Here is a 288358-nt window from a genome sequence, read left to right on the forward strand (position 1 = left end):
TATTTGGCCATAGGTTAAATTCACCCGTGGTGTAACTCCACTGAGTTAAGTTGTATACTGTTGGAATTACACCCAGATGGCCCCCATGTGTCTTAGGAACCTGCTAACAGGAAAACAACCGCAGGGCTATCATTGATGAAACTGGACATATTGATTGGGTAGAATTTATAATCCAAATAACCCTTTGATTAAGTTGTGGGCACTATGGTAGACTTCTCCCATTGGAAATACCATAATAATACTTAGCTGCTTCTATAGTGATTTGCAGGCACTTAACTCATTAACCCTCACACACTCAGGATGCGTCTTCGCTGCAGAGCTAACAAGTTATTTACACCTCAGTTACTCCTCTCGAGTTAGCCTAGGTTGAGTGAAAGTGCCCACACTATGAAATAACACTATCTGCTTTCGCCAGGCTGGTGCTGTGCTCACTTGTGTGTGGCAATAAGATTTGTAAGTTCTTTCCTGCGCAATAAGATAAGCTGCTCTCAACATTCTTTCCCAGTGAATTGTGGGAGAACGTGTCTGTTCTTTGGAGCTAATGAGGGGACTTTTGTGGGAAGGCATTGGAGGGCTGTCAGCACCCAAGTGGAGCTAGCCGGCATCTACACTACAGAGCAGACGTATTATAGCAGCAGCTGAGTTGAACAAACGTGAAGCTTAACTTTTATCCCCTGACTGGCCAGCCAACCCAGGTTAAAAGCTCCACCACGCTTGAGTGAAGGATTTTTGCACTTGGATGAAACTCACATTAGGGGTAACACTTGAGTTAACTGGGCAGTGAAGACAAGCACACAGATACATCCATGAGGTAGGTTAGGGTCCATTTGTTTTCAAGTGTCCCCTAATTTTGGATGCCCAACTTGGGATGTCAGTGCCCTGATTTTCAGAGGTACTAAGTACCTACAGCTCCCAGTGGGGGAAAATTATGGGTGCTCAGAAAAGCAGACTCCATGAGTCTCAAGTGGGCACCCACATTATGGGTGACTTCTGGAAATGTGTTTCTAAGTGACTACCCAAATGCACACAGCAAATCTGTGGCAGAGCCAGGACCAGACGCAGTCCTGTGCTTAATCCACTAGCCCAACCTTCCTTATAAATGACTGCAACTAGGACTGTATTCGCAAAAAGAAAAGGAGTACTGTGGCACCTTAGAGACTAACAAATTTATTAGAGCATAAGCTTTCGTGAGCTACAGCTCATTGCTAGTGTGAAAGGATTATCTTACTTCTTCCAGTGTTTGAGTTCCCAGGATTTGCAGTAATGCTGAAGAAACATATTGATGTGATCCCCAAGTGTAGTCAAGTTTTTCTTCGTGTACTTCAGTTTTTTGTCCTTGGGAAGATCTTTGGGCAAATCCAGTTTCCGAAGAGATTTTTTAAAGGGTCTCAGAAACTCCTTGCACTGTAAAGACAAAGAGCTCAGTCAGAATGTTATTGACAGAATACTGGGTTATTGCTCTGAAAGTACGTAATAGGCAACAGCCAGTTACATTCTTCTTCTTAATATAAACATGTTATGCTGAAAAGATGTCTAACGTGCATTGTATTTAACAAGAGTAATTTATATGAACATAGCTATAAATCCATTTGTTTAGTTAATCTCGCGTCTTCTTCAGAGACCATTGTAGGTGCGCTGTTTGGTTGAGCCCTGAAGACTCAATTGGTGTATTCTCAGCATGGCAGCCCAAAGGACAGTTGTCAAAAGTGTGCCTTCTAAGAGTTGTGAGGGGAGGGATTTGAGGACCTGCTAAGGATGGGGGATAATTCTCTTTTGACATAAGGTACAAATGTCAATTTCAATCTACAGAATTTACAAGATACCTCATTCTGCGACAAGGGGAGAAGGAAAAGCATTTGATATCATTCCCCATATCCTTGGGCCCTCTGCTATGTTGTAAATTCTCTATAGTTTATGCATTAGTTTGCAGAAGGTCTCATGAAGTGTGTGTGTGTGTGTGTGTGTATGAGAGTGAGCACACAGGCATCATTCTCTGAAATATACTCTTTTCTCTTAGCTCTTATCTGTAGACACCATTTCTTTCCACACCCCTATCTTTCCTCCTAAGGAGGGGGGAAAGCTGCATTGCTGTTACACTAGTCCTCAGCTATAAAACTGTACTGTGTTTCCCTCCTCCTCCCCAACAGGTAGAAAAAACGCAGCAATACAGAAAAATACAGCAAAGAACCATAATGGGAAAGAACCATTATTTGTTGTGTACGTACAGCATGTACCATAATGGGATCCTAGTCCATAACTTGGACTGTTAGGTGCGACTACAGTGACAAATACTAACACAGATGGAAGCACAGGTTACCCACTGACAAATAAAATAGTCAGGTGAAACTCAGCAGTTCAGTCACACAAAGGCCTGCTGAAGTTAGCCAAGTAATATCGCTGGCACATGCGTTTACATTTCATACATCCGGGTTTTCTGTATCTATGTTTCCAACAGGTAAATCAGATTAATTCAAAGTGTATTTTTTGAAGTTCTCTGAGCTAGAACTTCTTGCTAGAGAAAAATGCATCCTGTGTTGTGCAAATAGAAGCTGTTTAGTTCTTCCTGTACAATGGTTGGTAATAATCCTCTGAGTTCTCATAAATGTCTGTCAAAATGGATTAGGAGTCAGTTTTGAAACTAACACTCACATAAGTGGGCTAATTGAGGCAGAAAATCATCAGAAGTATCCAATAACTTTGAGTGCTTCCCCCCCCCCCTTTTTTTTTTTTTTTAGAATGTCCAACTTGAGACCCATTGGCCTGGCTTTCGTTGGTATGGTGCATGCATGGCTCCAGTTGAAATGAAATGGGAGTTTGAGGGGCTCAGCCCCTTGACGGGGGGGAAATCAGACCTAGATTTCTGAAGTTGAGTATTAAAAAAAGTGAGTCAAGCAAAACTAATGGACGCTTTTGAAAATGAGTCTAAGGACCTGGCCCAAAACCACACAGTGAGTCATTATCAGAAGCGAAAGAAAAGGAAAGGTCTGTTATTTACTAAAAGATCATAAGTTATGGAAGACTTGGAAAAAGTTAATGAGACGAGATAATCCTCAGCGCAAAGAATTTGTAGAGAATGAGGTGTTTCATCATGCTTTTTCATTTCCTCTCCCTCAATGTTTTTGCAGCTTTTTTTTTTTCCAAACTGTCTGAGAAAAGAGGGATAGCTCAGTGGTTTGAGCATTGGCCTGCTAAGCCCAGGGTTGTGAGTTCCATCCTTGAGGGGGCCATTTAGGGATCTGGGGCAAAAATTGAGGATTGGTCCTGCTTTGAGCAGGGGGTTGGACTAGATGGCCTCCTGAGGTCCCTTCCATCACTGATAATCCAAAAGAGATGGGTCATTCACACTTCTACTGCTAGCATCAATGTAATAGCTTACAATTTTGAAGGTGTCTTGATCAAGGCCATCAGTGTAGCGGATAAGCAAATGTCCAGATGGTATGATACTCGAACTGTTCTTCAAAGGGGTTGCCTCCTTCACCTTGCTGAGCAAATACTCATTCTCTGTTGTCTACAAATTGTGAAGTTAGTATATGTTAATTTTTTGATCTACACAAACTTGTGTCCCATTGGTCAATGTTGCACAGGACAAACATTATCGCAAGGCTGAGTTTGAACAAGGGACACTATTAGCACTGTCAAAGCATTTAAGATGTGATTTTCAAAGGTACCTAAAAGCGTTGTACCCAACTCCTACTGAAACTCAATGAGAGTTGGGTGCCTAACTTCCTGAAGTGTCTTGGAAAATCCCAGCCTTAGTACATTACAAAGGAAATGTTGTAAATATCGCTTGCTTCTAATGACACTAATCCACTAGGGGCTGGAATTTATTATTGACAACTGGAACAATAAATGTATTGTGCTAAGTTCTGCTCCAAGGTCAGACAAAATTTCCATTGACATCAATGAGATCAGCATTTGACTTGTTGTGTTTAACAGAAGGCAGTTTTACAAAAGCTCAGCCAATGAAATCAGATCTCCCTGGACTGGGTGTAAACTCCCTTTTCCATCACTGGGAAAATAGCTCTCTCTGCATTATCTGTGGAGGTGAATCATTTACGTGTGTCTTTGCTTGTGAAGGGCACAACTAAACAATGGAAAACATGTTTACATTATTTGAAAAAAATCAAATGGTTTGAAAAAAAAAGTGTGTAGTGAGAGAAGTTCTCTTGTCGACAGCACACTCTGTTCTTGTGTAGCACTTCAAAAAAACTGTATCCCAGATTACACTACAGAGCAAAAAGGTATGCATTGGCCGTGCTGTTCATTTTACGTCTCCTTTCCACAACTGGCCTGTGCTTTATCCTCCCCTTCCCTCCTCCACATGGCCATATTGTCTGTACCCCTCCCCTCTGCATACCTGGCTGGCTGTGCCATACCCAGCTGGGCACTTCCACTCTCCCATGCTTATTTTCTCTCTAGTCTGACCTTCTTCTGGGCCCACTTTCTCCACTTGGCACAGTCCACTTCCTCCCCTCTCTGAGACCTCCATTCTGGCAAGGGAGGGAAGGGAAAGTCGGTCGCCCTGGGGCTAGCAGTCCAGCTTGCTGGCATTTGAATCCAAACCTGCTTGTGTGACATCACCTCTGAGGCATGCTGGTTCTGAATTCTACATCTAAATGAAGCAGGGCTGAGGACCTGAGAAAGAGGAAAGCTGCAGCAGCTAATCTCCCCACACAGAGTCCTAATGGACAAAGGCTTCATCCATCAGACTCTAGACCAGCAGCTTACCCCATGACATGAAGTCATGACCTACCTTTAAAAAGGGAATTCAGCTCCAGACAACCAGGCAGCAAATGTTGGATTTACAGCTAGTGCTGCTTGTTCAATCCAAGCTTTTGTAGAATGGGGGAACTGCTATGACTATACCACCCTTCCTCTATATGCTGCACTGGCTGGCTGTGGCTCTGGACCCAGTTCATGCCATTAGCTATAATGTTTAATGCCCTTAGTGCCAGCAAGTTCAGGGACTGCCTCTCCCATTGCAACTGCTGCGGTTTTTTTTTTTTAAATTTATTTGTATTCTAGCATTATCTTGATGCGCCAACCAAGACTGGATGTCCCAGTGCTAAGCGTGGTACAACTTGGTAGGAAGGGCTGGCTCCTGGCTGAAGAACTTGCAGTCTAGACAGGCCAAGAGTGGGAGAAAGGAAAGTTTATCATCTCCATTTTGCAGATGGGCATCAGAGGCTCAGAGAGAGAAAGACATTTGACCAAAATTGCACAAGAAATCTGTGAAAGAGTAAGGGTGAGGAATTGAACGGGCATATCCTGAATTCCAGTCAAAGTACCATCATCACAAACCAACCTTTTTCTCACACAGCTTCCAGGACCTGTCCCCAAATATTCTCACTTAGGGTTCCTTTTTCCACTACAGATGCTCTCCGACTTACACAATTGGTCCATTCCGGAAAGCCTTGTGTAACTCTAATTTTGCGTAAGTTGGAAACAAATACCCCTATGTTACGCAAAAATTTCCGCAACTTGAAAATCCTATTTCTGGCTTATGGAACTCTTTCTGTAAGTGTGAATTTGCGTGAGTTTGGTCTGGCATAACCCAGGGAGTGTCTGTATTTGGTTCAGCAAGGCCCTAATGCGGCAAACTTCAAGGCACGTGGCACTGCCAAGGTTGTTTGTTAGTTTAATTAAAGATTTGATTGATGTATTTCTTTGTCACCATCCAAGGGCAGGAGACCTTTTAGAAAATTATAGGGTCTTAATGAAGCCTTGTGGGATGACTGAACATCTTGACTGATTGAGGTGGGAAGAATTAGCAGAATACAAGGCACGGCATTGCTATGATGGTTCTAGGTGTGATATAAGTCTAAGACTAGGATCTTCAAAGGAGACCAAGGGAGTTAGGAACCATACTCCCATTGAAATTCAACAGCATTGGGTACCTCTTACACTTCTTTGAAAATCCCAGCCTAAATAAAATCAAATTTTGTGTTGCTTTCTGTTTCAAAGAGTAGAGACTTTCTCCTTTCAAAAGGATAACACATTGCACTTGCCGGGTGGTAACTGGAAAGGCTGGGGGAGAAAGGGGTTTTTTAGAAGTGACTCTGGGAATAAACTACTTTAAGTAACATTTACTAGGGAAAAATGATCAAACCCCCACCACACACTGCGTAGGCAGATAAATAAAATTGTTCTGTCCCTTTGTACAGTTAGGGTAATTATGCCAGCTGTGATTCAATTATGCCTGTGTGCCGGGGAGTCTTTATGTGTAACCTCAATGCTCTCATCTCATTTCAAATCTCTCCTGAAAAATCACTCTGATAAGTGAATCAATAATATTCTGTGGCCAAAATGATGAAATACGGATGCCTACAATCAGCCAGCTAAAACCATATTTTAAGTAGATGTAAAATTGGGTAGGGCAAATAGATTATATATCTAATTTTTCCCACAGCAGAGCGTAACACTCCCTGTCCCCTTAGTCAAACACACTGTATTGTGACAGTATACCCAAGGGAAATATCCTCCATTTTCTCTGGCAGCACTTCGTTTATAATAATTCTTAGTAATGATAGAGTGCTCTACACTTTCAAAATGCTGTGCAAACATTAACTAATTAATCTTTCCACCAGGGCAGCTCTTTTAGTGCAAGATTATGCAGATTTCCAATAAGCAAAGATTTGTGAAGCAGTTTCTTTTTAAAAATATAAAAAGTAAATACAAAATATCAGGTTGTAGGGTTGCTATTACTTTATTTAGGTGTAAACATAGGTGCTGTCATAAACATACAGCTAAGGGTAGCCTAAAATCCCTCCTTTACCTGTAAGGGGTTAAAAAGAAAAGGAGTACTTGTGGCACCTTAGAGACGAACCAATTTATTTGAGCATGAGCTTTCGTGAGCTACAGCTCACTTCATCGGATGCATACCGTGGAAACTGCAGCAGACTTTATATATACACAGAGAATATGAAACAATACCTCCTCCCACCCCACTGTCCTGCTGGTAATAGCTTATCTAAAGTGATCATCAGGTTGGGCCATTTCCAGCACAAATCCAGGTTTTCTCACCCTCCACCCCCCCACACACAAATTCACTCTCCTGCTGGTGATAGCCCATCCAAAGTGACAACTCTTTACACAATGTGCATGATAATCAAGTTGGGCCATTTCCTGCACAAATCCAGGTTCTCTCACCCCCTTACCCCCCTCCCAAAAACCACACACACAAACTCACTATCCTGCTGGTAATAGCTCATCCAAAGTGACCATTCTCCCTACAATGTGCATGATAATCAAGGTGGGCCATTGGACAGTGGGGTGGGAGGAGGTATTGTTTCATATTCTCTGTGTATATATAAAGTCTGCTGCAGTTTCCACGGTATGCATCCGATGAAGTGAGCTGTAGCTCACGAAAGCTCATGCGCAAATAAATTGGTTAGTCTCTAAGGTGCCACAAGTACTCCTTTTCTTTTTGCGAATACAGACTAACACGGCTGTTACTCTGAAACCTGTAAGGGGTTAAGAAGCTCAAATAACCTGGTTGGCATCTGACCAAAAGAACTAATAAGGGAAGAAGATCCTTTCAAATCTGTGGGGCTAGGTTTTGTTTGTTCTGTCTCGGGACACAGAGGGACCAGGCAGGAAAAAACCCTCTCCTAAAACCCTACCTGAAATAAGCATCTACGTTTACAAAAATTGTAAGTAAAGCCAGGAAATGCGTTCGATTATCTTTTGTTTTAGCTTGTGAATTTTCCCTATGCTAAGAGGGAAGTTTATTCCTGTTTTTTGTAACTTTGAAGTTTTGCCCAGAGGGGAATCCTCTGTGTTTCGAATCAATAATATTCTGTGGCCAAAATGTTGAAATATGGATGCCTACAATCAGCCATCTAACACCATATTTCTGCTCTCAACTACTGGAAATACGGGTTTTAATCTATTTATCACTAAACAAAAATTAGCTAGTGTGCATGTATTTGTAATAATTTTTATATCTGCTCTTTCTCCAGCTTTCTTTTGTCAATAGTCATTTAGTATTCAGGTTGCAAAACATTTATAATCCAAATTAGTACTTAATTCTGATTAACAACTTTATAACCCTGAATAAAAAAAATATTTATTTATTTCAGGATTTAATGAAAAGATATTTGTCTCACATTTGGGAAATCAATGCTCCATTATTATGGTTGGAGTTTAAATCTGTTTAATTGAAAAGTAAACTTCTGGGGGATTTTTTATCCCTTTAGTAGTTATCGCTAATACAAATTCTGCATGTCATGAAGGTCAGTTACACCACTGCCAATCTGGACTAATTCCACCAAAGTTAATGGAGTTAATCCAGATCTACGGTAGCGTATATCTTCCTTGACTTCAATGGAGTTACTCTGGATTTTCACTCATGTCACTGACCTGTATAATAAGATGTAATCTATTCAGGCAAAACTCACATCTGTTCCAATTGAAGATGCCTAAGGAGTTCAGGATCAGGTCCATAGATAGGGCATGCCTACAGATATTGGCAAAGGTCCTCATTTCATATCACTAATGCCTGTCCAAAAAGGAAACCAAGAAGTGTAGGAAAGCAATGCAGCTCTGAACCTTCATCATATAATGCTCGGGATCAATTATTTTTCCGTAATTTTTCTCCTTCATTCCTCCTGTTTTTCCTGGCATTTCTAATATTTCCACTGCCTGTCACCTGCCAGTTACACTTAAGCATTGGCTATTAAAATGTGACAATAGCAGGCAGTGAATATGTTTCTCTAGATCGAGTGTAATAAATAAGTGTGAAGAGGCTGGGCAGCGTTAGCCAGAGGCACACTGAATCTGCGGAGCCATTTACATGTAGGTCATGTAGCACTTAAGAAGATTCACATGTATCAGAAAGGAATTTGGCTTTAATGAAAAAAGGCTAGAGCTTGTTCTGACCTACAACACGGTAACTAATGACAGGAGTACCTTGACTAATTGCAGGTATTACTTATAATGGGCTATTAATCATCATAAATATTTCTGCTTTCTGAAGGAGGACCTCTCAGGTTAAGCAAGGTTGTGTAGGTCTCTGGCTTTCCTTCTTCCCAACCATCCATTTCATCCTTCTAGTGTCTAGCGACATAAGATGTGAAACATTCATTCTTCAGCTTCCCAAACCACCAAACCTGCGTGTATAATTTAGTAATTAGAAGGCTGGGAGTTACAATTCATTGAAGACCTTTAGTTTGCTAATTGAACTATGAAATATCTTTTTCTGCTGGTTTTCCTGTACCTTTTTAAAAATCTTCCTGTAAGCAGTAAACAATGTGAACTTCCCAGGCTGATTTCAGGGATTTTGGAAATCGGCTTGTCTTTGACAATAAAAATGGAGAGGCTGAGTGAGGGAATCATTCTGTAGGTATTAGCAAGCTTATGTTTGTACAGAGAAGTTGGCTGGAGGAGGACATGCTGTTTGTTCAAAGCCATGTTCTGACTAGCCACTTGGACCTTTTTGAGGTCACATTTGTATCAACTTCCAGTGATGCACAGCTGGTACCTTATCACTAAAAGCCATCATCATCAACCGTGATATGTGGGTAAAAAAATTAATGAGAAGATAAAGCAAATAGAAACTATCTGGGAGCAGAGGAGATATATATATATATATATAGTGACAAAGCTCTGTCCTTGCCTCCGTGGGTCCCACATTTCCTGGCAGATTTTGCTAATCTCAGAGGCTCACTGTGATCTTCCACATAACCCTTCTCTCTCTAGAGACAAGGGTCACAGTCTACTGAGCCATTTTCATCATAAGCCAGCGAGGGAGGGGAGGAGAAGTTATCCTTCCTTGCACAGTCTCTGTTCTCTCCCAGTTTCAGTGATTACTCAGGGGGCAAAGGTGGGGGGAGCCCAGGCCCACCCTCTATTCCAGGCTCCAGCCCAGGGACCCTAATAGTATCAGCTATGGTAGCTGACCTTTTAGAAACATGACAAGTACAATTCCCTGGGCTACTTCCCCCACAGCAGCCCTCACTTCCTCAAGCTCCACTTCACCCTTACCTCAGGGCCTCCTTCCTTGTGCCTAATATGGTATGTATTACTCAGTCTCTCCAACAGCACAACTTCCTCCCACAGCTCCTTACATGCACACCCACCTGACTAACTGGGAGGCTTTTAACTAGTTTCAGCCAGCCCCTCATTGGCTTCAGGTGCCCCAATCAACCGAGCATTCTCCCTACCTTCTGGAAAGTTCTTAATTGGCCCCAGGTGTCTTAATTGACCTGGAGCAGTTGCCATTTCACTGATCCTGGTACCAGAGATTTGTTTAGCCTGGAGCTAATATATCTATCTCCCATTAGTTTTCTATAGCCATCTGGCCTTGCCAGATATGCTTGCCAGTATATATACAATACACTACACACGTGTGAGTATATAACCAATAGTTCCAGACTCCTTTTCTGCAATCTGTGATGTGAGATAATGTGGGATTGTAAGGTCTGCCTGCTGGTAAGGTCATAATGATTGATACATTCCTGTATTTTGGGTGTGGTATGTTTTGCAGGTTCAATGTTTGTTCAGTGTTTATCAACTAAAACCTGATTTAGTAAATAAAAAATGTTGGCCTTTTATGTCAAGAACTGTAACTGAACAAGTGGAGGTGGGAAAGTGACTACAAGTTCATGTCAACATTTCATGAAGGTGTTGGCTAAATTATATATATAGTTAAATAACAGACCCCCAGTTCTACTATTTTGAAAATAACTAAGGGAAATCTTTAAAAGAATGTTTCTGCTTTGACATAAATAAAAGATATTACCTGGGATTTTCAAAAGAGCCTAGTTAGATGCTCAAGTTCCACTGAATTGGAGTTGGAGATCTACCTCCCTCAAGCACCTTTGAAAATCCCAGCTAGTGCTATTTATTGTTAGCCTACAGGTGCAGAAGTTCTGATAGTAGACAGACTTTATGAGACAACATCAGAAACTCACGATAAATGTGTGCAGCCTTATGCTCCATTTAATGTGAAAGGGTATAGGGCTATGGAACTTCTCTCGTCTAGTTCACGTGTTTAACTCTGGCCCAGGTTGACAGCATCTGAATATGATTGTGACCAGATTAATGTTTAGTGGTTTAGGTGAGGAGATCCGGTTGTCTTGGTCTAGATTGTGGACAAAGCGGCCACCACATTCCATCCTGTTTTTGACCATCTCAACCAATCATGGATTGCACGGGCTATGAAGAAGTGAACTATGCTAGTGGAGAACAATACTTAAGCTTGTTAGTGAGGTAGTGTGAGTCAGACTGACCTGTGACTGCTGATGCTGTACTAAATGGAGGCCTTCAGAGTTCACAGGGCTGTCACTTAGGTACCCTTCACAAGTGCTAAATTCACCTGAAATTAAGGGGGGAAAGCCATTCCTTTGATGGCTCTGATGTTACAGCAGTTCTGTGTAGGCTGCAGTTTGTACTCACAGTCATGAGCCACATTTATCATTTTGAAGGCAAATTTAAAAATTCTGTTTAAGGGGCATTTGAGTTTTACGCTCCCAGAGTTCAGCTGCAGAGGCAGATCACAGAAATGATCAGCTATCGTAGCAAGTATGGACAAGGGGTGGCCTAGCTCAGCCAGCAAATGCACCTTCCACCCTGTTAGCTTAATGAGCATGAATAGGCCTTTTCAGAGATGTAAACTAGTTTGATTTAGCTAAGACAATTGACAAACAAAAATCTCAGTTTAATTAATTTTAGGGAGGAAAACTACCCCCACTCTCCCCAGCAAGACAGGGCCCAATAGAGAAAGGTAGGTGGAAGGAATACAGTATCACGTTGCCCACAAAGGCCCAACAGGCTGCCAACGAAGCGGAAAGCCTGCGTTCAGTGAAATGTGCTCCTCCTACTGCTCCATCAGCTGTTAGCAAAACCTTCAGATTCAAAAGTGGTTCCACTTCATTGTTTTGTTTAATCTTTATGCTTTAAAAAACAAACAGAAGATTTTCCAGATCTCCAGCAGGGGTGAATGTGAGGGGGATGCCATTTCTTTTGTGATGGAGAAAGTTGCCTTGTTGTGCCCAGGGGTGAGCTGGTGTCTGCTGGGCGTTAGCATGATGTCAAGCATGATGTCATTGCCACAGGAACAATGTCGAGTTGTGGCTTGACTCTTTTGAGATGGGGGTCAACCTTTCAGTCACTTTTAGATTAAATCTTTCCATTTGATCTTGTATTATTAATTACCAGCACTTCCTCTCTTCACACCACTTCCTCTTTTGTTGCTGTGGATCTTACTATAGAGAAATCCTTCAGTGCTGTTCCTAGTGACTCAGTATTGTTGTATGCATGACAGGATACAGAATAGCTTTTATTAAACATGTTTCTTTTTACATCACAGAATTTCTTGACAAGAGATAATGCTATTCTCTTACACAGAGACAACACTGTGAGATGGAAGATCTATATTCCCGTCAATTTCAATTATGTTGATAAATTGCAGTGTTTCACTTTATGAATGACACATTTTTGGATTCAGGTCTGCATTTTTCCCTTTGTCACAGAGAAGAGAATTTTTTTAACAACAGCAACAGCTTTGCGATGTTCATCTGTTCCCACAGAGTTCACTCCAGCAGCCTGATTAATATTATCACAGTGCTGAGCACTTCTGCATATACAGCATAATCACACAAGTTGCTACAAAATAAGTATGTGAAATCTACATAATTTGCTAACACATAAGTACTCTTGCCTTGTGGCATCCACTAATTGCTGCACCTTTCTTCTTTTGGAACAGCGACAAATTTGCAAAGTCTGTAAGAAAAGAATAATTATTGCTATCTTCCATGTTAGCAAATCCCCTAGGCCCGACCGTGTAACCCTTACTCTCCTGACTGAAGACTAAATGTGTGAATAAGAGATTCAAGTTTGGGATGCATCTTCTGCTATTTTCTTTAGGTGTGGCAGAGGGAGTGTTACGTACAGTGTCAGACCAACCACTAAAGTTAAAACAGCTACGAGTGCAGGTAGCCTAATTTTCTTAATTCACATAGCTTTTCTCTTATCATTAATGGAAGCTGTGTCGATGCACCAAGTGGGGAAATATACAACATTTTGACTATGTCTAAGCCTGCCATGAACCCACAAAATGAAGGCTACAGACTAATCCAGGAGGAAGCTGAAGAGCATGAATGCAAATATGACTTCCCTTGTTAAAGCGAAGTACAGTCAAATCTGAACCCTGAGCTAAGTCACAAATTAAAAATGTGGGATGACTTTAAAAAAAGGAGGATTTGTACTAATGAGAATAATAAAGCAGCTGGAAGGATGCAATAGCACAATTTATACTTGATTGGAGACCATGCTCTTCATTTTTTTGTTATGAACACTGGATTTATTAACACAATTTGTTTTTTAACATGGCGGAATGGTTAATAAGTACATAAAAGATCTGAATATTTTAATTGAAAAACTTATTTCAAAACGCAAGAGATTACCGTGAAATAACCTAATTTTTAAACCACATTTCCTTATCTATTTACTAATAACAATTAGTTTATTAAAACTAAATTCTAATAGAAATCTATTTTCCCACCCTTCATTCAGTTTTCTTTACTTGCATTTCCTCCAATATAGATAATGAAAACCTGTAAGTCTGTGGCCCATTTCTGCTTTTTTCCTGTACCGAATAATGCTGCAATATTAAGATTGCAAACAGTACTGAGGCAATGTTTATGTAGTAAAGGTGTGACGCACAGTAATGCTGGTAAGAGGTTGTTCATTTATTTCCTGGCCTAGTCACATGTAGCACTGTGGTGAATTTCACCCTTTGATTTCTCTGCAATACCGCTTATTTCCTGGAGAATACGGAATGTGCTGCAAGAGGCTACTATTTGTGTGTGGAGTTTTGTTTGTATTTTCTTGGGGGAAACCTTCTTATTCCCTCCTCCCCCACCCCATTGATTAGTCTAAAATTAGACTGGCAGGTAGTGACTTGACATGTTTAGCTCATTCATAGTTATATCTGATAATTAAAAACATGAAACCATCTCATTATGCACATAGCTAGCCTATGTTAACACACGTCCTTGCTGATCCCCCCCCCCCATCCTCCCTCTGCTTCTTGCTAGTGTTATATTCACTGTTGCATCCTGTCTTACATTAGATTGTGAGCTACTGGGGGCAAGGATGGTTCTGTGTCTGTCCAGTGCCTAGTACAACGGGATCCTAATCCTTATTGGGGCCTCTATGTGCAACAGTAATACAAATGATGGTCATCATCATCCCGGCATTCAGTTCTTCGTCAAGTTTCTTTCCAGACTGGGGGATACAGATAGTTTTGTTTGCTGTGTTTTGGCCAAATATTCTAGAGCTATGTCTACACTGCAAAGACAAACCCATGGCCCCAAGTCTCAGAGCCCAAGTCAATTGACTCAGGCTCATGGGGCTAAAATAGCAGTGGGCCATTGTGTGTTGGGCTGGAGCCCAGGCTCTGAAACATGGTGAGTAGGGAGGGTCTAAGAGCCCAGGCTCCAGCCTGAGCTGGACTGTCTACTTTACACTGTTATGTTCAGCCCCACAGCCCGAGCCCTATAAGCAAAAGTCAATTGATCTAGGCTCTGAGATTCAGCGAGCAGGTCTTTTATTACAATGTAGATATACCCTATGTGACTTAAGAGCACAAGGTCTGCTGAAAGTGAATGGGACTTGTGCTCCTGAACGGCTTAAATTATTTTGAAAATTCCATTCTCGGTTATCTCCAGACACCATCTGAGACTAGTATGTCACTCCTTCAGTATGGACCCCAATCGGAACAAAAGTGCTTGTTCATTTCAAAAGATTTTTTAAAAGTCATAAAAACATTTTTAAGTCTTTCTTCAAAACCTAACTCTGGATCTAAACTACATCCTATTGTTTTTTTTAAATAACAGCCTCTTCCCTTCAGTGACCACCTTTACACTTACACAAAAGAATGATCTCACACATTATTTAGTTTTAAGTTTGTGTGTATTTTGCAAAGTGTTTCTTTCAGTATTTAGTACCTTATGAATTAACATGACTAGTTGATTTCATAGTACTGGGAGGGGAAGTCAACAGTTGATGGCTCCACAAAATCAAGAACCTTTGAGAGAAATCTACACTAAGCTCTCTTGTATGTTAAATCCATGCAGCATGGAATTATGATGCACCTGTTTCGTTCAGGTCGTGTCACATTTTCAACGTGAGCGAGTTTAAGAGCTCTTGGCAGCATTAATGACAAATGCTATCACTAACTCGTTCTCTTTAAAAAGTGGATGCAGTGCGATGGTCTAAAGTCCAAAGTACCTTGATGTGTCTGTTTAATGGCTTTTAACTGGGGAGAAGGCAAAGGCTGCAAGGGAGGGTTTTAAATTCTTGGGGCTGTTTGTTGATTTTATTTACCTCTCTGAAATTGATTAAGGCAGAGACAGTGAAGAAGGGCTTATTTAGTGGAAAAGAAGGGAGGATAATCTAGAAGCTTTTTATCCCTTGGACATTTGAAACGTCAAACCTTACAGCACGGTTGCTGCAGAATTCTCAAGCTCAAATGTGTGGATGCTAGTCACAAAATACATTTGATAGTTGGCCGCACTCATGCTGGAGTGCTTGAGACAAAATTCCCTTCACAAAATCATCAGCCACAAAAAATTTAAAAAAGAATGACAATCTACCCACAAGCCAATTTCTACAGCAGCATTATTATTTTATGTACGGTAATTGGCAGTAGTAATAATAGCCTTTTATCTGTACCAATAAAAAGACTCACAGAGAAGTGGTATTAAAAGGGGAATACCTAGGAATGCTTGGAAACAAGGGAGTCTTGAGTGCCATGCACCATTATCCTGTTGAAGTTTAGAGACGAAATGCTCCTCTATCTACCGTTGCCTTAGTATCAGTGTTGTTGGTTTTGGTATTGCTATTCTCTAATCCCATGTTCCCTGAGTCCTGGCAATATCTTGAAAATTCCTCCTCTATTCATTCTGTGAAAACACTGCTTTGTCTCTTTTGTAGGAATTTATCTGTTTAACCACCTTTTCCAATGCAACATCCATAACAATGCTTACTTTAGCTTTTGTTCACTTTACTGCTCTTCTGCATCTATCTATGTCGAAGGCTCCAGGGGCGGGACTGATGTATTCTCTTTGGAAGCACCATATTTACTTATCTGGTGTTATATACAAGTCCTAAATGACACCCATGTTTTCTTCAAGCCTCATCCATACCTGCAGGGCTGCACTAAATCCTAAGATAATGAAACTTTGCAAATGTACAGTGCTATGTAAATGCTAAGTACTTTACAAGCAACAATTAATGCTAAAAACATCCCATGAGGAAAACAGGGGCTAGTATCTCCAATTTAAAGATGGGAAACTGAGGCACAGAGTTACAGTGACTTGTGACAGAGTTGGGCTTAGAACTCATATTTCTGAGTCCTGCGTTTATTCTATTAGACCACACTCCTTCCTTGACTTCTTGTACACCTACGTCACTTAAACAGACACAGATTTACTTGATTCCACCCTTACTGAACAGTTCTTTTTGGGTCTTGCAACAGATGTTCTCATGCTGCCACACGTCTCACTCTGGTGCACTCCCTTACTCCCTTATTTCATCTGGGCCTCCACCTCATCAGCTTGTTTTTAATTCAAATAAATTTTGAAGATCAAATGTCTTCACCAGATGCCCAAATCTAAATTCCTTTCATTGTCTTCTTACTGCAACCCTATCACCATGGCGCTGTTGATCAGACTATTGTGATGTTCATCAGCCTGGGGGGGCCTAACAAGCAGCCTGCTCAAAGGGTGGCAGAAATGCTACTGGGTGACCGAGGTGATTGAAGATAGCTATGTAGGAAACATGTATCCCACACCCTGTATCACATATGCAGCAGTTATCACACACTACTCTTCACACAGGTATTTTATAATTATGCCAAGTCCTTTTAAGAGAAAATAGGTGCTAAATAGTCAGTGAATAATGAAATGAGACCAAGCATTGTGTGTAACGAAGCATAAATACAATAAATCAAATCAGTCAAAAGAATAGGGGTCTTTTACAGTTGTCGTCATTATGGATGGGTGGCATGTTCCTAGATGAACAGATACATTGAATTAATCTAATATAGATCTAAACTTACTGTGTCTCAATTTAATTTTAGTTAGATATAAAATGTTAGTGGAAGGGAACTATATAAGTTTGCTCTCCAAGACCAGGCTTCATTAGAAATGAAATGGTGGATCAAATCCTACATTAGTGTTTAAAATCTTATCTGCATTAACCTGCTTTGGTGCCTATGAGAACAGTTAATTTAATGTGGACATAGACCTACCAATCACAAAGCCTCAGTTTGTTTTTCCAATCTGGAACTTTTTCTTTTATTGTTAAATCTGGGATTGCCCATTGTGCAAACACTTTGACTTGAATTTTAAAAATGAATGTCTTAATGTAGACTAGTTTCAGAGTAGCAGCCGTGTTAGTCTGTATTCGCAAAAAGAAAAGGAGGACTTGTGGCACCTTAGAGACTAACCGATTTATTAGAGCATAAGCTTTCGTGAGCTACAGCTCACTTCCTCAGAAGTGAGCTGTAGCTCACGAAAGCTTATGCTCTAATAAATCGGTTAGTCTCTAAGGTGCCACAAGTCCTCCTTTTCTTTTTAATGTAGACTAGAAGCAGTTCAAGGGAGGGACTGTGGCCCCTCTTTAGAGGGCACATGTAAAATGGTGTGAGCATAAATGAATGTAAGAGTTGAGTCTAAAATGCTGCATTTTTCACACTGAGGGTATGAAAGACCGGTATGTTGCATGAAAAGCAACTAGCAGGCACATGCAAGAAGGTGTGAGTTAAAGTAGACTTTCCACAATTTAACACATACTTTTTTATGATCAATCACTATTGTTGTTTGTCTTGTGGTAGTACCTTAGGCCCCTTGTGCATACATGTAACAGTGATGGTCCCTGCCCCAAATCTAATTGCAAGACTAGAGACAGAAGATGGATACCACAAACAAGAAATTCGATTCCTTGGGCCAAATTCAGGCCTGGTGTAATTTCATTAGCTTCAGTAGTTACATAAGGGATGCGTTTGGCCTTTTTAAACTAACTTTATTGCAAGTAACTTGCAGATCACCTCTGAATTTCACTGGAGTGAAATTTGTTTTAAAAAGCATCCGCCACACAGTATTAATAATAATAAAATAGCTTCTATCTAATTGGCTTTTCATCTTCCCTTAGATCTATTTGATATGGTAAGGAGAGTACTCAAAAGGAAACTCCAAGTATTGGGCTAAGTAGTCAGATGACACTGTGATGATGCTGCAACTCCCACCTTCTCCCACAGGCTATGTGTCCTATATGAACATACTTGGACTGTATTGCTCACAGAAACCAGTTTTCTACATTTTCTAGTTGGAAGTGACCCAGAGTATGTATGTTTCTAGGCCTAATACTTTCAAACGTAGTCTTATCTGAGTTGGCTAGATTAAAAAAAGGAAAAAAAAAAAAAGACTTTTTCTTACCTTAGAAATGTCCATTCAAAATCTTTAGAAAAAAGGAGAGTTCTAAAACAAATATCTCCCCCCCGCACCCCCCTCCAAAAAATGCAACTGGCAGTAAAGGGTGTTTTTAATCATGAGCCCTATAAGGAAGCCATTTATTCTGCCTCATGCACTTTAAATGCACCCCTTTCTAAGGGACCAGAAATTTGCTCCTGCCATGTGATAGCAGCAGCATTGGTTGAACTGGATACACTTCTTAGATTGAAAAAGCACATAAAAGTGACATTCATTGTAAATGGCAACAAGCCACAAAGTTTAGATCCATATCCAATTTTCCCTCTGAGTTTGGGGGTGTTTGAAGATGCTTGTCTACTCCAGTTTATAGTGTTTCCTTCCCACCCCTGGCTTCCCCTGGTATTGAACTACGAGCGCACTCCCTAGCAAAAAGAACAGGAGGACTTGGGGCACCTTAGGGGCTCACCAATTTATCTGAGCATGAGCTTTCGTGAGCTACAGCTCACTTCACCGGATGAAGTGAGCTGCAGCTCAGGAACGCTTATGGTCAAATAAATTGGTGAGCCCCTAAGGTGCCCCAAGTCCTCCTGTTCTTTTTGCGAATACAGACTAACACGGCTGCTGCTCTGAAACCTCCCTAGCAAAGAAGCTCTGATACTTGTCAGGGGATCAGGGAGCCGAGAATTTCAGGGGGGAAATTCACGTCCCTTCGTTAATGGTGGCACACCCGCTACCACCAGGTATGTCTGGAACAACTCTCCCACCCCATCCCCCCCGTGGTCCCCTTCCCTTCAGAGTATCCCCTCCCCATCCAGGGTCCCCTCCCCTCAGCGCGGCCCCGCCTCATCCAGGGTCCCCTCCCCTCAGCGCGGCCCCGCCTCATCCAGGGTCCCCTCCCCTCACTAAGGCCCCTCCCCAGATCCCTTGCCCCCCCCCCCCCGCCCCCAGGCAGTGTAGCTCCTCTCTCCACTGCGGCCCCATCCCCATCCCGTGTGGCCCCTCCCTCCCCCAACGTGTCCCCTTCCCGCACGGCCCAGCGAGGCCCCAACCGGCCCCTCCCCGCCCGACGCCCCGCGCGCAACCGGGGCGCTCTATGCCCCACGTGACAGAGGTCGTCCCAGCCCCGCCCCCGGGGAGTCCCCTGCGTGGCTTCAGCGCGCCGTGTCCGTTAGGGGCGGCGCCCGCGGCGGAACCACAACACTCCCCCGGCACGTGACCCGGGAGGGGGGCAGGCGGGGGAGCCCACGTGACTCGGCATGGAGGCGGTGGCGGAGACGACGGGCGGCCCCCTCCTCCTCCTCCTGCTGCTCGGGAGTCGCTAGCGGCGCATCCCGGGCTCCCAGCCGGCCGGGCTGCGGGGGCCATGGACTGAGCGCACCATGGGCGCCAAGGAGTCCCGCATCGGCTTCCTCAGCTACGACGAGGCCCTGCGCAGGGGTGAGTGGCGGGGGGCGCTGGGAGGGGTCTTGGAGGGATGGGGGGCAGGGCAGGCGGTGGGTGGAGAGGCGGAGCGGTTGGGTGGGGGGGACGGAGGAGAGGACGGATGTAGAAGATACCCCGGGGGGGGGCTGGCGCGGGGGGCCGGGGGGCGTAACCCCCTGCCCCGGGGGGGGGGGCTGGCGCGGGGGGCCGGGGGGCGTAACCCCCTGCCCCGGGGGAGGGGGGCTGGCGCGGGGGGCCGGGGGGCGTAACCCCCTGCCCCGGGGGAGGGGGGCTGGCGCGGGGGGCCGGGGGGCGTAACCCCCTGCCCCGGGGGAGGGGGGCTGGCGCGGGGGGCCGGGGGGCGTAACCCCCTGCCCCGGGGGAGGGGGGCTGGCGCGGGGGGCCGGGGGGCGTAACCCCCTGCCCCGGGGGAGGGGGGCTGGTCCCTGGTTGAAGGGAGGGACCCATGTAAATCTCTCTTTCTGGAGCTGTCCGTGTGTGTCGGGGTAAGTGGCCCAAAGTGCCTTGGCATTCCTGACACCAGCGTTATAGACCTCAGATACAGCAGCTCTTGTACCATGGCTTCTGCTTATTCTTCCTTTTTACAAAGAGCTGAGTGGCAGCTGTTGTAAGACCCTCCTGGTGTAGTATGTTTCCTGCATCTTCCTGCACTTACATGTCAGTTTTAGCAGAAACATTCAGTACCCTTTACTCTTCTGTGCAGGTGTTGCTGGTTTGGATCACGCACAGAGTAGCTGTGTGTTGAGGTGCAAAGGGTCTAGACAGCTGCTGATGCTGCAAGGCCACTGTTCTCTTACAGCAGTCAGCATCTCCTTTGCTTGTCGCTTCTCAGCTCCCCCATCTACACTATAAAATGTCATTAGGAAATTCTGCATCTTGATGTGATAGGGGCTGCCTTGCTTTTCCTTTCACGGCACTACCTGTTACTTCATAGTTTTCACATATATATTAGCCCCATTACTTGCTGCTGTCCAGGATGGGGAGTGCAGTTTTCACATATCTCTCTCTTCCATCCCACATTTGCTTGCTGTTGTCCAAGGTGGGAGGGCACACACACTTATTTAGATAGGTGGGTAGAAGTGGCTTATATGCTTATGATATACATTGTTTTCATAATCTTTTTTGGATCCCTTCTGGAGGGTATTAAGACAGAATAGAGAAGTGAAAGCATACTTATTGTATGATGAATACTGACCGCTAGCAGGGTTCTAAAACAATGAACTAACTACTCCCTGTCATCTGCCTTTCTCAAGATTTGATTTCCAAGCCTAAGGACAAAAGGGAGAATAATATTCTGTGCTAAATGCATTGCATTTATGGTCATTTTTATGGTACTTGTTATTGAGGAGCTGTAGGCATCTCTTGGTGATGTAATAGAAATAGGACATAGACGGTTCTAGGCAGTGCACCTGTTTGATATACACAAGACTGATGAAATTCAGAGGCTTAGAAACATATGGCTGCTTAGTTCTTTCCTTGCCATAACTCAGAGTAATATATAGTGATTGATCCTGCAGTGTCTGAAAAATTGTGGGTTGATTGAAGGGGTACCTTAGATGTATGTGAAATATACATATTTTTATTGTGAAAAGCATTTTTAAAGATTTGAGCATTGCATTTACTTAGGGAAGCTATCCCAGATGGGTAAAGAGGCATAAAACTGAGCAATATACCCTAAATGTTATGAAAAAGGAGTGAATGTATCAGAACTGGCTTTCAGTTTAGATTTAAATTTTCAGGATTTTGAAATCTGTTTAACTTCTGGTAAGAATATATTAAGTCCTTTTATAACTTCTGGTATTTAAATGGGGGAAAGGAGGAAGAATCACAAATGTAACCTGCTTACATTCTGGAACAGACTGAATATGCAATGCAACAGGAAGTGTTTGATTTTAGCTGTTTGGAAATCAGTCACTTGGTTAAGTTGTGTGTGGAAACTTTACATATTTATAAAACATGTAATAATCATAATTTGAGTTCTTAACCTTTAAAATTAAATTGTGCAGTACCTTCAAAGACAGTCAGTTTTAAAAGTAAGTTTGTGAACGCAAGATTTCCTATTGGAAATTAAACTTTCTATATTAACTTTTTAATATTGAACTTACTGATGTGCACTCAGTTTATGGTGAACTGAATCTAATCTTCCTCTACAGTGAGTTTTGAATGCAGTAATTCTTTTAGAGACTAGAAACATTGTTCTAGTATCTTTTGTTATAAATTGAAGTTTTGCCAAACAATTATTTTGTTTATTTAACCAGTGAGTTATTGTACGTGCAAAACAGTCTATTTATCAAAACATTATTTTTTTAAGGCTATCCTCCTCTAGATATTGTGTACCAATACAGTGCTATTTCTGGAGATATTGAACAGCAAGCTGCGATAATAAATTATAAACACACAGATTTAAAAAAAAATAGTCTACTGAAGTTTATTTCTGTGTGTGGTTGTATGCAACCTTACAAAATTTTTATTCAGCTATTAAACAGTGATAAAATGTTTTCTTTTACGTCACCTTTAGATTACATTTAGCTTACACATCTCTTTCAACAGTATGTTGCTCCACATAAAATTTACTTTGATTAAATAGTTTTCAAAAATAGTTATTGCTCAGAATGCTGTTAAAGTACTTTTATAGAAACAGTACTTGCAGTTGTTAAAATGTGCCCAATGCTATTTTCTTCAGAGGAAAACACAGTGCATGCGTTTGGTTCTGTCAGACTGGCAAAATAAGGGTTATTTCGAAATAACAAAATTATGAATGGCAGGAGTTTCATTCCTTCTAGTACCTTGTTAAATATTGAGCAGAAAAAGGGAAAAGTCTGTTCCTGAGCCTGGATATTTGGTAATTAAAACTTACATTTTTTTTCTCCCCCCAAGAATACAATTAAAGGCAGGCTGCCTAATGGCTTCTCAGCCGTGTGGTGGTCAGAATGTGAGGCTGAGGGGTGTGTTTGCTCCTCGATTTAGAGTGCTACCTGTGAATTAATCTGTGACTGAATGTGTATAAATCAGTGGTGGGCAACCTGCGGCCCATGGGGCCGCACGTAGTCCATCAGGGTAATCTGGTGGTGCGGCGTGAGACAGTTTGTTTACGCTGATCATCCGCAGGCCCGGCAGCCTGCAACTCCCAGTGGTCACGGTTCGCCGTTCCCGGCCAGTGGGAGTGGCGGGAAGCAGCGCGGGCTGGCTGCTGCTTCCCACAGCTCCGATTGGCTGGGAACGGCGAACTGCGACCACTGGGAGTTGCAGGCGGCCATGCCCGCGGACGATCAGTGTAAACAAACTGTCTCGTGGCCTGCCAGTGGATTACCCTGATGGGTCGCAGGTTGCCCACCACTGGTATAAATCACTATCTTCAGTATTTTCTTTAAGACTGTCTCCTGTTTTTACTAATACTGTTAAACTGTAATAATTCTTATTTATAATCTGGTAGCGTCCAGAGGACCAACTGTGCAAGGTGCAAACCCATAAGCCTTGATCCTGCTCTTGTCTCTGTATTGGTGGACTCTTTTGCCCACATAGTGTTCCTTTGAAGTCAGTAGGGTTCTTTAGAAGTACTGTTTGTGTGCAGTTCAGTGCAGGATCTAGGTCAAGTGAGAGACAGTCCTGCTAATATAAGGAACGCTGTATCTCAAACTGTGTATAAGGCTCTTTGATATTCCATCAAGAAAGTGGTTTTGACAGCAGCATAAACCATGAGCAGAAAGTTTGAATTATCATTTATCATATCAAGGACTAGTGTTTTCCCCCAGAGCTCTCATAGGTGGTGGATCCATCATGCATTCATGCTTGTCTTTTACATATTGCCTCCCTTGAGTCTCCCAAACTTTAAATTGGTTGTGATAAAATCCAGATGAGAAATGGAAGTTTTGTCCTTTCCTCGTCCAAAGGCTTTCCACTTCTGAACAAAGACGCTGTGAGATTATTTTAAGATTTCTCTTATGCTGCTAAAATCTTGGGAGTCCACGGGGGACCCCTGAGAATTGGACAAAATACGAAACTGTAAAAACCCATATGTGTGCTTGTCCCATATACTAAACACATACAAATAAAATAATTTCATTGTTACTACTGTATGCTGTATGTAGTACTAAAGCAGTCTGTGTGGTACGGACTCAGCAGGAGAGAAATGGGTAGATGGCATCCATTGTTATCCAATCTATTTTAATTCCTTCATAAATCTGTTTCTTTATAACTGTTAGTGCATACTGATTAACTTGTGGAAAATAATAGGATGCGCTTAAATTTATTAATATGTTGGGAAGTCGTGACAATAGAAGGCAAATCTGTTACTGTAAATACTTATTTTAAAAAAAAGAGAGCCAAAGCATGCTAAGTCCATGACTATTGACAGCTTCCATACACTTTGAATATTCAGTCAGGTAACTTAACTCTCTCAGTAGAAATTTCAGTGACTAGTCATGGATCTGTGTAATGTTATTTAGGGAGGAAGGCCCAGTTTGTTTTCAGTGTACTTGGGGAGGCATAGACATAGATAACTTTAAAACAAAGATAAATGTCTTGCATGTTTTTCTTAAGATGGGGTCTGAGGAATTGCAATGGCATCACAGTGTGGTCAATGAGTGCACTGTTTGGAGAGATGAGCAGTTGTTGATAGATTGTCTGTTTCATTGTTTGTGGACAAAGAATCCGTAGTCACAAAAAATGGCACAGCCTTCCAAAAACTTGTGCAATTAAAAATAGCTACTGATATAGTTAGAGACAAATCCTGAGAAATTTGGGCTATTGAAAAGCTCTGAAAAATGATCCTAATTAAAGTATTTTTAGAAATAAGTAAGTAAAAGTTAGCTATCCAGCTTGGGTATTTTCCAAGATGTCCAAGGGTATGGTGTAGGATTTTTATTCTCGTCGTCTGAGATGGGATCTACCGGAATGTTCTGTTTTTCTCTCTCTTTTTTTACTATTGGAGAGCAAAGGAAAGTGTCCCTTCCCTACCCATCTGTAGGGTGAAATGCTGCTGTCTTCATAGAGTATCAGGGTTGGAAGGGGCCTCAGGAGGTCATCCAGTCCAACCCCCTGCTCAAAGCAGGACTAATCCCCCATAGTTGCCCCAGATGCCTAAATGGCCCCCTCAAAGATTGAACTCACAATCCTTGGTTTAGCAGGCCAATGCTCAAACCACTGAGCTGTCCCTCCCCCCCAACCCTCCCCCCGGAATAAAAGGGACTCAAGGGTAACAAGGTTCATGAGATGATTGTGGTATTAAAATGTAAAATTAACCTACAGTTTATCTACATTTCTAGAGCTGGAATATGAATACATTGTTTTTAGGTTACCACATGTCCCAGTGAGACATCTAGGCTGCATATAAACTGATATCTATCTTCAAATTTCCCACCATTGCAGCTTCATTGGTAGCAGCACTAATGGAATGGCTAGTGAAGATAGGGAATGGGTGTTTAATGCCCAGCTTCTTCAGTTGGTAGGAGCAGAGGGGAATTCCCTCTGTGGTTGTAATCTGTGATGCATCTTATCTGCTCTGGGGGGTTCACTGTCGGAATCTTATGGTGCGCTGTGATACATACATGGGAAGCCAAGCTCCTTGTAACTGTTCTGAAACTAAGAACCATCTAAAATACTTGGCCATTGAGCAAGCCTTGCATGGTCGAAGTACTGGTGGACAACACAACAGCATTGATTTATAACAGGCAAAGAGGTACTCTAACCACTCTGTTGGAAAATAATTGCCTGTGGGACTGGAGCCTGGCTTATTGGGTGCATCACATGGCCTTCCATTTGGCTGGCAAAGGAAATGTGCTCACAATCTAAGTTGCAGATTGTAGGACCCGCAGAAATATTCTCTACAACAGACTGCGGTGGACCTATTGAAGAAATGACATTATACATCAGGAGATTGCATTGTGGCTTGGTGCACAGACCAGTGCCTTTGATTTTGCTTCAGATCAAGACAAGTTATAACCGGTTCCAGTTAGACTAGCGAAAAGGGCTTCTTGCCCTTCCCCCCCCCCCACTAATTTCACTAGCTGTCAGTCAGACAAAACAGGGTTCTGGTCATACTGGTTACCTTTCCTAGAATCTAGACAATAGTACACACTTTCTCCTGGGGGTCTAACAGAAGGCTTTCTATTTTCAAGTGGTCACCCAGACCTCTTTATTTTGTCCTCTATCCTAATCTGTAATTATTACTTGTTGCTGCTTGCATCATAGGACTTTGATTGACATAATCTCACCTGATGTTCTTCAGAAGCTTAAAAAAATCCTTAGTCCACGAAGATGTTAGTTAAAATGCCTTTTTTAAAAACGGCAATGAGCTTTTGGAATGGATAACAATCTTACTGATGTGATCTATTTCTTGATCAACTAACTTTGAGAACTTTGTACATTTAATGTTCCATTTTGTTCTTGCCTTCAGTCAAGATGCATCTGAGCATACTACCTTCCATTTGACAGTGGAATGACTGAAGTAAATAAAATGAATATATTCCCATCAGTCAAAGTTGATCAACTCAGTCTTTGAGACTTCTTTTTATCTCACCTGTCAATAAAGCCAGCCTTTTTAATCACTATCACATCTGCAAGAAGAGGGAGCAACTGGTTCACTGCCCTTTCAGTGCATTTCACAGGGACAAAGGTGACACCTGTATCCTTGTCTCATGCTTATTCCCAAACTGGAATCTGAGTTTCACTTGACTTTAAACTACCATCTCCTGCTATTCTGCAGGAGACCTTTTTCTCATTCAGGGAAATGAAACTCCTTGCCCAGAAGGTTAAGGGGAATTTTAGTTTTCATGTGCAAAGGATGAAAACACTTAAGAAGGGGTCTAGACTTTCTGTAGCCTTTGGACATCAGGGTGGGGAGAATATATAACCTAACCTGCTTTGATAACATGTCTCGGTACAACATTTAAACATCGTATAGGGTGACAGTCACTGAGGGTCCTGGGACTTTCTCTCATATGGTTTAAGGCTGTGTGTTAACCATGTTAATTAACCATGTTAATTCATGGTTTCATAATGTTTCCTGTCTGTAAATCGGTAGAGCTATTACCTGGTGTTCATAAACTCACATGGTACTACTCAACATTTTTGACAACTTAGCTTCTAGACCTGCTGCTTCTTTTGGGAGGGCAGCCTTTTTTTAAAAAGCAGCAGTACCACACCCAAATAAGTGGCTTGAGGACTCCTAACTAAACTGCCACAAGTGGAAATGCACAAAGGCTGTTCTCAGAGAAGAGAGGTATCTAGCCTGCAACTGGAGTTTGTGTATTGCCTTTGTATATACACAATCACTACCTTCCTCTCCCTCCTCCTTGGAGTTCTACTTCTCTACAACTCTAGGTTTTAGAGGAATGAATTAGATGATAGGAACCACATGTGTGTTTGTGTAGCCTTTGCGCCAAATGCTTGGTGCTCTGAGGTGAATGGATGCTCAAACTACGATAAGCTTTGAGTAACTTCTTTTGCATTAAGGGTACATTTACCTTAGGACTCTTGATGCAGTTGCCTAGCACCTACACAGTTCCTCCAGTGTTGCATACTACCAGCTAGACAAATTGTTTGGAAGGCTTTAGCATTGACAAGATCTAAGAAAGCAGGTGCTTCATAAATGAGAAATTACTCTGTTTAAAAAACAAAACAAAACCAAAGAACAGAAAAAAAAAAAAGAAAAAAAAGAAAAGGAGTACTTGTGGCACCTTAGAGACTAACAGATTTGAGTATAAGCGTTCGTGAGCTACAGCTCACTTCATCGTAGCTCACAAAAGCTTATGCTCAAATAAATTTGTTAGTCTCTAAGGTGCCACAAGTACTCCTTTTCTTTTTGCGAATACAGACTAACACAGCTGCTACTCTGAAACCAGGAAAAAAAAGAGTAAATGCAAAAGCATTTGCTTGTAATTGATTTGGTGAATGCGAGAAGAGTCCTCGCTATTCAGCAGCATACAATCAGTCTGTAAGTGATAGCAACTTCATAATGTTAGATTTTATGTTGTCAGCATGTTGTTACTAGAGATTAAAATGGAAGAGAGAAAGATATCTGCTAGAGAAACACATGGATAAAGAAAAGAGTCATCAGTGATGGTCTGAAAGTTAAAAATATAAATTGAGGAAATTCTATGCTGAGTGGCTGATCATATTAAATATTAGTGTAATCTAGAAGTACACTGTCAGATAACTCAGGAAAAGATTTTGATTTTTTAACACCATAGATTATGACAACTGAACACTAAAAACATTATAATTTTTCACAGTGTAGGCCATTTACTTATTATAGATTACAGTTTTTATGCCTTTTTAACTCATTCATAGCTTTCACCATGAAAATGGGCTAATCACTTCTATTTCAAGTCAGTTTCACTTTCTGGTTCTTGTGCAGGAGCACAATAATTGAAATCTTTAAAAATATTTGTATTCATCTTGGGTTCTTTAAAACCTTGTCTTAACCAAGTTGATCTTTTGGGGCCTGAATCTGCCTGACAGTGTCTTAGAGGAATAATTTAGAAATCAGAATTTAGAAGCTCTTCAGAATAGTATGCATCATCAGTAATAAAAGGCTATTAGTTTAAAATAGAATTGCTAGAGAAGGGCAACTTGAGTCCTGCTGTTTTTGACCCATTGGTTTTGTAAATCCTGTGGTAGGTAACTATTCTTGTTACCGAACTACCTTTTTCTTGAAACAAAATATCTTTTTTTAAATAATTGGTGTAAGGAATCCAAGATATGAAGATAAGGAAATGGTCTAAGCATCAGATTTTGGAACTCCTGGACTCTTTGTGATCACAGGTTAGACTCTCTGAAGGGTTGGCTGAGTGTTAACCTACTGAGGTTGTGTATGCATTTTGTGTGCAGATTTTTCTGATGAGACCTGATCTCTGTAAAAGTAGGAGTTTTCCCTAATGTCTTTGAGTAACATTTCCCTTCTCCACTGTTGTTCAATGTGCTGTTTCGTTTCCCACTTGGCTACTACCTCAGAGGTGGCTTCATTTGAGTATTTGGTGGTATTATTTCTGGATATACTTGGCAAAAACACTAAGATCTTATGGGGGGCCGGGGGGGAAAAGGCACTTGCTATCTTAAACAGGTAACTACTTTAATACGTCCCTACCTGATAGTTTAATTGTAGTGTGCATACTTCCTTCTGGAACTATTTTTGCCTTTTTAGCTGAAAAACACTGAATGGTTTAGTGCCCCGTGGAGCGCATTCTGCAGCACAAAACAATCTGATAATTAAGATACATTGTAAGCTGCCTCAGAGACTGAATTATCTTTGAGTTGCACAAAGAGTCGGCCTTCTAGATGTAGACTGAGAAATTGGGAGGAAAGCCACAGAGCACTCTTACCTGGCTTTGTAATAAAAGCTGTATAAATTTCCAGAGCTGCCTGGCAGAACCTTATCTTTTGTTTTCTCTGCAATAAAAAGGTTTCCTAGCTTAGGTTCAAGAGTTGAAAATAAACCTTTGGAGTTTGAGTTCCAAATAACATTCTTAAATGGAAGTATCTCTCTCTCTCTTTTTTTTTTTTAAATAAGTTAATTGTTAATTCACTATACTGTTACTGTAGTTGTGAAGTACTTACTTTTTCTTTAGAGTAAATGTCATCTAAATGACTTCGAATGTCCATGAAAGAAAAGGTGGACGAGGTAATATCTTTCATTGGACCATCTTCTGCTGGTGAGAAAGAGAAGCTTTCGAGCTTACGCGGAGCTCTTCAGGTTTGGGTCTGAATATCCATGTGATAGTTTCAGTGCTGAAGAACTACGAAAAGCACCCGTTACATTTAATTTTCATATGAAAAGGTAACTTTCACAATGAAAGAATGAAGCTGTCTAGTAAAATGAGAAAAACCCATTAATGCAGGCTTCTGCCTAAGATTTTGAAAGGGTCTGATTCGCAAAACTTTTAATACTGTGTTATTTCTAGCGATTAGTGGTAGTCTAAAAATATCCTACTCAAATAGTGGCAAAATGCGTGTTACCTTTTTGTGTTTCTTTCAGCAACATCTTGCTTTGTTAGTTGGTCTATTTTTTCTTAAGCTTTAGTCTTTTTCAGTTTAGTTGCATAACACACAGTATTTAAATAACCCTGTTCTTTTTATGAATCTTAACATCTCCATGAGATGGAGAGGTTAGTTACAAGTCCCTCTTTACCCTTTCTATGCCCATTTCACCCATCTGTAAAGACCTGTCTACCTGAAAATGTATCATCATCTTGCACTTATGCTTACTAATGGGCTTCCTAGTGAAGAAGGCTGAATTGTGAACCAGTAATGGCAGTGGTCTGAGTTGCTGTGGCAAGGATGATGTGGTTTGCTGGGTTGAAAAGGAGACCAATGGGATAGTCACTTGCTCAACTGAAAGGCCAAACTGAGGTTTCCCCGACCTCAGATCTTGCCAGCTATCTTAATCCTGATCTGGGTGCAGGATCTTCTAGGATTATTAGCAACAATTTCGCTTTACCTCAAAACATAATTCATTTTTCCCATCTGATCAATAATCTCTTGTCAGTTTTACTTTATGTATTATGGTGAAAAGTAGTTTGTAATTTACCTTGATGATTAAGATACGAAGTCACGCATCTGAGGAGAATTTGCTTCTAGCTAGAAAAGAAATAACAAAATAATACTTTGCAAGTTACACCATGACATTTAGTTTGAAAATAATTGTTCACAACTGGAAAACCATAGCTTCCCTTTTATGCCTAAATCCTTTTAAACTGTTTCATCCATCCTTTAGGTAATGTCAGGCTTCTTATTTAAAAATGATGGAACATTTGGATAAGAGAAAAACCTTAGTTAATATCCCAAGTGAATCCTTATGCTGTGCAAAATCCAAGCTTTTTTTATTATTGACTTAAGAAGTATAGCCGACCTTGAGGTCATTATTGCTATTAAGCTGTGGAAAACAGAAAAAAGTGGGGGAAAAACCAGTAGAAAGGAACTTTATTCTTGAAGTTCAAGTAGAGATAATGCTGTAATTTTGTATGGTGCTTTACAGGGATTGAAAAGACAGCCCACAACCTGAAGATTTACAATCTAAATCAGACCATCATTTTCTATGTTAGTAACAGATGCAGGGAAGGGTAAGGAAAGGAGAGAGGAGGATTTTAAACAAATAAAAATCTGGTCAGTACCAGAGAGCATTGCACTCTGGATGAAAATGTATTCTTGAGCCATGAAAAACTGAACACAGACTCAGAAGAGCTTGAGTTGTTCCTCACACCAAGAGTTTCGCTTTACCCTTATTGTATGGGGTGTTCTAGTAGTTAGTTGGTGGCCTTTAAAGTACTTTTGATGCATTGTAGATGAACATCCAGTGTTTCCTGTTTGTTCTTTTTCTGGATTATTTATCTACTAAGGTACACTGGTGTCTGAATTGTAAATGAGTTTCACTAGCAGTTATGACTGGATAGCTGAACTAGTAAATAGGTCTCTTTTCGCTCCAGTGGTGTTTAGACTTGGTTCAGATTAAGGCTACTTTGACAATGCACCGTGAACCTTTGGGCAATACCAAATTCGGTATTGCAAAAGACCCATCTCTTTGGTGCTATAGAAATTATTTCAACAGCCATTAGAAGGCTTGATAGCTGAATCTATGGAAATTGCCAGGAATGAGCATAGTTATCATGCTAATTTTGGAAATACCAAGGATTGTGAAGCACTGGAACACTGGCTAAGCTAACTTGGAAAAATAAGCAAAAAAAAGTTATATTGGACTGATGAGCGAATTTGAGCGTGTGGTGATGGAATGAAAATGCAGGGATAGATAATCCATGTAGAACTTCGATTTCACAAGTCAAGTTGATTCCATAAATAAGATTTTTGTTAAGGCAGCATCAGCGTGCATCTGTGTTTTAAATTGTATCAGCACTTTCTCTGATACAAACTACAAGAAGTAGGAATTATGTCAGGGATGTATTTGAATAAAACCTTATTCCAGATTGAAAATTGACCAGGTGTTATCAGGAGAGAGAGAACTTTTATCAAATGTTAAAAAAATGTGGTATGACTACTTAATTTCCGAGTGTGACTTTTTTTTAAAACTAAAATTTGTGGATTTGGGTGTATTTTTTTTCAGTTTGTTTCAATGTAATAGGATTGTTTTAGGGGGAAAAATAATTGTTAAGCTGTTGGTGCATTATATGAGTCACTGTACCCTACGTGGTGAAGTTTGTTTCTATTATTTTTTATGGTAATTTGTATGAAGAATGGTAGATGGTGGGAGAGGAATTGTATTATGGGAGCTAATTACTTTTGGTATTTCATGGTAACTTCCTGGAGATGGTCACAAAGGATCTTGATTTTTTTCTTTCTTCTAGAGAGAAAGGTAGTTAATGGCCTGGCTACTAAATAACACCTATCCTATATGTTGTTCTGGGTGAAGTGTTATTTCCCTGATTTTCTTGTGTTTCAGGGTTGACCATGTTAAGGCACTTAAACTGTTAATATAATTCTTTATTATCGTACTGTTAAAAAGATAGTGATGGTAAAAATGGAAACCATGCCATTCAGAGGTAGGGGACACCTCTAAAGCTCCCCAAATCACTGTTTTTCTGTTAGCTTTACTATATAATCTTCCTAGCCTTGGAAAAATTTACCCACTAAGTCCCATTTGAGATTGTCTTCAGGTTATATAGAGGGGCCTTTGTGAAGTAAGGCTGAGGGCAGAAGGGAACCCTCCATTCTCCATCAGTGGTAGCAGTGGTAGGTGTGTTGTAAAGTGGTTGTGCACTGTCTACACTAGCACGTCCATTTTACAAGTAAATTACATTGCACTTTCTCCTCACTTACAAAATGGACACTCTGCCTTCATTCTTCTCATTCATTTTTTTTAATCCCTTTAATGCTTCTAATCACCATAGTATCTAGGCACGTATTAAGTGGGTAGGTGTATATTTTAAGTTGTATTTCTCTGACAGTTGTCCCTCTGGTCTCACATTTGCATGTGTTATTGGTCAAAGGTGCACCAGCAGTCACTGCTTTTTCTTTCCTTGCAGCTTTCTTTGCTGTTGCTTTAATATGCATTTATTTCAGTAACAGATGAATAGAGAACATTAGGACATAGCAAGTATTTCTGGTCTCGGTGGACAAGGGCCCCTGCTAGATGTCTGGAACGTTGTTCGGCAGTAAAGCAGTTAACGGTTCCATGATAGTAATTGGGCTTTAAAGTAACACGTAAGTAAAAGGAGTAAAAGAAGAGTCACGCTTTTCTGGGTGCTGCTGTTGTGATTTGGCTGCAGGCTCACCAAACCAACAGTGCATCTACTTACTCTCAGAATGTGCATTACAGCCGTAGGGTGAGAGAGTGTTATTTTAAAACAAAATTGTGAATTTCAAGAATTACAGCAAAATACATGGGAAGATCTGTCTCGTGAAGAACTGTTCAAAATATGGTTTGAATATTTTAGCCAAACAAGAATTGTACATAGTCTATTTGGCCCTCATCTACATTGGCCAGCCTATGTTAGAACTTTTCCCAGGTAGGAACCTAGGCTGAAGTATATTTTCCTTCTGATGGCCATTCTTCTAGCATGATTTGGCCCTGTCCATAGTAGCCAGACAGTTCTGGTTAGAACCCTATTTGGCTGTAGCAGAATAAGCTCAGTTCTTAACCTTTGCCGTATGGCTATTGTAGACCGTTCCTGAAATCAATATCTTCAGAAGATGTAGATTAATTTTAACTCTGATGTTTATTCTACATGAGATATGAGGGTAGTGGGCAGAGTTGAAATTTTTAAGACATGATACCATTTTTTAGTGTAGCTGTGTTAAGAATCCCTTCTGAATACAGGTTGGTTTTCCCAGACTCTAAAATGGAACTATACTTAACGTTGTGGGCAGCTTGTGTTGTAACTGTGTTCCTCCAACATGAATACATTTGGAGTATAGGCAGGACATTAAACTTATAATGGGATCATGTCCAGAGTATTTCTAGTCTCCGAGTTTCCTAGTAGTGAATTCTTTATTTGTGACCAGTATTTAATTCTGAGCTTAGCTTTAACTGGTTTGGATGTAGTTCTTATTTTACGTGTATATTCTCTTCCTTTGGGTTATTTCTCATACTTCTGGGTAAGCACGGTTTAATGTAAAATGATATGTTGTTAAATGCTAGCCATCTGACTATTTTTCCTGGAGGTAATAAAATAGAAGCCATTTTCAGCCGCTCTTCTGAATCATGGCTGAGCCTACTGTGTTTTGTTCATTTCTGGTAATACCTAATCGCAACAGATACACACTGCAAGCCCAATTGACAAAATGGCAGTTCAGAAGAACAGGGATTTGTATTTAATCTAAGTTGGATGAAACATCCTCACAATAGAAAGAGTAGAAAGAAGTATTCAAATTTTCCTTCTAGAGGATGTTAAAAGAATTACGTGGAGTATGAAACATATGCCACAGAGGCAAAAGGCAGTGTGGATGGAAGGAAAAAGTATAGGGGAGCACGGTGTAAAAACTGATGATAGGAAAAAATGAAAAGATGTGGTGGTTCATTTTGGATAAGCATCCTAAAATGTGGTGGTTGTCTTCACTCTTGTCTCTTAAACTCTTGATGTGCACTATGGTTGGGGCTAATGGATCCCAAACTCTTTCACTGACAACTGGAATGAGTCACTATTGTCAAGAAAAAGATTTATTAAAGAAAATACAGATGTTTACCAGAACAGTATCAAATCTATACTATTCTCATTCCTAAATTCCTTTTAACTACTATTTGTAGTAACTGTGTGGGAAGAGAATCTGAGTTAGTTCAAATTGAGATGCACCATGCAATTTGAATGATGTCATTGTTGATAGACTGGTCATGAGAATTCTTAAATGTGGATGTAGCTCAGTTTTTTCACAATATATTACAGAGTTTATAATCCATCGATCCAGTTGTCTCAATTGCCTTTTGCAGATTAGGATTATTTCCCAAAATATTTTACATTAAGTTGTATATTTTGCCTCTTTGAAACCTCTCAAAATTGATTTGGTTCCTGACAACTTCATAACAGCCGTGGAATCACAATACAGAGTAATGAAAAAGTAATAACGTTTTCATGTATAAGTAGGACAAAGATTCCTGGGGGAAATACTGAGCAAGTGATTACAGGGAAAATTATTGCTTAGTTAGAGATTAATTGTATGTTCTATAAGTTTTTGATATTGAACCTGTAAAATGAAGTCACTTAAAAAAAAAAATCAGAACGTTAAGAGAATTAGTAAAACCAGAGCTCAAACTGAGGGACATCTTGGGGCAGGAGAATTTTACTTTCTTTGTTGAAGGTGAGCGTTTAGCTCAACATAATAGGGACAGGGAAGCCTCTGGCATTAAAATCCAGTATTTGCATGTTTTTATCAAACCACAAATGGCATGCAATGTACAGTCACATACTGTTGGTACTTGGTAGTCTTTCTTTTTGGTACTTAGGTAAATTTTTCCAAGGCAATGCACAGGCAATTAGTGCTCTTTACCCAGTAATGTCGATGGGAACTGAACAGATATGTCCCTGTATGGTGTCTTGTGAATTTGTGTATGACCATAATTTAGCAAAAAGTACAAGCCATGTTAAAAGTACTGTAAGGTGCTTTAATCCTATATTCTAGGAGTGTTCCTCTCCCTAACATATATTAAATTCTCACCTCCTCTGTTTTTTCCTGTTTGTTTCAGTACTGTACATCCGTTAGACTCTACTTTCTAAGTTTTTAGTTTTTTTTAAAATGATCTAATGTAAAACCAAGGACTGACTTCCTTCCAGATAAAGTTGTGTTTGGAGTATCATTAGAGATCTTGGGTATGTAAAGATCCATCAGGCCTTTTGTGCTATTACGTCTCCCAATATTAATGAAGTATGGTTCTATATTAATGAATGCTGGCTGTAACCCAACCTCTTATCTGTAAATGGTTATATGATGTGATTACAGCATTTAAAAAAAAATTCTGAGGATTTTTGAGAGGGGATGTGGGAGAAACAACATGCTTTTTGGTTGGCTTGTTTGCATTGTTTTTGTTTACTAATAGGATTAGAATTAATATTTTTAGTCACTTCTGTGGTGCTCATCAGCATAGAATCTGTGCATAGGCACAGTATGCACTGGTGTTTCGATGTGCTACAGTAAAAGAACCCATTAATCTTGACTGTCCACTGGTCTAACCTCTACACAGAATTTCTCTGAACCTGACCTTTCTCCGCTGTGATGCTTGTTGTCCAAGCATGACTTTTTTGCATTTTTAATAGCAGCACTTGGTCGTACTGTCTGATGCTCTCTGTCCATTATATCTGCAGAATCTAACCTTCTTTGCAAGTGTGTTGGAGAGCAGCCCAAGGGTGTTGGCGAGCAGCCAAATGCTGAAAAATGGGAAGTTCAAGCTGTTGTATTGATATTTCTCATGTAGGTGTAAAATGATTATTGGCATCAACTAGAGAACTGTGTTGTATGAAAATTTTTGTTTGACCTCAGCATTCTTAGAAGACATCACTTCTCCTGACATTGCTTCGTAGATTGTTTTTTGTTTTTCTCGTTTGTTAGTATACGGATAATATTTTTATAGCAAATTCAGGGCTCTGTACGTCTGCTGCTACAGTTCAGTTTTTGGCAAAAACTGCTGAAATTGTACAGGCTCGGGTATCTGCCAGGCTTTGATTGACTAGAGTTCGAGTGTTCGTGTGGGTTTGAAATTGTATGTATAATTTAGTGTATCTCACAGTGGATCATCAACATGTTCCTCTCTGCTTCCAGCTTCTATAAGCAGGATGATAATAGGTGTAAGTTAAATTTCTAAGAGAAGAGCTGGAATCATCCAACTTATCTAGGAAACCAGTTGTCTTCTACTAACACCCTTTTCCTTTTCCAAATGGTGTATGGAAGCCAATAAATTTTTTTTTTCAAACTGTAGAAGGATCTCTGGGATAAAATTACGAAGCATGTTGTTTCCCATTGAAAATGAAAATGGAGCCTCTATTCATTGATATTTTCCAATGATCAATACACAAATAGCATAGTTTGCCACAGATGCTCATATTAAGTGATTTGGTGCCATCACATATAGTCTGGAACATCTTAAATTCAGGATACCAAATTACTCGGATCAGTTTTGGGGAGAAAATTGGAGAGTTTAATTTTTCACTGATGTTACTGCATTTAGGTTTCTTCAGTTGTTTGACATTCATGGTTAGCAGCAAGAAAGGTGGACCTCGGTCCTTTAAAAAGGACACGGCTCTGCATCTGAGGTGCAAAATGGTGGGATTAGTTTCAATTGTCATGACCTTTAAACTGATGTATATTGACTTAGGGCTGTCTGTGCTACAAAATTAGGTCTGCTTACTTCATTGCTCAGGGCTGTGCAGAATGTCAGGCCCTGTGCGATGTAGTTAAACTGAACTAAGGGCTGGTGTAGACATCACTAGGTCACTGGAAGAATTCTTCCATTGACCTGTTGATCACCTCTGAGAGGTGGATTTACTGCACTATTGGAAGAACCCCTTCCATCGTTGTAATAAGTGTCACGCTACAGGGATGCCGCTGTAGCACTTCTAGTATAGATGTGCCTTTCGATTTAAGTGCAGTCCTACAGCGTTTCACTCAAATGGCAGTATTGTGCTAGTGGGTGAGAACCTAGTAGTCAGCCTTACTGAGTCTCTTTCCGCTGAGGCACAGTGAAATGTAAAAAGCAAACAGCAGAAGTGTTAATTTAAGATTTTAAAAATATTTGTGTTAATTGATTTACAATTAATTGTTTTAAAAAAATAATCCCTACTAGGCTTTTTGTTTTTTAAAAAAATACGGAGTAAATTTGCTGTCATAGGCACGTGCAACCCCCTTAGGGTTGCATGGATGTGACTGAGCCAAAGTGGGTCTGTGCTTTTTGATCTGACATTCATTAGAACTTCCTCTAGTTAAAAAGGAAAGGTGCATCCCGAACAGCAGTCGGTTCATCTTAGTGTTTCAAAGTAAGGCAAGAAACAGGGAGGGGTAAAAATACAGGGTGCTGGAAGAAAAAGGGAAGAGTTTCTAAAATGTTAGGACAACTTTGTATAATTTTTCAAACACTGCTTAGCTTTGTTTGTTAGTAAAAATGGCTGTCTTCTGATTTAGTTAGACTTTTTTATTTTGATTTCTAAATAAAATACTGTTCACATCTAGAGATAATGTAAATAGTTTTGATACTGCAGAGTGTGCAATTGAAGATTGCGGTATCTGTTGCTTGAAGATGAAATCCTATAAGTTAATAATTGTTTTCCATACAGTATTTATGCTCCAATCATGCAAACATTTGCACATAGTTAACTTGAAGCATCTGACTAGTCTGATTGACTTTAAGGACATGAGTAGTTCCGTTAAAATTATATGCAGGTTCACAGGAATGGGGCCTTAGGCTGTAAACTCCTCAGGGCAGGGAACTTGTCTTTATACATGTCTGTTCAGAATAAGCTTAAGTAGGATGAGAAGAAAAGCAGTAAAATTTAAATTTCATTCTGCAACTTAAATTTTTTCCCTATGACATTAAACATTATGTCTAGCATCTTGGTACCTGACATTAGGCTCTTGATTAGAAGTAGCTTGATATTTTTTTTTTTTTTTTTAAATTTTGGTGTTTAGTACCTGTAACTCCCACTGCTAGAAGCAGGATTTGTTGGTGACTATGCCCTCTAAAAATCACGCTACGTCTAGCAACCTCAAACTGAATTCTTGACCTACACATGTTGGTGATGGATGGCCTTTCTCTTTTAAAAAAACAAACAAAACCTAGACTCCAAAGTAAAAAAAACTGGGGGATCACTTGAGATTTTCTCATTTATTTTACAATATAATTACTCTTGGAAATATTTAAAAATTATAAAGCTAGGTATTTACAAATTTAAAAACTTTTAGAATCATAAGTCTGTACAAGTTGCTTTAGATTTAAGTTATGCTGTTGAACTAAAAATACTCCCAATGTTTGGATTGACTGAAGCTATGTTATAACTACTGTATTTTACAATAGAATTTTTAGCGGAGGTTGTGCAGTTTCACTTAAATTTAATTTAACTCCAGAGGACTGGAGTTAAGGCATTCCCTACAGAGAGCTGGAAAAGGGATGCAGTGCTAATCTGTCATTAAACTGTTTTCTAGATTATAGCAAGCCTGCCAGCAAAAAAACAGTTTTAGGATGGCTTTCCTTAGGAGAGTGTGACTTAGCCTTTTATAGCAAGAACATTTTATTTCAGTGTAATTTAGGAATAATCTTCCTTTTTTATAAGATATTACTTTGGATTCAGCTATGTGTGTGAGAGCTATAATTTTACATCAGGTACAATATCTAAATATAAATAATCCTGTAATTATTTGAATTAAAACTTTAAAGATACAGGGGATAACTTTATAATGTGACATGTAAAGAACTGGACTTGTAGCTCCAAATTAACAATAATAGGAGTTCCATTGCAAAACACTGAAATTTCATCCCACTTCATTGGACAAGTGATAATCTATTGCTATGTTGGCTAACATGAGTTTTGTCTTAGAAGGTGAATTACACTAGATTTTTTTGTGCTGTATGGTTCTTTTACTGCCAGTTTATGAACATATTAACAATATACTTGAAAAAATATTGTCTGTACACAGCAGACTGTGTATGTGTGTGTAAAATAACTCATAGATGTATTATCTACCGAGAGAAAATATTTTTGATTATTTTTGAAAGCTGATTTGCTTTTGTTAAGAATGTACATTTCAGAAAGCAAACAGTTCAACTCACGTTCATTGTAGATACATTCATGAACCTCAGTCAGTATTAATCTGAAGCAGGTCACTCACTACCTTTGTGTTTCTACCCTGAGGAGATGAGTGAGCTAGTTATTATGGTCTAGTAATATCGCATTACTTGACAGATGCCTATAGTATTGTATACATTTTTTTTTTATGGCTGTAGGTTTCATGAACTCCCCAGTAAAATGGATCTCTTTGAACAAGTGACTCTCTGTAGCAGACAGTAAAGATAGTGTCCCATTTATCGTACGCTCATCACATTAATTTCTCTACAAATATGGATACAATCTTGCTTAGTTAAAACCAAACTCATTTCTGCTTTTCCTTCCACTTCCCTTTCTCATAACAAATAATTGGCACATTTCAGTACTATGGGGAATCTCTACATGGAGGTCTGAGACTGAATAACAAGGGATTTTGTGTGTCAGAATTCATTAAAGGTGAAGACAAGTTTGTAATAACCTAAAATTAGAATAAATTTAAACTAGTTTTGAATAATATTGAGGTCTACCCCTCCAGAGGTCTGACTTTAAGTCTGGGTTGCCATCATGTGCAAGTTGTACATGCTATTGAGATGGATTGTTCTGCTCTCAGTTTCTGGCTTCCATCTAGCAGACAATGCAGTGCTGTCGAATAAGACAGCATTACATAATTAATGCTTCCCTGCACAAATACAGTTATAGTTACCACTGATGCCATCCTTGGAAAGGGCCATAACTTCTTCAAATTGAGCTTTCTCAGAGTAAAAAGCCTGAGGTGGTGAAGCTAAGGAAGGAGAGAAGCCTGAGGTGTAGAAGGTCTTCACTTTGTGTAAGGTTAACGTGAACCCCTAGCTGACCAGTGTACCAACACCTCACATAAGGGCTTGCAATCAGTTATTCCTTAGGAACAGGGTGGTTGTTTTTTTGTTTTTGTTTTTTAAGTACCTGAGTGGGGTTTTTTTTGTTTGTTTTTTTCTTTTAATTTAAATGACAAGGTCATTGGAATCTCAGACTGAGATCTGTCCTGAAAACTTTCATATTGTATTAGTCATTTACATTTTCAGTGCCCGGGATTGTGATACAATGTCATCTACTTGTTAAAGCAGCAACGTTGTGAAGCTGCAGTTCAAATTCACACAATAAGGAGTAATTGGAAGTTTCACATTTTAAATAAATCTGCTATGAGTTACTCCAGTTTTGAGAAGTGCAAAAATATTAGTCTGAATATGCACAACAAAAGTATCCAAGGGTCAAAATCTCTCTAATTTGTGAGTGAAATTTGTATGAAATTGTTGTTTTGTTGAAGTCACGCTGCAGTTATTTATCACCACCTCATTTATGTTTAATTCTGCCACGTAGGAAAACCAGACACATGTTAAAGTGAGTACAAGGCATTGGATGGGCAAGATGTAACTAATTTGTGTACTATCAGGGATGATCGTTTTATCACATGCTAAAATAGATAATAGTTTAGTGAGATGGAAAAATGCTAATTGAGTAGGTAGAGGCAGTGGAATTCTCATAGTAAACAAGATCAGAATCTAGGGCAGGTGTTAGGGTTGCATTTGTTTGAAGTGGGTATTAAGCATATAGCTTTTTAAAGAATGGTTTGTTAGTGAGACTGGTTTCACTTTATTGCCTTTGTACATAGCTTTTGTGCCTCATAGGACATCAAGTTTTGGAACTGGGTGGCTCAGGCTTAATGATATCTGGAACCTTTCGTCTCTAGGTCACTGATTGAAATCTGGCCCAAATGAATAGGGAATAAAGGTTTATCAACATTTGTTGTTTGATTAATGACTTCATGAAATGTATGTTTAAAGGAATAAAAAGTGTAAAAGTATTTGAAATTAAGTACACTAAAATTAATAGACTGTAGACACTTACCATACAGGACATAAAAAACAGAAGTTAGGTGAAACTCTGGGGGCAGCAACCTCAAGTACCTCTTTCAGTGATTAAAATATTGACACATGCATCCAGAGCTTAGGCATAACTGGATGAGAAAAGGAGATGGTAGTATCATCCATCACTTTGTGTTTACTTGTTCGTGCTGGTTTAATTCAAACGGCTAACCGTGGTTTGGCGTAAGCTATTTTTTCCATGTTTTATTATAGAAACACTGTGTATTGCTGGAGTGAAAAAGGCACTTAAAACGCAGCAATACGCAATGTTCCTGGAAGACCAAAATAAAATAGGTTTCAAAATGTATTGGGTACAGCAGAAATTATGATGATTTCAGGAGCTTAAATAAACAGTTGTGAAGAAATTAATTTTAACTGCTTGGGCTGAACTAGTACAGGCTTTCTAATGTTGTCCGAGCTCTTTCCTCCTAAAGTACTAGGGCACTGACTTTCAGCAGCCAGAGACGGTGGATGGGCTTAGAGTTTTTCCATTCCAGCGGCGGAAGTAGATAAGGGGTGGGGGGAGAGGTAGTGTAAGTAATACCCTTTTGCTCTTTAAAAAGAGAGACCATGATCTGGCCTATCACTTTATGTGGGACTCCAGGAAGCCACTAGTGGTGGCTTTACCTGTAAAATACATAAGCATTATTTTGCCTTCCCTGGTATAAAAAAGTTTTAAGGGAACTTTGGAAGTCTCCTTCCTGGAAACATGTTTTTTAAAACTAAACAGGTATGTACGTATTTTAGAGTGTCTGTAAGCAGGTGGAAAGCTCTTGGTCCTTTCCTCTTAAAGATTCAGTAAAGGCAGAAACAGTTAAAAATACTTCATATATAGATAGCTTTCTGTTGAGACACCAAAATAAATGTTCTGGGGAGAAGGAAGTTGTCCAGTTATTTTCTTGAGCTTCCTGTGAAAATATTAAATTAGAAGCTATATCGATGCGTTCATAATTGTTGTGGTATGTTGCAGAGCAGTAGTACAAAATACAATATCTCACAAGTTAGAATTCATAAGACTTTTGAAGATGACTATGTCAAGGTTCCTCCCCCACTCTGAACTCTAGGGTACAGATGTGGGGACCTGCATGAAAAACCTCCTAAGCTTATCTTTACCAGCTTAGGTCAAAACTTCCCCAAGGTACAAAACATTCCACCCATTGTCCTTGGATTGGCCGCTACCACCACCAAACTAATAATACTGGTTACTGGGGAAGAGCTGTTTGGACGTGTCTTCCCCCCCAAAATACTTCCCAAAACCTTGCACCCCACTTCCTGGACAAGGTTTGGTAAAAAGCCTCACCAATTTGCCTAGGTGACTACAGACCCAGACCCTTGGATCTTAAGAACAATGAACAATCCTCCCAACACTTGCACCCCCCCTGTCCTGGGAAATGTTGGATAAAAAGCCTCACCAATTTGCATAGGTGACCACAGACCCAAACCCTTGGATCTGAGAACAATGAAAAAGCATTCAGTTTTCTTACAAGAAGACTTTTTATAAAAATAGAAGTAAATAGAAATAAAGAAATTCCCCCTGTAAAATCAGGATGGTAGATATCTTACAGGGTAATTAGATTCAAAAACATAGAGAACCCCTCTAGGCAAAACCTTAAGTTACAAAAAAGATACACAGACAGAAATAGTTATTCTATTCAGCACAATTCTTTTCTCAGCCATTTAAAGAAATCATAATCTAACACATACCTAGCTAGATTACTTACTAAAAGTTCTAAGACTCCATTCCTGGTCTATCCCCAGCAGAAACCAGCGTATAGACAGACACACAGACCCTTTTGTTTCTCTCCCTCCTCCCAGCTTTTGAAAGTATCTTGTCTCCTCATTGGTCATTTTGGTCAGGTGCCAGCGAGGTTGCCTTTAGCTTCTTAACCCTTTACAGGTGAGAGGAGCTTTCCCCTGGCCAGGAGGGATTTCAAAGGGGTTTACCCTTCCCTTTATTTATGACAAGAAGCTATATCGATGCGTTCATAATTGTTGTGGTATGTTGCAGAGCAGCGGTACAAAATACAATATCTCACAAGTTAGAATTCATAAGACTTTTGAAGATGACTAGATCATGACTCTGGGTAACTTAAACCTTCCTGGTATTAAGCCCTTTCGACATGCACTGAGATGTAGACCGATGATGCATGTAGTAAATGATTGCTTTCTGAACCGCATCAACAGTCTCCTGAGGAATATTACACATCTAGCAATGGCTGTAGCCAGTAAATTGGGCAGAATAACCAAATTAAACACTTGATATATATTTTTATGTAGTAATGAAAGCAAAACCAGTTATTAGGAAAGAAAAATTCATTACTTCAGTTTGGCCAACTTGACAGAATAAGTAGATCAGATATAAATATAGGAGGGCACCGATACTTAAATGTGATTGAGTAGATTAGAACAAGAATAGTGTATGCCCAAGACAATATTTGTAAAGTAATAAAAATGAACATATAGCCCCAACATGATGATTCCTGGGTGCGTGAAGCTGAATTTTTCCTATGTCGAATGAACATCTTTGGAACTAACAGAGCAAAAGGGATTGGGAAGTGCATCTTTAAGCAAGAGCCTAAGAAAGAGAAGAACGTGGATAGTAAGCTCTTCAGGGCAGTGGCTGTTTCTTTTGTGCTAGGCGCTGCACAGTGGGACCGTCATCTCTAAGAACTATTTGTAATACAAATAATACAATTAAAATCGCCCTCCTCCTTACCAGGGGTTAAACACTGGTAGAAGTAAGCAAGGGGAAGCCATAGAGAAAATGTGAAGGGAGCAGATTAAGTGCTTTGGTCTCAGACTTCTGAAGATTACTCAGGCCTGCCTCCAAAATATTAAGACTTTCAGGAGGTATGCAACCATGTATGATGTTGAGTTGAATAGAGGAGGAATAGGCATGTTACAAGGAGAACAGTTCTTGAACTTAACTGTTGTCCAGATGCCCTTAAAGTAGAGGAGAGCTTTTCCAGATCTGTTAAATTTGTCTTTTTTTAAAATTTTTCAATAGTAGAGAAATACAGTGGTGCATGGGGTCGGTAAGTCAAAGGGAAAATCTGCTTTTTTCAGTTTCCAGTTGCAGTTGGGTGTGGGCAGTGGCGGTATATCTGTCAAGCAGCAATGATGGTGAGGGGAAAAAAAAAATCCAAACTTCCCATTAAAAATAAAAATAAAAAAAAAATCCTGGTAGTGTTTTATGGACCTTTGTGACAAGGAGTTTATACTTTCAGATGACTCAGCTACTTGATAGAGTGACTAGAGATTTAAGTATAAAGCTTCCACAAGCGCTCTCCCATCGGCATAGAATGGCTACATGAGATCTTACAGCTGGGCACCTGGATCAGTACAGCTGTGCTGCTGTGAGGTCTGTAGCGTAGACATAACTTCTGTGTCGTTCATGGCATTAGGTGTCAGTATGCTGCAGGCAGGACAGCCTTTTGGATGAGATCTAAAACAGAGATCTTGAGCACTTAAGGTATGCCTGCACTGTAGTTGGGAGCAAGCTTCCCAGCCTGGGTAGACAGACCTGCTGCTCGCTCCTCTCAAGCTAGCGGGCAAAAAATAGCTGTGTGGATGTTGTGTCGTGGGCAGAGACTACTGCTGACCACCCAAGTTTGAACCCAGGGGATCCCTTGGGTGGCTAGCCTAAGCCCCTGCGTGTGCCATAGCGTCCACACTGCTGTTTCTACTGCGGTAGCTTAGAGACAGCCAGCTGTGAGTCTGTCTTCCTGGCTAGGGAGGCATGATCCCAGCTGCAGTACCCACTGCTTACAAGTAGAGGTTTATTCTTGGTTTCCTAGTCCAATTCAAACTTGCACAATTATATTCAGCTTCCTGAATTGCTCCACAGTTTGTTTAGTTCAGTGTTCTTCACTACACAAGTTTAGCACAGGAAATATTATGTGCTGTTCGACATTAGAGGAGATATTAAACACAGAGAAGGCTGCAGTTCAGTGGTGTGTGTAGTAATTCCTATATATACATTATATGTAGAGCACTCTTGCGATGAAAGCTGGAGGTGTGATGGGGCTGGCTGGGACAAACTCGAGTGGCACTGTAACCCCAGGCACCCGGCCATAATGCCACTAATTCAGATTTGGAGAGGTCTAGTGTAGGGGACATGGGTGTCAGGCTGGTGGAGGGAGAGGATACCTGAAATGGGAACAGGAGGATCAGGTGGTGATGGAAGGAGGGAGAAGGCCAAATCTTCCTCTGCAGCCCCTTAAAGGTGCTATATAAATTATAGCAGAAGTGTTAATGATGGCTGTAGTTAAGGTTGCCAGATTATGAATTGTTTTAATTATTAAAACGGGTAAATCTTATAAAGGAGCACCCAATAAATTTATGACTAGGAAAGCACTTGGATGAGTAAAAGTCGCTTTATATTCTAGCATATTATATGCAGCCAATTCACATTTATCAGGTAAATGAAATTTTCTGTTACAACAGTAATTGAAGATTTAAACTGGGCATGGTATGCTGCATTTTTTCACTTAACCAAGCAGGAAAATCTTAAATATAATTAATTAGGAGTGTGCTTGTGCTTCTGTTGTGTAGTGCTTTTACAGTAACTAGAAGCACCAGTATTAGCATTTGGAAACTGACTGGAATTGCCCTATCCTATTCTCTTCCTAAGTGGCTGGGGTTGCCATTACAGCTGGGGACATGCGCTTTGTAGGCATGCAACTGCAGTCCCATGTAGGAGTGTGTGTTGCTTCTGATGGCATACTGTAGAGAAAAGGACATGCATTGGGAAGTTAGAACATGAGGGGATTCAGAAGCAAAAGGCTGAGATCCAGTTTAAAAAAAAAAACAGAAGGGAAGTGAGAAGTTGCAAGATAAAGTTGTTACCCTAAAGTTGTCATTTTGCACCTTTTGTACTAATATTGGGAGTATGGGAAGGAGAAGGAAGAAAGGAAATTAAACCTTTTGGAAATGTGCTTTTTATTGACTCAGAAGAAGGCTATGTAATACTGCTCTGGATCAGTGCATGCTTCTGTCAATGTAAACCTCAAGCCATATTCCAATCTGTTAATAGTCTTTCAGGTTAGACTATAGACCACCACTGATAAGGTTCTCATGTTTGTATCTACCAGGCTGGTGCACTCGGGGTTCTTTCCTTTGCTGTGCTTCTGCTCAGTAGAGGGGGGCGGGGGGAAAGGTATATGCTCCTGTTGGTGTGGTTGAGAAGGGCTCAATGTAAGTAATTCATATTACCCCTCAGGACGTTTTTATGAAGCCGATGTTTATTTAAATACAGATCATTGGCAGTGTCTCTTCATACAATGCTCAGGTTTGTATTCTAATTCAGCAATGCAGTAATTAATAAAAAATGTGAAAAGCTTTTAGTAGACCAAAGGACTTACGTATGTTTTGACTGTCAGTTCATTTCCTTGACTTTCTGCATTTTACCTCTTTTAGGAAATTGAACCTGAAGTGGTGTTTAACTTAGTTTAGTGCATTAAATTAAAGCATTGGGAGTGACGGGATTGTATTAAGTAACCATGCATCAAGCTGGTGTGTTTAATACATTAATTGGGTCCTTGAAAGTCAGTGGGGTGTACATATTGCATCATCTTACCTATGTAAACCCTGAAGCATCTGGTAACGCAAGATTTAGGTTATGTTGTTTAAACATCTTTCTTGGCCTTTCTTCACTGTATAATCACAACAAAGATTGGATTGATTTTATACTGAGACTAAAAGAAATGGATTTGGAATCAACAGTGTGGAAAAATACAATGCTAGGAGAAAGTTTCTCTTTTTGTGTTGGAAGACACTTACCCCTTTTCAAAGGTCTCATAATAATACTTTTATTTTACTGTAAAATAGAACATAAGAACATAGTGGGTCATGCCATGGTCCATCTTGCCCAGTATCCTGTCTCCTACAGTGGCCCATACCAGAGCTTTGGGGGAGTGTACAGAACAGGGCAGTTATGGTGATCCACCCCTTTCTTCCCCTCTTGGTTTCTGGTAGTTGGAGGCTTTTGGTCTCCGCGAGCATGGGGTTGTGTCCCTGACTATCTTGGCAATAGTCATTGTTGGACCTATCCTTCATGAATTTATTCAGTCCTTTTTTGAACCCAGTTATACGTTTGGCTATTACAATGTCCATGGCAATGAGTTCCATAGGTTAGCTGTGGATTGTGTGAAAAAAGTACATTCTCTTGTTTGTATTAAACCTGGTGACCCCTGGATCTTGTGTTATGTGAAGGGATAAATAACACTTCTCTATTCACTTTTTCAATTTTCACTGTATTCAGATCAGCATTTATAATTTTGTAGACCTCTATTATATCCCCTCATGGTCGCCTCTTTTCTAAGCTGAGTAGCCCTAATCTCTTCAGGCTCTCCTCATGTGGAAACCGTTCCATAACCTTGATGATTTTTGTTGCCCTTCTGTATACACTTTCACATTCCACTATATCCTTTCTGATATGGGATAACTAGAACTGGACACTATTCAAGGTATGGGTGCACCATGGATTTATATAGTGATTATGATATTTTCTGTCTTCTTTTCTATCCTTTTTCCTAACATACTGTTAGCTTTTTTTTTTTTTAAACCACTTCTGTACATTTAGTGGATGTTTTCAGAGAAGTATCCAGTGACTCCAAGATCTTCTTTTTCTTGGGTGGTAAACAGTTAATTTAGAACCCTTCATTGTGTATGTATTGTTGGAATTATTTTTTCCAATATGCATTACTTTTGCATTATCAATGTTAAAGTTCATCTGCAATTTTGTTGCCCAGCACCCACTTTGAGAACTAGATTAATTCATGGAGACTAGGTCCACCAATTGCTATTAGCCAGCATGGGCAGGGATAGTGTCCCTAGCCTCTGTTTGCCAGGAGCTGGGAATGGGTGATGGGATGGATCACTTGATGATTACCTGCTCTGTTCATTGCCTTTGGGGCACCTGGGATTGATCATTGTCGGAAGACAGGATACTGGACTAAGTGGGCCTTTGGCCTTGTGTTCCTGGAGTGCTCCTTTAATACCTTTCTCATGTAGCAGCCCCACTGCTTGTTTGGCAGGCTTCCTGCCTTTGATACACTTTAAAATTAAAAAATTGTATTGTTAGTTTTTGCATCTTTAGCAACTTGCTTCTCCAATTTTTTCTTGTCTTGTTCTATTAAACATTTACATTTTACTTGCCAGAGTTTGTGCTCCTTCCTATTCTTCTATCCTATCCTATTCCTTCCTATTCCTTGTTAGAATTTGACTTATGTAGACTTCTAGCATTTATATATAAGCCCTTGTACATATTGTCAGTATTTAGTTGCTTTCATGAATTATGTTTAAATTGGACTTCTGTGTTTGGCTGTTCCTCGCTAGCTTCTACCCGTACTTTAACAACTTCTTTCCTATTCCGTATATTAGAATATAGAGCTCACCTTTTAATAAATTCATCCCTAAGGGATGTGCTCCTCCATACTTGTCAGGTTTCCCCGAGTCCTTAGTTTAAAAAAATCCTCTACCGCCTTCTTAATTTTACATGCCAACAGTCTGGTTCCATTTTGGTTAAGGTGGAGCTTATGTTTCCTCTGTAGGCTTCTCCTTCCCCAGAAGGTTCCCCATTCTTAATGAGCATAAATTTGTCCTCCCCTCACCAATGTCTCTTCTATGCAATTAGACCTGGTAGTTCTGCCTGTCTTTCTAGCCCTACATGTGGAACTGGAAGCATTTCAGAGAATAATACCGTGAAGGTCCTGAACTTAAATCTTGTAGGACATCCAATGTTCTCATCACACTTAGCTTTTGGACAAGAGTTAGGTATCTTGGTTTATCTTGGTTTACTCCTACAAAAATACTTAGTCTGTATGTATGTATGGAGCCTTGCTACGTGAATTCCTTACATATTTGAAGGCTATGGTGAGATACAGGATCAGGTGGGCAGAATCTCTAGCCTTGTGTCCTGTCCCCCACTCTTCAGGAGAGGTTGGGGGCAACCTACAGCTATGGAGGTTATTCTTTGGGCTGTTTCCTGTGCCCAGATAAATGCTGAGGAGAGAATTTTCTAACGAGACTGTGGTGTTTTAGCAAAACTTTACACAGAATCCTACTTTCTCTCAAGAAATAAAAATTGGGAATGACTATATAGACAGAAACTAATATGGGAGTATGAAATTTAAATGTTACTTTATGCTCCAGATAACAATGCCGTTGCCAGTAGATGACCTAATTATATGTCAGTTCTTGTTTTATCAGTATGATATGCAGTGGCAATAGCTCAAGTAAAATCCTTACATCAAAACTATCTCTTCATGACAGCATTAATGCTGTCAAAATAGCTTCTTTTCTTTCTTTATCACCCCATTTCTCATAACCTTTAAAACCTTGTTTTTAGTTTAAAAAAAGCATATGAAAATTTCAGTATCATTGTCTTGAACCAATAATATATATGAAAATAAATATGGGGGTTTCTTGTGAACATAGTTATTAATGAAAGGTAGATTTTTAATTTAAATGTGAACCAATTTCAAAATAGGTGAGAAATATTTTGACAAAACAGTGACAATGAATCTTCAGTGAGTTAAGGGACAAGTTGTAATCTTCAAGGATGCTGGTTGGAAATGAAATCTGTGGTGTGCTGTATGCTTCTAACACTCAAAGCCCTAAACCCCAATAACCATTCAGGCATGTTTGTTATTGTTTAGCTGCTGATTTATAGACCTTCAAGAGGGGAGATGGTTTGAGTAATCTTATGAAGACGATGAAAAATGCCCTAGTGGTAATGTTAGTTTTGCATCCAATGTTGCTTGCTTTGTGTTCTGGCTTCAGTGTGAAAAATGGTTCTATTCTGCAGCACAATGTCACTGATGCGTGATCTGGGTCATATAGTCTTCTAATGGCAGAATAGGGTCACAAACCTGTCTCAGTCTGACACAGCCTAGGGATGGGAATTCCAGTTAATGTTTTATTCCTTTTCTCTTAGGATATAAATGGAGAGTGATTAGAACACATACTTGGGTGAGGAGAGATTCAAAGGGTTTTGATAATAGCTTATAATAAATGTGCTTTCGAAAATCTGCTAGACACTGTTCCTGCATTGGCAAGGGAATGGTTTTAGATACTCCTAATTATCAAGTTTAGGTATGGGACAGTTTTACTTGTTCATTGACAGAAACAGAGGACTTTATTTTCTAAACACGCCCTCGCCCTCTTTTTTTTTTTTTTTTTTTTTTTTACATTAAGTCAGCAGGAGAAGTCTGTTAACACACTACTTAAATGCAGGATTGAAGTGGGGGTAATGCTGCTCAGATTGTCTTAAGGGCGAGAGTGGTGTTGTAGTAGGCAACAGGAATCAAAACTCCATGGCTCTGTTCCTAGTTCTGTCATTGACCCATTTTAGAGAGTCAAGGTGGGTGAGATCTTTTATTAGATCACCTGCTGTTGGTGAGAGAGAGAGAGAGAGGCTTTCAACAGAGGTTGGTCCAATAAAAGTTATTATTTCACCTGCCTTGTGTCTCAAATATTCTGGGACTAACAGGGCTACAGCTACACTGCATTTTGACCAAGGAACAGAAATGTGCCGAACGTTATCTTTATAAAATGGATATCGAATGGAATCTCACAGGGTTCTGAGACTTCATTTTATCAGAGCATTTTGGCTTCCATTCAAACGAGGCACTGAAGCACATGAGTTAAGCACAAGCTTAAGTGCCTTGCTGAATTAGGACCTTGAAGAACTTCATTAGAAAGATGCTGGAAGTGTAAAGTATTAAAATCAAAGACCAGTTCTTCAGGCAAGAGGAAGCCTGTGTGCATGTAAAAGGGGAACCCATCAATCCTTTTGTCATATGTTGTAGGTTGGTGCAAATACGCTTCAGTAGAGAAATCAGCTTGCAGCTGTGACTGTGGAAGAAAAACTTAAAAAATGATTTTTCCACTCCTGCCAAAACTTAACCATAATATAGTTAGATCTGTTTTCTATTAATGCTTTTTGTATTATGATTCTGTAGGTGGTGATTTGCGGAAACTCTTTTTTATATAGCACACAAGCAGACTTTTTTATTTGGTAAATGAAAACTGCTTACATGAAGGAGCTTGGCTAGTTCAACTCTTAACTACATGTTGGCAACTATCAGTTACAGATCATGCGTTTGGCTTATACTCAGTCCAGATTTATATATATTATACAGAGAATATTCAATTGATGTTTAATTTTTTGTTCTATGTGACTTTTCACTCCTTTTCTGGAATATTTTTCCAGATGTCTAATGAGAGCTAATAAATTAAATACACAATTTCTTTAATTTATCTAGGTATTTTTATTGCAAGACAAGAGGATATGTTTTAGAAATTTTTATTTCTCTGTGAAAGGACTTCTTGATAGTGCAGTTAAAGCTGCTAAATCTTCCTGCACATCTCCCTTGATTATAATTTCTTTTTTCTTAATACAGTTACAGATGTAGAACTAAAGCGTCTGAGAGATGCTTTCAAGAGAACTTGTGGACTCTCATGTTACATGAGCCAGCAGTGCTTCATTAGGGAAGTGCTTGGTGATGGAGTGCCTCCAAAAGTTGCAGAGGTAATTATATCTATCTATATTTATATATTTACTGTTTTCCTTAGAGGATGTATGTATGTGTGAGTATACATCCATCCTAATTGTGATGAGCATGCCATTTTTAATACAGCTTTACAGCTCACTTTTTCTGGCTGGGGACAGTTGGCCACGATTCTGGTCAGATACTATCAATGTTGCTTAATCAAGAGAGAGCAATAGCTGTCAAGTGACAATGAGGTCCATCTACACTCAGTTGGCAGCCTGAGATTGGCTTGGGGAAACGGAATGGAGAGGCATACCGTCTTATTTTCGAAAGAGTCAAAATCCTAGACTCATGTTGATTTGAGGTGGGAGCTTGACCCTGTAGAGTTCTCATGACAAGGTGGGGCTTTCTTTGTTTTTAAAGGTACCCATACTTCTGGTTACTCCAGAATTCTACTGACAATTTAAGTGTCTTAAAAGATTGTAAATCAAATAAGATTACTTAACTGTATTTGTAAAGACTCATACATAATACAGAAAAATATCCAGAAACAAAATGTGCTCCATAAATAAAAATATTGTGTAACCCCCCACCAAAAAAAACCACCACGCTACCATCTTGTGTGTTTAATATGGATGTTCAGAAAAATGTTTTATTTTTCAGTGTTGAAGTGATTTGAGAGAGAAATTAATAAAATACTGAATGCTGGAGGGAAAAGAATAAGATTAGCCAGAACTTTAAGCTGAGATCTTGCTGCTTGTCATTCCTAATTATATATTTATAATATCTTCAATTTTGCTGATCTTATACACAGTACATACATCTAATTTTTTTAAAAGATAATCCTTGAAATGTAGGGGTGGAAGGGATCTCAATTCATCAAATTTGGCCCCTTGTGCCGAGGCAGGACCAGGTAAACCTAGACCATCCCTAAGGGTATTTATCCAACTTGTTCTTAAAAAATTCCAATTATGAAGGCTTAGCTTAACTACCCTTATATTTAGAAAGTTTTTCCTAATAGCTAACGTAAATCTCCGTTGCTGCAGATTAAGCCCATTACTTCTTGTCCGATCTTCAGAGGACACGGGGAACAATTGATCAAAGTCCACTTTATAACAGCCCTTAACATAATGGAAGACGGTTATCACAGCCTCCTTTTCTCAAGACTAGGCATGCCCAGTTTTTCTAACTTTTTCTCATCGGTCAGGATTTCTAAACCTTTATCACTTTTGTTGTTCTCCTCTGGACTCTCCAGTTTGTCCACTTCTTAATGTGTGGTGCCCAGAACTGAACACAGTATTCCAGCTGAGGCCTCACAAGTGCCCACTAGAGGGACAATTACCACCCATGACTTACATATGAGAGTCCTATTAATACACCCCAGAATGTTAGCCTTTTTCTTGCAACGGCATCATATTGTTGATTGGAATTGTGTTCAATCTGTGATCCACTGTAGCCCCCAGATCCTTTTCAGCAGTATTATCTCCTAGCCAGTTACTTGCTATTTTATAGTTGTGTTTTTGGTTTTTCCTTCCTAAGAGAAGTACAGTAAAAAGCTGTGTTATCTGGCCCTGTACCAACCAGAAAGCTCTATAAATCAGCATTTCTAATCTTCATAGAAAGTCCGGTTTATAGTCCGGTTGGCATGGGGCTAGCAGGTTCCCTACCTGGCTCTGTGTCGCTCCCCGCAAGCGGTGACCTATCCTTGCTGATCCTGGGTGGAAGCGCAGCTAGGCAGCTCTGCGTGCCACCTCTGTCCACAAGTGCCACCCCTGTAGCTCCCATTGGCCATGTTTTTTGGGCAATGGGAGCTGTGGAGCCAGTGCTCGGGGCGGGGTGGGAGCAGTGTGCAGAGCCGTCTGCCATGCCTCTGCCTAGGAGCAGCCGGGACAGGTCGCCACTTGTGAGAAGCTGCCCGAGGTGAGTGCCCCCCCCCCCCCCGCCCGGATCTGGCATCCCGAACCCCCTCCCATACCCCAACCCCCTGCTCTTAGCCCCCTTCTGCACCCAAACTCCCTTCCAGAGCCTGTGCCCCAACCTCAAATCCCCCTGCACCCAAATTCCCTCCTTCTTTGTTAACTGGCATTTTTCACTTATCAGCACCCCCAATGTGCTGGATAAAATAGCTTTTACTGTACTTTGCACTTGTTTTTATTGAATTTTTGTTGATTTCAGACCAATTTTCTAATCTGTCAATGTCATTTTGAGTTCTTATCCTGTCCACCAAAGTGCTTGCAACCCCCCTCCCAGTTTGTTGTCCTCTGCAGATTTTGTAAGCATACTCTTCACTCCATTACCAAGTCATTAATGGAAACACTGAGTAGTCCTGGACTCAGGATGACTGCTGTATGACGCGCATTCCCAGTTTGACAGCAAGCCATTGATAACTATTCTGAGTACAGTCTTTCAATCAGTTGTACACTCACTATAGTAATTTCATCTAGATCGCATTTCCCTAATTGGCTTATCAGAATGTCTTGTTGAACTGTCAAAAGTATAAATCAAGTTATATCACATCTATTGATTCCTCCCTATCCACTAAGTCAGTAACTATGTCAAAGAAGGAAATTCGGGTGATTTGGCCTTATTTGGTTTTGACTGATTCATGATGGCTATTCCTTATAACTCTGTTATCCCCTAGGTTGGTTGATCAGTAACTTGTTCCAGTATCTCAACAGGTATCAAAATTACGTTGACTGGTCTAAAACTTCCCAGGTCCTCTTTTCCCCTTTTTAACAATGGATACTATTCTCTTGTCCTCCTCTAACTTTTCTTATAATGTACTTCAAGATCATTGCAAATGGTTCTGAGATTGCTTCAGCCAGTTCCTAAAGTACCTTAAGAGGAGTTATATCAGGTCCTGCCAATGTTAATTCATCTAACTTACCTAAATATTCTTTAACCTTTTCTTTCTCTATTTTGGCTTGCATTCCTTCCCCCTTGTTGTTAATATTGTGTTGATTATCTGTAAGCATTAACATTTTCTGTGAAGACTGAAGCAAAATGGTCACTAAACAACCCAGCCTTCTCAATGTCCTCAATTATTAGCTCTCCTTCCCCACCAACTAGAGGACCTATGCTTTTGTCTGTCTGCGTGGTAATACATATATGGGAAATATTTAATGCAAAAGGTTTATTAACCTTGTAAAATATGACAGATGTTTCTTTTGCATCGATCTCAAGATTTACTCCAAGATATAGCTGTTTATTCCATGAATATGGGTATTTTTTGGCCTGTTATAAATCAGTTTTTTGTCTTTTTTTTTTCTTTCCCAGCACTGAAACAGATGATGAAAGCATGGACTATTTTATTCACTGTTATGATATAGTTGGACATTTCTTATGCAAATTGTTCAGTGTTTAAGGGCATGGCTACACTTGCAGATGTAGAGCACTTTGAGTTAAACCAGCCTTCGTAGAGCGCAGTAGGGAAAGAGCTGCAGTCTGTCTACCCTGACAGCTTCAAGTGAACTGGCGTGGCCACATTTGCAGCACTTGCAGCGGCATTGGGAGCATTGCATTATGGGCAGCTATCCCAGCATGCAAGTGACTGCAGCGTGTTTTTCAAGTGGGTGGAGTGTGACAGGAAGTGTGTTGTGTGTATGTGGGGAGGGGGAAGAGAGAGAGTTTTTGGGGGGGCTGAGAGCATGTCAGCATGCTGTCTTGTAAGTTCAGCAGCAGACCCCCCCCCCCCCCCCCCGCCTCTCTCTCTCATGCAGCTTTCCAACTAATGGTTGCTTTGTCTCGGAGCAGATAAGCAGCCGGATGTCAGAAATGGGGCTTCCAAAGGGCATATCCGCATTCCTACAGTAATTCAAAAACAATGACAAGAGTGGCCATTTGACTAAAGGGGATTATGGGCCGTTTCCGGAGGCTGATCAGAGAGCAGTAATGCAACACCTCGTCCACACTGGCAGCGGTCCAGCGGGGGCGCAGCAAATGTTATTCCACTTGCCGAGGTGGAGTACCAGCAGCGCTGTAGCCGTGGAGTCAGAGCCCTCTACATGCCTTGCCAGTGTGGACGGGTAGTGAGCTAGTGCGCCTGGGGCTCTTTTATTGCACTGTAACTCGCAAGTGTAGCCAAGTCCCAAGAGGAAATAGCTATGTACATGCTAGCTCACATTAAATTAAAAAAAAAAAGTTTTTGTATAACTTACTCTTCATTTGAAATATCTCTCTAATCTTAACTTCCAAATATATGGTCAGGATGCTTTCACTATTAATAGCCTATAAAGTGATTGGATAGGAACAAAACTGTATCTTGTCTTATGAGTTATTGGGTTGGAATAATACTCCTAAAATTCCACTGTGAGACTGGACCTCTCATCTCCCTTTGTAGTGTAGAGTTAGGGATTAAACTGTGTTCTAGTGATGAGCCATGTGATCTTGTGGTGTTCTAGTGATGAGACATGTGATCACAGATAGCAGTGGATTTTGTTTTCAAATAATGTCTGCTGGTTGTCTTCTGTTTTTTAAATCATTGCTCACTGGTAGAGACTACGTCATGGTTATCTTACTTTAACTTGCCCTCCACCTGACAGCAAGTCTCAGATTTCAGTCAGTGAACCAAGATGAATGCAAGAACCAGGATTATGTTGGCTAAATGCTGAGACCGTGACACCTCAAAACTATGTAGCATTAAAATGTCCAAATATGCCTAATAATTGTCAGTCAGGCAATATACTTTAAGTAATACACTTGTGACTCATCTCTCTGAACTGAGTACCTTGATTAGATTCTTCAAACAAAATCAGGGCCTGGTTAAACCCATATTTTAAAAAGAAAAGGAGTACTTGTGGCACCTTAGAGACTAACCAATTTATTTGAGCATGAGCTTTCGTGAGCTACAGCTCACTTCATCGGATGCATGCCGTGGAAACTGTAGCAGACTTTATTTATACACAGAGAATATGAAAAAATACCTCCTCCCACCCCACTGTCCTGCTGGTAATAGCTTATCTAAAGTGATCATCAGGTGGGCCATTTCCAGCACAAATCCAGGTTTTCTCACCCTCCACCCCCCCACACAAATTCACTCTCCTGCTGGTGATAGCCCATCCAAAGTGACAACTCCTTGTCTTGGGTGGCTTGGGAAGTGGGGAAAGCAAGCAAAAAGATTAGTTACTCAAAGCTCTATTCTGAGACCTCTAATCTTTAACCATTGATCTAAATGATGTTAAGGTGGGGATGAGTACTTTGGCTATCAATTACTCCACTAGCATAACTGCTCTCTAAAGGTTCTAACCCATCTGATGAACCATCTGGGTCTCCACAAATTCCAGCATGTGGGATTATCTGGTTTCAGTTTGATAGTTTAAAAACCTAGGAAACTACACCTGAAAACCTTCATTAAAAACAGGATAAAGATTGCAAAGTCAAGCACTCAGAAGTTAGAAAATACCAGAATTAAGGTGTCCTGTGCTACTAAATAATGCTAAGATTATAAACAAAGCAAAGACAATCAAATTATTTAGCAATTTACAACAGGAAAAATAAATGATTCAAATGATTCCAAGTGTGTGACTTTAAAAAAGATTTGTTAGTGTTAGAAATGCAGTTTTTTCATATTTGAGACTAGAGCAGTTAAATGGCAATTTTTACACAGTATATTTTAAAATATTTGAGTAGAACAGAGAAGATACAGTGTATTAATTGAGTAGTCCTATGAAATTATATCTGGCTGGATTTCTTCTGGCCTAAAAGCTATGCTTTTTGATATTGCATTAGCCACTAAATAAATACTGAAGTAAATACTAATAAACTAAAATTCGCAGTCAGTCAGATTGAGTAGAACACTATTCTCAGTTAAACAGTTGACGTAATGTGTTTAACAATGTTTGTCCATGATTAGTATTTAGTTTTTTCCTTCTTCCTTGAAAGTGCTATATGTAGCATGTCCATGATAAGATAAGGTGTCAACTTCGCTGGATGTCATTCCAGTATACACAGACCATAGAATTAACAGGCCTGTTCATATGGCATCAGCCCACAGTGTGTCTCACAGACCGTCTTCTACCAATGTACACACCTGAAACTTGAGCCTAATTTTTATTGCTTCCTAGGAAACCTCATCACCTGTTCAGAGATGTCTTGTTAGCAACTACCATGTGACGTTTTAGGTGCCAAATGACACCCTCATTCATTAAAGGCTTGTGTAAGAAGCTCAAAATAAACTTCCCATCCCCTAGTGGTTTGTTTGATAAACTTAAGTTTGCACCCAATATAGGATCCTCTTCTTCGCTCTTATTGACCTCACACTGTGCGATCAGTGTTTTAGTCTAGTTCTTAATGTTTTAAACCTTTTGATTAAAAGTTGTCCAAGAGTTAAATTTTTCTGATGCACTACTTTGCCAGCAATTGATACAACCAAACTACCAAAAATATTAAGTAATGTGATAGGAAAGGTGCCATTTCCATTAGGAGTGGATATTAGACTTCATATTCAGACTAGACTCATTCTGAACTTGAACCTTGAAAGTGAGAATGTTACTTCTGCTCATAGACGAAATCTTCTATTTTTCATTTTATTTTGTTTAAGCTATACAATACTAGAGAAATTTTGCCTGGGTGAGGGAGGGGAGGAAGTAGGAGAGCTAGTCTTCTCTTACCTCCCTGGTTTTCTCAGAAAACTACAGAAAAGATCATAGATAAATGGGATTTGGCTAGCAAAAATATTAGTTACAGGGTTCTGCTGCACTCATTTAAGAGGTATAATCTGCCAATATACCATACAAGTTCTGTGCAGACATCAGGTTTTGTTAAAATAGCAGTTAAAACAAACACCTGAAGTTTTAGTTTACACAGACTTGTTACAAGGAACTGAAATAAGTGATTGTCACTTGTGATGTACTGAAACTCATCATAAAATACTCCTCTTAAGAGGTTTATGTGAAAAGAATAATGGGAACTTTCAGTTTTGCTCTTTCTGTTTTTGAAATGTATCATATTGATGCTTAGTGGTAGTTGGAAATCTAATATAAGAGGCACTGTCTGCATGCTTATTTATTGTGATCAAATATTTTATTGAAGATTTCAAATAAAAATATGGGTAAAGACGTTGTTGGCTTATTCCCTTGCAGATATTGGAAAGAAATGGTAAATAAATATTTACAGAAGCAAAGAGTAGAATGGGCACAAGAAATAAATACACTGAAGTTTTATTAGCCTGGGTTTAACAGAAATATTCAAACCACATCATAAGAAATATATAATTAATAAACTAATAGAATTTCCTTACTTGTGTGCAACTAGGGAGGAGAATATTAGAACAAAGAGAGCTATACTGAATTTTGAAGTTCTAATAGTGTACACTGAATCAAACTTCAATTTTACTGTTTTGCAACTCTATCTTTTGAGTTTTAAGGCTAATCTTAAATCTTTCTCATGGTGAATTTTCAGTAATCTCTCTTGGTTCTTTTAACCTTGTAATCATACCTCCTACCATCATTAATTCTCTTAACTTCCTGCACATCCTTTCTCCACTATTACTGGCTTTCAATATCTCTACCCGCTGTCAAACTCTGAATTTCAAACCTAATAAATAATACAGTTTAGCTTGTTTTGTTTGCTGATAGAATATTCCACGAGAGAGAAATGGAGTGAGACTCTGGGTATAAAATTTTCATTAAAAAAATTAGACATTGAACTCTCATTAGCAATAATGTGAGTTGGATGGATAAAACGTGATGCATCGCACTGAAAATCTACCTCTGTCTGGAGAAATCTCTTTTGTACTACGTTTGTTGGCATAATAAAACCAGTGTGTTACCCCTTGAGCAGTTTTCCAGATTATAGAAGCTTGAGCAGTTTTCCAGATGATAGGAAAAAAAAACTCATTCATAAAAGTTTAAACTGAATAAATTAACTTTGCTGATGGAGATAAGTAGTCAGCCAAAGTTATTTTTCTCAAGCGGTAACTTGCATCTGGAGAGCAATTTAATAGCATTTCAGATCTATAGACCAATTTTTTCATTATTCGTTGTGCCTTGTGGATATCCTTGGTGTTTTGTAGAGCCACATTATAACCGGTTCTGTGTTAATCTGGGTTCTAAAGGTTTGTGTTTTTGTTTTGTAGGGGGAAACATTTTGTGTCAAGTGTACGCAGATTCCAAAGGCAAATAACAGCTTAACTTAACCATAAGAGAAGGCAACCTTCAGGCCATGTGTAGATAATATAAACAATCACTGGAATATTGGATTAGAAGCAATTAGTGATGTTTCTTAAGTTATTTTACTTTTAAGACATCAACTTTTAATTGACTGACTGGATGTTGATGTTTGGTCTTGAACTGGGCTATGAAGACTTTCAGTGGGGCCTGTAAACTGGGCTTTCTCTGACCAGTCAAATGCTTTTATGACTTATTCACAATTAAACTGTTTTCTTGTCTTCAGAATGCTTGGAACACTGTTGGTAATCCTGTTTTTTATGGTAGTGCCTAAAGGCCAACACATTGTGCTACACACTGTATAAAAAAATACTATATGGTCTTCTCTGGAAGAGCTTAGGGTCTAAATAGACAAGACAGATGAAGGGGTAAAACAAACAACTAGAGAGAACAATGTGATGGTGACAAACATCATGTTAGTGCCAAGATATTGTGAGGTGGGGGTTGGTTAGCAGAGGATAAGCTAAATGGAAAGAAAAAGTAAGAGAAGGTTGGATGAGGGGGACAGGACCAGGGAGAAGAAGGTAAAAAAGGGTAGGTTTGGAGTGAAGATGAGATGTAGAGACTGAGGAAGGGGGAAGGGTTGGAACAAGCTGCTAGTCACACAGGGCAGGAAGAGTCGAGTCAAAATTGTAGAATGCTCTCTAAATATCTGAAGTACTTTTAGTTTCACTGCTTCTGGACTTACCAGCTGGAGTCTCTGGCTGCCTCCTCTGCAGTTCTCCCCCCAGAGCTATATAGCAGGGGAGAAAGGAGGCACCAGCAGGGTCATAGTGCTCCCATAATGTTGGGGGGGTGGGTCCCCAACACAGTTCTGCGTCCAAGGCAGTGCTGTGGAGGAGTGGCCTTGGTTGGGCCACATTTTACTACCTCTTCCTAATATAGGAGTCCCTCTTCTGGATGCTGCTTCCTTTGCCGTCTGGAGTTTGCTGTTCTAGTGAGTCCACTTCAGATGACTTCATGCATCTGAAGAAGTGGGGTTTTTCTCAGGAAAGCTTATTCCCAAATAAATCTGTTAGTCTTCAAGGTGCCACCGGACTCCTTGTTATTTTTGTGGATACAGACTAACACGGCTACCCCTCTGACCTTACTATTATATTGTTGGCCTTGAGAACTCCCTGGAAGAAAACCCTCTCAGTATTGTCTATAAGTGAGACTGTTTTGTACATTCCTGTATTTTTGTTTGCTTTGGAAGGCCTGGTGTGCCCAACTAATAGATGTGAAAAATTAGAATTTTTTTCTTTCGGGGGAAGTAAGGGAGTAGCTGGAGTGACGCTCTTCTGCAGACTGGATGTGGCGTATTCCCTCTTTATTCCAATTTTAGGAATGTTCTGGATTTGAAATAGCTTTCATATGAGATCTCTTGGAAATGTGATAATTATGTGTATTCTTAAATACCAGATTATTACTCCTGTTCTGAAAACATGTATTTAAAATTATGTGACTAGAGGGTCACTCCATTGCGTATGTAGGCTAAGCTGGCAGGTGGTGGCAGGAATGCAGTTTCTATCCCTGAACCTGTAGCAATTATACAGGATAATGCCACTAAACCAAAATATTGTTGTTGAAGTTGTTTTTCTTAAATCCAGTTTAATATCAACAGCTTGCCCTTGATCAGTGTCCTTTTGGTGTTGCAGCCAAAAGAATCACTGCTTGCAGCACCAAATGGGCACTGTTTTTAGATGAACTATAATAGTTTTAGCTGGGAAAAGGTAAATGATCTAGCCTGAGCCAGGCATAGTGTGGAGGTAACCATAATTCAGATCTCGAGCCTCCCACCTCTTTAGCCCATATAGCTCCTGATCTGAAGCAGCCCCCACTCTTCCAGTCCTGAAACCCACACTGGTTCCAACTCTGTGAAAGCACCTCAGTCCTGAACTGCAGTTTTGTTTGCTTGACTCATTTCAGCTGCTGACTGAAATACGAAGTGTGAAAAGTAACAGGAATGAGTCGTTGATGCTTGGCTCAGTTATCTCTGATACAGCCATGCTCCTCTGCCTGCAGCACAAAGTGGGCCCTGTGCAGAAGTTAGGCTTTGCTGGTTTATGTTGATGACAATCAGAAGGGTTCTTTCCACTGATGGCTAGAATGTTTCCTGAAACTTTGGAATTGATTGGCTGTGGTCTTCGAAAGTTATCGAGATTCAGATAGTTAAACAGAGACATGCCATTGACCAGAATGTTAGGCCTCGTTTTGCTCAGCCAACAATAAAATAAATGCTGTTGAAGTAAGCAGATTGATATCTAATCCCTGGTTATTTACTAGGGAGCTTGGGCAAACACTGCTCTAGATGTCAGCTACACCAACTGGTATAATGAACCATCTTTGGAGAAACAGACTATACTCTAAAATAAAATAATTAACTCTGATGAAGTTAATCTCAGTGCAGATATTTAAAATCTCTTTCAATCTAACATATGTAACTATATTTTGTAGACTGACACAACTTAATCCCAGCATATTATATTCCTGTTTTGTTTGTCTTGTTGAAATGTTGTTGGAAATATAACTGTCCTAACCATGAACTACATGAATCTGCTTGTTTGATTTTTGAATCCTTAAATCTGCTTCTCTGGTTTTTGAACCCTTAAAAACCCTTAAAACTAGGCCGTTCTGAAATTGTTTCAAAACCAGAAGTGATGTATGTTTGAAAATTTATTAAGTGGATGATGGAGGTTGGCATCATGTGCTGATTGGAGGCAGGAATCGAAATTTCACTAACAAATGAGAGATGATAGGTAGAGAGAGAATAGGCTATGAGGGGCCTTGAAAGTAAAGACAAGCAGCTTATGTTTGATGCTATAATAAAGAAGGGGAGCCAGTGGAGGGATACAAAGAAAGGAGTGAGGTGATGAAGGTGACAGGCTAGGGAAATGATTTTTCCAGCAGTATTGTTAATGGATACCGATGAGGCCAGACCTGTTGGTTTGTCAAGACCTGAGAAAGGATGTTGAGCCAGCACTCCTACTGAGGTTAAAGGCTGCCTAGATTAGAGTGTTGTTGAATGTGAACACAATTATGAAAAAATTGAGTTAGCTGACATGCTGATGACCATCAATTTACTCCGGAACAAATTGTGTTTTAGAATAACATCAGTGAACTGTGATTGAACCAACAGCTCTACGCTAATTAGTAAGCTATGGTCAACATTGTCAGCTGACTTGATTATTTGTAATCAAGTTAAAACATACAGTTTTATACTGTAGATGAGCCCCAAGAGATTGTGTGAGAGTAAAGTTTGTGGATAGCTTTAACTACTGCAGCCTTTCTGCTTGCGACTTTGTTCCCCTTTCAGGGGAACTTGCTACGTTAAACTACTGCTTTCTGGTTCCTGCTATGCTTGGCTTAGTGGAGCCTCTAGTGCATTTTCATGCAAGCTTTGCACGGTCTTGGGAGAGAGGGAAACCACGCAAAGAGCTTCTGCTTTCTTTCACACAGTTGCTGTTTGTGCACAAAGTAGTAGAAGAGATTTTTGCCCCATAAAAAGAAAAGGAGTACTTGTGGCACCTTAGAGACTAAAAAATTTATTTGAGCATAAGCTTTCGTGAGCTACAGCTCACTTCATCATAGTTACTAAAGGAGTATGAGAGGAAGCATTTCATTGCATGTCCAAGAAGTTGTTGCCCAGAAGCTGATACCGAATGATTAAAAATTATTTTGGCTTGTTGGCCATTTTTGATTTGTGAACTATTGATTCCTCTTGAGAAGGATACCTACAATATTGCATTAGGTAAAACTGAGAGCTAGGAGCAGCCTATTTATATTTAGCAAAATAGGCCAACAAATTTTGTTGCAGGAGAAGCAGTTACTGGTGGATCTAACTGCACAATTAATGCCTTATTTTTTTTAAACACGGACATAGGGTTTTGAAGCCGAATGTACAAAAAGTATGAAAGGTGTGTAAGAAATGTTAGTGAAGAGAAGTGTAGTACAGTGAACTTTTTCTTGCTGGCACTGGAATATGTGTCATAATAATAACTTAGGTAAGCAAAGTATCAAAAAACCCAGTCAGAATTCAGAGGAATAGCACATCATTATCTTATTAGCTGGATATTTTAAATTCTTGTTGCAGTAAAGGTTTAGATTCATGCAGATAACTGCAGATTATCACTTTAGATGACGTGACTATTTTTATGACAATATGGTATAATAGAAGGTAAAGAATGCATTTGTAAATTAGGGCTATAGCTGCGTGAACAAATTACCTAGAGAGATAACAACACTCTGTGTGAGAAAATACTGATTTTGTGAATAAAGAATGAATTTTTAGTGTGATGACTGAAAAAATAGCTATTGAAAGTTGTTAGTTTATAAATTGAAACTTCATGACCCAAACATGAATAGATGACGGTTCAGCTGTTATAGCCTTCATCTTCCAGTAACAAATTTTGATTAGTTTCAGTGATGCGGAGAAAGTAGTGACTCTGTGGACAAAGGAGGCTGAGAGGTCATAATGGAGCTTGTATACAAAGAAATATGTATGTTTAAGTAAATTTTAATATTTAAAATTACATAAAAATTACATTATTATGTCAATTACTGTACCATTCATTAGAATCAAAATAATTAAAGTGAAGTATTATCCAATAATATGGGATTCAGTTTTATTTAGGATTTGTAAGTACAATTTGATAGGTTTCCAAGACCTCAGTCACCTCTCTGAACTGCCTTACCACTTCTCCTAGCTTTAGGGCAAAGTAAAATTTGTGGCACATGAATGGAGGAAGTTCTGTTAGAATATACCACAATATGGGTTGAGTTTAGAATAGTTCAGATGCCTTAAAAATATTATCTTTTTAAATGTCAAGGGTTTAAAAATATTCAGTAATGTTTTTGAATGTAGCACCTATCAAGCTAATTGCTTCTTAGACATAAAGTTCAATTTTTCAAACTACACGAATTATGCCTTCATATAAATATATTCCCTTGAGAAAATGGCTGGTGATAAAATCGTCATTCTTCTCATAAGCATGATGTATTTTCTCACCCTTTTATTTATTGTTGCACATACACCTCATTTATGGGATTGTCTATCATTCCTGAAAAAACTTGGTAATAAGAAAAATAAATTTAGGGAAAGGTTTTATAGCAGAAGAGTTGAGAATTTTTTTTTTTTTTTACTCACAGAAGTGGTTCCTCCTCCCCGCAATCCCAAAGAATGCGAGAGTTCTGCAGTATGTTATCCTTTCAAACCCTTCTCTCATTATAAATGAGTGCTGCACTGGAGTAACATATTTAAACTTTTACATATTTAGCCTTTTAAATTTAATCTGCATGTTCAGGTGCTGTTTGGAGAAACCACCTTTGTTACATATTTATTATAAATATGGAAGTGCATTTAGTTGCTAAAGTTAACCTGATACAGAGCTCAACAGTGTAATTTTTTTACCTAATTTAAAAAATATCTGTAAATAATATTATAAAAACGCTTACTTGGACCCCTAGTCCTGCATTATATAACATGCAGGCATTGTAGTTTGCCCATGTGGAGTTCCATTCAGGTCCCTGGAGGGTCTGTGGGAACAGCAGTCTCTTCATACATTGTGAATCGCAGGATTGGTGGGGACTAAATCTGTCATTTATTAAACTCTGCATAGACTCAATCTATGCTGCTTATGATTCGAGGTACTCCCACAGTATACCAAAAGGCTATCCATCTTATTCTTATTTCTCCGCATTGGGTTTCAGACAGTATTTCTCTTAATCCATTCTTGCTGTTACAGCAAAAGACTCAGCCCTACAGTCTGCTTCTTGCAATAATTTTTACATTTACAAAATAGCTATATTTCTACATACGATGTCAACATAATAATAGCCCAGCTTGTAGCAGCTGGTTGTATAGATTCTGTTTCCAGAAAAAGCATCATCAGAGAATGACAATCCCTTCCTCTTGGCCTTCCTCCGTAATGATATATCCCCAAATACACTGGCCTGCTGCTGCAATATATATTCTGTAATGGGTTTGGAAAAGGGTGTGGCACACTGAATAAAAAACTATAAATTTGCTGTCCTTGTAAAATGCCTTTCCTAGCTCTCTTACACATCTAGTTGAATTACTCTTTCTAGTCAGGCAACAAAAGATCTAAGAGTAAAGTGAAAAAAGGAGTAAATAATAGGATTGAATAATAGAAGGAACCTCTAGAATAATTCACACTTATGAACCATAGTTCATGTGTAGTTTAAAGGGATACTGTCAACTTGAATTTTTTAACTGATTAGTCTTAAAAATAAAAATCCAGTGATGTTTTTCTGGTCCTCTGCCAAGGGGCTTTTCTTAGCAAGTGAGAGTTGCAGTCCCCAGAGCAACATCATCAGATGTGTTCAGGCTCCCTCTGAAAAATCTCCTTCAGAGCCTGCACACTTCCACCTACCTACTGATCTCTTCAGCATCGTCGTTGTGGTGATACTCATCCCCTGGGCTTGCAGAAACATGTCTGTACCCTTCCTGTTCTTTGCCCCTTGTTGCACTGCTTGGATCTGGGGAGAAATTAAGGGTGCTGCTGGTGCTCTCCAGCCCTTTTTGATTTCAGTCACTCCTCAGTTCCCATTCCTGAATGTAGTTCCTCTATCATGATTATCACTTCTTTCTGTTGAACTAAGGTATAATTTTTCTTCCTTTTTCTTTTATTCTATCCAGTCCTCTGAAATCCAGATGAGAGAGAGAAGCTTTGTTACTTACTACCATTACAGTGCAGTCCCATACAGTGAGGCAAAAAAGAGCCAATTCGTTTTGATCCAATCCCTCCCTCAACAGAGGGAGTTACTATCCGCAAAGAAAAGAGTCTCAGCTACATGGATTAGCTCTGCTTTTTCTTTAGAAGTAAAAATGTTTTATGTTTGTTGTGTCTTCTGTCCGAGGATCTCAGAGCACGGTACATACATTCATGAATTGGGCCTCAACACATAATGAGGTAAAGTATACCTATTTTACAAATAAGAAAACAAAGATAAAGTGCTCCTCGGTCACCCAGCAGCTGTCTGGCCTCACTGGGAGTAGAATTCAGGTTTTCTGGTTCCCTGTCCTGTATTTTAGTTACAGAATCATAATCTCTTTTAGACATTTCAAAAGAACAAGGATGGACTATGTGACGGAATGGTGTGTATGGTATTTTTTTTACTATTGGGTATAGTATTTTTTACTATTGGGGTTGGGCTAGTATTGAGAAAACGCTGAGCGAAAAAATCTCTTGACGATTGTGGTGGCAGGGGAATGATTTTTGTGAGCTGTAAGTTTGCTCATGTGGTTTGATATCCTTTCAGTCTTGTCAGGGTAGTCTGAAAATTTCCAGTGTTTATAAATTATTTCATAGCCCACATCCTTTCTTCCTACAATTTTAAATAGTCTCTTGTAGCCTTTCAAAGCTGAATGAGAAGTGGAGACATTGAAGTTGGCTCATCCAGTTTTCCTTTGGCCTGGGGCAGCTAATGTTCTGTAACAGTTGGGCTTCTGTGTAGAATACCACTCTGGGAAATTCTACTTGTTTCTGTCACCAGTACCTCACAGCTACAGAATTTTTGTGTTCAGCTTAAAATAAAAAACAACCCATAATTCATGCTTATTTGTCATGAAGGTATTTCTCAGCTCAAGTGCATGCTTTTGTCCTTGGTACATAATTCCCTGTGGACAATAGAAAACGTAGTCTGAACCCTTCTTTTCTGCCTCTGTTTTTCTTCCTCAGTTGTTGTTGCACGCGGACATTGTTCATTACTTTTTGCTCTTATCTTTTGTTTCTCTTTCTCCTCAAATATTTTTCCCTTCTGTAGCAGAATTCGTGGTCTGTGTTCTTGAAGCTGGTCCTATTTTTGCTTCACAAAAGGGCAGGAATGAAAAGTGTTTGTTTTTGGCCAGTTTGTTGCCCACATAATCCTACTGATCATTGCTAGCCTGGAAAGCAGGAGAATGGGTGTATCACAAAACATAATAGAGCATAGCTTGAGAATCTTGGTCTTCTGCATAGCATAGCAATCTTTTGCAACTGTGGTGGAAGATAAGCTACGTGAAACTCATTATACAGTATCAGACTTTTAGAGACTGTCAAAGATGATTAATAAGGACCATTGGCAGTCTTTCCCAAATTGTGACAGGTTTGCCACTGGTAGGATTTGAATTTAGGTTAAATCCATTTACTTCACAACTTATTTTTTTTTTTTTTTTAAGAAGATGGTCCATGAGCTAATAAAGTTTGAGAAATTGTGATCTATATAAAATAAGTGTTTTGGTCTCTACTTCTAAAAGATTATAGGAAAACCACCATTGCAGTTGGTACAAATTGGCAACCTTGTGATAATCTCAGCCATAAATTGAATGATTGTAGACTAAATTATCACCCCTAATGGACAGTTACTCTGAGGGATGGGAAAGATTGCTGGGGTTAGTGCTGCTGCCTGTGCTCTTAACTGTCGTGCTGTTAACTTTCAGTTTCCAGGCTGCTCATTAGCATCTTTCAAAAACACTAAACACGTGCCCAGGATATCAAAAAATAAGTAAACACAAAATATTGAACCAAAAGGTATTATTCAGAAGACATACTCAGTTTAAGAAGTTGTAATCTTAAACTCAGTATGTCTTCTGAATAATACCTTTTGGTTAAACATTTTGTGTTTACTTCAAACCGCTACACATGAAATAAAAAAATGCTTTTATTCAAGGACTACCTTCATGGAAGAAGCATGCTTGGGCTGTCTCCCACAATCTTCATCTCTCTCTCTAGTTTGGGATATGATCATCCTCTGAAGATTTCCTAAGGCCTGATCATTATTCACCCCTTCAGGTGAGACCAGGGAGAAGCACATACTTTAGATGCCCCTATTTCTTGTCTCCACATGTTTGTCTGGTACTGTTTAACAGTATGTTTAGCTTTGAATCCAGTTGCAATGTAGCTGTTGTCAGCAGTATCTTGGGAGCTTGGGGCCAGTTAGTAAATAATTGTTGTAGAAATGTCTTTTTTAAATGATCACTGATAAAATAAAATAAAAATAATGGTGAAAATCTAAACACGACCAGTTTGATTTGTGTAAACACATAACCAGATGAACTTAACAACATATCATGTTGTAAGTTACTACAGAGCTCTTGCAGCACCACTGGACATTGACAGGCTCCTGGGGTTTTCTAAGCATTGACTTCCCCCATCTCTTCAGTTCTGCTCTGACTGGGATGAAAGTGTTCTTAGGCAGAGACCCTAGATGAGTCATGTGGTCATGGGACTGCACACAGAATTTATTCACCAAAGCGCAGTTATACTTTCAAGATCTTGGGAAGTCTCACTTGCCTGAATCATTGCCGTTAATAGCATCAGTTAAAACAAGAGCTTATTGGGCTGACTTCAGGCCAGTCAAAAAATGTGTTCTTATCTGTGAAGGGTCTCCTGAAAATTCAAAGGTTTGGGATCTCTTATTGGCCCAAATACTTACATCAGCTCAGGTTTGATTACTTGATATAGGGCCAGGTCTACATTTAAAACGCTGCCGAAGCGCAATTGCAGCGCTCGAGTGAAGCTGCTACTATGCCTATGGGAGTTGGTTGTGTAAACTTGACCTCTGTCTCCTTTCTCTTGGCCTGCAGGGGCCAGAGGTTCCACAGAGTAGCCCTCTGTAGCAAGCCCTGTGGCTAATCTAGGAGTGATGTTGATTTGTTCAAAGGGGTTCTCTGTCGCAAATGTCTTAGCTTTTAATTGTTTGTATATTGAAGGAAAGACAGAGGTGCATTAGTGATTCTGATTTGTCCTGAAGTGGAAAGGATATGCAGAATGCGATTTAAAAAGGAAGGAAATACCTGACTGTGGCTTTTAATATGGGGAGACTCGGAAATAATTTAGTAAATTAGACTTCATTGGAGAGGATCGAGCTAGGTCTTGTTTGTTAATCCTTTGTCTGCTGTTTTACATTAGGCTTACCACATGTTTTCATTACAAAGTATAACTAATGGGACTGGAAAAGATGATATATACCACTCTGTCTTTTTTTCATAGTCTATTTAAGCTAATGTCTGGGGCTTATAATTTTTTAGTGGTTAAGTGCAGGATGAGGATACCAAGTTTCTCAAAATGGGATACACATACTGTACAAGAAGAAAAGGAGTACTTGTGGCACCTTAGAGACTAACAAATTTATCTGAGCATAAGCTTTCATGAGCTACGGTAGGGAGATTTATATAGACAGAGAACATGACATTTATATAAAACATATAGGACCAGAGGGGTGGTATCCACTTAACCAAAGATAAAAATGATCACCACCTGATTGTACGCATTGTTAGGTGGATTTGATTCTGTAAAGACATTTATTGTAGTTCCTGAGCTTGAATTTGCTTTGTTTTCAAAGATTTCATTTTGGCTGGGTAACTTCTGTTGATGGTAATAAATTGGAAAGCTAAATACCCAGGCAAGCCTTGAAAATTTGGGGGACAATGACCACCTGTGGCATTCCAACCTCAGTATGAGTTAAATGATTTAAGGTCCTCTGAAATTAAACAAAATTCCTGTATGGTGCTGATGTCAGGTCTTCGTCACACCACTGTCCTATAATTGAGTAACTGTCAGTTTCATCTCTCTCTTACATCCAACCCCATCTTTTAAAACAGTTGCAAATAAGGGCTGTTTAAGTTCCATACATAGGTAGTAAGAGCCATTCATATATTTTAATCTTTAAAAATAGATTACCTCCCAGAAATCTGTTCTAAATGTAAATCAGAGCTTAGGTGTGTACAGCTCTAGTCTGAGGACACGGGCATGGCTACACTGCGTCCCCTCAGTTAAGAATGTTTGTCTGTCCTGATGTGCAGTACGTATTAACATCTGTTTCATTATGAAATTTGTCATTTTATTTGAGTTCTTCCCCTCCAGCTGGAAGACCTCGGTATTTTTGTGTCTGCTAGGCTTGGTTTTAGTTAAGCAAGGTAGAAACTTCGCACCTACTCTCACGAGAGGTATGATAGACTCCGCACATGAAGTTGCCTTAAGTGCACTGTCATATAAATCAGAGCTTCACAGTGAAAGCATCAATTTTGCTCTTTCAGTATATTGGATTCGTTTTTTCTCTCTTTTTTAAATGAGTAGTGATGTGCTTTATTTTTTTACAACAGTTTTAAAACTGTGTTTTACACTGGAAAATATATGGAGGGATGATAAAAGATAACGGTCCAGGTATGTGGCTCTTGCCTTCAGACATAGAATGTGATTTGCTCTTGCCCTGATTAATGCAAAGACTTGGCCACACAGGAAATTCTTTTAGTGCCTTTTCCTTTCCAGCCATCTTTTTCTTAGGGCTTGTCTACACTTACATTTTATAGCGCTCTATAAATGTGTGAAAAATCACCCCCCTAGTGCAACAAGTCTGAGTGCTTTAAAGCACTAGTGTAGACAGGCTCTGGGAGCCACACTCCCAGTGCTTGGAGCTAATCCCCTTGTGGAGGTGGAGTGCTGGGAGAGCTCTCTCCCAGCGCTCGCGCGTGACCACATGTGCACTTCAAAGTGCTGCCGCGGGAGCGTTCCCACTGCGTGCTTTGAAGTTTCCAGTGTAGACATACCCTTAGGTTCTCCACTTTTAATTCTGCTTTGTCAACTCCTCTGTCTCTGGTAGGGTGCTAAGTGCATAATGGAATAAAATTGGAATGGAAAAACAAATGTCCTTTTTGTGTAATGTGAAAACAATAGTGATAATATACAGGCAAAGAAGGAAAAGTTAAAACCAGAATGATGCCTTAAGTTACAATTGGAGTGAATTTGGCACACACCCTCTGGCTTCGATGGAATTGGACCTAGTTACACCAGAGCTGAATTTTGCCCATTGTGTACAACAGTAAGTTTTATTCTTCATCACTTCTTATTATGGGGTGGGGGGAACAGTATTCCTAGAGGCAGAAAACTAAATGGGGGGGGAAAAACCCAAGTGAATTGTTGCTAGGCCAGATGTGAAGTCTAATTTGCATTTTGATGACTTTAGATTTTTTGGTTTTTAGAACCATTTTTCTTGCCTAAACTTCAGATGATAGAGGTCAGCACTTTAGATCTCCTTTATTAAAGGTGCCTTAAGTAATAGCCTTGCCTTTTTGTCAGATCTAAAAGCCATGAGTAGTACTGTAAGCAGTTCTTATTATGGAATGATTACAGTCCCTTCATTGTAGTTACATTTGTGGCTAGGTTTTTATTGATCTCTCACTTTCTCCAAGTACTCTTTGAAAATTTATTTGTGTCTGAGTAGAGAAATTTGATGTATAGTTCATCTGAAAATATTTATAAGTTGTTACAACTTGGAACTAACAGGTGTCCATGTTTTGAAAATTCTAACTTTTCATTAAATATCTCCAAAAACAGCATAGCCTGGAAACTTGGTTTGTTGTATTAAATAATTATTTGTGAAATATAGTGCATAGATAAATAGTGTGAAAAGATTTTATAGTTGGAGTATGTCACTGATTTGCTAATGTTTGGGCTCTCTGTCAAAGTTCCTGAACCATTTGGAAACTCTTTCCTAGTTAACTTCCACACATTTATTGTGAGTTGTAGTCTTTATTTTAATGACACTAGAAGGAACATTTTTCATTATCCTTGTAGTATTACGGGGAGTCCTTTGTGTCTGTGCCTTATGAATGCTATAGGTAAATTAAGGACTAAGGACACTGTCATTTTTGAGGAACAAGGTTTCTGGATTTTGACAGACTAGTTGTTTTTAGGGCTTATTGCATTTTTTCCATTTGGTAGCAATTCTTTCCCTGCACATTTTAATCTGTTACAAAGAAAGCATCCCCTTTTAAAATTCCTCCAGACTTTTTAATTCTGGCTTTTTTAAAAGAAAATCCTAACTTTGTCTTATCTTTCTGTCAATTTTTTCATCTCAGAAAACATTTAGGTAAATGGAAATTTGCCAGTGACAAGTGGGATCATGTTTGGTTTATACTGCAAAAAAGTTGTGAAACTTTGTTAATTAGCAAAAAGTTACCAAAAGACAGGTGATCCCCTTAAGCACAAATCAGATTCTAAGAAACCAGAGCAGAAGTGAAGGCATCTTTAATGCCAAACTTGTAATTTCTTATAGGCATAAATCTATTTTCACACTAACCCTAGTGTTATAAAGGGAGAAAGTAGCTGTAGCTATGCAATGCGTTAAATGTAATCTTCTAATAACTCATAAAACAGAAAGGTAATAGAAAGAAGGGACATTCCTGTCTCAATTTACAATATATAACACTTTAAACACACAGTTATTGTGCTAGTACTCTATTACCAGACTAAGATTTAAAAATTGGATTCCAGTCTTCCACAAAATAGCATTGGTACAACAAAAGTCTTAAGAGGTTTCCAGAATTCAGTTGTACAACTGATAACACAAGCTAGTAGCCTTAAGGGTAAGACTGCAAAGTGCAGGATGCAAGTTACATAGCTGCCTACACAAACAATTGGCAAAGAGTCACTGGATTTTTCAGTTTGTACATTCATGTGTACGCTCTGTGAATGAAGGCAGGATGACATGTACAAAATCTGTAATGGAAATTTGTTGACACCAGCAAAATATTATTCTTTCCATGTCTTGTCATGATGATAGCCATCCTATTTCAAGGCTACCTGTTGTAATATGTGCCAGGCCATTCCTTGCTGGGTTTTCTGTGCTATATTTTGATGTATCATTTGATCTTTGTTCATAAAAAGTCAATATACAAAGTGCATATTAAATTCTTCTTCCAATACTGAACTATTCTAGTGAAGTGTGTATTACCAAATTTCTAAATGACTTCAAGTAAGCCTTTTTGTCGGGCTGACTTGGTCATGACAACATGGTGTTTTGAGGAGTCTGGTAGCAAAGGAAGAATATACTGCACATTACCACGCACACCTTATGTCTTTGACATGCATAAAAATAAATAAGGAGAGAACAAAATTACTTTCCAAGATAATGGACATTAGGGCAAATGTTCTGTTATACTTGTTTACTGTGAAGATCACCCCAGAAGATTCCAGAAACAGTACACACACATGTCATTTCAGTTTTTGTTTCAGTGCTTTTAAAAATATCTTCTGGTAGATCTTTATAACATTATAATTTCAGTAATTAACTCAGCTTCTATTCAGATGGTGTGCTGAGTTTATCTTAGAAAGATGAAACAGTATGTTGTCCCCATTTTGTTCACTCACATTACCTACAAAAAGAAGAATTCTGGGTGGACTCCTCCTGAAGGTCGAAACAACAGACTGGACTTCTACATAGTGCTTCCGCCGACGTGCATGGGCTGAAATTGTGGAAAAGCAGCATCACTTGCCCCATAACCTCAGCTGTACAGAACACAATGCCATCCACAGCCTCAGAAACAACTCTGACATCATAATCAAAAAGGCTGACAAAGGAAGTGCTGTTGTCGTCATGAATAGGTCAGAATATGAACAAGAGGCTGCTCGGCAGCTCTCCAACACCACTTTCTACAAGCCATTACCCTCTGATCCCACTGAGGGTTACCAAAAGAAACTACAGCATTTGCTCAAGAAACTCCCTGAAAAAGCACAAGAACAAATCTGCACAGACACACACCCCTGGAACCCCGACCTGGGGTATTCTATCTGCTATCCAAGATCCATAAACCTGGAAATCCTGTGGACCCCATCATCTCAGGCATTGGCGTCCTGACAGCAGGATTGTCTGGCTATGTAGACTCCCTCCTCAGGCCCTACGCTACCAGCACTCCTAGCTATCTTCGAGACACCACTGACTTCCTGAGGAAACTACAATCCATCGGTGATCTTCCTGAAAACACCATCCTGGCCACTGTGGATGTAGAAGCCCTCTACACCAACATTCCACACAAAGATGGACTGCAAGCCGTCAGGAACACTATCCCCGATAATGTCACGGCAAACCTGGCTGAACTTTGTGACTTTGTCCTCACCCATAACTATTTCACATTTGGGGACAATGTATACCTTCAAATCAGTGGCACTGCTATGGGTACCCACATGGCCGCACAGTATGCCAACATTTTTATGGCCGACTTAGAACAATGCTTCCTCAGCTCTCGTCCCCTAACGCCCCTACTCTACTTGTGCTACATTGATGACATCTTCATCATCTGGACCCATGGAAAAGAAGCCCTTGAGGAATTCCACCATGATTTCAACAATTTCCATCCCACCATCAACCTCAGCCAGGATCAGTCCACATAAGAGATCCACTTCCTGGACACTACGGTGCTAATAAGCGATGGTCACATAAACACCACCCTATACTGGAAACCTACTGACCGCTATTCCTACCTACATGCCTCCAGCTTTCACCCTGACCACACCACACGATCCATCATCTACAGCCAAGCTCTACGATACAACTGCATTTGCTCCAACCTCTCAGACAGAGACAAACACCTACAAGATCTCTATCAAGCATTCTTACAACTACAATACCCACCTGCGGAAGTGAAGAAACAGATTGATAGAGCCAGAAGAGTTCCCAGAAGTCACCTACTACAGGACAGGCCTAACAAAGAAAATAACAGAACGCCACTAGCCATCACCTTCAGCCCCCAACTAAAACCCTTCCAACGCATTATTAAGGATCTACAACCTATCCTGAAGGATGACCCAACGCTCTCACAAATCTTGGGAGACAGGCCAGTCCTTGCCTACAGACAGCCCCCCAACCTGAAGCAAATACTCACCAACAACCACATACCACACAACAGAACCACTAACCCAGGAACCTATCCTTGCAACAAAGCCCGTTGCCAACTGTGCCCACATATCTATTCAGGGGACACCATCACAGGGCCTAACAACATCAGCCACACTATCAGAGGCTCGTTCACCTGCACATCTACCCATGTGATATATGCCATCATGTGCCAGCAATGCCCCTCTGCCATGTACATTGGTCAAACTGGACAGTCTCTACGTAAAAGAATAAATGGACACACAACGGACGTCAAGAATTATAACATTCAAAAACCAGTTGGAGAACACTTCAATCTCTCTGGTCACTCGATTACAGACCTAAAAGTTGCAGTTCTTCAACAAATATACTTCAGAAACAGACTCCAATGAGAGACTGCTGAATTGGAATTTCCCTCCCCCCACCCCCGCTCTCCTGCTGGTAATAGCTCACCTTAAGTGATCACTCTCGTTACGGTGTGTATGGTAACACCCTTGTTTCATGTTCTCTGTGTATATAAATCTCCCCACTGTATTTTCCACTGAATGTATCCGATGAAGTGAGCTGTGGCTCCCGAAAGCTTATGTTCAAATAAATTTGTTAGTCTGTAAGGTGCTTCAGGTACACCTTTTCTTTTTGCGAATACAGACTAACACGGCTGCTACTCTGAAACACTTCGTAATGTTTGACACATCATGACAGCATTGCTTCCAGTCTTTCTACACTTGTACTTTTACAGTAGGATCATACATTGGCTACTGGTCTAGAACAATATAGTTGTTCATTGCTGCCTCGTGGGGTGTTTACCAAATCTTAGTACTTTTGCCTTCCAATAATAAAATAAGTATGTGTACCACAGCGACATTAGCGACTTTAACTGTGTGAACAGGTGCCTTTTCTAGCGAGTTCTGAAAAAGTCCGTAAGTCTGTACTGTCGAAACTGCATTCGTCTCCTGAGGTTTTGTCTTTAATCACAAAGAAATTAGCCATCTGCTGAGGCTAGTTTTTCCTCAGGACTGCTCAGTCCACGTCTTGGATCTCTTTTAGAGAGTCACTCACACTTCCGTTATTTCTGGGTGAGGTAACAAGCTATGTGTCTAAATGAGACAGCAGCACTATTTAATATGATGTTATTTTAGGTGACTATGGTTAGCCCTGTTACACATAGTTATTGTTTAGTATCTGTCCAAGTTGGTGCGTATCAGCTGCCATTCATCTTACCCTGTGTAGGACACACGGGGGAGAAGAAAGATTTTTCACCACGCGTAGTGAAAGGGAAGATGTGGTGATTTTTTTTATTTTTCCCCCTAAGAACCTTCCCTCTTACATTCTAGCCTGCATGATTCTGCCAGGAGACCTGCTTCTAATTCTGTTTGGAAGCAGGTCTGAAAAGTATAATGTTGGAATTGCGAATTGTAAAGAGCATGCTTTGTCTAAAATGGACAGCATTTACCTACAGCGTTTTAAGAATGAAAAGGCCTTACGCGATCTACATGCTTAAGGCGTGTTTGGACTTGCCCTCATGGATTTTCTTCAGTTTAGAAAAGTGTCTTAGCAAAATAAATTCAGTGAGATTTAATTGAGAGAAGCATTAATATATATGTATCTAATTAGTTTAACTTGGAACTTTCCTCACGTACTTGCTGGTTGACAGTTACATCTGGGTTCCCATCCAAGAGAGTTACTTGCTTTTTATTTAAAAAACAACCCCCCCCCCCCCCCCGCTATTAACTTGATACAGTGACCTTCCTGTAAAATTCAGTTGATTGTTATATTTAAGAGACAGGGTTTTTATAGCTCCTGGTGCACCCAGAATTTTTTTTTTTCATTTGAAAGTAACCATATTGATACTTGAAAGCTACGATCGCTTTCACCTGATCAGATGAGCTAACAGCATATTTTTAAATGCTCTGAATTATTTCCTTTCACTGCTAAAGGTAAATGACCTACATATGCAGTATAGCCTTGAAGACCTCTTATGGAATCAAAATGATTAAGAGTAGGAAGTGTGGAATTTAGAACTCTGACAGTGTGCACGGAGCATTTACAATCAGTTTATCCAAATAAGCACAAATTTAGCTTTTGTAATGTACCCCCTGGAGCATTTGGAAGTGGGTTGAATAGAAGAGGATGATCCAAGCATCTTCTGGGAAGCTAATCTATTTTTGTAGCATTATGCAACCAGCAGTGGAATGAAATTGCAGGTTGTACTTAACGGTTTCCTTAGAATGTGCTCCATCTGTATTTGAATTCACATACCTATGGGTCTCTTAAACTACTTCAGTGGAGAGCATTTAAAAGGATGGATGATGGAGAGTGGCATAGGGCTCATCTACCATAGTGTGTAAGGCTTTGTCTAGGTGTTGCTGGACATCTATCTGGTGCAGAGCCACTGCTGGTAGTAATTATGATGGTACTGATAGAGGCAAGATACTAGCACTTTTAGCACCATGTTACCAAATCCTGTTCTGGAGTAAGTCTAGAAAACATGGTGATAGAAACATAAGTGAACACTTGACCCCTGTCTAGACTAGCACTGTATTGCTGTCACTGGTGGAAGGGCAGCAGTGGGAGACTTCCCACAAATCTGCTGTAGACAAGACTTTTAAAGGGCTGTTACAGCAGTTACTAATTATAGTGAAACTCTTTCAGATAAAATGCAGTCAAATTATCTTTCAAAACATCTCGCTGGTGCTATAAACATTACAGAAATTTGTCAATGACTGTGTAAGCAGCTCATGACTAATCTAGCTGCCATTCCATGAGATGGAACAACAATTTCCTTTCCTTAATGACTTTATAATATCTCCCCATAAGAGTTAGAGGGCATAAATCCACATCCATCGTTGACAGCATGGGAATGCCCTGGCCTCCAAATTTTCTTCAGTTTTGTTTATTGGGAACCTCCATCTTAGCATCAGACAACTGCTCTTCTTGCTCCTAAATCTTATGCTTTTGTCCTTGAACCTGTCCGTGATACAGCTTTGAGCCAAAATTATTTTTATATGGTCACTTGTACCTCTTCTTTGAGCTTCACATGCCTGAGGTGCATAACGCTGTCCATTTTGGGGAGGAAATGGATGAGTGTAACAATTCACACCTCTGTGTTAATGGTACTGTACAAAACACAGGATATTTCTACATTAACTTTTTATCCCCATTGATTTCTGATATATATGTTGATGCTATTATGCAAAATTCTGACTTGAGTGCATTTGTGGCTCCCACTGAAGTCAGTGATAGCTGTTTGTGCACATTTTGAAGTAACATTTGCATTTAATTGAGTTTTTGAAGTTGTTTACTTAAAATACATATTGCGGATGAGCTAAAAACGTCCTATTTAAGGTTATTGAACTATTAATAGAGGGTAACACTATGATGTTGATTGCTTTGGCACTGTCAAATACGGTTCCCTTTGAAGTAACTGACTTTTGCAGAGTAAAGGAAAACGTAAGGCAGTTGCTGCTGGACACAGAGTGCCACCCAAACCGTGATCAGCGCAACATCATTTGTTCTGTTGTCTGTGACGGTAATATTTCCCCATCAGCCAGACTTCAGAGTCTATGGTTAGTTGCACAGTGCTGTATCTGTAAGAAAACCAAATGAGAAGAAGTGTAGGTTTTAAAGTAATTTCTCTTTGAGAGTGTAACTTAAATTTTGGCTGCTTTCATTTCTAAATTTCTAACATAGATTTCTGTTCCTATTAGTGGTAAGGTACCGATGCTTGTAGGTAAGGTAGTTGGTGAGCATCCTAAATCAGGAGGTGTTAAAGAACAGTACAACTGGAAGTGTATTTTATAGAAAACACGTCATGCTGTTATCTTCTGTTTTTCCTTTTCTTTTGTAAAGTTAGCAGGAAGGTGAAGTAAGTGACATTGGAATAAACCAGTTAGTGATTCTTGGTCATTAAAATTAGTTGTTACTTGTCCTAAAGAGACTTCCTGCATGAATATCACATCTGTAAATATTCAACCAGTATTTAAATATGCTGGCTAGCTAAAGAGCAATGCATAAACTGGTCTATTGTATAAAAGGCGCATGCTTCAGCCCTGCTACTGACCACTTCATTGGTAAATAGTGGCTCCTTACGAAACTTAAATGTAAGCCACTTCTGTATCGAATTGGCATAGCTCCCTTCAAATGAAATCTTCAATTCCAGTGACTTCCACAAACATTTCTACAAAATCAATTACTGAATAGTTTTTCATGTGACTGGTGTAGCTAAACGAAATGCTTGTATACTGGTATGTACTACATATGTTAGAAGGATATCCATGGAATAAACTCCGTTATTTTTGCAGCCATGTGATAAACTGAAAAGGAGTACTTGTGGCACCTTAGAGACTAACCAATTTATTTGAGCATAAGCTTTCGTGAGCTACAGCTCACTTCATCGGATGCATACTGTGGAAAGTGAAAAGGAGTACTTGTGGCACCTTAGAGACTAACCAATTTATTAGAGCATAAGCTTTCGTGAGCTACAGCTCACTTCATCAGATGCATATCGTGGAAACTGCAGCAGACTTTATATATACACAGAGAATATGAAACAATACCTCCTCCCACCCCACTGTCCTGCTGGTAATAGCTTATCTAAAGTGATCATCAGGTGGGCCATTTCCAGCACAAATCCAGGTTTTCTCACCCTCCACCCCCCCCACACAAATTCACTCTCCTGCTGGTGATAGCCCATCCAAAGTGACAACTCTTTACACAATGTGCATGACAATCAAGTTGGGCTATTTCCTGCACAAATCCAGGTTTTCTCACATCCCCCCCACCCCCATACACACACAAACTCACTCTCCTGCTGGTAATAGCTCATCCAAACTGACCACTCTTCAAGTTTAAATCCAAGTTAAACCAGAACATCTGGGGTGGGGGGTAGGAAAAAACAAGAGGAAACAGGCTACCTTGCATAATGACTTAGCCACTCCCAGTCTCTATTTAAGCCTAAATTAATAGTATCCAATTTGCAAATGAATTCCAATTCAGCAGTTTCTCGCTGGAGTCTGGATTTGAAGTTTTTTTTGTTTTAAGATAGCGACCTTCATGTCTGTGATTGCATGACCAGAGAGATTGAAGTGTTCTCCGACTGGTTTATGAATGTTATAATTCTTGACATCTGATTTGTGTCCATTTATTCTTTTACGTAGAGACTGTCCAGTTTGACCAATGTACATGGCAGAGGGGCATTGCTGGCACATGATGGCATATATCACATTGGTGGATGTGCAGGTGAACGAGCCTCTGATAGTGTGGCTGATGTTATTAGGCCCTGTGATGGTGTCCCCTGAATAGATATGTGGGCACAATTGGCAACGGGCTTTGTTGCAAGGATAAGTTCCTGGGTTAGTGGTTCTGTTGTGTGGTATGTGGTTGTTGGTGAGTATTTGCTTCAGGTTGCGGGGCTGTCTGTAGGCAAGGACTGGCCTGTCTCCCAAGATTTGTGAGAGTGTTGGGTCATCCTTTAGGATAGGTTGTAGATCCTTAATAATGCGTTGGAGGGGTTTTAGTTGGGGGCTGAAGGTGACGGCTAGTGGCGTTCTGTTATTTTCTTTGTTAGGCCTGTCCTGTAGTAGGTGACTTCTGGGTACTCTTCTGGCTCTATCAATCTGTTTCTTTACTTCTGCAGGTGGGTACTGTAGTTGTAAGAAAGCTTGACAGAGATCTTGTAGGTGTTTGTCTCTGTCTGAGGGGTTGGAGCAAATGCGGTTGTATCGCAGAGCTTGGCTGTAGACGATGGATCGTCGTGTGGTGTGGTCAGGGTGAAAGCTGGAGGCATGCAGGTAGGAATAACGGTCAGTAGGTTTCCGGTATAGGGTGGTGTTTATGTGACCATTGTTTATTAGCACTGTAGTGTCCAGGAAGTGGATCTCTTGTGTGGACTGGACCAGGCTGAGGTTGGTGGTGGGATGGAAATTGTTGAAATCATGGTGGAATTCCTCAAGGGCTTCTTTTCCATGGGTCCAGATGATGAAGATGTCATCAATATAGCGCAAGTAGAGTAGGGGCTTTAGGGGACGAGAGCTGAGGAAGCGTTGTTTCATATTCTCTGTGTATATATAAAGTCTGCTGCAGTTTCCACGATATGCATCTGATGAAGTGAGCTGTAGCTCACGAAAGCTTATGCTCTAATAAATTGGTTAGTCTCTAAGGTGCCACAAGTACTCCTTTTCTTTTTGCGAATACAGACTAACACGGCTGTTACTCTGAATACTGTGGAAAGTGTAGAAGATCTTTTTATACACACAAAGCATGAAAAAATACCTCCCCCTACCCCACTCTCCTTCTGGTAATAGCTTATCTAAAGCGATCACTCTCCTTACAATGTGTATGATAATCAAGTTGGGCCATTTTCAGCACAAATCTGGGGGGAGAAAACCTGGATTTGTGCTGGAAATGGCCCAACTTGATTATCATACACATTGTAAGGAGAGTGATCGCTTTAGATAAGCTATTACCAGCAGGAGAGTGGGGTGGGGGGAGGTATTTTTTCATGCTTTGTGTGTATAAAAAGATCTTCTACACTTCCCACAGTATGCATCCGATGAAGTGAGCTGTAGCTCACGAAAGCTTATGCTCAAATAAATTGGTTAATCTCTAAGGTGCCACAAGTACTCCTTTTTCTTTTTGCAAATACAGACTAACACGGCTGTTACTCTGAAACATGTGATAAACTGTTGAACCTTGGAATAAACTGCATTTTGTTTGTACCATGAATCTTCTTGCCTGCATTTTGTCCACTAATCCTATTTCTGTTGGGATTGCTGCTACTATTCCAAATTTCTGAGCTTTCAAACAGCCATTTTTTTGTGATCAGTAATTACTGGTAATACAACCAACCCAACCACTAATTAATAAAACCTGTCCTGTCCTTGACAGTGGGCTATCTTTTGTGTATTTCAGATTGTGTTGGTAGAGCCACTAGTTTAGGATCTTTCCCTGACCCAGCCAAGTTACCCATTCAGGCAGCTGTGTCCTGAGGTCCTCCTGCTTCTTCTTTTCTATTGTGAAGGCCTTCCTCTCCTATGGAGCACATTGGTCAAGGAGTGTGTCCTAAATGTGGGTGTGCCTGAATTCCTTTGGCAGGACAGTCATGGTTCTTTCTCTCCCCATAGGTGATCGCATGGAGCAGGTTCCAACTCCTGTTTTACACTCCTCTCCTAATCCAGGCAGCAGTCTCTTCCCACAGGCCTGGACTATTGACTGCATTGTTTACTGTTTCTCCTTGTACACAAGGGAAATAGTTAACTTTCTCTCAGTTTAAAGAGGAAAAAAAAAGGATAGATAGGCAGGAATTGTTTGTTTTCAGTAATCTTTCTGTTATCCCTATGGCTTGCTCTTATCTACTCTTGAGGATGTTATTTCCCTGATGGACTATTTAAGATATCTTGGAAAGACCCTTTTATAGGCATTGATAGGAAACAACAGCATACCTAATGTGACTAACAAGGATCAGAAAAGCTTCTACTTGAATAGAAGGTGACTAGCCTAAAACAAAAACCAGGACTGTTAGCCGACAGCCAAGGATGTTTGGTGAGGTGCCAGCTATGCCCGTTCATACCATCCGTGACTTTAACCGCTAGGACGCACTGTCCCTTCGCGGCGGGCAGCCCGGGCTAGGCTGACGGATGCCCCAAGGTCCTAACCACCCGTGACTTCAACTGCTAGAGCTCAGAGCTCCTTCGCAGCGGGCAGTCAATACTGACTGACAGGTGCCCCAATGGCAGCACTAAGAGCCTCTCCACACCCGTGACTTTAACTGCTAGAGCTCAGAGCTCCTTCGCAGCGGGCAGCCAGGATTGACTGACAGGTGCCCCAAGAGTTTGCCCCGTGGAGGCGGCACAACTCAACGCTAGGCTCTTAGTACTCTCACCTAATGGCCAGGCTTTAGAGCCAAAACAGCTGAGGTTCTTTAATTGTGTTGGCTGCTTTACAGTAAACCAGAGAAAACAAGTCAGGCTTATGCATAAATGGTTACCAAAATTTATTAAGCTAGATTCTAATCATGTGGTTACAAAATTGCTAGTGCCTACTTATTTAAATGTAGAGATGTTACACACACACACAAGTTACAAAACTGAAGCCACAATCCCAAAGAAAGAAAACAAAGTATAGAGCTCTATTTCAAAATATGTGTACACTAAAGATAGGAGATCAGGTGTGGGTGCTTCTTACCCTCCTTGCATCTCTCGATTCCAGCGGTGCCAAGCCAGGATCGGTCACTCAATTCCGCGGAAAGACGAATAAGGGACAAGGCGTAGGGACCCTCTTAGCTGCAGAAGCCTTGGGAGGCTGTCACTTATCTGACCAGCAGATAGATAGTGAAAAGCACTCAAAAATCATGGTGCTGTAGGTCCCCTACTTACACCTCTGTACTCCTTTATTCTCTTTCTCCTTTCTTATGCCAAATTGAGGCTGGTCTGTCTGGGTGACGCCAGCTTTCGCAAGAGTAGTTTACACTTGCAAGGGAGAGAAACAATAAGTTTCGACTACTGGACATTTCTTTTATCAGGGTAAATATTTTCCCACCTAGGATGTTGGTGTGTGTGCATCACGCTATTTAGTAGGGGCTAAGAGCCATGTCTGTCACAGGGCCTCTGCCTGCTGTGAGCTTAATCGTTGTATCTGTTCCCAGAGGCACATTGTAGCAGCACACCTGTGCTTTCACAGCTTCAAAGGCTGTGCTGGAATATATGTTAAGTGCCCTATTCCGGCTTCCTCCTGTGTTTCCAGCAATGCTGGTCTGAGGTGGGGGGGGCTGGCTGTCTGGCTACAAGGACCCAAACATAGCTTGTTGCTTTTATTTTTTCATCCACACTCTTTCAGTTTCCCTTCCATAATTTAAAGAATGAAAATAACAGTTTTTGTTTTGTTACTTCTAGGTCATTTACTGCTCATTTGGGGGAACATCCAAAGGGCTACACTTCAACAACCTGATAGTGGGATTAGTCCTACTAACAAGAGGCAGAGATGAAGAGAAAGCAAAATGTGAGTAACAAGTGCGTGTAATCAGAGTAACAAGGTGCATAGAATACAACACATGTAGAACATGCTTTTATAAAGCAAAGATTAAGTTGAGATTTTTAATATGTAGATCTTGATTTTTATATGCAACTCAGAGCACAAGTTAATTAAGTAATCAAGACTGAGATTTTTTTTTTAACAATGCACATCTTGAGATGCACTCAGGATTTTTATGTTTACAGCACTTAACAAAAGTGAAATGATCTGACATTACATAGTGAATGGCCAAGTGTGTCTGGATCTTGTTGAAAGGCTGTTGAGGATATTCTGTAAGGCAGAGTGAGAAAGAGTTACGGTCACAGTTGTTTTTGAAAAATATTCATTAATCTAAAACATCTGCATAGTGAGTTTTGTTAATTTGTCTTCCTCTTAATTTGACTCAACAATATTTGCTTTTCCTTTGGCTAGCAGGTAATAGTATACAGAAGGAAATATTTGTTAACCCCTTATTGAGCAATACCAGAGCTTGGTGGAATGAGCCTAAATAAGACCCTTGTGCTCCGATTACCAGACAGTTATTGGCACTCTGAGGCCTTGTCTACCCTATAGGGGGGGATCGATCTAAGATACGCAACTTCAGCTACGAGAATAGCATAGCTGAAGTCGATGTATCTTAGATAGACTTAGAATCACTTACTTCGCGTCCTCGCGGCACGGGATCGACAGTCGCCGCTCCCCCGTTGACTCCTCTTCCACCTCTCGCCCTGGTGGAGTTCTGGAGTCGACAGCAGAGCAATCGGGGATCTATTTATCGCATCTACACTAGACGTGATAAATCGATCCCCGATAGATCGATCATTACTCGCCAATCCGGCGGGTAGTGTTGACGTGGCCTGAGGCAAGTTTGAACAGAATTTTTGAAAGCTTAACTGCAAAATCAGCACAACTTTTGGTTTAATCTCTCTTTTTACCTAGACATTTTCAGTCTCTTTTCCAATGAATCTGGGAGTTATGTCATCCGTGAAGAGATGGAGCGGATGCTTCACATTGTTGATGGAAAAATCCCAGATTCGCTCAAGAGATGTTTCTCTGAGGTATGTCGTGCAATTTTTAATGCATTGAATTTACAAGAGTTGAACGTATTACTTTATTGGACAGTTTATTTTCTTTGCAATATACATGCATACACACATTTTTATAAAATAACTGTTTAAATACAGTATATATTCCAAGCTTTAAAAGTTGTAAATCTACAAATGCAACTGCCATTGATAGGAGCAGACAGGGCCTATGCAGTGGCCCTGATCATCCAGCACTTACACACATGCTTAACTTTACATGCGTGTTTGCAAGATCAGAACTTGTGGTTAAAACCATGCTGTCAACTGTAGTTTGAACACAGATGATGTTAATGGGGGTTTCCTTGTCTAGTGTGTACAGGGATTATTTTCTTTCTGAGGACAGTGGTATAATCTTACTCAAAAGAAGTTGAGGGAAGTTCTACTTAGCAGTGTTTTTTCTGTTTAAAAATGGTGGTTTCAGATAGAGTACTAAGAACAACCATGTTGGCAAGACTTTAGTATAAAGATTTCCGTTGCATCACTGAGTCAGAAAGTGGTCCGGCTAGCACACTCATTACCCTAAATAGAGTGATCGCATCTGAAAAGAAAGAAGGGTATTGATCTTCTTTACCTGGTGGCTGGCCACTGGAATATTATGGGGGAAATAAGATTTTTATTTAAAAGAATAGTGGAGTATACCATCACTGACATTGGTTTTAGACCAAAATTGGGTTTGCATCAAAAGAAAATTAAATTCCCAGCATTATTACATGGTGTACTATTGAATTACCGGATGAGGTAACATCTCTCTAGTTTTTTCAAGAAGTGATATGAAGTCATTTTAAAAAAAAGTTGTGAGAGTTTGTTTGGCTTATATGCAGGCGAAATTTCTAGTATTAGTAGATTTATACATGAAGGTGGGAATAAACAGCAGGTAATTCTGATGTAGGTTACTAACTATTACCTTATAAATCTCATGTGTTTTATATTTAGATTACGTACGTTAACACTGAACTCACGGATTTAACTATTTAAAATTCGTAAAAGTTTCTTTTTAATGTTGTTCGCTAAAAGGTGTTGCCTTTTACACTCCAGTTTGATACAGATATTTAACCCTTATGTTCAAGAATACAGCAAATTAAACGTCTTTTCATTAAGATCAGTGGAAGCAAGTCAAGCGACACATTTTCTTTCATAGATAAGAATTAGGTTTTAATGTGTTTTGCCCTTTTGTTTCTGATACAGTGTAAATCGAAATAGATAATTCTGTTTTGAAAGTTGATGGAAAGCACTCTCCTTTTCAAAACATCACAGTCCATTGAAAGGTGCTTTTCCAAAAGCAAGTTGAATTCAGTTGTCTTTGCAAAGCTTTCTAAGTCCCATTGCTAGGTATGCCTTCTTCTTTCACAAACCTTTCTATGCTAGCTGCAGAAATGAGCAAACAATTGAAAAAGCAACCTTTTTAAAAACAAAAATTGAAAATGTAGTCAGATTTTTTTTTCCCAAATCAGTTTTTTTTTAATTCAAGAGGTGGCACAGACAGTACAGAAGATGTTTGGCTGACAAGTCATCTAGCAATCACCACAGCAGTTGTTATATTTAAAAAAAAAAAAAGAGGATTTTTATAACAGTTCAACTATACACATTTGATTAGATTCCTGTTTTTCTTACTGAAAGTAGTACTATGCTCTTATAGTTATTTTCATCCTTATAATTCTAGGGTTAGGGTTAGAACTAGGAGTTGCCCGGGCTCTAAGATCTGGGCTTATGGGTCAGACCTCTGCCTATTTCCCACTCCCTCACCCTGTTTCAGCTGATCCTGTTTTCTACAGAAGCCGTGGATTACTCTGATTATGTTCCACCCATGTCTCGTGGTGATTTGTGCTCCCTTAAAAACCTTTTAAGCATTTCTCCTGTTTGGTCAAAAGGTGCCCTGTTGAATGCATGAATTTTACCCTTATCTCAAGAAGATCCATCCATGCAGAACTCCTGTTGGCTTTGACAGCAAAGAGCAGTCTAGTCATCTCGCAACTTCCCTCCTTCTTGTGGGTGGATGTGAGGTAGAGAGTAGAGGTTGTTTGCGAGGTGGAGCATGTGAAAAATAGGTTAACTGCCCCATAGAGAGAATGGGAGTATCTGAACTTGAGCACTAATGAGGGAGATTGAGCATTCAACCAAAAAAAGAAATTCTGTGAAACTATGCTGCTAGAAAGGTCATTACAAATATATCTAAGCACTATTAATTCAAAACCCAGCCGAAAACACTACTGACCAAAGATGTAATTTTGAATCCTCAGAGTTTAGGTCCAGCAAAGAATTCTTTAACTCAGTGAAATAGTTTGCTGATGAAGAATTTGGAGATAGAATCCTTTTTATTTTTCCAAGATTGCTTGGAGGGGAAACGCACTCTTCTCTTCAACTGGCTGATAAGGCATATTCCTAGACAAATGAAAATCTTACTTTTTTAGTATTTGCTTCTCCTTCATTGCTTGAAAAATTCATTCCTGCCCTCTATATACAGACAAGCAAATGAAGTCACTACTGAGTCACACAAGGTCTTTTGCTTGCAGGTGAGAGACATGTGGGCTCTTAATAAATAGGTCAGTCTTAAGTTTGTGGCGTAAAAACTTTATAGAGCATAACATCTGGATTCTAACAGAAATCCAGTGTCTTACTCGATCAAGATTAAATTGCAATAACCTCCTTCCTTAACATTCCTTAAAATAGGGAACTGGGAATTAGCACTGTTGTGGTCATTCCCAGTTCAGCCACTGACTTGTTGGGTGATCTGAGTTAGGCAATTCTTTTAACCTTTCTATACCTCATTTTACCCAACATTAAAATAGGTACAACATATACCCACCACTCAAGTGGTTAGAGAGGCTTAATATTTGTAAAGCAAACTGAGATTCTCACAAAATGGGTGTCCGTAGAGCAAAATATTAACCTATATTTCTCCATGTCTGGTAACCTGTTGTCAGTTTTTTGATTTAGTTGCATTGCTGTCATCTGTTCGGTATCAGAAGACTTCAGACTAGTGAAGCTTAGTCAACTTTTCACATTTCACTGAAAACTGGACATGGCCCACCTTGATTACCATGCACATTGTAGGGAGAGTGGTCACTTTGGATGAGCTATTACCAGCAGGAGAGTGAGTTTGTGTGTGTGGTTTTTGGAGGGGGGTGAGGGGGTGAGAGAACCTGGATTTGTGCAGGAAATGGCCCACCTTGATTATCATGCACATTGTGAAGAGAGTTGTCACTTTGGATGGGCTATTACCAGCAGGAGAGTGAGTTTGTGTGGGGGGGGTGGAGGGTGAGAAAACCTGGATTTGTGCTGGAAATGGCCCAACTTGATGATCACTTTAGATAAGCTATTACCAGCAGGACAGTAGGGTGGGAGGAGGTATTGTTTCATGATCTCTGTGTGTATATAATGTCTGCTGCAGTTTCCACGGTATGCATCCGATGAAGTGAGCTGTAGCTCACGAAAGCTCATGCTCAAATAAATTGGTTAGTCTCTGAGGTGCCACAAGTACTCCTTTTCTTTTTGCGAATACAGACTAACACGGCTGTTACTCTGATACCCAATGAGAGAAGACTGTCTTATGGCTGTCTGACTTTATTAAAGAGAATGCTTTTGGAGTCCTGGAAGGAAACTGTACTTGTGGACTGAGTGTCCCTCAACTGATCTGGCAATGATGATATGTTGACTTTATACTTAATTCATAAGTTCTTCATTCTTGGCAGAAGCCACAAGTTATATGTACACTGCAAAGAAAGACCAGTGTGGTATTCACTACTATATAGTATGATGAAGTATATGCTAAATTTAATTTAACAGTGTCCAGGATACTTTATGAAAATATTTCAGGAGGAGAAGAATCTATCTGACTTTGATACAGTTTTTAGGTCTTACAAAAATGTCTTTTATTGATCTTCTTTTGAAATAGAAAAAGGACATCATAACCTTCTCAACTGGATTTACTGGTCTGTTAATCAGACTTAGTCAAATTGGTTCCATACTTCAGATATTAAGAAAGTTTTTTATGTTTCTGCTGTGGGTCTTCCTTCCCATTGTAAGGCAGATGGATTTACTCTTTTGAGGATGATGTTTATAGGGAGCTTTATTTTTTTCTGCAGAATTCTAGCATGTGTTTAACTAGAAATATAAACTTGTAAAAGTATACCTGTTTTTTATCCTATTTCAGAGACACAGCAAACAAATTAATCAATTGTATTGCTATAGATTTTTAAGTATTTTGGACTAAATTCTAACAGGTCTCTGTAGCAAGTGCTGTTATTGGCTTTAAACCTTTTTTTTTTTTTCCTGTTCCCAATCTTACTGTGCATACAACATCCTTATCTCTTTCATTATTGGGACGTTCTGCACCATATGGAATCTAATGTGAATACTATGCATCTTATAGTCTCCCTCATACCAAGCAACTAATCTGATTTCTTTAACCATTGAGAAAGGAAAATAAAAAATGGTAAGCAAAACTCACTTCCAAACCAAACTTAATATGAAAGTGTACAATTCCATAATACATTACATTTGTATGCTCTGCTGGTTTGGACTTTGATTAGCAACAGACTTTATTTTGCTTAACTTAGACTGCATCTTACTCATGGACTTTAAGGCCAGAAAGGACCATCATTATCATATAGTCTGACCTGCACATTGCAGGCCACAGAACATCACCCACCCACTCTTGTAATAGACCCATAACCTCTGGCCTCAAATCTTGATGTAAAGATTTCAAGTTGTAGAGAATCCACCATTTACTGTAGTTCAAACCAGCAAGCAACCCATGCCTCCCACTGCAGAGGAAGGCAAAAAATAACAAAACAAAACAAAAACAGGGGTCTGCCAATCTGACCTGGGGGGAAATTCCTTCCTGACACCAAGTATACTGATCAGTTAGACCCAGAGCATGTGGGCAAGACCCACCAGCCAGAAACCTGGAAAATAATTGTCTTCAGTATTCAGGACCCTCCCCAGGTAATGTCCCATCTCCGGCTTTTGGAGATACTTACCAATAGCAGTCACAGATGGGCCACATGCCATTGCTGGCAACCTTGTCATATCATCCTCTCCATAAAAGTATCAAGGTCCGTCTTGAAACAAGTTAGGGTTTTGTTTTTTTTTGTCCCCTCTACTTCCCTTTGAAGGCTGTTCCAGAACTTCACTCCTCTGATGGTTAGAAACAGTCTTATAATTTCAAGCCTAAACTTGTTGATGGCCGGTTTATGCCAACATTGGCCCTTAACTTAAATAACTCCTCTCCCTCTCGGGTGTTTATCCCTATGATATATTTATAAAGAGCGATCGTATTTCCCTTCAGCCTTCATTTGGTTAGGCTAAACAAGCCAAGCTCCTTAAGTGTCCTCTCAGAAGGTAAGTTCTCCATTCCTGTGATCATTCTGGTAGCATTCTCTGCATCTATTCCACTCTGAATTCATCTTTGTTAATCATGGGAGATCAAACTTGCACATAGTATTCCAGATGAGGTCTCACTAGTGCCTTGCATAATGGTAATAATGCTTCCCTGTCTCTACTGGAAATTCCTCACCTGATGTATCCAAGGATTGCATTAACCTTTTTCATGGCCACAACAAATTGGCAACTCATAGTCATTCTGTGGCCAAGCCATATACCCAGGTCTTTCTCCTCTGTTGTTTCCACCTGATAATTCTCCAGTTTATAGCAAAAATTCTTGTTAATCCCTAAATGCATGATCTTGCGTTTTGCACTATTAAATTTCACCTCCTTTCCATTACTCCAGTTTTCAAGGTCATCCAAATTGTCTTGTGTGATATTCGGATCCTCTTCCATATTGACAGTACCTCCCAACTTTGTGTCATCTGCAAATTTTATTAACCGTGCTCCCACTTTTTATATCAAGGTTATTAATGAAAATATTTAAATAAGATTTGTCCCAAGACTGAGCCTTGAGGAACTCCCCCTCCAGCTAGGCATCTCTGAGTATAACCTGTTGTAATCTCCCCTTTAACCAGTTCCTTACCCACCTTTTGATTCTCATATGAATTTCCATCTTTTCCAATTTAATAATTTCCCATGTGGGACTGTATCAAATGCTTTACTGAAATCCCGGTAGATTAGGTCTACCGTGTTTCCTTGGTCCCAGAAAAATAGATCAAGTTTGTCTGTTATGATCTGCCTTTTGTAAAACAGTGGTGTATGTTATTCCAGTTACCATTTATCTCCATATCTTTAATTACTGTCTCTTTCAAAATTTGTTCTAAAACCTTGTATGCAGTTAAGGTCAAACCAACAGGCCTGCATTTTCCCAGATCACTCTTTTTCCTTTCTTAAATATAGATACTATATTTGCAATCTTCTAGTCATAGTGTAGAATGCCTGAATTTAGAGATTCATTAAAAATCCTTGCTATGTGGATTGCGTGTGCCAGTTCTTTTAATGTTCTTGGATGAAGATTACCCTGACCCCCCCACTTGGGTCCCATTAAACTATTTTTGTTTGGCTTTCACCTCCGATGTGGTAATTTCTACTTCCATATCCTCATTCCCATTAGCTATCCTGCCACTGTCCCCAGGCTCTTTGTTGTTGTTTAAAAACTGAGACAAAGTATTCGTTTAGGTGTTGGGCCATATCTAGCTCCTTTAATCTCCACCCCATCCTTAGTGCTTAGGGTCCCACTTTTTCTTTCTTTTTATTTATATAGCTAAAGAACCTTTTACTATTGGTTTTAATTTCCTTTGCAAGGTCTTTGCTTGGGTTTTGGCAGTTCTCACTTTTCCTCTCTGCATTTTCTGAGCTCCAAGAGAGCTTTCCTTGCTGATCCATTCCTTCTTCCATTCCTCGTAGGTTTTCTGTTTTCTCAATAACTTGTATGAGATGCTTTTGTTCATCCAGATTGGCCTGCAACCTTTCCCTATGAATTTTTTTCCCCTTGGAATGCAGGCTCCAAATAGTTTCTGCAACTTTGACTTAAAGTAATTCCAAACTTCCTCCACATTCAGATTCTTGAGTTCTTCAGTCCAGTCCACTTCCCTAACTCATTCCTTTAATTGTTAAGTTTGCCCTTTTGAAATCAGTCTTGACTTTATAATATTATGTCACTCCATGTGATAGTGGTTAAAAGTGTTTGATATTCTCTTTTCATATCAAGAATAAGAAACAATTTCAGTGAATTGCGTGTTCTGTTTTGGAGGTCAGTTGGATAAAAGGCAGTTGGGAGACGGTCTTCATTTCTTCTGTGGGAAAGTGTCATATATAGTGAATGTTAATAATCTTTTTTTTTTTTTTTTAAATGCTGTTAGGAAAGCGAGTCGAGTTTTCTTGAATTAAGTGTTATCAAATTGTTCTATTGATAGTATGGAAAAACTGACCATCTTTGATACTAAGCTAAGTCATGTTTGTATATTTTATTCTAAATACATACTTGGGCCAGACCATTATGTTTTGTTTTCTACCATAACCAACTGGTATGTTGACTTGACAAAGAGTATTGTGTTTGCATCTTAAGGTGTGCCTTGTGTAATAGAGATTTGCAATGTGTGTGTCTGGTGGGAGTGGGGATGGGAAGAAGACTGGGAAGAACCTGCTCTTTTTCCAAACAGGCATGATGTTTTATAGCTCCATTAAAAATTCAGGAAAAAAACTTACTACCATTTTAATAACTTTTGAATAAAACATTGTATTTGCAGACAATCCATAATGCTGCACACTTAACTATGATGTTCATACAACTTTGCAGGTGAAGTACAGACTTTTAGGGGTAAATTTTCAGCATAATGCCCAAGGATTTAATGACAAACCCATTAAAATAAGCTGCATGGAGAAATCATTCATTGCACTAAATCTGTGTTCTCTGTTATGACTGCCTTTCCTAGCGGGGTGAAGAAAAACTGACCACCTGATGCCCAAAAGTGAAGGACTGATTTGTCCCTCTAGATGCCAATCAGTGAATTCTGTAGTTTTGAATATAATAAAACCTCTTGTAAAGCAAAGGACCTTAAAAATGCTGAAAATGCTTGTAGAGAGTTTCATAGACTACTGTACGTGATTTATCATAGATTGAAAAACATTGAAATGAGAGGTTTCAGAGTGGCAGCCATGTTAGTCTGTATTCGCAAAAAGAAAAGGAGTACTTGTGGCACCTTACAGACTAACAAATTTGTTTGAGCATAAGCTTTTGTGAGCTACAGCTCACTTCATCGGATGCAGTCAGTGGAAAATACAGTGGGGAGATTTATATACATAGAGAACATGAAACAATGGGTGTTACCATACACACTGTAATGAGAGAGTGATCACTTAAGGTGAGCTATTACCAGCAGAAGGGGGGGGCGGGGGCGGACGGACTTTTTGTCGTGATAATCAAGGTGGGCCATTTCCAGCAGTTGACGAGAATGTCTGAGGAACAGTCGGGGCGGGAGGGGTGGGGGTGTCAGCAATGCCCCTCTGCCATGTACATTGGTCAAACTGGACAGTCTCTACGTAAAAGAATAAATGGACACATATCAGACGTCAAGAATTATAACATTCAAAAGCCAGTTGGAGAACACTTCAATCTCTTCGGTCACTCAATTACAGACCTAAAAGTTGCAATTCTTCAACAAAAAAACTTCAAAAACAGACTCCAATGAGAGACTGCTGAATGGGAATTAATTTGCAAACTGGATACAATTAACTTAGGCTTGAATAGAGACTGGGAGTGGATGGGTCATTACACAAAGTAAAACTATTTCCCCATGTTTATTCCCCCCTTCCCCCCCCCCATTGTTCCACAGGCATTCTTCAGAGTAACAGCCATGTTAGTCTGTGTTCGTAAAAAGAAAAGGAGTACTTGTGTTGTTAGAGACTAACCAATTTATTTGAGCAAAAGCTTTCATGAGCTACAGCTCACTTCATCGGATGTGTACTGTGGAAAGTGTAGAAGATCTTTTTATATACACAAAGCATGAAAAAATACCTCCCCCCCACCCCACTCTCCTGCTGGTAATAGCTTATCTAAAGCGATCACTCTCCTTACAATGTGTATGATAATCAAGGTGGGCCATTTCCAGCACAAATCCAGGGTTTAACAAGAACGTCTGGGGCGGGGGGGGGGGTAGGAAAAAACAAGGGGATATAGGTTACCTTGCATAATGACTCAGCCACTCCCAGTCTCTATTCAAGCCTAAGTTAATTGTATCCAATTTGCAAATGAATTCCAATTCAACAGTCTCTCGCTGGAGTCTGGATTTGAAGTTTTTTTGGTTGTAATATTGCAACTTTCATGTCTGTAATCGCGTGACCAGAGAGATTGAAGTGTTCTCCGACTGGTTTATGAATGTTATAATTCTTGACATCTGATTTGTGTCCATTTATTCTTTTACATAGAGACTGTCCAGTTTGACCAAAGTGCATGGCAGAGGGGCATTGCTGGCACATGATGGCATATATCACATTGGTGGATGTGCAGGTGAACGAGCCTCTGATAGTGTGGCTGATGTTATTAGGCCCTGTGATGGTGTCCCCTGAATAGATATGTGGGCACAGTTGGCAACGGGCTTTGTTGCAAGGATAGGTTCCTGGGTTAGTGGTTCTGTTGTGCGGTATGTGGTTGCTGGTGAGTATTTGCTTCAGGTTGCGGGGCTGTCTGTAGGCAAGGACTGGCCTGTCTCCCAAGATTTGTGAGAGTGTTGGGTCATCCTTCAGGATAGGTTGTAGATCCTTAATAATGCATTGAAAGGGTTTTAGTTGGGGGCTGAAGGTGATGGCTAGTGGTGTTCTGTTATTTTCTTTGTTAGGCCTGTCCTGTAGTAGGTGACTTCTGGGAACTCTTCTGGCTCTATCAATCTGTTTCTTCACTTCCGCAGGTGGGTATTGTAGTTGTAAGAATGCTTGATAGAGATCTTGTAGGTGTTTGTCTGAGAGGTTGGAGCAAATGCAGTTGTATCGTAGAGCTTGGCTGTAGATGATGGATCGTGTGGTGTGGTCTGAGTGAAAGCTGGAGGCATGTAGGTAGGAATAGCAGTCAGTAGGTTTCCGGTATAGGGGGGTGTTTATGTGACCATTGTTTATTAGCACTGTAGTGTCCAGGAAGTGGATCTCTTGTGTGGACTGGACCAGGCTGAGGTTGATGGTGGGATGGAAATTGTTGAAATCGTGGTGGAATTCCTCAAGGGCTTCTTTTCCATGGGTCCAGATGATGATGTCATCAATGTAGCGCAAGTAGAGTAGGGGCGTTAGGGGACGAGAGCTGAGGAAGCGTTGTTCTAAGTCAGCCATAAAAATGTTGGCATACTGTGCGGCCATGTGGGTACCCATAGCAGTGCCGCTGATTTGAAGGTATACATTGTCCCCAAATGTAAAATAGTTATGGGTGAGGACAAAGTCACAAAGTTCAGCCACCAGGTTAGCCGTGACATTATCAGGGATAGTGTTCCTGAGGGCTTGCAGTCCATCTTTGTGTGGAATGTTGGTGTAGAGGGCTTCTACATCCATAGTGGCCAGGATGGTGTTATTAGGAAGATCACCGGTGGATTGTAGTTTCCTCAGGAAGTCAGTGGTGTCTTGAAGGTAGCTGGGAGTGCTGGTAGCGTTGGGCCTGAGGAGGGAGTCTACATAGCCAGACAATCCTGCTGTCAGGGTGCCAATGCCTGAGATGATGGGGTCCACAGGATTTCCAGGTTTATGGATCTTGGGTAGTAGATAGAATATCCCAGGTCGGGGTTCCAGGGATGTGTCTGTGTGGATTTGATCTTGTGCTTTTTCAGGAAGTTTCTTGAGCAAATGCTGCAGTTTCTTTTGGTAACTCTCAGTGGGATCAGAGGGTAATGGCTTGTAGAAAGTGGTGTTGGAGAGCTGCCGAGCAGCCTCTTGTTCATATTCCGACCTATTCATGATGACAACAGCACCTCCTTTGTCAGCCTTTTTGATTATGATGTCAGAGTTGTTTCTGAGGCTGTGGATGGCATTGTGTTCTGCACGGCTGAGGTTATGGGGCAAGTGATTCTTGTCAACTGCTGGAAATGGCCCACCTTGATTATTGCTACAAAAGGTCCCGTCATCGTGTAACCCACCCCCCCACCCCCCCGCTTCTGCTGGCAATAGCTCACCTTAAGTGATCACTCTCTCGTTACAGTGTGTATGGTAACACCCATTGTTTCATGTTCTCTATGTATATAAATCTCCCCACTGTATTTTCCACTGAATGTATCCGATGAAGTGAGCTGTGGCTCCCGAAAGCTTATGCTCAAATAAATTTGTTAGTCTCTAAGGTGCCACAAGTACTCCTTTTTATTGAAATGAGAGCTCAGAAAGGATGTATAGTTTCAAATGTACAAAATACTATTTAAAAATGTCTACTCTATCAAAATTTTACTGTTTGGATTTACAAGCTTTTCTCCATTTATTCTATTTGAGAGGGGAAAATATAAAATAGAATTCTACTGACATCACTAAGATTGCACAGGGTGTAATTCTTGCACAACTTGGTCCTGCATCCAGTGATGTGTGTTAAAAACTAACTTAACATTTATCAAGTAGGCATATTTAATTCTAGAACATAGTCTTGTTTCATTTCCACTTCATTCTGTTTCAATTTGTGCAATTTATCTAGCCACAGTGGGGAATTACCCATTTACACATAAAGGGAAAATTGAGGTAGCCAGACTCTTTTACTAGTCTCATGGAACACAGCTGAGGAAATCTACATAATGCATGTGGAATATTTTCTTATTACCTCTGAACTTCAGAAAGGATGCAGGAAAACTTGAATTTTTTTTGCACAGTTCTGTGTTGAAACAATAGTACAGTGTGTAGCAATTTCAAATAGCATTTATTTTAAAAACATGCAGGTATTCTTAAAGGTATCTTTCACTTTTCTGAAATTTTTTTTCACTTCCTTTGTCACTTCAGTTCAATTTGTTTATGACACAGCAAGCGTACCTACATGGGGCACCCAGGAAAATTAATCCAAATTAACTAAAGGTGTGAATTTGAAGTGGATTAGTTAAACTGCATTAAACCCCACGTTGAACATCCTTATTCAGCATTTAGTGGCCTTAATTGGTTTTAGCTTAATTGACTTTGTGCTGCATGTGTAATACAGGAGGGGTGTAGAAAAGGATCCCAAAAATGATTTGAGGGCTCGAGAAAATGTCTTACACTGAAAGACACAAAGAGCTCTATCTGATTAGTTCATCAGAAAAGATTGAGAGGTGCCTTGATTACATTGTATTACCTTTATGGGGAGAAAGTACCAGGTACTAAAGCACTCTGTTATCTGAAAGATATAACAAGAACCAGTGGCTAGAATTTTAAACCAGAGAAATGTAGATCAGAAATTAGGTCTACATTTTTAACAAGCTACCAAAGGAAGTGGTGGATTATCCGTCTCTTGATGTCTTCAGATCAAAACTGGATGCCTTTCTGGACGATATGCTTCAGTTAAACACAAGTTATTGTGCTCAGTACAGATGTAACTGAAATTTAATGTCCTGTGATATGCAGGAGGTTGGAATAGAAGATGTATTTGTCCTTTAAACTCTGAGTCTGAAAAATCCTAAAACTCACCTGGAAACATTGTCTTCCTTGGCAGATCTCTTGCCACTGCTGTGAATATATATCAACATGAAGTATACACCCGTGAAGGTCTTGGATTGACAGATAAGATTTCGGTGATAGACACCCTGACTGTGTGAGTGGCAGTCCGTAATGAATAGACGTGCTTTAAACAGCAGCATGTTTAGAATTTTTATATGCTGCGAAGCTTACTAAGAGTCCTGACAGACACACAAACTTACCTCCTTAAAAACATCATCAATAGTGTGCAGCCCGCAGAAACTGTTTACAGCTAAATCTCCTTTCTCACTATTTCTGAATTTATCGTAATAACAGAGAAACCATTTAATTATGTTGTCAGTGAACCGCGTATTAATATTTTTAGCCTTTCGGATAAGGAACCCAACACCTGGCCTGCTTGTGGTCATTAAGGATTCCAAGGAACTTTTGCAAATTAGGGGAGTCAACCTAGAGGTCTTAACCAGATTCCAGCTTGGTTAGTGATGGTCTGCCTACCTCAGTCTTCTGTGCAGTTTCAATGACGGTATTTTTCTTCATTTTGTGCCCTAAACTATTTGTAGTGTTGATACTTTATATTACCCAGCTGCTGGGTTTCACTCTAACATGGCTGCACTTCAGTGATGGATGAAATCTTCATTGAGTGTGACTTGTATATTGATTTATACACATATTGCAAAATATTTTGGAATCAATGGGGTCAATAGGTATTGCATAAATCTGATGTGCTGGTTACAGTGATACTGATAAACTTCAGTAGTCCTATTAGTATTTGTCAGTTTTCTACTAATAAAGGGCTTCAGACACTTCCACTGCATAGATATAACAGGAAATATTTTATGCTCTTACAACGTGCTCAGGGTTTTATCAGCTACCATAAAAATACATTAAAGTTGATTTAAAAAAAGAACTTTGTGAGTGGTAGGAAAGTAGTGTCGTGTTTAAGTGACTTTACCAAGGCCACACTGAGTCAGTAGCAGAGCTGGAATGGAACCCAGGGCTCTTATTTCTCAGTCTCCTGGTGGATTTCAGGGCAATGTGGAAGAATTGACATGGTCCCATGGACATTGTTTCAGCACTTGTTTTGAGAGGAGGTTGCCACACCCTCTTATTCATACAGCTTGATATTTCATATTTACTATTGCTCCAGGAGAAGAGGAGAAAGACTTACTCAGTTTTCCTTCCTTTTATTGTAGGGTGAAAAGGTAAACTATGAAAAGTTTAAGAATTGGTTATTGCAGAACAAAGATGCTTTCACGTTCTCTCGTTGGCTGCTATCTGGAGGAGTGTATGTTACACTCACCGATGATAGTGACACCCCTACCTTCTATCAAACTCTGGCCGGAGTCACACACTGTAAGTAATTGGCGTTTCTTGCTGCATAAATGGGTATCTTTCTTATAGATCTGGCCTTTGCTAACCTGAGTTCATACAACTTTTGCCTCTCTATGTGATCATTCAACAAATCGCTACTGCTCTATTAAGTTAAGCTACATACAGTTCCACTATTGAGGAATGTTATTTGTTGCGTATCCTAAAAATAATAAATAGTGTTTTATGGGAAACAGTACTGAGGTCACAAGACTTGTTTTAATGGATGTCAGCAAAGTATGTTTTCTTAAATGTTGTAATGTGCCAAATGGAAAATATATTTTCCATGTATCTTCCTTTTTCTAATGATCTTAAACAAAGTCTTATTAATTTGATTCCCTTTTTTGTGCACCAAGAGTCACAAATATTGGCACAGATCTATAAATAGTGTGTCATAAACATCACTGGTGTCTCTTAACGTTTGCATTTCTTGTGGAGTGAACAATGTTTTAGCTTTATTTATAGTCCTAGGTATAAACTAAACAGAGTGAAACCTGGTCTGTACTTGCATATGGGAAAGCTCGCCAAAGAAATGTAGATGGAACTCTTTTTCTGAGTCCATCCTGAAGTAATACTAGGGCCCATTTTGATGATATGCGGTGCTGTTTTTCAGATTGGATGTCAAATCAGGGCCTGATTAATTTTACATTATGCTTACCCAAAATTTCTCTTAGTTTCAATTGAATTTATTCTTCTACTTCTAAAAACTGCATGTATTACGGCTACCTCTAGAGCCACATTTAAGTGGTAGATAAATAATCCTTGTGTAAAGTTTTCAAAGGACTTAGGTATCATTTAGGAGAGGAAGGATAATCTTTGGTAAAGCTACTGTCGAATATCTTAACCACATCTGGTTCATTTTGCTGTTCTTCCACAGACTTCATGTGTGACCTTGAGCAAGTCATTTAATCTCTGTGCCTCAGTATCTCAGCTGTAAAATTATATATAGTCTGTTTGCTTAGGTTTTACATAACTCCCATAAAAGCTCCTATTCTGAGTTCTAGGTGCCCTTGGCATGAGTTGAAAATACAGTACATTGCTTTGGTTGTTAATGATTATCCAATGGCATGTTTTCTCCCCAAATGCATACAACTGTGAGGCACCAGCATGTAATACAAACATTTACGTTGTGTTAATGACTAGAGATCTCAACTGAGATTGGGGTTCCAGAAGCCACCAAGTTTATAGTCCGAACAGGAAAGATACACAAAGGGTGGGAGAGGAAACAGAGGCACATAGGAGAAATGACTTAGCTAAGGTCACATGGAATGTCTGCAGTGGGAGAGCTGAATAGATCTCCTGAGTCCCAATCCCGTGCCCTATCCATTGAATCATACTACTTCTCCGAACCAAATCAAAATGTACTTTCCCCTCAGTATCCAAAGAAAACTTCATTTCTAAACTTCTCAATATTCCCACCCCTCCCTGCCCCCCCAACACCTATTTTGCTTTCGACATTGCCCAGATAGTTTCACTTTCAGGGCATGTTGCAGACCAAGGTGGGGGGGGGGGGGGGAGCTGTGAGGATGATAATGTACTTGTTCTATATCTATATATAGGATACATTCATGTTTGTGAGGTGTTCAGATAGTATTGTCGTGTGAGGGAATAAGTAACTTTGTGGGTTCTTCAGGATCAGCATTCCCTATTAAAAAAAAAAAAGAAATGGAATGAGGCGGCTAATACTGTTTGTGTACATATCCTTGCATCTTGAAGAAGCCAGGTAGTTTATTTATACTAGGTCTTGTGAAAATTATGAGCAACGTGGAATGTGCTGGAGGAGATTGTAAATTGTATTAAGCGAAGATGATGTGTGGAAGGTAGCCACTTCTGGCAGTTTGCGAGTGAGAGGTCAACCCAGTCACAGGCTCTTAAAAATCCAAGTTATGTCCGCTTCCCTTAAACTAAATACCTGCCACCAGATTTGTGATCTCTGGCACTTGCACTTCTTCCAGTAGAATATGTGGCTTCATGAATTGTAACCAATGCCCTGTGTGGTCTGAGGAAGCTGGAACGAAATCCTGCAGTAAGGGTCTGGGATTCTATATCACCAGAGCAGCAAACTAGAGTCCTTTTTTGAGAAGATGCAGCTTTGTATTATACTTAGCTGTGTGTGTGCCCAGTACACTGGAGGTGGAGAACTCTGCTTATCAGTACCCTCTGGGGCAGTGTTTGTGTCCTGTGGCCCTTACCCCATCCCTGGCCACTTAAGGTTGGTGCTGGTCCAAGCTCTTCGGTTCCTTCTCACTACCCATGGCTAGAGTCGTGGCTTTGTCTCAGTTTCTGAGAAATGTTTCCTTGTATGTAATAGTTAGTAGCACCTTAGGTTAAGTTTCTTATTTAGTATAGTATTAATTAGAGGAGTTGGCTGTCCTGTGTGATGCCCTCACCAGGGTTCAAGCTTGTCCATTGTGTGGGGTGGCCAGCCCTAACAGTGATCCCCACATGACGTGCTCGCTGTATCTGCGCGAAGAACACGTTAGAAAGTGGTAGTTCATCTGCTGGTCGTTCCCAAAGAGAGCTCGGGTGACCAGGGACTTGCGGCTGAAGCAGCACCTGCTGGAGCAGGAGGCCATCATCTGATTGGCAGTCTGCTTTGGATCTGGCAAGTGATGCCACTCCGTGCTCAGGCTCTGGCATTTCCCCCAGGAGGAAGAGGGGTTGTTCTCCCTCTTCTGGTACAGTGAGGAAGAGGTCACACAAAATGAATCAGGACGGGGTTGGCGCCCCATTGTCACTAGAGAGCCTCTGGGATTCCTCAAGATCCGTGTTGGGGTCATCTTCCCCTTCGTCATCAGATGGGCACCAGAGATCTCCATCAGATCCCTTTGGTATTGAGTATAGGTATCTGTCCTATAGTCGGGACAAGGGCTCTTGGCCAGGTTATCTACTGTCCCCCAATGCCTTATCCTTATGCCCAGAGGCCTACTTGGAATCCTTGTGATGCTCCCTGGTTCCTGAAGTCCCATTCCTTGACCTGTTCCAGAGCAAGATCACTGGTCCTGATGGTGGCTCCCACTCCCAAACCATCTCAGCTGCAAGTGACCACTAAGCCCATTCCCCCAGGAACCTCCAGGGTTTTTCCAACAGCATCCTGGGGTGCGAGAACAGTACCTGTTGCTGGCTTAAGAAACCACCTCCTTATCCTTCCTGGACAGCACTGCCATGCTGAAATCTTCCTCTCCCTTGATGCCTGAGTACTTTAAAATGTATCAGGACCTCCTGAGGTGTATGGCTGCTATCATCCCATTCATAGGAAGTCAGTGTTTTCAAATCCTGTGGCAGCGAGGTACATAACACGGCTGTTACTCTGAAACATGAAAGGAATCACTTGTTTCCATGTGCTGGTTAAAGAGCCGATTCCTTTGTGGAACCTTAATACTGTCTTAGCAGCTCTTATGGGGCTTCTCTTTGAGCCTTCGCCAGCTTCTTCTTTCTCCTTTCTGTGTCAGAAAATGACCTTCCTTATGGCACACACCTGCATCACATCTCAAAGAACAACAGTTACAGGTAGGTAACCCTTTTTTCTGCTGCAGCTTTAATTGTGCATAGAGATTTCTGGTTAAATATGTAAAAAGTATAATAAACCAGTAGCGTACCCCTTTTTTATTCTGGATATTAAATGCAATTTATTGAATGATGTTCCCATATTACTAGTTCTCAATATTTCACCCCCTTCAGCTTAATTTTTGTCCTTTGGTTTCCAACTGTTTCCCTTGTGTGTTGGACTGCTGCCCTGCACAAGAAACTTAATAGAGGAGGTTTCCTTAGTCCATGACCTTTAAGCCGGGCCCCAAGTAGGATTGGCTCTATATCATTCCCCCAGATTCCTTGTTTTAGGCTCCCTTCATCTCCTTATCACTGAAGCTGAATAATTTTCACTTTTCTGATAACTATGTGAAATTCCTAAAAAAAAAAAAAAGTCTAATACCCAAGTACTATAATTAAAAAGATGAACAGTAGAGAGAGAAAAGAGCAGACTAAGTCACATTAGTAGACTTCGTAGCATAAGTAGGCTGACTCTTTAAAAAGTTTGTCTAGATAACCTCGCCTTCCATTTGGTTGTACTAAAGTTATTTTGGCTGCGCGTGTGCGTGTTCACCATTGTCTATCAAAACCACAACTTCTAACAATTACTTTGCAGGCCTCTATCAAATCCCTGTGTCACAAGTTCTCTCTATAGGCTGTTGAATTCCTTTGATTGTGAAGGCTTATCATACTTGGGTGAGGTTGATGTCTGGTTTGGTTGGTTGCACTTCTGGAGGAAGTGCAATAGTCTCTCTTTTCCATTTAATATTTATTGTCCCCTTCATGTAAGAGTTATACCTTTCAGATATCTTAGGTGTTCAGCTACACAATCTCAGTTCCGGTTTACCAGTTGCACCTTGGCAGATATTGCCTCTCCATTCCCCAAAAGAAAACCCAACAGCAACCACCTCCTCAAAAGTGTTGACATTTTTCTACTAGATTTCATTAATTGTGCTTTGGCATGGTAATTGTCTTGACTGAAAGTGTTAACCTTGAAACCAACTTGTTCTCTGCCTATTAAAAAAAGAAGAGTTAATACTTGTAAAATTACAAGTGAGTGAAAGTGTCCTGGGAGAAACTAGAGCCTTGATTTCAATTTTCTTTAGGAACTTTCAGGCTTTGTTGACTATACCATAGCAGCTTATGCTGTTAGCTGTAGCTACAGGTTCCACTGGTAAAGATAGCAGAATTTTAAAGCATCATCAAATATTTATTTGTTGTGAAATTTAGAACCTTTACTGGGTGTTTCAGCAGGAAGCAGATAGTATCATGAAACTGAACCATTTGTCTCACAACTAATGGTTTCTAGATAGTTGGAAGTATTGTTAGTTCTTTGATTTCCTGTTTTTTATGGGCCATTTGCCCAGCAATATAACCGGATAAGAAATTGTATTTTCATTGTTAGGATTAAAAGAAACAACAACAAAAAATGTATAAAAAAGTACATTAGGTGGTGCTTTCCTGAATATTCAGCCACATATAGGATTTGATCTATGAATCTTGTAGCTTAAAATTCTATATATGGCTTTGACCATATACAATTGACTCAAACTGTAGAACGCACAGCTGTGTAGCAAAGAAGTTAAGCTGTAGTTAATTTAATCTAGTAAACCCACATCATTACTAAGAATAGGTTGTAGTTTCAGGATAAAATTGAAATATAAATTTTGCCAATTATTTACCTATTAAGTGCATCAAATGAGGATAAGAAAAAGAGCAAGTGTCAGGGCTGTAAGTATCACATCAAATATTGGAATGTGGAAAATTGACTAGAACATACTGATGACAACCAGAAAATGGTAAAGTATTCTGCCTCTGCTGACTACTGTGCGTTATTCCTTTTTCTGTGATACTGTTGATGATCTCCCTAGTGGTCCCAAAGGTCAAAAAGAAAGGTCATTGTGTGATTTACACAATACAAATTTAGCAACAACAAAAATATATAAATGGGTTGAGTAGTTTGGAGATGATTGTATCAGAGTGTGAATAATCTTTACGTTCTGATATGTACAGAGTGTAACTCAACTTCATTATTCTTTAGTAGAGTTTTATATTTTTTATTTTAACCATGTGTTCTTACTACAGTTGCCCTCATAAAATGAGTGCTGTTGTGAAAGAGTTGTTTTTCCTGTGAGTGGAGACTGACTTTGGTGCTTTTTGCTTGGATGTTTGCTTTTCGAGAGAACAAGTCACTGAAAGGATATTTAAAAAACAAAAGGTAAATACTGTTAGCCAAGTATAATGCAGAGTTGCTTATTTTCAGTTCTGTTTTAGTGTAATCAGTGAAACTTTGTAACAGAGGTTTAGTAGTCTGTTTCCTGAATGCTAACACTGAGCTGTTATTTCATAGGATGTCCTCCGCTGGTACATAGTTTAAACAGGCTACAACTGTTCTCCCCTCTTATTTTCCATTAAACTTCTTGAATAATGTGGCACGGACATGAAAAATTGCTGTGATAAAAATAGTGGAAGTTATTAACATTGATTTAGAAACACACAGCAAATGTTTATTGTGAAGCATCAGTGACTCCATTTGGATTTGTTTAATGAGCCATGATATCAAGGAAACATAAAAAGAATTACAATTTTTCACTTGTAAATAACATTTATGTTTGAATGCAGATGAGTTTAATTGCATTTCTCAGCACAATTATAAATGAAATTTTGAAGTCACGGTAAGTTGCACACACTTGCCATTTTTAATCAAATTTTGTTCTGTTTCACCTAAATCATAAATGTTCTACAATGGTGGTTATTTCAGTTGAAAGCTAGCAGAATAATTTTGTGATTTAATTTTATAGGGTTTAAAAGATGTTTTGGGATGAGAAGAGGAGAGAAACTTTTAGCCATGTATGTGTAAGAAATATTATTTGACTTACAGTGGTTTGAGGAATATAACCCTCTCCTCCTAGTAAACAAAGTTTAAATGTCTCTCAGTTGTGGAGTATAAGACTGGGTATTCCATACCTCTTGATTTTTAACATGATTTTCTTGAATACTGAATGTAAGAGTAATGAGCAAGGCTATAATCTTATCAAGGAGTTCTAGTGACACCATAAATCAGGAGTGGAGATTAACTGCAGTGTCAACAGGTCTCTTAATTGGCATTTTTTTATTTAACATTATTGCATCTCTCTTTAATAATGTATGGTTTTATATTTAAAATACTGTTTACATTCCATAGTCTACAAAGCAGTGTTAAGAATCAGGAAGTATATAATAACTTATTCTGCACTCCAAAACAGAATAAAATTCAGAGTTTGTAACGCCGGTCAAGAGCTCAGTGGGAAGAGAATGTAATACCCCCCAAATCATTGCAAATCATTAATCATTGCAAATGGAGTTTCTAACATTGTATGGCACTCCAAGAACCAAACACAGTATTTCAGTAATAGCATTCTTAGCCACATGAAACTTCACTATGTGACACACCCAGGCTGTTCAGGACTTTGCTCTGAGAGCAGCGTTAGAACAGAGATCTTCCTTCTCCAAAAACACCTACCACTTGGTCTAAAGGCAAACTTTTGTTAGCTGTTCTCAGTATAGGGCCTTATCACTGAAGTTCTAACTCCTTACTGGTCAACTCACTATTAATATAACAGGTATCAGGGGGTTAGTCTGTATGCACAAAAACAACAAGGAGTCTGGTGGTACCTTAGAGAAGTTTCAGAGTGGTAGCCGTGTTAGTCTGTATTCACAAAAAGAAAAGGAGTACTTGTGGCACCTTAGAGATTAACCAATTTATTTGAGCACAAGCTTTCATGAGCTACAGCTCACTTCATTGGATGCATTCCTCAGAGAAACTTATGCTCAAATAAATGTTAGTCTTTAAGGTGCCACCGGACTCCGTGTTGTTTTTATTAATATAACAGTATGCCATTTACTACTGCTTTTGCCTATCACTTCAGTGTTTCAGCCCTCTGTGTTTGTACAAGGATTATGAATGCCTACAATTCTTCCTCTAGTTACAGTTAAATAAATTGTTTTCTACTTTTCCTCCTCTACTTGTTCCTTTGTTTGTTATTTTTTTTTGTAGCACCTACGAGTGCGCTAGGTGCTCTGGATTTACTGAGGCTTTGCAGAATGGCAATGGTTACTCTTCTTTGGAGGATGAGTTATCCCTGTAAATTCACTGAGATCTTTTTAAGTCATTTTGGGGTGGGTTTCAAGATGTCTCTATAAATGTAAGTTGTGGTTATTGTTTTTGGTATGGGTTTACAGGACATGATTGATAGAGACTTCAGTATGTTTAGAGTATTTATATATAAATATATTGACTCAGGAGCAAGAAAAAATTCTGAGATGATCCATTCAGCTAGTTCTAGAGTCCTTGGTTCAGTAATGCATTTACGCACATGCCTAAATTTAAACTCTCTTCAGCAATCTCTTCAGCAATGCACTTGAGCATGTGCTTAAGTTCAGGTGAAGTGCTGCCCTCCATTGGACCATTGTCACTATGCATAAGCAGAAGTGTTTGGATGACTGAAATTCAAATGTAGAACGTACAGCGACTGTCCTGATTTAGAGAGTCATTGTTACACATACTGCCGCATGTGATATCTGAACAAACAGGAGCAGGTGAGCCTGATGTTGAAAGTCATTAGTTTCCAGTGAATGATTACTGAGATCCTCTCTTGACCCTGCAAAATGTCTCAGCAATACTGTCTGCCCAAAAATGTGGTTAATTTAACTCATATACAAGAGAAGCCTTGGATGAACCACAGAGCTAACCCTATGACTGAAATACAAATGGATGGTAAAAGGGAGCATATGTTTGAAACGATGTTTGGTGAAGGGCACTGTTTCTGGAAAGAATGGGTTTAAAATCCTGTACACTTTTATGCAGAGATGTATTAGAATATGGGTCTGTAACAGGAAGGGAAAATGAAATGAGCAATCTGCTTCACCCTCAGTAAAAGGCTTTCTGGAACTAGACTTGTATACACTATTCTTTGATCATTATAATCACACTTCTGACAACAGTATCTCTGTATGATACTCAAAAGGATGCTGTGTATAAATTATGAAGTTTCCTAGAAATACATATTTAGCTCTGTGCAGTTGCACTGTAAATGTGAAAACAACCATACTCTGGTGTGAACCAGCATTGTGAACTTAGCTATATGCCTGAAATTCTTAGTCAGGACCTGTTTGTCATGAAATTAGAGTATTTATATTCCTCTTAATATTGATATGCACTTACATCTGCAGCATAGGTGCTTAGATATTAAGATGACTGGCACAGCGTAAGAACCTGAATAAAACAGAAAAAATATCCCCTTTTTATTATCAAGCAAAACAAGGATATTATAGCAAGCTTTAGGCCAATATGAAAAACCCCTAACATGGTTTAATCTTCATCTCACCACCTTGTTATCCTCTTAGCTGCTGGGTCATTGTATGTCACTTTAAGCTGCTCTCTCTGCCGGAGGCCCTAGAATCTTCTGTTAATTTGAAAGTGACAAACAACTGCGTTTGTACAAAAATACTTTTGTTCAGTCATCTGCTGTTTGGGTAGCAGCCCAGCTATTTGGAGATGAAGAGCTGTTTGTGTGCATGAGAGCTGGATTTTACTTGAATATTATGGTGAACAGTAACACAAGACGAGCATTAGTAAACATGTTGGGAATATGGTATGCTTCTATTGTTGTGAACCAGAGAGAATTGTACCTTTAGGTGGGTAAAAATTAATTGATTTTTAGAGATGTTGAAATACTCATAACATTAGTGTCCTTGTACACAATATTTAAGCAGCAAATACAAAACTGTGTGAATATGGTCTTAGGCTTTTTCTGTGCATTAATGTGCATAACATTTCAAACTATTTCACTGTCTGTAGTAGATTGACAACTCTTCCGGTACCATATTTCTGCAGAAAATATTCTGTTAATCTTTCTTCTTCTATATGTATTGTAAATGAATGATTGTATTACTACTGTAAGTGCAGGAAATTGTATATTTTGAAAATTAGATAAAGGGTGGCAAGGACCTTGACTTACTAAGCTCATATCAGCTGTGAGTAGTTTATACTCTATGAAGGCTGTAATTGGATATGCACTTGACATTTTTAACATTGCTCTGATTGTAGTTGTTGAACTGCTGTTAAAAAGTAACTTGCATTTTAAAGTATTTTACAGTTCTAAAAGGTGTTCATCTTTAAAATTTGCCAAAAACCCCCAAAATATTAAGACAAAAGAATTTAGAGCTATAAACTATCAATGTACTATAACTTTGTGCAAAAACAATGACTATATGTGTTCCCCACCTAAGAATTTAGATACTTCAGTAGTTTAGGAAAGTATCTAATGTAATGAACTGAGAACACACACTTTGGCTCATCCCCTTTTATGAGACTCTGATACCAAAAGCTCTTTGGGGCAGGTACTACCATTTATTATATATTTGTACAGCATCTAGTAGAATGGGGTCTCAACCCAGATATAAGTGTCTCATACTTTACAAAATATATACATGGTATTTGACCTGGGCTACCAACCTATTGTATTAAACCTCAATGTGTAATAGATGTGTATCTTGGCGTATAAGGCTAGCATCTCCAAAAATGTATGGAGTATATACTTGTACAAAAAGCTTAAAAATATACAGCGTGTTGTATAGTTGCTGTGCCCAGAAATTTTGCATTTATGTTTTCATTCAAGGCTGTTGCTATATTGTGTTTTCCTTATATATAGAAAATAAATTCCTGTCTGTTTCATCATTAACAACACTGTTGATTTGGTAGCCCAACTCTTCTAAGGCCTGGTTCAACACCCATTAAAGTCAGTGGAAAGATTCCTATTGACTTGAATGATAGTGGAGCAGGCCTTATTATAGTATTTTGTCTTTGGAGAACCAAGATGTAAAATTCTTTATCCATCTGACAGTTATTTAGGAGACACTGATATTTCAGACATTCTACATGTTGTGCAAAATCTTTTACTGTGTTCATTATTTTCAGTTACAAAAAGCAATACAATGATGATGTACTGTAAGTTGCACAAAATAAACAGGGGATATGAAACAGTGCTAAGGATTAAAACCACAAAAAGTACATACCGCAGAATTAATGACAGATCGGGTGACCAGACAGCAATTGTGAAAAATTGGGACGGGGGTGTAGGGTAATAGGTGCCTATATAAGAAAAAGCCCCAAATATCGGGACTGTCCCTATAAAATCGGGACATCAGGTCACCCTGATGACAGAGGACTACAAATATTGGGGCCTGCATCTTCAGAGGTTACTGGTGATTTTGGTGCCTGATTTTTGGGTGCTTAATTTGAGACTCCTTGAAGAGAGGCCGTGTTTTCAGAGGATAAATGCTTAATAATTGTAAAAAGTGGTTTTTAAATTGGGCACCCAATTTAAAAAAAAAATAGGTCAAGGGAGCCATTTTAGTTAAAATAAGAATAAGAATAAAAAATAACATGAGATTACAACATAAAGTAAAAAATAAGGAATATATCCTGTGCGTTGCAGTTGGATTTATAAGGTTATATACACAGAAGTTTATTGAAGAATTTTGGATGGTCTGTAATCACTGACCCTCTCAGACTACATGTCCACATATACTGTAATCAATAATCCTTCAATTTTATATAAGTGAAATTGATGGAGAATTCTACAAAGTGTGGTTATCTTGTAAATGAAGAATGTTATACTTTCTTATTTTTGGTTTCTAAAATATATAATCTGTTTAAGTCTAATCAATGCAATGGACCTGTCTGGCTAGTGTTACCAGTGTAGCAGATTTCATATTCATTTTATTAATCCTTTTAAAGATGGCAATTTGAAAACAGTCTTTTCAATAACCTTGCTATTCAAAGGTCTGCTTGACAAAAAAGGCAGATAAAACGTTAGTTGGTAATCATTATTTTCCAAGGTTAAATTGGCACAAGCAATTAAGATAACTTTGAAGAAACCAAGTATATAGACACGTTTTTTTAAATGAAACACAAGCCATTTTAAGTTTCCTTTATTTTTGTATCTTGTCAGTCAATTTACCCAATAGTCCTTAATTAAACATAAATGTTGCAGATGCCTCAGTAAGCATGTTTATGCTGCCAACTACCTACTTTGGTAGATGTTCAGGCATTGTGTTAACTCCCTGATCCTTTCTTATGTAATTGTCAAGTGTTACCAGCCACCCATTAGATCATGCATCAAAACTGGCCTGCTTGTTATCCTTATATATTTCCTTATTTCTAAATAAGGGTAGGTTAAAAGAAAAGGAAATAATCTATATGCTGTTTTTAGTTCCTTAAGTAAATAGTGTTTGCATGACTTCTAGCAATCCAAGAAAACTAGGGACAACATAACATGCAGAAAAATGTTCATAGAAAGCACAAACTTGTCTTTCACGTTATCTAAATAATAATCAGATAAATTGATGTTACTCTTCAATTTTCTACACTTGCTCGAAACTTTCTCACACAGGGGAGCCCATTTCTTCTGACCGTGTTCTTCTCTCAAACATTTACTTTTGATTTTGAAGCTACAAGAAATGTAGAGAAATTTCATACTCCACTCCTTACAGGAAACTTTCCAAGACCTCTCTCAATACACCAGCACATTTAAACCTGTAGGAAAAATACACCTTCCCTCAGCTTGTCTTCTCTCCTTCTGACAGATTCTCCCGTGTCTGTTTGATCTCTAATAATCTTAGACCTATATCTTGGTGAGTTAGCTGCCTGACAATCCAATAATGTCTCTTTAGAATGTCCCAGATCTGAATTCTTTGTTCCATCCCAGTTGAGTATTCTAGGTAAACTCAGGAGACTACTTGCAGCTATAATAGTCTTAAAACATGTAGTTTACCCTATTTTTTCACCTCTTGATTCATAACTAGAATTACCTTCTTTTGTATGTTGTGTATGTACTCAGGTGACATGGAGGACAAAGACAAGGAAGCGTGCCTAGAATTTTCCCTGGCAGATTACAGGGAAAATAACTTGTACTTACAGGCACACCTAAATCTTGCATCCTGGAAGAGAGAAACCCACAATACTATGAAACACCTCTGAGCTGGAAAGACGTTTACGCTGTTGCCATACAGCAGGCATGCAGAACATCCTGTTTTTCTTCTAGGCACTAGGTGCGGCCATTTTGCATGCTCGTACCCAACATGCAAAATGCTTTCACAATGTTTGGGTGTGAGGTTCTTGCTCTTTATAGAGAGCTTAATTTTTGTTCAACACAAAGTTTTGATCCTTTCCCTTTAAAAACATGGATAAACCTACATTAAATGAAGGTATTTGCTTTTAAACTAATCTTCAGAGTGACTGCTTTAAGCAAATAAATCATGGGTCTCTTCTGTCAAAACACTGTCATATTTTTGCAATTTTGTGGTTTAACACCCACAAGGATTTTGGTTTGTTTGAGACAAATCCTCTTACTTCAGGTTGTCCACCTTTTTTTTTTTTTTTTTCTTTTTTACTTCTCTGGATACATATCATGGATTGTGGTGGAATATAGATATGCATTTCCCATTTTCTATATTGGAAGCTGACTCTCTTATGATTGTCTGGGGAGTTACTTGGTTAGGGGTCACAGACTCATAATGGACACAAGTGTTAGGGAAAGGAAATTGGAGGTAGCACAATGGCATATGTTGCTTGTGGAGAATAAGGTGTCGGTAGGAATTCGTCTGCCTTGCATGTGTGAACAGCTGAATTCTAAAAATGGAAGAGTTGCCCGTTGGACTTTCCTGTTCCACGCATCTGTTTTTTCTTTACTCTGCCAGATGCTGAGTATCCTCAACTCCCATATCTTGAAGGATAGTGCACTTTACTACCAGAGTGATGGGAAAACAATCTCAGATCATAACACATTTGCCCTTATTACATACTGAGTGTATTTTGGTTTAAAAACTAACCATTGTTTTGTTAGGTCTTAAAGTTAACTTCCTTCGAGTCTCTTGCCCATTTCCATTCCAGGTTAGGTGTGTGCATACCGCATGCACAGTTGCCAGAGATTTTTCTTTCAGTGGTATCTGTTGGGCCGGCTTTAGTGCCCTCTGGAGTTGCGTGCCAGTATAAAGGGTGTCGCCAGCCCTGTGCCTTCTCAATACCTTCTTACTGCCTGTGGCAGTTGTTGGACCAACCCCTCTTGCTGTAGCAACTCCTGAAAAGGGTCACTGCAAACTTCGGCCTGGAAGCTGAGGAGTTTAAGGAGTCAGCACAAAGCCTAATACATATCCTGGCTGCAGCTGCTCCTTCCATAGTGGCCTTGCCCGTTAACAAGGCTGTGAGGGTCCTGTCAGATCACCATGGCAGACTCCTCCTTCTCTGCCCCCACCTCAAAAAGGACAGCAAAGAAAACCTATTTTCCAGCAAGTGGGTACCTTGAGTACCTTTACTCGCAGCCCCTACTCCAGGGTCCCTGATGGTGTCAGCAGTGAATGAGTGGGACAGACAGATTGTTGAGTGCTACCCAGCAAAAAAAAGAGGCCAAGAGACTGGACCCATTTGGATGTGAGGTTTATTCGACGGGTAGTCTCCAGTTCCGTATCTCCAAACAGCAGGCCCTGCTGGGGAGGTATGATTTGCACCTCTGAGACCCACTGTTTGAATTTAAGGACTTCCTGCTGCAGGAGTCAAGGCAGGAGTTCACGGCCATCCTAGAGGAGGGCAAGGCTGTGGCCAGGACTTGCGGCTCTGGATCCAGCCAGCTGAGCAGCCAGGGCTATGACGTTGGTAGTCTCCAGGAGGCACTGTTCGTGCTGTTCATAGATAATATAGTAGTTGCATATTTTTGAACAAATTTTTCTTTAAGTTTCAGAATTGTGAGCTTAATACCTATTTTTCTACCTTTAAATTTTACCTTTTTGACCTAGGCTTCAGCATGGTGAAAAAGCGAAGAAGCTGTAAAGATTAAAAAGCATGGTCCTGATTCTAGAGTGGGGCCAGAACCTGGGAAATTTTCACACCTGCAAGGAATTTCCTGAGACACAAAAGTATGCAGCAGGTCACAAAGTGGCCTGGAGGCAGCTGAGGGAAGTTGCTGTAAACTAGAGTAGTCCAGGATCAAGGCCCATTTAAAAAAAAAAATCCTTACATTCGTTGTTGCTACACTCTTGAATATGAAAACTATGACAGAATAAGCACCAATGAGTGGTGTTCGAGAAATACAAACTAGCAACTTTAACCTTGAGCTGTGATGCATAACTATTTTTCAAGTTTGCAAGTTTATTCTACTATTTATTTTTCCAAAATCTGTATGCTGCTTAGGTTAGATGTAAACCAAAAAGCAGCTGGTGATTGCATTCATAGGGCAGTGTAAATTGCCTGTCACAATCCAGTATTGGCATGGGGAAGTGTTCCCTTCTATTAACTTGTTTTGCCATTAAGACCGACGAGATTGTTATGTCTGGAATACATATTGGCCTATATTGATCCACTAAAACTAGGAGTTGAGGCAAAGGTGAAATGTTAAAACTGCCTCTTTTTTTGTTCTGTTTTTAGTCCTTGTGACGTTGTTTTGTTTCTATTGTCTAAGCAGGCCAAATAGCTGAAGTTAAATCCTATTAGAAAGCTGGCATGGTTTTAAGGGCTTAGAACCATCTGGGAATGAGATCACACATGGTGTTTCTTAATATAGACAGCTTTGTTATTAAATAGATATTTGAGAAACACTTAATTCACACCAACCGAAAGCACTGTTGACACGCATACTTATAACACATGGGTAAAATGCTTTGGGGAAAATATTTCTTGAACAGGTTATTTCTTCAAGTACAGAAGTTCATCTAAGACTTCAGTTTTCTAGAGGCTGTTGTTTGCATGTGGAGTTTTGCTCGTGCTTTCTTGTGGAAACCTTTTACTCTTCCCATTGGCTATTTTAAAATTTAATTGGTTAGTAGGGACTTCGCATATTTATCTTATTCATCTGACAATTACCTTAAAATTTAAAACAAGTGTAGAAACGATCTAGTTGTGCATGTCACTGGCCTGTGTTAATGCACATTCTTGTGGCTGTTTCCTCCTTCACCTCTTCCCCATTCCTTGTTAAATTCATGACTGCATACTGTCTTCAAATTAGTATAATCCTTGCCCTGAAGAGCCCAAATCTGAATTTGGGCAGTGGGGCCCCGCTACTCATTGTTTCTCCCGGTGCTTTTCTAATAGAAACAATAAATAAGAAAAAGAAATAAACGCAAATGATTTTATTGTTGGAAATAAACATTACATGTAGAAAGATAGTAATGTCGAAATGTAAGTTTAAGTCATAGTTGTATTAACTGTTAGTTTTAATTTCACAGTACTCTGTATAGGAATTTGTTCTAACTTTAGCTTACAGTTTTCAGACATGAATGCCTCAATTAAGTAGCCAAGTCCTGTACTTGGATTTTCATTATATTTTGTGTATAAATGATCATTTTACATCCTGATTTCAGTATTCCAATGTGTGATGTCCTATTAAGGACCAGCATGGAGAAAATATGCTCTCTGTGCAATTAGACATCAGTGTTAGGGGGAAAAAATTTATCAGATAGAACAAGAGACTTCAGCAGACTCAGCAGCTGGCAAAAGTTCACTTCTGTGGTACCTTTGAACGTGTGATATCAAGACAGATCACAATGTAATTGATTTTACACTCTGGAGTAACTGGTGATGTGCAGTGATTCTGTAAGTGAGGAAACTAAATTTAGCTTGTTTCTCCATTATTACTATGGTCTTGTGTGTGCAGGAAGCAGGCATAAAATGATTCGTTGTTTCTCTTTTTAAAGAAATTATCTGTTTTCATTGTGCTGTCTTTTAACTCCCTGTAAGAGTGGCAAAAGTTTCTGTCCCAAATATTCCTAGATTCGCAGACAAGCTACATGGGATTTTTTAACAACTTTCCTATGTATTCATAAGTGAATGTTATAATTCTAGTGTTTCTTTAAGTATCTAAACAGTCTTGAGTATGCATTTTCTTTGTATTGATATAAATTAAATGTTCGCTTTAAAGACCTTGTTCTGCTTGTCAGAGATCGACTTTTTTTTTTTTTTTGGCTCTACAGTGGAAGAATCAGACATCATTGATCTTGAAAAACGATATTGGCTTTTGAAGGCTCAGTCAAGAACTGGACGTTTTGATTTAGAGACATTTGGCCCTTTAGTTTCCCCTCCCATTCATCCATCTCTGAGTGAAGGTATGGGACACTGATAAAAATACTCATTCTATGAAGTTGTATTGGTGTGGGGCTTATGGTACTCTACTCTAATTTCATCTCAAAAGTGCTTATTTGTAGAACTCTAAAAAGCCAAGCTCTCCCACAGATGCAGTATTGCTTTCTTAGTGTTCAGAAGAACACATTTTTCATTCATTTTTTGAAGCTTCTGTTGAGAGAAGATTTATTTCTCTCCGCTCTAAATACTCAAAAAAAGGATAGAAAGCAGTTGTGAATGCTTGCTTGTTGACAAATGTAGAATGACAAGAGAAGGTAGATCCTCTGAGAGGCATACATCTGAACTATCAGGAAAGCTGGCAAATGTTCTGATCTGTTTTGTGTAAGTTACCTTATGATTTCTTGAAACTTCCTTATTGTCATTATTGAAATTCTCTAATGTGCGAAATTATTCCACTGCGTCTTTAGCCAAGAATATGGAAAAGATTTTTTAAAAACTCCAAGTAGTTTAATCTGTAAAGTGGATATTCAGTGTGCTCAGTTAAAATGTTGTCCTACAGTCAATTAAAGAGACCTTTCTTTATAACAGCGCAAGATAAAGAGGGTGAAAGCGACTAGCTCAGAAGCTTGGTAATGGGATACAGAGCCATTCATAACTAGGTTGGCCCTTCCAAGTCCTAGCCAGGTTGGTAGTGACTGAAGGTTGTAACCATCTAATAGCTGTTGGGTGCTCCATGTGAATAAATCAGGTCTCATTCCACTTCTTTATGAGCTGGTGTCCATATCACAAAAACTACCACAATTGTCAGTATTTGACAACATTGTTAGCAATGTCATTAGGGGCTAAATACAGGGGCGGCGCATCCACAGGTGGATTATATTGTCGTAAGTCCCCAACAAAGCAAAAACAATTTAAACCATGTTAGACTGTGCCCCCTAAATGGACTCTGGCAACTAAACTATCTCTTCTCTCCTAGAAGTGGTGTGTATCCCAGGTAGGGCATATTAGTTGGGACTGATGTGGAGAAGCCTGAACTATTATTGTACCTACTGTATCTCTTTTGTGAATGGTACACTTCAGTCATTGAGGGTAAAGATTTTATTGAGAGAAGATTTTTCAAATGTGTCTAAGGATTTAGGTTCCCAAGTCCCATTGATAATCCTAAATTATGCAGAGCCAGATTTGTAAAGATACTTAGGTGCATGAAGATGCAGAGAGGTGCATAGTGGGCTTTTCCAAAGCACCTAGGTGCGCCTAATTCAAATGAAAATCCGTGGGAGTTAGGCACCATGGCATTTTTGAAAATCCCACTAGGGGCCTATCTGTATCTTGAAGTGCCTAAACTACTTTAAAAATCTTGCCCTTCAGCATGTTTGAAAAATTTACCCTGACAGCCTTGGCAACTAAAGTTATTCCCCAAATGCACGAAAGACTTGTGTAAATTATTAAACATTAGGAAGAGAGCATGGTCTAAGAATGAGACTGTTGGCCAGGAATTCCTGAGGTTTTTGTATTCCTGGCTCTGTCTAACCATGGGTAAGTCACTTAACATGCTTTTTTGGTTTTCCCATCTGTAAAATGGGCATAATAATTCTTAATTATCTGCCTCACAGGTGTTTAGGATTAATTACTGTAACTAATGTTTGTACCTTGATTTGAAGATGTAAAGCATTATGTAAGTGCTAAATATTGTTCGTGAGTTTGTCTGATCACATTCAGTGTGTGGTGATGCTTCTGTGGTTTGTAGGTTTGTTTAATGCCTTTGATGAAAATCGTGACAATCACATAGACTTTAAGGAAATCTCCTGTGGGCTGTCGGCATGTTGCAGGGGACCCTTGGCAGAAAGGCAAAAATGTGAGTGTGCAAAATATTGCCCATTAAGCTTCTAATTTTAAAAAATCTGTTCAGTTTTTGTCAGTCAAATTTATTTAATGTACATATTTTTAAATCTGTACTTGAGAAGGAGATAGAGGGGGGAAAAAACCTAGCAATTGTATCTTGAATTAAGTTTAAATATGAAGGCTTTATTTTATTAAACATGGTTAACATTTATTAATTCAGTGTATTCTTGTGAGTTGTTATTCTATGACTTCATTCCAGCTATAAACCTTTTCAGAAATTTTGTTTTAAAGTTGGTATTCAGTAAATTATTTTTGTAGTTTAATTTTGCTAACTATTCATACATACAAACTGTATTAGCACATACATGGTGCTAAAGTCTGCATCCCATTATATAGTGGAAAATGTAAACATTTGGACTTCCTTTTAGATTTTCGTGAATTGTGCTCTTGCTAGTTTATTTTCTGTTGTAATCATAGAATCATAGAACTGGAAGGGACTTCAAGAGGTTATCTAGTCCAGTCCCCTGCACTCAAGGCAGGACTAAGTATTATCTAGACCATTCCTGACAGGTGTTTGTCCAACCTGCTCTTAAAAATCCCCAATGATGGAGATTCCACAGTCTCCCTAGGCAATTTATTCCAGTGCTTAACCACTCTTAACCACACCATTGGCATGAACCAGTTTGCTCTTATTGTCAGTCTCATTCAACTGGCTCCTTATGAGTTTCCTGTATTTTGTGATGTACCTAAGTAGGTGAAAAAATGACAACATCTATGTAGCTTAAAAATTGCCATCAAGCTGGAAAACTACAGATTCTGAATGTGTGTGCATTCCATGCCCTGTTATATCAGATATCAAGCAATTGGGAAAACTGAATTTCAGTTCAGCAAAGAGAGCTCCTCTTTCCCACTACCACAACTAAGAAACCCCAGATCATACTGTGAAATTTTCAGAACTGTCAATGAAGTCACATCCTTGTGACTTTGCAGGGTTTTGTCCTGCAATGAAGTTGACCAAGTGCAGTCGCCCTAATTAGAACATAGTTGTCAGTTATCTTTAAGATGCGAAAATAATCCTATCTCTCCCCTCCCCGCCCCCCTGCACCTTTAGTTTGCTTTAAGGTTTTTGACGTTGACCGGGATGGAGTTTTGTCTCGCACTGAACTTAAAGAAATGGTAGTTGCACTTTTAGAGGTCTGGAAAGACAACCGTACTGATGAGATACTTGTAAGTCATGTTTTAAGTTACCTGCTATTGTTTTCTGTAGTGGCCTTTGAAAAATAGGCATCAATTTTAGGTTTCCAAGTATGAGTGTTATTTGGAGACAGATGTCACTAAAACATCCTCTTGAAATGTCTGAATTGAGGAAAGGGATGTATGCAATTGACCTTGTGTAAGTTACCCCCTGCTGATTCTAACAAAAGTAAAATTACTCTCTCTAATTTCTGCTTATGGTACAAAGATATTTAGATATAAAATGTGGCTGACATGAAGACCCCAAATTTTAAACTACCCAGATACTTAATAAAAATCACTGAAAGTTAAATGTTCACTCTTTTCCTCCTCTTGACATGGATAGCCCTGGAATAATGTGTAGGCACTAAACGTTGTATTTTCTACTCGTTTGTCAAGGAATTGGGCATGAACTTGTCTGAAATCGTAGAAGACATTTTGGATGCACATGATACCACAAAGGTGGGAACTTGCTGAACTTTCTTTTACATTTTTAATAGATAACTTGAAGAGAATCAGTCAATTATCTTATTTTCCAACTGTATTTTCACATACGTGGGAAGGATTCTGGTTGAATCCTAAAGGGCAGGAGTTGATTAGCTGTGATAAAAATGAAAATACTTGGCAAGTAGGTAATACTCAAATATTTCAATTTATTTAAAAGTAATCCAAGGTAAAGTAAACTTACCATGTTTGGCTTCAGTGCAGAGATCTGTCAGTAGTAGGTTCTCTACCAAACGTCCATTTTTCATTGCAACTTTTCAGGTACATCTATTAGAAAAAGACTGTGCTTACATTCTGATTCATATGTCAGTTTGTAAAATTTAATTTTAACAGAATTATCACCCTCTTAATTAATTATTAATTATTTTTCTATACTGGTAAAACAAAGTTTGCCTAAAGCATTGAAATGATTACTCTTCTTATAAGAGTAATGACTAACAAAATGACTGTTCTCCAAAGAAGGAAAACTGTTAGTAATTGGTTCATGCTTCAAGAAGGAAGGTGGTTGTGCTAAAATCAGATGTGTGTATATACGACATGGCTCATTTTCTGCATCCACCTTTCTGCTTCAGAGCAAATTTTCCAAAGTGCTGCTCCAACAAATTTTAACGGAAGTCAGTGGGAGATCTTGGTGTGAAACTTAACACTTGTGAAAATCAGGTCCAAATTTATATAATCAGCTGAAATTAATCATCCTATGCCATTACTAGAATTTATGTGTGAGTAGTACTGCTTTAATAAATCTAAATTGTGTGTGTGTGTGTGTGTGTGTGTGTGTGTGTGTGAGAGAGAGAGAAATGGGCTTATACACCTTGTGATGTTTTGTTGTTAAAAACCAACAGGTCCTAGATAAAAAACAAATGGATAATAATCTTCCTGTTTGTTCACTGTGTCAGCATGTATCTCATACTCTGCAGCAGATAGGAAGATGAATAGTTCTATCCCTCAGGTGATCAGTAGTGCAATATAATGCTGTCTATATATCACCTTGAAATGCATAAGATTTTGCCTTCAGTTGTTGAGATATATTACATTCAGATCAAATTTCTTCTACAATATTTTCATATGTAATGAAGTACATATACTGTAGTACTGTCTCAATCGCATCCAAGGCAGGAATCCGTGGAACATACTCTAGAGGCAGTTGTCGTGACTTTTCTTGATTATATAAAAGCTCTTCAGTCTTTTAATAATCAAAATAATGCCTAGCTCGTATATAATACTTTTAGGCATTTTTCTATTCATACTAGATAAATAACTTATTTGAGAAATGCACTTTTTAATCTTTTTGGTTCAGGATGATCCCACCTCCCCTAATATACTATGACTTTGGTTCCACAATTTAATTCATTGCCTTATTACCTTAAGTGGGGAAGTTCATGGGATGTGTTACTTCTGAAAAGTTATCAAGGATACCTAGAAATGCTTATAACCTTGAACAATTGTATACCATACCGACTTGTGTTCCAATGAAGTTGCTGGCCCATCCTCTGGAAGAAAGATTCTTCCATTATCATAACAGTAGGAAAGGTAGCCTCTGAGATGTTCTTTCCTTCATCCCGTCAGGTTTTTGTAGTTTGCTCCACAATGAGGGTAGTCTGTAGCGAAGCATGTTGGTGACCCATTCCCAAAGCGTTAAGTAAAAGGGAAAAGACCCTACCTTCTCCACAAAGATTATATGTAAAATAATGGACCCTCCCAATAGATTATGAAAGTAGTGCTGGAAAAAGCAGCTGATGCAATAATTAGGTGAGTTATTGAACTCCTATGCACATTATCTCATTTTGCCTTTGAACTGTGAACAAAGTAGGTGTAACCAGAGATTTAGTAACTACCAGTACTGACTAAGTGTTTATGCAGTTGCATGCCAGTATGAAAATATCAAATTGAGCCTTTTATCAGGCAATTAAAAAAATTAGGAAGTGTAACAGAGCTGGGCAATGTCAAACTATACTTCATCATTTCTTGTTTATATTTATAATCTGGATTCTTGTTGATCTCTTGACTCGGGTGTATTTTATATTCACCTATGGCCAGCAATGCTTTGTGCTGTTGCCAAATAGTTAAAATATAGTTTGTGTAGCTGACATTTGCAAAGCTGTATTACATCTTGACCTTTGCTTGAAGTATTTTGACATAAAAAGGAAGCTTTACTAATGTTACTGACAGTAAAGACATGGGAGGGGGGGAGAAACAACAAAGCAGAACTGTGTAGCATTACAAAATGGCAGTGTAGTTTTAAATGTAGCACCTAGATTCTGTGATGGGGTAGTCTGCCATCAAGGACAGTAACTCTTACTAGTCAGCCCACCATACAACCTGACATGACCCTTTGAGGGTTTGAAAGGTCCAGTAGGAAGATATCGAGAGACTTAAGGGGGACAGGCATAGGGTGGAAGCAGCCCCAGGAATGAATAGTGCTTGGAGAGGGAATCTTGTTATTGTACCTTTAAGAGCATGGAACCAGGGATCCTGCAGATTGGGCAGGACAAGTCTCCCCTCTCACCCAACCAGTTGGGAAGAAGGTGGGGGAAGGGGAACAGTGTGAAGGCTGCCTGGTCCTTCACTACAGGGCAGACACTGTTGAACCCTCCAGAGTGGAAAGCTAACTGGAAAGGATGTTCAGCTGAAGGGAATTGGTAAAAACCTTGCAGCTAACTTAAGACATACAGCCTAGCTCCAGGAAGAGGTCTGGAGGGGGAACTCTGGCTTGAAGGAGGATAAAACTAATTAACCTAAGGCCTGAGGCATAACCGTAGTTTCAGAGAGAGAGCTAAGAGGGAAAGTCCCGCTTGAAGGAGGGTAGGACTGACTAACCTGAGCCAAAAAGGCCCGAGGCATAACCCTAGCCCCAGGAAGAGGGTTGAGGGGGAACTTCTGCTTGAATCAGGGACAAGACCAATTACCCTAAGGAAGGAAGCCATCTCCAGAGATAGAGCTGAGGGAGGGCTCCTGTTTGGAAGAGGAGGAGACCTAGCTTGTGACTGTATGGAACATAACTCTCAGCCCTAGAGGGAGAGGATGAAGGGAGGGAATCCTGTTTAAAGGAGGGATAAGACAGACTACCCTAAGGTGAGAATCAGCCCAGCTTTAGGAAGATGGCCTTGCGGGGGAGAGCTCCTGCTCGGAGGAGGAGGATTGACTAGTCCCAGGCAAAAGATAGAGGAGTTACTGGTCACAACCCAACTAAGAGAACCCCTGCAACACGAGATAAGACACGATTCCAGAGCCCCAGTCAGCCTGACTGTCAAGAAGGAATTTAATTATTTTCACCTTTAAAATGTTTATGAAATAATCAGACCTTAGGAAGATTCTGCTATTTTGCTGTGTAAAGATCTATATTTTGATTTAAAGATTTATTATTAGGATCAATTTAATATAGAACTCAACATATCACATTAGACATACATGGACTTAAAACGAGCAGTGCTTTTTCTGAACTCCGAAGAGCTACTTTCATGCCATCAGCTTTTTTGGTGCAGATTGTAAATTAAGATAAGAACATTATTGAAAAAATCTGCTTTAGAATCTTACAACAATTAGACCCTAAACCTGCAGTTGACTTCTGTGCAGTTCTGTACAAATGCTGGGGCATTTCTGTGGAGCACTCGTTGCAGAAACATAGCCTCAGTGTGGCTTTGTGTCCTACAAAATGGCTATCCTGACCATTCATGTGGATTCTTCAGTGCAGTTTTGGTCATGGCTTGACAAAGCATGTTGGATGGATATTGGAAACTAAACTTACAGGATTACGTTGCAGGAACCAAGACTAGTACCTTTTCATGGTTCGTTCTTTGTAGGTTCAGTGCTTTGTAGTTCTTTTGGGACATTCATGTGCTTTGACTAAGATAAGCTAAAACTGGTATCTGGATTTAATTTCATTATCATTGTGTCACATGAAGTTTTATACCAGTAATGATGTATGCTAATCCTTTCCCAGACACTTACTTTTCATGTTCTGTATGATGGGTTTATGTACAGTTTACACAGAAATGAGGTAAAATGGATAATGCTCATTATTTGCCTTCCCCTCTTTTTAACTTAGCTTGGACACCTCACTCTGGAAGACTATCAGATCTGGAGCGTGAAGAGTGCTCTTGCCAATGAATTTTTAAATCTACTTTTTCAGGTACATTTAGTGCAAATTTAAACCATAACAATATGGTAATTAACTCATCAGCTTTTCTTTTTGCAGTCACATAGTACAGCATCAGCATTTGTGTCAACTCACGTACAGCTTTGTCTATTTGAATAAAGTGTGGTTTTTGTATGCATGCATTACCTTGACTGAATGATGCTGTACTTGCTTATTATTCACTTAAGTGTGAGATGCCTGGAGCACAGGCTGTTAAAAATGGAGTACACGGTACATAAAATGGAAAGAAATTTAACGTGTAACAGTAGTTACATTCCCCATTAGAAGTGGTGATGTTCCAAATCTTCCCTAAGAAAGTGATGCAGGAAATGAGAGAGGCTGCTCTCCTGCAGCTTACAGTCCTTTTTTTTTGCCATGTTCTGTAGACAGTATCTAAGCAGTCTTTTATTGATGTATAGCTATTAATAGTGCACAGAAAGATATCATCACATCACATCCCTTTCACAATGCAGGTAAACCTGGAATTCAGAAGCTTGGGATCAAATGTGTATTGAATTTTTAAAATCCAATTCAGGCCTAATCTCAAAAACTTAGCACAGCCACATTTCAAGGTTGGCTCATCTTGTGTAAAATGTAAACCCCAAAGATTGTTTTCCTCTTTGTCGTTTATTCCTTGCCTGTTTTCCACTGAACTTTTTGTCCTTAGAGGTGGATAAAGAAGTTACCTTCCCTGATGGAACTCTGAGGAATTGCCCTAATTCACCTCCCTATAAGGCCCCACATAGCCACCATTCTTCTATCTGAAAAAAACTTGTATGGGGCTCCATTCTGAGTTTATCAGTGTAGTTCCTTAATCAGCTGCATGGTCAGAGGCATGTTCCTTCCCAAAGGGGCTGAGTGTGTGGATGCAGTTATCGTGGGTGCAGCAAAGAAAAAGATAAGATTTCAGATTCCTCCCAAGCCCTAGGCTACTGAGCCAGCCCTTTCTTCAAGATCTCTTATGTATGTATTCATTCCAAAGCAACTTTAAATTTTATTGTGATGATACTTCTGCCAAAATTTGGGTGGGGGTGGAAGTGTTGCAATCTCCATTTTTGGAAGCCATCAAATGTATTCATTGGTAAACAGAATTAAATCTAGGACGATTGTTTTCTAAATAAATGTTGTAGCGTTAGCTACAGTACATTTTCTCTCTTTCTTGCATGTTGTAATCTCCTCAGGATCAGATGTCTTTATTTTTATGGCCTGAATAGCACTAACACACTGTCAATGCTTAACTAATAACTAATACATATATGTGTATATCAGAGCTCAAATGAATAACTATTGGCAATCTAAGCATTCTCCAGTGGTGGGCTAGTTGTTGTGTTTGTTCTTCAGTAAGTGTTAAGAACTCTCATTCTGATAATGATATTTTTAGTTGAGTTTTCATGCCTCCTCGTGTTCTCTTCGTGAATCCACTATAAGTAGGACCCCCAAGCTCTTACTGTCTAAGCAGCAATCTCCAGACCAGCATGCTCACTGCACAAGACATTAGAAGGGGACGAGGACACTAATTCTGCCACTGATGTATTTGTGCAGTCACTTAACTTCTTTGTGCCTCAGGTCCCCATCTGTAAAATGGTGATAATGCTTACCAGCCTTAGTGAAGACCTTGGGCTGTACAAATGGAAAGTGCTATGAAAGTGTGAAGTATTTGTTATTTATTTAGTCTTCATTACTTTAAATCAAGCCTTTCAACAAATTGGTTTGATAACAGCAGGAGTGGCTTATTTGAAGAAGTTGATGCTAGTACACTATAGCATTAGTTTAAAAAAAAAAAACAAAACCTAACATCAGAGCCAGCTGTGTTCTAGTTGTTGGGAAATCTGTCACTTCCCAGCAGCTAATGGCCTTTCTTTTGTTCAGATTATTAGAATACCAGCTCTCACACTGTAATATCAATTTAAATCAGTTGCTCCACCAATCGTTAGACATCTCCAGCTGAGTTTCAAATGGATAGCTTCAAAAGAGACATGAAAAGAGGCTATAAAACATGTAATGAGGAGCAACCAATCTGGAAACTGGCTCAAAGACTAAACAGTCTATTGGGGAGGACCCACTCCTCCCCCCACTCTGGGGAAAGGAGGACTCGGGTGGTCTCTTTCCCCATGTGTTATTGGGGAGCAACTGCAGAGAGGTTCCAACCTATAGGAGCAGGTCCAGAAGTAGCCAAATCAGGGACTGGGAGGAAAAGGGGTAAAATGGGGTCCAGCTATAGCCATCCCTCCCCTAGCACACACATGGATGCAGACGGAACCTTCCGCTCTGGGGAAACTAACTGCCAGGTCCTTCCCCGGGCCAGGTGGCCTGGTGGGAGGCTGAACTGCAGAGAGGAACCTTTTCCCCCACCCTGTTCCTGCACTCGACTTCCCTTCAGTGTTCTCTCTTGTTTCACTTTTCTTTCCACTTCAGGCCACCTCAAAAATAATAATAGTGGAACTAACCTGAAGTTTCAAATTGTTCATTCTGCTGTGGGTTCTACCACTTTCCCCCATCCTGTCTCTTGTCTGTTTTAGACTGCAAGGTCTTGGGGGCAGGGATTGTCTTTTACTGTGTGTAGCCAGTGCCACGCACTGGGGCTCCATTCTTGGTTCATTCTTAGATATTACTGTAATACATACAATTACATTAATTTCATGTGAAATACATTATTAATAGACAAATTAATTTTGATAATACTATATTGGTATTGAAACTGATTTACTTTCTCTCTGATTCTTTTCTCTTTCCTCCCTCGTAACATGATGGCCAGGATTCTTCTGTTGAGCAACCCAGTTAGCAGGTGTTAAAACTCTGTTGTAAGATGCTGTGTTTGTAACCAATGCAGCTAGCTTACGCTAGGGAAGATAATCAGGGAGATGGGATTGATTCATAGATGAAAGGGAGCTCTAGGAATATCAATGTTTCTACAGGGAATCCTTAAATGTGGACAAGCTTAGATAGATCTTTGTTATTGACGTGCACATGTAGTGGGATAAACTGCAGACAGCGTGAACTTTCTTTGGAGCAGGGTGGCCACCCCTTTGTTGTTTTATAGGAGAGTCTAAAGCCCTAACCAGTCCCTGGGCTGGGAATTGGAGACATGGATTCTAATTCTGGCTCTCACTGAATGGCCTTTGGCAAGTCCTCAGTTTCCTCACGTGCAAAATAGAGGTAATGATATTTGCCCTCCTTTTAAAGCACTTTCAGATCAGCAGAGGAGAAGACCTATAAAAGTACTAAGCTAAATACTGTATTACCCAGCTGTCTTCTTTTCCTTTGTCGGGAGTTGGGTCGGATTCGTTTATTAAAATTGGTTACAGTTTAGGGGTAAATGTTATTGTAGTTGATGACTGGAACCTCCGTGTTTTTTCTTGTGTAGAGTAAGTTCAAGAGAGAGACCTTTTTTTAAAAAAAAATTATTTTTTTTTTTGTTAACCCTTCCTTTTTCTTTCTCCTTTGGGCATCTAAGTTGGGGCTTACCTTCGGCTAAATAGTACAAACAGGATGATGTGAGTTTTAGTAACTTGCTTGGCTAAAACCACAAAAAGAATACACTTGGCTCTGAATGTTGTGTTCATTTGAAATCATCTATCACCATCCAAATGCTGTTTCTGAAAGAGGTCTCTGTGTGGAAGATGCCCTTATTACTACTTACCTACTGTTGCATTGACAGTCTTACATCTTCATGGTTTGATTTGCCTCCCTTTCTCTCTCTGTAGGTTTGCCATATAGTTTTGGGTTTAAGACCTGCTACCCCAGAAGAAGAAGGACAAATTATTAGGTATGCATTTTATTGAAAAAATTGTTTTAATAAGTTTCCATCATTTTAGTAGTTGGCTTTTTTTCTTCAACTGTCATGTTTCAAGTAATGTCTTTGATTGTATTGTTTTCTTAATTCTTGTCTGTAGGGGTTGGTTAGAACGGGAAAGCAGATATGGTCTCCAGCCAGGGCACAACTGGTTTCTCATCGCAATGCAATGGTGGCAGCAATGGAAAGAATATGTCAAATATGTAAGTTTGGCAGTAGTTCACGTTAACACAGTGAGATTTCAACATTTTGATGTTCCATTTGTGCATGTGTTGATAAAACAGGAAAGGAAGAGCAAAATGATTGCTTAATCAATTAACCAATGAGTAAATAAAAAAGAATGCTAGAAATTAAATATCCCTCATCCATTTCAGGATACAAATTGATTTAGAGAATCGCTGTTGCATACTAAACTTTTCACTAAGATCCCATTGGGCTGTCGTACTTATTCTGCATTTTCTTTCCCATCGTTGCAGCTTTTTAAGATAGTTTTTCCAGTAAGAGTCCTCTTGCCAATATACAGCCTCCTTGTTCTGTCTGATTTATTTGGTAATATCACAACCCAGTTAGCTTTTAACATAACCAATTATAATAATGGATGTGATTTTTTGTGTGTGTGTCACAAATAATGCATTGTGCCTTTTCTGAATGAACTCAGGGGGAGTTTGATTATGATTTGATTTATATACAAATATGCTGATAAGTAGCAATGATGGAAAAGGAGAAGTAGCCAAAGTACATGGTGGGTTTTTTTTTAAAAGGTATGTTACCAAAACCTCTTGAAAGTGAATTGAAGTGAGGCTATGTTCCTTGAAGTCTTTACCATAAAAGCGTGCAAATGAGAACATCTTTGCCAGCTTGATACACATGTGGGGGGAAAAAAATCTATTTAAGACTTGTTTGAGACCAGAATAAAAATAATTCGCAGTTCACTCAACCACAAATGGAGAAAACTAAGTGAAATAAGTTGCTTCTCAGAAGAGGAAGTAATATTAATAGTTAGAAGAGGGTGTCTTATAAATAAAAATGTGACTTGCTTTATAAATGTAAAGATTAGAAAGTGTGCACTGTTAATTAGTGATTTAATACAGTTGTTGCTCATACATGACAAGCTGGAGAAATGTGGACTTAATGGATGTTTTGGCTTGCTTGACACGCTGAGTAATTTGATCCTTGCTATAGTGTGATTTATTCAAAAGCATGTAGGGTTTCATACTTAATACCTTGCTTAACTCCAGCACTTGTGAGATTCTCTGTACAACATAGTGGCTTACAGGCATGTGTACTCTGCTGCCATGTAAAGAAAATATTAAAGAACTACACAGGGCTCTACAGATACATACAAGAGGATTCTGTCAAGGGCACTGTTATTCAGTTGAACATACTACTTTTTATGCTAATTTGCCTTTATTCGATGATGATGATGCTATAAAACAAGCCAAGAATTTGCAAGTAAATCTTGTTCAGATGCAACTTTAAATGGGTCTCCCCTTTTTTCACTCTTGCAGTAATGCAGTAGTGTCCATTGCATACATTTTCTTTTTGTTGAGGATGTAAGGACATTCCATGGCTCTCTTAAGCTCTGATTATTTCCCATTTTTAATTCTGCTTTCCAACCTCTGGAGATTTCCTCTGGTGGCTATTATTGTTCTAAACTCAATGGGACTCTTTTCAAACCTTGTCAATACCTTTTTCTTAAGTGGGTAAATGTGTTGCTTTTGGATGACAGGAGGTCTCTCCTGCACCTTGCCCCAGGGGTGAGCCAGATTGCCTTTTCAGTGCTGTTTCTCCAAAGAGGAAGACCAGGAATCCAACCTTTTAGTGAAGCAGCGTTTTGTAATGTCCATGGTTTAAGTTTTAGCCTAACTCTAATGCAGACAAGTAAGGAACGAAGTTAAATTTTCCTGACAATTTTCTTTAGTTGCCTAGGTTAGTAGGAGAGCATTTTGCAGCTGGGGCTGAGGCGTAGTGAACTTCATATTTTGAAACTGTTACCGAGAATTAAAATTAAGTCCATATTTTTTTTTTCTTGTAACGATTGCTTTTTACCACAGAGTAGGGAAGTTGTACTAAAGGAAAATTTAACATACATTAAAACAACTCCATTTGCAACCTTTCCAGAAATCTAATTGAAACATAAAGTGATTTGTATTGAACAAGTATCAGTCAAAATCTACAGTTAAATTAGTGTAGGCTCAGAGTGCATCCATTATAGAGCCATAAAACTATGGGCTTGTCCTAGTTTTCCATGGCTGCTAATTGAAACACTATACCATAGTAACCTACTTGTTTTTCCTATCCAAATTTCTCCATTATGGTCTCAAAATAGTTCTAATTTGTTCCTTCACTAGTTGCTTTTTCCCAGCCTCTTGTGATATTAAAGTATAATTGAAATTATTAAAATCTGAACTGAACCTTCAAAATGGAAAACATCTGAAGACAGCAGTGGTTAGGAAGCTCACCTGAGATGGGGACGAGCTTGGATTCAAACAGAGTAGGAACTTGAACCTGGGTTTCCCACATCCCAGATGCGTGTCCTAATCCCTGAGCTATGGCCGGTCTCTCCTTTTTATAGAAAACTTAGAAAGGTTTATGTTGTGTCCCAGTGTGGAATAGGAAAATGTATTCACCTCGAAAACATTGACAGGAAAAGAAAATAGTTTCCTGCCCAGCTGTAGGTGTGAGGAAAGTGTGCATAACTTATGCCATGCCTGCTTAGCCCGATGGACTTAGCTGTTCACTTTCAGAAGCCCTACATTTATTCACAGACTTAATTGAAGTTAACTTTTCATTGCTGTTCAGAGCTTTTAACAATCCAAGTCCCCCAACCCACCCAATAGAGATGACTTCTACAACCAATTATCAATTAGATGATCTTAAAATGTTTATAGCAGATAACTGTAGCTGCTTATAAACATACCATTTCCAGGTTCTTAGACAGAACAAAGCAGTCTTATCTGTTTTATAGTTGTCTGTAACATGCATCAGTATAGTATATAAATACTTATTTCGGTGATTTGGATGGTGAATAACTCTGTTATCCTCATGGTGTAGATGGGAAAATATCTTTTTATAGAACATTTTGAGATCCTTAAAAGTAATGTTGGTACAATGTATGCTGGTGTATTAACTCTGTATATGAGTGATTTTAAATTTCCAGTTTTATGTTGGCCAATAGTTCACCTTTTTCTCTTTCTCTAACAATTACAGGATGCTAACCCTGTTGTGATAGAACCTTCATCTGTCTTGAGTGGAGGTAAGAATTCACTCGTAGCTGCTGCAATCCATACATCAGAACAGAGAGAAGACAAAACAGGAGGTGTAAATTACTTTTCTGTCACAGAAGAAAAGTTTTCAGATAATATTTCTACTGCATCAGAAGCCTCAGAGACTACTACCAGCAGTAAGCATAAAATCTTGTTCCCATAGAGGTTTAATCCAGGATGGGTCTCGAGGGATCTAAATATTACATGGGTTCCTCCAGACTAAAAGGTAGCGAGACTGGAGTTAAAAAAATGAGCTGTGTATGCACTGTTGGTGTCATAGTGCATTTGAGTCTGGTTGGTAGGTAAGAGGACAGGATTACTTAAATAACACATTTCTCCCTATATGCTATTAATTATTCTCAACATTGTTTTCATCATCATCCCATCATTGTAACTTTCCAAAATAATGTTTTCCGTTTCCCATAAAGTTCTGTCTGTCATCATGCAATGATCTGCCCTCAGATCACTTTCCCTGTGAAGGCGAAAGGTGCAGAAAAAGACTGAGGCATTAAAAATATAGGACAATATATGTCTTAATTTTAGGTTCTGTAGGAACTGAAATAATTTAAGTAACAGAAGTCCCTGTAGCAATATCATAACAATACGTCTCCCAGCTAAAGTACAAATCTCCAGAGTTAGGATAAGCCTTTGTCTATCTTGAACGAAATCTTTTCAGACTAGTGCAACCCTGTGCCATCTCCCAAGCCAAACTGACTCTTTAAAAGCCCAGGCAAGCTGTATAGCCTCAACTCCTCCCCCCCACTCCTTAACTCCAGCCAATCGAACAATCACTCAAAGTGATGCTCCACTCTTGCTTTTTTAGGGGCCATCTCAGAGTTACCTATTGTCCTCTCCTTTCTCCCCACTTCAGTGCTACCAATCCAGCTGCAGAAAATTTCTGCCATCTTGTTGGTAGCAAAATTTTGACAGAATTTGAGACAGATTTTCTTTCTTGAAAGCTAACTGACTTTTATTTGCAAAAAGAACAGGAGGACTTGTGGCACCTTAGATACGAACCAATTTATTCGAGCATAAGCTTTCATGGGCTACAGCCCACTTCATCAGATGCATAGAATGGAACATGCAGTAAGAAGATATATATACATACAGAGAACTTGAAAAGGTGGAAGTTGCCATACCAGGTCTAAGAGGCTAATTAATTAAGATGAGCTGTTATCAGCAGGAGGAAAAAAACTTTTGTAGTGATAATCAAGATGGCCCATTTCAGACAGTTGACAAGAAGGTGTGAGGATACTTAACATGGGGAAATAGATTAAATTTTATTTGGCATTCAAGAGTAGGATGGTTACATATACTGTGTTCCCTGGACCAGAACAAGCCATCTTTTTTCCTCATGCTGGAGCCACCCACAGCTCTGTGTTTCACAGTTAATAAAGCCAACTGCTTGCTTCTGATTATGAGCCCAGAAGCCAGGCCTCATTATTTCTGTATTGCATTATTCAGCCAATAGGTGGTTCTGTATGTAGATAGGCACTTGCCTTGTCTGGTGCCAAGAATGTAACAGCATTACTGTGCATGTCTCTGTTCCTGTTACTCTTTATGAACAGGGATAAATTGTGAAACCTAGATATCAGTTACCATATACACAGCTAGGTAACAGCATACCTGAGCTGCCGGCTACTGTGCCCAGAAACTGGTATTTGTATACCCAAATATTAATTTGGGAATACAGTTATCTTACACTCCAGTCCCCATTTTCAGATGCAGATGCATGTTTTGTGCTCTGTTATCTGGACCCATTTATATATCTTTGTTGCAACTCAAGTACTATTTGAGGGGAAACTTTCGCCACAGTCTTAACACAGAAGTTTATCCTTATTTTCTAATTGATGTGCTCATGTTTATGGAATGTAACTTAAACTAAAATTTGAGACACATGACTCATTTCTTCTACAGGTTTTCTTTACTCCAGTACTCCAGCAGCCGATATGTGTTTTGCTAGGCAGCATAACACTTCGGACAATAATAATCAGTGTTTACTTGGATCCAGTGGAAATATATTGCTACAACTTAATCCACAAAGACCAGGAGCTATTGATAACCAACCACTTGTAACACAAGAACCAGTGAAGGTAAATGTGACTGACCTATGGAAATTCAGGAAAATGTTTGATAAATCTTTATCCCAATTGTCTAACTGAAAAAACTTAATTTATTATTTAGATAATCAAGCAACAGGACAAAACTAGCTCTCAATTGTCACTTAATTTCTAGTTTAATATTACTTGGCACAATTTTGTTGGCCACAAAACAAAAAATTGAGTATGATCTACCATTTGCAGTGTAGTAATCAGTGTTCAGACTTTTACTACAGAAATTATTTTGCTATTTATTTAAAAGGCCACTGTGAAGTAGTTTCCAGGAGGAAAAAGTTACAGCTGTGTTTAAGTGGCTTTCCAAAATATAGTAAAACAGGTGGAAATGTTTTCATGAAAATAACATTTTAACAATTATATTGAAAACACTTTTGTATTTAAACATATCCTTGCAGCATTATCAACCCAAACATAATGCTGTTGTACTTGTGCACGTGAAACAGAAAGTACAAATGGAGTATAAATTGAAAATTAAACTGACTAGTCTAGTTTCACTGTTCAGGTTGGGTGAAATGCAAACAGTTAACAGTATAAATGTTGAAACATAAATAATAATAACCTGATGGTGGTAGTAAAGAAATGGGGGAAAATAGGAATTTTATCTTGTCCCTTTTAGAGAAGTATTTAATAGTAAAAATTAAACATAATTGTTAAATTAAATACTTTCTTCCAGTATGAAAGACAGGTAGTAATTGCCACTTGCTAGCATATTTAAAAATTAAAACATGTTCTAGAATTCATGAGCTGAAATCTTTGCAACTGTGGGCTATTTTCTCCATTTAAGTCCTGTCACCACCCTTTTTTGTTTGAAGGCTGCATCATTAACCCTGGAAGGCGGACGATTAAAACGATCTCCACATCTGGTTGAAGGGAGGGATTATAAAATGGTACCAGAACCAGTATGGAGAGCCCTTTACCATTGGTTTGGGGCAAACCTGGCATTACCTAGACCAGTAAGTAATGAATATAGCCACTGTTTATTTGGGACAGACTCTGGAGTCATGTATGCTAATAATCCTTTGTGCCTAAACATCCACTTATCGATCTTCTCCTCTGGGGCAAGTCTCACAATGTCAATTGGTTAACGAAAGGTTTCAGAGTTAATCTGAAGTGTTATTCCCTCTAGATTTTCTCTGCATTTCAACCTTGCTTCTGTCAGCCAATCTGTGGCTATAATTATCTTTCCATAAGTTATTTCAAGGGGGTGTGAAATGGGAGATGGGTGTAAGCTGTTCTCACTCCAAAGGTCCACCTACCTTCTCTACATGATCCATGTTGTCTACAGTTAGGTCTCCTGGGGATGTTTTATATTGCTGCAGCATCCAAAAAAATCCTAATTGGAGTTAGGAGGCTCCACTGTGCTAGGCACTGTAAAATGCATGGGAACACATGGCCCCTGTCTTGAAGAATTTGTAATCCTTGTTAGCCAGCCAATGCAAAAAAAACCTATTTTTTAGATAGCACCTGCCCCAAAGAGCTACTGTTTTGTGTGTTACAGAGTCTGACTCTGAATTCTCACGGGAGCCATTTGGTGCTGGGGCAATATAAATAATGCTTTGTATTTTGAACAGATCCTGTACCCGGTGTTCACTCCCAGGTCTTTTATATTTCTTTTGTGCCATGTTAACTGCTAACATTGTAGAAGTTGCTTTGTTCCATTAATGATTATTCTTACAGAACAATGATTGCCTATTTCTTTTAAATTAACAACCACTGAAAATTTTACTTGTCCTAATTCTTCCTCTTCCTAATGTTCAAGCCCAATCGTTCTTCCATCAAGCCTGATAGCATAGCCGTTTCTCAGCAAAGACTTGATAGCGGAGGGCTGTAGTGAGCTTTCACATTACTTAGTCAGTTACCTTTACAAACATACTATAGTATGATTATTAAGAAGCATTATAAATAATTAAACCGAAGATACTCTTTCTCCAGATGAAAGCAACAAAGTTTCTTATATGAATTGGTGTCATGATGAATCAGTGCTCATGGAATTCTTACTGCATATGTTCACTTACTAACTTGCCGTAAAAAGTTAGTTAGTAATGGGTCTCTTACTCTGCAAGGTGCTCCTGTTTTTTTTTAATGTTTTCCAAATGTAATCTTAAACTGACGGGAGGGTAAAGATGTATTTGTAAATATCAGTGGCATTTACGATATTCAAACATGGCAGTTTCTAAACAATTTAAATTCTGCCTTGTATCTTAAGGTCACTTTTACTTTCAAATGTAGATAGGGACATAGGGACAGGAAGGGACCTCCTGGGACCTCAAGTCCAGCCCCATGCTATCAAAAACTGCCTACTATAGGTAGAATTGAGTATAAATGGGTTATGTTGACGTCTCTTGTTATCCTACTGAGTGATTTCTTAGCCATAGTTACACAGCCAGAGTATTTCTGAAACAAAAGTGAATAATGAGGATATTTTACTGTTAAAATATACAATTGTCTCACAAGTCTCCTTTAGCTACTGCACAGTAAATATATATAGCGTTACAAAATGACTTTTAACAGGTCATACTGTTAGAGCTGTATTATGCAGTTTAACTATGGCATACATAAATTATTAATCAGAATGTATCAAAAACTAACTAAACAAGATCAAGAAAAATTAAGCGAGATTTATTAATTCGAAGGAATTTGAAACTTTCTTAAAATTCTGTTGACATTACAGGTTCCTTACAGTGATCTTTAAGTCAGTTCTAGTCAGACACATGGGCTATACTTCGGTAGATCAATTTAAGGGGAAGGGTTTCAAAGCCAAGTGCTCAACTGTCAGTGAAACTAAAGCTAAAAGCATTGGAAAGGGCATTGTGTTGCTGTAGTTCCTCTTTTGTAGAAGGCATAAAATTGACACCACGCCCATGGAGTTAGAAGTTGTACAAGAGCAGAGATGCGAACCTGTCTCCTGCCCAAATTCCATCGTTCTGTGAAGTTCACATCTAAAAATCTGCCCTCCCACTTCTGTTGGATGGACTGTTTGTCACTACAGGTTCTGAACTCTTGCGTAAAATTGCTGTGCATTGCTTAACCGGTACTAGGTTTTGCCACAGAGATGACTGTATTTCGTGGGTGACATGAATCCTGTGTAGCACTGGAGCCTTAAAGTGGCACCTGTCCTTCAAGAAGCTTTCTTTTATAGGAACTCAGTATTGCTCACCCTGCTGGTCAGATAGAATCTTATAATTCAAGGACTGTGTATAGCGTACAATTGATTTAGTGAACTTTATAGCATTTGCGGGTCCATTTAGATGAAAGCAACTAGGTACAATAATCCTCGGTATTTTAAATGTTTTGTTTCTGACCAGATTTTTAAACTGTTTTCTTTCAGGATGTTTTGTTTAAATACTCAGTGTTATGGCTGGTGAGAAGGGTTGGTTGTAAGAGTTTATAGAGTTGTCTGATCTATAATGGTAGCAGTTATTTTACAGTACAACCATACTGACTTCTGTTGTCCTCCTTGCACATGATCTCCATGGAAACAAACACCTCTCGTAGTTTAGAAATGGCCTCAGCATTTTACACACAACACAAACGAACGTACTTGAGCAATGTTAGAAGAGATGTCTGTCACGGTTTCAGGGTAACTGCACCTGCACTCCCCCTCAGTGGTTGCTTGAGGGCGCCCACTTAAAGGTTTCCAGCTCCCAGCCATCACCTCTCTTGTGCAGAGACCCTCATCTCACTTCCTCCTGTCCAGGTGTTCTTTAAGGCTGCACAGTTCCCTGCCTACGCTGTGATATCCCCAGCAAGCCAGAATTTCTAAAAGGCCAGCATATGTGGTTTGCTCTCTCAAGAAGCTGTGATCAGTGTATTGCTTGCAGTTACAAGTTAACACACTGCTTCTAACCAAGCACATTTATTCTTAAGTTGAAAACATATTAAAACAATAAAAGAACCTACACACATGCGAAAAAGCTTCAGCAGAGGTCACCCCCAGAGCTCATCTCAGGCTCTGGTTGGTGACAGTTCTTCAAAACCGACAACTGGATTTTTCAAGTTCCTAACTGTCTCAGATTCAGAGCCAGAACCCAAGCTGGTCAGTTCACCTGTTTCTTTGTATCGCTTGAGCCTTTGATCTCATCTGTAGGAAACTGGTAATCAGCAGACAGTGACCCGGTTCTCAGGGAGTAGCTTCCAAAGGCTGGGTTTTTGCATTAACCTCCCCAGGAAATTAACTGAAGACATATTGTCCCAAAAGTCCATTCTTATCTGGTACATTTTCAGTATGGTACTTTGATCTCCCAGGCCTCTGCCCCCTACAGAGGTTCATTTTGGGACTTCCTGAAGACTCAGAAGGGAAGTCTCTGAAATTTTCTTTAAATGTCTTCATTAGGTGATCAAAAACAGCAAAACTGGCGTCGCTGAGCTAGAGTTATTTCCTCGCTATCTGCTCTTTCTGAGACAGCAACCTGCCACTCGAACACAGCAATCAAACATCTGGGTGAATATGGGTATGATGAGCCTGAGAATGTTTCCCCATCATTTACCTAGAGGTAACGTAAGAATGCAGCAAGAACACAACTGCGCAGTTTCTAAAAAAGCGAGACCCAGGTCAATAAAAGCTTGCTGCCACTGTGCTTATACATCTTTTAATCGATTGTAAAGCAGAATGAGTGACTGGTAAAACTTAAAGCTCTTTTATCAAGATCTTGTACAAAGAGGAGAGACTAGGGGCATTTTCAGTTTTTAAGTGAGTTCACTTGCGTAGTTATTAAACACATTTCAGATTGGTGATGTGAGAGTGAGGAAATGAGCACTGCTTAAAACAAACAGTTGGGGAAGACAATCTTATTTTCCTTGTCTGCAATCTGTGTAGTTATAGAATATTTATATCTGAATTTATTTTAGGTAGTCCCCTAACATACAATACTACATTGTAATAAATCAGCGGTGTTCATCCAGCTGCTGGTTCACACTTAACAGTGAATTGAGTGGTTCTGAGTTAACCAGTTAATTAGTCTCGAACACTCATATTTAATACTTGATAAGAAGTGATAGGGCAAGTGAAATATGAAGTCTTTTACTTGATACAGTTTGCAAACAAAGGCTGCATTTGTGCAAGAGGATGAAAATACATACAGGTAAGATTAGTGGAAAATCTAGATTTCAGCTAACACCCCATAATTGCAATCTCTATTCTCATTTTAAGCTTACTCTGGTCCTGGACCCTAAGTGTGTAGGCCTTTAGTTTCATACTATTTTACAGACAGGTTGAGAAGGCATGATAGAGGTCTGATTTTCAATTATCAGGTTTGTATACGCAATTGCATACCTAACTCCTACAGTTTGTGTCCGAGCAAATCTCCAGTGTTGGCATGCCGCGTGGCAGGAGACGCACAAATTGAGATTTGCATGCACATGTGTATTCGTGCATGTACAAATGCCAGCAGAACTGATCACTGGAAATCAGAACCTGGAAGGACATTGACCTTTTCGTCAGCGTCTATTTAAAACTCATGCAGATGCTCGATTTTTCACTGCTTTGACAAATCCTGCAAAATATGGTAATGTTACAATCCCAAAATTATTGTATAATTAGTGGCTGCCTGCTTGATCAAGTTGCGCTATAGAAACCGCCTAGTATCCAAAAACATTTTTTACTACTTAATTTTATATAATGGAAACTGCTTTGTTTGGTACCTAAACATTTCTAATTCAAATACATTGGTTCTTCTGATATGCCAAATTTAATCTTGATTTGGAATTATTTTGCTCTGCACTAATTATTTGTTGAATCAAATATTAATCTTTGAATTTTTTCAAATATGCTTTCTTGCTGTAATCTTACAACTAATCCTCTCATCTTTAATTGCAGAGAATGCTTTTTTGTGTTTTTAAAAAATTGTAGTCCTTTGCTTGGTATTTTACGGTAAAACAGATGCTTTGCTGATTTATAAAATGATTGTGATTTAGTTTTGCTCTTCGGTGCCGTAGTGTGTAGTGGCATTCCGTATCATAATGCTGTATATTGGGTTCTTTTAATCTTCTTACAACTGAACTGTAACTATACTGCTCCTTCGGTTTATTTAAAGTAATGCAGCTGTTCGGTCAGGGTGTGCACTGAAGGAAAAACGTTTTAATTTTAAACTGGAAAAAGCCCCAGAAAAATAGAAAAAGGTCACATTGGTCTCATTTTTTCAAACCCAATATTTGCAAGTACATTATCCGAAGATGAGCTACATATATTGAATCCTGCCAATAATGACATTTTTGACTTGACAAAGTCAGTTTAGTTTTGCAGACATATCTGAGTGAATCTTGAGAAACTGTGTTGAATTCCTAGGCCATCTTCCCAAAATGTGTTATGTAGCCCGTGTCTGTGAGAGAGTAATCCTGTTCTGAGCTTCCAGACTGATTTAATCTTCACAAATCAACATTCATCTCCGTAGAAGAGGTGCAGTGAAGTGCTGCTTCCCAAAAAGAACAGTGAAACTGATTTTTTCACATTTTTCCTTTACATATAACATGCTTTCTAAGAGTAGGTTTCATGAAGGAATTTTTTTTAGTTTAATTAGAAAACAAAAGAAAACCTCTACCTCTTGCCTTCCATATCTTGTCTTCTAAAGAAACAGATCAGATCAGTTTTGCTACTTCATAGTATGGTGGTAATTGCTGTAGTATAGTTTGTAAAAGTAATGAAGACTTGCCGAGGACAGCCTCTCTAGAATGCCCTGCTATTAGCAAGCAGGGAGGGAGGGTTGCTGCTTATGGTAATATGGTAATGGAAGTTAGCAAAGTTATACTGGGTGTTTGTGTGGCAAGTTGACCAAGGGTTAAGATTTATTAAGATTGCAATATGGCCCGTATTAACACCATAACATAAGTAGCTCTGTGTACTCCTTTTTCACAAAATGCATTTATTTGAATGTGTATATTGTAGAATAACCTTATTAAACTCATCTGCCTGTTGCTGAATGTACAGATGTGTGTTATGAACATCTTGGCCTTTTTCTTGTGATTGTGACACAGGGAATGTACCTTCTCCCAGTGCTCCTTTAAAACGAGTGTTGGCTTATACAGGCTGCTTTAGTCGAATGCAGACTATTAAAGAGATACATGAATATCTGTCCCAGAGGCTACGTATAAAAGAGGAGGATATGCGGCTGTGGTTATACAATAGTGAGGTAACTTAACCTTTAAGGACTTTAAATGCTGTGTATATCTTCACTCTTCAGAAAACTGCTAAACACACAAATTCAGAGATGCATGTGCTGTAGCTGCTATTTACACACTTTGGTCTGAAAATTTTGGGCCAGAATGGTTGTGACACTAAAGACTTTGACCAACCACCTGCATGTTAGTTTTCATATGTGCTCCCAGCTGTGAAATTGGAATCTTTAGATTTGCTTGGTGAAGAATGTGGCAAATTTTTCTTTGTAAGACTGATGTTAATTTACATATATCCTGGTTTTCTTTCTGATGTGATTACAACTCAGCCCTCTTCTGTTGAATTTTTAGAGCTAATTTGTAGCATCATAGCACCCACTTTAAAGGTAGATTAAAAAATGTGTTTCCTTCAGTGCGGCCTGTTACATGTAGGCTGTCAGTTTCAATATGTCAGCAGCCGTCCAGGAACCATTCTTTCTTCATGTGTTTACATTTTAAATTATTTTAATATACAAAGCAAAATATACACAAGTGTCGATAGTAAAGGGAAATTACTGCCTTGTAGAACGTTGCTGTTAGAATATGTCAGTGAAGAATTACAATAGTTCAGTGGTTCTCAAACTTTAGCACTGGTGACCCCTTTCACATAGCAAGCCTCTGAGTGCGACCCCCACCCCTTATAAATTAAAAACACTTTTTTATATATTTAACACCATTATAAATGCTGGAGGCAAAGCGGGTTTGGGGTTGAGGCTATCAGTTCACAACCCTCCATGTAATAGCCTTGTGACCCCTTGAGGGATCCCGACCTGCAGTTTGAGAACCCCTGGAATAGTTGATGTGATGAGGAACATGGTTTGCCCTGATCTACAGTGTCTGCAAATTTATTGTAACCATCATGTCAGGGAGCTCAATTCTTCACAGCTGTGTCCAAACATATTGAAGTTTTATAATGTAGAAAAGTCCACACTGGCCATTTGCACTAGAACTGTGTCTCCCCAAATGAAAGCACTACAATTGCTTTCATAGGAAGTGATGTTAGATATGGAGATCCTCATGTAGCTGTATGCTTATGAGGAAAAGAAGAAACCATGACAGTCACCATAAGAAATGTTGTCCCATGAAATTAACTACTATGCCTAATGGTGTATACAGCATTTCTGCACTGATATTTATTAATTTTTTATTTATTCTGATTGGAGAGAAGTACCTTCATTAGTTTTTGTGTAGTATTTGTCCATTAACTTAAAACTGTGGACTAGGCAGAAGAATAGAATTGTTTCTTTGGCGAAAAGTGGCTGTTTGTCACTTGGTATCTCAAGTGAGTGTCTGAAAAAGGCATTATTTGTGGGCTTATTGCCAGTTGCCACATTTCACATAGCAATCAAGCCAACCCAAAATTTGGAGACTACCATTTAAAAAAAGAGAACTCCTTTTTTTCCTGAATAACATCCTAAATGTTTAATCTGCTTATGTGGCTTTTCTACAGATTTCACTGGAAAAAATAAAAGCAGACCAAAACCAAATGTGCGTCATGCTGGTCCTATTTTGTAAATCACAGATAACTAACGAAGATAAAAATAGAGGGGGAGTCAGAATGTAATAGATTAATATTTCTTTGCTTAAACAGCATAATATAATAGCTCATATTCAAAAGAAAAAAGATTTTCCTAAATAAGAGACTGTATAAGTCAATGCTGCCAGAGTGTATCCTTAGAATTTACCTACACACCTATTTACTTACTGCGGGGAAAGCTGACAGGTGCCTGAGGGAAAGTCGACAGAGCACGTGGTTCGGACATCCCTTAGGAGAGGATCTATAAATGGAGATTCCCTATGTCCTAATAAGGAGGAGAGGATGGAAGATGATAAAACTTCTGAGACCACATATTGAAGTCAAATCAGCTCTAGGAAGCCAGTGAATAGTTACTGTAGAGGAAGATTTTGAAAAGTGCTGAAAGGATTTAAGAGCACTGGGGCCATTCATGGTCAATGATGTTCTCTTAAATCCCATAGGCATTTGTGAAAAACACATATGATTACAACTTGGAATTTGAAATAATTTACCTTAGCTAGATATCGTTGTTTCCTGCTTTGCTTTTTCATAGGCCATGTTGTTTTTGCCTATGTCTCTTAAAACCTACTCTTGATTATGAATTAGCTAGTGTTTCATCCAATATGCCACGATCCTCATTATAAGGAAAAACCATACATACCTTTTAAGTTTTATCTAAAAAGCCAGTGGATACTTTTGGAGATGCAAGTAAGTAGCTCTGTTTAATTAACGTATGCAAGTAGGGAGCTGGTAACCAATGTATGTCCTGAAATGACTAATACTCTTTGAGTCCTGTTACTTTAAGATTAAAATTTAAAATAGCTTCTGAATTTTTTTAAAAACAAGAAATAAACAGTAATTTTTTCTTTGCAGAACTATCTTACTCTTCTGGATGATGAGGATCATATGTTAGAATACCTGAAAATCCAAGATGAGCAGCACTTAGTAATAGAAGGTATAAAAATGGATAATGAAGATTTATTAGTTTCTGCATTAAGATCAACAGATATATTTTAGACATATGTAATTTTTCTATGTCAAACATATGCCGTGCTTTGGGAACAAAACTTATACATCCCTTATATAATTATTGGTTTACAAAGAAAATCTCAGGAACGGTCCACAATGCTTACAGTACTAATTAAGAGCAAAGCAGCCTCTCCAACACCACCTCCTCCTGAAAAAACACAGAAAAGCTTTTATTTACAAAGGTTTGCAAGAATGCACTCTGTGATACTTCAACATATTTAGAAAGCAGCAGATCATGAAATGGCACTGCATGTTTCAGTCCCTAATGGGTGAGGTTTTAAACTTTTTGGGGGCAGGCATCGTGTCGTCTTCTGTCTTTCAAAAGCACCTGGCACGTTTTGGGTGTCAAGCTGTCTGGGGTGGCTCACGAACGTGTATGCCAGACTCCGGGCTGACTGTTACAAACGAAGGCACAAACCCCAATTTTTAGATTTCACTGACCAAGTATGAAGTGTGAGCTCCACAAGCACTTTAACAACCTTAATATGGAGTCACAGACGGTCTCCTTGGGTACTCTGGTCTAACTTGCCACCCAGATGCCTGCTTTTGTGATAGATAGTCCCTTACACCAAAAATCAAAACAATATTCCAGTTACACCCAGTCTCAACGGACTAGTCACTTACCCCGGGTCAGTTGTACCTTAGATCTCTCACCAAAGATTGTAACCAATCCTGTAGTAAACTAACTAAAGATTTATGAACTAGAAAAAGGAAATGAGTTATTTACAAGATAAAAGCAGGTGAGCGTACACACAAATGAGTTAGTCTTGGGTTTCAAAAGGTAATAGAAGCTACTGTAATGTGCAAGCTCTAGATGTCCTTTAGGACTAAATCAAGCTAGGCAGCTTGGGAAATCTCTTGCTTATGCTTAGAAATACTGCCTTCTTCAAGTTCCAGCCAGCCTGTGATGACCATTGCTTTTTGACAGGGATTTTCATTTCCTTTCCCCCACATTTCAAGCTGTGATGGGATGAGTGTTTGTGCATGTCCCCGCTTCATGGGTGTGGGGAGAGCAATCAACAGTCTTTTGTCCATTGATGTTCCACAATGGTTTGCCTGGTGTCCATAGACCACCTTTTTGTTGGGCAGGAGATAACACCTCTTGTTATTAATTAGTATTTCACACCTGGTAATGCTTCTGTCCTGACTGTGGGAGTTTCCAGTTTCTTTGCAGACACTTTTATAGTTACAGAACAAACACTTAAATATCACCTTATAACATGGGATACAAATACTATAAGTGAGATTAATGCATCTCAAGCATTTCATAAAGTCCAAACACTAAAAACATCTCCAAAACTAATTCCTGTTTTAACAATACTAACAAACAGGTGAGCCAGACTGGTTTCCAGCTATGCATTTTCAACCTTTAGTAAGGCCTTGGGGCATTGGCATGAGCTGGCACCTGGTCTGCCAGCATCACACTAACCACTACTGGAAACAGCAGTTAAAAAGGAGTGGACCTTTGTCAATGGCAGAAAGGTATATAGATTTGTGACCTTTCAGCTAACTTAATGCCAGACTTTTGAGCTTCCCCCTTACATTTGGGAATATATTAAGTACAAACTTAATCCACACTGCCATTGGCCTCAAGCCTTGCATTTGTACTGATTATAATGTCACAAAAATCTTTTTAAACTTAAACTTTTGCACAAAAATAATGATAGAGCTGTTACACTTTTTGGATATGTCTACAGTGCAGATAACTCCTGGCTGGCCCGGCTCCTGGTGCTCAGGCAATGGGGCTGTTTCATTCTAGTGTAGACTTCCAAGCTCGGAGAACTCTCCCATCTCACAGGGTCCTAGAGCTTGGCCTCCAGCCCAAGCCTGGAAGTCTACACTGCAATAAAACAGCCCCTGAGCCCAAGTCAGCTGGCACAGGCCAGCTGTGGGTGTCTAATTACAGTGTAGACATACCCTCTATGCACGTTTAACTTACTTTTGGGTATGAATGTGGAGTTTTGTGGCGTAAAATTTGATGAATACTTGATGAATAAGTTACCACATTAAATCTTGCTCTCTCCTTGAGGCATGGTTTCATGTCATAATTTCCCCTCATGCTGATATCTAAATACATTTGAATCTATTGTCCCTTTGTAATTAAAAGGTTTCAGAGTAGCAGGCATGTTAGTCTGGATCTGCAAAAAGAACAGGAGTACTTGTGGCACCTTAGAGACTAACAAATTTATTGGAGCATAAGCTTTCTTGGGCTACAGCCCACTTCATTGGATGCATAGGATGAAGTGGGCTGTATCTTATGCTCTAATAAATTTGTTAGTCTCTAAGGTGCCACAAATACCCCTGTTCTTTTTGTAATTAAAAGTTATCTTGCTGTTAAAGAGAAAGATATTGCATCTGGACCTATAATCTATCTATCTAATTATCTGATGCCATTTACAATATTAAGTCAATAAACCCTGAAAATTGGCTTTTACAATGGGAAAGAAATCTCAAGATTACCAATGGAGTCTTTATGTATGGTTAATAAAGTAAAAACAAAATTGAGAATGAATACTAACTTGAAATAATAAACCAATTTTTACATTTTAATAAACAGTTGGAAATGAGTGAAATCACTTTAACTACATGCTCAGCTCTCTGGAGTAGGTAAAAATAAAACTTGTTTTACTGTGTTGCTTCCTAGTTCGAAACAAAGACATGAGCTGGCCAGAGGAGATGTCATTTATAGCAAACAGTAGTAAAATAGACAGACATAAAGGTAAGTGTTCAAGTGCAGTAACACAAGTATGATAGGGAAAAAAACCCCAATAAAATATTCTGGTTTGTGGAACCATTTTGTTTTTAACATAAAGATTGAAAGTAGTGGTGCAGACATGTTAGAACTATTCTATTTGTTTTGTTCTGTGTTGTAGATTTAGCTCCTAAAAGTGTTGGGGTTTGAATTCAGAGGTAATCAAGTCCTGCAACATTCAGCAAACTCTGAATACAGCTAAATTTGAAATTGGATTAACAGTTTTTGGAAAAATCAGTTGCTTCCTTTTCACCTCGTTTGTAGTCTAAGACTTGCATATTTCTGTGTATTACGTTTTTTTAAGTTGAAGGAAGACTTCGGTATTATTGAACAAGAATAACACAACAAAAAATGACAATGATACGGTAATGCTACTGCAGAATAGGAAAATCATTTACTTACTGATGCAGAAACAACATGGATTACACTGATTACCAGTATCTTTTCCGTGTTTTATAATGGGGCTAATTCTAGCAAGTTGCCAGACACCCTCAATTTCTGTTGACTTCAATGAAAATTTAGGGCACTTATTATCTCAGAGGTCTGTTGTCTTCACATTAACTGACATCTTGTAATTGGGGGCAGGGTGAGGGAGGTTGTAATCTTCTAGTGAAATCTCACCATTGATTAATTTTTCTTTTATTTCTTATGTGTTTAAAATATATCATGTTAAATAACTGTACCTCTTTTCCCTCAGTTCCTACTGAAAAGGGTGCCACTGGATTAAGTAATCTGGGTAATACATGTTTCATGAATTCTAGTATCCAGTGTGTCAGTAACACACAACCTCTAACACGGTATTTCATCTCAGGAAAACATCTTTATGAACTCAACAGGTAATGCGTATGTGAGACCTTTGGCATTTAAATGTTTTAACCCTTTAAAATTCTTTTTGCCTTCAAAAGTGGGCAGCATGACTATGTCCTTTCAATCACAATATTATAAGCACTCAACTTCCCAACAGGCCAGGGGTGCCATTTAGGGTGGGCAGAGGGTGGGGGGACCTGCCCCTCCTTGAGTCCTTCACAATATTTGGGTGCAGTTCCCAGCAGGAGGGAAATGCTCCCCCTCCTTGCCCTGCTCCTCTGTGCTGTCCCCTGCCATGGAGTCACCACTGGCAGCGCTGCTGAGGACTGGGCACCTGCCTCCTGATCTGCTGCACAGAGCCGGGCATGGGCTCATGTTGATGTGTCCTCCTCCCCCAAGCCATCATGTACCTGGGCAGGTAGAGTGCACCCCTTCCCCTACCCTGCAGAGCTGCCCCCACTGTGCCAACTAGAAACTGAGTGCATGGCTGGCCCCACAACAGCAAACCCCCCGCAGCAGCATACCCACACACAGCCCCTGCCTTCACTCTGAGCTACCCCCCTGCCTGCATGCTGAACTACCCGCTGCCTGCACTCAGCCCCTAGCTACTCTTCTCCCTGCACCCTGAGCCCCACCCCTCCCGGCACACAGCCCCTAGCTAACCCCTGCCTGCACCCTGAGAAGTTTTCAAATTTTTGAGCTGAGGCCCCCCTCCCCCCCGGGTTATAATTTTTGGTTGAGCCCCTTTCCCCTTTATCTGGGGGGAAAAAAACCTAGAGTTTTCAGGTGCCTAAGTAGCCCCTGGAATCGTGATGAAAGTTGCGCCCCACCCCCCCAAATCTGAAATAGCACCCCGGTAACAGGCACTAGAGTAGACATTCCTAAAAAGGAAGACTTCTGTTGCTGCATGAGATAAACCAATACTAGCTACCCTGAAACACTTTCCTCCACCATGCTTTGTAAGCGCTTATTTTATTTAAACATCAATGAATACACTTTATGAATTCTAGGACAAATCCAATAGGAATGAAAGGACATATGGCCAAGTGCTATGGGGATTTGGTTCAGGAACTATGGAGTGGAACTCAAAAGAACATAGCTCCATTAAAACTACGGGTAAGGATTTAATGTGCCCTTATTTATAGGTAGCAAAGTGGTGTGCAATTACAAAAATTTTACTGTCCAAAAAAATTACAAATGTATTTTCCTTTTCTGCTTTTTGATGTTGTTTATTTCATAATCTTGAAAAGTTTCCTTAATGATACTTCAGCATGTTTAATGGTCATATTTGCTTTGAACTTAACCATTAAAACATTTCTTTACCACTTGGCTGTGGTAAATATAGCCTTCAAAACTTTAGTCCATTCAATAAATATACTACCATCAGTGTTTCTGTATTGACAGTTTGAGAGAAGATTCATATTTTTCTTAGGTGTGCAGCTTATAAGTGTCTGTGATGTAGGTAGTTTATACCAGTAGTGAATTTTACTTGCAGTCTTTGGAGAAATAGAATTGTATAAATGTAGGACTGGAAGGGATTTTGAATATTTAGTGTACCGTTTGATACCCACCTAAAGGAATTTTAATTTAGAAATCTCTTATGAGATTAAATTACAATTTAGGATGTGTCACACAAGCACACATAGGTATGTCATGAATATGACACATGACGATGATCATTGTAATACCCTTTTTGTGGGGTATGTCATAATCCAGTGCAGAAGTCGTAGATTCAGAACAGTCACTAATGTTAATGTGGGTTCTGGTTTATGTGCACATCAGGCTGACAACACGGTCCTTTATTTCTCTTTAATTAGAGATGAAAGACCTTTCACAACTCACAATTGGCCTCGCTCTGACCCTGGAAACTTATGTGGTCATCTTTAACACTTAAAAATGTAGTTTATTACACTGGTCACCATCATACATCTTCACTAGGTTAATTTGTTATAAGTAAAGGTTTCTGTGATTTATTATCAAATAACTTCTTGGTTTTTACTCTTTTTTTATATAGTGGACGATAGCAAAATATGCTCCAAGATTTAATGGTTTCCAGCAGCAGGACTCGCAGGAGCTTCTGGCTTTTCTTCTGGATGGTCTTCATGAGGATCTGAACAGAGTTCACGATAAGCCATATGTAGAACTGAAAGATAGTGACGGTCGACCCGATTGGGAGGTAGCAGCAGAGGTGTGTCTGAACTGGAAGTTATTGACACTTGGCCAGTAGAATCTGCACTGACACACAGGTTTCTGACAGCACTCTAGAACCAGTGAAATACAGATTTTTTTTTTAAAGCAATATTTAATCCAACTGAAATACAATATAGGATTCCTCACAATACTTTTAGCAAGTGGTGATGATTTTATCTGTTAATTTCAGCAAGACCCATGCAATTGTATGACCTCGCTGAAGCACGTTGTGTGTGAATGTTTGTAGACTCAGTAGAACGGCAGGACAGTTTCTGAAATATTTTGCCCATGGCATAAAGAGTTTTACCTGCCCACCTCTGAGTGGGGTTAAAAGGAAATTTGTTATGGATGCTTGATTCTGCCATAAAAGGTTAAAATAAATATTACCTTGCAACGTAACATTATCTAACATTGCAAAAGTATATTTTTTGTAAACAGTAATTCTTTCTGAATCATGACCTTTGCATTGGTCATATTTATTGGCTTTCGCTTTCTGGAGTCTGCGATATGCCCTCAAATTTCAGATTTCATGCAAGTTGAAATATATATGAAGCCAAGCACTCTAAAATGAAAGCCAGATTATATCTGCGGATTTTATGGTATTTCTGGTAGTTATACATGGTTTCTTAGTAGTTTGGTAAATACACCTTTTTTTGTGATACTGGCTTTCTATTTTGTCAGTAAGGTTAAAGGTTACATTTTCCATTATAATACTGTTGCGTTTTCTTTTGTTACATACTGGATCTGTACAGTGTTTACCTCTGAACTGAACATAGGATCGTATTTGGATCAGTAGAAACTGTAAATGCTGGGAATAAATATTTTTGTAGGATAGATCCTTAAATTCTAGCTATTGATCTCTCAGTCACATGGATGCTGAGTAAAAGTTAATGAGACTCTCCCCTTTTTTCTTAACTTACCAAACTTTACTGATGTTATGTAGATACACAATGTGTTATGTGTATCCGTAGAAACACTTTAGAAGGATGTTTTGGTCTGGATTCAAGCAGGCTTTCCATTAATATAATGGAATAATTAATATACTGGTATTTCAGTAAACATAACATCTCTTAAATTGCATTAATAGAAAACTGACTTTGTACAAATGTCACCTTTCTGTTCAGCCAGTCTTCTCCCTTTGTGTCTGAACCTTCTCTCTTTGTCTTACACAGATAGATTTTTACTCTTGTAGATCTGTGGAAGAGCAAGCTGTATTTATTTCTGCCTCATACCTTTAAAAAAAATTGATCACTAAATTGAAATAGCAGAATATTTATTATCAGTGACAAATGATAATAGTGGCAGAAATAAATACAGCTTGAATTTTTCATAGATTACGTTGTATTTGAAGGCAGCTAGAAAAATCACTGTTGTTGGTAAACGGAGTAAATTTGACCTAAAAATTATGAGAACAAAAATGTGGAACCTCACAATGTCATCTTAAGGAAGTCATTTTTTCAGAAGCAATGTATAGCAAAACTTGAAAAGATAGCCAGTGATTGTGTCGAGAGCTACTTAAAGAAGCTGTAACCCTGGCTGATTGTCCTAAATCACAAATGTTTTTCTCATGTTGAAACTAAATTGTTTCCTGCTTGTTTACAACACTGGTCAAATAACTTATAGTAAGTACAGCATATATTAACACCATATTTTTATAAATATCTTGGAATCTTGTAACACACTTCCCTCTACCAAGTCCAAGCAATTGTGCTACATTTCTAACTTATTTTACACTTTGTTTCAGGCCTGGGAAAATCATCTGAGAAGAAACAGATCAATCGTAGTGGATTTGTTTCATGGGCAGCTAAGGTCCCAAGTAAAATGCAAAACATGTGGGCACATAAGTGTTCGATTTGACCCTTTTAATTTTTTATCCTTGCCTCTTCCAATGGATAGCTACATGCACTTAGAAATTACAGGTGGGTAGTCCGAATTTAAATCACTCTAGTCTTGCCTGTCCTAAAACATACTCACGTTCCAGCAGTGATGCAGAAGAGGTTTTCAGGGCACAGTGGTAAGAGTCCTGTCTACACTGGCACTTAGCACTAATGCATCTGGACCTTTCTTGGAGTTGAGGTAAAATATTGTAGCATAAATGTGCCCTTTTACACTACTAAAAGCTACCTAATTTCAGTGGGCTTCATTTACACTAGAACAAAAAAAATGATTTAGCTGTCAAATATTTACATAGCAGTGAGCATAGTTCAGGTGCTGCCATCTCTTTTGTCTCAACTAAAAGATTTGATGCCTAAAGTGTGTAATATTCAGCATTTGAGGCCTTCTAGACCGCTTTCAGGTCAGTAGCAATTTGATTATACAGATAGTTTTTGAGAGTCTGCCCAGTGCAGAATTGTACCGTGATCTTCAAACCTTTTACTGAAGAAAAATAATTTTTCATGCTTGGATCTTAAGACATTGAAAAAAAAAAAAGACATAGTGTTTAAAAAACAAAACAAAAAACAAAAAAACCCTTAACTGCTGCTCCCACACTTAAGCAGGTAATGAAGGTTCTCTTGTCCAGTATTAAGACCTTCTTTTGTCTTGGAAATGCTAGAAAAGTGTCTGGTAGTCAATGAAAAGATCAAGTCTTAAAATGGAAGAAACAATAGTTTTTTAATAAATGAGAAATGTGACCTGTATTATTCTCACAAAAACACTGCCATTTTGCTGACTAAAGTGTGTTTCTTTCTCTTAAAGTAATTAAATTAGATGGTACCACCCCTGTTCGATATGGGCTCAGACTGAACATGGATGAAAAGTATACAGGTTTAAAAAAGCAGCTAAGTGAACTTTGTGGGCTAAAACCAGAACAGATTCTTCTTGCAGAAGTACATAGCTCTAATATAAAGGTAACATGCTTTCATCGATACCAGCATCCTTTCAGTACTTAGAGTAATTACTGAAGCCTGTACATCAACATACTAAAATTCCTTCATATCTTCAACATAAGATCTTGTCTACATGAACACTGCACCAGTTTAATTAAAGATGTGATTTTTAAATCAATTTAGTTTAAATGGTGTGAGTCCATGTGAATGCTTTTATTTTGGTTTAAACCAGGGTTAATTTAGAATTGGTCTAAGCTGAATCCAAATAAACTACTCTAGAACCAGACCAAAGCAAAGTTATTTGCACCAGTTAAACTAAAGTGACTTCAAAATCACATTTTTAGGTAAAATGATACAACTTTCTCATTTTGACCAGGCCTAACTCAAAGACAAGCAGTGATATAATGTGTTTAAATGCTACCAAATATTTTAGGGCAGAAGCCTGATGAGAAATAACCTATTAATTCTAAATAAAATGTATATACTTTAAAGCCAAGTTTGCCATCACAAAATATTTTCAACAATAAATATATGCAGGATCACAGTGGAAAATACTAAATGCTGTTATATTATACTATTATTCCTTTTATTCTGTTTTTCTCCACAGAACTTTCCTCAAGACAACCAGAAGGTTCGGTTATCAGTGAGTGGGTTTTTGTGTGCGTTTGAGATACCGGTCCCAGGATCCCCCACGTCAGCGTCTAGTCCTGTGCAAACAGGTAAAACAAAATTATTCATTTTCCTTTTTGTTTAAATTGATCCAAGAGTATTGATCAGGTATAGATGGCGAGGTACAGAAAAAATCCAACTTTATAATGGGGAAAGAGATAAGGCTAAAGAAAAAGTATGGTTTGGAGGAAGGGAAGAATATTTCATACACTCAGTTGGATGGAACAGGAAATGTTTAAAAAACAAAACAAAACACTGTTACAAGTTCTGGTTGCTGTTGCTAATTGTGTATTTATAATTAGATTTGGCATCAATACTGGGACAATAATATCTGTGTTATGTGTTTTATCCAAGGACTTCAGTACACTTTATAAACATTGATTAAACTTCACAACAGATCATAATCTTAAATTTACCCATTTTAAAAGGAGCATAACGGAGGCACAGAGAAATGATTTGCTGAAGGTCACCTAGTGAATCTTTGGCAAAGCTGGGAACAGAATCTGATTCATTCTTCTGTTTTGAGCAGTAGACACGCTGCTAACAGTGGGATGTATATTGTGACTGGGGCTGGCTACATCTGTTTCTCAAAGACTTAATTGTTTTTGAAGTGGTGGTATTAAGGGATAGATGTGAATGTTTGTCTGTGGTCCGTGTATACTTTGGAGTATAGATTCCTGGCATTCAGTAAATGACATGGGTCACTTCTATATAAGATAGCATTTAACAAGCAAGTTTGAGCAGATTGATTTGTAGCCAAAGCAGCTGATTCATAGTTCACAAATATTAATGGTGCAAGTATCATAATTCAGTAACCATGTGTTTGTACCTAAATTCAGATTTCTCCACTGGGCCATCGGCTAATGGAATGCTCAACATAATGATGAATGGGGATTTCCCCAGACCAACACTAATTCCAAATGGAATGCCAAATACTGTAGTGCCATGTGGAACAGAGAATAACCTTGCCAATGGGATGATGAATGGTCATATGTCTTTGCTTTCTGATAGTCCATTTATAGGCTACATCATTGCAGTCCACAGAAAAATGGTTAGTATATTCTGCACTAGTTGCAAATGTGTGGTGTAGGCTACTTGTAAAAGGCAGTGGTTTTTTTTTGGATGAAGCTGTGATGAATGTATATTTGCAGTCCTAGGAAGGGCACACAAGTACCCATTTATCTGCACAATCACCTGTTATGTAGGCATACATGTTAAGTTGTATGAGCATGTGTTATGCTTTCCTTTGAAAGTTTATCCACCATGTCTAATGTAGGGGTTTTACTTTCCTCAGAGACTCTTAGCATATTTCCTTAGTGCTAAGACGCATTTTTGACTTTTCATTGTAGTCTAATCTATCTTGCTTTCAGGCATCCACTCTGATCAGAAGAAATCTGATTTTGAGAAGCTACTTGAAACTCTTTTCTTTCCCTTTACCTGGAGCTGCATAATCTCCTGTACAGAACCAGTATAGAGCTTAGGCATATGGTACATTTGCAGGTCATTTTATTAGCGTCAACTGCTCTTTGTAAATGCATCTGTAGTCAAGTTAAACTATAAATGTCACGGCTGGTTGACTGAGTGTCTTAGATAATTCTGCACTCTGTATACATTCTCAGCCTTCAGGCATTAGAAGCGGTTAACATTTAAAGCCAGTGGTTTGTGGGCTAGAAGGCTGCATAACTTCCCTTTTCACAGTATATTTTTGTGAGGCTTTTTTTTTTACCATTGTCCAATAACACCATCATAGGCCTCATATAAGGGTTAGTTGGAGATCTTTTAGGGAATTGGTGTAATGTTCTTTATCAGATCCAAACTGGTTATGCAACCCATAAGGCAAAGCAAATTGCCTGCAGAAATGCCATCAAAAGTTTGTGCTGAGAGCTTTCTATTTCTAGGCATTGTATTAATGGTGGGGGTCAGCTGGCTAATAATGGTTTTTGTTTTTATCCAGGGATCTCAATATATTTTACAAACACAAATGTATTAAGCCTCAATATCTGTTACATAGGATGTATTGTTCCCATTCTTATAGATGGGGAGAATAAGGCACAAAGGTTAAATGACTTGTCCAAGATCTCTCAAAGTCCACAAAGCCCAAATCTGATTTCCTGTTGTGTTTTCTATTCACAATACCATCTTATTTTTCAAGGGATAAACACTGGGCAGGGTTTGCACTATGGGACTGATGACTTGTACGTAGAGGTGCTTGTTTACGTTTTTAAATGTTACCAGTTGGTGGGGAAGGGAAAGACATAAGTAATATTAAATAGAAAATAGAAGTTTAATTTAATACAGGTTTCTGATGGAAATGCTGATACAGCCTAGCAATTGCAGTCTATATGACACATGCTAAAGTAAATAAAAAGTCAATGACCGAGCTTTCAGACTGTAACTCAACTTTAAAAAACAACAGGTTTTTAATGCTGACTTATTCACATGATTCAGAGATGCTCAGTGATTTTATTGTAGAATTATTAGTCTCTTTCAAGATCAAACAGAGAGCACAGGAAAATACTGAAGTGAATGACAAGTGGAAAGAGCTTTCTGATAGTCATAGTATCAGTTAATGTTCACAGTACATTACATTCATTCCTTTAATATGTAAATACAGATGCGGACGGAACTATATTTCCTTTCATCTCAGAAGAATCGTCCCAGTCTCTTTGGAATGCCATTAATTGTTCCATGTACTGTTCATACTCGGAAAAAAGACTTGTATGATGCAGTATGGATTCAGGTTTCCCGGCTTGCCAGCCCTCTCCCTCCCCAGGAAGCTAGTAACCATGCACAAGACTGGTGAGTTGGATGTGCTAACCTATGGCTTGGGATCACCCTTTACTGTGGTACAGACTTCTTTATAAGGATTCAAAAGTATTAGTGCTTAGCCTTGCTTTGTAAATTTAACTGCTGACATGAGACATTCCATAAGATGAAGATATGGTCTTACTGCCCAATTAAACTCTAAATGTCAACTATTTTAGAAACTATTGCATATATTTTTAGCTCAAATGCATTGTTGCTGCCTGCAGATTCCATCTGGTGGGTTATTTTTGTAGCCAAGCCATCTTCATGTAGTACAAATTAAATAATGATGCTGTGTGTCCTTTAATATAGTTATCTAACTTATGCTTTTAGGTTTCAATTTAAGTTATTCTTACATACTGCACATTCTTGAATCATTGATTGATAATTCATTACATAGCCTGGTGCAGGAAAATAATACACTTTTTTCTTATGTGAGCACTGTTGATGTATTTTAAGAATGAGATACTGATAAGGTCTTTTGCTGTGTGGCAGTGATTTTAGATGGTCTGGAATGTAATGAATTACATAGGTAGCTTGTGGGGTGGATTAATTTATAGCTGAGGAAATTTAAACAAGTGAGTCTGTTTCCATGTTAGCTAGGGGAGTAAATGGATATTCTGTCAATGGCAATCCTACTCCCAGTGAACTTAGTGGGAATTTAGCTTTTGGCTTGAATGGGATGAAGGTTTGGCTTTGTGGCAAATTATTAAATGTATTCAAAGAGGAATGAGACTTGAAAGAGAAAGGAGCCAAGTATACAGGACTAACAGACATAAGCCTGGTTTAAATGGAATTAAGTATGTTCCCACAGGGTTTTGTATGGGTTTAATTGAATTGGTTCAGACAGACACCTTTAGTTGTATCTGTGCAACTGTGTGTGTAGATCTGGCCTCCAGCAAATTTTCTGCTATGTCCCTTTGTTCACATCAGGGTGCTTTCTTGCAGCATTGTGACTGCTAAACAAGTCTCTAATGTTTAACATAGTGAATTAAATATTTCAATGTATTTCAGATGAGCTGAGTGACCATTTTCCAATTTAGTGTATTCCTGTGAGCCTCTGATAATCTGGACTATTACTTAATTGGCTCAATGTATCCGCTAGTATATGTGGAGAGAATTCTACTGCTGTAGAGTCTTATGTGAGATCTGTTACCTCAGCAGGATCTTTAAAAGTATTTATGAATTTCCATCTCTGCAGTTTATTACTGTCCTTATAAACTGTCCAATAGCCTTATTTTACCGTGTGATAAAATGAGGCTTATAGTCTGATTGTATGATTGTGTGATTGATTGATTAATTTGTATTGTAATTATGCCTGCTGCTCTTTGGACTCCTCCCTCAAAAATTGTTGCAGCTTAATGTGACTGTCCTGCTGAGCAGACTTACAAAGTAAACATTACAGTGTTGAGTGGAATTTAGATGACACAGGGAAGCATCTTGTTTTGTTAAGCAGCTCTTAATGGGTTGGAATCGGCTCCCTTAAGCATTGATCTCATGCACCATCATGCTTGCTGACTGTATTAAACATTCCTTCCAAGCAAAAAATCAAACGTGGGGTGAACAGTGTGTGCTGTATGGCAAGGAATTCAGCAGACTAGATCAATACTTACGTTTCTTGTTGTATTCTGTTCCGTTTCAGCGATGACAGCATGGGGTACCAGTATCCGTTTACCCTTAGGGTGGTTCAGAAGGATGGAAATTCTTGTGCGTGGTGTCCATGGTACAGGTGAATTGCTCTTTCTAGAATTGAGCCAGGGGATAACTTAAGCAGAAATGTAATTTATGATGATGGATTTTTGATAGATTTCAGGACTTCAAGAGGTAATATCCAACAATGAGAATTTGGAATTTAATTTAACCCAAACCCCCAAGTGTCAGGTTTTCACTGCAGAATTGCTTTTATGACTTACAGAGCTGAAAACTATTCTGACATGTAAGCTTCAACATAGGAAACCAGCACCAAGTTTTGAAATATATTTTAACCCGTTACATTCCTCAGGACAAGTCAGTACCAAACCCCCAAAAAGAACAAGTCTTTGACCACCTAAAAAGCCCTTACTAACTGTCCCCGTGTTGCCAGGTTGCTTTCTCTCTGCTGCTCCACATGAAGAAAATGTCTTTTCTATTGCAGGCCTGCCCTTCCAATATAAATCATTGCCTCCTAGCCTGAGTAGGAATTCACAGTGACAGAGGCAGTTCACCTTGGGGAAAGGCATGTATGAGCTGCTGTAGACAAGAGCCTTAACCTATTTCCCAGTAGCCAGAAACCTTTTCTCTTAGTCTAGAACACCCTCGCAAGTCTCCAAAAGCCATCAGAAATTGACTTGTCCCTATGGTGTGAAACACTTGAAAATTACCAAGTGTTCTTTAAGGTTTAACACTCAACTATACCTTAGGGCCTGTTCATATTATCAGTATAACTATTCACCTAAGGCTGGACTATATAGCTGTGTAACCATCTTACACCCAGAAACGTTGTCCTCACAGGCAATTAAATAAATTATATTAGATCAGGTACATCTCTTACTGTAGGAGACAACCAAGCTAGTGTGTGGTTATATCTGTAATACAGGTGGGCCTTTAGTGAACCTGAAACTGATCATGTTGACACTATACTGGACAATCCTTGGCTTACCTTGAGATCCTGCCTCTTGATGTCTAGTCCTCACAAGGGCCAGGAGACTTCATACCCAGGAAAAAATATGACTGAAGAGAAACAAAAAATAAGCCTATTTGTGTTATAAACTGTTATAGAAGATGAAGACCTTGCCTTAACTTATAATCCACCCTGCATCACACACACATTTTAAAGTCTACACACAATTTGGAGAGGGGAAGAGAGGCACACATGACAGGTGCTAGTCATGTTGCATAATACACTGTTGGAAAGCATTCAGACTATGTCTTGATTACGAAAAAGTATGTGCATTAGCTATCCTGCTGTAACATCCTAGAGGAGACAAGGAACTGTAGTTTTTAACTGATAGATTTTTGGTCAAGGTCAACCATGGGTGGGGGTATAGTGTTGACTTTGCCTACCTACCTGGTGGTAAAAACTACAGTGCCCGGTCTCCACTAGGATGTTACAGAATGATTGCTAACGTACCTGGGTTATCCTACTGGAAAAGCACACCTTTCTGGCACTGAAGACAAAGTCTCAAACACCACAGTGATGGCCATGGTCTGAGAACAGGAAAAAGGAGGAGAACAAAGTATCCTCCTGATTAACAGGAATCTAAGTTATTGGATAATTCATCTGTCACCATTGAGGCTAAAGGTTTTTTCGTTTAGATTTTGCCGTGGGTGTAAAATCGAGTGTGCAGAAGACAGGGCCTGTATTGGAAATGCTTACATCGCCGTAGACTGGGATCCTACAGCCCTTCATCTCCGCTACCAGACATCACAGGAACGGGTAAAATCATTTACAAAATAAACCCAGCAGCACATCTTAGGTTTCAATATTTACTTGTATTTTATTAGCTCTGAAATATATCCCATTTTAACATCACTTCCATAGTTGCATGCTCATCATTAGTCCATCTCAGCAGGAGCGAGATTAGAAACTTATTCTCAGTATTTAGGTACTTGCATTATTGCTTTTGTGTTTCATCTTCTGCTGAAATAATGAATACAAAATCAATAATGGGAAGAGCTAAAACGAAGGTTGTCTGTAAAAGGCAATTTGTGTGACATTGCTATATCCATAGGCCTTTTACTTAGTGATGACGCTTTTGATAACCACAAAAGGTGCACATTCCCAATGCGTCCCGATGCAATGACCTTTGATTTAGTCTCCATAAATGAACTAAACAGGACAACATTCACAAAAAGAGAGGCCCCAATCTTGAAAGCACTTGTGCACAAGCTAAACTTAATACACATGAGTAGCCTCATTAGCTTATTGGGACTACTTATGTGACTAAAGATAACATGTGTAAGTGATTTTGGGATTGGGATTTGTTTGCAAATTGTGCCTACAAAAATACTTGTGCTCTCCCTCAAGGGTAACTTTTTAAGCAAAAAACCAAAACAAAACCCCAGATGTCATGCTCCGTTTGTACACTGAAAGAATGCATCACCTGTCTGTACATAGTTTAAAGAAACATTTTACAAACAGAACTTGGCTGGCGATTCTTGAAATTTTATCCTAAATAAATTAAAAATGTAACTTTTTGGTTGTAAGCTTTTGAAAATAGACCCTTCTTTGAGTGACCGCTATACATTCCTACTCATGGGATGCACCCGTGGTGCAGCTTTGAGTGGAACATGTCACAGCAGTGCCCATAGGAATTGTCTCTCGCCTCTGTCTGCCCCTCTCTTTATTGTTCCTGAAAATCAAGGGCAAGGCTATCGGAGGAAGTGGTGTGCTCTGGTCACCTCACTTCCCTTCAACTGGGCAAGCAGACAGGCCAGAAACCTCTCTAGGGAGATGCAATTTGGACCTACCTTCCTAGAAGACTTAATGTTAGAAATTTTAACTTCTTTATTTTCTTAAGTATTTATTTTATTATTTCCCACATGTTGGTGTGAAAGCTTACAGATCCTGTGGTGGCTGCAACGGGGAAGAGGCCATGATTTAAGGGGTGTGCCTCTTAAATCATGTTGTATTCCCTGCTTTGGATGCCCATATGAGGTATCTGGCTTGAGTGGTGAAAGGACAGTCTCCTTCAGCATTTGTGGTCTGCAACGCCTTAACCCCAAGAGTTCACAGGGAGTGTAAAACTGGCTCCATGCCCTACTACTTCAGGAGGCGCTAGTGTCCCTTTCATGAGAACTTACTAAGAATAGCGGTTTGCACTTTCATGGAAGTAGGGGCCATAGCAGAAGTTCCAAAGGAATTCAGGGGAAAGGGATTGTATTCCAGATAGCCATCTTTCTTCAGAATCAGTAACTGTCTCTGACCCATCTTAGACCTGAGAGAGCTCAACTCCTTCGTCAAAAAATTCAATTTCAGTATGTTGACCCTAGCATCCATAATTCTCTCCCAATAGCCCCAGATTTATTTGGGTGTCTCAGTTTCTGGGATACATATTTCCACATCCCTATCAGGCCTTTACACTGCAAATACCTTGGCATGCCTTAGGTATATTTCCCATTGTAGAAATTTGCGGAGCTGCTATATGGCTCTCTGTTCACACACTTACAAAACATTATGCGCTAGACCTAGCATTCTGGTTGGATGCTGTATTTGAAGAGCACTGTTTAATTAGGACTTCACATTCCATCTTCCACAGATGACAGTATTGCATGGGCTGTGCCCATTTACGCTCCATGCCCACCTTCCCCTCTTCCTTGGAGTCCTAATTACTGCCTCAGATCTGTGGAGACAATCAGAGGATCTGAGGTAGCCTGAGCCCCACAGCATCTTTTATAGCCCTCAGAATATTCAGGAACAGTGAGAGGAAGGGCAGCAGGGGGGCAGGAGAATTTCCAACAGGTGCAACTGTGAAACATTTAGCCAGCAGAGCTGCATTACCAGTGTATCTGATGAGTGAACATGCAGAGTCCTTAATGAAGAGCTCCTGGTTACAAGTGAGTAACCTTCTTAAACTTGGCAAAGAGAGGTGTGTTGCTAAGGTGAATAATAATGAGCAACTTAAGTTGCTCAAAAGTGTCCTGCATGCAAAAGGAATTACGATTTTTAACATGCCCAGAGGCTGAATCTATTTGTACACATGCAGCCCTGAAGAGACACATGTAAACAGTCAATTATACATACAATTAAATGGTCTTGATGCACAGAAGTGGGTTTTCATGTGTGCAGATGCACCAGTAAAGTATTTACAAGTACATTTGGATGCCCACTGAAAATTTGGCCCATATTGTCGCATTTGATGAAAGGCACAAGTTTTGTTGGCTCTCTGCCTTCTCATTTTAAAACGTGCATTGTATGCCCTGAACACATTATATGTAAGCTCAATCAAACATCTATCGGTTTGAGGGCGACCTAAGATTAGAGGAAGTCTGATGTGCTGTGTGGAAAACAGACTATACTTACTTGAAATTGTTTGATATCAGATGTTATAGAATAAACTTTAGTGAAACTGTGTGAGGGGATATGTGTGTGAAGAACGTATGCCAGTGGGTGCACAGAGACACGGAGGGTTGGCCTCCTGGATGGAAGTTGCATCTAGGCTGTTAGTTTGGAACTTCAGGGGTTTGATTGGAATTTGAAGGATCATCGATTAGCTCCTGAGGAGAAACAGAGCAAGATCACTGGGGTGGGTCCATGGGATTAACTGTGATCAAGAAGGGAAGCACTGCTGAGCTCTTACAAAATTAGACTTCAATCCCTAATAAAATAAGAAGTAGAAAGGTTACTGTAAGATATTATGATGTTTGTTTAATGTAGTTAAAATAAAAGTTTAGTAGTTTCTGAAATCCAGAAGTTGAAGGCATAGTCATTCAGAGGGGTTTTGAAGAGCTCTGAGGGCCCTCAAAATAGTTAGGAAGGTACAGCCGGGATCTCCCAGTATTCTCAGACAAGTGTCCTCAGGGTACTCTTAGAGCAGTAAAGGGGCTGTATTAGCAATACAGAGACACCGGTGTGCCTGTGTTGCCCGTGGAAGGGCAGCTTGTGACATCTGCCACATGGAGAATGGAGCATTCCATTAATTTGTGTTTTTCTGTTTCAAAATGTGGAAGAGGCTAGCTGAGGAAAGAAGGGGTCACTAGCTATGATTGTGTATTGGGGGCAAACTGGTTTGAGTTTCGATGTTGTGCATTCTGGAGACTTGCTGGCACTCATATTGGCAGGGTTTGGAGGGTTGGGGGGAAAAGGACTGCAGTAGGCCAAAGAAGTTGAAAACCTTTAAATAGGTCATGAGAGAAGGAGATTTACAGAACATGGGGAGGTAACAATCCAAAAGGTACATGAAACATCTGGCATAGTAATGGCATCATTTAATTTGGACCAAGTTAATCTCTAGTGTTAATTGAATTGAAACCAGTGGCGTTATATGTAAGGGGTGGATTTGCCCATTTCACTGTAAAGGAGAACATTTCAGAGTGTCAGATGGAATTTGGGGCTTGTTCAGAGGAATAGCTAGTGCACAGCATACTGTGGTGTAAATTTTACGGCTGTCAAGCGATTAAAAAAATTAATGATGATTGATCGCACAATTAAAGAAATCATGCAACTAATCGCATTGTTAAACAATAATAGAATACCATTTATTTAAATATTTTTGGATGTTTTCTACATTTTCAAATATTGATTTCAACTACAACACAGAATGCACAGTGTATAAGGCTCACTTTGTTTTTTATTACAAATATTTGCATGTAAAAAACAATAGAAACAGTATTTTTCAAGTCACCTCATACAAGTACTGTAGTGCAATCTCTTTATCATGAAAGTTGAACTTACAGTGTAGAAATATGTACAAAAGGAATTGCATTCAAAAATAAAACAATGTAAAATTTTAGAGCCTATAAGTCCACTCAATCCTACTTCTTGTTCAGCCAGCTCCTCAGACCAACAAGACAGACAAACAGGTTTGTTCGCCTTTGCAGGAGATAATGCTGCCTGCTTCTTGTTTCACAGCGGAGCAGATCAAAGCACTCTAGGGAACTTTTAGTGCACAGTGGCAGGGTCCACATGACCAGTTAGTGCACTGTGGATTGACACCGAAGCTTGCTGCACGTCAGCTGTTTGTCTAAACAAGCCCTCTGTGGAAAAGCAGTGTTAGAATATTCGAATATTGGAACTTCCGGGTCAGAGTTCAAACCCAGAATCTCTACGTTTCATTCTGTACTGTGCTAGTTATAGTAATGGCAAAATAAGCAGCTGACTTCGCCTGCTTGAATTGGATTTCAAGCACCGGCTAAAGTCTGGGTATTTTAAAAAAAAAAAAGCGATGGCAAAAAGTGCCAAGTCTTTCAATATCTAAATGTAAAAGAGATGACTTTCCTTATCTACATCCTGAAGTAAATGGTAGAACACAAGGCTAGGTTCAGCCAAAGCCCAGATACCTGTGTCAGGGAAAACTTGCTTGAGCCATCATAGCTTCAGAGAGCAAAAGCAAAACACTGGACACTAGTGGACAGCACTGGACAGTCTTTCTCTCCCAGTTCATTCCTCCACCGCCACGGGAATCAGATCCATATTACCAATGGCACCCCTTAAAATTCATGCCCAGGGTACTTGCTGATCCCACGTATCCTTGTCAGCTGAGTACAGGGTGGCTGACTGTTTGAGTAGTGCTTTTAGAACCAGACACTATACAGGACTTTATGTACCGCATCTCAGAGAGGTTCTTGTGCCAAGGTTAGGAGAGAAGGTTATGCGAAGAAACAAGGGGTGGCAATAATTTTTTAAAAAAACCATAGCTTTACAGGTGGATGACCAGGTCAAAGATAAGGAAGGCAGAAATCTGGTACTTAGAGGCTCCAAGCTGTGTAAAGAAGTTACGATTGGCAGAATCCACAGCAAAAACCAAGGTCAGGCCAAAATTTTTTGCAGATTATTTCCAGAATGTGAGGTTTAGGAAGAGTGAGACTAAATTGGGAGGAGCTTTTAACTGCATAACCATACTCTTGTACTGATGAACCAAGATGGTAACTTAGGGGAAGATGGAAGTTCAACTATGCACCTCAAGACACACAGGGTATCTGTCAGACATACGGAGAGTTAAACTCTGCTGGCAAAGACTGAGTTCTTTACCCTTGATCCCTATACACACAAGTAGACTGGTGGTTTTGCTGTCAGCCATTATTACAAAGAGCAGTTGGCGCCTCTGTAGGCGTTATGTAATGGTCCAACAGATGTCAGTCTGAGTCTCCAAAAATAACGTGGAGTTCAACAGGAGACCACGCCCAATTTAAAGGACACAGTATGTGTGAACATAGCATAGGAAACAATAATATAGTACTTTAAATTTAATGGTAGAGATAAAATGTCTCTAGAGAGACTTTCTTGGAAGTAACCCAAGTGGTGGTGAGAAGGTAGCTAATAAACTTAGCTTCAAGTATGAGTAAATTCTAGAGGATAGACTAAAACAATTGCATCTAAATAAAGGATCATTGGCGCTATTTGCATATCTCATTACTTTGAGAGGGAAAATGAATATCCTATTAAAAGAAAAGATGGGAAAAGCCACGAAGTACATACTACAATAAAATAACTGTATCTCCTAAGGTTATCCTGTTTTTATGATGGCTGCCGTCAAATTGCCATGAACCTCAATGTTCCTCAATTTGCCTGTATGTAGAGAGAATGTGTAATACTTGTTGTACCTCAGGTGAGCGTCTGAGGCTTAATTAACATTTGTAAAGGATTTTTTTCAGATCCTCGGATGAAAGGCACTATATGTGCCTTATATTTATTTCCTTCCCGCACAATAGAAATGGAGGAATCGGACAAAAATAGGAATGTCTTAAAAAAATTGTATAGTAACATCTCTCTACCTAATAATCCTAAAGAGGAGACCTAGAGCTAGCTAAAATAAATAACTCTTCTAAATTTCACAATGTGTACCAAAGTGTGGGCTTTCTTAAACAAACAAACAAACAAACCACTGCTTGAAGAAATTCTAGGTAAACTAAAGCATATGAAAATGGTAACACCCCAGGCCCTGCTTATTTCATTTTTATAAAAAAGTTTGACTTTTTTAGCCACTTCCTCTATCTGACAACTTTAATGATCTGAAGTGGAGAAGCTTGCTATCCTCTGTATTGCGGTCATACCTAAGCCCCTGAAAGATTTATGTTCCTGAGCTTCATGTTAAGATGACAGACGTGTCTTTATCACATAAATTTGCTTTTGAAGTTCCTTGCAAACAAGTTAAATAAGTTACTTCCCAATAAGTTTGCAAGGACCTTCTGAGAACCTTGGACGTGAATCTGAAGGAACTTGGTGTGTTTTTGAGATACAATAAAACCTCAAAGTTACAAACATCTCTGGAATGGAGGTTGTTTGTAACTCTACAATGTTCGTAACTGAACACCACATTATGGTTCTTTCAAAAATTTACAACTGAACATTAACTTAATACAGTTTTGAAAAACTTTACTATACAGAAGAAAAATGCTGCTTTCCCGTTAGTAGTTCTGTTAGTAGTTGGTTTAACACAGTACTGTACTGTATTTGCTTTTTTTTGTGTTTGTGCTGCTACCTCATTGTGTACTTCCGGTTCGAAATGAGGTGTGTGTGGTTGACTGGGCAGTTCGTAACACTGGTGTTCATAACTCTGGGGGTCTACTGTATTAGGAAAGTTGCCAAGATACAAAGTTCATGTTAATCTGGTAACCTCTTTAGATTGTGGAAGAGCACGAAAGTGTTGAACAAAGCCGGCGGGCTCAGGCGGAGCCTATCAATCTGGATAGCTGTCTAAGAGCTTTTACCAGTGAGGAGGAACTGGGAGAAGATGAGATGTATTACTGTTCCAAGTGCAAGACTCATTGCCTGGCCACTAAAAAACTGGACCTTTGGAGGCTTCCCCCTATTTTGGTACAACTTTCAATAATTTTCTTTCTCTTTTGGGCAACAGTAAAAATGTACACTCAACATGAGAGTTCGGATTGCTGGGTACATCTTCCTACTTTCACAGAATAAGGAAGGTTTAGATCTACCTATGTTCCCTTTTGTCTCAACTGAATCATGGCTATCATAGGTGACGCAACGTGAGGTCGCTACACGTGTATTATCTGTTTTATATCATGTAAATGAAAAAATACCTGCTATAACTACTTAAATGTGGTGTTCTGCTCAGCAAAGGATTGAAATGTTCATTGCATTTATTGCAGTGCCATTGGTTGTGTTACCTTTATGGAACACAGCCTTGTTCTCTTCTTTAAATTATGCAGCATCTACATTTGCTGCCTTTGAATTTGTCCAAAGCACACAAAATATGCTTTACTATTTATTTATTTACTAAAGCTGTATCTCCTACCTATTGTTGGTTGGTAGATGTTGCCTCTGTAGACCCAGATACCACACATTGTACAATGCAAGTTGATTTGTGCTCTAATCTTATAGTATGTATATCTCTGGAAGGATAAATTGAACATTTAAATTACTTGATTAGGTCATTGTGGTATAACTATCACCTTGTTTGTTTAATGTGTTTCACCCTAGATAATTCACCTGAAACGATTTCAGTTTGTAAATGGCCGCTGGATAAAATCTCAGAAAATTGTTAAATTTCCTCGCGAAAATTTTGACCCAAGTGCCTTTCTGGTACAACGGGATCCAAGTCATTGTCAACGAAAGCAACGAACTCCCCAGGTTGACGACCTTTCTGAGCCACGGATTCTGCAAGGGGAGCCTAGAAAAACAGATCTCCAAAATACTTATACATCTGGCGAAGGGGATGTGCTGAACAGGAGTCCATCCTCATTTAACACTAGTAGCATCTTGAATAATATCAAAGGTAGGGAATAAATAGTGGAAATCAGTCTCTCTATAAATTGCAGTGTAGAAATTAGTGATTATTGACCTATAGCAAGACGTATGGTAGTTCTTTCTTCAAAATCATCTTTACCCTTGAACTTATAAAATACAAGCCAATTGAATAGTGTACTCATTGTAAAAGTGAGGTTATTTGTGTTCTATTGATTCAGAAGTTAAGTTTATTCTGAAACGTTGATTTCTGCCACTGTCTTCCATTGTAAGCCTATTACAGCATTCATTAATAAGAAGTTGAGTTATTCAGGGTTGGTATATATTGGCATTTCAAATTTTCTGCGGTTTGAAGTTATTCAACTGCTATATGTGCCATTGCAGATTTGTGGGGCGGGGAGTAATTGACCTCTTTTTGCATAGCAAGATCTGCCAACTAATCCACGTAAAATTAATAGTTGCAATCTGTAGTCCTAACTATAAACTATGCATTGGTCGCTTAAAAAAAGAAGTTATCCATCCCAAAAGTTTTGTTCATTAGTGTCTCTGGTTATTGGAAGAAATCTTATATTGAAAAATCTAGGCTTTCAGCTTGCTTACCTTAAAAGGTTTTAACTTCTTTCTTTTACAGCATCTCCATCACCAGGGAGGAAAAGTGGAACTAGCTGTCCTTCAAGTAAAAACAGTAGCCCAAATAATAGCCCAAGGACTTTAGGAAGAGGTAAAGGGCGGCTGCGGCTACCACAGATAGGTAAAAACAAACTATCAAATAGCAAAGAAAATTTGGATGCAAGTAAAGAGAATGGTACTGACCAGGAACAGAAATTTACTTCTGACCAAGGAGATGCCATTAGCAAAGGACACATTTTGGGTGGTAGCCAGAGTGAATTATTCATTTTTCAGGACGAGATGACTTTAGCCAATGGATACGTTTGTGAGCAGAATGCGTATAGTAATGGCAGTATCAATGGTGTGATTGATAACCACAGTGAGGAAGATATGACAGATGACCAAAGAGAAGTCTGTGTTAACCCTATTTACAATCTATATGCCATTTCGGTAAGTTGACATTTTATATAAGTAAAATATGCTTAAACTGCAATTTTGTTGTTAAGTTTAGAATTTCACGTGCAATACACATGAAGTAAACATTTGTCCTTGAGAAGAATAACAAAAAGAAGAGGTAAATGGAGTTATCCTCCAGTAAATTCAGTTTACCATAAAGCTGAATATAACTGAAAAGTTAGTCTCTGCACAGTGCTTTTCTGCTTGAGTATCTGTCAGTCATAGAGTTTAAAGCCAGAGAGGGATGGCCAGAGGGGGACTGCCAGATCATCAGCCCTGACCTGTGTATTACAGGGCCGCCACCACCACCTTCACACTACACCCAACAATTGAAATTGTGTGCCTCAGGCAGAGAACAGGTACATCAATGCCTGAGGACCCTACAATGGCAGGGAACTGTTTGTGAGATTTATCTAAATAATCCTGGCAAGCAACCTTTATTCCACACTACAGAGAAGAGCAAAGTCACTGCTAATCTGGACTGGGAGAAAATTATTTCTGATTTCCCCCCCCCCCCCCCCACAGTGATGAATTAAATCCTGAGCATGTGAGCTTTGCCAAGCCCAGATATTCAAAAATATGTGAAATACAGCACAGTCCATAAGAAGTTAGGATTGGAAGAGACTTTTCAGGTTACCTATTCCCACTTCCTGTGTCAAATAAGATCTTTCTTTGCTCTGAGTCCACTGGGAACTTTTCTAATCTTTTTTTGAAGATTATTAATAATGGGGACTCAGCTGTCTTCCTTAAGTATATTCTATTTCATAATTGTTCATATTGTTAAATGTATCCTTATATCTAACCTGACTTTTTTGCCAGATTTAGATTCTCACCTGTTCCTAGAGTTAGTGATTAAAGTATCATTTACATAAAGCTTTACTTTCTCAAAATGCTTCCCAGATACTGGCCTGCCAAATTAATGTTTGAGGATTATGTTTGTAGACAGGTACAGACATATTGAATATTTATTTGTCTGACAGTCTGGAAAATACCAAAACTCATTAATTTCTTACCATTATTAATACTTACGAATACAACATCTAAACGCACTTTCCTAATGAAGGGGGCAGATAGTGACTAGATTAACTGGTTATTGATGACCATTGTGCACATATGATATAGCTGTTTGATTTTATTTAAATTTCTCCCTTCTCACTATATTCTCTCTTACTGAGTTTGAATGGAGAAGGCATTTAATTGACTAACGAGTATTCGTAGACCTCTCAGAAGAAGTGAATGTTTGGGAAAGGTTTGACTGTCAGGTCTAGACACACTTGCCCTGCTGGACACTTGCCAAACTGTTGTGAAGGGATCCCATATGTTTTAAGCCTCCAGAGTCCAAATGAAGTCCAGGCAGTCACTGAGTTCACCATTGTGCCTGGTCTTGGGGGGTTGGGGACACATGCTTAACACCTTGTCAGCGAGAGAGAGGCATTTCATGATACAGCAATTTCATAATAACTTTACAATATCAACCAGAATTCATAAGTTGTACAGCAAGATTCCCACAAACGTCACAGAGAGAGGGGGAGCTTGACACTCTGCATTTGAGAGGTTGTTCTAAGCATATGGTGCAACACCGAGGAAGATAAATATGGTGGGGGAGCAGTGAGAGAAACACCAGGGGGACACTGAGGTTGGCATTGTTACTGGAGATGCGTAAGGGATGAGAAATTCAAACACGATATGGTAGGTGAGGAGTAGCCAATGGTGTGGTTCAAAGAGGGAAATGATGTGGTGAGAGCAACAGGCAAGGACAATAATCTTTGCAGCAGCGTTTTAAACATGCTGAAGCAGAGATGTAGGCACCAGGGAGGCCAGAGAAGAGTGGTTGCAAGAAAGCAAGGGACAGGATGACTAGGATGTGAAAAGTGTGGGGGGGTTTATTTTTTAGTTGTGGTGACAAATTAAGAATCCAACTTACTTGATATTGTAGAAGATAATGAATTGTTAACACATGGATAGGGAAAGGAATTAGATGATTTCAAAGATAAAAGGGATGGGGGAAAATGGTGGTGGTATAATAACGGAGAAAGATGAATGCAGGAGAAGGGTGTGAGGGAGAAATTTAATTGAGTTTGGCCAGGTTGAGCTGGAACTGCCAGAAGATCATCCATGACATACCTTTCATCCCCTTGAATAACGCAATTGGGTATGTCCTAGGTAGACTGTAGCTAGAACTTGCTCTAGATTGCATTGACATGAGGAAAGAGCTTTGATCAAGTAGAGCCTGTAACATTGAAGCATTCAGTAGATGAGCATTTTAGGATCTGTTGATTTCAAGGGATGTCTTGAACCATTGCCACTCAGTGACAGAAAGCAGATTGGTTTCAATCTCAATGAATGATATATTTTTAATTCAAAAAAATCTTTTTTTAGTGCCATTCAGGAATTATGGGAGGAGGTCATTATGTCACTTATGCCAAAAACCCAAATAACAAGTGGTACTGTTACAATGACAGCAGCTGTAAGGTAAATATTTCATTTTCATTAAAGATTAGTTTGGGTTGGGGCTAAAACCCAATTTTATGTGAACTGTTTGTTTAGAAATATGAATAGCTTGAAAAACGTAACATATGAACATTAAAATGGTGACCTGAAATTGCACTTGGAAAACTTTTAACATTAAAATTTGCATATCAGCTGCTAACAGAGTAAGGAAACATACTTGATGATTTTGAACCAAAATGAAAATGTTGCCCAATAACAATCTAGACAAAATAAATGTTGTCACTTGTGCTAGACATTTTGAGTTGAAGCTACTGGATAACTGTGGTTTGAATATTTTCTAAGTAATTGCATTTATTATTATCATTATAAAAGTCATCTCTCACTTTCAGGTAAATAATTTCGCCTGATAAAGTAAGGCAGATGGAGAAAATGTGACTGTTCTTGTTCTAACTGTCCGTTTAAAATGATTGTTTCTACAGTAAATGCATATATTTAAATTCAGTGATGGTAGCACAATGGTACAAGTGCAAGTTTTAGTAAATGTTTGTTCTGCTTTCCAGGAATTACATCCTGATGAAATTGACACCGACTCTGCCTACATTCTTTTCTACGAGCAGCAGGGGGTAGACTATGCGCAGTTTTTGCCAAAGATAGATGGCAAAAAGATGGCAGACACAAGCAGCATGGATGAAGATTTTGAGTCTGATTATAAAAAGTACTGTGTTTTACAGTAAACAAGTGATCTTCCATGGACCGTTTGAGAGCATGCAGGATGAAACTTACATTTGGCTACAGTGTTGTTGAAGTGAACAAGCTAAATGTCAGTTGTCTTATCCTGTGGTCAGAAAGCACAACAAGAAAAATCTAATTAGATAGCAGTTAATATAAACGTTGTTTTTGTTCTAATATCTCACTACATGCTCTAAACAATTCTGATGTTAGACATCAGATTAAAACTGCCATTGGCCTTTAAATAACATGGTTTGATGAAAGCCAACGAGGACCAAATAAGAGCTAAATGAAATAGTCCAAATAAGAGCTAAACAGAGTAGTGTAGCGTTTACCAATTATTCTAACAAAATCCTAAGGTTCTCCTTCGATTCAAGATGATGGGAAAAAATTGTAGTGTTGTCTGTTGACAACACGATATTGCTACCTCCTTTTTCCTGAAGTTTCATCCCATTTTATTGGCAAAACAGGGAAAGCAAGAAAATGAAAAGTGCACAAAGCTTACAAAATGGTTATGGAATTTTTCCATTTTTGCCACTATTTATGTGTATTGTTGCTTTCAATGTGTTGGGAGCGCAACCAAATCATAATTTGAGCGCAGATTGATTTCTGCACTTGAATGGTTTATTATACTTTTGTTTTCTCCACATGTTGGTTGTGCAAATCAGCAAATTTCAGGAATGGCTGTCTGGCCTGAGGAATCCTGTCTTTTATATACTGAAAAGTCTCAGAAAAAATATCTGTGGTTATATGCATTGTGTCTGAATGTGCACTTTGCACAAAGTGCTCCCAACTCATGGAAGGACAGGTGTTATGTTTCATTACTAGTGTTGCTTTTAAATTTTGCACTTTTTAAAAAAAATTCATACCAGTACAATTCAGAAGCATTGTTCGTTTTTGATGCTGTAAGGTCTCCAGAGTGAATGGATGTCACCGTTATCTACTATGTCTTTTAAAACAAACGTCAGAAATGATGGTTGTCAGGTAGTTATGTTAAGAGGCAAGAAGGATTTTTGTTCATTTAATAATTTAAACTGGGTTTGGTTTCTTAATTGGTTTGCATTTTCACATTTTCTTACTGTAACAGGCTAGGGATTAATTTGCAGGGTTTTTGAAAAAACCCACTTTTTAACAGCATTAGTCAACAAATTTGCTACTACTTGGCATTCATTTTATTACTCACTGGCTAGATTCTGCTTTCCTTGCCCATCCAAAACTCCCTTTTAAGTCAGTGGGGCTTTGGCTTGAGCAAGGAATGCAGGATGGTTGGGGCTTGTTCAAGACTGGAAAAAAGGTTATTTATGAGTAGGCATTTCTTTTAGTATTTTAGCCGTGTTAAATTGTTAGCATATCTGAATTGAGGTAAATGTTTTACTCTTTTTTCAGCCTTTTCTTCAACTGAGCCTCAGCAAGTTAGTAATTTTATCATTCATTTCCTTAAGCATCCCTCTTTAGACTTGGCATAATTACTGATTAAATTTACATTGTAGATCTGTAAAATTAGTTAATATTCAACCTCCTTTCAGTGTGTTCTACAACAATGCCAAATCAACTAGGAAGTATACACTTTTCAGAAAGGGTCTGTTTTTATCCATTTAAGAAACTATATAAAGTTGATCGTGCTGTCTTTACTCAGGCAACCCCCCCTCCCCAATCTTAAATGGAAGTTGTAAGGATTGATCAGTTTCAAAATAAGTATTGTCTTTGACCTAAGGTGTCGAGCCCTATTTTGTGTGTTCTTTTATCTTTAGAGTGGTCTAAACAGTGAGGTTGAAGAAAAGCAAATGTTATGAATTGTGGAATTTCTCATTTTGGAATTTTGTGATCACATTTGTCTATATCTCCCTAGCCAAACTCCATGAAAATTGAAAGATTTTCAAATTATTTACTTAAAAAGGTTTTATTTAAGCAGGTAGCACAATCTACTAATGTTATTTGATCTTCTGTGTTTGTTACATTGGTTGTAATTATTTTTTTTAATTAAATTAATTCATGAATTAGCAGGAAATTTATTAAGTTAACTACATTCACTTTGTAAATTATTGTATAAAACTTATTGACAATGCACTGACTTTAGAAAGATGTTAATGTACATAAATACCATGTAAATAAAAGTGTTGATGTATTGGAATATGAACTGTATAAAAATGTATCAGTAATTGTATATGGAGTGAACTTGTTTATCTGTAACTATATTATTCAGACAAATTAAAAACTGTGGATGCAGCTCAAGTGTCATAATTTTTTTATGTCAAAGTTAATTTTTAATGCAAAAGTTTGTTTTTTTCTACTCTCAAGTTTCAGTACTTTTTTTCAGAGAGTTTCTATATGTTTTTGGACCCAAAGGATTGAATGGCTTGAGTAAGTATGTTATAAATTCTTTGCGGTATTGCTATTGCGCCTGTTTAAATGAGCTAACAACGTTCTCTCTACATTTATTTTTAACAATTGCTTTTAATTACTTTGGATTATTTTAATCTAACAATGTCCCTTTTATTTTCTGAATGTGTCAGGTTAACAGTATTTTTAAGAAGTAAATTTCCATACCTATCTTACAAATCATACCTTATCCTATTAAAGTGAAAATATTAAAAAACTAATTTTCTGTCATCTTTTTGCATTTCTTGCAACTTTGGACAATGAAAATAGATTTAATAGTTTCTAGTCACGTCACTTTTAGGTTCTCATGCAGCTAGCACAATATTGTGATGTTTGGGTTGCCCCTGAAGTTGGGAAATGTTCATGCTGAAAATCTTGGTTTTAGAATGAATGGAATTTTAATAAAATAGTGCAAAGTTTTGTCAGTTCAAGTTTTCATAAAATCTTTTTCACAAAACTTAATAATTTGACCTGTCCTTGTTTTTTTAAATGGAAAGTATAACAGTGCAATGGAGCTCAAAACCACAGGGTGGCAGTGTTGACTACTGCTGTTTTTCCTGGGTGCAAATAAAAGCAGTTTATTCCAGAAACCAAAATTCCAAATACTACATTGTCAGGATTTTCAGCGTGGCCTTTTTTCACCCAGAATTTTAAATAAGAATAAGAAAGGGAAATAATCCTTCTGTTTACAGAAATTTCACTTGAGACAGTAACAAGTTTACGTTACCTGTTACAAAAAAATCTTCTGCCTTCTATTTCTTTCTCAAAGCTAGTTGCCACCCCAAAGAGAAAAACAGAACTGCTGAAGTTAAGATTTTTCATGTTAATGGTACAATTTGAAATAAATGATGTATATCAATTTGCTTTCAGTTTCAAGTGTTGATCTGATTACTTCTTTCATGTGATTGATAAAAGAATGCACTTCAGAGAGTGTGAAGTACCCATTTCCTTCATGTGGAAGGGGCCATCATGGTATGACATGCAAAAGCAAGAAGAGAATCAGGTGAAAAAATTGTCATGACATCTCATATTAATGTGCCAAGAAACACATTTCTTAAGTGTTCACACATTGCTTCTGTATGGGTCTTTGTCCCTCTCTAGAGTCTGGTTTGCATAAGCAGATGAGTCTGCTACATCTTTCAGCTAGGGAACTTAGTCCGTTAGCTCAAGTAAGACAGACTAATGATACAATGCAAGAGGTCCTAGTTTCAATCAGGGATGCCCCCCCAGAAATCTTTCACATGGTCCACACGTGTACCATGTGGGCCAGAGAGATCCCAGGCATCATCGCCAATCCCTGTGGAACCATCCTCAGTGCAGCCACTGGATGCAGTGCCTCCCCCAACAAGTCTGGACCACGCTCCACTCCCCTGGACTGGAGAGTGAGCCCACCTCTCGCACACCCTACAGCGGTGGCTGCTGTCCCACAGGGCCAAGCCCGGCTCCCCACCCTGGGCTTTGTGATTTTGTGCACAGGGTCGCAGTGATGCTCAGGTTTGGCCTGTCTGCCACTCCATAGATGGAGAGGGCAGATGGGGCAAATTCGAGTGAGCAGCATTGTGACCTACTGCTCAGGGGTTGTCACTCCGTGCATCAGGTCACGATGCTACTTGGTTTGTGGGCTCTCTCTGATGGAAGGCCCGGGGCAAATTGCCCCTTACCCCACCCTCCCCTCGCCCTCCCTGTCTCTGGTGGCCCTGCTTGCCAGTTGTATGCACCATGTATACGGCTGCAGGCACCATGGGTTTCAATCACCTCAGACTCCCCAGTTAAACCTATAAAGTCTAACTAATCATTAAAACTGAAACTTGTTACAGATATTGCAACTGGCCATTAAAATCAAGGGCACCGTCACTAATAAAGGCATTAATTCAATGATATTCAAACGGCAGTGTTTAAAGTTTTCTATTTTTTCTTGAAAACACCAGCATCTCTTTCCTACTTGCTTGAGGATTAAATTTTCACACAATTGCTTTGGTTTGCATGTTTCATTTTATTTTCTTACTTTCATATGACATTTCCTCTAGGAAAGATAAAAAAGCTGAGACAACTAGCATTTGAGAGAATTATCAGTTTGGAAAGTTGTGATGCTTTCGTGTTCTTGGCATGCAGAGAAAGTAACTACTGAGGTTCCATCTTAAAGTTGCCTTAAATTAAAGCATTTTTTAGTCCTTTAGTCAGATAGAAATTCTTGAAATATTTCCCCTCCCCCATGAGTTTTTAGTAGTGAAATGCCATAGTGGTAAAGGAGGTCTCAAACTCCCAGCCTGTGGGCCATCTGCGGCCCGCAAACCTCCCCAATGTGGCCTGCGGGGCTCCAGCAGTTTTGCGGAACAGGTCTCTCCCTTGGCCCCACCTGCCGTCCCCAGGCGCTCTCCCCCCACAGGGACCCCTTTTAAATTGAGTTTGAGATCCCTGTGCCACCATTCCAAAGGATTAAGTACTTGATTTATTATCTACTAATCTTCTAACTAGCAGGATACCTAAAGTAGTAATTTGGTATCTTTAAATATAGATACTATCTCATTTCATATGATGTCCACAAGTGCATTAACATTTATAATATCAAATTATTTCCTACTCTGAGTTTTCCAGTACAGCCTGTCGTCTGTGTATTTTTTAGGCCTGAATCCTGCATCAGATCTCTTCTGTGGAGTCCCCTTGAATAACGTGATCCACACTAACAAATTCCAAAGTAGGGCTCGGCTGTAGACTGCAAGAGAAAAGAGTATCTTATGCTGTGTCTTGTACAATTCCAAGCACATTGCTGGCACGTGAATAATAATCATTAAGTTTCCTGAAGACAGAAGTACTTTGTGAGCTGCTAAAAAGTTTGGAACTCTTTTGCAGAGAGAATTGGCTGATTCAGATGTGATTGATGGGTACTCCCTACCAGTCAATCAGAAAATATACGTTAAGAAAAATCTTATATCATTAGTACTACTTAAGACTTAAGCGGTGTTTTATAACTTCAGTGCGATTAACTAATTCTCACGGTATCCCAGTGAAGAATCCAGTTTGATCACTTGCACCTGGAAGTTAAAGTGAATAGCTTTATAAACTATCACTTGTTGCTGAATTTACCCATACAAAGAAGGTATCTACTGGGAATCAATCTGAGGATAGTGTAGGTATGTTTACATACCATTGCCTATACATTTTTAGCAATGAGAGAATTATTTTGTGGCAAAAGCAAATCTATAACAATTTGAGTGTGAATATAACTTGCATTGGTAAAATGGACATTTAAAAACATTAAAATCACAAAAGTAAAAGTCTATTAAAATATCAAAAAATCTAAACTTCTTCCAACTTAATTTTCTAGGGAAAAAATTAAAATGAAACCCCAGTATAGTAACTAGAATCTACTTATTCACACCCCAAGTAAAGAGCACTTTTCAGTTGAATTAGAAGAGATTCACTACAATCATTTTGTTATGCAAAGTTTACTCGAATGACACATCTAGTCCACTTATATGGCATGTCTGCTGTTATCTGCAGGACTGTTAATTCAAGTTTGCAGGCATGCATTGGTGTTGGGCAGTATAAATTTCCCTCTGTTCAGTATTAATTCCTTTCAAGCTGCTTCCCTGCTCTATTATGGTGACTGAACGAGTTATTCTTAAGTATAATATTTTAACATGTTTTAATGTATTTTGCCTTTGGTCATTTCTAAATCTGTTCATAAGTGAATCTCCTACCTCATATGGTGGTGGTGTTTGATCCTCCCACTGAAGAGTGTCTGAACAATGGTGTGAGGGAGGACTTAAGTGTCCATCTGGAAAGAATTTAACAAGCTCCTCTCATTTGCGATGACGGTATTTTGTGGGGGGGGACAGGGGAGCAGGGGGGGATAGAGCCATATCCTTTGTTACACCAGTGTAAATCCAGTGTTTACTTCACTGATGGTAGCAATTGTCTTATTTATAGTAGAATAAATTACAGTAGAATTTAGACCCAAAGACACTGTGTTTTTTGGACTCTGACAATCTATTTGTCTTCTTTCTTTTTGGCTTTGTAAACAGATTCCCAGTCCTGAGTGTTACACCTTTTATAACTTTTTACATCGCTCATATCGTGTTTTCTAATCCTCCAATTAAGGAATTTGGCATGTAGTTTGAAAATAGGTCTGCTATCACAAGTCTCACCCCAGATGCTTAAAAACTGCATGAGGCTCTGTGTGATTTTGGCTCTGCTCGTGTTACACTATTAAAAAACCAACAACATACAGCTGAGTTAGTCATCTGTTATTTGTTAAACGAAAATCAAAGTCAGCACTCCATTTAGTAAGGTTAATTAATACTGCTTTACTTTTCATGGCAGAGTGTACTTTGAATGCATAATATATAGACAGCCAGCTTTTTTTAACACTTAAGCATAATGATGCTATCTAACAGTAATTGCAAATGGATAGAGTGCTCCATAAAAAGATAGAAACAGTGGGAGTGATCATGGTCACCTTTTGGCTTTGTACTGAGAAGTCCATCCTCCCATAAACATTAGTGTTTTTAATCATACATCACTTCAGTGTCTGTTTTCTAGGTCCCTAGTGGCTCATCTAATCCAACCTGCATCCTGACAGGACTGATTTCATTACCTCAAATTGTTTTTAAGTCCATAAATAGATATATAAAAAGAGAGAAGGTGATTTCACATACTCTTGGCAAGTTGTTCCATTTCCCACCAGGTCTATAGTTAACATTTTCCTCTAAAATTATATTTAAACTGCAATTTTTTTGCTGTGGCATAAACCCATTATTTCTTGTTCTGCCTTCATTTACGAATAAGAATAATTCATCATGAGGAAGGATGGTCTAGTGCAGTGGTTCGCAGCCAGGGGAACACGTACCCCCAGGGGTATGCAGCGGTCTTCCATGGGGTTCATCAACTCATCTAGATATTTGCCTGATTTTACAACAGGCTACATAAAAAGCAGTCTCAAGGTCAGTACAAACTAATATTTCATACAATGACTTGTTTATACTGCTCTAGATACTATACACTGAAATGTAAGCATAATATTCCAATTGCTTTATAATTATATGGTAAAAATGAGAAAGTCAGCAATTTTTCAGTAATAGCGTGCTGTGATGCTTTTTTATTTTTGTCTGATTTTGTAAGCAAGTAGATTTTAAGTGAGGTGAAACTTGGGGGTACGCAAATCAAATCAGACTCCTGAAAAGGATACAGTCGTCTGGAAAAGTTGAGGACGTCTGGTCTAGTGGCCAGAGCACTGGTCTGGGAACAGTGGTATTTGGTTTTTTTCCCTGGCTATACAACAGACTTTCTGTGTGACCTTGAGCAAAACATGCTACCTCTGAGGGCCTGTTTTCTCACTAAGAAAGGTGAGCTTAACCAGCCAACTCCAGGCATATGTGGAGAATTAACTCCTTCATTTTTCTGAAGTGCTTTGAAGTCCTCTGATAGAAGTTCTATAGTATTTAAACTTTTGCATATTTTACAGAAGTCTCCATCCTTCTTGCTCTACGCTAAGCTCCCTAATTCCCTTAACCAGCCTTCCTATTATTTTCTCAAATCTTTTTTCCTTTTTCCTTTCCTCTACTCTGAATTCTCCTACTTCTGTGTTTAGAACTTTTGGCAAACACATTTTCACAAGGATGGGAAAGTACACAGCATCCCATAGTCACCTTAAACATCATAACTTGTATTTTTCTGAGTAGTAAAATATGCTGTGAACATCTTAGTTATATGATGATGACTAAATGTTTACAACAGTGCCCCTGACAGCCCATTGGTGAATAACAATATTTATACTGAGACTTGGTGAAGCTGAACACGGCTTTGCAGTAAAAAGTAGAGTATAAATCTTTGAAAGAGTCATATCTTACAACGCAGGTTTTTAAGACTTATTGAGAGGGAGAAGTACATATTGCATGCACTGTCGCAATAAAACATTTTGTGCATTCTTGTTCCTTTTTTGCATTGTTCAAACAAGCTGGTTAACGAGCTACAGTTGTTAAAGTGCATATGCTATGAACGCCAACATAAACAGACAATTCCTGGTTGTCCTCACCCCCACTGCTTTCAGTCTACAACCAGGTTGTCGTTTTCATCATGTTATTTCACCCAATTCTACAGTGCACAAACCTCCACCTCTATAGAAAACAAAGTGTTGCAAAGTTTGTTCCATCTTATGAGCAGGCAGATTCTCCTCTCCTAGGGTCCTTTTTTATATACCATTCCAAGTACTTCAAGCTTGACAGCTTGTCCATTGAATAATGAGTCCTAAGAAAGGAGGAGATACTCCTGGCCTTTCACAAATCTTCCCACATACTTGGCCTCTGCAAGGGTATGGGCAAAATTTTTCCTAAAGCTTCAAAAAGTGAAAGAGAGGTTACATGGCACTTACAACATATCAGAAAAGCACTTAAAATAAACCGAAGTAGAACTGTTTAATTCAGGAAAACCTTTGCATTGATTTCCTTCCACCCTAGTTAAATTATGTAACTATGGGCCTAGTGAATTGGTAGAGAACAAATGGAACTGAATAGAAAAGGATTTAAGTGACCTGGTGGTGGATTCAGTGCTGGTTGCTGTCTGAAGTTAAAAGAATAGCAGAGGCAAAGGGCATCATGCAGATCTTAAGTGTATATTTAAAAAAAAATTGAGAGGGTTGGTTGTACCAGTTACACAGAAATTCTCAGGCCTTCCTTGTTTAAGAGGAGCTCAGACGTGACACAGAAATGACCCTTTGACTTTTTTAACACCCCTAACTGGCTGGTCTATGTGATGGCTTGCCTACAAGAGTTATCCATTCTTTCCTATTAGAGGTGAATGTAGGGTTGTGGTGGAGAAACAATGATGAATAAATGGAGGCTTCTAAATACGAGGCTACAGGAAAACCTGAAGAACCTTCTGCCTCAGCTCTCAAGATGTGGGGAAGAAGAGGGAGGGGAAGCCTTTGCTCTGATGCCAGAGACAGGATCCAGCCCCTCCACTGCCAAATTAAGCAGACATTAAAATAAACCAAGGAGCGTGCTTGTGAAAAAAGAACAATGAGACAAGGTGAAGAGCAAGGTTGGTCTGATGCTATTTTTACTCCTAAGGAAGTAACAGCTACAGTAACAGCAGCAGCTGCTGCCTTGTATCACATGTCACTACTAATGCTGTATAAAAAGCTACTGTACATGCAATAGTTCCTCCATATGACCTCCAGCAAGCAATTCCTCATGGGGCTTATAAGGCAAAGCTAACCACTGCTGAGTGAGCAGTTTACATGAGAGGGCAGAAGATTCTTTGTCTTACACGCACATGCGCTTGCGTGCTCTCTCTCTCTCTCTTTCTTTCTAGGTAGGTATAACTTCTTTGTCTCTCCCTCCAGTAGTTATAGCTGCAGCTGCTCAGACTTGTCTGTTTTAATGTATTGAATTAAACATCTTTCACACTGAGTTAAGCGATTCCTGGTTAAAATTTCACCAGCAAACTGAACAGAAAGTTGAATGAAAGGATCTAGCCTTTACTGCTAAATTACCCCTGCCAGAGATCACTTATCCCCTGGTCCATATACAAATATTTTATTGCACCATATCAGCATTTTTAAAAAAGATATGGGGAAAGCTTGCACTGCCCTCCCCCGCCGCCAAATGATACAAACTGATCATTGTGTCCATTCTCAATCTAGTCAACATATTTTTACTTAAAGTATAAGCATTTCCAGCAAGTACAATTAATAGACATTTGTTTACCAAGTGGTCTTTCCTTGTTCCTCAGTTGTAACTGTAACAACGTGTTGCTGTTTAAAGGACAAAAGCAGACTAAATCCCTCAGCCTCCCACCAGTATTTACTGCAAACACTTGCATCCCCATAATAAATTACATTTATCACAAGGAGAATTTTTGTAAGATCCCCTTGATAAAACATTGGCAGCATGTCACTGCACAGATCCAACTATTCTTGGCTGGTGGCCCAAGATGAGATTGAGGGTACCTCACTGAGTATTATATTCCTTACCCATCTTTCTACTTTTATTTATTTTTAATTTAAATTACTACTAGTGAAATATGAACCATGGGAAAAAGTAGCCTTTGGAGTACATAATGTTTTCAGATAGAGTTCGCCAATTAGAGAAATAATGAAGGATTGCTTTCATAATCTTCCAGGGATTTGATTACGCAACAAGATACAGGAGGCCAAAGAAAACTGGCAGTGGCATGGGGATGTGTAATGAGGATTATCAATAACCAGAAGAATATGGGGTGGGGTCTTGGGACCAAATTTGAAGGAATATGAAACAATGGAGTTATTGTTTTAAAAAAAAGTATACCTCTAAATATGTTTTCCTCCCCAAAATAAGATCCAGAAGTATTTATTAGGGATTTAAATCATTCTCAATAGCTACGGCAATTCTCAAAGCACTTAATGCTTGGTATACTTAAGTTTTACCCAAGAAAACTAGAGATAGAGTTCAATATAATACAAACTTCAACAGGCAAGGAGTCTGAGTCATGAGCAGAGCTAGTCTACGTAAGTCCTTGTTGCTCTTGCAGCTCTGGAAGGTGTATGGCAGATAGATGCATAGTCAGTTCTCAGATGAGCTGGATTAGCTGTTTTCCTGAGGATTTTACACACTCTGAAGTGTGGTGTTTTTTGTTTTTTCTTTTGGTGGTTTTGTTTTTTAACACTCTGCATGAACGTTGTTTCTGCAATGACTATTATATGCACTAGCAAAGAGGCAGAATTAGGTATTGTAGGTTAACAGAGATGACAGTAAAGACATAAATAGTGATTTTATTTGTAGATGAAAGCGAAGAAAACATCCTCTCTGGTTCTGAACAGTCAAATTTTCAGCCAAGGAAACAATCTGCATTCTTTGTATATGTTTGTAAATAATGTACGTACTTATGACGGGCTGTTCACTACCATTTCATAGAATCATAGACTTTAAGGTCAGAAGGGACCATTATGATCCTCTAGTCTGACCTGCACAATGCAGGCCACAGAATCTCACCCACCCACTCCTGTAACAAACCTGTAACCTATGTCTGAGCTACTGAAGTCCTCAAATCGTGGTTTAAAGACTTCGAGGTGCAGAGAATCCTCCGGCAAGTGACCCGTGCCCCACGCTGCAGAGGAAGGTGAAAAACCCCCAGGGCTCTGCCAATCTGCCCTGGAGTAAAATTCCTTCTAGACCCCAAATATGGCGATCAGCTAAACCCTGAGCATGTGGGCAAGACTCACCAGCCAGACACCCAGGAAAGAATTCTCTATAGTAACTCGGATCCCACCCCATATAACATCCCATCACAGGCCATTGGGCATGTCTACCACTAATAGTTGAAGATCAATTAATTGCCAAAATTAGGCTATCCCATCATACCATCCCCTCCATAAACTTATCAAGCTTAGTCTTGAAGCCAGATGTGTCTTTTGCCCCCACTGCTTCCTTAAAAGGCTTTTCCAAAACTTCACTCCTCTGATGGTTAGAAGCCTTTGTCTAATTTCAAGTCTAAACTTCCTGATGGCCAGTTTATATCCATTTTTTCTTGTGTCCACATTGGTACTGAGCTTAAATAATTCCTCTCCCTCTCTGGTATTTATCCCTCTGATATATTTAGAGAGCAATCATATCTCCTCTCAGCCTTCTTTTGATTAGGCTAAACAAGCCAAGCTCTTTGAGTCTCCTTTCATAAGACAGGTTTTCCATTCCTCGGATCATCCAAGTAGCCCTTCTCTGTACCTATTCCAGTTTGAATTCATCTTTCTTAAACATGGGAGACCAGAACTGCACACAGTATTCCAGATGAGATCTCACCAGTGCCTTGTAACTTGTGACTTGTAACACCCCCCATCTCTACTGGAAATACTTCTCCTGATGCATCCCAAGACCGCATTAGCTTTTTTTCTGGCCATATCACATTGGCGGCTCATAGTCATCCTGTGATCAACCAATATTCCGAGGTCCTTCTCCTCCTCTGTTACTTCCAAGTGATGTGTCCCCAGTTTATAACAAAAATTCTTGTTGTTAATCCCTAAATGCATGACCTTTCACTTTTCACTATTAAATTGCATCCTATTGCTATTACTCCAGTTTACAAGGTCATCCAGATCTTCCTGTATGATATCCCGGTCCTTTTCTGTATTGACAATACCTCCCAGCTTTGTGTCATCTGCAAACTTTAATAGCACATTCCCACTTTTTGTGCCAAGGTCAGTAATAAAAAGATTAAATAAGATTGGTCCCAAAACCGATCCCTGAGGAACTCCACTAGTAACCTCCTTCCAGCCTGATGGTTCACTTTTCAGTGTGACCCGCTGTAGTCTCGCCTTTAACCAGTTCCTTATCCATCTTTCAATTTTCATATTGATCCCCACTTTTTCCAATTTAGCTAATAATTCCCCATGTGGAACTGTATCAGATGCCTTACTGAAATAGAGGAAAATTAGATCCACTGTGTTTCCTTTGTCTAAAAAATCTGTTATCTTCTCAAAGAAGGGAGGTCAGGTTGGTTTGACACGATCTACCTTTTGTAAAACCATGTTGTATTTTGTCCCAATTACCATTGACCTCATTGTCCTTAACTACTTTCTCCTTCAAAATTTTTTCCAAGACCTTGCTTGCTACAGATGTGAAACTAACAGGCCTGTAGTTACCTGAGTCACTTTTTTACCCTTTCTTAAAAATAGGAATTAGCAATTCTCCAGTCCTACGGTACAACCCCTGAGTTTACAGATTCATTAAAAATTTTTGAAAATGGGCTTGCAATTTCATGTGCCAGTTCCTTTAATATTCTTGGATGAAGATTAGCTTCCCGCCCCCTCCCCCCATTTAGTCCCATTAAGCTGCTCAAGTTTGGCTTCCATCTCAGATGTGGTAATATCTACCTCCATATCCTCCTTCCCATTTGTCATCCTACCATTATCCCTAAGCTCCTCATTAGCCTCATTAAAGATTGAGGCAAAGTGTTTGTTTAGATATTGGGCTGTGCCTAGATTATCCTTAACCTCCACTCCATCCTCAGCGTTTCACGGTCCCACTTCTTCTTTCTTTGTTTTCTTCTTATTTATATGGCTATAGAACCTTTACTATTGGTTTTAATTCCCTTTGCGAGGTCCAACTCTACATGGCTTTTGGCCTTTCTCACTTTATCCCTACATGTTCTGATCACAATAAGGTAGCTTTCCTTGCTAATCCCTCCCATCTTCCACTCCTTGTAGGCTTTCTGCTTTTTCTTAATCATCTCTCTGAGATGCTTGCTCATCCAGCTTGGTCTACAACTCCTGCCTATGAATTTTTTCCCCTTTCTTGGGATGCAGGCTTCTGATAGTTTCTGCAACACTGAGGTTTTTGTGTGGTTCCCTTTTTCCAGAAATTGCATATGCAAGTTACCAGAGAGAATTCTTTAGCATTTGCTATTTTAAACTGTCTCTAAAAACATCTGAATCCAAGTATGATCTACAAAAAGGAGTCCAAAGCTCATAATGCAACGTTTGTTTGACTGGACTAGTGAACATATGAAAGGGGCTGAGTAAGAGTTTGGGGGAAGACAGAACAGGCAGCCAAGATCTTTAAAAAGCAAATCCCAAACACACAAAGAGCATTTTAAGAGTCTCCAAGTGGCTATTTTTTTCTCATTTATTCCGCTTGGTGCTGTACTGCTGGCTGAAAGGGGAATCTAACATTGTCATCTTTTTAGATGAGTTTCTTTTGTCTCCCAGTATCGAAAGTCTGCACTTAAAGTAGTCAAATGGCTTGCAGAAATTAAGTTTAAACAATCATATGGGATAAAAATACAAGTTACACTTGAAAACTTGACTTCTGCTTTCCCTTGAACACAGGCCTGGGTAGGACTGAGAGTAATCGACTTAATCTGAATCAAGGGAGATTTATGTTAGGTATTAGGAAAAACTTCCTGACTATAAGGATAGTTAAGTAGTGGAATACATTACCAAGGGAAGTTGTGGAATCCCTGTCACTGGAGGTTTTCAAGAACAGGTTAGACAATACCTGTCGGGGATTGTCTGGTATACTTAGTTCCGCCTCAGGGAGGGGCAGGAGAAGAGGGTGGATTAGAAGCCTTCTATAGGTCCCTTCCAGCCCTACATTTCTATGATTATATTAATTTCACACAAGAAATGGCATAGGTTGATTAAGGAGAGGGGAGAATGAAGTGTAAATAGCCCACAAATCTAGAGTTAAAATAAATGCAGGCAAAAGGACTTCCCTAAATTGGAGTTCATCTTATGAAATGAAAGGGAGGCCTTTCATTTTACTTTAGCTGAGTTTGGCCTCATCCACTTTTGGCTAGGCTTCTGGCTCAGTGAGGCCAGATACAGGTGGTATATTCTTTGTTCAAGGGGAAAGTGTTAACTCTTTCCCTGACCACCATTGGAAGGCAGACATACACCTTGTAAGACTATTTTTCATCTTGTGTATAATTCTTAATGTCCTTTTCAAAACAACCATAGAGCACCAGAAGGAAACAAAGTTATCGGTGAAAAAACTGACATGCAGACAGCGTAAGCTCTGAATGACGCCAGTAAGATAACCAAAGAGCAAAGAAAAGGAAGTTTATTTTCAGAAAAATAAACAATCCATGTATTCTTAGCTGGATTCTCTGTCTCGTGGTTTAAATCTAAACTACTTGCTGGAAAAATGCCACATCTAGCTACTGCCCCACAGGAAGAAGCATGCAGTCCAACTTACATGAAGGAAGATCCTTCTTTATAAGTGAACTGTCGCTCACGAAACCTTATGCTCAAATTGGTTAGTCTCTAAGATGCCACAAGTCCTCCTTTTCTTTAAATATAGACTGACACGGCTGCTCCTCTGAAACCGTCTTTATACAGATACTCACCTGCAAACTGTATTCTTATCAGGAACCTTCTTAATACTTGGAGACTTGCATGTCCCAAAGAAAATACTTTTATCCGATATTCCCTGGTCTGAATTAAAGGCAAAAGAAGGTTTTCCCACTTGTCCAAACTCACACAGTAAAAGTTGCCTTTGATATGTTTGTAAAAGATGTGTTAGATTCATATGTATAATGTTAGGGCTAGTGCTTTATCTTCCTTCCATTTATTAGATATTTGCAACATCTTCAGGTTAAAGTTTTCATAGACAGACATTTGAGCAAGCCTCCCTAGAAGAGGGAGCATTTCATTTTCGGAGCCAGATTTTTTTGGTGTGGCCTTTCTTGTGTGTCACTTCGAGAACAAAGTTGGATAATCTATACATGTACCTTGCAATTGTTTTCAGTCTCATAAGTCAGACAAAACTGGTTAAAATAAAACCGTGTCCCTGCTAGCTCTGATGAATAATATTAAGAATCGTAGGCTTTCCCCATATCCACATTAAAACCTTTATAAACTGTTCTCGTTGTGCTGTCCTTTGAGTTCCTATCCCATAATCCCTGGAACAGCTCCCAGAAGGAATAGATGGTGAGCGGTGGGAAGTCTAGTTGAACTGTGTTCAGTCTGTCCATGTCCACACTGGCACCAGCATGGTTCAAATCAAGCAGATTGAGACTGAACCACTTCTGAAATGTGTTTAAAACTTGGTTTACTCCAGTTGGTTCTTAGAATGCTCAGTGCTGTCAACTTTCATGATTTTATTGTGAGTCTCCTATTTACTGTTTTTGTTTCAAAGTCCCAACTTTACAATTCATGTAATTTCATGAGAATTTCAGCTTTTGTTTAGAAATAAGTTTCTATCCCTCGTAGTTGTACAGAAAAGCTTGGAAACGTGAGCCAAGTATTCACTGACAGCTCAAACAAACAAAAGGCAAATAAAAAGCACCTCCAATTATTACTTTTAAAATTTGATTTTTAACCAATGTAATGATTTGGGGGGGCCTGACTCTATTTTTTTTTAATGCTCAGGATTAGCAATACTGCGTGCTTGTAAAAAAAAAAAAATATGAAGCACCTTTATGTGGAGGCATTGAGGGGTAAACGTTTTAGGGAGCTAAACTAGTTAATAGGATGGTAAAATTTATTTAATATAGTCTCATTGTAAGGAGTGTTCTGGCCTTGTCCCGTCTCACTTTTCTAATTATTGACCAGTAATATTGGTTGGCAGACTTAAGGCCCAGAATACTCTGAATTGAGTTTGATCTGAACTGGGCAGCAAGATCTCCTGGTTTCTGCAACACTCTGAGCCAAAGAGTAGAGCTTTTTTCCACCAGCTTCAGGTAATTAAAAAGTTGTGAGGGTCTGATTGCACTTGATAGGCAAATTAACAATGCTATATACGTACATGCAGTATTTCTTGTGATGTAATGTGTTATATTGAAATCAGTTCATTTTAGGCCATCCCTACGTTTTAAATACCCTGTAGTTTTTTAGATGACAATGCATAACTGTATTGTAGAAGTTTTCAGGGAGTGAGGCTAGAGATTTTGGCAACTGAAGACATAGTGGCAGTTGTTGACATATGGAAGGTATTGGGAAGTGGGCTGTAAGTATCTACCTGGGAAACAAATATTTGATAATGGATTCTTCAGTCTAGCAGACAAAGTTATAACAAGATCAAATAGCTAGCAAGTTTAATTTAGACAAATTCAGACTGGAAATAAGGTGTAATTTATTAACAGTAAGGGCCATTAACATTTGGAATAATTTAGCAAGGGTCATCATCATGGTAACTTCTCCGTTACTGGCAACTTTTAAATAAAGATTGTTCAAAATAAATTATATTGGGAAGGTTCTGTGGCCTCTGTTATACAGGTCAGATTAGATCAGTGATTCTCAGCCAGGGTATATGTACGTACAGGTCTTCCAGATGGTACAGCAACTCATTTAGATATTTACCTAGTTTTACAACAGGTTACATAACAAGCATTGGTGAAGTCAGTAAAAACTCAAATTTTATAGAGACAGTGATTGTTTATACTGCTCTATCTATTATGCACTGAAATGTAAGTACAATATTTATATTCCAATTTTTATTTTATAATTATAGGGTAACAATGAGAGAGTCGGCAATTTGTCAGTAATTGTGTGCTGTGACACTTGTGTATTTTTATGTCTGATTTTGTGAGCAAGTCATTTTTAAGTGAGGTGAAACTTGGGGGTACGTAAGACAAATCGGGCTCCTGAAAGGAGTACAATAGTCTGGAAAGATTGAGAGCCACTGGACCAGATGATCTCAATGATGGTTCCTTCTGGCCTTGGCATGTACTCATTGGAATTTGGTATCCCAACTCAAAAACGTTATTTCTAATAATGAAATCTTTTAACTATAATTTAACTCCTTATCTCCAAGACCTAATCTTTCCTTCCTGTATAAAATATAGCCAGCTATTACAGAATTTTACACTGGATTTATAGCTTATTATAACAATCTGTAACACACTAACCCCACTTTTTTTGTCCTATGACTGCAGAGGTTTTAACAGGCCACTTCACCTTGATTGGTCTCTTAGAATATGTGTTAACTACTTATGCTACACAATCTGTTCCACCTTGTGCTTAGTTGTGACACTGAGGCTTTGCCTACACTGGACTTTCGTCAGCAAAACTTGTCATTCAGAAGTGCGAAAAACACACACACACACACCCCTGAATGACAGAAGGTTTGGCGACGAAAAGCACCAGTGTGAACAGCGCTTTGTCGGCAGAAGAGCTCTCCCCTGCCAACAAACAGCGGTTACACTGCACCCCTGTTAGCAGCACGGCTATGTCGACAAAGCCTGAGTACTTTTCCCAGACCTGAAGAAGATATCCTTGTAGCTTGAAAGCTTGTTTCTTTCACCAACAGAAACTGGTCCTATGAAAGGTATTACCTCACCCACTTTGTCTCTCTAATACCCTGGGACCATTACAGCAAAACGACATTGCAAACAGTATCTAACTGATCAGTATTATCCCACCATGTTTTAGAAATGTCTATTTTATCTAAGTCCTCTTCAGTTGCTAGACATTCTAGTTCATCTATTTTTGCTGTTTAAGTTTCTTGCATTGGTGTAGTCAGGTATGTATAGATCTGGACTCAAACATTTTCCTGCTGCCTGTTAAATCACAGTTCCTATAAAACTCCCTCTGTTGTGCCAGGACAGGTGCAATTTTAAGGCTCAAGGATTATGTTGTGTCGCTTTTCATTCTTGTATGTGTGTATAAATGTATATAACCCGTAATGAGTTGGCAATGCTGTATTTTGTTGTGTATTTTTTGTAGTGGTGAGAATCCTAAAAATGAAGGAGAAGATGAGGTAAAATTACTACCCTGTCAGTTAAAACTGGAAACGGTTGTATTGGTGTTTAAAATACCCTTTGAAGAATGTTAAATAGAAGAACTGCATCACGCCACGGAAGATGCCATTGCTTGGCTAGACTAAATAAATAGTAATTAATAAGCATCTGACTTCGGTAACAATCCACTGCAGTTTTTTAGTTGTAGGGAACTTTTTTGTGTGGAAAACTTCCTCAGCATAAATTTTGGATCATTGTACTCTGGTACAAAAATATCAATTTACAAGGCATGTAATTGGGCTGGGCACAAAATAGCGGCACTGTGCAGTGATAAATTGGTCAAAGCACCAGGAGCAGTGGTGCTAAATCTCTGGGAACAGAACAATGATAAACTGTGTGGTAAATTTACAATGGTGCCTCCTCTGCGAGGCTGAGTTCGTTGGAGGTCTTAGTACAGCAGATGAGGCATTAAATCTGCCAGGAGTGTGAAGTGTTCAATCTGTTGCAGAGCAGGCCAGTGTGCTATTAAATTAACTTGATTTTGAGGAGGGGAGGATGCTGCAAGAGGAGGAAGGGGCAGCAAGGAAAACCGTAGTGATTTAGTGTGGAAAGATCTTAGGTGGAGAATTCTGAGGCGTGTCCTGCGTTAAGGTGGTGGCTTGGACTGGGGGGGGAGAGAATTTTGAGGTGGCTGAGGGAGAGGGTTTGGGCGGGAAAATGTTGAGGAAGGTTGCACAGGCAGCTGCTGAGGGACACCGTGGGCGGGCAATTCCTGAGGGGGCTCGCTGGGTTGGGGGTGGCTTGCGCTTGCAGGCAGCTCTTGAAACATTGGAGGAGAGAGAGAGGGAGGAACCCGGGGCAGAGTTGCTGAGCTGGAGCTATGCTGTTTGTGGTCTGGCCGCTGTGCGGCGGCATTATCATTAGCGGCTGCTCAGCTGCAGCAGGTGGTCGAGGGATGGGGTGACCAGATGTCCTGATTTTATAGGGACAGTCCCAATATTTGGGGCTTTGTCTTATACAGATGACGACTACCCCCTACCCCCTGTTCTGGTTTTTCACCCTTGCTATCGGGTCACCCTATTGAGGGATGGGGGAGCATTGCGTTAGAAGGAAAGCTACATAGCCTTGGCTTTGCGGATGATGGGCTCTCAGGTTGCCCTACCTGATGTCCATCTCCAAAGGAGCAACTACCAAGGGCTACCAAGATACAGTCACCCCCTTCCCATTGTAATGGGCAGCATCTTCCTGCAATATCTGAATGGAGAAAATACAATAAAGCTTTGGTGTTGGGTGGGTAACACGTGCATTTTGTGGAGAGTGCTAGGGGAAAAACATCTCTTATAAGCAATTAGGAGAACAAATGTGCCTCCACCCCCAGTTTCCATCTTGAAAATTTTGGGGAACTTGGAATTGCAGATAAGAATGCAGAGACCACCACAGATAGTCACGTTTTGTAAATATAGATAAATGTGGCCACTAGTGGGGTGAATAGCAGCCAGTAGATGTTGCAGCTCTGAAGTGTCAGCCAAGCATGCCAGAGAAGCCGCTTACAGTATGTCTACACTGCCAGGTGAAGTTGTGATTGTTGTAGGGGTAGGCATACCTGTGTTAGCTTTAATCTAGCTAGCCTGGATAACAGTAGCAGTGTATCTGTGGAAGCATGGGTTAGCAAGCCTAAGTACAAGCTCTCAGTGTCCCTGCAGCACAAACATGATTTCTGTTGAAAGGTGGTGTCTGACTGTGATTCTCCAGCAACAGAATCTGCTCGTAGCAGATCAGGGTTTGATTCTTAATCCCTTGCTTTGCCCTAAGACATGTTTCCATTACATGTATTGCTACACGTTTAAACGTTCCCATCAATTAAAATTTGAGAAGTCAATCACAAGCACAGTCTGACATACAAGGAATACAGCTGCTAGTCCATGCTACCCACATTACTTGGATACCCCCCGTCTACCATTTTCCAGCCTTCTGCATCCTCTCCCTGACCGGGAAGCGAGCCTCCACCGGTTTGATAGGTGCAATCGAAGTTGGCATCAACCTATTCTGCTTGAGGAGTTTGCAGCTTCTGCTTTTCTCCCAAGAACAGATCATTCGAGAAGCTGGAGGAGGAGATGCCCAAAACATGTTAAAACTGTTTGTGGTTTTGCATTCCAGTTTCTTTTAGATCATATTTCTTTTTACTACAACACCTGCCTACTTAGAACCACAGGACAGGGTTGGAACATGAGTAATGGCCCCCCTGTCTCTCCAGCACCCAGGGGACTAGCCCCTACGGCTCCCCCAAGGTTTGTGGGTCGGGGGAAGACTCTGAGGCAGACGGGGAAGGGACAATTTCTCCAGCATTTGCTAATTTGGACTTGTTTCTACCCTGGCCCCATGCCTGTGGGCTAAGCTGCTCGCAGTACCGGCTGTGGTCGCTAGGGGTCGTTGTACGGCTTGTACAGCAGTGAGCAGCTGTTTGAGATCTACAGTCCCAGGTGTGAGACCCACAGACCAGAGCCCAGCAGAGCCTGCCAGGCGAATTCCCAGGCAGCCGAGGCCTCATCCCCTCGGCAATGGTGCACAAAGCAGGTAAGAAGGACCCCCTTGCATAGGGAACCTCAGCTTTTTCCTAGAGCCTGCAGCCTGCTGGGAAGAGACTAGGGAGTGGACTTGGGGCTTGCATGAGGAGAGGGGAAGCAGACATGGAAGCCGGCGTAGGGGCATTAGTGGCTGCCGTGTATGCGTGGGAAGGGGAGCTAGACTGGGCAGAAGCTGCATGGTAAGCAGGGCTTCAGGAAGTGGGAGCTGCAGAGGGGGCCTGGTTGGGAGCCATGTCGTGCCCAAGGTGCGTGAAGGGATGCCCTGTTTGTCCCTTTCAGGCTGACATTTAACGACTCATTTGTTTTAGCCGGTGTTAGGATTATTGTGGGTCTTCCTCATGGTTTTGTCAACTCCTGTGGGTGACAGAACTGAAGAGAATTCCGTTCTCAGCTCAGAATGCCTTCTGCCAATGGGGCCAAGGTCCCCAAGGTGTGTGGCAGCAAACCCTGGCGCTTATTCCATTTGTCCCAAGTATTTGTGCTGAGCACCCAAGAGTTTGGCTTCTAGGGTCTTTTTCCCTCCTGGACCCCCCATGAACTCATTTGTACCAGACCTGGTCTCTTCTTTGTGCAGGTCACCAGACCGAATTGCCCTTGTTGGCATTCTAGGGAAACAATTGAGAGGGAAGAGGGTGAACCTGAGGTTTAACCCACTAAGTCAGCCCCTTGTACAGGGTTAAGGGATGGTCTTGTGCATAAAGCTCTGTATTTCTAGCTACTGCCGCAATGGGCCATTACAAATGTGATGACTCAAACAGAGACATTGCTGATGGAATGAAAGAGAGATCTGAGTGATGCAGAGAGAAACTAGACATTACATTGGGTGAAGCGTGGCCTCGCAAATACAGTGTTGGCCTGGGATTTGGGAGACCTGCATTTTACTGCAAGCTATGCCCTGCTAGGTGACCTTGAGAAGACCACTTCACTTCTGTGTCTGTTTTTTCCCAACTGTAAAAGGGGAGCAATGATACTTGCCCGCTTTGTAAAACTCTTGGTCATCGATGGGTGAAAAGGGGTATGTAAGAACTAGGTACTTTTGTTGTTGTTAGATTGGGTTTCTGGATTCTGTTCCCACATTTGCCACTGACTTGCTGTAGGTCCCTGGTCAAATCACACCCCTTTTCTGTGTCTCACTTTATCTGTACAATGAAGATGATGCATTAGTTAAAGAATAGACTCACAGGGGTCTTTTGAGTGTGTGTGTGTGTGTGTGTGTGTGTAAAGCACTTTGAGAGACTTATGTGGAAGGCACTCCAGAGGGGCAGAAATATTACCTTTTTGTACTTATCATTGTATATTATTCATTCACTAGTAAATTCAAAGGCAAATACAAACCCAAGTTGTCTATGAAAATTACTTTTGTTTCCAGATTCCTCATTTTCCACAGTCTGGTCTGACTGCACAGCGCTGTTGTGTTTCTTGTTTTTCTTTTTTTAATCCTCTGTAAAGTGAAGTGTTCTATGTTTTAGTCATGAATTCTATAAAAGATGACACCACTGAGATCTATTTCTAGCTATATTAAAAAGGAATTTACCTTTGATCACTAACATTTAGCTTTTTGTCTCCAAAGTGTAACAGTTTGGCTTGGAATGTATCCCCCCTTTGCATGCATAGCAGCAGAAAATATTCACATATTCTGTCTTTGTACACTTCTATATAAAATCTGGTAGTGATTAAAAATAATTTATTAAGCCTCATGAGCAGCAGTGAGATATGCAAGTACTTTTGATATCCATTTCTGTAATGGGAAAAATTGAGGTACAGTTCACATTGGGACCACTGAAGGGTGTGTTATAAGCATCTGCTCAGAATAAAATCTGGTAGCTGTGTTGTCATTTCCACCTGCCTCTTCTACCCTTAAAGGCTCGATCTGGAAAGAAAAAAAAAAAAAGGCAACTTCAAATCTTGCTAACACTCACATGAAAAATGCTTTTTATATACTTGAACTCCTGCTTCAAAAGTTCAATATGTAGAAGGACGTGACCAACACAGCTGCACTGACGACATGTTCCTTTCCAATGTCTTGCAGATAATTCTTGATGGGTAATATAAATATGTGCCTTATGAGTATTATCTGGCATTTCTTGTCTCTCTCAGCTTCCTGAACTGCTGTGACCTGACGGAAAGCTTAATTGCATTTAGAGTTGTTTACAGTGACTCTTTCAATGAAGAACTGACTTCATTTAGCTAATAAGTTAAGTGTGATTGCATTAGAAATTAAAACTGAAAGAGGACCCAAGTTAGTACCTCAAATCTGCCACCCACACTCAAAATTTTGAGAAATATGGCAGTTTCAAATGCATGGGCCCAAAGCCAAGTATGATTCAAAATTGGAAGGGGCTTGACTTCTGGATCTATAATTGATATTACATGTATATGGCGTGTATATGCTCCAAGTGGAGATTCCTTTAAACAAGGAAAATAGAAGACTCCATGAAGTCCAGTAGGGACCTTAGTGCTCTATACAGTCCTAAAAATTACATGTGCAGTGTTTGAATGCTGCAGTGATAGCTACTAATAGAAAACCCTAAGAAGAATGATTCAGATGTAGTCCCAGAATGGCAGAGATATCCTTAAGAACATCTACATCTAATCTGGTGAGATTTTGCCATTCTGGGCCATAATCTCAATAGACAACTTTAGAAAAGTTTTGCACTTTCAAACTTGAACATTAACCCTATTCCTGTCTTGAACCCAAACGCTGACCAGCCACTGTACTGATCTGGATTGAAGCACCTCCTCCCTGACCCATTTTTAGTTAAGATCTTGTTCTCTTGATCAATAGCCTCTAACTCTAAAGTTGCCCCAATGCCCATTTTTTCAGATAACTTCTGTGTATAAATCCCTTTAATTGCCTTTAACCCCTTAAAGGAGAATGGATTAAAAAAGACTAATGGTAACTTGAAGGGGCAAACAAGGGCTTGTAATTTCATAGTTTGGCTATTAGAAGCTATTAGAGCTTCTCTAAATTGGTATCATCTTTGCAGTTCAAGCAGATGCACTGGCTAATTCATTAGAGAAATAGAAATGTAAGATGATAAATGGTTATGTATGTACAACCCCTGGAGCCTGCAACCGAAATGAACTGCGAATGACAAATTATTTTTCCTTAACTGTCTTCTAATGAAAAACCAAAGATCCTGCTTTAATCTTCTTTTTATCAAATAGTCCTTGCTGTAGCTTTCCTTGGATTTACCAAGTAACTGACATGTAGCCCTGTAATTAGCGCACTCAGATGTGTTAGCACGGAAGGTGGCTGGCAGCTTGCACAATGGTGATTCTGGCAAAAAGAGTATATTGGGCCAGATCTTCGACAAGTGTCAATCGTTATAGTTCCATTGGCCCATTAATATCTCTTCACTTTGCAGATGGCACCAATTTCCAGTTTGGTTTCAGGTGCAATTCAAAATACTGTCTTTAACCTAAGTAGCCTTTTGTGGTTTAGCTACTGGTTGTCTAACAGACCTTGTCTCTCCTTCTGTTCTACCGGGGTAGCTGAGATGAGCTGGCACACTTCCATCTTCGAGAATGCCTAGATTTTTCCATGCGGGGGGGCTGATGTTGGTGGATTCTCTGTTAATGGCCCTGGACTCCTGAATTTTCTCCCCTCCTCCTAGTCTCTCAGAACATGCATTAATAACTTTCTGTGTAAGTTGCAAGGCATTACATATAATAAAAATACATAGTAAGACTTTTTTTTCCTGAGGGGCAGGTAGAATGGTGAAAGGAGTCTTGTGTTTTGTTTTGTTAGGGAGTGGTGGGTTTTTTAATGACATGTCAAATTAATGTAATTGTTGTAATATAGGTGTTTTCAGTACTGAGCTTCGTGGACCGAGGCTTCTGTGATGGGTGCATGGTATAAACGGGAATAGAGTGCTTGAGCCTTAATTTTTTTATGCAACAAGAATAACGTGCTCCAGCCGCATGCCAAGTACTGGTGACAAGACATCAAACTCGTTGCTTGGAAGGGAACAGAACATTCCTGAGCTTGCACCGACCAAAGATAGGCTGATGCAGTGCATTGCCCGACAGCTGGTGCTGCATACTGATGAAAAATGATTCTTTAAATAAGTTTAACTGAAGACACTTAGGGAGAAATACACCCTTGTGCATAAAGACGGCTCAAGTCTCTTATCACCACTTGAGCCCCACTTTAAGGGCTTGAAGGTCAGCTTTACTCCAGACTGTGATCGGAAATGTTCCACCTTCTCCTCCAATAGGTCTTTGTGTCTGTGCGGAGTCACATCAGCTTACGCTGCTTACAGTACATTTTTATTACTTTTGTTTAACCCTCTTACCGTTTCAGAGCCAACACAACCTTGCAAGAGGGATCTGGGTTCTATTCTGCCTTAAGCATCTTGAACAAAATTATTCATTAAATTCCAAATAGAAAACCATTACTGTTGATGTGTGAGCCAGAAAGAAGCCAGTATGAATTTCAGCATATGATGGGCTGACAGTTAAATCAACAACTATCTTTTAAAATGTAAACTGAGTGCGGATGATCTGGGCTTATAAGGCGGAACCCCATAATGTTCTCTTCCCCCTGTCCTGCAAAGAACTCCTGAACCTACACAAAGTTCCTTGCGAGACTGGGGCTTTACTTCTCAGAGTATAACTGCAGTTTAGATGATAAGGGGATTGATGCAGGCCCTGTACACTGGGGTAAATCTCACCCATATAGAATAAGAAAATATCCCTAGAGTAAGCTTGAAGTCTTCCACATTGAGGCATATATAGAATATGAAAGACTATTTTGTATAGAGCTGAAGCAATTGACTTTGTCAGCAGCGTTTTTGTTCTTCCCCCCCATCCAGCAGCTAAAATATTAGGGAGTGAATGAGTGTTGTCTCCTTCACAGTAAATCACATTTTCTAACTGCTTTTTGCTATAGTAGAATTAACATAGTTAATTAGTAGCACTTTGTCCATTTATAGGAGAAACTCAGTGCTTTGCATACAACTAATTCATTGTCTCAGAACCTTTGAAGTGCTGAAGGAGTACATCCATTTTCCAGTTGGGTAAACTGAGGAACAGCGAGGTGCCCAAGGTCACTCATGCAGTGAGGGACAGAATTGAAAATAGACCCCCACCCCACCCAGGAGTCCTGGAGCCCAGCACTGTGGTCTAACCACTCTTCATGCAGTTTGACAGCCCACCCTTCTGTGGTTGTGGAAATGAGTGAGATCTCAGTGAAGAAGGCTGTGACTACACCTTAAGGACTCTCTCATTGGATGCAGAGGTCTTGTTGCATGAACGGAGCATTGTTCTCGGAGAGATCATCTTGGGGAGTGATCACCTTGCTAAGATCTTAAACAGTGAAGACGCATGGCTTTTATACAAGATTGCATTGTTTCTGTTGTTGCCTGGAAGTCTGGATGGGGCAGCAAAACATGAGGCTGTCAAATAACTAGTTTACTACACGTTGTGAAGTCTCTTTGCTCCATAGCTTCTTAATAGTCTTCCTGGTTTTGGGAAATGGGTGGAAGTAGTGGAAGGCAGGTAGAATCATAGAAGATTAGGGTTGGAAGAGACCTCAGGAGGTCATCTAGTCCAATCCCCTGCTCAAAGCAGGACCAACCCCAACTTAACCATCCCAGCCAGGGCTTTGTCAAGCCGGGCCTTAAAAGCCTCTAAGGATGGAGATTCCACCACCTCCCTAGGTAACCCATTCCAGTGCTTCACCACCTTCCTAGTGAAATAGGGTTTCTTAATATCCAACCTAGGCCTCCCCCACTGCAACTTGAGACCATTGCTTCTTGTACAAAGATGTTTAAGGGATGGATGGATGCCTAGCTAGCTAGCATCTCACTAAATAGCCATGTGTCCATTCTGACATGAAGATGTACTGGGCGACCCCATGGCTCTGATTCCTTTGGATAAAATGGAACGCCCCCCATTTCAACAGGAGTGGAAGGGCACACAGCACTGTGCAAAATCAGCCCCTATAGTCTGCGTAATTCCAATATGTGCGATTAGTATCTTGGAGGCCAATGTAAAGAAAGGATCCTCCCAAAGATCTCTGGGACCATTGACATCATAATACACAAATGGAACAGGGAACGCTTCCAAAGATGCAACCTAAATTGTCTAGAAGAGATGGGGAAAATACCTTCCTCTTCTTAGCACTTGCTGTGAGGGCAGAGAGAGAGAAATGCAGGCCGATGGAAAATTGAGACATCACCATTCAATCACAAGCTTTTATTTTTATTCAGTTCTTGAAATCTCCTAAACGATATAAAAATACACTTACAGTCTTGGATATTCTCCTAAAGGTATAAATATCAATCTGCTTTTCCATTGTGGTTTTCAAGTCTTCATAATCAACTTAAATAGATACAGTAGAGAAGAAAATAATTTCCCACCCTGCCATTTGCCCTCAGTAAACTGTGTCCAGGCACCCTTGTATATCTCTCATATGAGTGACTATATGGATGTGATATTATAGTGTCCTGTACAGAAACATAGCCCTAAAGAAAAAGGCATAACTGCACTCCGAGTTTAAAATCCCTTTTTGAGATAGCCAAGATTTAAAATTCATGAAGAGGCTGCAACGTTACATTACATTGGCTCAAAGGATTAAATCAGCTGAGACACTGCATCTCTCTGCATGTTGAGGTGATCAGAATTTAACAGGAGAAACCCATCTTCACAGTGTATTTCCAGTGTGTGATTGGATAAGCTCTGAAGATAACAACCCAAATCACAGAACAACCCCCTTTATATATGTATGGGTCTTACCTATCACACAAGTGTGGGAGTATTTTATAGAGCTGGTAAAAATCTTTCCATCAGAACATTTTTTTTTTCAACAAAACGGAAATGTTCACAAAATATCAATTCTAAACCAAAAAATTGGAGGGTTTTGATGAAAACCTGAAAAAAAAATTCAAAGAAAAATTCCACAGGGGGAAACATTACCTGAACAGTTCTTGTATTTTATTATTCAATGGGAGACAATAAAGGATCATCAAACCTCACTCTTCAGATTTAAGCCTCCAGTGGGATTCAGGAAGGAATTTTCCATGTGTGTGAAGCTAGATGTATTGGGTGGAGCTTTCCTTTTCCTCTGCAGCATCCGATACTGGCTACTGCCAGAGGCAGGATGCTGGACTAGATTGGACTAACAGTCTAACCAGTATAGTAACTCCTATGTTCCTAAAACCCAAGAGCAGTAGATTTAAAAAATAATCAAACCCTTCTTTAAAATTAACCTTAAGGAGAGAGAAGCAAGAAAATGTTCCCCTCTGGGTGAAGCGTGCCATGTATCCTGCAATACGTAGGATGAGCCCTGTATTGCTTACTGATTGATTTTTTTTTTTAACAGGTTGTGTTGTGCCTTAGTGTTGGAGGACATAGTGGATGCTATGAGTGACCAAAGCAGTTTCATGTCCCTGATTTGTGGTGCAGCATATAAATATATTGCCTTCAGAACCTCACTTTGGCACTCCGGCTACAAATTCCTATAAGTCCTCTGAATGGCTCATTAAACACACTTGCAGTGTTGCTTTAAAGTTATAGGGTTGCAATTAATACATTTTATTGCTTTAAAAAGAAAAGTCTTTTGTGATTTTAAAAAGGGCTTCTTTATAGCTTTGTATTATATTTATCATGAGTGTTGAGGATGTTTCCTGAAATTAATTTTTATATATAGGGGCTGTCAAGCGATTAAAAAAATTAATCATGATTAATCACACTGTTAAACAATAATAGAATATAATTTATTTAAATATTTTTGGATGTTTTCTACATTTTCAAATATATTGATTTCAAATTGAATGCAGAAAACAAAATGTACAGTGCTCACTTTATATTTATTTTTATTACAAATATTTGCACTGTAAAAAAAATAGAAATAGTATTTTTCAATTCACCCTAATACAAGTACTGCAGTGCAATCTCTTTATCATGAAAGTTGAATTTACAAATGTAGAATTATGTACAAAAAATAACTGCATTCAAAAATAAAACAATGTACAACTTTAGAGCCTACAAGTCCACTCAGTCCTACTTCTTCAGCCAGTCACTCAGACAAGCAAGTTTGTTCACATTTGCGGGAGATAATGCTGCCCGCTTCTTGTTTACAATAAGAAAAGGAGTACTTGTGGCACCTTAGAGACTAACCAATTTATTTGAGCATAAGCTTTCGTGAGCTACAGCTCACTTCATCGGATGCATACTGTGGAAAGTGTAGAAGATCTTATTATATACACATAAAGCATGAAAAAATACCTCCTGCCACCCCACTCTCCTGCTGGTAATAGCTTATCTAAAGTGATCACTCTCCTTACAATGTACAGCTCACTTCATCGGATGCATTCTGTGGAAAGTGTAGAAGATCTTATTATATACACACAAAGCATGAAAAAATACCTCCTCCCACCCCACTCTCCTGCTGGTAATAGCTTATCTAAAGTGATACACAGTGTATACACATTGTAAGGAGAGTGATCACTTTAGATAAGCTATTACCAGCAGGAGAGTGGGGTGGGAGGAGGTATTTTTTCATGCTTTGTGTGTATATGATAAGATCTTCTACACTTTCCACAGAATGCATCCAATGAAGTGGGCTGTAGCTCACGAAACCTTATGCTCAAATAAATTTGTTAGTCTCTAAGGTGCCACAAGTACTCCTTTTCTTTTTGCGAATACAGACTAACACAGCTGTTACTCTGAAACTTGTTTACAATGTCACTTGAAAGTGAGAACAGACGTTCACATGGCACAGTTGTAGCCGGGATCGTAAGATATTTGCATGCCAGATGTGCTTAAGATTCATATGTCCCTTCATGCTTCAACCACCATTTCAGAGGACATGTGTCCATGCTGATGACGGGCTCTGCTCGATAACGATCCAAAGCAGTATGGACTTATGCATGTTCCTTTTCATCATCTGAGTCAGATGCCGCCAACAGAACATTGATTTTCTTTTTTGGTGGTTCAGGTTCTGTAGCTTCCGCATGAGAGTACTGCTCTTTTAAGACTTCTAAAAGCATGCTCCATCCCTCTTAGATTTTGGAAGGCATCCTTCAGATTCTTAAACCTTGGGTTGAGTGCTGTAGCTATCTTTAGAAACCTCACATTGGTACCTTCTTTGTGTTTTGTCAGCTCTGCAGTGAAAGTGTTCTTAAAACGAACAATGTGTGCTGGGTCACCATCCGAGACTGCTATATTATGAAATATATGGCAATATGTGGGTAAAACACAGAGCAGCAGACATAAATACTCCCCCAAGGAGTTCAGTCACAAATTTAATTCATGCATTATTTTTTAATGAGCGTCATCAGCATGGAAGCATGTCCTCTGGAATGGTGACTGAACCATGAAGGGGCATACAAATGTTTAGCATATCTGGCACGTAAATACCTTGCTTCACCAGCTACAAAAGTGTCATGCGAACGCCTGTTCTCACTTTCAGGTGACATTGTAAATAAAAAGTGGGCAGCATTATCTCCCATACATGTAAACAAACTGGTTTGTCTTAGCGATTGGCTGAACAAGAAGTAGGACTGAGTGGACTTGTAGGCTCTAAAGTTTTACATTGTTTTGTTTTTGAGTGCAGTTATGTAACAAAAAAAAAATCTACATTTGTAAATTGCACTTTCACAATAAAGAGATTGCACTACAGTACTTGTATGTGGTGAATTGAAAAATACTATTTCTTTTGTTTATCATTTTTACATTGCATATATTGTAATAAAAATATAAAGTGAATGCTGTACACTTTATATTCTATGTCGTAATTGAAATCAATATAGTTGAAAATGTAGAAAAACATCCAAAAATATGTATAATAAATTTCAATTGGTATTTTATTATTGCTTAACAGTGTGATTAAAACTGCGATTAATTGCGATGAATTTTTTTAGTTAATTGTGTGAGTTAACTGTGATTAATCGACAGCCCTATTTTTATATATATAAAAAATCCTATTGATAAGCGTTAGAAAAAACAGCAAGGCTATGGTGTACAATCAGCTGTAGTCTAGAGCTTCTCAACTGGAGAGAAGTGCTTGAAACAAAAAATTAAAGCCCAGAAACCTGGTAGTGTTCACTGGAAAAGAAGACTCATGAGGTAGATAAGTGTTGGGATCACCAATAAAGCCTTTGCAGGAGGCTGTACAACGCTGACATCAGAGCGGTACACAGTTCTGTTCCCGAGAGGTTGAACAGGTCGGAAATTGTCGGTCATCTGTAATGTTTTATTCTCACTGAAGTAAAGCTTCTCCAAGAAGTTCACCACCTGCACACCACCATCCAAAAATAGTTGTTATTTTTCTGAGGGAAAGAAAAGGGAATTGTCCTATCTTGAGTCTATAGTTCCTCTCACTGTGGTGTTGCTCTGAACCACAGAGTATATTAAAGCTTAAATGGAACGAGTGCCACTAAAACTTGTCCCCCAGATCACTGATAGATGCTTCCTTCTAGCCCAGGCAGACTCTTTAAACTTCCTCCCAGCTAAACATCCTAGTTCTGTCTAAGCACAAGCCACCCTGGAAAGACAGGTCTTTTCTCTATGTTCAGCTCCTGCCCCCATCCCTCAGGTCCCTGTGACACAACTTGCGGGGATCAAGATTACATGCCTCATCTCCTCTGGTTCTTCTCTAGAGCCTAACTCCTGGCTACTTGAAGCAGAAATTTAGCCAGCAGCTGCCAGCTGTGAGGCACACCCCCAATTTCTGTCATCCCCCACTGCACTGGCTCACATCTGGCTGGGTGTTGGGTTCTCAGCAAACACCGAGCAACTATTGTTAATCTAATGGACTCAGTCTGATGGGGTATCACACTGTGGACATACTGATCATGGTCACTGTTTGCCGATGAACTGACCCAGAGGGGTTGTGCCTTGTCCAAGCCCACTCAATGAGTTCATGGTAGAGCTGAGATGGAAGCGCGAACAGATCATGACCAATTTAAAATATTCTGTTCTATTAAAATAAAATTCTAATGGGGCTCGAGGAAAAATTCATTATTCATTATTCAGTTCTCAGAAGCAATTCAGCGACACATTCCAAAACATGTGAAGTTAGGGGATGATTCAGACCCTCATTTAGAGGCACTATGGGGCATTGGATAAAGCACTGAACTAGCATTCATCTGAATTCTGTTCCCACTTCTGTCACTGACTCACTGTGTGGCCTTTGGCAAGTCACTTAATTACAATGTGTTTTAGTTTCCCCACCTTTAAAATGGTGATGTTACTAACATTGCTTTGAGAATTGCTCTGAGATCCTTGTATACAAAGTGCCATATAAGATCTAGTATATGCCCACGCCCCTCTTTTGGAGCAGGGAAGGATTCTGAGTTTTGTTTTGTTTTTTCACCAAAATGAGTGGTGGGACAGATGGCAAACACGCTGGTCAGTGTGTGATCTGTTGTGGTGACATGGATTTAGAGTCTCTTAAGATTGGACTGCAAAGGTAATGGAGAAGGGGACAATCCTACATTGGACTTTGTGCATATGAGATCATATGTGGGAGGGAAGAAAAGAGGGTGGGGAGGGGAGTATGAGTGAGACAGACACAAAATGACCTCACTGCTCCTTTCAGTCTGTTACTCTATGCATTACCTGACTTTCACTCAGTATGATTGGCTCCTGAAATATTGTCCAGACGACAGCCTCGTAGCAGTTGGGAGTGGTCAGGGAGCCACTGTACCGATAATAGTGTGTGAGATCCTCTTTAGCTGGAATGAGCGATTCCAGGGGCAAAGACGGCATATTTTTTTGAGACCCTAGGAAAACAATGGAGAAACGTCAGCTGGAATGGACATGGTTACAGGTTCTCGGTTTACAGCTCCCTTCAACTCTGGCTGCTACTACCAACTCTGTTGCAATGCCACCCTCATAGTCCCCCATCGCTGGTTGTGGGGGAGGTGGGGGCTACTGGATGGGCATAGCCAAGGAACCACTGTGCCTGCCCTTCTCAAGAGCCCCTGCAGAGCACAGCTTCACAATATGGACACCTCGTGTGAGCTCTCCACTCCCTGCTTCCTTGCTGAAAATCACTTCAAAGTTTCTTCTGAATTGAGGGCAAGTCTACGCTTAAAATGCTACCTGGGCGCAGCTGCCCCTCTATAGCGCTTGAATCAAGATGCTCTAAGCTGACAGAGAGAGCTCTCCCGTCGTCTTAGTTAATCCACCTCCCAAGAGGCAGTAGCCATGTTGGCAGGAGAAGCTCTGTTGCCGACACAGCACTGTCGACATGGGAGGGTAGGTCGTGGATTTTTCACATCCTTGACCGACGTAGCTATACCGGTATAGCTCTGTTGTGTAGACCAGACCTTAGCCTCTGTAACGCCTAGGAACGTATAATGATTATCTTGTTAAATAAATTCAAATTGCTCGATGATAAATCCAAGCTCCTTACCTTTGACAGCAACTTCATTTAATATCTCTATTAGAGATTTATAGTTTTCATTTTTTGCACCGGTCTGAAACAATATTTTGAGTCAGAAAATGTATCCCTTTCCTCAGACATTTCCCCCCCGACCCGTAACTTTTAATTTAATTATTAATGAAACAGAAAAGAAGTGGGAAAGAAAGCTGAACAAAAATCAATGAGCTGAACGTAACAGAAAGTCACTGCGGATAGGTCTACTCCACAGTCAGAGGTGTGACTGTTGCATGTGTAGACATTCCCAAGCTAAGCTATGATCTAGCCAGCTCGAATCGCAATACAGTGAGGCTGCCGTAGCATGGGCTTGGTGTGTGAGTACACACCCAGGGTCCTGGGTGGGCTTGTGTAGCCTGTGCTGCTTGTGGCATCACTGGTATTGTTGTTCACGCTCGCAAAATCAAAGCTAGCTCAGATGTGTCTACGGGTGCTATGCTGCAGTCATGTCTCTCTGAGTGCAGTGCAGACCTTCGCTAAGCACTAGAGGTGAGGCCAGACTTAAATGATTGATCTGGACCCCTGAAAACATTGGGGGAACTTTGGCTCCTGGCCAGTTCTACAGCCAAACCCTGCAACTTGGTCCAAGCTTTGGTAGGTGCCAGTCTGAGGTGGCCAGTTAAAAAAATCCTGGCAACTTACCTTTATAAAGAACCCCAGCACGGCCAGACCTTCTTCAACTTTTACTGCCTGCTCTATAGTGGAGAAATCCTCTTTCATGTGGACTATATGAAGCTGTAATACAGGCATTAAAGGTCAATTATTACTCCCTTTATAGCCATTTATCGGCAAATCCTGGCCCCTTCCCTGTGCCCTGGGCGTGGAGAAACCCCTGCTGTTCTACTGTGGAGGTGGAGCAGGGCTACTCCCTGCCCACAGCTGGCGAGAGGCACTGTGGAAGATATGGGACTGGTGACTTTGCAAAGACATGCACCCAAAGGCAGTTCCACCCCCCTTCTCCCCCATCTGTATAAGACAGCGGTTCTCAAACTGGGGGTCGGGACCCCTCAGGGGGTCGTGAGGTTATTACATGGGGGGTCACGAGCTGTCCGCCTCCACCCCAAACCCCGCTTCGCCTCCAGCATTTATAATAGCATTAAATATAAAGAAGTGTTTTTAATTTATAGGGGTGGGGGGTCGCACTCAGAGGCTAGCTGTGTGAAAGGGGTCACCAGATCAAAAGTTTGAGAACCGCTGGTATAAGAGGAGCTTATGGGCTACTGCCGCCCTGAATCTGCAGTGGTTCCACTGTTACTCCATGACCTGAGGTGGAGGGTGATTTCCTCCCACCAACTCACTTGGGACCTTCCTGCATCAAGCCCACCTGGTTTGTCTACGGAGGGTAGGATTTGCCCTCACTGCTATTCAAGGAATTTATACCTGTCCCTGCACGGTCACAACAGAAGTATCTGAATAAGCAAGTGTGAGACTGGGAGATGGATGCTTTATAGCCTGAAATGCTACTGCCGTCTCTGAAGGCTAACTAACCCTGGGTTTTACTGCCTCTCCACATTTGCCTTTGCCATGCAAAACGTCCAGACCCTGATCGTTTTCCCTCTGTGATCTCCACAGGGCTCAACAAACAATAAATTCTCAGTTATTTAATTCTCCTCCTGGAGTCTTGAAAAAGAATCTGTTGGTTTATTTCATTCAACATTAGTTTAAGAAGTCAGAGTTCTTGGACCCGGCTGCATTAACAGAGAGAGAATCTCGCCTACCTCCATAGCGTATCTCTCTCCATCGATGCTGTGTTCCGATCCAGGGCTGTACCCTTTGTCTAGCTTCATGCCCCAGTGGAAGTGAAACTCAATAGCCTTGTATTTATTTTGAAGACCTCCACCTCCAATCTTTGCTGACCCGCTAAGAGAAACTTTAACTGGTAGAAACAAGTAGTTAAAAAGAAATAAATTGTTTGGCTCTGATTTTAAGAATAGTTGAAACGAGCGAGGGGCATTGGTTGTGAAAGCTCTGGATCCAGAGTTTCCCAGAAGTTCACTGGGTTTTGGATTCAATGCTTTGGCTCAGCCCTTTATATTGAGTGACCTAGATTAATGAACTTCAGATCCAGATCTGACTCTGAACACTCCTGAGTACCGGTTCAAATGTAATTAAAATGGGGAACAGTCCAATCCCTATATCCAGGGCACAGGACTAGGAGTTCAGATACTGGATGATTTAGTTGGGGATTGGTCCTGCTTTGAGCAGGGGGTTGGACTAGATGACCTCCTGAGGTCCCTTCTAATCCTGATATTCTGTGATACTTGAGTTTCTGATTTGCTACGTGACCTTGTGCTAGTCACTTAGGGCCTGATTTGCCAAAGTACTGAGCACCTGTGGCTCCAGTTGAAGTCTATGGCAACTCCAGGTGCCACAACACTTCTACAGCTCAGGCTATTAACCTCTCTGTACCTCAGTTCTCTCATCTATAAAATGGTGATAATGATACTTACCTCTCCTTGTAAAGGGGAGACCTATGGATGAAAAATGCTACATAACGGAAAAGAATTTGTGTGCTGCCATCTATGGATTATAGTTCTATTTATTTTGGTGAAAGCCAGTTAAATGAGCTTTTGTGGAAGCATCTTCATCTTCCTTTTTGTAATCAATCAATTGTTCTCATCAATTTAATTTTTAAATAAATCAATACTAGCTTTTCAACGCAGTGTAAGGTTAATTGACCATCTCTTCCTTGCTGGGAGCGTCCAAGTGACTGGTTTTTGGCAGGAGAGAAGCAAGAGCCTGTGCTTCTCTCACTTTTAAGACAAACCCTAGGTTTCTTCCTCTGTTATCTAGAAAAGCGATGTTGGACCAGGGATTTTTCCCTTTAAATGTACAGAGCTGCATTCTAGAAGGTGAACTTGGTCCCAAGAGGTTTATTTGCAGGTTTCTGTTTTTGTCGCCAATTGTGTGTGCTGCAGTATTTATTTGCTTTGAGGGTCTTGCAGGGTTTAGAGTTAAAGACACTGTTACTATGTCTCAACTGTAGGACTCACTTTCACTTTACACCAGTCTAACTATAGAGCCATGGTTTTCAACCAGTGGTTTGTGGGACCCCTGGAGGTCTGCAGACTATGTCTCAGATTTCCAAAAGGGTCTGCATTTCCACTTGAAATTTTTTAGGGGTCTGCAAATGAAAAAGGGTTAAAACCAATGCTATAGAGTAAAACTAGGTAAGTGAAACCCAGGTAAGAGCAGAGCTTGAGTCCGGTATTAACAGGAGAATAAAACGTGTCTCCGGGAAGAATAAAAATATTTTCTAGTGATAATTTCCCTTAACCGTCCTCTGCTTGAGAGATTTGTGATGCATTTGAAAACAGCAGCCTTTGTGCTCTCTGGGAGATGGAATTCGGACCTCCCTGAGAGGAAGGCTGGTCTGGTAGATAAGGCCCTGGATTGGGACTCGGGAGACATGAGTTCAATACCCAGCTCCCAAAGACTGGCTGTACTGTATGTCCTTAGATGAGTCATTTCATAGCTGTGTTCCTCACTTCCCTGTCTGTAAATGGATTAGTAACATTTCTTGTGTCTGTTTAGACTGTCAGGTCTTGTTGGCAGCGACTCTCCTTTACTATGTGTATGAAAGACACCTAGCGCAATGAGGTTCCAATCTCAGAGCAGTTAGGTGCTATTGAAATCTAAAAATAATAATTGCATCCAATCTTATTCTCATTGCACTTGCTCCCCCCGCTGCAAACCCCGTTTTGCATGTCTTGGGGACTTAAAGTTCTAAGCTGTTTCTACGATGGTTGATTTTTTATACAAAGACATTTCTCGGAGCATCAGCCACGCTTTGAAGATTCCACAATTTTATATTGTACCAAAAAGGCTATTAACTTTGTCCACATTAGTGGAAAATCAGAAGAAGTTTGTAAGAAAAAACAATCTGCCTAACTACTGAATTTCAAAACAAAAATCTCATTGCCCAATCCATCTGTAAAGTGCTTTTTTAAATTTCAGCTGTCTCCCAGGGGAGCACTTTGCATTGGGGCCATTCAGATTCGGGGCTGGCTGTCAAGCAGCTGGTTCTCTTGACAACAGCCCAGGTTTTTTCAACTCTCCTTATGCTTTGGGGTGTCTTTGACAAAAAATGGATGCACACAAATATAAATACAGTTTTTTCATGCCTGTCCTGTACCTCTTCATACATTATTGTCAGAGTAGGAGGAGGTCAATCTTTTTGCATTGATTTTATCCTACCTGTTGTGGGTTTTGTGCAGCAAAAAAAAGTCACTGAGAAGGTCACTGGGGTCAGTTAGACCCCTCAGTGTTAGTCAGTGGGGAAATGAAAGTATTGCATATCCAAGGTCTTGGGGGGTGGTCTCGGACTGCAAACGGGTACAAAAATTTGAATAAAACATGATGGGCAAGCCATAGCCTCTTCTTTCTTGAAGAATTCTCAAGCTGTGATGAGCAAACCTGTTAGCATTTGTCTACATATCTGTTGTGGTTTTAGCATAGTGAAAACAGTCACTTAAAAGGCATTGGGGCCCCCCAAATTAATTATGCAGGTATTCCAGCATCAGATTGTCTTTATTTTGAGGCAGCCATTATTATATGATTATATGAATCCTACATAACTGTTTTTATCATCACAGTTTCAGTGTTCTTCTCCCCTCAGCCCCCACCACGCAAAAAAAAATACTGAAATGGTCTGTTGGTCTGTGAGACCACAGATAACATTTGCCTCATGTATCATCACAATTGTAGAGCAAATTGCATTTCTTTGAAGATAGTTCCATCAAACTGATTTTCTGGGAAGCCTGCACTTGCTAGGAAAAGTTTCCAGGGAAGCCACGATTGTTGGATACATTTTCTGACAAGCCCACACTTGACAGATGCTGTTGCTGGGGCATCTGAGTGTGCTGGGTACTGATCCAGAGCCAGAGAAATGGGGAAGATATTATATCTGGTCCAGAGAATGAGTCAGAAAAATACATCAGAAATGTGTGAAGTGTAAATACTTTGCATGTTCAGAACCTGGGTCACCAATTTTTGCTCCATTTTTTCCCCAAGTATTAGGCCATTGAGTTGCTAGTTTGCTGTATCTGTATTTGCTTTTATATTATTACTGTTGCTATCTATTTTCATTGTTCAAACATGGGCTCGGTTAGACCCTGACACTATTGTGTAGCTTTCTTTAAAATGTGTTTGATCCTGGGGTCAGTTAGACCCCAACACAAGTACTGTGTAGTACGCATCTGAATCTAGGAAAGTTTTAACTTGTGCATAGTTGTATAGTTCACTGGTTACAGTAAAACCAGCTTCAAATGCATCCCAATTCCCATGTCCCTGTCCCTCCCCCCCATTTTGACATAACAATATAGAAATAGTTGGGTGATTTTTGGTCCAATATGAGGGTTAAATCAGCACTAAGTTTTTAAAAAAAAAAAAGTTTTTTTTAGACTTAGTAACCTGACACCACACAGCACTGCTGCAGAGTATCCCCAGTAATATTTCTTCCCAATAGACAGACAGCCTGGCAGAACATTAAAGCTGAATCCGTAAATAGCTAATTAATCAGCTCTTGCCAATTAACTTCAGTGTGTGAAGAAAATAATCTCAACAGTGAAAATGTTTGACAGCAATTAAGGAGCTAATAAAACAGAGCAAATAAGTAAACCCCATTCATTGCCATAGCTTACCCGTATGCCCATTATTTACTATGGTCCAATGAGGGGACTGACTGGTATTATAGCCTTCAAAAGTAAATGGTTTCAGGTCCCCTTTGTACTCCACTTTGTTGGTGACAATATTGATAGGTGACTGTTCATTTTTTCCACACTCCATATTTACTGTATTCCAGAGACGGGGTTCTGTTTAAGAGAAAGGAAAAATGGCTTTCATTGAAGGACAAAAACAACAGGGAGTCCGGTGGCACCTTAAAGACTAACACATTTATTTGGGCATAAGCTTTCGTGGGTAAAAAACCCCACTTCTTCAGATGCATGGAGTGAAAATTACAGATGCAGACGTTATATGAAGAGAAGGGAAGTTACCTCACAAGTGGAGAACTGGTTCTCCACTTGTGAGGGAACTTCCCTTCTCTTCATACAAGTTCTCCACTTGTGAGGTTACTCTCTTCTCTTCATATAATGCCTGCATCTGTAATTTTCACTCCATGCATCTGAAAGAGTGGGGTTTTTACCCACAAAAGCCTATGCCCAAATAAATTGGTTAGTCTTTTTAAGGTGCCACCGGACTCCCTATTGGTTTTGTGGATACAACTAACATGGCTACCCCCTGAGAATTGATGGACAAAGTGACTTCATCCTGATAAAGCCAAACTACCTCTTGGTAGATCTACATTTGCTTCTGAGCTTGGGAAAATTCTTTCAGTGGCAGAGTTTAATAGAGAGATTCCTTGACATGTTTACAAAATACTTAAAAATGCAAAACAGTGAAATGTGCCCAACAATGACTGATTGGTGCAACTGGAAAATGTAAGCAGATGAAGTGTGTAGCAATGCCCGATTAAATGGGAAGCATGCCTGTGTCGGACTTAGCTAATTGATCATAAACAGTAAAAATTTGTAACCTGTAGCTTAGAATGTATTTAAAAAGGAGGGATGGGACAGGTTTAAATTGCAGATCCATGTTCTAGTGTTTACTGAAGGCAGCACTGGGAGCCAGGAATGCCTGAGTTTTATTCCCAGTATGTTACATCTCAGCCTAGGTGAGACTAGATGCTCTGACTAGCATAGAAGCAAAGGAGCGAATGTGGTACAGCTGGCTGTTGTATCACTGGGCTGAAGTAAAACAAAGGGTACAAGTCCAGTTAAAATATAAAGACTTTTCTTAATGTAGGCCTCAAGTATTTTTAAGGAATTGCATGCCTGCCTGGTGCCTGTGGGTTATCTTTTGGGTATGTTGTAAATTCCTTTTACATTGACAGGAAAACCAGGAGGAGTCCAGTGACACCTTAAAGACTAACAGATTTATTTGGGCATAAGCTTTTGTGGATAAAAACCCCACTTCTTCAGATGCACTTTAGATCCACTTCTTATATTGGCAGGGTTTTCTTCAGCCAAAACCAAATTGGTAGCCAGAACAAACATTGGAGTCATTAACATATCTCTGTCCCCTTCTCTTAAATATCCTAATAATCATTTAACTTAATTGGACTGGGTTTTCCTCTTTCCGATGACATACAATCAATCGGATTTACTACATTGACATCAATGTTCTTGCACCTGTTTACCGTAGTGATGAATTTGGCCCGAGAATGGAGGCACAAGATATAATCTCTGAGCAGGACTGGCTCTAGGCACCAGCAAAGCAAGCACGTGGAGCTGGCCCTGTCTCAGAGTATAATGGAGTGGCATGTGATATCTGAAGCTGTTGTGGGAAGATTTGTATCACTGCTACAAGTAGGCCCTTTGTAAAACAGCACAGCACTAAAATGATTTCAGAAATAAACTGCTTAGAATTACCTGCACAGCTGGGGAGAGTGCATTTTTGTGATAGGTAGCACCATTCTTTCTCACCTGCAACAGAAGAAATTAACATTTCAGACAAACTTTACAAAATTGCATTAAAATGAGAAGCTGTATGAGTCGTTGATTAACTTCAGAATGACCACATAGAGACATTGGCTCTGGTACGGTGATCTAGGGAGAGAGCTAGCTGACCACACAGCTTTGACTCCCACTCCTTATTTCCAGCTGCTAAATTGCTTTAAAAGAAAGCTAAAAGTGCACAGGTACTTTCCTACTGTATAGTTGACAAAAGTATGTTATGTGATCATGCATGGGAGAAAAGGTGGTCCCTGGAGGAGAGGAGGTGTCCACAAGACAATCTCTCTATTAAAATGTGTCCTGCTCTCCAAAATATGTGAGAACCCCTGGCTGATGACACACATAAATGTTGTGATTGTACAAAAAGCTCATTAGCGAATATTCCCCAGCCATCGTGTAAATCAGGTTGAAAGCTATGGCAAGCCTAGTCTTTATTAAAAGATGCAAAACCAGAATATGGGAATTGTTTTACTGGATCAAACATGAGTCCAGTACTGACAATGGCCAATACTAGATGCTTCAGAGGAAGATGTAAGAACCCTGCTGCAGTGAGAGGTTGGATAATTTCCCCCCTTCATTAGATCTGATCCTGGTCTTTGATACAGATGGCTTCAACCCTGAAACGTGGTTTAATATCCCTTTCAAAACCTGTGTTAGGATTAACAATTATAACTCTGGATATTCTTGTGTCAATGTCCAATCCCTTTTTGAATCTTGCTAAATTCTTGGCTTCAATGATTTTATATGGCAAGGAGTTCCACAGTCTGAATATGTATTGTGAGGAAAATGTATTTCTTTTTATCAGTTTTGAATTTGCCACCCATTCATTTCATGTCATGTCCCCTTGTTCTTGTCTACAAGAAACCTCATCTCATCTCAACCTAACAGGGATGGAATCTTTAAAAAAAAAAGTTAGACCTTTAAAGATGATATGGTGGAATAAGGAATTTTCTTAAGAAATAAAGATCTCTCCTCATTCCAGCTCAGCTGAATTTGATCTCACTCAGTATGCCCAAGAGTTTCCCTCTGGAGCATCTTATTCTTGCTGTCTCAGGCCTGGTCTGTGCCAGGAAGTTAGGTCAATGTAAGCTGTTTTGTGTTGACCTGGTTGTTGTCTACAATTAAATTTGTCTCCACACCTGTGGAACTCCTGAGCCAGATAAGGAGGAGAAAGAAGAGCACTTGGGATGACATTCAATGAGATCCTGCAAGCTAGTGCTGCATGATGCTACGCAAAGGGCCTGGAGGGTGAACATCGCAGGCAGCCTGGAGAAGGAAAGAACGGACAGGAAAAAGGCCCAGGAATTCCAGCAGGAAAAGCAGAGGAAGATGCACAAGGATATAATGGAGCTTCTTCGTCAGCAAATGCGCATGTTGCAAACTCTTGTGAACCTTGGGCTTGTCTCCCTTTGCAGTCCCTGCAGAACTCCAGTGCAGCGTCTTCTTTCGCCACTCCCCACCCAACATTCCATGTGACACTGGGCAGCATCTCTGCCCCAGCAGATGTTAAGGACAACCACAGTTTCACATGCACTGTCCTCCAAGAAATCGCCATGTTCCCTGCTGATTTGGTTTTTCTTATGGCAGGGTTGGCAGTTTCCCAGGAAAATCTAGTTTAGGACAGAGTGCTGGTAAATACCGGTTTAAACTGGGAAACAAGAAAAAATAATTGCATCAGTGTCTAAAAAGCATAGAATGCATCTTTTCAAACTTGGATTCACCCATTCCAAACTGAGCAGTAGACTTGGTCTATCCACTACATCAAAGTTGGTGTTCTGCTACACAATGTGGCATGGCTAAACAGACCAGCTCTGGTAGCCTGAAACTCTGTATGCTTCTGATTGCTTAATGCTTCAAGCATACAACTCTGCATTATTGTCTTTCATATAATCAAATGTTTTTGACTTTTGTTTATATAATATTGAAAACTGAAATATGAATCATGATGTATAGCTTTCTTGAGAAAATACCAAACCAAAATATATACATTCTGATGTTCAATATTATAATTATATACATTAGTAGTACCCTCTCTGCAGCTTTACTTTTTATTTGTACAACCCTAAATTAATCTCTGAATCTGATCTGTGCCTTATGTAACATAAACATGATAACATAAGAATGGCCATACTGGGTCAGACCAAAGGTCCATCCAGCCCAGCATCCTGTCTACCAACAGTGGCCAATGCCAGGTACCCCCAAGGGAGTGAACCTAACAGGTAATGATCTAGTGATCTCTCTCCTGCCATCCATCTCCACCCTCTGACAAACAGAGGCTAGGGACACCATTCCTTACCCATTCTGGCTAATAGCCATGAATTTATCTAGTTCTCTTTTAAACCCAGTTATAGTCCTAGCCTTCATAACCTCCTCAGGCAAGGAGTTCCACAAGTTGACTCTGCGCTGAGTGAAGAACTTCCTTTTATTTGTTTTAAACCTGCTACCCATTAATTTCATTTGGTGGCTCCTAGTTCTTATATTATGGGAACAAGTAAATAACTTTTCCTTATTCACTTTCTCCACACCACTCATGATTTTATAGACCTCTATCATATCCCCCCTTAGTCTCCTCTTTTCCAAGCTGAAAAGTCCTAGCCTCTTTAATCTCTCCTCATATGGGACCCATTCCAAACCCCTAATCATTTTAGTTGCCCTTTTCTGAACCTTTTCTAATGCCAGTATATCTTTTTTGAGATGAGGAGACCACATCTGTACGCAGTAGTCAAGATGTGGGCGTACCATGGATTTATATAAGGGCAATAAGATATTCTCTGTCTTATTCTCTAACCCTTTTTTAATGATTCCTAACATCCCGTTTGCTTTTTTGACTGCCGCTGCACACTGTGTGGACGTCTTTGGAGAACTATCCATGATGACTCCAAGATCTTTCTCCTGATTAGTTGTAGCTAAATTAGCCCCCATCATATTGTATGTATAGTTGGGGTTATTTTTTCCAATGTGCATTACTTTAAATTTATCCACATTAAATTTCATTTGCCATTTTGTTGCCCAATCACTTAGTTTTATGAGATCTTTTTGAAGTTCTTCACAGTCTGCTTTGGTCTTAACTATCTTGAGCAGTTTAGTATCATCTGCAAACTTTGCCACCTCAACTGTTTACCCCTTTCTCCAGATCATTTATGACTAAGTTGAATAGGATTGCTCCTAGGACTGACCCTTGGGGATCATCACTAGTTACTCCTCTCCATTCTGAAAATTTACCATTTATTCCTACCCTTTGTTCCCTGTCTTTTAACCAGTTCTCAATCCATGAAAGGATCTTCCCTCTTATCCCATGAAAGCTTAATTGACATAAGAGCCTTTGTTGAGGGACCTTGTCAAAGGCTTACTTAGATTTCCGGAATCTAATTTTATTCTTCATGGTCAGTGTAAGGTGCTGGCTTGTCCCCAGCCCATGGGGGACCCACTGCCACACCCACTCCTGCTTCCGGGCCAAATGCAAGAATCTTCTTTGTTCTTTTAACTGACCACTGCCTCCTAGGGCTCTTTCCCTGGAGGCACATTTGCCCCCAGGCAGTTCCCTCTGCCATGCCTCTTGGACTTCGGCAGCCCACCTTGGGAATTCTTCCCAGCTTCAGCTCGTCCTTCCTTATTGACAGCCTGGTTCTTCATTGCCACAGCTGCTGCTCTGCCCTCTTCAGTTGCCAAACTGGGAGCACCTGTTTGAGCACAAGGAGCTGGACCTGTTCTTTTAAAAGGCATCAGTCACCCAGTGACAGAGAGCTATAATGTATGCCTTCCAGACCATTAAGAAGTGGGTGCCTAAAGAAAAATGTTCTCAAAATGAAAAGGAGTACTTGTTGCACCTTAGAGACTAACCAATGTATTTGAGCATAAGCTTTCCTGAGCTACAGCTCACTTCATCGGATGCATACTGTGGAAAGTGTAGAAGATCTTTTTATACACACAAAGCACAAAGCATGAAAAAATACCTCCTCCCACCCCACTCTCCTGCTGGTAATAGCTTATCTAAAGTGACCACTCTCCTTACAATGTGTATGATAATCAAGGTGGGCCATTTCCAGCACAAATCCAGGGTTTAACAAGAACGTCTGAGGGGGGGGGGGTAGGAAAAAACAAGGGGATATAGGTTACCTTGCATAATGACTTCGCCACTCTCAGTCTCTATTCAAGCCTAAGTTAATTGTATCCAATTTGCAAATGAATTCCAATTCAACAGTTTCTCGCTGGAGTCTGGATTTGAAGTTTTTTTGTTGTAATATAGCAACTTTCATGTCTGTAATCGCGTGACCAGAGAGACTGAAGTGTTCTCCGACTGGTTTATGAATGTTATAATTCTTGACATCTGATTTGTGTCCATTTATTCTTTTACGTAGAGACTGTCCAGTTTGACCAATGTACATGGCAGAGGGGCATTGCTGACACATGATGGCATATATCACATTGGTGAATGTGCAGGTGAACAAGCCTCTGATAGTGTGGCTGATGTTATTAGGCCCTGTGATGGTGTCCCCTGAATAGATAGGTGGGCACAGTTGGCAACGGGCTTTGTTGCAAGGATAGGTTCCTGGGTTAGTAGTTCTGTTGTGCGGTATGTGGTTGCTGGTGAGTATTTGCTTCAGGTTGGGGGGGCTGTCCGTAGGCAAGGGCTGGCCTGTCTCCCAAGATTTGTGAGAGTGTTGGGTCATCCTTCAGGATAGGTTGTAGATCCTTAATAATGCGTTGGAGGGGTTTTAGTTGGGGGCTGAAGGTGATGGTTAATGGCGTTCTGCTTTCACCCTGACCACACCACACGATCCATCGTCTATAGCCAAGCTCTGCGATACAACCGCATTTGCTCCAACCCCTCAGACAGAGACAAACACCTACAAGATCTCTATCAAGCATTCTTACAACTACAATACCCACCTGTGGAAGTGAAGAAACAGATTGATAGAGCCAGAAGAGTTCCCAGAAGTCACCTACTACAGGACAGGCCTAACAAAGAAAATAACAGAATGCCACTAGCCATCACCTTCAGCCCCCCAACTAAAACCCCTCCAACGCATTATTAAGGATCTACAACCTATCCTGAAGGATGACCCAACACTCTCACAAATCTTGGGAGACAGGCCAGTCCTTGCCTACGGACAGCCCCCCAACCTGAAGCAAATACTCACCAGCAACCACATACCACACAACAGAACTACTAACCCAGGAACCTATCCTTGCAACAAAGCCCGTTGCCAACTGTGCCCACCTATCTATTCAGGGGACACCATCACAGGGCCTAATAACATCAGCCACACTATCAGAGGCTCGTTCACCTGCACATCCACCAATGTGATATATGCCATCATGTGCCAGCAATGCCCCTCTGCCAGGGACATTGGTCAAACTGGACAGTCTCTATGTAAAAGAATAAATGGACACAAATCAGATGTCAAGAATTATAACATTCATAAACCAGTCGGAGAACACTTCAGTCTCTCTGGTCACGCGATTACAGACATGAAAGTTGCTATATTACAACAAAAAAACTTCAAATCCAGACTCCAGCGAGAAACTGTTGAATTGGAATTCATTTGCAAATTGGATACAATTAATTTAGGCTTGAATAGAGACTGGGAGTGGCTAAGTCATTATGCAAGGTAGCCTATTTCCCCTTGTTTTTTCCTACCCCCCCCCCCCCGACGTTCTTGTTAAACCCTGGATTTGTGCTGGAAATGGCCCACCTTGATTATCATACACATTGTAAGGAGAGTGGTCACTTTAGATAAGCTATTACCAGCAGGAGAGTGGGGTGGGAGGAGGCATTTTTTTCATGCTTTGTGTGTATAAAAAGATCTTCTACACTTTCCACAGTATGCATCCGATGAAGTGAGCTGTAGCTCACGAGCTTATGCTCAAATAAATTGGTTAATCTCTAAGGTGCCACAAGTACTCCTTTTCTGTTTGCGAATACAGACTAACACAGCTGTTACTTTGAAACCTGTTCTGAAAATGGTGGAGCTTTACATATAGTTATATAATAGGTCTATCTAGCTAATCATTATATATATATACATATATAATCTATCTCCACATACGCACCCATATACTTATCTCATATGACTTATAAGAATTGTAAGCCCTTAACTCACTGCCAGGTGAAGAAAGAGAACCAAATTAGCTTAGCTTATCACTTTAGCATGAAGGAAAGTTTCTAAATTATAACTCTAAATGTTTCCCTTTCTGTTTTCCAGCCATAACCTATGATCTTGTCACATCAATAACATTCCTTTGTAATAAGCTATTGCGGTGAGGTTGATTGTCTTATCAAAGAAGCAAGTTGGCGTTAAATAGATATGCAGGGCTAAGGTGAATCTTGCTTATCTTCCTTTATTTAAGGTAGTACTAGATAAAGTTTGGGAGCCCTATTCAATACGATTATGACTAACAAAAAAAAAAAGGAATAGAATTCTTTTGTAACATTTACTTAGTTTTGCTGTTGTTTTATGTACATGTTGGTAACTTGTATAGAAATGTGAGTGAAAAATCTAATAAGGGGCCTCTGGGCACATTGTATCCTTTAAAAACAAAACATCCAGTAAAGTCAATATATGGAGAATGGCTATCATTACTGACCAATCTCCCACTCCAACTAAAAAAAAAAAAGAAAAAAAAATTCCAAATACGTAGCCCAAAGTACACTATGTCCACTGGATCCCCCTTGTCCACAAGTTTGTTGACCCCCTCAAAGAACTCTAATAGATTAGTAAGACACGATCTCCCTTTACAGAAACCATGTTGACTTTTGCGCAACAATTTATGTTCTTCTATGTGTTTGACAATTTTATTCTCTACTATTGTTTCTACTTATTAGCCCGGTACTGACGTTAGACTTACCGGTCTGTAATTGTCAGGATCTCCTCTAGAGCCCTCTTAAATATTTGTGTTACATTACCTATCTTCCAGTCATTGGGTACAGTAGCTGATTTAAAGGACAGGTTACAAACCATAGTTAATAGTTCCGCAATTTCACATTTGAGTTCTTTCAGAACTCTTGGGTGAATGCCATCTGGTCCTGGTGACTTGTTACTGTTAAGTTTCTCAATTAATTCCAAAACCTCTTCTAGCGATAGTTCAATCTGTGACAATTCCTCAGATTTGTCACCTACAAAAGACGGCTTAGGTTTGGGAATCTCCCTAACATCCTCAGCCATGAAGACTGAAGCAAAGAATTCATTCAGTTTCTCTGCGATGACTTTATCGTCTTTAAGTGCTCCTTTTGTATCTCGATCGTCCAGGAGCCCCACTGATCGTTTAGCAGGCTTCCTGCTTCTGATGTACTTAAAAAAACATTTTGTTATTACCTTTTGAGTTTTTGGCTAGCTGTTCTTCAAACTCCTTTTTGGCTTTTCTTATTACATTTTTACATTTAATTTAGCAGTGTTTATGCTCCTTTCTATTCACCTCACTCAGATTTGACTTCCACTTTTTAAAAGATGCCTTTTTATCTCTCACTGCTTCTTTTACATGGTTATTAAGCCCCAGTGGCTCTTTTTTAGTTCTTTTACTGTGTTTTTTAATTTGAACCACAATTTGAATATGTAACTAAAACTAAGTGTGATGTGGTATGTGCATTAATGGAATAGTTTTTAAAATATAGAAAATTCCTTAAACTGGGACTCACTTGTTTTTCCCAAGGTGGTAAAAACCATGCTTTTACCTGGTAAAAACCACCTATGATAAATGCCATGCCATTCCTATATTGTGGCTCTGCACACACTGGAGGATTGCGCATTCTGTGCTTGCAACACTTATGCCAGTAGTGCAGAGCTGGGCAGACTTCTTGCTTCTGTCAGAGATGGCAGACAGCAAGGAGGGCCATGTCAGTTCGTGAAATTTTTAAAAAGGTGTGAAAATTAAGGGATATAGACGATATTAGGGGATGAATGCAGTGTTGTTGTAGCCATGTCTGTCCCAGGATATTAGACAGACAATGGTGGGTGAGGTAATGTCTTTTATTGGACCAGCTTCTGTTGGTGAGAGAGAGAAACTTTCGAGCTTACACAGAGCTCTCCTTCAGGTCAGGGAAACTTACTCAGAATGTCACAGCTAAACTAATTAAGTAAAAATATATATATTCATGTTATAAGAAGAATAAATTTTACACTTTAATTAGAGCTTTTATAATAATATTTTGCATTGACATTTTTCATGAAAAAATTGGGGTTTTAATTAAATCTTAATTTTTTGGCAGGAAGACTTTCTACATGCAAAATTTTTGGCCAGTTCTACCAAATATTTAAAAATTTACAGAGCCCCAAAATGTTTAGCTCTGGCTTTCTCCAAATTGATTGAATCTAGGGTTTTGATTCAGGGCCATTTCCGTTGAAAGAATTGCCACACCTCCACAACTGATAACCAACACATCTTCTATATTATGAGACAGTAAAATGTGATGTGACAAGTATAGGATGGGATGGCTGGCTAACTTAATCAGAAGAAGCTTAATTAATAAATGCCTAGCAGACTCTGGGCAGGTCAACCTGCATGGTGTTTGACAATCATGTTTTTTAATATTTAATATACCGTTGCAGAGATGAATGGCTGCCAATGTATTTTTGGCATCTCCAGCTAGCACAGTGGCTCATCATGTGCTTTAACACCAGAGTTGCATAGTGCAGTGAACTCAAGCACACTGAAGTGGCAGCTTCCTTTAGTGTGTGTTCTCCCAGGAACTGCTGGAAAAGAACTACTGCACCTTGAAAGCAACCTTGGTTCAGACATTAAGTGATTATTTTCCCTTTGCCCAGAAATGATCTGATTAAGTTCAATATACATGTTACTGGTTCATATATTGTGAGCTCGCAGGGGCATGGGACTGGCTTTTTATTCCGTGTTTAAATAGCACCTAGCACAGTAGGATCCTGGTTCATGACTGGGGCTCCTAGGTGTTGCTGCAGTCTAAATAATAATATACAACGTGATTTAGATCTGAGGGATGCATGTATCAAATGCATATTTCATTGGCTGGAAAAGCAGAGGCTGCTTCTTGGAGCTTTCAGACTATGGGGACAAAAGCCATGCAAATAGGGTCATAGAGGGACACGGGGAATCCCTTTGGGAGCAAAAAGGCATCACCGGGATGGTGTTAATAATCACAATCCACTATCTCCACATCCGTATGCCAGGGGAGCAAATGCCTCTGGAAAAGGATAGTGGGATATGTATGGATCCTTTCATCACCTGCCTGAATCCAGCCCAGTTCACAAATGTGATCAAATGTCCTCTGACACCCTGTTTGGCCTGTGTCAAAAGAATTTGTGGGTCTCCGTCCAGTTCCAGTGGGCAGGTGAATGCATCAGAAAAACCTTGGATCTTTAACCAAGGAACCTGCACATCCAGATGCTGAAAAATAACTAGAGAAGACGAGAGAAACTCCAGACCTCAGGCAGGCTGGGCTGCTTTATATCCACTACACGTAGAATGCACGGAGGCATATAATTTAGATTTGTATAATTTGTATACGAATTGTATAATTTGTTTGTACAATTTGGATCTGCATCTGACCTTGGGGGACTTTGTATGAACCTTTAGAAGTTGAGAAATTACTAATAAGTATGTAGCTTTCTCCTATCACAGCTCTGGTTTAGAATGACAGATCATAGTATGGGCTAAATACTCAGGAATTCCTCAGGAAAGTAGTCAATAAATCTGAATGTGGGTTTCACAATGGGTGACAAGGATTCTTTAGTAAATATTAATTTTAGTACTTAGCGCTGAATTAATATTGGTTGTGAATAAGACTTTTATGATTTTTCTTCAGAAAAGTTGAGAACCAGGATGTTTACTGTATTTATGACTTAGTCAGAAACCCGCCTAGGTTATTGAAAAATTTGCATTATGAAGCAGTATTTGAAAAAGGTGTGATTTCTCCCTGTGTATGGGAGAACTTTGAGTTGTAAAAGTTCCCTTCACCCACTGGATTTGGTTTCTGAACCTTTCATTGGATAAGATGCAAATGATGATGGTCACATCCAGCCGGTTACTCATGGACTACAGTGCAATTATCCCCTAGAGTGTATTGTCTAGTTAAAAAAACAAGGAGTACTTAGGGTGACCAGACAGCAAGTGTGAAAAATTGGGACGGGGGTGGGGGGTAATAGGAGCCTATATAAGAAAAAGACCAAAAAATTGCGACTGTCCCTATAAAATCAGGACTTCTGGTCACCTGAGGAGTCCTTGTGGCACCTTAGAGACTAACAAATTTATTTGGGCATAAGCTTTCGTGGGCTAAAACCCACTTCATCGGAGTGGAAAATACAGTAGGAAGATATATATACACAGAGAACATGAAAAAATGGGTGTTGCCATACCAACTCTGAAACTTGTCTAGTTCAGTTTTAAATATCTAAAGCAGGGGGCTCCTCCCACTTCACTGTCAGGAAACATTTCCTGGTGTACAGTGTACATTTTCCCTTTGCTTATCTTTATCCTTCACTCCTAGTAACACTCTAAACAATTCCTCTCCTTCCCTGGTGTATACAGTCTTCAAATACTGTCTCCCTGGTTTCCAATTCCTAATCCTGTTTAAACTATCTCATTCGGGTTTCTCTTGTGATCCCGATTTCCCCAGTCTATCCTGCCCCTCCCCACCTCATAGCCATGTCCGTATCCTTTTCTGGGTCTTTCCCCTCTCTTGAGTCCTCTTGCTTCTCATAGATCCTTCTAATTCTCTGCTCTTCCTCTGAACCTCCTTTCTCTCCTGTGCCCACTTTGACCATCTGACTCTTTCTCCTATCCCTCCCTCATTCTCTTTCCCCTTCCTCTGTCCTCATAATTCCTTTTCCTACGGCCATCTCTTACCTTTTTTCTTTTCACCCTTCTGGTGTTGATCACATTAGCAATTAGTGGGCAGATCCAGGAGATTCTTGGCCACCATCTGGTGCCTCCCCACTGTTTCTGCTTCCTGCTGGATGCAACCTAAATGCTTAGCACAGGAGCAGAAAGGGGGAGACAGCCGACAGGCTCAGCAACAACAGAAGGGAACCCTTGCTCCCAGGACAGAATTGTGGCTTGGTTGGCTACTTTGAAGAGTCACCAACCTGGGTGGTGGCATAGTTACTCTGCAGCTGGTAGTATTATAAATGAAGAATTGCTCTCCCTGGAGCTGCTGTTTAGATATCTTTCGCTAACACTGGAATCCATTTAATTTCTTCTCAAATCACAAGGAGCCTGAACGAGTTTCTAATTCCCATTAAGTTATACAGAGTTTCAGAGGGAATGTAACCTGCTTCCTAAAACTTCCAAGGCCTAAAAGCCAGAAGGTGATGGAGCAGAGCTTGTAGATAAAGGTTTTCCAAGTCTTATTTACAATAAGATTTTTTTCCCATCAGCCTCCCCTTTTCCAAGGTTGCTGTATTCTTTACTGGCTCTGCACAGGACAATGCAAGGAAATGCTTCTTTGTGACTGAAATGCTGATATTCCCTTCCACAAGTGTCTGCTTCAAGGATGCTGCTGAATCACTCTCACTGATGCCAATAGCCTGGTTAAACTCTCTGCTGGAGTTTAGTTCCCAAAACTTTTGCCAGTTTTATTGGCACAAATGGGCAAAGCCATGAGCATCCACACTTAGCCTGAGTCTGGCCAAGATCTCAAAAGCCATGTGCCCCACTGGCCCAGAATGGAGCAGCTGGCAGTCGTTCTCTTTGATGCAGCCCTTCGAGTAGGGTGACCAGGTGTCCAGTTTTGGACTGGTCCAAAAGGGATCCTGGCAGCTCCGCTCAGCGCTGCTGACCTGCCCGTTGAACATCCGGTTTGTGCCATGCCGCAGCAGGGCTGGCAGGCTTCCTGCTAGCCGCTGCACTACAGACTGCACGGCTCCCAGGTCGGGAAGCAGCCGAGAAGTCCGGCTCCTAGCCTTGGCGGCTGCCGGGGGGGCTCTGCTGCTGCCCTGCTCTCAGGCGCAGCTCCCATGGGTGGGTCAGGGCAGGGGAGGAACTAACATCACTCAAGCACTCCGCAAGCGGCTGTTGAGGGGTTGCGTGGCACGCGTCTCTCCCGCTGTTGCCCGGCCCTCTTCTCCTCGCGTGGCAGGCCTCGAGCTGCAGCACGTGCCCTGCCGTGAACCGTGGTCTGTGGCCCCAGCACTGGCGCCCAGGAGTTGAAGGTATGCGTATCCCCATCTCTGAGTGCTAGGAATGGGGCTGCACCCCATCCCCCTCACTGCATCCCTCCCTGTCGCACACCCCCATCGTTACGTCCCTTCCCGTGCCACCCCCTGCACTCCCAGCGCCCCTCACTGCATCCCTGTCCCCTCCCGTCCTGCCCCCAACACCTACCCATCCCCACCCTGTACCCCATTCATCTCCGTACACTGCTGCATTCCCATTATCCCCCTATACACCCCTGTGCCCTCCCACGTCTCATGCACCTGTAGCCTTCTGCATCCCCATCCACCCCGCATGCCCCCCACACCCGCTCCTCTCTCCTTCGCTGCCCCCTCTCATCCCCACCGTGCCCTCTTTCCCTCCCCATCCTCTCTCCTCCACCCCCTGCATCTTTTCCCCTCCAGCCCACCCTCCTCCCTTCCCAGCTGGGTGATTTAGGCAGCCCCTGGAAAAGTGTATGAAAGTGTCTCTGTGCAGGCAAGTCGGTGCATTGTGTGTGTGGAAGAGACTGCGTGCCTTGGTGTCGGGAGGTGCGTGTATTGCCACGTGTGTGTACCTGTGTGAATAAAATTTGCAGCCTAACTCCCTGACTTTTATTCCTTTGGCTGGCTTGCACACATGCAAATTGATGACATAAAATATCTGTGTATTCATTTCATAGCAAGTTTTTAAAAGAGAAGGGAACTCTAAAAGAAATGTATTATTTCTTAAAAAGTGAATGTTGTTGACTCGTAATTGCGGAAGAGCCAATCTATCAGACATTTCTTCCCATCTTTGTCTAGCTACGCTATAAACTCTTTGTTGCAGACTCTCTCTTTTTACGTGTATGTCCAGCACCTACCACCCTGGAGCCCTGATCTTAGCTGGGGTCTCTAAGCGCTAAACAACAATTGTCTTAATCCATAATGTGGAAGTATGTGTGTTAGTGTGTGCTAGACGTGTACACACATGTGTCTCCGCAGGTTTCAGCGGAGCGGCCGCGTCAGTCTGTCTCCGCAAAAAGGACAGGAGGACTCGTGGCACCTTAGAGACTCACCCATTGATCTGAGCATGAGCTTTCGTGAGCTACAGCTCACTTCATCGGATGCATACTGTGGAAACTGCAGAAGACGCTATATATACACAGAGAATATGAAACAATACCTCCTCCCACCCCACTCTCCTGCTGGTAATAGCTTATCTAAAGTGATCACTCTCCTTACAATGTGTATGATCATCAAGTTGGGCCATTTCCAGCACAAATCCAGGTTTTCTCACCCTCCGCCCCCCTACACACAAACTCACTCTCCTGCTGGTAATAGCCCATCCAAAGTGACCACTCTCTTTACAATGTGTATGATAATCAAGGCGGGCCATTTCCAGCACAAATCCAGGTTTTCTCACCCCCCCTCCAAAAACCACACACACAAACTCACTCTCCTGCTGGTAATAGCTTATCCAAAGTGACCACTCTCCTTACAATGTGTATGAAAATCAAGGTGGGCCATTTCCAGCACAAATCCAGGTTTTCTCACCCCCCCCAAAAACAAACACACACACACACACACACACACACACACACACACACACACACACACACACAAACTCACTCTCCTGCTGGTAATAGCTCATCCAAACTGACCACTCTCCTTACAATGTGTATGATTATCAAGGTGGGCCATTTCCAGCACAAATCCAAGTTTAACCAGAACGTCTGGGGGGGGGGGGGTAGGAAAAAACAAGAGGACACAGGCTACCTTGCATAATGACTTAGCCACTCCCAGTCTCTATTTAAGCCTGAATTAATAGTGTCCAATTTGCAAATGAATTCCAATTCAGCAGTTTCTCGCTGGAGTCTGGATTTGAAGTTTTTTTGTTGTAAGATAGCGACCTTCATGTCTGTAATTGCGTGACCAGAGAGATTGAAGTGTTCTCCGACTGGTTTCTGAATGTTATAATTCTTGACGTCTGATTTGTGTCCATTTATTCTTTTGCATAGAGACTGTCCAGTTTGACCAATGTACATGGCAGAGGGGCATTGCTGGCACATGATGGCATATATCACATTGGTGGATGTGCAGGTGAACGAGCCTCTGATAGTGTGGCTGATGTTATTAGGCCCTGTGATGGTGTCCCCTGAATAGATATGTGGGCACAGTTGGATGGGTTATTACCAACAGGAGAGTGAGTTTGTGTGGGGGGGGGCGGAGGGTGAGAAAACCTGGATTTGTGCTGGAAATGGCCCAACTTGATTATCATACACATTGTAAGGAGAGTGATCACTTTAGATAAGCAATTACCAGCAGGAGAGTGGGGTGGGAGGAGGTATTGTTTCATGGTCTCTGTGTATATAATGTCTTCTACAGTTTCCACAGTATGCATCCGATGAAGTGAGCTGTAGCTCACGAAAGCTTATGCTCAAATAAATTGGTTAGTCTCTAAGGTGCCACAAGTACTCGTTTTTCTTTTTGCGTATATCTGCATGTAGGTGTGGGAGTCAGTTTCTACAGATTTAATTATATAGGTATCTGGACAGGTGCATTTCTGTGGTTGTGCTCTATGGATTTGTATTTGGGCTTCAGGAGTGGGCCTTTAAGGGACTGTCCTAATTCCACACATACAATTACAATCACTTTAGTGAACAAAAAACATGGAGCAAGTTACGAAAAATCGGAAGAGGGGAGGGAAAGAATCATGAAAACCTTTTGTGAAATTTCTTTTTTTTTTAAATGACCCTTTTTGACTATTTATTTTGCTGCCAGCTCTAGCGCCCTGTAACAAATAAAACCAGAACTTAGCATAATACATCTGTCAAAACAATAAATATGCCTGTTTGGGCCTTGCAGTGAAATTGAGCATGTGAGTGAGGGTGGGGGAGAGCAAGGGATGGGGGGAGGTGGGAAGGAGTGAGCAGGGGTGGGGCAGCGGGGAAGGGGCGGGTCAGTGGGCAGGGCAAGGCTGTTCAGTTTTCTGGAAATTAGAAAGTTGGCAACCTGACCTTCAAGACACCAAGGCCCAGCATGCTTCCTTGGTGTTTTATACCAGCGTGTATTATGCCTCAGGGCCTCTTCTTCCTATACAAAGTTCAAGGTAGCAGCATCCGTTAAACCCAGGGAGTCTTGTTTGTGCATTTGGCAAATAAGTGCACACTTATCTCTGTTTCTACTCTGTCCAGTTTGTCGCTAGTTTCCTGACTAAAAGTATTTCTTGGCTCCCCTGCAGCCATGAAACAATACAGTTGTTTATTGTTTTGTTTTTTTTGTGAACATTATCATTTGTTTTAGCTACCACAGAAGGCACAGGGAAAGGGGCAGCTCCGTTTAGTTAGAACCCCACCCTCTGCTGTTTAACAGTTTAGTGGATAGCACGCTTGGCTGGGAATCAGAATACCTAGATTCTATTCCCAATCCTTGCCAGTGATCTACTATGTAGATCTTGTACAAGTCCCTTGACCTCTTTTTCATTAGTGTGCCCTCCTATAAAAGAGAGATATTAAATGAGCTGTTTACCCATCTTTGTAAGGTGTCTGGAGATCTGTGGATGAAAAATGCTAAATGGTATTATCTATTCATTATTGTTAAACACACGGATTAAATCTCTGAGATTTGGAAAGCCTTTATGGCCCTAAGTGCCCTAAAGATTGAGATGCCTTTGTGATAGATAGTCCCTTACATAAAAAAATCACAACAGTATTCAGGTTACACCCTGTCCCAAAGGACCAGCCACTTACCCCAGGACAGTTGCACGTTTGATCTCACAACAAAGACCACACTTGTGGCCAATCCTATAATAATCTATCTAAAGATTTATTAACTAGGAAAAGGAAATAAGAGAATTGTATGCAAAGTTAAAGTAGGTAAACATACACACAAATGAGTTTTAAGTTTCAAAAGGCAATAGACACTTCTATAATAAGCAAGCTCTATAAGTCCCTTAGAGCTACTCCAGGCTAAACACTGGGGAATCTGTTTATGCCTCAAAAAATCTTGCCTTCAAGAATCCAAGCAGCACAGAGGTAGTTTCTTCTTGTCAGAAATTTTTATTTCCTTTCCCCTTTCTCTGAGCTACCAGCTCAGCTGATGGGAGGAAATCACTTGCACGTCACCTTTTCATGGGCAGGCTGGGGTGGCCATGGGGTGGGGAGAACAATCAACAAAGTCTTTTGTCCTCTGATGTTCCACAATAGTTTGTCTGGTGTCCATTGGCCTTCTCTACTGTGCAGGGCCTAACACCTTCTGTTGGAAGCCAGCATTTCACACTATTTCATATTACAGTGTTGTCTGGTGATTACACAGTTAGAGAGAATTGCAGTGTAAACACTCAAATATTACCTTACAATATGGGATACAGGTATTGTAAGTGAGATTAAAGCATTTTTTTTTAAACAATACTAACACCCAGGGGAGCTAGTCTACTTCCAGATATGAATATGTCAGTATCCAAGGGAGACATGGAGACCTTGGCATAAGCTGGTACCTGGTTTCCCAGCATCACAATCCTTCTTTTGATAGCTCTTAGTTTCCTAACATTCCTAACGTCTTCCTGACGTTACGTTAAAAAAAATACTTAAACTGACCTATATGTTGTACTTCTGGTTACTGCTGTATTGTAACACTGGGGGGAAATTAATCCCTGGTGTACTCACCTGCAGCTTACAGCGGTACACCAGGAAGGAATTTGGCCCTTTAACTCTATTAGCAACGTTTTTGCATGCGGTGGCTTAGGGGTCAAAGTCACCCTCAGCATTAGTTGTGTTGGGCTAGCTTGTTTTAGGGGACAGGGGAAGGAAACCACTATCAGTTAACGTGCTGCTCATTTCAGGGAAGTTTTGGTTGTCAGCCTCGATGGGTAGACTCAGCCTCCAATATTTAACTTCTCGAGTGGTGTAGCTGTACCAGCTGGGGACAGAGATTTGTTCAACCAAGTGTCTCCAGTTCCCAGTATTTCTTCCCTTTGTATGATGATTTTATTCTTCACAGTCAGTGTAAGGTGCTGGCTTGTCCCCAGCCCATGGGGGACCCACTGCCACACCCACTCCTGCTTCCGGGCCAAATGCAAGAATCTTCCTTTTAACTGACCACTGCCTCCTGGGGCTCTTTCCCTGGAGGCACATTTCCCCCAGGCAGTTCCCTCTGCCGTGCCTCTTGGACTTCAGCAGCCCACCTTGGGAATTCTCCGCAGTTCCAGCTCCTCTTTTCTTATTGACAGCCTGGTTCTTCATTGCCACAGCTGCTGCTCTGCCCTCTTCAGTTGCCAAACTGGGAACACCTGTTTGAGCACAAGGAGCTGGACCTGTTCTTTTAAAAGGCATCAGTCACCCAGTGACAGAGAGCTATAATGCATGCCTTCCAGACCATTAAGAAGTGGGTGCCCAAGGAAAAATGTTCTCAAAATGGTGGAGCTTTACGTATAGTTATATAATAGGTCTATCTAGCTAATCATTATATATATAATTGTGACAAAACTCTGTCCTTGTCTCCGTGGGTCCCACGTTTCCTGGAGGATTTCGCTAGCCTCAGAGGCTCACCGTGACCCTGCACGTAATCCTTCTCTCTCTAGAGACAAGGGTTACAGTCTACTGAGCCATTTTCATCATAAGCCAGCGAGGGAGGTGAGGAGAAGTTATCCTTCCTTGCACAGTCTCTGTTGTCTTCCAGTCTCAGTGATTAATCAGGGGGCAAAGGTGGCTGGGGGGAGCCCAGGCCCACCCTCTACTCCGGGCTCTAGCCCAGGGACCCTAATAGTATCAGCTATGGTAGCTGACCTTTTAGAAACATAATACGTACAATTCCCTGGGCTACTTCCCCCACAGCAGCCCCCACTTCCTCAAGCTCCACTTCACCCTTACCTCAGGGCCTCCTTCTTTGTGCCTGATATGGTGTGTACTACCCAGCCTCTCTAACAGCACAACTACCTTCCACAGCTCCTGATGTGCACACCCACCTGACTAACTGGGAGGTTTTTAACTAGTTTCAGCCAGCCCCTGATTGGCTTCAGGTGTCCCAATCAACCTAGCCTTCTCCCTGCCTTCTGGAAAGTTCTTAATTGGCCCCAGGTGTCTTAATTGACCTGGAGCAGCTGCATTTCACTGATCCTGTTACCAGGGATTTGTTTAGCCTGGAGCTAATATGCCTGGAGCTATCTCCCACTAGTTTTCTATGGCCATCTGGCCTTGCCCCATCACTATCCCCACATACACACCCATATGCTTATCTCATATGACTTATAAGAATTGTAAGCCCTTAACTCACTGCCAGGTGAAGAAAGAGAACCAAATTAGCTTGTCACTTTAGCGTGAAGGGAAGATTCTAACTTATAACTCTAAATGTTTCCCTTTCTGTTTTCCAGCCATAACCTATGATCTTGTCCCATCAATAAAATTCCTTTGTAATGATAAGCTATTGCGGTGAGGTTGGTTGTCTTATCAAAGAAGGAAGCTGGCGTTAAATAGATATGCAGGGCTAAGGTGAATCTTTCTTATCTTCCTTTATTTAAGGTAGTACTAGATAAAGTTTGGGAGCCCTATTTAATATGATTATGACTAACAAAAAAAAAAAAAAGGAATAGAATTCTTTTGTAACATTTGCCTAGTTTTGCTGTTTTAGGTACATGTTGGTAACGTGCATAGAAATGTGAGTGAAAAATCTAATAAGGGGCCTCTGGGCATATTGTATCCTTTAAAAACAAAACATCCAGTAAAGTCAATATATGGAGAATGGCTATCGTTACTGACCAATCTCCCGCTCCAACTAAAAAAAAAAAAAAAAAAAATCCCAAATACGTAGCCCAAAGTCTTGGACTTGTTTACTGGGAAGATGAACCTAATGCGACACATGCTAAAGGCCTGAACACTTGGGCTTCGTGAACAGTCAAAGGGAATGAGTTTCACATGCCCTTCTGCTTTCAGAATTTAGATCTAGGGACTGTGAGCAGAAGTGTCTCTGATCGCTATTGCTGTCATGAAATGAGCATATGCTCTCGCTGTTTTGAAATGACGCTTCCTATGAATGGTGTATCTGTCTGTCCAGGTGCTTGTCTTGCACCCTTTGCTGTAGCAGAGGGGAATAATCTTTGACGTGAAACTGGTGGGAAATGTCATTTTCCCCCCGGACTGGCTAATCGGATGGTCCCTTTCCTCCTGCAGGATGAGTGTACTGGATTGAAGAGCACTGGGGAGAAGCATGTAATAAACTGCACCTACACTGCTACGTGAGAGGGAGATGAACAGGGTGAGTGGATACAACATGCTGACCGTGCACTGTACTGACAACACAAAGGCCGATCCTTTAAAGAAGTTGAGGTATTAATGATGTTGACTCCGCTTTTTTACGAGAAGAAATTCTACCCAGTCATTAAATATTACCAGAGACAAAGTGAAAAGTAGGGGAAAACAACCTGCGAACTTTCAACTGTGATGCCCTTGGTTGCATTGGCACAGCAAAGAATGCACTCTCTTGCGATCCTTAGCCCCTTTATTGGCTGAGGAGCTAAAGCGTGTATCCAGCAAGGGAGGACTTGTACTGGCCTATTGACTGTGGGGTCAGGCATCTGCTCTTGCACTATCAGCCGTATTCGTTGAGCGGTTAAAAAGACGTAAATGTTCCGGAGCTGCTGGTATGGCAGCAACTTGTTTCATACTGTGAGACAGGCTAAGGAATCGATCCTGTATAATCTTTTGAGCTCTTTACATTCGAAAAGTAATTCAGATTAAGGTACAGTGTGAATTTAAAGCACAATAGCTATTCCAGAATAACTCCATGTGTGGATATTCTTTCTGGAATCAGAGTACCTTATTTCTGTTTAGCTTGCTTATATCAATGAGTTGATTAATAAGATAAACAGGAACAAGGAACTCTGATTCCAGAATAAGAGCATCTGCACATGGAGTTGTTCATGAATAATTCCATGTGTGGACAACCCCTTAAAAAATGGGACTTGCAGGAGGCTTTGCAGAACCAGGCTCTGAATTCACTCCTGAAGTTTGATGGGGACTGGGGTATCCGGAAGATTATGTGCTTGGTATCCATGTGCTGTTGACCATACTGCTTTGAAATCCTTTTACAAGAAGACTGCCAAAGAGGGATATACAGTGGACTTATAAGAAGCTACGTTTTCTTCCTTCTCTGCCATATGTAATGAAGCCATGTCTGTCTGGCTGGAGGGTGTGTGGCTTGTAAAGGATTAAAACTGTTCAAGGTTTGTTTCATACAAGGCTATAATACCTTTTTGGACACCTCTGAAGAGGCTTCCTGCCATACTACCGGTAAGAACACACAAAACACTCTTTAATTAAAGAGCAATTGGGGCTTCTAACCCGCCATAGCCTATTACATTTCAATTCAGTACACTGAAAGTATATTCATTTAAAAGGCCATATTGTGCCTGAATATGTGGTACACCTGGTAATGACTGCAAGTGGGGACAGCTTCAGATACACCACGTAGCGTATAGTGGTGTCTCCTGGTCTGCCACCAGTTAGGGTGTCTCATAAAAATGGAAGCGACTAAGTAAGAACAAACCGTCTAGGTCTCTGTCTCCGCAGTAGGAAGCACTTGAATGCCTGTGCTGCTTTGTTTTTATCTTTCGTTGGACTTTTAGCATTAAGAAGTGAATTAGACTGAAGTTGCTGCATTTCCATAGCCTCCAATCTTACCATAATCCTAAAGAGATGAATGAATATGTCCTAAATTCCCCTCTATTCCTCCCCTCGTATTCCTCTTCTGTCTCTTTGCCATGCAGTCCGTCCACGCCTTTCTCTTGCTCACAGAAGCCCTCGGTTGTGGGCCAAATCCTCCATCCCAAGTGAGGTACGCTCCTGCCTATTCTGTGGGCTTGTCCAAAGCTCAGTTATTACTCCCTTATTAACCGCTCTTATTAGTTTAATGATTAATTGCAGGATTGATGTTTAATCAGAGGGTTGATGTGTTAATATTTTTACAGGACTTTGATGCTGTAAAGCACTATATAAATGTTAAATATTCTCATTGTCACAGCATAGATTGTGGGGCTAACAGTTCCCATGATGACTGAAGCCTGCGTTTCAGGCTTACAGGGCCAGGAGAAGAATAGTGAGGACAGAAAAATATTGGGCTGAGCATCTCCGGTTCTTGGCACATGCTCAGTAACCTGCAGCACGTAGTATTTCCTTCCTTCATGCTTACACTGGGTCTGTTGAGTAAGAGTTTGTCACGCTGTAGCTATGTATGAATGTTCGCAGGCCAACTCAGATAAGGCTTTACGAGTGTGCTGGCAGCCGCTCACTGAATGCTTACAAGGAAGAAAGAAAAGGAAGCACCAAAGAACCTATCCTGCTTAAGGATATAAACTTAAGATCAAAAGTCTGCCTGTGTTGTTGTCATAAATATCAAGGGAAGGGTAAACACCTTTAAAATCCCTGCTGGCCAGAGGAAAAACCCTCTCACCTGTAAAGGGTTAAGAAGCTAGGGTAACCTCGCTGGCACCTGACCAAAATGACCAATGAGGAGACGAGATACTTTCAAAGCTGGAGGGGGGGAGAAACAAAGGGTCTCTTTGTCTGTGTGATGTTTTTGCCAAGAACAGAAAAGGAATGGAGTCTTAGAACTTAGTAAGTAATCTAGCTAGAAATGTGTTAGATTCTTTTGTTTAAATGGCTGATAAAATAAGCTGTGCTGTGTATATTCCTGTTTTTGTGTCTTTTTGTAACTTAAGGGTTTGCCTAGAGGGATTCTCTGTTTTGAATCTGATGACCCTGTAAGGTATTTACCATCCTGATTTTACAGAGGTGATTCTTTTACTTTTTCTTCAATTAAAATTCTTCTTTTAAGAACCTGATTGCTTTTTCATTGTTCTTAAGATCCAAGGGTTTGGGTCTGTGTTCACCTATGCAAATTGGTGAGGATTTTTATCAAGCCTTCCCCAGGAAAGGGGGTGTAGGGTTTGGGAGGATTGGGGCGGGGCGGGGGGAAGACATTTCCAAGCGGGCTCTTTCCTTGTTAGACGCTTGGTGGTGGCAGCAATAAAGTCCAAGGCCAAAGGTAAAATAGTTTTTACCTTGGAGAAGTTTTAACCTAAGCTGGTAAAAATAAGCTTAGGGGGTTTTCATGCAGGTCCCCACATCTGTACCCTAGAGTTCAGAGTGGGGAAGGAACCTTGACAGTTGTAATGGCCAAGGTAACTACTGGGAGAAGATCATGTTTTTGATAACTTGTTAGTGATATTTAATCTTGTGTTGGATGGTGAGGATAGGCAGGGAGGCGATCAGCGATTTCTTTCCTCCTTGGCTCTCCAGTACTAACCTGTCTTTGTGTTCTTTTCGTGTACCTCTCACTCTCCTTAGTTTTACATTAAATCTTAAGGTGACAGTGTCATGGTTCTGCCATCTTGGAGCTGGGTATGAAATATTAAAGTGTGTTTGTAAAGAGTTCTTGCCCCAGTAAGTGGAAATGGAAAAAGTTAAAGAATTCTTATGCCTTTATTTGTTCTGTTCTGTTTTATTTTTTTTGTTCTTGCAACTCTGCATTGCTATGAACAGCACATACTTTGCCTTTGCATGGCCCAGAGAGACATAAGGCTAGAATTTCGTGCAGACCCCGTCAGTGCCAGTGTACGTTACAAAGTTTTACCTCCATGAGAATCAAAAATACATAAAGTAGAAGTACAGAAAATGAAAGGAACAAGGTCTGCCATATGTGTATCCTTTGAAGTTCCAGAAACTAATAGTTTGGGGTGGTAAATCTGTAAATCCTGTTCAGTGCTCAAGGGGAATGTGAGAACGCTCCAAGGTCCCTGCTAATATGCCCTGGGGAGAAATTATTTCCCTATCCCCACTTTGGCAGGTGTATCCCTGTTCCATAACATCTGGACCATAATGTGCTAACAATGGTGATGGCACTACAGATGGTTTTAAGCAATCCTCTCTCAAAAGGTTTGAATGTCTCTGTTGGAGCTGCCCAGATCTCACACGGATCTGTCATGTTCAGTCTTGCCCCTACCAGTGATCCCCAGGAGGCACTGAAATGGGATGCTTTGGGGGCACATTATGCTGCTGTTGATGATGGAATAACAATAGATATGTAGGAGCCGATTAACATCATTAAATTATTTCTGATGTTCCATGAGATGCTACCATACTGAGAGACAACATGGCCCAGGTTAGGATGTTTGCCGGAGAGTTAGGACTTCTGCATTTTATTCTTGGATCTGCTCCTGGCTTCTGGTTGACCTAGGGAAAGTTGCTTCAGTTCTGTGCCTCAGTTTTCCCATTGATAAAATGGGGATAATACTTAATGTACCTACTCTATAAAGCACTTTAAGATATATGCATGAAAAGAGCTTGGTGGTGGTGATGTTATTATTCTCTTACCAAAGGTCAAGGCTTCCTACAACTTGAGGTCCCCAAGCTATGGTCCCCTCAAACCTGCTTTTAATTCAGCTCTGATCACTCATGTTTAGGGAGAACCCCTAAAAGTATAAACAGAGCCCTAGTAACTTAAGCTCTGTCTTGTGAATACAGCAAACTGTTATAGATTGTCTCTTATTTAAAAGCACAAACCTCTTTTATAAAAACAGCCCACCAAGAGTGCAGTCAGAGAGATGTGTGTTAGTAGCTGTGGGCTTTGAACCAAGTGGGAGATATATTAGTTGCTGAATACTTTGAAAAGCAGAGGCTTGTTGTGCATGTGCATCTGTACTAGATGTGGATGGGGAAGTTTATAGGAAGGAGGTTATTGGAAGTCTTAAGTGACAGAAGAGCCACACCGGTCAGACTGAGCAGCTGCAACTGTATTGCAATGTCATTCTCAAAGGATGGATGAGGAAAAGGGTAAATTACTGGATTGTTGATTTGGAGAATTAAAAAACCCCTCGCTGGGGTTAAACTCCTCCGTTTCAGTAGTGTTCTGTTCAGGTTTTAACACTGTCCTCATCACGTTCAACGTTTGCTGCTTTCAACTACTTTTGCCAGTGGATCTTGAGATGGGTTATCTTGTTGAAAGCTGCATCCCTTTCACAAACTCTCAGACACAGGGCAGCAATACATTAGATGCATCTGATAATACTGAATCTTTTTTCTTAATGATGCAGCCTGCTCCTTTTTAGGACAAAAACTCTCAGAGCCTTCATCGCTACTTAAGGACTGTTGTGTTTATTTTTAACTTTGATATTTACATGGGGAAGGATATTATTGAATAGTACTGCATTCCTGATCCAATATAAGCGTACAAAAGCCATCTGAAATTTTTGCAGTGCTGATGATAGATCATTATCTGGTATTAACACAGTCATCATCAGTGGATAGCAAAAATTAAATTAAAGAAAGAAAGAGAACTATAAATGTCTGTTAATTTTTAAACAAATATATGGCTCTATCAGGCTAAAGTAGCATAAGACAAAGAACCTGAATTCTTTCATTTCTTACATTATTTCTTAGCATTATTAGAAGAAAAATAAAATAATTAGGCTACCTATAGTTGTATGCCATTTAAATCAGCATAGTACATAGGCAAAGAAAATACATTTTTACGGAATCTTTGACATTTATAATTACATATAGAGGTAAAGTAAAACCTGATGGATTTTCTTGGGGTGAAAAAATACTGTAACCATAAAGGTAAAATAAAACAGTCAGAATAAATCCACTTGTGATACCAACCCATAAATGACCTGAGAGAGAAACAAACAAATACCTCAGATTTATCATATAGAAGGATTAAAGAGTTTGAACAGAATTCAGTGGTATTCAAAATTCAAATAATCAAATATGAATAACCTTGATACCCAGGGGTGGGAAGAACAGCATGGTCTTCTTACCTTCTGTTGCTGTCTTGGCAGTGTGCAGAGAGAGCAGAACAAGAAAAATCAATTCCATTATCTATCTCCTATTCTAGATAAGATGAGTGAGGAGGCTAGAATCAATTAGGATGTGATCATATTTCTGCTCTGGGAGTTTTTATACAGGAGTAAGTAGTCGTGGTCAGTCCTGATAGCTGTAGTCAGGAAGGTGAACTCCTCCCCTTTCTAATTTCTCCAGGTATACCCTACTCCTGATTTGATTTAATTTATTAATTTCTCCCAAAACTGGAATTGTAGAAGGGGTGAGATTTTCCAGCACTAAATAAGTGTCTGGGGCTAAATGACAGATATTTTACTGACTGGGCAGATATCTTGTAGCCGATTAGTTTAGTGTTTCATTTCTATCCACTGAAAAATAGCAGCTTCTCTGATAGTGCACATGACCTTCAGATTAAGTGAGAGTATGTCCATTATGGTCAGTGCTTTGTAAAAATAAGAAGCTACTCAGACTTGTAGCAGGGTTAGAGACTGAAAAAGCAGGATCTCTTTGTGCAATTACAGTCAATGTTTTATCAAGTGCCATATGGCTTTCATGCATTTTGCCAGGCACCTTATGTGTGTGTGTAGTTTTAACTTGCTACAGTTAAATGAGAGCGAAACTTTTTCATCCAATGCTCCTTTAACTATAAAAAAGTGACGCAACTCTTCTGATTGCTGTGCTGTGCCATGCGATGCAGGTTCTTATACTGCCTCATCCCTGTAATATTGGAGTGCACTGATTCAAGGTGCCTGATTCACAGACAGGCTTTATGCTCTGCCAGTAGAGGTGTGATGAACAAGTCTACTAGCAAGCAGCATTTCCTTTCATACAGTGTATCTATTCAAACTGTATTGTATGCATCTGAGTTAGGGCCAGGTTATGACCCAGCCATGCATGAAAATAAAGGGGTAAAGGAGAGAAGATCCTTCCTGTGGCCATGTTAGTGCACTGTACGTCCTGGCTTGGATAGAAAGAGAAGAGTTGGAGTTGTCTGCCTGCTGCTTGCTCCATCAAACAGAAGTATAGGGAGCAGCTGGAGATGAGTATGCTGGGGCTCTGAGTCTTAAAGTGCCATCCATCAGAACTGAGCTGGTTTGAAGGGAAAAGCAAGGGTTACCCAGTAAATGTCTGCAATAATTTCTCCCCACGCACCTCCCAGTGCAATTACTTGACCCAGCATCACCTCGTATGAACGGAGCCTTTACACTGGAAGCCCCTGGTGCAGGGATCCTCTGTGTGCAGGTACATAGTAAACAACAATAATGGGCCAGATCCTGCAGACTCTTCTAAGTCTGTACTTGGGCAGATCTCCCTTTGCTTTCAGTTGGTGTCTTTCCTGAATAAGGTTTGGGGCCAATAATAACAATTTAATATCTCCCAGCTGATCTGTGATGCGCTGGCCTTTGTTTTCCCCCCAAGAGATGATGACTATAAATAAAGTTGTAACAATGAAGAGTTGCTATTTTTCCATCCTGGATTGGGTAGATTTAGAAACATGAATGGACAATAATGAACCTAGCACCTGGTGCTGAGCTGAATTGTTACTGCAGTAACAATAACAAAGGGGTTGGGGTGGGGGGTTGTTGGAGTTTAGAACTTCCTAATTTGGCAGCCTCTGTGGAGTTTTCCAAGCTAAGCACGTAGTCAGAGGTGGGGGCGTCGGAGGGAGGGAGGGAATGGGTCGGTGTCAAGCGGAGGCCTTGAAGGTTGTGTTTATCTTTGAAAACTCGTGGCGAACGGGGGAAGTCCCGGATGACTGGAAAAAGGCTAATGTAGTGCCAATCTTTAAAAAAGGGAAGAAGGAGGATCCTGGGAACTACAGGCCAGTCAGCCTCACCTCAGTCCCTGGAAAAATCATGGAGCAGGTTCTCAAAGAATCAATCCTGAAGCACTTACATGAGCGGAAAGTGATCAGGAACAGTCAGCATGGATTCACCAAGGGAAGGTCATGCCTGACTAATCTACTCGCCTTCTATGATGAGATTACTGGTTCTGTGGATGAAGGGAAAGCAGTGGATGTATTGTTTCTTGACTTTAGCAAAGCTTTTGACAAGGTCTTCCACAGTATTCTTGTCAGCAAGTTAAAGAAGTACGGGCTGGACGAATGCACTATAAGGTGGGTAGAAAGTTGGCTAGATTATCGGGCTCAACGGGTAGTGATCAATGACTCCATGTCTAGTTGGCAGCCGGTGTCAAGTGGAGTGCCCCAGGGGTCGGTCCTGGGGCCGGTTTTGTTCAATATCTTCATAAATGATCTGGAGGATGGTGTGGATTGCACTCTCGGCGAATTTGCGGATGATACTAAACTGGGAGGAGTGGTAGATACGCTGGAGGGCAGGGATAGGATACAGAGGGACCTAAACAAATTGGAGGTTTGGGCCAAAAGAAATCTGATGAGGTTCAATAAGGATAAGTGCAGGGTCCTGCACTTAGGACAGAAGAACCCAATGCACAGCTACAGACTAGGGACCGAATGGCTAGGCAGCAGTTCTGCGGAAAAGGACCTAGGGGTGACAGTAGACGAGAAGCTGGATATGAGTCAGCAGTGTGCCCTTGTTGCCAAGAAAGCCAATGGCATTTTGGGATGTATAAGTAGGGACATAGCGAGCAGATCGAGGGACATGATCGTCCCCCTCTATTCGACATTGGTGAGGCCTCATCTGGAGTACTGTGTCCAGTTTTGGGCCCCACACTACAAGAAGGATGTGGATAAATTGGAGAGAGTCCAGCGAAGGGCAACAAAAATGATTAGGGGTCTGGAACACATGACTTATGAGGAGAGGCTGAGGGAACTGGGATTGTTTAGTCTGCAGAAGAGAAGATTGAGGGGGGATTTGATAGCTGCTTTCAACTACCTGAGAGGTGGTTCCAGAGAGGATGGTTCTAGACTATTCTCAGTGGTAGAAGAGGACAGGACAAGGAGTAATGTCTAAGTTGCTGTGGGGGAGGTTTAGGTTGGATATTAGGAAAAGCTTTTTCACTAGGAGGGTGGTGAAACACTGGAATGCGTTACCTAGGGAGGTGGTAGAATCTCCTTCCTTAGAAGTTTTTAAGGTCAGGCTTGACAAAGCCTTGGCTGGGATGATTTAATTGGGGATTGGTTCTGATTTGAGCAGGGGGTTGGACTAGATGACCTCCTGAGGTCCCTTCCAACCCTGATATTCTATGATTCTATGATTGTGCACCAAAGTTTGTTCGAGCTCTTTTCAGTTGTACTAGGTGCAGATATAAGGTCTTTGGTGGGGAAGAGGGCGGTGGCTCCTCCAGAACAATTTCCCCTCACTGGTCTGGTTGCACTCCCTGAAAGCCAAGAGCTTAATTCCACACTTCATATACGTCATCCTTATTTAGGACCAAAGAATCAGGTTGAGAAACTTTGGCCTTCAAATCGGACTTTCTTTTTTCCTGTATACCCATGTTCATCCTCTCGTTATTATTTAATTTACATTACAGTAGTGCTTAGGGTATGTATACCCTGCAGCAGGGAGCAAGCTTCCCAACACAGGTAGACGGGCTCACACTGGATCAGCTTGAGCTAGCATTGCTAACAATAGCAGTGTGGACATCATGGCTCCGGTGGAGAGACAAGCTAGCCACCCAGGTTCAGACCCAGGAAGTTGGGTGGGCTTTTAGTGAGCTAGCTCCAGCTGAGCAAGCACAAGTCTGTCTACCTGGGCTGGGACCCTTGCTCCTAGCTGCAGTGTAATGTACTCTTAGAGGCCCCATTTTGTGCTAGGTGCTGTACATACATATAGTCCCTGCCCCATAGAGCTTACAGTCTAAATAGAGAAGATAGCTAGAGGGCAGGAGAAATGAAGTATTGTGATGGGGGAATTTAGGCATAGAGAGACTCAGTGTCTTATCCAGTGTCACACAAGAAGTCTGTGGCTGAGTTGGAAAATGAATCCAGGTCTCCTGACCTTTAACCCCAAGGCCATTCATCCCCTTCCATAGCTGTTCCTCCACAGAATATTTTGCAGTGGTTTCCTTGGCCATGGGTGGGCTAAGAACTGGGGACATTCAGAACAGTGGGATCCCCCCACACTTTGTGGTCTCTCTCTGCAGAGATTCTCCTTACCCCAAACCCTGGCCTCAGAAAACCATTTTAAGTTCTCCCAGTCCAGACTAGCCCTTCCACTCTTTTGTGAACCCCTACAAGCCAGAGGTAAACCCTGTATTGCCTGGTAACCTGAGCAGCAAGCATCCTAAAAGGTATGCCATCATGCTTGGCGCTCGGCAGCAAAGACTTCTGGGGATCTCCTGCCGGGGCTTGGATCCTGGCCTCCAAGAGATCTGACCTTCGCCAGCCACTCCCCACAATGCTTCAAAGGATGTGCTGCAAGAATTGATGTGATCCTTTTTGTAACGTTCCTGAGGACTGTTTGCATATGACTAAGCCAGTCTGTTTCTGCAGAAGCCTGGAGACAGGAAGTAAAAGCAGTTTGCATCCTCTCCAGATGAATGGCTGGAGGCCTCTTGGATATCTGAGGAAAGCAGCCAAGGGAGGATTAAAGCAGGATCCTTTGGATCAGAGTACCATGGCTGGGGGGTGGTGGGGGGGGACACCAGATGGAACAGAGGCAGAGTAGCGGGCCACAGGCACCGTGCTCAGCGTATTGCCTCCAGTCAGCTACCTGCTTTGGTCAGCACCTGTCTCACTTCGGATGGAGATCAGAGAGCAGGAGAGTGACATGAGTCCATCTGGGGAGGCTGGGGGCATTTAGAGGGACTAAGAATGCTGGAGGATTGACCCTTGATCAACTAGGGGCTCTCCAGTTGGGAAACCCGCCCTCAAGAATGAGAGAACGTGTGGGGTTGCTCCTGATTACACTGTGTGAAGGTTTTCTGCCTACGGGCTGGGAAAGCTGGAATATCTCTACCAGTAGGTGCAGGAAAACCTGGAGAGATCCAAGCTCCCAAGGCATCTTCTCTCTCCATTGAGTTAGCTCTGATCCTTCCCAGCAAGTCTGCTCTGCCATGCGGCTACAGCCACAGTGCTCATTCTGGGGTGAGGAAGGCTGGCAAACAGTTACTTCCAGACAGTGCATTGATCTGCTGAAAGGTGATGCTGGTTGAGTGTCCCCTTGCTGGTTTGAAACAAGACCTTTCCAAATTTGCTCATGAACTTGGTCGGGGGGTTTTGTCTGATAGTTTATTTTTTAAGGGAAGTGAATTTTTAGTGCTGGTGGAATGTGCCAAATTGACTTCCCTAGAGACTGAAGTCCTCTGTCTACAGACACGGGTACAGCATAGGTGGTGGCAGTAAAAGGCCACACAGCCCCATGGCTGCACCTTAACCCTCTCCTCGCAATCTTAGATGGCCAACAGATGTGCCAGTTTTGGAGCTTGCTTTTGCACTATGGACATACCTTCTCCAAGAACAGAACTAAGACCCGTTAACCACCCAACCAGTTTGACGAGCCTCTGCCGGATTTGAACAGGTGATGAACATTAACAGCAGAGCCCTTTTCACTGTGGTGTGGGGAACTTATCCCAGTAACAGATCATTGTAGGTGGGGCATCCAGAGAGATTTGCAGGGCTTCTTGAGCCTTTTGGCTCAGTTCTTGTGTTACCTGCTTACTATCTGTTTTGTGTTATATCTGAGAACTGTATGCGGCATTATGTGCTCCAGTAAGTCTTTACCATCAACTATTGTGACTCTGTACCCACCTCCATGCAGTCTTTCTGGTCTACGGCATGACTGTGTGTGTATGAGTATATGATGTTTCCGTCTCATAGGTAATGAGAGAGTTGTAACAGAAAACTTCTCCTTTAACTCAGGTGTTAGATTGTTTTGGTTTTTTTTTTAAACTAAAGGACAATGGCTGCTACTCCTAGCCCTCAGGTGTGTGCAGGTGGTTTATCTAGGCATTGTGTTGGCCTTTTACAGTACATGGATTTGTTACACAGCTTCTATTGCAAGACCAGTCCCTTGTGCCAAACATTCCTCTAGTCTGAACATGGGTATTTTGGTTCAGGCACAAGTTGCGAAAAGCAGGAATGTTGAGACAGATGGGTTTATGACTGCAAATACAGGAAGCATTGTCTTCTTTAGAATTAAATTATAGGTAGGGGACTTCGCTGCATGACACGCAAGTTCCCTTTTTCAGTGCTGTATACATCAATGTCTTTCTCTTTTTAGACAACCTCATAAATTCTACGCAGGTTAAAAATTACAGCCCTCCATTTGGGTGAATTGTACAGGCTGTACCATGCCTAAATACCTTTAAAAGTTTGAGCTTTAGTCTCTCTGTGCCTCAGTTCCCTATCTCAAAAACGGGAATAATAGTACTTCCTTCCCTTACAGGGGTGCCATGAGGATATGTGAAAGCTATGTGCAAGATTTTGAGATGCTCTGATATAGCAGTAATGGAAGTCATATAAGTACCTAGATTAGATAGATAAATTTTAAGTTTTCCTTCTCTTGATCTCTAAATCTATTTTTGGAAAATTCTTGATGAAGTATAAGTGTGATTCTTGTCAGTTATAATAATTACTATTATTTATCGAGTGCAGGTAGTATAATAATTGCAAACTGTAATATTCCAGAAAATGTTTTTTGTTTTTGTTGTTTTTCCTTTTAAGGCTGTCCATGTCCAGGAGATGAAAAGGAAAAAGGAGTTTATTCACAGGGCCTGCCAAGGCCATTTCAGTGGATGTGCAGAGCCCGGAGAAGATTTTCAGGAGGAGTCTTTGGCTCTGTAAATTGGCTCCCATTGAAATCTGTGGGAATTTTGCAAGATTGGGCCCTTGATCTAGTCAGACTTGGGGTAGAATTTTCAGAAGTGCCTAAGTGACCTAGGAGCTTAAGTACCATTTTTCAAAAGTGGCTGTCAATCTGGCCCTTAGTCTAACAATGACTAACAATGCTGATAGGTGTCTAGAGGGAATTACAAAACTGCTCGTACAATTTAGACACCTAACTCCCACTGAAAGTCAATGGAAATCAGGCACCTAATTCACACAGTTGCTTTTGAAAATCTCACCTATCTGTGTCTTTAGGTGCCTAAATATCATTTTAAATGTGGCCCTAAGTCATCCTAACTTTCAGTCAGATGAAGGGTTTTTCTACACATGGAGTTATCCCCAGTTAGCTCTGTGTGTGGACACTCCTATTCTGGAACAAGAGTACTTGGTTCCTATTCATCTTAATCCACTGGGTTAATCGGTAGAGTTAATCAGGAATAATTCCATGTATAGACAAGCTCATGCATGCCTACATCACTTTTAAAAATGGAACTTACACTCCTAAGTAACTCAGGCACATTTAGAAAATGTTACATCTGAGAACTAGATTAGTATAGCCTTGGGTCATGTGCTACTTTGGCTGCGCAAGGTTTTCACTCCCTTCTTTTGCTTCTCCATCTGTGGCTTGTAGCTAATGTAGTTCTGTTAACTGGCTGCTGAACAATGATCTGAGACATTAAATCCTGATCATCTTGGATTCAAATTCCTGCTGAGGGCCACACATTTATGGCTAGAACATTTTCAGTTAACTGAAAAATTAGGACACAGAAATTCTAGAGTGGGACGGGATGGGGGAGGGGCAAAACCGTCCGTTTTGAAAGAGTCCCAGCAAAAATGTTGGAAAGAGATTATACACTCGACTCTTGTCTTCCTATCCAAAGAGGAAGGCTTTAATCCACATTAATTAAAACAAAAATTGGGTAAATAGGCTCCTTGTTTTTACTACCCCCTTTGCTGAATATTCCTTCTTTGCAGGCCTGCTGGATCTAGATTGAAATGCTGAGTAGATGCGTATTCTTGTGTCAAAACTGTGCTGGAGGTCATGGCAAGCAGGAATGGTATGTTCTTCCTTAATAAGATCCAGCCTGCTCTTTGCCTTTCATAATTTGGGACAGGATATTTGCTGTCCACAGTTTGTTAAAAAATATTTTTAATAGAATGAGGGGATGGTTGGAAAAAATAGTTATTGTATGTTGGGCCTGTGGAATTTCATAGCAAGAAAGGTCTTGGGGCTCAAGCATAAAATGGTGAGCCAGACCTGGGTTGTGTTCCTATTCCTACCACTGCCTTTCTGTGTTTCCATGGGCAAATCACTTAACCTCTCGGTGCTTCACTTTCCCTATATGTAAAATAAGCATAAACGACTGGAGGGATAACACTGGGTGATGTGAGGTGCAACGGAGACACAAAATATTGTCTTACTCATCACATTGCAGTGCTGCATCTTCTATAACTTCAGGAACAGTTTTTGCGCATTTATTTAAAATCACGGTAAAATTCTGCAGTCTTCAGACAGGCACGTCTCCCGTTGGTGTCAGTAGAAGTTTTGCCTGAGTAAGGACTTGCAGAATTTGTCTTAGATATTTTACAAACTGCTTTTTGGTTTCAACACAAAACCCAGGATGCATGATATCCCTCATAGGACAAATTCTGACATGCCTTGTGCTAATGTATATGGACAAAACTGTGCATGACTTTCCCATAAAGTGGACCCCTCTCAGGAAGCCCGCCTAGGTGCGATTCTACCCAGATCCTGGCAGATAGTATTACTGACACTCATTATTTGTATTACAGCAGCACGTAAAGGCCACAACTGAGACCGAATAACATTATGCTTGACACTGTACTGATATATAGTAGGAGATGATCCCTGCCCCGAGGTGTGAGAGGTGTGAGAGGCTAGTTGTGCATGTGCCCTGCACTTCCATCTGCACAGAGAGAAAAGGGGGTGTCGTCAGGGGGAAAGTGAGCATGCTTAGCTCCATTGCACACTTCCTGCAAGCTTGACCCCAGTGACATGCTGTTCAAAACTCTATAGTCCAAGCTCTCTCTTGGTGCCAGTGGGCATTTTGAGAGTATTGGGCCTTCCATGGTTGGGTGTCACAGTTTCAAAGTGAATGTTTCAATGTAAGACCAAGACTGAAGGACTCTCGTTAAATTATTCAGCGCTGGGTGGCTCAATATTCTTAAACCTAAGCTAATGTATACCAGAATGTAGCACTTAAAAGTCATGTGACACTGTGGACCTAAAGGGTTTGATGTTGGAAAGTGACCTCTTGTACCCATAAACATGCTACTTTACATTCTCATTTGTCTAGCTAAAAAAATTATAGTTTATTGGGACTGTTTTTTGTCTGCAAACTTCCTGCAAGCATTCCTGAGCTCTGGTCTATCGGTAATAAAAAGGCCGTAATTTCCTATCTCTTTATATCTGTTTGCTGACCGTAAGAATGGTTAAAGTCACAAGATGATCTTTCTGGTGCCATATATCTTCTGCATGGTACAGTACATTCCTGCAACATAAAATATGGCATTTAAAACAAAGCAATCAGCAGGTTGACTGATGGCTGGGCAAGTGGCCTGTTAGAGATCCATTCAATCTCATTTAAAAAAAAGACTGAAAGCTGCAAATTATGCACATAGCTAGTCCAAGTAACCATGTGTTCCTAGAACCACTGTCCTGGTCTTTCACCTCCTGCCAATGACCTCTATTGCAGGCTATGACCCACCTGTTGTCTCATGTTTCGAATTAGACTGCAAAGTCTTTGGGGTGGGGACTGACCTTTTTTTTTTTTTTTTTTGGTGGGTTTATACAGCACCCAGCACAATGATGGTTCAGCCTGACTGGGGCCTCTGAGTGCTCCTGTAATATAAATAAATTCTTAGATTTAGAAGAGAGCTAGCGAGAGAGAGGCCTGATCCAAAGGCCTGACCTGTATTTTTTTCTTGTCTTGCCACAACAAAATTTGGAAATTAAATATATCAGCAAACTCTTTCCCATTTTAAAAATTCAAATAATATTTTTAAATTAGGCTAATGATTCACTTGAAAACCTAACAGACCTCAAGACAATTTTTTCCTTTATAGTGCTCATAAGAGATGACGTTGTTTAATGGTTATCGTGTGGGGGCTGAGTGTCACGGCTTCTGGGTTCTACTCCCTGTTTGGAAATTGACTTGGTGTGGGACAACTAGGACCTGATTTTTCAGAGGTGCAGACAACCCACAACTCCAGCTGAACACCAAGGGATCAGCATGTCTGAAATCGGACCCTAATTGTTTCAGGCTGGCACTCAAGAACTGGGGCACCCACTAGTAGTGGACATTTTAAAAAAACATGCCTCTCCAAATTTCTGTCTCTCACTTTATCGGTAAAATGAGTACACTAATACTTGCCTGCCCCACAGAGGTAACAGGAAGCTTAATTAATGTTTATAAAGCACTCTGATATCCTGGGGGGAAAGGTGATACAGAAGAGCAAAATATTGTTATTACTTAGCATTTGTTTTCACACTATATAATATAATAATACCTACCTCTTATATAGTGTTTTTCATCAGTAGGTATCAAACAGCTAGATATAAATCAGTTACTTTCTGGTAACACCAGGTACACATCTAAACCTGTTGAGCTTTTGGCCAAGGGAAGGTGGAAGGAAGGATGTTCTAATGGTTAGGACACTAGCCTGGGACTTCAGTGACCTAGGTTCAATTCCCTGCTGTGCTACAGACTTCCCCTGTGACTTAAGTAAGTCACTTAGTCTTTCTGTGCTTTAGTTACTCATCTGTAAAATGAGGACAATAGTACTTCCCTACTTCTCAGCAGTGTTGTGAGGCTAAATAAAGATCACCAGATGCTCTGGTAATCATAGGACTGGAAGGGACCTCGAGAGGTCATCTAGTCCAGTCCCCTGCACTCGTGGCAGGACTAAGTATTATCTAGACCATCCCTGAGAAGGTGTACGTCTAACCTGCTCTTAACAATCTCCAGTGATGGAGATTCCACAACCTCCCTGGGCAATTTATTCCAGTGCTTAACCACCCTAAAAGTTAGGAAGTTTTTCCTGATGTCCAACCTAAACTGCCCTTACTGTAATTTAAGGCCATTGCTTCTTGTCCTATCCTCAGAGGTTAAGAAGAACATTTTTTCTCCCTCCTCCTTGTAACAACCTTTTTTGTAATTGAAAACTATTACCATGTCCCCTCTCAGTCTTCTCTTTTCCAGACTAAACAAACCCAGTTTCTTGAATCTTCCTTCATAGGTCATGTTTTCTAGACCTTTAATCATTTTTGTTGCTCTTCTCTGGACTTTCTCCAATTTGTCCACTTCTTTCCTGGACACAATACTCCAGTTGAGGCATAATCAGCACCGAGCAGAACGGAAGAATTACTTCTCGTGTCTTGCTTACAACACTCCTGCTAATACATCCCAGAATGATGATCATGTTTTTTGCAACAGTGTTACACTGTTCGCTCATGGGGAGGCCCAGGATAGATGTTCAGCTCTGGCAGAGTAGGTGGTCCCCAGTCTAGCATAGCTTTCATTCTCAGCTTTAAACCATTCCTTATATATATTTTTGAAAGTTCAAAACTCTCTTGCAAAAAGCTGAAAAGAGAGAAGTCTGGCTTCCTCTACATAAATGCATAATAAATCAGCACTCTCTACTACTTCACTAATATCTCCTTTAATCTAATAATATCGGATGGATTTTTAAAATTTTATTTGGCAAATCCAATAGAGAATTAAGAAGATCCCTCAGCTTTTCACAAAGAAGCTATTTATGCTCTGTTTGATATTACTCTTTAATTAGGCTATCACTTCACATGATATTTCACCCCAGAACACTAGATTCCCAAGAGACTTAAGGTAACGTTTTCAAAAGTGTTAGCTTCACTTTGGAGCCTCAGTTCTATTGAACTTAGGTGCTTTTGAAAAATTTACCCTTAATAACTTTACTGCTGCTGGTCCCACTGTTCTCCCCTTTTGTCTGACTTGTACATCAGTGGATGCAGTGGATCTAGCTGGATGCTGACAGGAACTGCTGCCCCTCGCGGTATTGCCAGGGAGGTAGTGATAGTGGCAGAAATAGTAAAAGAGGACACAGCAAAACAACATGCCAACTGCTTGGACGATGAAGTCGTAAGAGGACAAACAAGAGTGTATAGACAAGCATTAACACACAACTTTTTGTTGGTCACGCTTTGCACTGGGTATGTTTCTAAAGGGTTAATATAGCATGAATAGATTTTTTTTTTTTAATAAAGGGTTGATCAACTGTTGTTGAGTCAAACAGGTCGATAGTTTGCTTATAGCCATTCATAACACCTTGGCTGATGTTCTTATAACCCTCTATAATGCATACTATTTACATTTGTAACATGCTTACAACACCTATTAAGCCTTTATCAACTTTATAAAGGCATCCTTAATATAAAGTGGGATTATTTTGGTTTCCTTTTCATGTCCATCCAGCCTTTTCATATGGATTTCTTACCTTGGGTTTCCGGTTTGCTGAATTTTGTAAAATGCTGGCAGAACTATTGTGATTCACAGATTCATAGATTTTAAGGACAGAAGGGACAATTTTGATAATCTAGTCTCTGACCTCCCATATAACATAGTCCATAGAAATTCACCGATGCTAGGAATTCCTGCATCAAGTCCAAAACTGCTGTTGGAGTTATAGTGTAGTGACATTACCATTTCACTGTAATAGATGCTTATTTTGAATAAAAATTAATCCTATGATTATAGAATAATGATGCAGACTCATGACTTGGTGCATCATCAGCTGATTTAAAATTATTCTGTAATTATTCTGTTCTATAAACTTTTCGGTATAACCCAATTTGGTTATTTTGCTCACAGGAAACTTGTACCAGTGGGTCCTCATTTTGGACAGCCAAATAACAGCATAAATATTTCAGCAGGTCCTCTGTCCAGAAGGTTTTCTTGTGATAAAAAGAGAGGGCTGTATATAAAAAAAGATAAAATTTTATGGACCAAAAGCAGCTGTTTGGGTATAAAAAGGTACCTGTGTATGTGTACCAATGCAAATTCACATATTGATTCACTGTTTGCATTGGCTGATATGATGTAAGAAAAGAAAGCCATCAGACTCAGCAAAAACTTTCTAAGGGAGGATTATGTGAATATTTGCCCTTTTGTGGTACTCCCAGAGAGCTCTGATACTGTCCCACTTTCTTCATTTTTCCCACTCACAATGTGTGTAGCTGTAGAACATTCTTTATAACAACAGTGACCTCTACTGTCTAACATGCGTTTTTATAATGTACATTCCAACACCAGCCTTCTTCCAACGAGGCTGAAGCACTTTAAACTTGGTTCTTGAAACTCATATAGCTTTTTAAAAAAATAGATCAGAAAGTAGTCATTAATTGTGCTGGTACCACATGGAATAGCCCATAATGAATATATGCAAATACAGATGCTTGTCATTTGCCTTCTACAAACGTGTATCAGGACTAGATAAATACATATGATGGGATTTCAAAGCACCTAAGTAGCTTAAGTGCTTAACTTCCATTGATTTCATTAAGAGTTAGGTGCCTAACCTGCTTGGATGCTTTTGAAAATCCTGCGAATAGACTAGACCCTCTTATTCAGTGTATGTTTTAACTTAAAAAGAAAACAGTAGGAAGTGTTCATGATTTACACCATTGTTAGAGAGAGGAGACTCAGGCCCTTATATTTAGCTATTGGTCATGAAGCATTTTTGAATGTCCTGCCTGAAAATGATGTTTCTGCAAATATAGGTTTCAGTTCTGTAATTGGCTCTGTTTGGGCAGACCCTTTCACCTGCATGAAGCCCCTCTGGGACATTGCAAAGGGGTTTGATTGCAGGCTTGGGGATCTATTGTCTTACCATGTCTGTACTGTGCTTAGAAAAATTGAACAGCTACTGTTCAGACCAATTGCAACTGTGAGAAAACAGGCATTTAGCTACTAGATTGTTGGTTCTATCAAATTGCTGTTAGAAATTCTGATGTATTCCCTATGTAATGTATTAGGCACACATGAACTATATGTATTTTTGTGCATAAAACAATTTTGAATTTTAACTCAGGGGATGCTGTGTTGTATGAAAGCTTTAATGGTTAGTAGCATTTCTGGTACTTCAGAATCATTCTGAGATGAAAGTACAGCTCACAATTCTGTGTGAGAGGCTGGATTAAGAAATTATCAGCCCTGACTCATATCGGGTCTAGAAAGAGGCAGAAAATGGCTGATTTTAGTTAAGAACATAATACTAGAGGTCTGTAAACCATCCAGGATATGAGACGCTTTAAGATTTGCTCTGAAATGAAAGCTGGGCAATAAATTGGCATCTTTTTCTACAAAGAAATTGAATTGAAGACTAGGGCCCTGAGCCAGCAAAAGCATGTAAGCACATGCTTAACTTTAAGCACATGAGAATTCCACTGAAATCAATGGGACTACTCACAAGTTTAACTTTAAGCATGTTTTTAAGTACTTTTCTGGATTGGGGCTCAAGACAGTGAAGCTAAAATATTGTTTTCCACATTTAATTTCCACCCAATGACATGCTCTGCTAAATATTACCATACTAGCATATCTATCTCTGTCTAATCTATCTATGAATCAGGGCCCAAATTCACATTAGTTTCTATTTTTTTATACCGTCAGAGACTTTATAATTATTAATCTGATCATATAATGCCACTGTAGGCAGTGAATATTTACTGCTTGATAAAGGTTGCCGTAGGCAGGGGAATGATACTTTATTGAATATGTTTGCCACCTTTGGTTATCCTAGCAACCTGAAGGGGTTTAGCCATGCCCCTGAATTGATAACCAAAGCGCTTAAATGCACCAAGGGTTGAAGTTTAATCCATTATTAGGATGATATCGTGGCAACAGAAACTCCATCAAAAAGATAAATTTTTGAACTGCCGAGCAGGGGGGCAGTAATACATCTTGTAGTATTCACTCTCATGGGATATAGGATATACAAAGCAGTGTTTTTTAGCAGTTTAAAATTGGATTTTCCACCATGAACAGATACCTGAACTGTTCTGTCAACAGCACTGAAATCTGGAGCTCCAATCTAGTCCTTGCACTGGGTATCCCTCAACTGATCATGAACATAATATCTGTGATCATCAACTGTGCGGTCATCATTACCATATTGTCTACAAAGGATCTGCATAAACCCATCTTTATTCTTTTCTGCAATTTGGCTTTTTCTGATCTCCTCACCAGCTCTTCAGGCTTTTGGATTTCAATGCTGTTCATCACTAATCCAGAAAGCACAATCTTTGGATCCAAAGATATCCTCATAGTTTATGCCTTTTATACTATGTCTATTCTGTCCACCATCTATAACTTAGTCAGCATTGGAATTGAGCGCTACTTGGCTGTGGCAGAAAGCCTCAGGATGAGATGCAGGGTTTCCAGAAACCAGTCGCTGGCTGCAGCTCTAATTAACTGGGCAGTTGCATTCTTTTTGGGTTGCATACCTCTAGTGGGGTGGAACTGCTTGCACAACAAAGAAAACATCTCTGCTCTCTATAGCCCCTTTTGTGTTGACTACCTCATCTTAATCACCATCCCCAACTGTGTGGTGGCTTTTATTTTGCCTCTGTTCACCTACCTTAGCATCATTGCCGTCTTGAGGAAACAGAAGTTCACAGTGGGAGCGTGTGGACAAACCACTGGCACCTACAAATCAGCTGAAGTCCAGGTTGCCAGAACTGGTGTCTTTATCTGGCTTCTGGCACTGTTTTCCTATGCACCTTTCGTTGTAGGAGTTGTGTTAGATGCAGCCAACCGTCTGTGCCCCACTGACCTGTATCCAAGTGTCTATGTGTTTCGAAACTTTACTGCTATGATGATAACAATGAACTGTCTAGGGAACCCCATCATATACACGCTCCAAGTCAAAACACTGGGGAGTAAGCTCAAGTTTTTGAAGTGCCCTGCCAGCAACCGGGTACAAGTCATTGGGAATATCTGACCCAGTCTGGAATTGCATATGACTAACAACACATTCTGTCTGTCTGTCTATCTATCTATCTCTGCATGCATGTAGTTCTTCAGATGGACTATAGTTCTCTCTCGCAAAGCTACACTCAGATTTTAGCATGCCAAAGATTGGCCTACAACCATGGGTCAATTTCAGAACTAGGGCAAGTGGACAGCTCCCTGTTGCAACTTTGGCAGAGGCAGGGCTGGAACTGCTTAACTCTTTCATAGGCACCAACATCACTGATTTGAGCTCTTCAAGTCTTTGCTTTGTAATGCACCTATGGAGAAATTCATACTGAGTGCCTGTGGGAGCAAAAAACCCAAACAAGGGGAGCTTTTTTTAATGAGCAAAAACTGGCTGTGAACATTAGCCTACTTCAGTCATTGGACTATAGAAATGCAATCATCCAAATGGTCTGTTAGGTGCTTCTCTGGATGCACCCCTGTTGGTCTTGCTGTGATAAAATAGCAATGCTGTTGTCTTGAAAGGAAAGAGTTTTGTGAGTTAAATCAATTTTCTTTACATTATTTTAATTTTACTTGATTATTCAGTTAACCCTTGACCCTGAACACAGGAATTGTGAGTAGCAGTTATTTGTCTGCTGACAGTTCTGTGTATGCCTGATTTGTCTCTCTTTATTGGAAACATAAGATTTATTTTGCATTAAGAGAAAAATAAATCCATGGATACTATTTACTTTGCATTGGAGATGTGCTTTTGCTGTGCTTGCATTACTACCAAACTTTCTTTTTTTGTATTGTTTCACATTGTTAAAGGAGACTTTGTGTTCATTTACACGAAAATTTTCAGAAATAGTGGAAAAAATTAGTTTCAGCTATTTATTTATAATCACTTTTCTGTGTGCAAAAATTTATTTCTTTTTCTATTAACATAGCACTCACCGTAGTTTACTGTAGACCTTTTAATTGCAAAATATAGATGAATTGTGTCTTTTTTTGTGAAACATTTGTGATCCTATACTTTCTACCTTTTCAGTTCTTCATATTTCTACTTTTCACACTGCGTCCACTTTAAAACTTGAACTATAACCTCAGTTAAAAACACACTTCAGTTTTACAATATCAAGACTGCAATGGAGTTAATCGTGTACCAAGAAAATTGTTGGAGTTTTCAGATAAAAAGAGCAAACATTTTATAACTGGTATTAAACTTTGTTCATCTGCATCTAATTAAAAAGAGGGAGGGTTCCCCACCCCCCAAAAATTGGATACTTGAATAGTTTATTTTTTCATATTTCCTTACGTAGACTAGAAAATGGAAAACTAATTTTTCAACTCTGCCCCTTATTGTTCAAAATAAACTTTTGGGATAAATGTTTTGGGGGGATTTTTGGGATAGAAGTTTTGAGTGATCTGAGGTAGTCCTAAAGCACTACACGTATGGTTGTGAATACAGAAATCTGCACTTAGAAATCCTTGTTACACAAGCTCACCTTTTTGATCGAAAAGGCTACTTAAATGGACATTGTCTGGTGTGTGAAAATACAGTAATATGGATTCATAGTCACAAAACAAACACACACATCACATAAACAAAACAAAATCATCATTTGAAAATCAGCCCTTGAATTGCTGGTTTGGAGTTTTGAAAATGAAGCTGTTTATTTTTATACATTTCAAGGTGGTTTTTGTTTGTGCTTTGGGTGGTTCTGGTTTGTTTGTTTGTTTTGCTTTTAATTATTATTCTGAAACCTCTAAAGACTTAGGTGAAATTTTCCTTAAACATCATCAGCCTTTTATTCAGAGGGTCTGAAACAGCAAGTTTAGTTTACTATGATGGTAACATGCATCAGTTAAATTAACACATAGGTAAATTCAACATTTACGTACTGGCAATTTAGTGTTTTATGGATATTGGTAACAAAAGCCATCTTGACTGTGACGCTAAATATGGAAAATCTGGGAGGTGTTTTTATATTTTTTTAAGCAAGCATTTAAAAGCTGTCCATTACTTTTAAGGAAGTGACAGTACCAGGTAAACAATAATGAATAATCATTAAAATAAATGATGTCCTATAGGTCAAGTAGGACAAATTCTCTTCTATTTCTTTTAAATATTACTGTATTCTTAATTGTATTTCAGAAGTTACAACATCTAAACAGCTGTTTCTCACTAATTATATTTCAACCTGAGTTGTAAATCAGGAGATTATAATCTGCCCTTTAGTGGGTTTTGTTTTTAAAGATAAAACTGGGGTGTGATATTTATTTTGCTTAGCTGCATTAACAGCCATGTTGACCTTGGCAAGCTGACATGTAGCAACCAGAATATTTCATTTACCATTTATCTATGCTGGTGATTGTAAAAGATATTGAAATTCTTTTAAAAGCAAGATAACAAACAGTTGGCCCCTAGCCAGAAAAAGAAAAGTTAATCTCAAACCTATCAATTCGCAAATAAAACTTTGTACTGCTACAGCCCCTTTTGTTCAGGCACAGTGCTGTTCCTACTAAAGTCAATAGCAAAACTCACATTGATTTAACTTGAAGGAAATGTGGGCTGGGATGTAGAAGATTGGGGTTCTCTTTCTGGCATTGTCACTGATGTGTGACTTTGAACCAGTCACTTCACTTATCTGTGCCTCTACTTCCCCTCTCATGCTGTGTCTATTTAGACTGTAAACTCTTCACGGCAGGAACTGTCTCCTGCTCTGGGTGTGTTCAGTGCCTCCCACAATGGGGCATTGATTTGATTTAGGGTGTGTAAATATTGCATCAGTAATAACAGTAAGAAGCAGGAGAAGGTACAGTAATTAGGAATCCAGATTTGTTTATTTTTTCAAATTTAAAAAGCCTTCTGTCTAAGATACAGTCGATACTATGTACACCCAGAAATATATTAGATCATTGACCTTAAATAAGATCTTCCAACTCATCCATATAAATTCCTCCGCCCCACTTCATCATGTTATTCAGCCCCTTCCGCATCGCTGCCCCTGTAAAAGCCTGGTAACACAGAAGACCCTTACGGCATAGCCCAGGTTCATTGTATCCAGGCTTTGTTGGCTTTTATAGGGCAGAGTTAATATCTTAAGATCCATTCAGAAAGCTAGAGAGAGCACAGGTGTGAAATGTGTGTTCTGCTTGGAACACCACAAGAGGGCAGCTGCATTCCGCACTGTAAACTTGTGAGTAAGTGAAGCAGGATTTGCAAGTGGTCCTCTAGTTTCACAGGAACTGTAGATCCAGTGCTGAAAATATGAAGTAAAATACTCTGGATAGTTACAATATGCTTATCACTGTGGTACCTGAGTGTGTATTGCATTTTCCTCATCAGTGTGCTGATAAACCTACAATGCTGCCTGTCACTTCTGTTGATCATTTATGCTGCAAAACAAATGCAAATCATAAATCCAAAGGCACCGAAACTCAAACTTCCCTTTACCAGGCTGCTGTTCGTGAGTGATCACGTGAGTATTGTGCTTGTGCTTTGTGCTACCCAGACTGTAAGATGAATTCTGGTAACTAACATTCATTAACATAAGAATGGCCATACTGGGTCAGACCAAAGGTCCATCCAGCCCAGTATCCTGTCTGACAGTGGCCAATGCCAGGTGCCCCAGAGGGAGTGAACCTAACAGGTAATGATCAAGTGATCTCTCTCCTGCCATCCATCTCCACCCTCTGACAAACAGAGACTAGGGACATCATTCCTTACCCATCCTGGCTAATAGCCATTAATTGACGTGACCTCCATGAATTTATCTAGTTCTCTTTTAAACCCTGTTATAGTCCTAGTCTTCACAACCTCCTCAGGCAAGGAGTTCCACAAGTTGACTCTGCGCTGTGTGAAGAAGAACTTCCTTTTATTTGTTTTAAACCTGCTGCCCATTAATTTCATTTGGTGGCCCCTAGTTCTTATATTATGGGAACAAGTAAATAACTTTTCCTTATTCACTTTCTCCACACTACTCATGATTTTATAGACCTCTATCATATCCCTCCTTCGTCTCCTCCTTTCCAAGCTGAAAAGTCCTAGCCTCTTTAATCTCTCCTCATATGGGACCCATTCCAAACCTCTAATCATTTTAAAAAAAGAAAAGGAGTACTTGTGGCACCTTAGAGACTAACAAATTTATAAGCTTTCGTGAGCTACAGCTCACTTCATCGGATGCATTCAGTGGAAAATACAGTGGGGAGATGGGGAAATAGTTTTACTTTGTGTAATGACCCATCCACTCCCAGTCTCTATTCAAGCCTAAGTTAATTGTATCCAGTTTGCAAATATAATTCCAATTCAGCAGTCTCTAGTTGGAGTCTGTTTTTGAAGTCTTTTTGTTGTAATATTTTGACTTTTAGGTCGTAATTGAGTGACCAGAGAGATTGAAGTGTTCTCCGACTGGTGTACTCCTCCCCCCCACCCCCCAATTGCTCAGACAGTCTTGTCAACTGCTGGAAATGGTCCACCTTGATTATCACTACAAAAGGTTTTCTCCCCCCCCCCCCCCATTAGCTCATCTTAAGTGATCACTCTCGTTACAGTGTGTATGGTAAAACCCATTGTTTCATGTTCTCTGTGTATATAAATCTCCCCACTGTATTTTCCACTGAATGCATCCGATGAAGTGAGCTGTAGCTCACGAAAACTTATGCTCAAATAAATTTGTTAGTCTCTAAGGTGCACAAGTACTCCTTTTTCTTTTTGCGAATACAGACTAACACGGCTGCTACTCTGAAACTAATCATTTTAGTTGCCCTTCTCTGAACCTTTTCTAATGCCAGTATAACCATTCAGTTTAACCATTAACTCTGCAAAGAAGTAAATGTTTGCTTTAGATTATCTTGTGGCCATTTAGGGGGTCCCTTCTCCCTCTACTTGTTTTCAGATCAAACATGGACACTAGCTTTCAAGTCTAGCACTCCTGATCACCTTGCATGGAACTGAGACTTGTTGATCAACCGGCAGTAACCTGCAGGATGCTATTATCACTTGGAGAATGTATAATGTGCTCTACAGTGTCCATCCCTTTGCGGTGTCTTATAAAGGGATTCCTTCCAGAAATATGTCACTCCATGTAGCAGATTATTACCATAGCCACAGTACAGAGCCAGTGGTTCTCTCTTTTTCTTTTCAGAATCCCTATTTTTTCATGGAGAATTCATATTTTTTCCTACTCTGTCCCTCTCGTCTGGAAGAGTGCCTCTCCTTTTATCCATCTAAATTCCAGACTATTTCAGAATCTCATCTCAGCTAATGATGCCTCTAACCCTCTTCCAGGCCCATCCCTAGACCAACAAAATAGAGAGAGTGGGGGAGAGGGAGAAATGTATGAGTATTTTGTAAGAGGGTCCCTCTATTTCTCACAAGAAGCCTCTCCAGAGCAGGACTATGTGGAAAACAGCACTGTGAGCAACTCCCTCTTTAAAAGCGAGAGCAAAGCAACATGTATGGTAGTTTATCCAGGAAGGAGACATATGCTTTTGTTTGTGGATTGCTGTGAAAAAGAGAACAACTTTTAACCTTGTCTCCTTGTTGTAAACTACCATACAGCCTTAAATCCAATATACATATGAGAAGGAGACATACTATAAAACTATAACTATATAGTTAAAACTATAACTTCTTCTTTTAAGAGATGTGATGGTTTTAACATTTCTTTGAACATGTGTGCTGTCCTTGTATGTATTTTGGAGTTAAGGCTGCATGGGACTGTACAGAGCCAGGGGCATGAACAACGAGTTGTAGAAGGAGGATAGCAATGGGCAAGAGTTAACACATTTTATATGGGTATAGACAGAGCAATAGAAGCGTGGTTCTTAACTATATGTCTGCTAGTTTTTCAGTACTTGAAGATGTTATTGAAGTGACAGTGTAACCTTAACTAACATTAAACGAACTAATGTTTTCTTTGTGTGAATACAATAGATATTTAATGTTCCAAAAAGTGATCCATAGTCTGAGGTTCATCAAATTCACATTGATTTGTCTGTCTGTCTAATTTTCAGGCTCCTAGTGAACAAAGCAGGTCATGCTGATGTAGATTGCTTGTAGGTAATGTTTCTAGGAAGAATAGAATAGAATGAGCCCATCGTCTCCCAGGTAAAAAGTGCCAAATATCTGTTGAAGTTGCATGAATTTACAGGGAGATTTTCAAAGGCACAAAAGGCAGCTTGAGCCAAACTCTCAATGAAAAGCTAATCAGAGTTGGTCACCTGACTCCTGTTTTATGCCTTTGAAAATCTCCCCGTAGTTGACTTTGTAGAGCATTGAAAGGTTCATTCCAGCAGGTTTCAGAGTAGCAGCCGTGTTAGTCTGTATTCGCAAAAAGAAAAGGAGGACTTGTGGCACCTTAGAGACTAACCAATTTATTCCAGCAGGTGTCACTATAGTCAACAAAAATATCCAGTCTGGGTGCATCAAACTAAATTCAACCATCTAAAAGGGATGGGGGGAGGGGAGAGAAGAAGAGTGACTCAAAAAGGAGGAGAAAAAAATTCTTCTGGGGCAGCAGACCTGACCTTCTCTTTTATGTGGGCCTCTAGTGTAACTAAGTGTATGTCTACACAGCCTGTGAGAGTGAGGCTCAGAGCCCAGGTTGACACATTTAGGCTTCGCCTACAGTTCTAAAAACAGCGGTGTAGACATTGCAGCTCAGGCTAGATCTCGGGCTCTGAAGTCTGGGGTGTGATATCCTAGAAAAAACTATAGAGAGCTTTTGAGTCTGTAAATATACTGGCAGCTGTAAGCTAAGAAACTGCTCAGGTTGTTTTTGGTTCTTCCTATGTTTGTGAGGAGTGGGATTTTGTACATTCCTTGTATATAAACAAGATTGCACCAAAGAAAATACCAGATTCAATCAATTTCTCCTTCCAGCTGGAATATCCCCAGGGCCCTGAAATTGGGTTGAAAAGCTACAGCTGCATGCCCACCCTTTCTTTGCAAGTGGAAGCCACGCAAAGGTCTCAAAGGTAAGTCGAGTTATCATAAATTTAGCTAATGACAATAGAAACTCCAGCCAGGAGAAGAGGAAAAATGCTTTGTTAACTGGAAAGCAGCTCAATATTTAGAAGCAAAGTAAAATGAGTTAATGGGTTCTCAGATTCTTACACCATGTCCATCAGCACAGTATCCGAACTCATTGCAGGACTGAAAACAAAAGTGGTGAGGTGTCCTTTCTTGGTCCTGTGGGAGTGAAGTTATGGGCCCATCCCTGCGATAGTGCTGTCTCCTCAAGGCATGTGTGGTACCCTGGAATCTCTAGACAGGGTCATGGTTCTGGGGAGTGGCAGAGCCACAGATCTGGTGGGTGGAGGAGGGGTTTTTTTTATGTACCTTGGAACCAGACCATTCTGAGCCTTGAAAATAAGGTGTAAGAACAAGGTTTTCAAAGGTATTTAGGCACCCAAAGATGCAGCTAGATGCCCTATTGCTGTTTTTAAAATGCCTGTCTTAAACCTGGAAGCAAACAATTCTATGACTATGGGTGACAAAGGAGGAAAAAGGAGAGAGTTTTGTTTGTATTTTAATTTCTGGGAAGTGCTCCGCCGCTCCTGGGCCGAAGGCAATAGAAGTAGGTTGAAGGGGTGGACAGAGGAGGGGAGCCAGTCAAGGAAGTTGAATACAAGGGTGAGATGCTTCAGTCACCTGAGGCTGGTCTATCCAAATATGTAACACAGCACCCCTCCGCTCCCAAGGTAAGGAAGGACAGGGTGGGGAGTGGTTCTCAGTTAAGGGCTGAGAGGCCACAGGGGCTCAGACCCAAGGACCGGGGCCCATGCCAGGGCCCCCCGAGGGCGTGAACAGAACAGGGGTTCAGCCAGCGCTCCGTACGTGCACCCCTGGGTGGCAGGAGCCTGCACGGCCCTAGGGCCCAGTCTCTAGGGTGCCGCAAGTCCTCCTCTTCTTTTTGCGAATACAGACTAACAGGGCTGCTCCTCTGAAACCAGACACGACCCCGTTCTCGCCCCAGGGGCTGCCTCAGAAGCATCGGCGTGCCTCTTGAGGGCGGCCAGCAGTGATGCTCTCTGTGCTAAGCGCCTGGCCCTGGGTCTTGTCTCCTTAATTCCTCTTCTCTTCCCGCCCATCTTGTCTCCTGCTGTTGCTCGGGGTGTCCCCAGCGGCCAAGGCCCCCAGTCCAGCGGGCAGGGGCTGACCCGGGGCCTCCAGCCCCCCCCCCCCCCCCGCGCTGGGGGCGGCGCGCATCGGCGATGGATTAGTAGAGCCGGGTGGAGGCGATGGGCGCGCGGCTGAGCGGGGCTTGGGGCGGAGCCGGAGCGCGGGCGGCGGCTGGGAGCGGACGGAGCATGGAGCGGCAGGGCGGCGGCGGCGGCTGCGGCGTGTGCGCGGGGCGCGGCGCCCCCCGGTACCGCTGCCCGGGCTGCCGGGCCAGATAGTGAGTGCGGGGGGCGCGGGCTGGGACCCCCCCCGGTCACGGCCGGTTAAACAGCCCCCTCCCCCCCCCGGTAGGGGCACCCGGCTCCCAGGCCCGGCAGGTTCCTCCCGTGACCCCCCCCCCGCAGGACCCCTCCCGGCAGGGGCCTCCTGGCTCCCGGCCTGGGCCGCTCCCCCTCCCCCGTGCAGTAGCGGCCCGTGGCCCCTCAGCTGCGAAGGGAGCCTCGTGCCGGCTGCCGGGACGGGTCCGCCCCCCCCGGGGCAGCGGCCTGCGGCAGGGAAGGGGATCCTCGTTCTCCGCCCGCCGCCGGTTAGAGCTGGGCGCGGCAGCCCCCGGAGCCCCGCGATGGCTCTTTCCCCCTCGGGGGGGGGGGGGGAGGAGGGAAGAGAGGTGGGGGGCGCCCCCTCTGTCCTACAAGTGAACCAGCGGAGCCGCTTCGTTTCTGCCTATTCGCCGGCGCTGCTGGGCCCAGACCCCGTGCGGGGAGCGGGGATACTCGCTGCGCCGCGGGGAGCCGCTGCTTGTCCCCGAGGTTGCTCGCTCTGCAAGGAGCGTGGCTGCAGTTAGTCTCTGGCGGCGCCCAGGCACCCGCTAACGGGTGTTTTATTAAAAAAAGGAATGGCTCTTTTTTTTTTTTATACTTACTTACACTGTTCTTTGTTGTAGTTGTTCTGTCCCCTGCTACAAGAAGCATAAAGGTAAGAAGATGACTTTGGCTCAGCGCTGTACATTGTTCGAAAGGAGTTTTTAAGATACTGCTCACTTGCAGCTGTGTGACCTTCCTGCTGTGGAGAATTCATGTAACTTTGAATTTTTCATAGACCAGTGTAGACCCCAACAGGATCAGGTTGGAAAGACGCTGATTACAGACCCATCCTCACCTTTCAGAAGAGTTAAACCAGTGGAAAATGAAGGTATGTTTACTTCCTTTATAAATATACTAAAAGCATAAATTCTGGATATCGATTACCAAATGAGCCTTCTGTGGCTTCTTAGCAGAAATGGTCACACAAAAAGAACCAAAGAGTTCATCTTTCATCTGCTTGGTTACTGCTAGTTTCTCATTGGAGAAAGAAAAATAGCCCAAAACCTAGGGACTGGGAAAAATTAACACGCCAATTATGTACCCAGAAAAATAGAGGACAAATAGGTATTTGGTTACCATTTATTCAGTATTCAGGCAAAAAACATTTGTCTGCTAAAGGGAAAAAAAGTACAACTGTCCACTTATTTTATATTAACAGTGGATAGACATGCCTGATTTAATAAATGTCATCAAAAGTTTCACTCTCTCTAATAAAAGTACCAGAAACACCACATCCTGGATATGGTAAAGAGGCTTTCTCTGTAATATAGTTAGAGAGATCTAATGATTAGATTACTATGTAATGTTTTTCTAAACAAAAGCTCATTGTGGTAATGATTATAATTTTGTCTGATATTTAAATGCAGTGATTTGTAAACCTGTTAAAACTGCCTAAATACATTTAATCCCCCCATAAATAGACAGGTTTTTAATACATAAAATTAAAGCACATTATTATAAAGGTTGTAATTTGAAACAATCTTATAATTGTTCCTACTTTTTGCTGAATACTTGCCTGTTTTAGCAAATGCCTGCTATTGTTTATGTAAGGGAGGAAAAGTTTTTCTATAACTGTAGAATGTAGCCTGTTTGGTTGGAATAGTACTGCTTCCTAATAGAATTGTTCCTTTAGCTGGTTAGAATATGCTTAGAACCCAGAATCCTTCTAAATAGCTATCTTTTGTAAAGTACCTTGTGACAAGCTAATGGGCTCTACAGCTAACACATGTGAGTTTAATCGGAACATCTGCTTTTTTATTTTAAATTAAATATGTAGCTAAGACTAAACTTGAATGGGTAGTTGTCCAGATTTTCAAATGAGTCCTCTACATTTATACCAAAAGCAGAAGGGCCAAGTCCTTTTTCTTTAGAAAGTGCCATGTGAGTGAATACCTATTCAGTGTTTCAGGTATTACAACTGTGTAAGGTCTTGTCTAGGAGACCTCTACATTGAATGGTACTCCGAAGGTTACAGGAAAGTGGGATGAAGGAGTCTAGGTATTTCACAGCTGAGGTTTACCCCATTGCCAGTGGGTGATCTGAGTTCTAAATGAGGGATAGTAGATAGGAGTCACAGCAACAAGACGAACATTTCTTTCTATTTTATCAGTTAAACCACATTTCTGTTTGTCTTAGGAAGCCATTGGTCTGTAGATGATATCCTGACAGAAGATGATGAGGTGGACAGAGTTCCACTGCAGAAACTCAAACTCTTAGGTAATCTTTAAAATTAATGTGTGATGTCTACGGTAAGACCTGACACCAGTTCTGCTTCAGTCAACACCTAAGAATTCTATTAAAAGCTAAGTTGAGAAATTCAGTGCTCGGTCTTTAGTTCTTCATGGGAATCTTTATTATACCATTAGTAAGGTGTGTGTTAGTTTTTGTACAAAAACTAAGAGTAATTTCCAAATAAACTGAATTGGGAGTACCATAGCACATACACAAGGACAAATAAGCAACACATTCTTTGACTGTACTGCTGGACTTATTCTCCAATTGCAGGAAATTAGGTATTTACAAAAGTAGCATCTGCTGAAGCTTTGGGGGGTGAGTTTAAGTCCTCTTAGACAACAGATAATGGGAAAGGTTGGGCTTGGGTTTTTCCTCTTAAATATGTGTGTAAGTTTCCCTCCTACATATTAAGTTTTTCTGGTTTCCTCAAGCAGATGCAGCATTAGTGTGTTTTTTGTTTTTTAAAATCAACCTTTCAAACCCATGATTAATCCCCTGCATGTTTTAATTTCAATGTGGCACTCTTCCTCCTTTAATTAAGTTTCTATTTTTAAAATAGGGGAGTCTAAAGAACTGAGAAGCTTACTACTCAACCCCCATCTGCAGCAACTTCTGTTAACTGTAGATCAAGCCAAAGAAAAAGATTCCCTCATGAAAATATATATGCAAGAGCCATTATTTGTGGAGTTTGCAGACTGCTGCTTGAGGGTTGTTGAACCTCCAGAGAAAGAGAATTGGCTTTTGGAGTGAGACTCTTCAGGAACAGAACTAATCATGAATTTTTCTAAACCTGGAAGAAATGTTTTATTACCATGTGCTTTGCTGAAACAGCCTCAGATGGTTCTCTCTCTTCCCCCCTACCCAGTAAAACATATTTAACTCCTGGATGTCTGCACTCTAATTCTCACCTCCAGCGTTGTCATATGGTAAGCTTTGTCACAAGTGGCTGAAGAGAGGGGGAATATGTATGCATCTACTAGGTGTAATTGAAGGTTAGTGTTTTAGTGCTGTGACTTACTTTCTCTTAGTACAGGTTCCATTGCCAACAGTAGCTGTGCTAGGCATTGCTGCTGTCAGGTGTGTAAGGAAGGAGAAAGGTTAGATTAAGTCCCCTAGTGTTTAAAACTTTATCCTTCAAGCATTTGACAAACCTTGCTGAGAAATTAGAGTCCAGAGAGCTGCACAAGATATTTATTAAAATGCTAGGTAGGGAAGATTAACAAACAAAACATACATTTCCCTGCTTCAGGTCAAGCAAGAGGAAAAGAGCCCTTTTGAGCTCTCTTGCTCTAAAGGTTCCCATGCTAAGAAACACTTCTGCCCCTGCACAATCTGTGACCCTAATCCTGGGGATGGGTGCAACAGTGAAGGGCTCTGGACCTTAGCAGCATCAAGAGGGCGAAACTCGTTATATACTTTTTAAGCAGTTAAATTGTATTGGTCCAAACTCAGATAAAGCAGCATGTTAACTTTTCTTCAGCTGGTCAGATACATTGAGTCCAGTCTTATGATCCCACTTTTCCTGAGCCAGTTGTGTCCAGCACTAAGCTCCACCAATTCTTGTATTTTATTCATAAGCATTAGCAACCTGTTGAATTTTAGTGCTCTTCGAGGTAAATGGCTGTATGTTTGCCTTGGGGGGGGGGGGGGGGAGGAGAGATTGGGGGATGATCCCTAGTAGTGTTCAGATTTCTTGAAAAACTCACTGTTGACCTCTTACTTTTCCCTATGCAGTGGAGGGCTGGAAGGATATTTTACATCAGATCATAGAGCTACTTGTTCAATTATTTCCCCCAAAATATTTTAGTTCTATTAAAGGTTGTTGTGATTTTGTTTGTCCTACTGTAGTGTTTTCTTGGTATTAATACTTCCTCTATTACCTGTAGGAGAAAGTAAGAAATCTGTGCTAATGGCCAATATATCTGTAATACTTACATATGTGACTGGGGTGGGGGGAGGAATCAAGGTTCCAGGGTAGCAGCTGATATTTTTAAAATTGATCTGTCTCATACATGAATATTGTAGATAGATTAAAACATTTAGAAGCAGCAGCTTGAAAGAAGTCCTTCCTTGAAGGAAAAAGTGCAATAAATATTTATGGTGGCCAAAAGTTCAAATTATGTAGTGAGCAGTTTTCCCCTATCTAGTAAGATTTGGTTGAATCCAGCGATCATACAGGCTTGGTTATGTGGACTGATGTTTGCGTGAGGCAGTGGAGACTTCTTGCAGTGAAACTTGACAGAGCCCTAGGAAGAAAAATAATTAGTTTTTAGTTGCAGGGGAGGGGGAAGAAATCAGCCACACACTGGGCTCAGTTTGCTACCAGTCACCAACCCACTGACGTTAGACTACGTGCAGAGCGAATAAATACAACTCCCTGTACGCAGGGGTGGGGAAATCTGGCCCTCAGACTTCAGGGAAGTTACAGCAGAGAAGAACTTGTACAATAAGCCCTTCAAACCAGCAGGGGCTACAGTACTACATTTTTAAATAGGAGATTTTGGTTTTGAATGCCAACGTGCATGCAACCAGTGGTTGGAATTTAGGTCCCCCGTGTGCTGAGGCTTACACAAATGTTCCTTCATGCTTAGCATCCTATGATGGCATCTGAGTTTATTTCATGCTGAGAAACAGGACTAAAAAAAAGCTAGGCCTTTAAGTAAAGAGCAGTTCATGGAGAAGCAAGTGTGGGGTTGTGACTTGACCAGTTGGGGGCAGTTTTACCTAACTGAATCTTTCCCCAATTTGCTCTCTTCTGGAAACAAGTGGGAGAGGAGATAGTTCAGTGTTGCCCTCCTCTGAATTCTAGAAAGCCCTGGTGTCGCAGATTTTTTATAGGCCCATACTTAGCACTTCTGCAAGCATTTTCGTATCAAAAATGCTTCCAGCACTATATTAACCTTCAGCGTCCTGATGGAGTGCACAAGTTATGAAACTGCAGATAATTATAAGTTAAATGACATGCCTAAGGTCATAGGAAGTCTGGCTGAGCCAGGAAGTCTCGCTCAGCCTTGGACATTCGTGGGGCAAGGCTGTGGCTTACAAGCACAAAAGGCTCAAGTTTGGACAGTAAATCTCACTAGCTATGCCGTTACGTAATAACCAGAGTTTGTTGCATGTCAGGTCATACTGCTGACTTTGAAGTGTTCTCAATATTAGGTATGTTACCTGTGGGAGTGCTCTAATGGAAGTGATGCCACAGCTGAACAGATTGCTCTCCACTTTGTAACCGTTGTTCCGATGAAGTATTTTCAAGCATGCCAGAAGGGACAGGTCTTTTCGAAACCCAACCACTGTAACAGGTGCAGTAGAAAGAACTAGTCCAAGAGGCCAGAACTGGATTATTGCACTTAGAGGCCAAGTCTTTTCCAGTGGACTAGGTGACCGGTCTAAGGAAACGGTAGCACCAGGAACAGGGGAATGGAATTTTTCTTCAGCGTAATCCAGCTCCTCTGCTGCTAGCGCATCCATTCTTGCCTTAGGGAAGAGAGACAAAACAATATTCCTGAGAGACTGAAAGGAGCAGAGGTAGCTAGTTCAGAAGTAGCCCCCTATGCCCTTAAGTTATTAGAATCTTCCAAAAACAACATGGGCAATTTAACCACTAGGACAACATTCTGCAGAATTAAGAGTCTAGGTGGCTGGTTAAAACACTAACTCTCCATTAAATGAAGCTGAAGAGCAACTGAGGAGTTGATCCCGCTGCCCTCAAAGGGGACTAACTGCAGGATTGAATTCTGAATTCTTGCCTTTCTCCCATCCTTCAGCTTGAGAAAACTAACTCTGGTCCCAGGAGAGGAGACTATAGAGACTGGTTTTCTCCTTTCCCATTAAGAGAAACAGAGGAGGCATATTTATAGTAATGGGAAGGAAGGAATAAAACAGCAAGTCACAGCACTGTACTTTTAAGTTGTCTTATGACTACCTGAAGGAGGAGAATATTTTTAAACACGTACAAAGAAGCAGGCAACCAGACACTGACTCAATGCAGTTCGTATGGTACTTACTTTCCATTTCCTCCAGGCACGCTTTATAACAGTAGCAGCCCGGCGCATTCCTTGAAAATGTTTCTTTGCTAACCAGGAGCGAATAGCTGAAGATTTAATCAGAAGAGTCAAGAATAAAGGAACTGGAGTATAGAGGATCTCAAAGCCTTTACCTGTAACAAAGCCAGTTGTATACATTTCCTAATTGTAAACTTTGTGCCAATGTTCAGTTATGGCACCCAGACCCTGGCACTTTGAATATTATTTAACCCATCTGGAAAAATTACCTTTGGACATCAGAACCACACCTGTATCGGCTTTCACCTACCAGCTTGGATGATGGTAGCAGACCATCTCTGCTTTGATAGCTTCCTCTGCTTAAATCTTCTCCAGCAACACTGAATGCAAAATGCTTTCTCAGATAGTACTGCTGCTCTTCTAGCTTCAAGTTGTTCTAGCTGTGGCAAGGAAAAAATCTTGCCATTAGTAGACTGCATATTCATTCAGTCATTTAGGAAAAAGCTGTGATTGGCCTCTCATTTTTCATTAATTTAGAAGATGGATCCTTTGGTATTTTGCATGAACACATTTCAGAAAACTATTAAACAGTGGTGGGTTAATGTCTCCATGGAGACATGAAAATATTTCAGTTTCTAGAACTGTAGATCATGTTTTTAAAAGCCAAAGAAAAGACATACTAATTAGATAGTCTGCTATTCCTAAAGTGAGAGGGAAGAGACCTAGGGGTGGGAAAGTGCCTAGAAGAAAAAGACTTTCTATCAAAGCCAATGCAAGAAGCTTGTTTAAAGTGGTCTGCTTCATTAGCCTAGGCCCAGTTCAGCAAAGCATGTAGCTATGAGTTCAGCAACATGTTAAGCACGTTGTGAACAGGAGATTTGACACATAGGAGAGGAATGAAATTTATCAGCCTGAAACTGAATATAATCTTCAGTGCACCTGTGACGAGCAATAGCAAATGAGTGGGCATGGAAACAGGTACAGTCTGGGTGAATACCTCATGTCCCTGACACAATGGAGATGGGGTTTTTAAAAGACTAAATGCCTACTCCCATTGGAGCGTTCTCACCACATACCAAAGTGTAAAAGGTTTTTTTTTGTTTTTTTTTTAAATAATGTGAACAGGGTGTGAAATTCTGGTTCCACTGAAGTCAGTTTTGTCATTGTCTATAATGGAACTGGGCTTTGACTCATATTGCAGAAGCACACCCTTGTTCTTCCAGGAGGTGAATGTAACGTGCTTACCATGAAATTGGTCATAAAGATTTTGGTTTTTCCGCAGTACATCAAAGAGTTGTTTGATTTGGTCTCTGTTTGCTTCAGGGAAATAGCACTTTGTCCCACGGTCACTTTCTGAAGAATATCATGGATGACAAAGCGTAACGCTTCATCATCATCTGCTGTTGGAGTCAAACCTGCAAAAATGCAAGATGTTGAAGGGAGGGAAAGTCAAGCATCTAATTAAAAAGACTGGAAAATTGTCTCAATATAAGTGAAAGGGCAGAATTACTGCAATGGTTAAAACCACCTACGTAGAAACTGATCAGAAACAGTCAGACTTGATTTGAACAGAAACAGATCCTATGCAATCTAGAAAACAAAACTGAGAACAGGAGCAAGCGGCAACGGATTTAGACCTTCAGTGACAATGTTCTGCAAAAAAGCAAAAGCACTGAGCAGGACTTCACCACAGTGCTTTAGATTGTAGTTTTAAAAGGGAAACATTTGAGATACCTAAATAGGAGATGATTCTGTCAATGAATGAGGGATTATTCTGGCCACTTTTGAGATAGGATGGACACAGTTCTAGTCACATTATTAGGAAATTGCCAAAAAATAAAGAATGGACAGCAGAGTGAGCACGAGAATGAGGGGAAATTGGTTGAGAAAAGGTTTCACATGGTAATTTTTCTTTTGGAAGAAGGAAGACTGGAGGATAGACAATTCAGGCTAGAACTACTACATATCTCTTTCCGAGTATAAAATAGTGCTGCCTGGTGATTCTGAATGTCAAATATAGGAAGCTGGAAATCCCTGCATCTTTCCACCCCTAACAATGCATGCGTTTCTGCTTGTTCATTGCAATACTTATTTCTCTTTAGGAAATGGAAGAGTTGGAATAAGCAATACATTTAGGCTGAATGCTGAAGTTTTGCTTTTCTTGCCAACAGAACACCTGGGGATGAGCAGTGCTTCCATTGGCCACCACTGGGAACCAATAGCCGTATTGCTTATTCAACAGGAAATAGTTTCCTCCTCTTCATCCTCAACCTGTTACCTACTACAATAAAGAGGGAAAGTAGCTAGTCAGGAGAAGGCATTTCCCAGGCCAGTGTCCAGTAAATTTGTAATGGCGAGCCACAGACAAAATAGTTATCTGCTTATACTTTACTGCATATAACTAACCAAAGCTAAGCAATCGTTATTTTCCCAGATACAAGGAGACTCAGCGAGTTAGAACCTCTTGCACCAATGACCAATGTTTCCTAGCTTACCGGGCTTCCTTTTTTATGTTAAAAGTTAGATGTACAAACTTAATTAGATTAAGGTTAAAAAATGGATTAATATGGTGCACGTTGCAGATACTTTCCATGCCAAATTTAACAATGAATGAGCTGGTATGTCTCCTAATAGCCCCTCTTTCAGGAATTCACAGCATATGTATTACCTTGTGAATAGGATTACTTTTTACAGTGCATCCTCAATTGTTGCTCTGAAATACAGACTCGCACAGAGAAGTTTGCGAAAGGTAGAAGAAGCAGTATAATAGCAGCAGCAGAATCCAGTAAAGCTAGAGGCCAATTGTATATTTGGCAACAGATACATGAAACAGAGAAAGGACCGTAAGCAAACAAAAAGAAACACTAAAATTCTTCAGTTTACTTATCTAATGCAAAAAACATAAAAATATTCACAAAAGAAAAAACAGGATCATTTGAAAAATCGTATTCTACTCCAGATGAGAATACAGCTATCTGCACAAAGATGGAGGGTTTAGCATGGAAGTAATTTTAGTTAAACAGTTTTAAAAACCTGCCTTAAATGCCAGATTGTATGGAAATTAAATTAAATGACTAGAATGTAAAAATACTATGAAAGCTCAAAAATGAGGTACTTCCCCAAAACTGAACATGTGATAATACAGTAGCTGTATTTGATTTATGCAATATCAAGAAATTCTGTATACTACAGTGAGCTGAGTGAAATGAATAAAACCTACCTCTTTTCTTCTTAGCGGGAGAGAAACCATTTTCATCTGGCATTGTATTGGATGTAGGTGATTTTCCCAGCACTTTATAACGCTCAGTAAAACTTTGGAAGGAGACCCTGACAGCCAAAATGAAAATCAATCCTACATGAGTACCATTTACAGTATGGCTCAAATGCTTAAAAATGATCTTTTAATGAAAAAAAACAAACTAATTTTTGGTGTGGATTATTAAAGGAAAGGATGAGCAAGGTTCCATTGCACACAGGTATAGACTTAGTTTTTGTTTAGGAAATTCTACACTGCAACAGCAGATATTCCATGCCCTGGTTTAAACAGGATTATTCCATTTTTAGTTGGTTAAACCCACAGAGTTTTACTACTGGAGGCAAGCTAGCTATCACTGCGACTTACTGCATCACAAAGCTATTCTGCTGTGTTAAGTCTTGGCTCTTAAATACAGGACAACCCTGCAAAAGAATTGCTCAGATGGCTTTAAAAACCCACTGTTTCTATGAGAAAAATCCAGAGACAGCACTCATGATAGCTGGTTTTCAAAAATCTCCACCAAAAGCTAATGGATTTAGACATTAGCTAACTAAAAATGAGTGGGAATTGTGTTGCTAAATCCCCGGTTGGTTCTCCAAATCTCAGTCTCAGAATACAAAATTCCTTACTAAGAACAGAATAATTAAGTGACTTGTCTGTGCCACTGGCAGATTTCAAAATTGTCATGTACAAAGGCTGACCTGATCTAGTGGCAGCATAATGAACTGTTACACTGATGTGGGGGTGGAGAAATGGACATAGGTGACAAATCTTATACCCATATTTCTTAAGCCAACAGGTCATAGGGCTGTTTCCTTTCAGCATGGAGATTTTAAAAAGGAAGGTGGGGAATTTAGGCCTCTTCTGTTTAAATAAGCGGAATATGCATCTAAAATTCTCTACACTATTTTGAAATTCTTCACCAAGGTGCATTTGTCTAAATAAGCCATACAGCAGAATATGTAGGTTTCCTGCCAATTTACATTTGGCTAATCAGGTAAGAGCTTATCTGTCCACTCAATCTCTATAATAACAAGTACTCAACAATTACGTTGTAATATAAATATGTAGAGAGGGATGAAATTGTCCCTGGTCAAACTCTGTGGAAGCCAGTGGAGTTACACTAGACAAATCTGTCTTATGAAGACTAAGCAGCTATATTCTGAAGATAAAGTAAAGTAAACACAAGAAACTTAAAATTCATTAGGACTTACCTAATAGGAAATCCAGCTGCACTGATGCTGATAGTTTCTACTATGCCACATGCCTCAAGCTGACTGAGAACCTATAGCATGAATGTAAACACTTTCATTCTGTTTAGGTATTGTTTACCAGGGTTTCTATCAGTGCAAACTACCTTTGATAACCTACAAGTTTTTCAAAAGACTTGAACCTTTCTATTCAAAAAGTTTCCAAGAGCAATTAACATTCACCTGTTCAATCTCTCAAATCTGTTGATTCTTTGAAAGATGGCAAAGTTATGGAGCTCATCTCCCACTTACTACAGTGGGAGTTTAGCTTAAGTACTGTAGCGTGAGTGTGTTAAAACAAATGATACATTACATTTAACTCTGAGCAGAGAGTTAGACAGGACTGTCCTATCCCAGACAGTTTGCCAGAAGTCTTGAAACTTAATTTCGTTAGGTGTCCGATTTCCACCCCCTCACACATTCAGCTCATTCACTAGTGGCAGAAGTTCCTTTACTTTGTGAAGTAGGTTGTTTTGCTCCAACCCCAAGCTAAACTTTTACCTGCAATTTGTACTGAGGATTTGCCACCTATGTGCCTCACCACAAATGGCAGGAAACTTATCCTGAATTTTCCAACCAGATTCTTGTTTTGAATGTCAATAAAGGACCATCAAGATAGATCCTTTGTAGATATAAGCATCAGCGTAGCTCCATTCAACAGAGCTTTTGATACACCAGCTGAAACTCTCCAAGTTTAGCTACAATTGCTCAGCTCCCAAAGAACCTCCCACTCAGCATGCATTTCAGCTGTTCTCATCTGAGTTGGCAGACCTCCTTCTATAGAAACTAGGAGTAGGCACAGCTTAAAGGTGTGTATTCTAAAATAGACTGTGCCATTAAGATGTGTCTTGACTCAGAGCTAGGTTGAGTGAGCTCCAAGCCCCCCAAACCACTAAATCCAAACTTGTACTGAACAGCATCATCTAAGAGAAACTGAGGTTTCACATACACAGTATTTATCAATGAAGCTGCAGTGAAGAGATCCTCACTGAAGATTCACCCTAGTTTGGAGAAGTTTAAGTATCATCTATGATACCTCTGGTAAGTTCCCTTGTCTCAAATGAAACTTTCAAGTTATTTGCTAAGAAAAGTGCTTTACAATCCATATCATACAGGGCCTGATGCAAAGCTCAGTATGAAACCAATGGAAAGACATGGACTCTGAGGAAAATTCTTTGTAGAGTTACCTCCTCTTTTTCAAAGGTCATTGCCTTGCAATCAGCATTAGGCTTGATGCATCTGATGTAATGAGGTGTAGTGCTTTGCAAGATCCGCATCAGACGTTCAAGTGAACCCTATAGAAACAAACATAGCAATTATTAATGGCCATGCCATATTGAGTCCCTTTTGTTTTTCCAGAGTAGTTTGGCTAATCAATAATTATGTTTTTAAAAAATCCTGATGTTTATTCATGGCAGTGTTCACAGGCCCACAAGAGCAGAACTGCTTAATTTCAGCAGAATAAGCACAGCTGGTTTGGTTTTTTTTTTAGGACAGCTAGAACAAATGATCAGTATTCCTTTAAAGATAGCTTCTGGCACTTTTTTATTTTGGGGGTAATTCAATGTTCGTACGTGGATTGATTGCTCTCTGCCTGGGGTTGTAGCAAGTCCAGAGACGGAGGTATCGGTTTGACATACAGCCACAAGATGGGTTAAAAAGCACAAAGGAAGTACAACAGACTCCAACTTCTACTTGTTTAAATACAGAGGCTCTCTACTCAACAGTGGAGTTTTATACCAGTGTATCAAAACATTATTTGGCACAGAGTCAGGAAATAAATGGAAGGATTTTACCATAAGTTACTTGAAGACAGCAGCAGAAATCAGGCAGAAGGATATAGTATGTAAGTAGCATCACTCAAACAAAACAAACCTTGAACTTGGAGACCACTGTAACTGCTGCTGCTCTGTTCTGGGTTTTGGTATCATTTTGGCTCTTTTCTGTCATGGGAAAGAACTTCTGAAGCAAGCAGTCTTGGGAATTCTTCAGAAGCTGGAGTAACTCCAGTGGAACTGGGTCCTATATCAGCAAATACACGTCACTAGAATTTGGTGGAGTTACTTGGATACATAAGGCACCCTTAAAGATGTAACTAAATAGTCATCACATTTGGCATCAATAAGGTTAGTAAATAGGCTGTATCAGAATTTTATTACACAACAAAAGCAATGGTTTAGAGACCATTTCAGATCTGACCCCATGTATTGAATATGAATTCACAAATACAGGAAAATGCTGAGAGTTAGACCATATTTACTAAAAATGGTGTCTGTTACTAGCGTTTTCTTATGGAGGGATGGCACAGTGAGAAGACTAAAGCACTCATGGAGTTTAGTTTAAGTTAAGCTGCCCTAGGGCTAGTTAACTAATCATCAGGTAGTCCTCATAATGGACATTAAAACACTTTCCTATGCTGAATAAGAGATGATATTCACTGCATCACGATACCATTTCTTAAAAGTTCCTTGCAAAAAAAGGTGACTTGCCGTATCAGAAATGACATAATATAAAATAGATTCTTGTGTTCACAGATTACCTCATTAACTTCCTGGTAGGCATGGTGCAGAAAGACGCTAAGTTTTAAGTTTCCATGTGATATTAGTAAACGGCCAAAGGTAAGTCCATGCTGCTGTTTCCTTGATCATGTGGAAGTTTAAAATCTGAATTTAATATTCATAATTAAATGCACGACGACAGTTTTGGAAGCTGATGTCCGCTAGTCACAATATGCAACAGTAGTGCAAACGCCTCTACGCTGCCCCAGCAATATGACCAAACCCTGGAGAGAACATCTTTAGGGGCGAGAGGTCATGGAGTCTGCATGGCTCCCTTAATCCTTGGGCCTCTGAGCCTGCTACCAAAGGTGCTACCTGTCCTGGTGATTGTTCACTAGGAACTGGACTGAGATGATCAACCCCTTTCACATGGCCAAAACAGTCATCTACTAGTAGTGGATGCATGCACCATGTTAAACAGCAGTTAAACACTATTTTAAGGCTAGCTTCTTTCATGAGCCATGTGCTTATTTTTATTTTTAAAATACATACCCTGTTTTTCTCCACCATACCTTCCACTTGGTAACAGACTTTGCCAGCATAATGGAAAACAACAAAGTTTGGCTTCTTACTAAACTTGTCCCGGCTTATGCACCCGTTATGAGACAAAGCGTTCTCAATTCGGGTTTGGAACTGGCCGACATTAGAGGACCTGTTCAGACGACACTCCTGTGTAATGAAAACAAAAGGTAGAATTGCAGCATGTCCTATTTGATATAGGCAAACTTTACCTGCACAACAAATAAAATCTTTCAGGCATTAGTATACTTAGACAAGTAAAATGCCTTAAGGTCGATGTTGTATTTGGTATTCCAAGTCCTTTAATGTTAAAGTACTTTAAAAAAAAAGTGACCCAGTCATTGGGGTTCTATGTTTGACATCAATGGAGTGCCTGGGATACCCTGCAAGACTGGGGGAGGGATGTGGGGAAAAGAAGCTCCCATATAGTATTATGGGAACGGTTGGCTCTTTCGCCTTTAAGTGAATCTACTATGAAGCTCACTGCTGGCAGGTTTCGTGCTAAATAGAATGTACACACTGTATACCTGCTATCAGACTGGTTTTCTTTGGTCATTTTCGGAGACAGTTGAGGAAAGGAAGAAAAGCAGGCGAGACAGAATTATCAGTTCAGCTCAAACTTACCTCATTCAGCAAAGAAAAGATGCTGACAGGGTTTCCTTCTATCAAATCTAGACAGCTCTGGTTATCCTGATAGTTTATGAAAGACCACTCTAGACCCTCTGCTGCATATTCTTCCTAATACAAGAGAAATGGGGAGAATGTTCTCCTCAGGGCCCCAGTATTTCACATAGGGCTTTTGTCACTCGACATACAGTTGTTTCATGTTGGCTTTTTAAAGAACAAGTCAGTTCATACCCTTAAACATCATTTTCTGAACTACAAATGTTTGGAAGTTTTTTCTCACATAAGAGCTCTAAAATCTTTGCCTAATACCTAGTACCAGAACCCCACAGGGCCATCTGTAGGGGATAGGTGGGAATTGTGCAGCTTTTCATAAAACTGCAGAGATGCTTTATAGAGCAAATCACACAAGGTTAAAGCCAAGTTGTGACTCAGATGCCCCTTCAGGGTTCCCTTAAAGGGAAAGGGTGTCCCACATGGTCACCTTTAGGGCAGAATTAAGCCCTAAGCAAGAGCTCACACACCCACCCACTAACAGTTCTGTGTTTGAAAACTAAATTAGATCCAAAAGGAAAAGGATTGTATTGCAGTTAAAAATCAATGTAATTGATTTGAGTACTGCAGTTGTGATGCAGAGTTCAGCATTCTTACAAAACAAAACAGACAAGTGATAAAGCAGAACGAGTTCTCATTTTTGTTAACTTTAAAAGTGTGTGGCAAGTTAAACTTGCTTAGGCAGACTCACGAATGGAACGTAAACTCTTTGGCATGCAGCCATATCAAGAAGGGCAAGAAGTCAAGCAGTGACTTGCAGCTGGCATAAAATGGCTCTGTAAATGGAGATTATGATTTTGTTTCAGTCAGAAGGGGAAAGTCATTTGCGCACATGCGCAAAACCTGGTTTCCATCTGTACAGATGGTTAACCCCTTGTGTGCTGGCAAGTTGTACAGTGTCATCCCAGGAGAGCAGTTTAAGAAAAAAAGTCAGTGGAACACACAAGCGTACAAGATCGTGAATTTCTGGATAACTTACACTCGGGGCCACTTTTGCACTACTATGCTATCTCCTCACTGCCACAAATACTAGATAGCGTTGTATCCTTCAGCTCACTTGAAAGGGCAAAAAGCATAATGGGGATATATGAGTAATAAAGGGCGAGAATGCAACAAGTATGTTACAGTAGCAGCCACAAGCCCCAGTGAGGGTTGGGCCCCCGTTGTGCTAGACACTGTACAACTTGGCAAATTTAAACACTTACAGTCTGAAGGTTTATAGGTCTGAAATTTATATTCAGATGCATCAAGATCTAATTAGCAATGAATTTGTTTGTTTCTTGTGATCTAGCCAGTGGTTGCAAAAACAGCTTCGCAAAGTGCAAAGTATTTTCATAAATGTTTGTATGGTTCTAAATTAACTCAAGCCCTTCTTTTCTAGTGGTTGAAATGCAGAGTAGGAAATACTGCTCGTCCTTTCCCAGGGCTATTTCCCCACTCATAACACAGGGCAGACAGTAAGTGTAGGGACAAGGGAGTGGCAACTTGGTTTATGAGGAGTACTGCCAAGGCAGAGGGCCCACGCAAAGCATTAGGTATCATTTAAGCCCTTATTACAGGGCCCCACATGAGCTCTCTGCCCAGGGATGAATTTCGGCCCTCAGGAACTGCCCACAAGACCATTACAGAGCCATGGGTTTAACTCCTTTGTTCCTAACAGGAAAGGGGTGCTGGGGCTGCAATTTCTGAGGAAATCGCTTTTCAGACTCCACGTACCTTAAGAGATGCCCAATAAATTCAGCAGCACCAATATGCCCCCTGGATGAGCTCTGAACATTTCAGCAATTCCCAATGTCACCGGACCCTCGGTGACAGCTTTTTAATATGTACATGGATACACGTTTTATTTCCTCCACAGATGGTCCCCCTCCCTGCAAGGGCCCCATACGACAATCCTTGGTCAAGTACGCCCTGGTCTACTCTAGGACTTTAGGTCGAATTTAGCAGCATTAAATCGATGTAAACCTGCACCCATCCATATGATGAAGCCCTTTATTTCGACTTAAAGGGCTCTTAAAATAGATTTCCTTACTCCACCCCGACAAGTGGATTAGTGCTTAAATCGACCTTGCTGGCTTGAATTTGGGGTACTGTGGACACAATTCAACGGTACTGGCCTCCAGGAGCTATCCCAGAGTGCTCCATTGTGACCACTCTGGACAGCACTCTCAACTCAGATGCACAATTGTTTGCCGTTGCTCTGATGCAGGGAGGGCTGACTGAGGACACGGCTTACAGGGTTGGCTTCAGGGAGCTAAAATCAACAAAGGGGGTGGCTTTACATCAAGGAGTATTTCAGGCAGGACTTCATGGAGGGTTCCAATAAGAAATGGTGCACCTAAGTTATTGTTCTTATTGGAACAAGGAGGTTAGCCTGGCCTCTGATTGATACATGGCTAGATTTACCTCGCTGCACCTTCTCTGTGAGTGATTGCAGTGTGACCTAGAGGAACGAGTCCCCTAGACAGCGGAGCGGGGGAAGCAAATGAGTACAAAACAAATCTGGTCTATTTCTTGTTTTGATCCACTCCATCTATCTTTTAGATCTTTGGCTGGCAGCAGACGGTGCAGAAGGAGTGCTAGCCATCCTCATCTCTTGCCTGCCCGGCAGAAGATGGTACAGGAGAATGGCTAGCCATCCTCATCTCTTGCCTGCCCGGCAGAAGATGGTACAGTATGACTGCTAGCAATCCATATTGCCTGCCTGCTCACCATAAGACGGTTCAATAGGCCTGACTGCAGGACTAAAGAGAATGGCCAAATTTAGTCCCTGCGCCCATGTCTGCCCAGGCGCTCCCAGCCAACGTGGCCAGGAGCACCTCGGACACGACGAGGACGGCTACCAGTCGTATTGCACCGTCTGCTGCCAGAAGGCAATGGATTGCTGCTACTGTGTAGCAATGCCATACCGCGTCTGCCAGCACCCAGGAGACATACGGTGACGGTTACCTGAGCGGGCTCCATGCTTGCCGTGGTATGGCGTCTGCACAGGTAATTCAGGAAAAAAGGCGCGAAACGATTGTCTGCCCTTGCTTTCACGGAGGGAGGGAGGGATGGAAGGGGGGGGCCTGACGATATGTACCCAGAACCACCCGCGACAATGTTTTAGCCCCATCAGGCATTGGGATCTCAACCCAGAATTCCAATGGGCAGCGGAGATTGCGGGAACTGTGGGATATCTACCCTCAGTGCAACGCTCCGGAAGTCGACTCTAGCCTCGGTACTGTGGAAGCACTCCGCCGAGCACTCCGGGTGGGGGGGGGGGGGAAAACACACTCGAATATATAAAACCGATTTCTAAAAAACCGACTTCTATAAATTCGACCTTATTCCGTAGTGTAGACATACCCTAAGTAATCCTGACCGACCTGTGCAATGCCCATTATTTCTGAGACAGAGTAAAAATTGCATAATCAGGCCATAAAATAGAGTTTTAGGTTAAAAAACCAAAATCAGTCTTGTAATCAGGAATTTAGCAGTATAGTGACGTAGGAATAAATAAAATGGCCTTGTGTTAGACATCTTGTGGAGGGACAGTACCTGTTGTGCCTTCAGATAGTGTGCTACAAAGTGCTGTTGCAGTTTCTCATTGGCATAGTTAATACAGAGCTGTTCCAAGTTGTTTTCAGGAAAAGATTCAAAACCATAAACGTCTAACAAACCTGGAGAAATATGGGAAAATATTTATTTTCTATCAGATCTAGTGTGTTTGGGTCTACAGATTTACTTTCTACTCTTGAATTAAAAAGGGACTAGAAACCATACCTATAAAGTTGGTCCACACAAGAGAATCTGCATAGATGCTTCCATTTATCACTAAAACCAGCCAGTCAAATAATCTGTAAATAACAGAACCCTGATTAGCTGAAAAGATTTATATTTACAGGGTAAGTGATCAGTTGATTTATGTTTTCCAGTGATTTTTTTCTGACTCCAACTGTTACTGCCAATGCCCCAATATTTTATAGCTTCCCACTTTATCTTGGCAGCTAAACTAATTTTTATGAAGTCAGTGGTAGGCCATGACTATTTGAATAAAGTTAAGAGACCTCCTCAAACAAATGAAGAGCCCACACACCCCTGCCACTAATTCACTTAATTGTGTCTAATAAGTTTTGAAGAGCAGAAGACTATACTGTAATATGGGAACACAAGGTCAAGACCCTATTTTACCGTGTTTGTTCCCTTTACTCCCTCTAGTCTCATGGAGTTTGGTGGGAGTTTAGCAGATTAGTACACGTATTTAGGTATTGCTCTGCTCAGCACTGTAACGACTAATTGACTTAGGAGCCTATGGCCCTTTTGAAAATGGCACCTAAAAAACTCCTGTGGACCTAAACCCTTAAGGGCTTGATTCAGTTAAGGACACAAGGCCTTATTCTGCCTTACTTTACATCACGTTGTCTCACTCAAATCAAAGGGAAGTCAGAATGTGAAGGCAGAATTTGATCTAGAGTTTCTTCAAGAAACACAAAAAGAAAAGGAGGACTTGTGGCACTTTTAAATAAATTGGTTAGTCTCTAAGGTGCCACAAGTCCTCCTGTTCTTTTTGTGAACACAGACTAACACGGCTGCTACTCTGAAACCTGTCATTCAAGAAACGGTTTTCTTTATTTTAAAATCACCTATACCATGTTTTTTATCTTCGACTGAAGTAGCACCAGCAGTGTGGCCCCATTGTGCTGGGAGCTGCACAAATACAAGACCAATTCCCACAAAAAGCTTACAATCCAAGGCCCTAGTCATACAATGAGGTACGTGCTAAGCCCCTTATCTATGCAGAACTTATTGTAGGATCAGGGTCTCGAAGTGGGGAGGAGAGGGAGGGAGAGAGAATATGCACATTTGTTTCTCTAATGTTTATCAGAAGGCAGAATCACATAGGGCTATCATGGAAGTTGATGAGAAGAAAAAATTTTTCATAGCACTGACCCATGTATTCAAACTATTTTAACTTGGAGATATATCTCTAGTGCTGCATCTAAACAACAACAGTGACTCGTGCAATAAGCAAACTTCCCGCTTTCAAAACATAAGTCAAATATCTACAGTGAGGAGCACTGGCTCAGGATTCCTAAGCTTTTTCATAATATAAGCCACATTTTTAATGTATTTAAATCCCACTAGTGATTGCACAGACCACTTCTCCTTCCCATTTGTAATTGCATAACATCCATGTAAGCAATTGCTGTATTTGCAAGAGAGAGGGGAAGAGTAGTTGTTTTTCAGTTGTCTTAATGCAATTTCACAGCTGAAACTGAAAAAGCCAGTGCTATAAAACAAGAGTTTGGAAAGTGCTGCCATATTATGCTTTTTTAAAATGTTTATATACATGAAGCTATTAGAAAGTTGAAAATGCTAAAAAATCCTCAAATGTTCAAACATGTAGAAGATAAAACTTAACCGATTAGAAATGTTCTTGAACAGACATCACATGGCAAGCTTTCCAAGGACAAGTACATGTAGTCATGCTACATAGGCTGCAGAGGAATATAGTAGAAATGACTGACTGGACTAGGATAAAACCCTGTTGGTCACGTTGACACTTCAACTAAACCTTGTATAGACAGTCAGGGCAACATTGCTGATGGAACTTACTTAGCATAGATAACTTTAGCCAGGCAGTCCCTTCTTGTTTCACATTCTAATCTGGAGCATGGCTTCTTGAAGACTTGTTGCTGTTTTCCAGCAGTTATAGTTCGAATTCTTAGTGTTTCCAGTAGCTCCTCTACAGATACTTTTAGCAAGTCTGCAGTTGTCTTCACAAAACCTTATTCAAAACAGCCAAAAAAGTATCATAGGAATATAATCTGTTTCTTAAAACCTAAGCACCTTCCAGAAATTTAATATATATTAAAAAGTGGCCTTTGGATAGCCCACACTGAAGCTTCTGACTTCATGGAATATGCTCTTTTACTTTTAAGACAGAATGTTGTAAGACTAGCCTCTCATTTTGAATGCCCACTAATTTTACCCGAGTTGCAGGTGCTCAACAATGACTGTTTAAAAAACACACACCTGTAGGGCTATGTCTACACTGCAATGAAAGCCCAGGGTTAGAACTTGAGTCAGCAGACCCTGGGTTTGTTAACTTAGGGCTTGAGCATCTACACTTATTTTTAGCCCCAGGTTAGGAATTGTTGAACCTTGAGTCCCAACTTGGAGCTCAAGCATCTACACTGCATGATGTGGACCCACAGTCCAATCACTCATATTCCAGGACTTCCTAATGCCCACCCAAAATGTGGCTGCTCTAGCTTTTTGTTCATGGTGCAGTGTGGGAAAACGTGACTGTCCAAACTTGACTGTCCAGAGGACAAAGGATTGGCCTGTGGGATTGTGGGACACTTTTGATGGACTCCCAGAACATGAGTCCAGTAGTGCTGAATCTACACTGCAAAGCAATAGGGCTTGAAGCCCAAGGGGTCTTGGGACCCTGGGTTAGCACGATTTGTGTGTAGACAGACAGGCTCAAACCTAGCATCCAAAGTTTGAAACCTGGGCTTAAAATATAGTGTGGACATATCTTCAGTGTCTAAAACTGGCCACCCGAAATTAGGTCACATCTCTTAAAATATACCCTTGCCTGTTTACTTTGTCATCTCACATAAGCCCCAGCATGCACTGCCCAAAGAGGTCTCTAAATCCACGAAGGGTAGTATACAAACAGTTATTGCTAGGAAAATAAGAAACGTATCTGGCATAGTTCAGGAAAGCAGACTTCGACTCCCTCAGGGAACGAATGGCCAGGATCCCCTGGGGGACTAACTTGAAGGGGAAAGGAGTCCAGGAGAGCTGGCTGTATTTCAAGGAATCCCTGTTGAGGTTACAGGGACAAACCATCCCGATGAGTCGAAAGAATAGTAAATATGGCAGGCGACCAGCTTGGCTTAATGGTGAAATCCTAGCGGATCTTAAACATAAAAAAGAAGCTTACAAGAAGTGGAAGGTTGGACATATGACCAGGGAAGAGTATAAAAATATTGCTCGGGCATGTAGGAATGATATCAGGAGGGCCAAATCGCACCTGGAGCTGCAGCTAGCCAGAGATGTCAAGAGTAACAAGAAGGGTTTCTTCAGGTATGTTGGCAACAAGAAGAAAGCCAAGGAATGTGTGGGCCCCTTACTGAATGAGGGAGGCAACCTAGTGACAGAGGATGTGGAAAAAGCTAATGTACTCAATGCTTTTTTTGCCTCTGTTTTCACTAACAAGGTCAGCTCCCAGACTGCTGCGCTGGGCATCACAAAATGGGGAAGAGATGGCCAGCCCTCTGTGGAGATAGAGGTGGTTAGGGACTATTTAGAAAAGCTGGACGTGCACAAGTCCATGGGGCCGGACGAGTTGCATCCGAGAGTGCTGAAGGAATTGGCGGCTGTGATTGCAGAGCCATTGGCCATTATCTTTGAAAACTCGTGGCGAACCGGGGAAGTCCCGGATGACTGGAAAAAGGCTAATGTAGTGCCAATCTTTAAAAAAGGGAAGAAGGAGGATCCTGGGAACTACAGACCAGTCAGCCTCACCTCAGTCCCTGGAAAAATCATGGAGCAGGTCCTCAAAGAATCAATCCTGAAGCACTTGCATGAGAGGAAAGTGATCAGGAACAGCCAGCATGGATTCACCAAGGGAAGGTCATGCCTGACTAATCTAATCGCCTTTTATGATGAGATTACTGGTTCTGTGGATGAAGGGAAAGCAGTGGATGTATTGTTTCTTGACTTTAGCAAAGCTTTTGACACAGTCTCCCACAGTATTCTTGTCAGCAAGTTAAGGAAGTATGGGCTGGATGAATGCACTATAAGGTGGGTAGAAAGCTGGCTAGATTGTCAGGCTCAACGGGTAGTGATCAATGGCTCCATGTCTAGTTGGCAGCCGGTATCAAGTGGAGTGCCCCAAGGGTCGGTCCTGGGGCCGGTTTGGTTCAATATCTTCATAAATGATCTGGAGGATGGTGTGGATTGCACTCTCAGCAAATTTGCGGATGATACTAAACTGGGAGGAGTGGTAGATACGCTGGAGGGGAGGGATAGGATACAGAAGGACCTAGACAAATTGGAGGATTGGGCCAAAAGGAATCTGATGAGGTTCAATAAGGATAAGTGCAGGGTCCTGCACTTAGGACGGAAGAACCCAATGCACAGCTACAGACTAGGGATCGAATGGCTAGGCAGCAGTTCTGCGGAAAAGGACCTAGGGGTGACAGTGGACGAGAAGCTGGATATGAGTCAGCAGTGTGCCCTTGTTGCCAAGAAGGCGAATGGCATTTTGGGATGTATAAGTAGGGGCATAGCGAGCAGATCGAGGGACGTGATCGTTCCCCTCTATTCGACATTGGTGAGGCCTCATCTGGAGTACTGTGTCCAGTTTTGGGCCCCACACTTCAAGAAGGATGTGGATAAATTGGAGAGAGAGTCCAGCGAAGGGCAACAAAAATGATTAGGGGTCTGGAACACATGAGTTATGAGGAGAGGCTGAGGGAGCTGGGATTGTTTAGCCTGCAGAAGAGAAGAATGAGGGGGGATTTGATAGCTGCTTTCAACTACCTGAAAGGGGGTTCCAAAGAGGATGGCTCTAGACTGTTCTCAATGGTAGCAGATGACAGAACGAGGAGTAATGGTCTCAAGTTGCAGTGGGGGAGGTTTAGATTGGAGATTAGGAAAAACTTTTTCACTAAGAGGGTGGTGAAACACTGGAATGCGTTACCTAGGGAGGTGGTAGAATCTCCTTCCTTAGAGGTTTTTAAGGTCAGGCTTGACAAAGCCCTGGCTGGGATGATTTAACTGGGAATTGGTCCTGCTTTGAGCAGGGGGTTGGACTAGATGACCTTCTGGGGTCCCTTCCAACCCTGATATTCTATGATCATTAGAGAACTTAACCCTGTCACAGTAGGAGGAGTCAAGATTTCCTAGTCCAACGTATGCAGAAAATGTAAACTACTTAAGACCGTGCTAACTCAAAAAAGCAGCTGAAGTGTACTAGAAATTATTGGGCCCAAATTAAAGCCACTGGAATTTGTCAGAACTTGTGAAACAGAAATATGAAGCCTTCCTGATTAAGCCACTGTTAGTTCCATGGAAAACTGGGGCCATTTAAATTTAGGTCATAGAGATGATCTTTGGATAGAAGGAAAGCAGCTTAATATATGTTCTCCCTTGTAAAGTATCTAAGGCTGCAATTTGACAGACTTGCTCAGATTGGAATCTCAAAATGGAATTACAGCCTGAATATTTAAGCACATAGATATATATAAAACCTCCAGTCTAGGTCTCTTTGCCTCCAGGGGCCATGTGGTGTAAGTATACGACTAAGAACAAGGATCATGATTCTTCCAACAACTCACTCTGTGCCTTTGTGCAAATCACTCAGTTCCCCTGATCTGAAAGACCGGGATCTCTCACTGGGGTGGGACGATTACATTAGCATTTGTGCAGCATTCTGATGTTTTATAAAAACAGATAAAAGGAATAATGGAGAGGGTACAATTAACTGACAGTTCTTGTCATTCCTCTCCCCACTTTGGTCTCCTAATGAAAGGAAGAATACAGTATATGAGATTATGTACTTCTGACATCATTAGGTCTTTCTGGTGCCATTATCTTTCAATAGTAGTTACCCAATAGGAAACTAAACACTAAAACTATGCATGTTTGGGGCCTCACCTTTGGCATTATCTTCTGGTTCACAAGGCTGGGATTCATCCACTGAATCAGAGAACTGAATGTTACCAAGGTGTAGAAGTCCTGCTAATATCTGCAACATAAACAGTCATTTGAATTCTGGAGTTCAGATTCACCTATCATTTTTAGAGGCATCTGGGTTCCAAATACCTCAGAAAAACAGCACAGCAGCGGAAACATTTGCGCAAATATGCAAGCCAGAAATCATTTGAAAGACGCTGCTTATATTTTTTTAAGCCACTAATTTAGTGCCTGATCCTGCACTATTCAAGTAAATGAAAATTCTACCATTTATTTCAGTGAGAGCAGAATTGAGCCATTGGAAGTTAACATTTACACTTTAGATAGGATATCCTAACCAGAACTACTATTAGTTTAACATCTGTCTACAAATTACGTTGAACAAATACAGTCAACTGCTGAAATGAAGCATTAGAAGCACATCCTCCCGATCGTCCCACCACCCTGCTCTGCTGCTAGCAAGGGCTCTGAATGCAGCTGAACAGATGCCAGGAGTGGGCAGGATCGTCAAAAAGATCTTGGGGAATGCCAGAGGAGAGCCATTTTCCGCACCCACAGACAGAAACGCAGAAGTTGTGGGGACTACTGCAACAATAGCCAAACAGGTTCCACAGTCTTGGGGAGGCAGGGTAGGATTCCTTACCCAGGATTCTCACTCAGGCTTAGGATTTGCTGCTAACAAGTCAAACCCTGCAGTCCTTACTAATGGGAACTTTGCCTAAGAAATCAGTAGGAGATTTGCCTGGTAAGGCAAGGACTGCAGAATTTGGTACTAAGACCGATCACACACCAAACAACCAAATGCATACCAAGATCCTTAGTTTCAAAGATGAGTTTACAGATATTGCAGAGTGTTTTTATCTGACCTTAAAAATATTGTTCTGTGTGGAGCGGTCAATGCCCAAGTGAAACATTGCCTCTCTGGTCACCTCAAAGCAGTCCTCTGGAAAGCCAAACGGGTGTTGTTAAAAAAAACAAACACATAAACAAGCCACCCAACACCACTCTCATCCCTCCAAAACAGCAGTGTAGACAGGTCAGCTGAAATTTTCAGAGCCTAAGGTGGTGGGGCACCCCTTTGAAAGTACCAGCTGCAAGCACAAGACCATCTGCTTTGCCAAACCAAAGGAGCAGAAGTCATACTATTAATTATACTACTGCCACTGAGTGACTTAATACTGAACCTTTGTGGGCCCCAGAGGTTAGGCAGCAAGTTGTTGAAGCAGCCAGGTATCACACGAGCTTTGTAAACTTAGCCTCAGAGAAATGCCAAGTACAAATTCTTAACAGTGTAAAGTGAAATCTGAACAGAGTCAAAGTCAGGCAGGTGGCTTTGTGAAAATGGAACATAAATCCAATGTACCAGAGCCCTAAGTCTCTATAGAGTGATTTTTCTTCCTTAAGACCATACTCCTATGGGCCATTAATATTCTACATACAACCGTCTCAGTTGTCAACTTTAAATCTTACCTTCCAGTGTTCTTTCAGAATTTGGCAGCCAGAAGAAATTGGCACCCTCAGGCAGGTTCCATTCCAGTCTTTCATCCTTTGTGGCACCTTTTGTGATCTTGCAACAAAAAAAGAAGACTACTGAATCCTAATATTGTACGAAACATAAATGGCAGAGTGATGATTAGCAAACTGGGAACATACTTAATGGGATGATAACACAAGGTCCAGAAAACTGAATTAAACCATGAGTAAAAAACTGAACTGTTCTAAACAGGAAGTTGCAAGCAGATCTTCTGCCAGATCTAATGGTTCTATCACTAATGTACTTTAGAAATACCTAGATAAATTAATCGAGTACAAACCTGATAAAAAATATGAAAGTTTCTTTCACGCGGGGCCTGATAAGCAACTCTGGTTTTCTCCAATAGAAATGTTTGGATGGAAGCGCTAGTCAGATGTTGTGATCTAGAGAAACAACAAACATGTTAGTATATGCCCTTAAAAACAGAAGTCTTATGGATAGCCCGTTGTCACACAGCATGCAAGGTGCCCCATATCTTTTAATGCTGTTTTAAGCTTCTGGTGTCTTTACTTAATTTAAGAACTCTATCATAGTATCTTTAATAGATTAGCCATGCAAGTGCAGAGTAGTCCATAGGTACAGTCTTCTGGACTGAAAAGCTATCTTTGCAAGATAGATGTCCTTTCAGTGTTGACAACGTACTTGGTAAATCCAGGAAACATTAATTCATCCCAATATACCAAGGTATGTTACAAAAAACACTCCATTCCATGTTCTGTGGAAGACTCGAGACACACGTTTGCAAGAAGAGAAAGTTGTGAATGTCAAAAAAACAACAACACAACAAAAAACCACCACACAGCTTGAGCATTTTACATAATAATTAATACCTGTTTAATTGAAGCTGGATATATTTTCCAAAACGGCTACTGTTGTTATTCCGAAGAGTACATGCATTTCCTGTGAAGTCACCAGGAGCGGGGGGACACAAAGCATAATTATTCTCCAATAATGGGGAACCAAAAAAACCAGAGCTTGTTTTAGTCTTCTTCTAGGGACACACAAATATATAGGATGATTTGCATGCTGCTTGAGTATTTCAGAGGTGATTTTTTAAAAGAGTAATAATGGGGAATAGTGAAGGTTTGAATAAAAATTAAAAACGCACAAACTGACAATGTAGTCATGGTTTTGTTTCTCCTTACTATTGACATAAAAAAGGGCTTTACCGAAAGCTTCCATAACAGGGTTGGAGTCCAGCACTCTCTTCTCTATCCTCTCAACTGTTTCATTGCCTTTAGGAGAGGTAGATGATGCAGCAACAGTAGCATAAAATTTCATAAGACATCGGGAAGTCCAAGTCTAAAAAGAGAATCTTGACAATAAGCCTTTGTCTGCTCTCACATTATTAATTAGATGCAAGTCTGACAAGAGCTTTGGCTATGAGAAAACAACATTGTGCACCTAGTTATTATGTTGAGGAAAGTGATTTTTTTTTCAAATGCATGAAACAAGCTTACGTGCCTTACTGGACTAGGTTCTTGTAAGAAAAATGAAGGTACAGCTATTCAGAAACTATAGCCAGAATTGACAGCTATAGTTCACATACAGCTTTGCTTAAGTGCTTTGCTGAGCAGGGATGGACTGTTGAATCAGGGTCAGAGTTAGAAGCTGAACTCCTCAAATCTTGTGGATGTGTTGATACAATTTAGCGTAAGCCCCACGTGTCAAGTCCTAACAAAGGGCCAAACTCAGCTATCCTTACCTTGATCTCAACAGGAATTTTACTCTATTAAGAACTACAAATAGGGTCCAGAGAGCAGTTTTACTGAGCATGGCACATTTGAATTTAACCAGAGTGCATTCCCCTCCCATCTGTCTTCCCCCATACTATAATGGCTTACAGTTGGCTGCTGTATTTTGTACCAATTGCATTGTGTTTCTCTCTTCCTTCTTCAAATTAGAGAGCTAGCTGAAATGCTTTG

General features: G+C 40.2%; 6 protein-coding genes across 14 annotated transcripts in view; 3 read left to right on the plus strand and 3 right to left on the minus strand.

Annotated features, from left to right (window-relative positions):
* The window catches only part of CHCT1 (CHD1 helical C-terminal domain containing 1), a gene marked incomplete at both ends in the record, with an annotated part of 9717 nt that extends 5228 nt beyond the window's left edge, over positions 1-4489 (minus strand). The window contains 3 exons of the mRNA XM_084651165.1: positions 1229-1404; positions 3377-3505; positions 4442-4489. Coding sequence (XP_084507291.1) covers positions 1229-1404; positions 3377-3505; positions 4442-4489 — 353 coding nt within the window. The remainder of the gene's footprint in view (positions 1-1228; positions 1405-3376; positions 3506-4441) is intronic.
* Positions 4490-19683: 15194 nt separating this feature from the next.
* Positions 19684-172775, plus strand: USP32 (ubiquitin specific peptidase 32). 4 transcript variants are annotated; one of them, XM_084650999.1, is made up of 34 exons: positions 19684-19874; positions 51876-52003; positions 84649-84754; positions 85706-85824; positions 99546-99705; positions 116251-116382; positions 118107-118214; positions 119313-119428; positions 119834-119896; positions 123984-124067; positions 127778-127839; positions 127967-128069; positions 131077-131269; positions 133050-133225; positions 134062-134202; positions 137583-137742; positions 140219-140373; positions 142785-142866; positions 145585-145659; positions 146390-146528; positions 147510-147615; positions 148514-148687; positions 150434-150608; positions 151387-151538; positions 152125-152236; positions 153026-153237; positions 154801-154985; positions 156634-156720; positions 158286-158406; positions 165253-165444; positions 166072-166366; positions 166967-167394; positions 169780-169872; positions 170412-172775. In XM_084650999.1, the coding sequence occupies exons 1-34, from the start codon at positions 19817-19819 to the stop codon at positions 170583-170585; spliced, it is 4866 nt and encodes a 1621-aa protein (XP_084507125.1). In that variant the 5' UTR covers positions 19684-19816; the 3' UTR covers positions 170586-172775. The 4 variants fall into 4 exon arrangements, with proteins under 4 accessions (XP_084507125.1, XP_084507126.1, XP_084507127.1 ...); XM_084651000.1 differs by having other exon boundaries at positions 137583-137700; XM_084651001.1 differs by having other exon boundaries at positions 131077-131122.
* A 28968-nt stretch (positions 172776-201743) lies between these two features.
* On the minus strand, positions 201744-236574 carry CA4 (carbonic anhydrase 4; the record flags this gene model as incomplete). Its single annotated transcript, XM_084651129.1, has 8 exons — positions 236487-236574; positions 211515-211568; positions 209727-209897; positions 205803-205960; positions 204727-204819; positions 204061-204124; positions 203262-203425; positions 201744-201935 (listed from the first exon to the last, which is right to left on the minus strand). Exons 1-8 carry the CDS (start codon positions 236542-236544, stop codon positions 201744-201746), a joined length of 954 nt encoding a protein of 317 aa, XP_084507255.1. The 5' UTR covers positions 236545-236574.
* ZNHIT3 (zinc finger HIT-type containing 3) lies at positions 230840-264777 on the plus strand. 6 transcript variants are annotated; one of them, XM_084651130.1, is made up of 7 exons: positions 233082-233283; positions 255563-255695; positions 259100-259194; positions 261285-261316; positions 261440-261532; positions 262840-262920; positions 263498-264777. In XM_084651130.1, the coding sequence occupies exons 1-7, from the start codon at positions 233168-233170 to the stop codon at positions 263686-263688; spliced, it is 741 nt and encodes a 246-aa protein (XP_084507256.1). In that variant the 5' UTR covers positions 233082-233167; the 3' UTR covers positions 263689-264777. The 6 variants fall into 6 exon arrangements, with proteins under 6 accessions (XP_084507259.1, XP_084507256.1, XP_084507260.1 ...); XM_084651131.1 differs by lacking the exon at positions 233082-233283 and adding an exon at positions 244232-244314; XM_084651135.1 differs by lacking the exon at positions 233082-233283 and adding an exon at positions 258232-258325 and having other exon boundaries at positions 255562-255695.
* Positions 251291-252253, plus strand: LOC311532585 (lysophosphatidic acid receptor 1-B-like; the record flags this gene model as incomplete). The annotated part of the gene is made up of 1 exon (XM_084651159.1): positions 251291-252253. The coding sequence occupies one exon, from the start codon at positions 251291-251293 to the stop codon at positions 252251-252253; it is 963 nt and encodes a 320-aa protein (XP_084507285.1).
* Positions 264116-288358, minus strand: part of MYO19 (myosin XIX) — a 32128-nt gene continuing 7885 nt past the window's right edge. Inside the window, exons 6-25 of the mRNA XM_084651128.1 lie at positions 287603-287735; positions 287264-287333; positions 286714-286816; positions 286370-286466; positions 285766-285842; positions 284861-284951; positions 280802-280973; positions 278969-279042; positions 278744-278865; positions 275150-275263; positions 274499-274675; positions 273324-273470; positions 272636-272743; positions 271413-271483; positions 270163-270269; positions 268188-268357; positions 267253-267382; positions 266946-267031; positions 266107-266415; positions 264116-265184 (exon numbers count right to left, since the gene is read on the minus strand). Coding sequence (XP_084507254.1) covers positions 265056-265184; positions 266107-266415; positions 266946-267031; positions 267253-267382; positions 268188-268357; positions 270163-270269; positions 271413-271483; positions 272636-272743; positions 273324-273470; positions 274499-274675; positions 275150-275263; positions 278744-278865; positions 278969-279042; positions 280802-280973; positions 284861-284951; positions 285766-285842; positions 286370-286466; positions 286714-286816; positions 287264-287333; positions 287603-287735 — 2487 coding nt within the window. The 3' untranslated portion in view covers positions 264116-265055. The remainder of the gene's footprint in view (positions 265185-266106; positions 266416-266945; positions 267032-267252; positions 267383-268187; positions 268358-270162; positions 270270-271412; positions 271484-272635; positions 272744-273323; positions 273471-274498; positions 274676-275149; positions 275264-278743; positions 278866-278968; positions 279043-280801; positions 280974-284860; positions 284952-285765; positions 285843-286369; positions 286467-286713; positions 286817-287263; positions 287334-287602; positions 287736-288358) is intronic.

This window comes from Lepidochelys olivacea (assembly GCF_965140295.1).
Source record: "Lepidochelys olivacea isolate rLepOli2 genome assembly, chromosome: 17".
Lineage (NCBI taxonomy): Eukaryota > Metazoa > Chordata > Testudines > Cheloniidae > Lepidochelys > Lepidochelys olivacea.

Excerpts from the sequence above, each read along its gene's own strand:
- USP32 (XM_084650999.1), top strand. The coding sequence starts at position 19,817 with ATGGGCGCCAAGGAGTCCCGCATCGGCTTCCTCAGCTACGACGAGGCC. Across the intron at positions 19,875-51,875 it reads CGACGAGGCCCTGCGCAGGG|TTACAGATGTAGAACTAAAG; the intron begins GTGAGTGGCGGG and ends TTCTTAATACAG. Across the intron at positions 142,867-145,584 it reads GCAGCACTTAGTAATAGAAG|TTCGAAACAAAGACATGAGC; the intron begins GTATAAAAATGG and ends GTTGCTTCCTAG.
- ZNHIT3 (XM_084651130.1), top strand. The coding sequence starts at position 233,168 with ATGACCAATGAGGAGACGAGATACTTTCAAAGCTGGAGGGGGGGAGAA. Across the intron at positions 261,533-262,839 it reads TAAACCAGTGGAAAATGAAG|GAAGCCATTGGTCTGTAGAT; the intron begins GTATGTTTACTT and ends TGTTTGTCTTAG. Across the intron at positions 262,921-263,497 it reads GCAGAAACTCAAACTCTTAG|GGGAGTCTAAAGAACTGAGA; the intron begins GTAATCTTTAAA and ends TTTTTAAAATAG.